Raw genomic sequence first — 233,920 nt, 5'->3', positions numbered from 1 at the left:
TGCCTGTTGATCCAGATGTAAAACTCTCAGCTACCATGTGTGCCTGGATGCTTCCAGGTTTCCTGAAATGATGAAAATGGATTGTACTGGCTGGTTTTCTGTGTCAACTTGACACAAGCTGGAGTTATCACATAGAAAAGAACCTCCCTTGCAGAAATGCCTCCATGAGACCAAGCTGTAAGGCATTTTCTCCATTAGTGATCAAGAGGGGAGGGCCCAGCCCATTGTGAATGGTGCCATCCCTAGGCCAGCAGTCCTGGGTTCTATAGGGAAGCAAGCTGAACAAGCCATAGAGAGCAAGCCAGTAAGCAGCATTTCTCCATGGCTTCTGCATCCGCTCCTGCCTTCAGGTTCCTGCCTTGTGTGAGTTCCAGTCCTGGCTTCCTTTGGTGATGAACAACAGTATGGAAGTGTAAGTTGAATAAACCCTTTCGTCTCCAACTTGCTTTTTGGTCATGATGTTTTGTGCAGGAATAGAAACCCTGACTAAGACATGGACCAAACCTCTGAGATTGTGAGCCAGCCTGGATTAAAGGTTGTCCTTTATAAGAGCTGCCATGGTCGTAGTGTCTCTTGGAAGCATAGGACACTGACTGAGACACTGCATAAATACCACTGTATAGAGCTAAACAGCACACTGGGAGCCTGATGCTATTTAAAGGACTTTTAGGCACAGTTTTAGCCTCATACAATTTGCCCAGTGTGCTGATCTTAGACCCTCACACCCACTTCAATCACACTACACTACTGTTGTGGGCACCACTTGAAGTCAGTAGTAAGAAGGGTAAATTTCAGTGACCCTCAAGCTTCAGATGATAGGGAACGTGCTCCACTTCAAGCGTCACAAGGAAAAAAAAATTAATGGAAAGCAAAAGGAAGAAAAGCATTCAGTGAACGTTCATACAGCGCTTTACTGCCATTATGAAGTGTGTAATTTTAAAAAGATCGATAAGGCACTTTCTTAAGATATCAGGAAAGCAAAGATAAGGCTATGCCTTATGTGGTTCAGTTGGTAGGAAGACTGTTTGCCTAGCATGGAGGAAGCCCTGAGTCCATAAGCCCTCAGGACTGCATAAGCCCATACCTGTAGTCCCAGCATTGGGAAGTAAAGGCAGGTGGGTCAGAGGTTCAATGTCATCCCCATTTACATAGTGAGTTTGAAGCCATCCTGGGCTACATGAGACTTACCTCAGGGGGTGGGGAAGGATAGAGAGAGAGAGAGGAAGCAGGGCTGGAGAGAGGGCTCAGCGTTTAAGAACACTTGCTGCTCTTGCAGAGGATCCAGGTTTGACTCACAGCATCCACATGTTGGCTCTCAGTCATCTGCAACTTGAGTTCCAAGGGAACCAGCACTCTTTTCTGACATTCTTGACATCAGACACATGTATGGCACACTATATATGCATGCAGGCAAAACACGCACACACATTAAAATTAGCATATATATTATATTAATATATATACATATATATGTGTATATAAAAGTAAAGACAGTAGTCTGGTGTGATGGCTTAGTAGTTAAGAGCACTTGCTCTCCTTCCAAAGGACACGAGTTTGATTCCCAGAACACACAGCCGATAGATAACTCACAACTGCCTATACCTCTGGTTCCAGGCAGTATTCTGAAGTCCTGATGCTCTTTTGCATTGGCAGGCACTGCCATGCACTTGGTGCATATATAAATTAGCAAAGGCAGACACACACATACATATTAACCTATGACAAAAGCCAGGTCAGTACTCAACTTATTTCACATCTAATGAGCTCTAGCCAGCGCCTGGAGGGCGATTCGTTATCTCATATTCTTTAAATTCTCTATACATATGTAATCTGAAAGAATAATGATTCTAGTTTTCAGGATCAATTCCTGAGGATACTTTGAGTGTGAAAGAAATCTAGCTCGAGTACCACTTAAATGCGCAGCAAAGGGATTTGCTGAATAAACATGGCAACATGGCTGGCCACAGGATGGTACTCTGCAGGCATTAGGAGAACAAATAACACGAGAGGCGTTTGAAATAGCACTGGTAAAGAAATACTATATCATAAAAGAGCACGCAGGTTTTGGCCACAGCTTTTGTTCAGATGTTTTCAGGGCTGGTAGCAGAACTCCAGTTAATGTGTTTAGGGTCTTAGGTCCTGGGAGGCTACATTCTCTAATCTCATTCACTGGGTAGAGCCCTGGTCTGCCTGGCATGCTATATATCCAGGCTAAACTCAGACTCATAAAGAACTGCCCACCTTTGCTTCCTGAACTCACTGCCGCAGCTGATTGACAGCTAATCTGATAGAAACTGTGACAACCAGAGAGCAGACCAGAAGTTCCAGCCCACAGATACAACTATAATGAACCATCTGTGGGGATTGTTTTTAGCAGAGGGGAAAGTACTGTGATTATGTAACAGGGTTTGGGTAGGTGAGACACTGACCTTGGGGTGTGTTGAGACCTAGACAAAAATGTTTAGGCCTGCTGTGGGGGTGCTGGCCTTGTGTCATGGTTTGAATATGCTTGGCCCAGGGAGTGGCAACTATTTGGAGGTGTGTCCTTGTTGGAGTAAGTGTGTCACTGTAGTTGTGGGTTTTAAGACCCTCATCTTAGCTGTCTGGAAGCCAGTGTTCTGCTAGTAGGCTTCAGATGAAGATGCAGAACTCTCAGATCCTCCTGCACCATGCCTGCCTGGATGCTGCCATGTTCCCTCCTTGGTGATACTGGACTGAACCTCTGAACTCGTAAGCCAGCCCCAAAGAAATGTTGTCCTTTATAAGACTTGTATTGAGCCCGGCGTGGTGGCACACACCTTTAATCCCAACACTCGGGAGGCAGAGGCAGGAGGATTTCTGAGTTCGAGGCCAGCCTGGTCTACAAAGTGAGTTCCAGGACAGCCAGGGATATACAGAGAAACCCTGTCTTGAAAAACCAAAAACCAAAACCAAAAACCAAACCAAACAAAAACAAAAAGACTTGTATTGGTCATGGTGTCTGTTCATAGCAGTAAAACCCTAAGACACTTTGTAATTCCAGCACTCAGGAGCCTAAGGCAATATCCTGAGTTTGAGAGCAGTTACACCATGCAAAGAGACAGTCTCACAAAGAGACATATTTAAAAGTTGAAAAAAATATACAAACATATTAAAAAGACTGGAAGACTGCATACATGAAAATATTTACAGGGAACAAGTTCAGAGTCCTGTGCATGCTAGACAAGTGTTCTACCACTGAACTCCACATGCAGCTGCGGCAAAGTTATTTCTGTATGGTCTAAATGAAGGTGAGTTCCTCTCTGTTGAAAAATAATAAATACTTCTGTAAAGAGGTTTTATATAGATAGCCAGTGCCCGTGTCTTTTTGCATATGTGCACATGCAACCGTACCTTGCTATAGGAATCTTGAATAATGCCTAGGATTTTAACAATTCAGCCTTTTGCAAACAATAGAGGGTCCCTGTTATTAGAAAAATATCTTCTGGAAAGGCTTGTTTTACAATTGTAAGGACCAGAGCGCTACCGTTTCTGGACTTCTTGTGTTTTGTTGTGGAGTGTAGAGGACCAGCCCTGGCTGCACCATTAGGTTTCCATTAGCATCCATTACTGGGCAGGCGTGACAATGCTTCTCTTTCCTCTCAACCCCCTTGTGTAGTTAATACTCTCATCAAGTATTAAACATCGGGATGCTGCCAGAGGCTCCAGTGGCCTATTTGATTTCACTTTGTGAAAGAAATCAAAGTTATGCTAGATGTAATGGAGAAAGTACTCAGCGCCCTAGAGGGAGGCACATAAGCCCGGCGTGTCAGGGTTCACTTTGTGAAAGAAATCAAAGTTATGCTAGATGTAATGGAGAAAGTACTCAGCGCCCTAGAGGGAGGCACATAAGCCCGGTGTGTCAGGGTTCACTTTGTGAAGGAAATCAAAGTTATGCTAGATGTAATGGAGAAACTGTACTCAGCGCCCTAGAGGGAGGCACATAAGCCCGGCGTGTCAGGGTTCACTTTGTGAAGGAAATCAAAGTTATGCTAGATGTAATGGAGAAACTGTACTCAGCGCCCTAGAGGGAGGCACATAAGCCCGGCGTGTCAGGGTTCACTTTGCTGCTGCTTTCCTGATGGAGTCTGGGATTCTGAAGGCAGGCCTCTTCTGAAGAGCAATCTGAAGAACACCCCTGTCTCCACTCCTCGGGGTCTCAGCCTTCTTTCCCCAGTCAGGATCACCAGCAGGAAGGGAGACCATGACAGGCTCACAAAAGCACAGCTCATAGCAGACCTCTGGCTGAAGTTGGCAGTTTGAAGGTGAGCAAGGCTATTGTTATGCAGGTCAAAAAGGCGCTGAGACCGGCTTGCTTTTGGATCCCACTAACAGTTCCAGAACTCAAAATGAAGCCAAACAATTTTGTATGCTGGAGCTCTGACTTAGTCAGGGTTTCTATTCCTGCACAGACATCATGACCAAGAAGCAAGTTGGGGAGGAAAGGGTTTATTCGGCTTACACTTCCATACTGCTGTATATCACCAAAGGAAGTCAAGACTGAAATTCAAGCAGGTCAGAAAGCAGGAGCTGATGCAGAGGCCATGGAGAGATGTTCTTTACTGGCTTGCTTCCCCTGGCTTGCTCAGCCTGCTTTCTTATAGAACCCAAGACTACCAGCCCAGAAATGGCACCACCCAACTCCCCCCTTGATCACTAATTGAGAAAATGCCTTATAGCTGGATGTCGTGGAGGCATTTCCCCAACTGAAGCTCCTTTCTCTGTGATAACTCCAGCCTGTGTCAAGTTGACACACAAAACTAGCCAGTACAAGCTCCACAGTACTCTAATAGAAACGTGTGTACATCCAGGCAGGCATGGTGCTGAAGGAGCTAAGAGTTCTACATCTTTTAAACAGGCAAACAGGAGAAGACTCTCTTCCACATGGCTAGGAGGAGGGTGTCAAAGCCTGCCCCCACAGTGACCCACTTCCCCCTACAAGGTCACACCTTCTAATAGTGCCACTCCCTGGGCCAAGCATATTCAAACCACCACAGACTCATACAAAGAGAAACACAAACACATACACACTACACAAACACTAAAAAAAATTAGTTTAAGGGCTGAAGATAGACTAAAGAGTAGTGCACTCAGCTAGCCAACATGCATGACACACTAGTTTCAATTCCTTGCAAAAAAACAAAACAAAACAAAACAAAAACAACAACAACAACAAAACCAAAAACCAAAGACAAAAAACCAAACTAAACAGTTACTTAGTTTAAAATAGTCTAAGTCTTCATATCCTTCCTCTTTTTTTGAAATTGTTTATTTATTTTATGTATATGAGTACACTGTAACTATCTTCAGACACACCAGAAGAGGGCATCAGATCTTTTTATAGATGGTTGTTAGCCACCATGTGGTTGTTGGGAATTGAACTCAGGACCTCTGGAAGAGCAGTCAGTGCTCTTAACTGCTGAGCCATCTCTCCAACCTATATCCTTCCTCTTTGGAAGAAAGATGGTCAACTTCATCAGAGAATTGTTTTATAAGGTAGGTATTCTGAAGATTGAGTTTACCTTGTCTTGGAGTCTTCGGGGGCAGGGAACACCTAATTGAGGTGTCTTGGTCCCTTTTCAGTCATCTTCTACCACAGGCTGGGTAATTTATAAACAACAGTTTATATGACTCATTGCTCTTGCAACTGGGAGGCCCAGAACAGGTATCCGTGCTGGGTCTCCATGTTCTGCATAGATGGCAGAAGAACAAGGAAATGAGAAAGTAAGGAAGTGTAGGGCTGGTCCTCCTAATCTCTAACCCACTCCAGTCATTAAGAACAGAGGCCTTGTGGTAACCGTTTGGGAAGGATTAGCAAGGAAGGGACAGTCACTAAGAAAACAACAATAAGAACAACTACCTTGTAATACTGTTACAAAAGCAATTCATTTTCTGCGTGGGCTAGTGGACATTAAAGCCATAACATGTCTGAATGGATTTGACAGAGGTTCCAGAGATACCGGTACATGTCATTTACTGAGCTACTGCTTTTAAGAAAAAAACTTGTGAGAGGAAAGTGGGACAGAGAAGAGTGAAAAGCCCAGTGGTCTCAGGCAAAATATACATCAGCCTTTACCTTGGTTATCTTTCTGTCACTGTGGTAAGACACCATGACCAAACATTGCTTACAGTTTCTGAGGGGTAGAGTCTATGACAGGGAGCATGGCAGCAGGAGGTGGGCATGGCACTGGAGCTGGAGCTGAGAGCTCATAGCTGGATCCACAAACAGGAAGGAAGAAGCAAACTGCACAATAAAAATGGTTCAATCTTTTGAAACCTCAAAGCCTACCCGTCAGTGACCCCCTCCAACCAGGACACACCTTCTCATCCTTCCCGAACAGTTTTATCACATGGGGACCAAGTACCCAAACATATGAGCCTATGGGAGCCATTTTCATTCAAACCACCACAACAAGGAGGCACGAGCCTTTAATCATAGCAGTTGGGAAGCAGAGGCAGGTGGATCTCTGAGTTTGAGGCCAGCCTGGTCTATAGACTAAGTTCCAATTAAGCTTTTTTTTTTTTTTTCTGTGACAGGCAGTCGTAAAAAAATAATAATAACAGCAACCAAAACCTAAAACCTCACAAAACAAAATAACTGCCACTCCCAAGAGGGCACTAACCAGAGAAGACAGTTCAGCATCAAGAAAAGAAGCATATGGAATGCTGCAGTTGGAGTTGATGGTCGAGTGGCGCCCAAGCAGTTGTCAGGAGGGATCATGCCTGTTCTTCCTGCTGGGTGACTGTGAAGCAGGGACATCTAGAAACAAGGAAGAGATCTGGAATGGAACCCATGGAGAACCTAAAGTCAGGGAGCCAGCTGGGACTGACACACTCTAGACAGTTCAACTCTTGCAAACCAATACACAGTCTATTATCCCATGAAACAACATTTTATGAGCTTAGCCCCTTGATTCTTAGAAAAAGAAAGCAAGTACATTTTTTAACATAGCAAGTCCCATGCGGTTCACTGGGAATCGTGCTTGTGGTTTCCAAAGACAGACATAGAGGCTATTTTTATGTGAGAAAGTTAGCTTTCTGTTTCCCAATTCCTTTACTGCCTATGCTTAGCTATCCTGTGCCACAGACTGGACTCAGTCAGCCCCTTAACCCGCAGGAGAATCAGGGTCCTGGTACCCAGGTAGGCAAGGAGTCGGTGTGGTGATAAACAGATGCTAACACAATGGAGCGTTGATCTAAATGTAATTTCTCAAAGTAAGCATCAGACTTATAAAACAGAAGAAAATAAGGAAGTTGGGTGACACATCTGCCAAGGTACATTGAGGTTACCTCAAACTTAATGACTCTTTACGCAAAACAGAAGAATGCATACATAAAGACTGGCAGGAATTAGGCAATGTAACAATGGAGACAAAGTCAGCTCTATCTAAGGTCAGCTATATTCTTAGAAGCCAGGTATGAGGTCTTTATGCTCCCGGGGCAAGGGCTTTCATGCCCAAGCCATAGTTCTAATTCTGATTTATTGTTTAACCCACCACCAGCCAGCTCTTAGTAAATACCTAACTATGCTATTTCTCTGGGCTAGTAAAAGTATGTGCACCAGGGAAGTTCTGCTCTACTAACCCTTTCATGAATAATGCAATACTCTAGTTACTCCTTAAGCCACAGCCCAATCTTCTTCCTAAACCCTTGTAAATTCCTGCGTATGGAAGTGACTCAGCTGTTATTCTAAGTGATTTTGTGGGGGACTTTCTTCTATTAAGTAATGTATTCTGCCATACACAACTATAATAAGAAATCTAAACTTACTTTGCTAAGCTTGCCCTGAAATTTCTAACTCTATGTAGTAGGTAGTAATGCCTGATTTCTTTCACTATCTCTCTTACAATACTAGAGACAATTGGTCTAAATAGGTAACATTCTTACTGAATTCCAAGTCCAGGGTTGGCTCAAGGACTACCTAGGACGTTGGTGAAGGCCAGGAAGCAAAGTTCAACCTAATTTAGGTATTTGTCAAATCATTCCTTGGAGGCACCTATAATAAAACAATACTGAAAGAAAGCATACAAAACCATTCACCAACTATAGCAAGGACAAATCTGAAATACATCTGTTTATGGGGCACCAGAAACTTTCCAGGAGACAAGTTTCCGTGAAACTTTATGCCTCAGGACTGTGGCCAAGCTTTTGGATCTGTCATACAGTTTTTACTGGAGTGGGTGTGGCAATCCTGGAACTTGCTCTGTAGACAGATATTGAGCTCAGAGATCTGCCTGCCTTTATAAACACAAACAATAAGCTTAGCTGGATGATATTCCATCTCAAAATCATCACTCCCTCACTTCCTGGTGCTCCTTTATTTCTTGCACCATGACCCTTGGTTTTGTTTGTTTGTTTGTTTGTTTACCTATTCCTTTCCTTCTACTGACTCATTAGTGCAGCTGCCTCTGTTCTTTCAGGTCTGTGAAGCCCCTCATACAATTCTTATTGCATGCTTATTTTTTGGATAGTTGAAAAATCCTGTTTCTATATTCTTTTTTTTTTTTTTTTTTTTTTTTTTTTTTTGGTTTTTTGAGACAGGGTTTCTCTGTGTAGCCCTGGCTGTCCTGGCATTCACTTTGTAGACCAGGCTGAGAGTTCTTTCCCAAGCCTTAGGAGCTGTCCTGAATGTCACAGCATTGACATTTTTGCTGAGTAGACACATTCTCACTCCCTCACTCATGCTCCTCAGCGCTTTGCCTGTCCCACAGTCAAAGCGTGTGAAGCACAAACTGGTTGAGATCATCTTCAAAGTTGGCCGAGTTATCGACCCCTAACAGGAAAGCCCTGTGCAGGAACGCCTACCTAGAGAGCCCCCTCTGTTCCGAAGCCACGCCCCTCAGTGAAACTGAGCTCCGGGCCTCCGGAACCTAGGGAAGAAGGATCCAGAGGGATTTTTATGTGTTTGCTCGATGGCTTTCATTACTGTCCAGTTTCTCCTGTGACATTAGAAGTAGTAAACAAAGTAAAGAGAAAAGAGAGAGAGAGAGAGAGAGAGAGAGAGAGAGAGAGAGAGAGAGAGAGAGAGAAACAAAGAAACAAAGAAACAAAGAAACAAAGAAGCAGAATTGGAAGACTCTGGGGATGGGGGAAAAAAGCAATTCGTCCAAACAGAATCTGTCAGGTCCATGGTTGAGCATCTCAGCTCTGAGCATGTCAACTTAGCAAAGGAGATGGACTGTTATCCCTGGATGGGTTGACAAATCATTTTCTGTCCCACTAAAAATGGACTTGGCTCACCCGATGAAAGTGATTAGTAATATTGGTGTGTGGGTGGTACTGTCTGTACTACAAACAACCAACTCAAAAAAAAAAAGGCATTTTCAGAAAGTACTTCATATTTTCATCAGGCTTAAGTAAACTCATTCAATGTAGTATGAGGGGCAAACAATAACTCTATTTTACATTCAAGTCAAGAGACCTTCAGTATAAAATGTTCAAACAATGTTTCTTCGGACATAATATAATTACTATAAGCAGCTACAGTAAAGAATGGTCTGGAATCACATGGGAAGCCATTCTTAGAAGTTTCGTCTCTCCATCTTCTTGCAAATGTGACCCTCACAAAACTATACTGAAGCCAGGAAATAATTATTCCAGGTAAGAAGACCAGGTCCTGTGAGCCCCCTGGGTGGTTTACAGGTGTGGTTTGCTAGTTTTCATGACATCCCAAAGGTACTCTCTCAGCACTTGATACTTTGTTATTTGAGCAAAGGATTTGTATTTAGCTAAAAGGTTTTGCTATGCATCTCACCAACTTCTCCCCTGACCCCACTGTCTCCTGTAGTCCAGACTGGCCTTAAATTTACTCAGTAGCTGCCTCAGCCTCCTGAGTACTAAGATTATGGGCTTGCACCACCTTGCCCAGACTGAATTCCTTTCTTTATTTGCAAGGACTGACTTTATTATAAAGTTGTTAGGAAAGCCAATTCTAGGAAAGTGCAGCCTTTTGGCCGATGCCGCACGGTATTGGGTGAACACAGGTGGACTCATCCTAGCAGAGGTAGACTCCGCCATCCAGCTGTCAAGGAGTCAGGGATTGGTTCATTTATGAAATGTCTTATTGACTTATACATTCTGGTTTTTTTTCCCATTCACCACCTGTTTGTGGCTGGCTTTTATGACTAATGTCAATTCCTTATTTTACACACTAATTTACCTTTCACGATTGATACTTGGTGAAGGAAATTGAGCTGTTCTTTTTCTTGCCCAAGAGCAGCAGATCCTGGAAGTAAATGGCGCTGCGGGATAATCCAGAGCCAACAGAATTACTAGAGAAACGAGTTCTGAAAAAAGACAGGCAATTACCTAAAATTAGATCAAGCCAAAACTGCAGTTCAGTAAATCCTGTTGCTAAATCATCTCCAGCAAGCCAAGCATAGAATAATACTGTGTTCTAGAGAATTAAAAACAGAAACAAAGCCTCCAAAACAGGTAAGTGTAGCGAATCCCGAATGTTTCCAAGCCTCCTTCCCACAGTTCTTGATTACTTTTCCAGCTTGGAAGTGGATGTGGTAGCAAAGTTCAAGGACAGCTGGTTGAGAGCATGGGGAAGAAGACCCCGATTTAAAAACTGTCCTCCTAAAAAAACAGGCGTCACTCTAAGATCTCTAAGTGGTGCCTGAGAATTTAGGGATTTTTTTTTTCCAGGACACAATGGGCAGAGTATACTTCCAAGACTAGCAAATTTGCCCCATGCCTCACTTTTTTATTGCAGCTTGAGGGCCTCAGCAGGAAGTTCAAGCATTGTGGGGATTAAGCTTCCCCAAGCAAAGGGCAATAAAATAAGCAAAGCAGAAGTCTATGAAGATGTGATCACAGCTTGGGTGAGGTCTCACAGGACATAGGAGTTCCCTCTGCAGGACTGAGTTCAGCCCCCGGTAGGAGAACACTGTCTAGTTATCTGACACCTGTTGGGGAAATTTATGAGATGGGATCCCATGTTTACATATATATTAAAACAGGGTCTACAACCCAGGCCAGTCTCAAACTTACTATGTAACCCAGGCTCCCAGGTTGATCTTGAACTACTGGCCTCCTTGGCACCATCTATCAATCTCTAACAATAATTTTGACACCTGCATCATAATTAGATATAACACTTGTGGTGTGCCCTAATTTGGTTACTAGTGCTGATAAGGGAAAGGTTTATTTGGCTTGATCACAGTTGATCACTAAGGGAAGTCTGGGCAGAAACGCAGTGGGAGCAAAGCAGAGCAGAGACCATGGAGATTCACCGCTTACGAATTCTCCAACCTCTGACTTGCTTGGCTGCTTTTCTTATACCCAGGACTGCCTGTCCAGGGGAGTGGTACCACCTACAGTGGGCTGGGCCCTACACATTATTCATGAATTAAGATTCCCCAGAACTGAAGGAGGCAATCCCTCAACTGAGACTTTCTTTCCAGACAACTGTAGTTTTGTCAAACTGACAAAAAGCTAAGCAGCACATAATGTCCCAGCACTGAGGGAGAAGGAGACAGGAGGACCAATGAAGTGTAGAGGCTTACAGCGGCTGTGCCACTGCCTCCACCGAGCTCTGGGTTCAATGAGAGACCCTGCCTCAAAGAAAAAAGGCACAAAGAGATACAGGAGAAGGCTTGATGCTACCTTCTGTCCTCCATATGGACTCACAGGAGGTATACTGCACACACAAGAGCAAATACATCTCACACACACACACTGCTATAATTGCAGCTGTGTAATAGTCACAGGTATAAATGAACAATGGTCCATTTTGGTAAGAATGTTTTTGTTTTGTTTTGTTTGTTTTTGGTTTTTGGCTTTTGGTTTTTCGAGACAGGGTTTCTCTGTGTAGCCCTGGCTGTCCTGGAACTCACTTTGTAGACCAGGCTGGCCTCAAACTCATAAATCTGCCTGCCTCTGCCTCCCGAGTGCTGGGATTAAAGGTGTGCGCCACCACTGCCCGGCGGTGAGAATATTTTAAACATCTTAGTTTTGCTTTAATCTTCTACTTGAGAAAGGGGAGAGATAATCTGTATTTCTGCAACATTATAGAAGTCCCTGGGGGAAGTTAGTGAATACCACCATAGAAACCCAGGCTGGCACAGGCCATTTCCCACCTGCCACCCAACCCCCCTAGAGGAGCCAGAATGACTTCTCTCTGCCGTCGCAGGGCCTGGTTCCAGTCTTCAAGGTTATGAATGGAGTTGAGCGCTTTTGGAATTCATACGGGTTGTTGAGGGGTAGATGGTAGGGCAACCCCTCAGGATGTTCTGTCTGGGCCAGAATAGTATTTGAGTGGGAATAGACATCCCTTAGTTACCAGCTTAGACTGTAGCGTTTCTGGACTTAAATCTCTGGGCCAGTCATAACAGGTCCGATTAAGTGGATAAAGGCCTGTATTCGGGAGAATCCTGTCAGGAACGAGAGCACTTTTGTAGAGGTGTCCATCCCACATGGAAATAGCTTCATAGTGGCAACAGCATCACATTTCTGCACACACCTTTGTTCTTGTGACCGGCAGAGGACATGGCCTAAAGGTTCCCCAGGAGAGGATGAAAGCAGGGCCTGACCACAGTCCCAGCTGGGGTCAAGTTTGCACAGATAGTGGCTTCAGTTTTTCTTCTATTTCCTCCTTCTCACTTTTGCCCATCAATGGCGCCCCCTGGTGGGTGACAGGGACCGGGAAAAGATTTGATACTAGGACCTGGGAGGTAGTACGTTTCTAAGTGTCTTTCAGTATCAGTATCAGTATTTTCCTGCTACACAACACTTGCAGAAACGTATGTCTGTCCACAAAGGGCAGGATCCAAGACTTGAGAACTCCCTCGTGAGAATGCCGGGCGCCCTTGCACACTGCACACAGGACTTTTCCCATTGAATGTAAGAAGGCTTAACCTCCAAGAGAGCAAGTGTTCTTGGCTTGTTAAGTCACTGTTTTTTTTTTTTTTGTTTTGTTTTGTTTTGTTTTAATTAATATACTTTGGGGTCTAGTTTGACTTCACTGCATACACTAGGAATTTGTTTCTACTTTGTTAAGAACACAGTATGAAAATGGGACTAGGGGGAGAAACAGGAATGATTTAAATAAAGATGGGCGTGGGTATAGAGTTAACTAAAACTGAGGACCTATGAAAAAAATAGAAACTTTGCACAGGGTAGTAGCACACACCTTTAATCCCAGCACTCAGGAGGCAGAATCAGGCAGATCTCTCTGAGTGCAAGGCCAGCCATGTCTACACAGCATTCTAGGTCAGCCAGGGATACACAGTTGAGACCCCATCTTAAAATAATAATAATAATAATAATAATAATAATAAAAAGCTTAGAAAGTAGGACTTTTTTCTCTATTTTTAACTAAAATATCTAACTTTTAAAAGTTTGAATGGAGGTATTCTGCATGGGTTAGATAATGCTACTCCCAGAAACCATAGGTTTTTAGATGAAAATAAATCTCAGTGCTAGGTACAAAACACCTCCGTAAAAGATATTTGAGAAAGGCCCCCAGTCAATACAGGCTGCCGTCGCTCTTGGCTGTGCACCAGAACCAAATGCTAAGACGCTGCTGCTAAAGATGCCACACACCGTGTTTTCAGGACATACAGAAATCAAGCTGAAGCCGAGATCCTTTCCTATTGGTTCTCATAGTGCTGGAGAGTGCGGTACAGACCACTGGGGCAGAAAGATCACCAATGGCCTCCCCCGGGCTGAGAACACTGTGTGCTATGCATATGCCAGGCAAGATATACAACATGCCACAGTGGCATGACTTTTTGGAGGGTGTGATGGTTTGTATAGGCTCAGACCAAGCCAAGGTTCTTCCATGAAGCCATATCCAGGAGAAGCACACAGAGGCAGGAGCACAGAGCACACACAGCATGTAGGCTGGCTGCAGAAGCAGGCTCACATACAGACATGGATGGTTTGTCGGGCTGACAGAGCAAAGTACCACGGACTTGGAGCCTCACAGTGCTGTAGGCTTTGAAATCTAAGAACAAGGTGCTGGAAGGTCTAGTTCTTTAGGAGGGTTCGTTTCTGGGTTTTGCACAGCAACCTCTTCCTAAGGGTCTCTTGGTTTCTCTTTGGTATACACAAAGTGGGGAGGAGGGGGCATTTTATTGGTTCTTCCTCCTCTTCCTCCTCCTCCTCCTCCTCCTCCTCCTCCTCCTCCTCCTCCCCCCCTCCTCCCCTCCTCCTCCTCCCTTCTCCACCCTCCAAGACAGGGTCTCTCTATGTAGCTCTGGATGTCCTGGAACTCACTATATAGATCAAGCTGGCCTCAAACTTACAGAGATCTGCTAGGATTGCCAGCTCACTCCTCTTCTTAAGGGTGCACATTGCACCCCCATCCAAACCTACTCATCTCCCACAGTAATACACTGTGTTGAGAGTCAATTCAATTTGTGAATCTTGAGGTAACACACACACACACACCCAACTCGTCACACAGATCTTGTGTTGAAATCATAGGTGAGTGGCTACAAAGAGAAGTAAGAGCCTGGCCAGCATCCTTCATCCTCTCCTCTTACCACTGACCCAGACCCTCACTCTATTGAAGACTCTAGTAGTTATTGTCCTCATCCCTGCAGCCACATTCTCCACAAGAGGCAACAGAAGGGAGAAAAGATTTATATTTCGGCTCAGGGTTTTGAGAGTACAGTTCACCATATCGTGCATGGAGGCAGGGGCATAAGATCCCATTACATCTACAATCAGGAAGCAGAGAGAGATGCATGCTGGTACTCAGCTGACATCATCCTTCCTTTTTCTTCAGTTCAGCCCCTCACGGGATGCTACTGACTGCCTTTAGGATGAGATTCCCATCCTCAGCTAAATGGCTCTGGAAATTTCCACACAGGCACGAAGAAAGGTGAGCACCCACAGTGAAGGCTCCTCCTCCTGTGAGGTCCTGCAAGTCTGGGGCTGTGGTGAGGGACTCTTATTGGTAATAACAGTTTATCAGAATCGCCAAGGATTTTCTCTATTCACTGTGCTGTGCTGTGCTGTGCTGTGCTGTGACAATGCCAGCAGTCGTCAGACTTGTGTTGGGTTTTCATGGCTGAATCCAAGCCGTGGGGGAAGGAAATGGCAACAAAAAGTACTTGAGACACCTGGAGTATGGAGAAGTAACAACAAAATTGGAAACTGTGATGGAGCCAAATGATCAAACTCGCACAAGTGAGCAGCCTTGGTGTTCATGTTTTCAGACTTCCCCACAGAAGTTGATGTGCCTCGGGGGTTCTGAAAAACACCTCAGAAGGCTTGAGGCCCGTCCTTTAATAAATCAACAAGAAGTTTGCACTTCTGCTTCAGAAATATTCAAGTTGGTTTTATTATAACATTATATTTCACTGCTCTGAAACTCTTTAGAGAATCGGTGGTGAGGAACTGGTGCTGTGTCCAGCCATATTTGTGCTTTCACTACATATTCTCCATGACAGCCTTGCCCCAGCTCTTTTCTCTAAGTCTACCATTTATTTCCCAAGTAAGGAAGAAAAGCATGGAACCTTTGCCTGTGACATGTGGCTCCAGGTACAGGTTGGCCATTCACCTAGTTACATTATTTAGATATTTTACTTCTGTACATTAATAATGGGGAATTAGACTCTACTAGTACAGCTGTATTTAAACCCACCTCTTCTTACAACACTTATCGCTGCAGTCTGGAATACATTTCCATGGTGCCAGCTTTCCACCTCTTAAGGCCAATATCCACCTTCATGACACTAAACCATCTCTTCCTTGGGAGCCCCCACTGTGCTTTATTATTATTATTATTATTCTTTTCTAACAGGGTCTTACTGTATAAGCCCAGGCTGGTCTCAAATGTGTAATCCTCTTGCCTTAAAATCCCTAGTGCTGGGATTACAGGCATGAGCTCCCGGGAATTTTGCATTTTTATGCCTAAATCACAGGCAGTTAGCTGCACAGAAGAGCAAGGGAATTGAGGGCAGCAGAAGTCTGACTGCTGTCCAGAGGAGAGTAAGGGTGGAGCTGCAGCACAGGTAAGAGAGAGAATGTGGAGAGGCTGAGGTGAAGGTTACAGGTAGAACCTTAGGAAGTTCTCCAGAAAAACGGGTAAACGACAACATTAAGTAAGATTGTCAGGGCACAAGCATCCGGGTCAATGCAGATTGTCCCCCAGTCCCAGTGTTGCAGGAAATATTTAAAAATGAGCCAGCACATTCCTTACTTGTGCCAGGCACCAGCAACTCTCTGCCCCGTGGGGCCAGGCCGGCCATGCACTGGCGGGCAATGGCCAACCTAATTTTATCTCATGGAGACTCTGACTCAGAGCTCCAAAATCTCTGCACTCAGTTCGCTAAGTTCCCACTGGCGGGTCGTTACCACGCCAGCCCTGTGCTTCAAGCCCCCCATGACTTTTGTGGTGCACCTCAGGCAAACCCACGTTTTGCCGCCGTACCTTTGAACCCAGACGAGACGCAGTGTGAAGGAAAATGCAACACAGACTTAGTTCAGAAACAACGGGTAACTCAATCCTGGGTACAGCAACTAAAACCCTAACTTGTAAGCCTTAATAAATCTAAGTCCTCCGTATACTGGGGACCAAACCTTTAACCCCTGGGCCTTGGGGAGATATTCCAGATTCCAGCTTGTAAGTGCCTTCATTTACCTGGCCACGGTCACGTGATCTGGGTGTGATGCATTAAACCAGCCCAGTTGAAGGATCCACAGCCAAAACGGAGGCTGCAGTTTATTGAGAACAATAAGACTTGCGATACCCTTATCAGAAACAGAATATAATGGAAATTGTCAGGGTCAATACAGTTGTAGTGGCTAAGATACAATGACATTTGCAAGTTATACAGGGCACACAAGATTAATGTCTAAGACCCATAGTCCCATCAAGCTTCCATGCTTTCTTGACTTCCAAGGGGACATACAGAGAAACACAAAGAGACCTGAATGCTTCACTGCCTGAGGGAGTGCCTCAGTCTCTCAGGGACTGGAAAGCACTTTGTACCCCAGGAGCCATGGACATTACATAGCCTCTCAAGGCAGCTGGGCCAGGCCAACTCCATGGTTCTCTGCACCAACGAAAGCAGAGCGCACCAGGACAGTCCCCACCACTGTGATGCAGAAAGAAGACTGCACCACGCACTGACTCCATCTGTGACTAGGATATATTCGTGCATTATTTAGCAACAATGAGCAAACTAAAATGACTAAAAGCGAAACAATACTAGTTGGTTTTAGAATATAAAATTCATAAAGAATAAGAATATACGCTGCCAGCAAAGCCATTGTTTTTCCTGGGTAAAACCATCTGAGAGCAGCACGTTAGGGGCTGCCATGTTTTGATGCTTCACTCTGGCACTAGAAATCCATAAAATGGGGATTTATGAAACTCTCTCCAAATATAATAGGATTAGCTGGCTGACTTGTCCGAGTAAGTCCAATGTCAACTGCTTGCAAAATTATTAAGAGAAAATTATGACGGAACGCTTGGCTACCCTCAGATGGTCAAGGCAAAAGAAACTTCTAGACGAGGAGTAAAAGGCGTCTGCCAGGACAGTCACCGTCGTGTGTCCCAATGTCTCCATCTGCTTGAGTCAGATCAGTCACGTTGGGCACATCAAGAACACTGGTGTTTGCATTTGCCTTTGCATCGGGATGGAATGAGAGCTGGAGTAAGTGACGTCCACTCCTAGCCTTCTTCATCTCCTTGGAGCCAGGCTTGCTCCCACGCATGCGCATGCAGACATCAAAAGGCTTACGGCCAGAAAGCTACCCCTGCCAGTTTCTCCTCTGCCCCTGTCCTGGCTGCACGCCCCCTCTCTTAGCACTGCTGTATTATTCATTTGAAAAGTCACACTCGTTTTACAAAGTGCTCTGGGACTGGGATGTCCCCCCCCCCCCCGCCCCCTCCGATCCATTCTTGTTTGGATGACTCTCAGTCACTGGAGTTATGCCCCCAGAGTGCTAATAAGAACGCTGTACTCTTGGTACTGGGTGATAAGTACATCGGATCCTCTCTTGACCTTTAGAGAACACCCAGGGCTCTCTATTCAAAGAAAATAAAACCCACACTAGGTAGAGGTCCTATCTAGCTCAAATCTATTGGTGTCTGGTACGTTTTCAGAAACAAAGCTGGATTCACTCCAACACTGCATCGGGCTGATTTACAGGCATTAGGATCGCCGTGACATACACAGACAATGATGGCTGCTAGCCTGGAGTCCTGGGACTACAAGCAGTCTCTCCACTCTCGGTAGTATAGAGGTCTATAATCCCAGTAACTTAGAGAACAGGAGAATCGGGAGTTCCAGGTCACCCTCAGCTCAGCTATGCAGCAAATTTGAGGCCACCCTGGGCTACATGAGACCATCTCAGAAAAACGAAAAGCAAACATCTCCATTTAAAAACAAAACTTTTAGGGCTGAAGGGATGGCTCAGTGCATAGGGATACTTGCTGCGCAAGCATAAAGACCTGGATTCAAACACTCTGTACCCTGCAGACAAAGTTCAGCACAGTTGAGTGTGCCTGTAACTCCAGCATCAGGGTAGTGGAAATGAGAGGATCGCTTGATTTAATGTGGCTGGGTTCCCACCAGAGAAGGTCTCATGTACACAGTTATGAGCCAACCGAAAGTCTATTCTAGTCAGTTGGTGACTACACCTGGGTATTCGAGACCCAAGTGCAGTCTCAAGCCTTTCTCAGGGCCCACATCCTGGGTGGGAAGTCCCCAAGGTTCCCTGCCCACAGCTGCAAGCTAAGCAGATAGTTGCAAAAGCCAAAATACACAACTAGCAGATACTGAGGCCAGGCTGACCCCTGAAAAGAACCCACATCATAGCCTTGAATTTTTTTTAACTTCCTCCTAATGAGACAAAATGCATTTGAGGTACCAGGATGGACTCACCACAGTCAACTTGAAGTTCTCATCACATTCTCTGTCAGTTCTACATGCACGGGTCAAATGGTAGACTTGTCCTGGGAAAGACGATTATATTGTCCCCTTAGGACTACAAGTTTTACTGAGCTGATTCCTTTTCTAGAATAGGTAGCCAGGTTGTTAAGGATACAAGGGCCAACAGCTAGGGCGTAAAGGGGGACTAAGGGGCAGGTGATGGCAGAGACCAGGGTGGTCAGCCAAGGTGACCAGGAAGATAGGGATTGATGGCAGTTATTGGACTCAATGTCTCTCCTTTTCCGTCTCCTTTATGTTATTTCTGACCATTGCTAGGCTTTCCCTGGTGTTTCTAGACCAATTAGCATAGAAGCAACAAGTTTCATAAGACCTCCCTGTTTCACAGAAAGGTCCAGCCCCCTCTAAGAGGCCTACCTCTAAGAGGGAGTGGACTTGACTCTCTAGTCTGGAAATACACTTCTCCAAATAGCCTGGGTCTAAATCTATCTGGGAGCTTGAGTTCCCAACAATAATGGCCGAGGTGTGCTGACTACACTAGGACCAGGACAAGAATCGGAGCTCATTTAACCCTTGTATGGGTTCTCCCCTCTCCTCTGTTACAAACGCATACCCGGGGATAACAGACCAGCCTACACAGGGTGGGAGTATAACTCCCCAGTCGGGGTGGGGAGGCACATTTAGTATAAGCAAGCCAGATATTCAGGGGCATCAAGGACTATGTAGTCCTCTAAGCTGGCATCTGTTTGCTGGATGTTTGAGAAAACATGAGTATAAGGTGAGGAAGCAAGATTATACTGTGAAGAGATGACATAGATGCTGTTTCCTTGAGGGTCTCCTAAAGTAATCTAAGTTCTTTACACTTGCATCCATAGAGTCTCAACCTGAGAGAATGTTTGGTTGGGCTCTACTCCTTACAGTAAGGTGGCAGTGGATCCAGACATAACCAGCAGTCCTGCCCTAAGCTGGACTAAGTTGGGAGTGTTTAAAGGGAAATGGATCTAGAGTAGAAGGAGGGGCTTCGACTGGAATGGGGCTGTCTTAATCACCGTCCTACTGCTGTGGAGAGACACATGAGCAAGAAAACTTATGGGGGAAAAAAAGCATTTCATTGGAGGCTTGCTGAGTTTTCGAAATTTAGTTCACTTTTAACCATTCCCCCCATTTAATTGTGGGGGGAATGGTGGCAGGCACTGGAGCAGTAGTCGAGAACTACATCCTGATACACACACACACACACACACACACAGAGAGAGAGAGAGAGAGAGAGAGAGAGAGAGAGAGAGAGAGAGAGAGAGACTGAGAGAGAGAGACTGAGAGAGACAGATAGACAGAGTCAGACACTGGGCCTGGCTTGGGCTTCTGAAACCCAAAAGCTCACCACCAGTGGCACACTTCCTGTAACAAGGCAACACCCCCCAATCCTTCTATCAAAGAGTCTCACTCTCTGGAGGGTAAGCTTTTAAAAAAATGAGCCTGCTAGGGCTGTTCTTAAAAGGGGGATGTAAGTGAGTCTAGGCTCTCTGGTAGTCAGGCAGATGTAGAAGTAGAGTAGGGTCTCTAGAGCCTTGGTCCTCTTTTGGGATTGGGATTGGGATTGGGACTGGGATGAACATACCAGAATTGGGCCTGATGGAAGTGGGTATTTCTGGATAGTAAATGAATACCTTGGGTCCCTTTCAATGGTATAAAGCAAGATTTTTCATGAAGCCCAGTGGTGGGTGCCTGTACCAGTTCAGGCCTTAACCTTAACGGTCATGAAGGTTACATCTTCCAGCATTAGAGGTTGAAGGGGGTTTCTCTCTTTTTGTCTGATTATAGGGGTCATTCCAAGCTACACAGTGATAATTCCCATTTCCTTGACAGGAGGATGAACCATTTGCAGGACAGGCACAGTACTGAAGTGTCTTAAGCTACCTTCCAGGAAAAAAGAGCCACAACTTACCCTCTTTAACCCCTCTCTTCATCCATGACCCTAGAAAGGAGGGTCATAAAGGTACAAATGTCCAACTAGAAATAGCGTGGCCATCCACAGTCAGGTTGAAGAGAATCTTTCCATTTTCTGTCTTTCTCAGTTCCCAAGTCCAGATTTCCTATCTATGGAGGTTATAGGCCCATTTTCCAAGGAGAAAGAAAGAAACACAATACCTGCATATAAGGGACCTGGGTCAACCTTATCTTTAGGGATCAGAGTTCAGGGTGGCAGTGCATCTGTCTGTCAGCCTCTGCGGTCTCATTTAGTTAGGACTGATGGATCCAAGGGAAGAGCAGCTGCCTTGACAGCATTGGGTGGTGATGATGACGGGATAGTGTCCCTTCCAAAGAGGCTGTAGGGGTTGGGCAGGGGCTCTCAGTATCCACACTAAGTCTCCTGGTTGGAACCAGTGGGTGGGGTGGGGAGGCCATCTACATTACTAGAGCAGGGTGAATTCTGGATAGTTTTGTCTAAATGTCAACAGATCTGCACTCAGGGATTCTTCAGACAATGTAGGTGATTTTTTTTTTTTTTTTAACACTTGTGACAACCAAGTCTATGTTAGTTGACGGGTATATCCACCTTCTGGGTTGGTCCATTCAAAAGCAAATATGTTTTAGTTAGCCAGGTCCAACAGGAGGTAGAAGAAAGCATCCTGTAGATCTAGGTCAGTTTAGACCTTCCTCCCTAAGGGCAGCAGTTGGGGGATGGCTTTGTGCACTGTGTATTCAGACGCTGATTACTGTGCCCAGAGATCTGGTTGCAGTCTGGACACGGGCACCATCAAGCATCTCCTGTGTCAACGTTGTGTTAAAAACTGCTTCCCATCACCTCTGATTGGTTAATAAAGACCCAATCAGCCAATAGCTGGGTAGGAGAGAATAAGGGGAGGACCTCCAAGCCCATGCTGGGGTCCAGGAGGGAAGAGAGAGTAGCAATTCATCATGAGGAGTGGCCAGAAGAGAACGAATCGGGAAGGAGCAGCCAGTGCCAGCAGGTGATGCCACGTGGCTGGGAAGTTGCTGGAAGGCTGGCCAGCCCAGCATGGTTGGATTAGAATAGATGAGAACCCTGCCCAGCTACAGTGCTAGAAGCTTTTTAATAATCATGCCAGGTCTCCGTGTCATTATTTCAGAACAAGGCTAGGCATAGAAAAGCCCTGCGCTTTCTCAGGCAGCAGGTGTAGGGAGACATAGGGCTTGCTACTGTTGGGTGGATGGTTTCCCCCCATTTGTTGACTTCCTTTACCTCCTGTGGGTTTCAGTGCGGGAAGCGAGGGAGTGTGTTCCATGGGAGTGGCTGTGAGGGAGGACTGTAGCCTCCCTCGATGATTTGATGTGTTTGGCAACTCCTTGCTTGGCCTCTAGGATTGTTTAACCCTCCACTCTTGCTGCAGAACTTAGTAGCTAAATTATGACGGGCAGCTGGTATGCTGCTAAGCATAGTGGGTTATATCCAAACAGCAGGGTACCTTATTTTAAGTTCCTACAGGTAGCCTGAAGGTAGTTCATCTTTCCTTGTAGCCGAGTCCTCCTGTCAAGAGGTGTTCCTCCGGTAGAGATCAAGTGACCAGAGAGTTGGTAGGAGCTTGGCCTGAGTCTAGAGCCATCCTGGGCTCCCAGGGACCAAGGTGTATGGAGCCCTGGCCTGGTCAGTTTTCAGTTAGCTGAAGAATGGGGCAGCTTTTGTTTTAATTTTCCCTTTTGTTAGGGCATCTATTCTTCCAGTGGCCTTCTGCTTACAATAGGCACATTGGTCCGTTTTCTAAACATTTTCTTTCCCTTTCTCCTGGTCCATCCCCCTATTTCCTTTCCTGTCTGTTTCCCTCAGGGCAGCGATTAATTACCACGTGGGAGTTTCTTTCCCTGTCTGTCTCGGGATGGACTTCAGCTGTAACTTTCTGAGCAGCTTCCAAAAGCTGGAACAGACTCATTCCCTCAAATTCCTCTAACTTCTAGAGTTTTCTCCTCGTGTCTGAGACCAGCTGCATGACGAAGGCGGTTATTACTGGCTCGCTGGTCTTTGAGGGAAGCTATATCAGTGAGGGTAAAATCCTGACATTTCTCACAGAGCTTTGCAGTGGCGATTCTTCAGGTCCTTGAGTAACCTGACTTACTTTGGACAGGCCGGTGGTTTTCTGGCTGCTGCTTTTAGTATCTAATAGTGTCTGGTGAAAAGCACTTGAAGCCCCTTCAGTGATATTAGGGGTTCCAATCAGCCTGGGTGGACTCTATCGAGGTTTTGCCGCCTGATAGAGACTCCCCAGCCCAGGCCCTGAGTCAGTTTCCAGCCAGACCCTGTCTTACTTACTCCACAGTTGGCTGTGAACAAGGTGGTCTCAGAGTTGTTGACAGTCTAGCTCAGCTGGTGAGTGTTAAAAGGCAGTTTCCAGGAGACAGGTAAGGGCCCGTGACTTTCCAGAGAAGGGAGGGTTTGGGGTCTTCCAATTATATAAGTCACTGATAGATAAGGTGACAAAGCATGAACAGGGGTTGGAAAGTCTCCTCCTCATCCTATGTGCATGCCTGCCTTCCCACATGTGGAACCACTCCTTGAGTGTGGGGAGAAAGGGAGCCAGGTGTAGTGGAGTATGCCTCCTGGCTTCTTTCCTGAGGGATCCAGTCTTTCCTGGCCTCCCAAGCACCTCCCAAAGTGAGGAGAACAATGGCTTCCCTTTGGTTCTGGCCTGAAAGGGTCAGAGCAGTTAACTGGGGGAAAGTTCACTGTATTTACAATTTACGACTGTCCCTACTTTTACTCTATTCCTTACCTCCGATTCTCTTACCTAGCAGCGGCTTTTGTTCCGAAGTTCCCGGTTTCCGGCACCAAATGACGAAGACCAGCTTCGAGAACGCCTTAAAGAGACAGACGGACTACCGCTCTCGGTGGCAAGGAGCAAAGCTTTACTGATTTCTTCAGCTTATCAACATGGGGTATGACTTTGCAATTTTTGCTCAAAAAATAACATTTTTACTTAGTTGCACCTGGCAGACAATATTATCATATATTTGGAGTCATTTTCTCATAACAAGAATGAACTTCAGAAGAAGAAACTGTCTATCAGCAGACCCAAGGACATCCTCCTCTCAGGGTAAATATTAATTCTTGACTAGGAACAAGGAAACACTCTGGCCCACAGAAAGTCATGTTAGGACATCCCTCCCTTTCAGGAGGGACGGCCCCTGAACTTCCCCCAATTAACTGCTCTGACCCTTTCAGGCCAGAACCAAAGGGAAGCCATTGTTCTCCTCACCAAAGGTCTGGACGTAGCAAGGGGGATTTTACATCTCCTCAGTGGGAGCATGAAGAACCTGGTGGTACTTTTAGTTTCTCCAAATGTTCTGACCGGGACCCTAACTTCCAGCGATGGGGGTGGATGAAGGATAAGGGTTAGCCAGTGAGTAGCATATGGGAACTGGTCGGGGCGTCCAGAAGAGCTGGTCACATTCCATACAGCCTTAACCACCTGGGAGTCTAAGGATCGATTCTTCAGGCAGACATCCTACTTCAGACGAAGACCATATGGGTTCACAAAGGGTGCAGGAGTTTTCCTGGTGAAAAAACAGACCCCACGATCATCATCCTCTAAGATACGTACTTCTGACATACGTCTCAACAGCGGCTTGGCAACTCAAAATCCCTCCCCATCACACACGACAGACTGACTTAAAGTGACAGGGACAAGCATACAAGCAGGCGATACCTGTGACATGACAAATCATGGGCAGCCACCACACACTCATTCACCTAGCCATCCCAGGGTCTCAGTGAGGTCTCAACAGGACCCTGTGGTTGAATCTGACCTCTCCTGTGTGTCCTAACTAGATGGTGCCTTCTACAGACTGGACTGACCTTCAGAAGTGTGAAGACAAGATGACTTTCAAATTTGGGTGGCATAGACAGGTACCTCTGGAGCACTTGGCAGAGGGCAGATTTTCCGAAGGCCCTGAAACATCTCAGAGTGTGTTAACCCCTAGGAGTCCTCTCCAGTCAGTACATTCTTCCTGACTCCTGGGGGGGTCCTGAGGCACCTAAATATCAGAATCCAATCTCTGGAGATATCTCTGGGGCCTCCAACATGTTGTGGAGACTCCCACCATTAAAGACTATTTAATCACAGGTTATGAGCCTATTGAAAGTCTTTAGTCAGCTGGTGTCTACAGATGGGTAATTGAGACCCAAGTTGTCCTGAGCCTTTCTCAGGGTACACATTTAAGCAAGAAGACACACAATCTCTTCAAGCTTAGTGATTTTTGTTTCTGTTATAGCTAGACGCCTGCAACCATCACCACACCACCCAGCTTGTGAGGACCCCTCTGCCCACTGGCAGGTCCCATTCTCCCCCAGCCAGGATCCAGGCTACCGCAAACCGGCCTTCGCTCTCTACAGATTGTTCTTCGCCAGACACTTCGAACTGAGGGATTGGCCGCATCTCTGAATGGCCTCTCCACGGCTCTGTGGTCTGATCATCTCCTAGTGGCACGCATGTGTTGCTGCTCGCTTGTCCCACCCTGTGCCACACTGTGAGTGCTCCATCTAGTCAGGACCATTTCTTCCCCCTGAGCGAAACAAGGCCACTGGCCGCCCACAACAGGGCACACCAGTCAAGTTCTAACTGCCGGAATATTGTCTTCTTTTTCTGTGCTTCTCACTGGCCATGAACACAGGTGAGAGAGGAGGGATGGACAACTTCAACCCATGTGGCAGAGGTCAGTGTGTGAGTTTGCTTGTGTGTGTGTGTGTGTGTGTGTGTGTGTGTGTGTGTGTTGAAATGCTGACATAAACAACTTAAAGGCAAAAGGGAAGATTTTCCATTTACAGTTTTGAAGAGTTTGGTCCCTACAGACTCTTGTGGTGGAAGAGGGTTGCTTAACTTTACCTGAGAGAGTATATAAGAGGAATGGGAAGTGGTTAGGGACAAGAAACTAGTCAAGAACCCTCCTCTAGAGACCTACTCCCCCCAGCTAAACTCCACCTCGGGAAGTTTCTAGAACCCCTCCCCTAACAGCGCCACTATCAAGACACCATGCTCCCCTGGCCTGAGGACTAAGTTCCAAACGGTAACAACAGTGTATAAACACCCCGTCCCTCACTTCCATGGAAGACCACAGACATGTGTTTTATGCTGAGTGCTGGATCGCCCTCTGTCCCCTGTTAACGACACATGAACTAGGCATGTCACCAAGGGCAGTAAGCCTGGCCAACGCCAGACCTTCATTCTGCCTAATTATGAAAGGATGCATATGATCGACAAGGCAGGTATTTCCTACCCAGGAGCCATGGCTGCACATTAATTGTGGAAGGAACTGGAGCATGTTAATTTTGAACAATCCCAAACAAAGTTGAGGGAATCTTACAGTGAACGTCCATTATTATACCTCCTGCCTAGAATCTTCTATTCACATTTTATAGTTCATTAAAATCTATCTACCCTTTTCCCTTTCCATCAGTCATCCATATTTTTGTTGATAATAATTTATAAGCCACAGGATGATTCTCTTTAAATGTTTTGTTAATAGGGTGAAAAGATGGCTCAATGCTTAGGCGTACGGGCTGCTCTTGCAGAAGACCTGTGGTCTAGTTAAGGTTTCTGCTTGTGTGAAGAAACAATATGACCACAGCAACTCTTAATTTCTTCTCCTTTTTTTAAAACCTCTTGCAACTTTTTTAAGTTTATTTTTTAATTAATGTGTGAGTGTTCTGCTGCATGCACACCAGAAGAAGGCATCAGATTCCTTTATAGATGGCCATGAGTCACCATGTGGGTACCAGGAATTGAACTCAGGACCTCTGGAAGAGCAGCCAGTGCTTTTAATGGCTGAGCCATCTCTCCGATCGCAACCACGACAACTCTTATAAGGGAACATTTCATTGGAGCTGGCTCACAGTACAGAGGGTTAGTCCTTTATTGTCATGGTGGCACGCAGGCAGACATGGTGCTGGACTGGAGCTGAGAGTCCTACATCTGGGTCTGCACCCAGCAGGAAAACAGTGACACTGGGACTGGCTTGAGTATTAGAAACTGCAAAGATCATCCCCAGTGACACACTTCTTCCAACCCAGCTACACCTCCTAAGAGTGCCACTCCCTAAGGACCTGTTGAAGCCATTTTCACTCAGACCACCACAACCTGGGTTTGGATCCCAGCATCTCACATGGTGGAATCAGTGCTGGACATCAAATCCTAAAAGCCTATATTAAGCACATGCCCAACTTCTGAGCTACTGAACCCCAACTCTAGGCTATTTTTACTCTTATTAGTGTGTGTGTGTGTGTGTGTGTTTTCAGATACACTTGCTTGGGATTCACATCTATAGACTAGACGCCAACTGTCCTCTGTCACTCTCCACTGTACTTCCTGACCCGGGGTCTCTCACTGAACCTGGAGCTCACTACTCCAGCTACACTGGCCGGCAGGTGAGGCCCTGGGATCAGCCTCTTCCCTCCTCCAGTGCTGGGGTCCAGGCACCACGCCACTCACTGCACATGGCTTGGGCAGCAAGCACTTTATCCACGGAACCACTGCCCCAGCTCTGTTCTTTGTGTTTCTGCCCACTGTCCACTGTTCTACAGAACTTAGACATTACAGGTAGCTCCAGCTAGAGGATATTTTGGGTTAAAACAACTTCAGTACCAAATACTCATGCGATCACTGGGGGAAAATGGTAGGAAATATTTAGTTCAACAAGTAAACAGGATAGCAGTCTTGAAGGTGATTCCACATTTTGATCACAGAGCATTCTAAGAGTAACCTGAATTGAGAGAGAACGTTTCTGTATCCGTGCCTGCGTGAAACGCAGTAGAAGAGGTTGAAGAGGTCTTTGCACATGTCCTCTGGTGCCCTCTTCTGATCAGATGTGGTACTGCAGCCCAGGCTGAAGTGGGTGGGCCCCTTGGGGTTTTGTAAGGGTCCCCCTCCCAAAAGGCCACACTTCTGTTAAACCTTCTGCAAGCAGACTAAGGACTGGTCAGAACTTCATGACTGTGAGGAGATGAAATGTTGCAAAGTTATCTTGGGCTAACTTTGGCCCCTTTAGTTGCTACTCATTGCAGATCTGTCTGACATAACACCCTTGTGACCTTCCAGTGAAGCCTTTGGGATGTATAAACAGACCACAAGCCTACATTGTCCCAAAGGTTGAGGATGTGACAGAGCATGCAGCGCTCCCTGCAGCATGGTGAGACCCACAGCAGACATGTCCCCATTTTGCTGTAACCCAGGGAACCATGCCTCCACCAATGGATTTGGAAGTGCTTTAAGGGGTTTTTCCTGTACTTATAAGAACATGCCATGTATGAACAGTATTTGGGGCAACTTGAATCCACCTTCACAGGCCTTAGTCATGCATGTTGCCTTTAAAATTAACTACTTCTTATTCCCTTTGAGGTGAGAGCTGTACTGTGTGTAGATAGAGTTCTGGTAAAGCCAGCGGGACATTTCCTTGGAATAATGTTTGTAAATGCCTAAAGTAAAGCAAAGAGTAGATGAATTACTGTGTGGAAATACAGAGACACTAGCACTGGAGTGCAGAATAAACGTGTTTGTGATTTAATACCTTATTAAACAATTAGTAAATTATAATTTCAAAGTTTATGAGACATTACACATAAAAAAGGAGAAATGTTTAGATCTCTATAGCAATGGCAATCTGTATGTAAACACCTGTGGTTTTTGCCAGCGGAAAAGCGGTAGATGATGTGTTGAGGAAGTTCTCACAGCTGCCAATAACAATACACCACAAACAGGACGGCTTAACGTGTTCATGCTCCTGCTCGCCTGGGAGATGAAGTTCTAAACTCTAGGTGTAGTCAGGACCGTGCTCCCTCCAGGGCTCCTGTTTCATCCAGCTTCCGGTGAGCCTGGGATTTCCATGGCTCATGGCTAGACTACTCCATCTTTGCTTCTGTCTTCATGGAATTGTCTATATAGCTTTCATTATGACACGGGACATCCTGAACGGTACCCAGGGAACAGCTATTTCAAGGCAATAAGCATTCACTGTGGTCACTGTGTCCTGCTGTGATCAGAGAGGATGCCCTCGCTGCCAAGCAGGATCCAGACAGCACTGTCGGGTAGCATGGTACGATCAACCCCAGGCTTCTAGCATTCCAGAGATCAAGGCAAAGCAGAGACATTTAGACAGGAAGAGTATCTTGTACTGAGGCTTGTAGAACTTGGTTTGGGTCTAGGATGTTGGGAGAATGAGAACCATCAAGACAAATATCAGATGTCAGGAACAGAATAAGATTAAATAAAACCCCAGAAAGATGTTTGATACATAGCTTAAAAGTTGCACTATTTTATCAAGTACACACACACACACAGAGCCACCTTGGCCATTGTAACATAAGCTAGGGTCATATGAAGAAGAGAACCTCGGTGGGAAAATGCTTCCACAATACTGGCCCATAGGCAACCCTAGGCATTTCCTTGATTAGTGATTGATGTCGGAGGGCCCAGCTCACAGTGGAGAGTGCCACCTTCAGCAGGCAGTCAGTCCAGAGATGTCTACAAAAGCAGGCTGAGCCCATCATGAGGAGGGAGCCAGAGAGCAGCACTTCTTCAGTTCGTGCTTCTAGGTTGCGGCCCTACTCCGTGACTATAAAGTGCAAGATGAAATAAACCTTTTCCTCTCCAGGTTGGGTTGGGTCAGAATTTTTATCACAACAACTCCTCGAGAGGCACACACCACAGTGCTTTACTTTTGATGTGGGTGTTTGAGATTTGAATTTCAATTTTGGAAGGCAAGTGAACCTTACTCACTGAGCCACCTGTCCAGCCTGAAGAATTAAAAAAAATTTTTTTTTTTTTTACTTTTTTGTTTTATGTGTATGACTTTTGGCTGTATGTACATGGGTGCACTGTATGCATGACTGGTGCCAACAGAGGGCAGGAGAGGGCATCGGATCCCAGGAACTAGAATCATGGGTAGTCGTGAACTGCTGTACCAACATGGAGAATGGCGCTCAGGACCCCTGGGTGAACAGCAAAGGGCTCTTACGTGCTGACCTATCTCTCCAGCACTAACACTTCCCCCACCCCCGGTGGAGGCGGGGGTTGACTTTTAGAGACAGGAGCTCACTGTGTACCACTGACTGGCCTAGGACTTGTTCTGGTCGGCCAGGCTGTCCTCAAATCAAAACCAGCTGCTTCTGCCTCCCGAGTGCTGGGATTAAAGGGATGCTATTCTACCACCACTGTGCTCAGCTCTGGGTGATCGTTACTAACTTATTTTTGATGTGTAAGAGTTACTCTGGTGGTGGCTACATGGCAGGCACATAGCCCAGGCTGTCCTTGCCTGAATCCCCAGCTTCATATGTCACTGGATTCTTGCAGTTGCAATGCTGCCGAAGTCCTTCACTCACGTTATGGACCAGATCCTGCAGTCTATTGGAAGTGTTTGGCTCAGCTGTAATATCCCAGTGATGAGTGGACGTGGTGTCTTGTCAGGAGGCATTTCCTGACAGTTTAGTTCTGTTTATTTCTTTGTGGTGATCTAAGAAAATGGGCAGGTCTGGTGGCTCAGGTCTGTACTCTCAGCTACTCAGGAAGCTGAGGCAGGAGGATCACAAATTCAGTGCCTGCCTAGGGTACAGAGTGAGTTCAAGACTAGCCTGGGCAGCTGAGAGAGCAGTGTGCCCTCAGTTGGCTCTCTCTGTGGGAGCCCCAGTGTGTCCCTGGGCTGGCTCTCTCCGTGGGAGCCCTGGGCTGTCAAAGGTCACCATCTCTACTGTGTCACTACTTCAGTCTCTCAAATGGAGGATCCTTTTCATTCTACTGCTGTAAGTTGAGCCCAGGACCTCGTGCACGCCAGTGAAGTACTGTATCTTTAAGCTATACCCCAGCAGACTTCATTAACTAAAAATAATTTTCTTTGCAAAGAATCCACACAGAGCTCGCTTTAGAGAAATACTGTTGTTGTTGCCTCATGGGGTCAGCGGCTAAGAGCAAGGGATTAGCCCTGTAGTGAAGTACTGGCCTGTTTCCTAAGCTTTGTGACTCATCCTGAGAAACAGCTTTCTACTCTATATATGGAAATTCATCCGATGAAGTTCTTAGAGTATTTTTTTTAAAAGATTTTAAATTTATTTTAGCTGGGTGGTGGCAGCACGTGCCTTTGACCTACGCACTCAGGAGGCAGACATAGGCAGATCTCTGCGTTTGAGGCCCACCTGGTCTACAGAGAGTTCCAAGAGTGCCAAGGTTACACAGAGAAACCCTGTCTTGAAAAGAAAAATAAATTTATTTTTTATTTTATGTATATGAGTGTTTTGTTTCTGCATGTGTCAAGTGTGTGCAGTACCTGTGTGTATCACACATATGTGTACTGTATAGACATAGGTGTGAGGACCCCAAAACAGGCCTCGGATCCTCTGAACTGTAGTTACAGATGGTTATGAACTGCTGGCTGGGTGGTGCTTGCAACCAAATCCTAGTCATTTACAATACAGAAAGTTCTCTTAGCTGCTGAGCCAGCTGCTCAGCCTGTTGTAACTGATTTGTGAAAGGAGGCTTATAGACTTCCCCAGCACACTGCCAGGCTACAAGCTGATATTACATTACCATCACGACTACAATAGTCAACCAATTACACTAAAAATACAGCTAACCAAGGGGAATCTGCTGCGTCCTCACAGTGTGACCGCTATGCTCTGTTTCTGCCACCAGGGGGCATAGGATGAACCCAAAGTATTGAGAAAGCCAATCTGGTACGTCCCCTTGGGGACAGTCTAATGTCGCATGCCTGGGCGCCTCAGGGTGGATCCTGGATCTCCACTTCAGGTTCTAAAGACCACACTTTATCTGTGGCAATATTAGCTGCTAACTGCATGTTTGCTAGGCTGTTAGGGAAGTCTGGTGTGTTTGTGTGTGTGTGTGTGTGTGTGTGTGTGTGTGTGTGCTTGCACATCTGCACTTGTGTGTATGTACACATTTAAGTATATTCTTTTTATTATGTTCATATTCTTTTTTGTTTTATTGTGTTATTTTATTTTATTTATTTACATTTCAAATGTTATCCTCTTTCCTGGTTTCCCTTCTGCAAACCTCCCTATTCCATCCCCCTTACCCTGCTTCTATGAGGGTGCCACCCACCCACCACCTACCCACTCCCACCTCCCTGCCCTAGCATTCCTCTACACTGGAGCATCAAGTCTTCATAGAACCAAGGGCCTCCTTTCCCATTGATGCCAGACAAGGCCCCTTCAGCTCCTTCAGTCCTTCTCCTAACTCCTCCATTGGGGTCCCTGTGCTCAGTCCAATGGCTGGCTGTGAGCCTCCGCAACTGTATTGGTCAGGATCAGGCAGAGCCTCTCAGGAGACAGCTGTATCAGGTACCTGTCAGCAAGCACTTCTTGGCATCTGCAATAGTGTCTCGGTTTGGTGTCTGCATGTGAGATGGATCCCCAGGTGGGGCAGTCAGTCTCTGGATGGCCTTTCCTTCAGTCTCTGCTCCACTCTTTTCCCCTGTTTTTTCCTTTAGACAGGAGCAATTCTGGATGAAAATTTTGGAGATGGGTGGGTGGCCTAGAAAATATCATCCAGAGTGAGGTAACTCAGTCACAAAAGATCACACATGGTATGTACTCACTGGTAAGTGGGTATTAGGCAAAGATTGTGGAATACGCACAGTACAACTCACAGACCAAATGAAGCTCAAGAAGAAGGAAGATCAAAGAGTGGATGCTTCAGTCCTATTTAAAGGGGGAACAAAATAATCAAGAGAGGTAGAGGGTGGAGAGAAGAAGGGGAGGAGAAAAGAGGGGCAGAATCAGGTATGGGAGGAGACGAGGATGATATACGGAGGGTCAGGAAATTGAACAGAGGTGTGTAGCAGTGGGGGATGGGGAACTGGGGGTAGCAACCAGAAAGCCCCATATGCCAGGAAAGCAAAAACCTCCTAGGACCCCACAGGGATGACATTAGCTAAAATACCCCACAAAGGGGAGGGAGAACCTGTCAAGACCATATCCAGAGTTTAGGCATGGCCCCCTGGTTGAGGGATGGGGCCACCCACCCACCTCCAAAACTTTAACCCAGAACTGTTCCTAAGTATATTCTTTTTAAAAAAATTTATTAGATATTTTCTTCATTTACATTTCAAGTGCTATCCCAAAAGTCCCCTATACCCTCCCCCGTCCCTGTTCCCCTACCCACTCATTCCCACTTCTTGGCCCTGGCGTTCCCCTGTACTGGGGCAGATAAAGTTTGCAAGACCAAGGGACCTCTCTTCCCATCCTAAGTATATTCTTTTTTTTTTTATCTTTCAATAACATTATTTTATTAAGAATAATAAAGACTTATATAGTGTACAGTCATGGAAGAACAAAGAAAATATCTGTTCTTTAAAATAGACCATATCCACTATGTTCATAGCAGCCCTACCTACAATAGCCAGAAGCTGGAAAGAACCCAGATGCCCCTCAACAGAGGAATGGATACAAAAAAATGTGGTACATTTACACAATGGAGCACTACTCAGCTATCAAAAAGAATGAATTTACGAAACTCCTAGGCAAATGGATGGACCTGGAGGGCATCATCCTGAGTGAGGCAACCCAATCACAAAAGAACTTGTATTCACTGATAAGTGGATATTAGCCCAGAAACTTAGAATACCCAAGATATAAGCCACAATTTACAAAACACATGAAACTCAAGAATAACGAAGACCAAAGTGTGGACACTTTGCCCCTTCCTAGAATTGGGAACAAAACACCCATGGAAGGAGTTACAGAGACAAAGTTTGGAGCTGAGACGAAAGGATGGATCATCTAGAGACCGCCATATCCGGGGATCCATCCCATAATCAGCCTTCAAAAGATGACACCATTGCATACACTAGCAAGATTCTGCCGAAAGGACCCAGATATAGCTGTCTCCCGTGAGACTATGCTGGGGCCTAGCAAACACAGAAGTGGATGCCCACAGTCAGCCATCGGATGGATCACAGGGCCCCCACTGGAGGAGCCAGAGAAAGTACCCAAGGAGCTAAAGGGATCTGCAACCCCATAGGTGGAACAGCAATATGAACTACACAGTACCCCTGGAGCTCATGTCTCCAGTCGCATACGTATCAGAAGATGGCCCAGTTGGACATCAGTGGAAAGAGAGGCCCATTGGTTGTGCAAACTTTATCTGCCTCAGTACAGGGGAATGCCAGGGCCAAGAAGTGGGAGTGGGTGGGTGGGGGAGGGGGTGGGGGACTTTTGGGATAGCATTGGAAATGCAAATGAAATAAATACCTAATTTTTAAAAAAGGAATATCATTCAGGTAAAATAAAATAAAATAAGATAGACCATAGTGATTCCTGTGTTAAATCTAACTCAACTTTGAACAAATGTATAGTTCAGAGGAATTAAGGACTTGTGGCTTGACTTATAAACTTAAGGTAAGCAGAAATCATGAATTTCAAGTGTCAAAAAACAGATATTTAAAAAAAGAAAAAGAAAAAGAACAGATATTAAACTGACTTTTGCAAACTAAAATCATCAAGATGCTGTTGAAAGTTGTCAATGTGTTGCTAGTGTTTGATTAAATACTGTTACAAATAACTCATTTTTATTTCAATGCATACTGAACATTAATTGCAATAAATATTTTCACACTGTCATTTTTGCAAGTTGTATTTATATCCAGGATTTATTTACATTTTCTCCCTGGTGAAAGGCTAATACAATTTATCTTTAGAAGATTTGAGTTCTTGTTATTTTTTTAACCGCAGTTACAATATTCATCACTTTCACTATATATTTTTCCTCACAAACATGCGAAGATTTTTGTTCTTTAAAATTACCAAATAGTATCTAGCATACACTGTGGGGTGAGTTTATCAAATAGGAAACAATGAAGAAATAGCTATATGCTTTGTCTATATATATGTACACACACACACACACACACACACACACACACACCTCTTAATGTATCTTGAGTAAATTGTAGTCATTGAGAATGGAGTAGCTGATTTCAACTCAACTAAGTAGAAAAATCAGTTCCATGGCTCTGTAAGTGGATACGTCAACTACTTACTATACTTTTGACTCGTGTTCTATATTTGCAAAATTCTATAATGAAAGCAATAATTTTGCTGGGCTATTGTGAATAGACTCTATAAGAATTAAAATAGTCTTTGTTCATAATTTTTAATGTTTATTGAGCTGCTATTATATACAAATGCTTATGCAACATGCTGCTTATACAAAATTATTTATACATTGTTTCTTTTTTTTTTCATTCTAAGTATATTCTTAATATTTGGAATATCTCCAGGTAAAGGATAGAGCAGAACCATAATGAGAAAAGCTTGAACAGCGGCAGACCTAGCCCAGAAGGAAGCTGAGCAACTCTGAACTTGAGGCATCCTCACACCACAGAGATGCATTCACACTGTACGCAAGCAAACCTACAGACCCCTACATGCACTGGAAGGGCAGCTGGGCTCATCAGCACAGGACTGGGATGAGAGGCTGATAGGGAGAAGATGTGAGGGGTCAGAAGACCCTGTCTGCTCTGCCCTCAGAGCCACGCAGCACGGCTGCAGCTCCATTCATATTTTTGGTGTGAAAACTAGGAAGAGTGTCTGAAACCAAGAGACCCGCTGGAGGCCGGTGAGACTCAAGAAGTGTCTGTGTGGCTTTTTTTTTTTTTTAAGGCTGCCATCATGGATTGAATGAACTTGTCCAGCCAGGCAAACCCTCAGGAGGCCTAGGACTGCTTAGTTAGGTGCCCAGGCTGGAACAAGCATAGAGAGTAAGGGATGGCAACTGCAAGGTGAACTGCTTTGATTACTCTGCCTTGATTGGCTCTGTGAGACTGTGACCTGAGGAGAAGCCTAAGGTGAGGCTCACGACTACAATCACCTCAGCAAGAATGAAACCAAATCCATTGTATTTCTTTAATCAGGTAACAGAGTGCAAAGCCTCCAGCTTAGCAGACCAAGGACGTCTGTGTTGTCTGTCCATTTTATCCAGCCACAAAGGAGGCTGAGATGCCTCTTCGACTGTGGTTTTAAAGAAGAGCGGGTTACACTGCGAGCAAGGCAGGAGTGTGAGACAATACGGGGTATGCCCAGCGGTTCATCTGTTGAGAGAGTAAGGCTGCTGGGGTGGCTATGCTTGAGGAAGAGTTTTCCATGAGAAAGTTGAGTGGCCACTCAGGTCCCCTGAGGGGGTATCACATTGCACACACAAACAGTAGTGTGGGAGGGATCTGACTCCATCTGTACTGGATGCTGGTTCTGGCCATAGTGTCTATTTTCTTCTTCGTGACTGTATAACACTATCATTTATTTGTTTGTCTATTTATTTATGCAGGGAGAGGGGTATCTTCATTGGCTGAGTTTACCCCTTCTATAAGGAGCATGGATGTCTTTTATACTCAAAAAGTTGTCTTAAGGGACTGGAGAGTTGGTTCAAAGGTTAAGAGCACGCGCTGCTCTTGCAAAGGACCTGTGTTTGCTTCCCAGCACCCACATGGTAGCTTACAACCATCTGTAACTGCAGTCCAAGGGAACCTGATGTCTTCTGACCTCTATGGGCACCAGGCACACATATGATAAATACACCTACATGAAGGCAAAATACTCATGCACATAAAACATAAAATAACATTTTTAAAAAGTTGTTTTAGAATTTGTATTTGAGGTCGGAAAGATGACGGCATGACTGAGAGCCATGTGCTGTTTTTGTAGGGGACCCAAATTCAGTTCAAAACCCACACCGAGTGGCTATAACTGCCTGTAACTCCGGTTCCAGGGGACACTGGGGATCTGATGCCACCTGCTCGTGTGTGCACTAGTACACATGAAGTTTGTAAGTATCTCAGCTAGTCCCAGCTAAGCTGGATACAGTGCAGTGTGATGTGTGAGATCAGAGACAAGAACAGGTGCAGCACACCTTCATTCTGATGTCAGTGTGTGGCGTATGATGCATATGAGCTGGGGCTACAGAAGGAGCCTCAGTCCTGTGAGGAGGGGAGAGAGGAGACGGGAAAGGTATGCCCAGCGGTCAGTGCATCCATGTACAGTCCATGTGAATGTCCGTCTAACTCTCATGAAGGTCCTGTGAGGGGTGGCTGTGGACATGGAAGCCCTGAGAGCAAAGGTCTCCTTGTACCCTCTCCTGACTCACATTTGGGGGGCGTGGGCAGTGGGAGGAGCTGTGCCCCAGCAGAGGGGGTTCAGGTAGGACCAGATGGAAGTTTCATAGAGGAGTGGTGGCTACCAGACACTCCTGAACCAACAGGTTTCCAGGACTTTCTGGTAGCAGGTGGGAAAAAGAGCTCTGACTTATATAGGCAGGGCCCTGCTGCAGGGACAGAAGGGCCGGTGGGGGGGCGGGGGGCACATGCCTTTCCAGAGTCCCCTGTGTACTTCCAGTCAGTGAGCGAAATGCATTCGAAACCTAAACCCTGGCTGCCCAGTGCCTGAGACTTCAAAGCTGCCTCGGTTTGTAACTTTGCACCCTGGAGTCAGGCGCATGGCTAATGAACCAAGTAAAAGACAAAGTTATAGTTTGGGCTTTGGGTTGTTTTTTTCTTAGCCTACTTGAAGGGACTCTGACCAACATGGCTCTGGTGGGCCTTGCCCTTCTTTCTCCCATTCCCTCTACCTTGCTTGGCCACTTCCTCCTCCTGAGCAAGATTCAGCTATCAAAATATTGAAGTCCAGCAACCAGAAGCCTCCTTTGGTTCACCTAATTAACATGCCCAATTAAAATACACCACCACATCCCTAGTCCATTCTAACACAGACCGCCCCCTTTTCTCTTCTTAAAAGTTATACCTGCAAGATCATTTGCTGCTGTTTTTCTGCCTGAGTCAGAGAGCGGCCATCTTAACTTTCCTTCCCCACTTAATAAAGGCTCTCTGTGGAAAACAGGAGCTTAGGTGTGCCTAATCCAAAGTTCGAAGGGACATGCCTCTCCCTCCCCGTCCCCCCTCCCACGTCGTTGTGCAGGGGGTGGGGGCGGGGGTGTCTCATAACACCACTTATCTCCCTGTAGCCAAGAGCCATTTGAAGAACTGATGAAGACTGCAGTTCTGGGTAGGCAAAATGTGCTCCAGCAAACACTGCTTACTGTAAGGCAGCCCGTGACATCAGCAAGTAGACCATGGGCTGCTGGGAAACCCCACTCAAACCTGGCTTTTTGTCCTCAGTAGGAGCCTAGTTACCCAGTACTCCACAACCCCTGGGGAGTGACGGGGCCTTTCTAAGGTATGACTCTGACCAGTGGCTACGTCCTTCCTCTTGTGACAGAGCACGAGTGCTCACTGACGCCTGTTAGTCTGACTAACAAGGTACCTTGGCTGGGCTATTCCACCACAGGGATGCTTTCCCTTAAGCTCTGAAGCCTGCATGGCCCTGATCAAAACACAGGCAGAGCTGGTCTCTTCTCATCATCTCTGGGTCTCTGCCTGCCATTCTTTGTGTCCTAGTCATCTTTTCTTAAAGAAGGCATCAGCACCTGCCTCTTAGATTCTGGTCCATGCATTTGACCTCTTTATTTTGTTTGTTTCTTTGTTTCTTTGTTTGTTTGTTTGTTTGATTGATTGATTGATTGGTTGGTTGATTGATTTCCTTTACACACATTCTGAGGGTGTTGGAATTTAGACTTTAACACCTGTAATGGTGCTGGAAGTAGCAGAGAAATACGATAGAAATATCCTACTTCACATTACTGATGAGGGTCCAGCCTGTGTTAGCCCTCAGAGGAGAGGGCTTTCTCAGCCCACCCCCCACCAATATGAGTCTCATCCTTCCTGCTCAGGTCCCCTTGGAGGGAACAAATCCCTATTCTATGTGACTTTAGCTCCGGCTATGACCTCCAGGCAGCTTTATACACACCTGAAGAGCCCAGGGATATGGTACTCTACCTGCTCGAGGCAGTGAAGATACTTTGTCACCACTGGGGTCAGAAGGGCTGTCCTTTCTGGAATGCAGACGCTAAGGCTGTTTGGAGATGCATAGAAAGACATGACCAATCCTTATCAATTTTGGAAAGATTTCTTCATGCAGCCAACAAATGGTTCCCAGAGGGCAAATCCACACCAGCTATAGATGCTATCATTTCACCGCAAACCAGCGAGTGCCCAGCAGCCTCCTGGAGTTTCTACTTTCAAGAGGTGGGAACGCAGGTGGAAGCTGAACCCAGAAATGTTTCTTGTGAAAGCCTCCACCTGTCCTGGGAGCTGGGAACCCCCTGGTTTCGTCTGCAGAGGGTTCCTGGGTAGTTTCCTGTTTCAATCCCACAGCCGGGGAAATTTCTGCTTTTTGCTTCTCTGAACTCTTGAGCAGAGCTACACATGTTCTTGACATGGGATTTTCCTGGTTAAAGGAAAGTCCTGTGTCCTTGTTCATGTGTCTCTGTAGATCCTGAAAAGGCCAGACCAAAGGTCACTTCCCATGAGAAAGCCTGTCTGACTTTCCAACCACCCCCATGCACTCTTGGTTGTGACTCATGGAGCCTCCACCCCAGAAAGTCTCTGCTGTGTTCATCCTTGGTCCCGCCTTGGGCCACCACAGAGAAAGTGGTCAGTGATGTTTGCAGGACGGCCCTAATGGGACACCTTCGTTTGCTGGGAGCTAGACCTTGAGAGTCCACACCCAGGATATTTTCTGATATCCAGAAGTGTAGCTCTCAGAGCACATGCTTTCAAAGTAGCAGTGAACATCACCGGTCTTTGGACATACTAGCAATAACAAAGCACCTGCTATGGGTTTGATATAACGTGGCCTTCCCCAAAGGCTAACACATTAAAGTGTGATTCGGAGGCGGGACTTTTGGGAAGCGACTGGCTATGGGCTCATCAATGGAATAATCAATTACCAGACTCATGATTTAGAGGCACGTTTGGGCGGCAGTGGGTGCTGCCTGGCTAGGAGGAAGAAGCTCACTGGGAGGAAGTCTTGGGAGAGCCTGGCTCCTGGCCCCTTCTCATCCTTCTGGTTCTGCTTCTCACTTTATTTTCCTCCTCCGTTGATAAAACTCAAAATCCTAGGAGTATATTCAACAATGATAACAGCGACGAACTATTGAGAAGTGCACGCTACAACCAGAACCTCAAAAGCATGGAATTCAGTGCGGTCAGATACAAAAGGCCCCACGCAAGAGTCCATCCCCGTCTTCCCCTCCTTCCTCTCAAACCCACTCAGGGTATTTATTAGTTACTTTCCTGCTGCTGTAAGGAAATACCTGACACAATTTAAGGAGAAGAGGGATTTGTTTTCTTCCAATGTCTGAGGATATGGGGTCCGCCACAGAGCGGAGAACCTTATATAAGCTGGCTATGTTATATCAGCAGTCAGAAAGCAGAGAGATCAATCCTGGTGCTCTGTCCCCACACCCAACTTCTTTTTCCCAGTCCAGGACCCAGACCACAGGACAGTGCTGCTGAAATTCAGGGTGGGTCTTCCATCTTCAGTTGAATCTATTTGGAAACTCCCTCAAAGACACAGGTGATTGTGAGTCCCGTCAAGCCCAGTCAAGCCCGTCAAACTGACAATGAAGCAGGACATGACACTCAGCTCCTGTGAGCCCTTCCTCTCCTTATTCTAGAAAACTTAGCCCTAGCACTCAAGACTCTCCTTAGATACGCAGTTCAATCATTTCAAGCTATTTACCAAATAATTTCTTTCAAATACACCTTGGATTCTTCTCAAGATTCTTTCCCCCCATCTTATTTTAGGTCAGGGGTTCCTTGAAGGACTTTCTCCATTGGGACTTCCCAACCAATGGGACTCCCCAACCAATGATCCTCTTTGGGGCCAGAACATATCTATCACTGTCTTTTTCTATACTCACTGACTGCTTTTTGTGTGGATAACCTGGTTTTTCTGCCAGTTCCTGTAAAAAAAAAATCCTTGTCTCATCAAGTCTGGGGGCTAAACACAGACTAGTACTGTGTGCCAGACAGGTTCACTCAACAAACATAAGTGCAGGCTATCATCAGAGAATCTATCAATGCAATTCAATGCATTGAGCTAATTACTTCAACAGACACCCAAAACAGCATTTGATAAAGCTGACCACTGATAAAATGCTGAGCACCCTAGGCACAGAAAGCCACGCAGCTAATTCCACCAGGGGGCTGACAGACACTTGTATGGATCACAGCTGCCACTTGCCTATGAAGCATGTAAGAGTACCTTAGAGTAACTTGCCTCTGCAGCTACTCTCTGCCTTTAGACATGTCCCCATCGATGTGGTAAAATAAGACAAGAATTCCAAAATATAGTAATCAATGCTATCACTCTGCAGATGCCTGGTGATGTACTCAGAAGATCCAATATACCAGCTGAAGATCTAGGGAGAAGCTCACTGGTGGATGGATACAAGGTATCCAAGACATCAGCTGAAGATCTAGGGAGAAGCTCACTGGTGGATGGATACAAGGTATCCAACATACCCCCTAAAGATCTACTGAGAGTGTTCACTGGTGGAAGGATACAAGGTTGATAAATAAAGCCAACAGCTCTCATACTCATCAAGACAGTGATAAAGTTGTGCATAAAAAATGTAGGGAAAAGGCAAGTCTGTGCTACAGAAGCTAGACTGGAGGTTTTACTAGTGTTGGAATTGATAGGAACAGCACAAGTCTTTTGGGGACCATGAGAGTGCTCTGGTACTGGCCAGTGGTGATAACTTTACATTTGCTAAAATGTATCAAATCACACTTGAGACATGCTTTCTATGATGTGTATACCATCCCTCAATTGCAATAATCAGCAGAGTAGAACTGGGCCCACTTTCAAACAGATCTTCTGAGAAGATTGGATAAAGGAGGCAGTCTGCTGGCAAGTAAAGGACGTGACAGGTCTCATGTGACACCATCTATGGTGTCAACAGCTCAACTCTCAGGCTGCTGGTCCTGGTCTGTGCTTCCCTTGGTACTAACACTTCAGTGGATGCTCTTCTCAGTTGGAGCAAAACTCTCCCTGCAGGGCATCTAGCATGTCCCTCAGGACAGCAGTTATATAGGTGAGATGTTATGACCATCTTGATACTTGCTCTCCAGAGCACTAACAGGAAGCTGGCAGCCACTTTAAGCCATCCACTGAATGTCTAGAAGTGATGGGAGGGTATAAGGCCAGAGGGAGCTCCTCCTTTCTGTGGGACCCACCTTCCCCAAGCCTCTCTCTGTTCATACATCTTTTTTCTTCCCTCTAATTCCCTCCATGCCTTCCCCAGCCCCAGTGACTCAGGTCCTGGGTACTATCTCCCAGGTAAGCCTTATTCTAGGGGTGGGTGACAGAACCAACCTGGACTGTCTCTACAGTTCTCAGACCATTGGGAGAAGGGAGAGGATGTGAGTGAGCCAGACCTGAAGTGGGATCCCTGAAGCTTTCTCAGCACTGGGATAAAAGGTGGAGGAGTGGCCAGGTGTGGGGCAGTGGGTGTGACACTGTGGGGTATGAAAGGCAGGCACTGTTGGTTGGGGGACAGTTGAGAGAGAGGGGGGTTAATAATCTCTGGCTATTTCTCTCTCTACTAAAGTTGGTCCCCAAGAAATTTACCATGTAAATAAGCTTAGCAGATGCTGCCAAGTACAGCAACATATGTGGACCTAGGCTCCTCCTACCATGTTGCCACATCCTCTTCTGGTCAAAATGAGGCCTTGGTCTCACATGCCATGAGGGTCACAGTGGCATGGTGCAGCGTGAGCCTTCTGAAGCCTCGGGAAGGTGATGCTGCTTGTTCTGGGGTGCGACCTGCTCTAATGTGTCAGATGCTGCTGGCTGCCAGAAGGCTCCTAAAGTTAGATCGCAATCTCCAAGAATCCCCTACTTTTGTGAGCTGTTGCAGGACCTTGTAGTCATGCTTGATAGGGCTTGGGGTTTCGGAAAGCTTCAGAGAAGGCTGGGAAAGTTTCAAGTGGGGTTGGGGTGGGGACCCGCTCTTGAACTGCCCCTCTAAAAGCCCCTCCATAAACCTAGATTTAGAGATCAAGTGTTCTGAGCATGTTTCCTCCCTCCCAACCACCCCCTTCTGAGACCTCTTCTATTTTAGTTCTTCCTCTCCTGCGTTGCACACATGAAAAACACTGTTGAAACACACACACACACACACACACACACACACACACACACACACAGAATTCTGAAAAATGTCAAACCACAGGTCCTTTCCCCACCTCCTCTTTTAAGTTTCTAGATTCATACTATTCCTGGCTGACCCCAAAGCAGACAGGGTCAAATGGGGCACCCTTGGGTGAACGAAGTAGAGATTTAGAAGAGCATCCTGACTTCTGGCTCCCCCTACAGTCTGCTGAACTTGGAGGCAGAAGAGCCCCCCTCCCCCATCATCAGTAAAATATGAGCCAAAGTGAGATCAGTAATTGAGAGTGAGACAAACTCAGTTGCCAAGATTATTGAGAAACAGGGACACTGAGGACCGGAAGCCCTGTGTGAAGGCCCAGTTCAGGCTCGTCGTGGGAACACCCCTTCCACGTCTGAGGGAATCTGCCCTTCTACACAGTTGTGTTCTTGGCCTCAGAGGGCTGAGGCTTGTGTGCTGGGAAAGCCCTGATGTGAGGATGGCTTTCTTTCCCATCTGTGATGTCCACTCCACTCTGTTTTCAAAACCATGAACATTACAACTAAAATGATCCCAAGCCTGCTATAACTGCTTAAAGTGGTAAACAAACTTTAGAACCGGATCTCACTTGTTAGCCCAGGCTGGTGTGGGAGTCATGGTATACTTCAGCCTGGCCTTCAACTCCCAGTAATTGTCCTGTCTCCAACTTCCAAGTGCTGGAATTACAGGTGAGAGTCACCACACCTGCCTTAAAATTGTTTCTGAATATGGTCCACAAGAATATTCTTAAACACAATATAACTACGTGTAATGTAAATTTTATATTGTATGTATCATCACAATTTTAACAATTATAACTCGGGTGTGGTGGCGCACACCTTTTATCCTAGCACTTGGGAGGCAGAGGCAGGTGGATTTCTGAGTTTGAGGCCAGCCTGGTCTACAAAGTGAGTTCCAGGACAGCCAGGGCTATACAGAGAAACCCTGTCTTGAAAAAACCAAAAACAAACAAACAAACCAAAAACAATTATAACTATTATGAATTTCAATGGAAAGTTTGAGTAAACACACGTACTTACACTCTCATCTTTTCTTCTGAGACAGGGTCTCATCTCAATATGTATCCCAGGATGTCTCCCGGGACTATAGTAGTGGGCCAACACATCGGTCTCTCAATTACAATTACTTGTTAATTATTATTGCCAGGGCTAGTAGCTCACTGAACATGAGTTCAAGGCCAGCCAGCCTATGCTACATATTAAGTTCCAGGCCAGCATGAGGTTCTAGGTGAGATTCTAACAAACAAACAAACAAACAAACAAAGAACCAAAGCACATTATCATTATCATTATCATTACATTCATTAAATCGTGGTGGTGCTAGATGCCAATCCGGGGTTTTGTAAATGCTACACAAATGCTCTAACAAGGAGCTATAGCTTCATTCTCAATTATCCTTGTAAAGACTTTTTTTTAAAATTATTTTGGTGTCTGTGTATGTGCACAGGGGTACAAGTGTCCTCTGAGGCCAGAAGGTGTTGGGTTCCCTGAAGCTTGAGTTACAGGTGGTTGTGTGCTGGGAACTGAACTCAGGTCCTATATAAGACCGGGATGTACTCTTCACTGTTGAGCCATCTCTCCAACACAAAGACTTATTTTATTGTTATGTGTGTGTGTGTGTGTGTGTTTGCCACATGTGTCCAGGTGCCTGTGGAGGCCAGAAGAAGGTGTTGGATTTTCAAGAGCTAGAGTTACATACAGGAAGTTACGATATAATGGTGGGAACCAAATTCAGGTTCTCTGAAAGAACAGCAAGAACTCTTACCTGCTGAACCATTTCTTCAGCTATCGCTTAGTTTTGAAAAAAGTCTAATTATACAATCATAGAGGGAAAGGGCCCTATTGGAAATATACTGATCAATTATAAATGCCAGTTTTAGGGCTTTCTCCACTTTACGACAAGTCTTACTATGTGGTCAGGCTACCACCGAGCTCACTATCTGTCTCTGCCGATGGAATTATGGTGGTGTCCACCAGTCTGCTTTCTTATTTTTGAGTTTTAAAATACTTTCTCTCTTACTATTTTTTTGTTTGTTTGTTTGAAGCAAGGTCTTACCACATAGCCTTGGCTGTCTTGGAACTCACTCTGTAGACCAGGCTGGCCTTGAATTCACAGAGATCTGTCTGCCTCTTCCTCCTGATTGCTGGGATCAAAAGTATATGCCATCACTCTCTCAGTATTTAAAAAACAACAACAACAACAACAACAAAAACCCACTCTAGAGCCTTGGGTGTTTCCTAGAGTTGTCCTGCTAATGCATGACAGTTTTACTCCAGCTGCAGACAGTGAAGACTGTACTCTAGCTAAGGAAGGACCACTGGACGATGCCCTGGACGATGTGGCTGACTGTAACCTGCTCCATTCTGGTGGGCCTTCCCACTGGCAGCTGGTGCACTGTCATAGCTGACTGCAGGCAAGGCTCCTGTCTGCGTTTTCCAGTCGGTCCCAGGAAGACAGCTCTCTTAGGCACTACATGCAGCTCTGGAAGGCAGGCTTCCCAGGGTGGTCTCCACTGCTAACAGGAACGTTGAACTGCTTGCCTGAGAAGTTGATGAAACCATGTGGCTTCCAGCCTCAGCCATGGCCGGCTGGCCCCAGCTACAAGGAAATGCATTCAGAATGCAGTCAGGAGCAGAGATGCTGAGGAGGTGAGAGGCAGGAAAACTGATGGGCAAGAGGCTCCGAAGAGCCAAGACTGAGGAGGCAATGGAGACTAAAGACTGCTAAAGCAGCAAGTGGGGGGCTGGTGGGATGATTCCGTGGATAAAGTCGCTTGCTGGCAAGCCTGATGATCCAAGTTCAATCCCCAGAGCTGCAAGTTATACCCTGATTTCCACTTACACAGTGTGGCACTCGTGCACACAATACACACACACACACACACACACAGACAACTTAATCACATTTTTAAAAAGGGACCCGGTGGATGAGATGCTGCTGGGAAAATTCCAGAAGGCTGCCAGAATTGATCAGCCCTGGCTACCATGGAGCGACCAGAAGACAACTGACCTTAGAAGAGGGCGAATGTGAAGTAAAAGCCCAGTGTGGGAAGTTTCTGAATCAAGCCCCTCGCTTTGAAAGCTTAGGCCATGAAGGCCTTTGTGCTCCAGCCCTGGAGTTGTCTCTGGCCCACCACACAAGCACTCGTGGTTCATAGGAAAGAACCTCTGGTTTTGAGAGTCTAGAGTTGGGAGTTACGGGTTCTCAGGATGGAGTGTAGGCTTTCTGCTTCGAAGGCCTTGTTCACAGACACTCAGAGGCTCTAGGACACCAGGAATAAAAAAGCCCATCTTTGCGTGTTCTCCACTTCCACACTAAGCCTCTGTGACAAACTTAGAGCTGGTTCAGTTTTTATTGTAGGTGGTAAAGGGAAGAGTGGGGCGCCCATGTCTTCTTTAATGGCATTTGCTTTAGGGCCCTCAGGCTCGTCTGGGTCTCAGCAATGTTAACAGCTTCCTGGCTGACTACAGGTGAGTCATCCTCTGCTTCAGCTTCATCCTCTGCTGGGGATGAGGTCGGCTTCACTCCCCCAGCTGCCATCCTCATGGCGAGTCACACCACACGGTTCTCTGTGGCCTGCAGGCATCTCAGCTTTCATTTACCCTCCTGGCCCTGTGCAGGCACCAATGTGGCTCAGAATGATAGCCTATTTCTCTTCAGTGGCTTTCACCAGGTACAGAGCAAGTGCTCAGTGGACAAGCCAATGGCAGGTATGGAGGCAGGTTTGGAACGACAGCCACTCCTAACCTTCATCTATTACCTTCCAAGCACCTCCTCTGTATCAGCTTTATGTCAAGCCTGGTGGGACAGCAATGAGTGGGAGCTGTTACTTCCGTAAGTGGCTGTCCACCTGATCAAGGATGGTCACTTAACAGTGTACACCAATATGGAGACGTGGCAGTGATGGTTAGAGAGAGAACATCTAACCAGGTGGAAGCAGCCAAGGAAGACTGTTCCAAGGAAGTCTTGCTTGAAGACAATGTGCGTGGAGTTGATCAGGACCCATCAGAAGGAAGATGCATGCCCTTCTCTCAAAGCGGGGAAATCTGCAGCCAGAAGAGCAATTAGGGAGGTGGCACCCATCACTCACAGATCCCTCACGACCCTGGGCTCTGGGCTCTTACCCATGAGATGCACACTCCCAGACCCTGAGGCTCTTCCCTGCTGTCTGCTCATTCTCCTCCTCCTCCGGCTATGGCTGCCGGGGCACGCTCAGTCTCTATAATGTAGCACACCAGCTTGTGTAACTTAATTGATATGAACCCCCAAGCCCTAGAACTCTTCATCCACCTAGGCAGGAGCTCTGGCAGTCTCCTTGCTGCATCTGAGGGAGTCACTAAGCCCTTACCTAAAAGCCTTCCTAACCTGCGGGCCCAGGAGTTGGGAATTCTCGACTGCCCTATTCATTTACCCCATTTTCTTAACTGCCATCAGGAAGACACTGGAATTATAAAGGGGAAGAAGACATTACTTAGGCTAACATGGTCTAATCACAAAGAAGAAGTAAGAAGCTTTCTCGGGGTCGGGGAAGCGGCCCTCTGAGCTAAGATTTCCCATATCCACAGATAGTGGCTGTCCTTCTATTAGAAGGTTATGGGATATCATTAGATCTTGGAAATAGAACCTACAGGATTACATCTGCAAGGCAGGGGTCTTAATATAAGCTGTCAAGTATGCCAGCTACCTCCTCCCACAGGAAGAACTTCAGGCAGGCAATCAACAGAAGAATCGACAGAAAAGGGAACTAAGACATGGATCTTCTGGATTCTCACTAACCAAAACTCTGAGGCCCAAATCCAAGAGGCTGAAACGAAAAGGTCAGCCTCTCCACTGTCGGCTTCCATCCCAGGCATGCTGACATCTTAGCAAACCAAAGGGCCATACAAGTCTGGCAGGTCACCCATTCTCTTGATAAGAGAAGTCACAGAGACCCAAGGGGCTGGGCTCCAATGAGTTAACATTCTGCAGAGAGGACGGTCTTTGGAGAGGAAATGTCCTCATTGCTTTCATGAGAGGTCAGACGTTGACAACACACCACAATATGGCACAAGTGGAAGGGAAAGCTAAAGGCACCACGGGGGAGGAGTCACACTCCCCTCCACACTAAAAAGACGAGAGGATAATCTGGGGGCCACCCACATGGTCTTAAACACCAAAAGGAATAAAAACCAAAGGTTGGAGTAATGATGATACACAGCAGAAGGGCGGGCCTAGGGCTAAGGGACCTGCCTGACAGTCAGCTCCTGTGTTCCGGATGGACGCTGATGAATTCAAGCCTCTCTAGCCACATCTTATCCTGGCCTTGTTTAGACAGCAGAGGCAGACCCACCAGTGCCCCTAAAGACCCACAAAGCCAGTCATCTATGACCAGGCCTGACCAGGCCTGACCGAGTATCCCAATGGCTGTTGGACTCCAAGGAACTGCTTTTTGTTGCTGTTGTTGTGTGTGTGTGTGTGTTTTGAAGCAGGGTTTCCCTGTGTAGCCCTGGCTGTCCTGGAACTCACTCTGTAGACCAGGATGGCCTCGAACTTAGAAATTTGCCTGCCTCTGACTCCCAAGTGCTGGGATTAAAGGCGTGAGCCACCACGCCTGGCCTTCCAAGGAACTGCTTATTAGCGTCACGTGTCCAGCATAAACCTATTTTGCAATCAGTGCTAAAGGTGAGGTGTAAAAGCTGTGAGCCAATCACAGACTAGCAACCTCTCCTCAAAGGGACCCCAAAACTTTAGGTGGATAAACCTATTAAGCCAGGACCCATAGCCTCTGCTTAGCCTCTGCCTGGGTAATTCCTGACACCAGGTATCCCAGCTGTCCTGCCTGTGCCTCACTAGGCAAATCTGTGCTTGCCTGCCTTGCAAACCCTTTTAAGAGGTGCTCTTATGGCAGGAATGAATTTGCGTGGCTCTGAGTAAACAAACAGAAGTTTACCATCTTTCTAGAGAGCCCACCTCCTTCTCCACTCTCAACCAAGGCTTCCAGGGCAGTTTCTCAACTGACAGACTATGGGCTCCTCTCTTAGGGAACGCCAGGACTTCCTCTCTCAGATCTCTCCTGCACAACACATACCGAAACCCCATTAATTTTCCTTTCCCTACTGTTGCTGCAAGTCCTCCTTCCAGGACAACGACATGGCACTCCCTATCTGCTGGCAACAAACTTGACTCTCAGCTCTGGTCAGACCAGGATGTTGCTGCTTCATCTGCCTTCTGCAAGGGAAGAAAACTCTAGGCAGGGATGACATCCTACAAAGCAGCTACAGGACAAAGGGGGAACTCTCCCTCCCTCCTTACAAGAAAATAAGTCCCCAGGGCTGAGTTTACCAACCAGCGGTTAAAGTGCCTGCCTTTACCATAAGCCCTACTCCTTAGGAGAGGAAATGTAGGGTAGGCAGGGGGGCGGGGAGTTGGCCGTGTGTGTGTGTGTGTGTGTGTGTGTGTGTGTGTGTGTGTGTGTGTAGAGGGTGGGAATATTTTCAAACTCTGTCCTTTACGCAAAGATCACAAGATGCTAACAGATAAAGCAGCGTTGGTCCTTCATTAAATAAGTGGGAAAACCCAAGATTTCGTCAAGTTCTGAAGCTAGACTATAAACCAGTGGCGATAGAATACGACTGAGTTGTCTCTCCTCAGAAAAGAAGAGAAGTAAACCAACAACAGTAGAGCCCAGTTTGCTATTCCCCACCTAAAACACATACCTAAGACCTGGGCCACACATTTGCCCTGCTACCTCAGCCCATTACACATCATCCAGCCAGGCACCAGACCCACGCGGGCGGGACAGGCGGGGCTTCTCCCTGAGTGCTTGCCTTTCCTTTCACACAGTGTGGGGTTCTGTCTTCCCAGCAGTGTCTCCACTAAGCACATAAGTGTGAGGGCCTGGGAAGGAATAGCCTGGCTTTTCACATGGGAAACCCAGTTTTTATGCCCAGAACCCTGAATCACCCCAATTCCACCTTAAACCCCCCCCCCCCAATTTTACACAATAAACAAAGACCCGGACAGCCAGTTCTCCCAGTTGTCTGCCCGCCCGCCTGGTAGAAGTGCCTCACACTCTTACCTGTACTCCTTTAAAACCTCTTAGCCTCTCCTCTGGTCTCCACTTCTTCCTGGAGATCAGGAGGCTTCCCTAATTTTAGCTGAGTCACCCAAGGTCCCAGTTGTTTTCTACTTTATTGATAACAAAACCACAGAGGCATTCAGATCTAGAGTTCGAGGATGGTCCCCTACAGACTCTAAAATCCCCCTCTCTTCATGTGTGCCGGGTAAACACGGCATGTACTTTTTCTTAAAATGGAGTTCCAAGAATTGAACTCAGGATGTCCCACTTGCAAGGCCAGCACCTTACCAACTGAGCCATCTCCCAGCCCTGATGGTCTCTTTCTAAAATGACTGAAACCTGCAGTAAGTTAAAACAAGAAGGGCTGGAGAGATGGCTCTGTGGGTAAAGGCACACAGTGCTCTTGCAGAGGGCCTAAGTTCAGTTCTTAAGCATCCACGTGGAGTGGCTGCTGCAACTCCAGCCCCTGAGGAATCTGGGGACCCCTTCTGGCTTCCCTGGATACCTGCACTCACCTGCACATACTTAGACACAGAGATGCATACGTACTCATAACTAAAAATAAATACTAAAAAAAGCTAATAAGGAAAGCTTTAACACACTGTGAAGATGCTGTGGTTGTCTGAGTGAGAAATGTTCCTCCATAAGCTCAGATACTTGAACACTTGGTCACCCCTGGTGCCACTGTTTGCAGAGGTTGTGGAAGTACAATTCCCATTCTCATTCTCTCTCTCTCTCTCTCTCTCTCTCTCTCTCTCTCGTTTCTCTCTCTGTTCCCTGACCCACTTGCCTGCTGTTATGTCTCCTGCCATTACAGACTCCACTTCTGGAATGAATCATAAGTCAAAATGTAAACTCTGTCCCTTTAGTGAGCTCAGTCATGGTATTCTGTCACAGCAGCAGAAAGGTCACAGATACAGATGTGCCCTCCAAAGCTAGCCCAAGCAGGCACAGAAAGCGCTCTGCGCTTTATTTGTTAAAGGGCTGTGTCCTGAAGTCACTAAAATAAGGCAGTAGCTATAGTGGAAGAACTTATGTCTACCAGCTCAGCTGAGCTCCAGAGTGTGACTTCCTGACATCGCAACTCCTATTCCCAAAGGCTTAATAAAATAAAGCTGAAAAAGCCATTTCTACTCTAATGGCGATCCCCTCTCTACAGACTCACACTACAGGAAAAGGTCTTAAATCTACACTGGTCTTCCCCTTGGCCATTTTATCTGGCCTTGGCCTTTCCGTGCTCTCTTTTCCAAGCAAATCGTGAAATTTAGGACTAAGTTCTGTTTATTTAAGATGTACATTTTGTACATCTTAACAGAAAGTCTTATCTTTAAAATATGAATGTAGGATTGCTTGGCTGTACAGATAATTTGAGGTAATAAACATATAATTAAAAAGTGACATAAGACCATTAATAAAGCCAGGCAGTGGTGGCGCACACCTTTAATCCCAGCACTTGGGAGGCAGAGGCAGTCGGATCTCTGAGTTCGAGGCTAGCCTCGTCTACAGAGTGAGTTCCAGGACAGTCAGGGCTACACAGAGAAACCCTGTCTTGAAAAAAAAAAACAAAAAACAAAAAACAAAAAAAGACCACTAATAAGCCAGCCAGTGAAGAACTTCAAATGAAAGGTGTAAGATCCTATTTTTATCTATATTTTAGTGTGTTAATATGCACAAATATGTACCTTAGGTCTACATGTAAACTTCTATCTATACTTGTGTTTGTATGTTATGTACGTGTTACATCATTGATATGGGGAAATTTTCACTTATAAAGTTAACTTAAACACTTTTATCTCTTTACATTTATTTGCTTATTTATGGGGGTTGGGGGTGGAGAGATTACAGCTAAACCACAGTTACAGGGTCTAGCTCAGGTTGTCAGGCTTGCCAAGGAATAATTTCACTCACTGGATTGTCTTGCCCATCCCTAAATTCTTCTTAAAATTTGAATAACTTTGAAAAATGGTAATATCCAAGTTTGTATGGCTTATAAAGCTCTAAGTTCATGCTGCAATAAATTAAATACCACGTGTGGTGGTATATGCCTATAATGCCTGCACTTGGAAGGAAGAGGCAGGACCAGTCAGGAGTTCAAGGTCTACATGAGGTCCTGTCTCAAAACAACTACAGAGTCATCTATACCGAGCCAAATCATGTTCACCTGAGGTCTGAATCATTCCTAAATGAATTAAAATAATAAAACATCACTGATCATATGTCTAAATCTTACATGCTTTAACATTTTGCTTTATTACTTCAAACAAGTTTAAATATATTGGGCCTGTTTCCACATTCAAGGGTTGTGAGGTGATCAGCTCATACTTTATAGATGTTGTAAGCTGGTCTGTACAAGGCGCTGGCACAGGACTGCTAAGGGTAATGACTGAAACTCCAAGTAAAAGGGGAACCGCTGTCTCAAAGGAACGTGGGGTGTGTTTTACAAAGGAAGTTATAAATACGGGGATATATTTTGAGACAGCTCTTGCTCTGCAGCCCAAGCCATCCTGAAAGTATGTTGCCTGAAAGTAATACGCCCCCTCCCCTCCTGCTCTACCTCCTGCCTGCTGGCATTACAGGCATGTGCTCCCATATGAGGCCAAGAAAAGGTTAATTGTATTTAGAGACTCCTGTGTGACTAAGTTGAAAAGGACAAAGGGCCAGAGAGAGAGCTGAACAGTCGAGACACTAGCTGCTTTTCCAGATGACCTGTGTTTGATTCCCAGTACCCATGTTAAGACTCATAACCACCTGTCCCTCCAGTACTGACATCCAGCGCCCTCTTCTGGCCTTCGTAGGTACAGAACAGAGACACACGCACGCACACGCACATGCCTCGCCTTTGTAGGTACCGAACAGACACATCTGCAAACCAATCCAACCACGCACGTGCACAGGCACATACACACAGAGTAAAAAGTCAGCAGATTATAGGAACAAAAAGTAGAGAACAAAATGGAAGGTGCTAGTAGGAATAAAATTTTGCAACTACTGCCTATTGAGGAGTATGTCTTATAACAAAACCACCTGCTACTGTACTAAGAGGCTGGGATGTAGATAAAGCATAAGAGAAGTAAAACTCAACTTAAGAATGGACACCAGGTGAACACAGCCTAACAGCCCCTCCTTTTAAACTAAACCTAACTGCCAGCCACTTCCTCCCCAACACAGGATTGGATCACAACAACACCAACCTGGACAAATCTCACCATGGCAACAAGTGACCAAGACTAAAACACAGGGTGGTTGATCAGCAATGTCTTCAGAGAAAACTGTTCAGAGATGATGGATGAAGCTGTCAAACAAGACAAGTACACACAGCAAGTAAGAAGGGTGGGAATAAAGGAAGGAAGGGAGGAAGGAAGGGAGAGAGGAGGGAGGGAGGGAGGGGAGGAGGGAAGAAGGAAGAAGGAAAGGGAGGAAAGATAGAGTTCCTTGTGTCAGTCCTACCCAAAGCTGATCAGTTACAAAGAACAGGTTCCTTTCTTTTAAATATTTATTTTGTATGTACAGTCTTTTGACCTTTATTTTTGTTTTGTGTGTATGGGTGTTTTACCTGCATGCATGTCTGTTTATCAAGTGTGTGCAGTGCCTGTGAGTGCCAGAGGAGGGGGGAACCTGTTGGATGCCCTGGAACTGGACTATAGATGCTGTGAGCTACCTTGTGGTTGCTGGGGAATTAATGCAGGTCCTCTGGAAGAGCGAGCAGTAGTCTTCATCACTGAGCCATCTTTCTGGACCGTTATGTGAATGTAAGTGTGCTCTGTGTCTAGGATGCCCCAGAGGTCAGGAGAGGGTGTTGAGTCTGCCAGAACTGGCGTTATAAACGGTTGAAAGCCATCAGATGGCCACTGGCTCTCTGCAAGAGTAACAAGTCTCTTCACTGCTGAGCCGTCTCTCAGCCCCGAAGGATGAGGCTCTTTGTGCACGGTGACTTGACAGAGATTGGTGCCTCCTGACTCCAGCCTCTCCATGCGCATTGCTTCCTTCCTTCAGGCACAGACGATTTCAGGATTTTCAGGCTTGCTGGCAATAGATGGATCCGAAACCCTAAGGAAGAGGGATCTGAAAGAAGGAAACGTTCTCTAGAGAATCCCATTCACACGTGAGAATAGCCCAAGCCCCTGGCAGCGCCTTCCTAAGCCTGGTTTATCCCACAGCTAACCTAAGCCTGGCTTATCCCTGGCTTAACCCTTCTCATGCATATCCCTAGCCTTGCATTCCTCTTTCCCTATACCCTCTAACCCTGCTGCAGGCACAGCAATGAGAAGTTAGAACCTCTCTTCTCCCAGCTCTGGCCCTATAAATAAACCTGCCTCTGTTTACGAACTCCTGTCTCCTGGACCTCAGAGTCAGTGACAGTGAGTAAACAAGGACAAGATAGCATGTGCTCTACATGGTCCCTGTGGCCTCTTTCTTCCTGATTACTGAAGAGTTTTCTCAATCCTGAAGGAGCTAAGCTTTGGTGAAAACTTATTTTCCTTAAATTTTTAGTGACTTATTTATTGTGGTTCTGAGTACATGCTGTCACAGCACACATGCAGCATTTAGGGAACAGCTCTGAGGACTTCGTTCTCTCTCTGCACTTTTATTGTGGGCTACAGGGATCAAATAAAGGTTGCTAGGCTTTTGCAGCAAGCACCTTTACCCTCTGAGCCATCTTATTCTGAAAATATTGAGATCTCTAGAGGGCACCTGAAAGTTTGGAAGACTTGTATCTGTATAAATGTATTATAATTATAATAATAATTATTATTATATATTCCAAATGGAATGAGATTCCTGGAATCAGATACATCTTGAAAGCTTTCAGTCAAAATTGTGATGATAAATTCTTTGGATTTTTACAGAAACAGCCAAGTCAGTTATGGTGAAACACGCCCATGTTCCCAGTGGTCAGGATACTGAGACAGAGGATCTGCTCCAAGTTCAAGGTCAATTTGATCTACATGGTGAATTCCAGGCCAGTCAGGCAGCTACACGGCAAGCAAGATCCTGTCTTTTAAATAAGTTGTCCATAGTGAAGCTCATTTATTCTTCTCCCCGCCTCTCCCTCTCTCTATCTTTCTATCTCTATCTTTCTATCTCTATCTCCCTTCTTCTCTCCATCCCTTCTGCCCACCCCCCTTTACCTACAGGTTGTGTCTTCCAAGAAAAGGTTGTGGAGAGAATGAAAAGAATTCTGAAAGCTAAAGGTTTGCTTTAGGGGTATGTTTTATTCTTCAAACCTCATAGATACTCTAAAAAAAAAAAATCAATCAAAATAACCTAATAAGTGGATCCTATAATAATTAGCACCAGGCGTGCCCTCCCTGTAACCATACAAATCTTCGTATCTCTTAAGGCACATTTTGAAACCTTTTGCACCTTGCTATATAGACAGAGTACATTAAGTTCTTAGGCCAGTCTAGTAGTGAGAATTAAGTGCATTGGCGTCAGCGAATTCCTTTATAAAAAAGGGCCCAAGGAGTGTCAGGCTGTCTGTTCTACCTTGAGAGCACACTGTAGGATAGATACCTACTAAGTCATGGCGGAAGGAAAGAACGGACTGAAGGTACTGTATGAACGTCCCATGGATCTTATTCCCAGCCCTGGACACCACTAGATAAAGAGCCTCAGTCAAATAACAAATTATTCTCTCCCAGCTGTTTCCTCCACTCCTGCCTCCTCTCTCCTCCCTTTCCTTCTCTCAGAAGTTGTCAGTCATAATTGTTGTGGGTTTGTATATGCTTGGCTCAGGGAGTGGTTTTATGAGAAGGTGTGGCCTTGCTGGAGGAAGTAATGTGGGCGTGGGCTTTGAGACCCTTCTCCTAGCTGCCTGGAAGCCAGTCTTCTCCTGTTTGCCCTCAGAACAAGATGTGGAACTCTTAGCTCCTACAGAGCCATGCCTTCCTAAGTGCTGCCATGCTTCCTGCCATGATGATAATGGACAGAACCTCAGAACCAATAAGCCATCCCCAGTTCAATGTGCCTTGATCATGGTGTCTCTTTACAGCAATGGAAACCCTAAGACAACTGTAATGTTAATTTTGATTTCTTAAGAAATTCTTATGAAGTACCCTATCTCACTATGTAGCCCAGACTGGCCTCAAACTTGCAGTCTATCTGCCTTCTAGTGCTAGGACTAAAGGCATGCGTCTGTCATTAAACTCAGCTTCACCTAATAAGCCCTACTATAATATCTAGAATGAACTCACACAAAAAGAGATTTACTGTGTGGTTCCAGATTACAGAAAGCAGTTCCACTATCCATATCAAGCTAGCAGTTAAGGGGACCTTTGTGGGGAGCTGAGCTCCACATACACCTAAGGCAGCTCTTATTCATCTGTGAATCACTTTCACAACATTACTTTAAAACACAACCCACAGGCGCAGAGATGCCTAGAGCACTTCCTGCTCCAGGAATCTGAAGCCCTCTTCTGGGGTCCATGGACACCGCACTCACAGTGGCATAAACTCACACAGACACACACAGATATACACACACATCTTTAACCCTAGCACTCAAGAGGCAGGAGCAGGCAAATGCAGAATTCCTGGCTAGTTTTGTTTGCAGAGTAAGTTGCAGGCTGGCCAGGGCTACATAGCGACATTCTATCTAAAAAACGAAAGAAATAAACGACCACCCACATCTCAAACCCCCATGACCCTCAACCCCACAAACATTGAAAAAAAAGTAATTAATCTTTCCTAATTCTTAGATGATAAGACGCCCCTCCATGTTGTTCCCATCACCATCCCCCCGCCCCCCCCCCAAAGCTGTCCATTTCCTCACCTACCTTCCTTTTCCAAAGCGGGGGAAACGCTGAGATCAGTCGGAAAGTCTTTCTGAGAAGAGTGGTCTAGCCTTCTGGGTCTGCTCCAGTCGATTCAAGATGAACTGGCTCGTATCGATGAAGCGCTCGACGCAGTTGACCAAGCAGAGCTCGGCCCGGCCATCTAGCCTGGGCCCGGGCTTGTCCATGCACTTCTCCCAGCAGAGCTCCGTCATGTGGTGGATGAGCAGCTGCACCCGCTGCTTCTGCACCTCCGCCTCCATGAACCGCTGCAGCTGCAGGTCTGTAGATCCCAGGCTGGCCTCCCGGGAAGACCAGGCGGACTCCATGACAGCGAGCCAGGGACCGGAAGTGCCCCACCCACCAGGCGTCCCGCTAGAGAACGAGAACTGGAAGTGTCATGGCTGCCTCAGGCCCACCTAGGAAGCTTTGCCCTTTTAGTCTGCAGGCTGCTCTGCCTGACTCCGCTTACCTTAGTAAAGATTTTAAAGTAACTCTTAAATTAACACTGTTAGACTCCGTAAGGCTTTCCAAATCATTCATGAACAAGCTGATGGCAGTCAAACTCAGGCTGAATGAGGAAGACAATGGACCAAGGAAGCAATGCTTACCTTTGGTTCATCCTAAACCCATCGGCTTACATTCCCCAAGATAAAATTTGACGGACTTTTTGAAGATACAGAGGATCTACAGACCATTCTCAGAAAGCGTTTCCGACAGATGCCCTCATTCACCAAAGCCATACAAGGTGGCGCTCAATTCTATTTGGTCCTAACTTTTACCAGGTCCTAATAGATGGCAAATCTCCCTCCATTTTCAACCCTCGACAGTCATCATCCCTACCTTGACTAGAATATTACATCGGGTTCTGTTTGCAACATTCCAGATTAGGGGAGAAGTGGGAGAAAAATACGTGACCCAATGAACGGACACCATGAACCCATTTGTATGACTTCAGCCTCCTGTACACCTGTTGCTACCCACACATTTACTTGGTCCTGACCTTCTAACTGAAGTCTCCTCTTTCCTGTGGGGCATAACCACTGAAAATAAGCCTTTTTAGGGATGTGAGATCTTCAGCTCTTTAACCTTTAAGAAGATTTTGGTAAAAAATGGGAAATAAAGAAGGATTGAAAATGTCACAATGTTGGGAACAAGCAAAAGAAACTTATTCTAAGTACTACCATTTCATTTCCAGACTCCATTTAAGCACAGGGAGAAACTAAATTCAAGGTCCGGGGCCCCAGGGGGAGCTGGGGACTTCTCTATAGCTGAACTGCTTCTGTTGTAAATAGTTGTGTCTGAGTCCAGGTATCTCAGATACAACTTGTAAGGAGACTTTTGTCTGAGTCCAGTTATCTCAAGGACAACTCCATCTTGCTGGCAGGGTCAAACAAGTTCATATTCTCAGGCCTGGGAACGAACACATATCCTACTTCTCCAAATATTTTCTTAATTGTCTTTTAACTGGTAAAGAATATAGAAACTGATGTTATCTAAACCAAGGTGCATAAGTTTTATACCTCAATTAACTACATGCAGCTGGCCCACTCCTTTACCCCGTTATCACTCTGAGCTCAGGACCTAATATCTAGGAGAAAGCATTAAAGACCTTGAAGCCAGGTACCCTGGATACAGTCCAGTCTCCAATGGGAGACTTGCTTAACCCCTTGATTTATGTTCCCGGAATCTTTTAGAAATGTTGTACAATTTCCCTTCTGGGATGCAGTTCAGATCCAGAGTTGGCTGCCTCAGTGAGCACTGGGAAAATAAAGCTTTCATTTTTAAGCTTCCGTATCTGAAGCTGGTCTTCTTGGCTTCCACTCTGAACCCCCACAGTTAGAAGGCTGGAGATGGTTCAGATGTTTAAAACAATTGAAGTTCTCCCAGGGGACCCGATTTAGTTCCCAGCACCCACATGGCAGCTCACAACTGTCTGTATTCTAGTTCCAGGGGATCTGACACCATCTTCTGACCTCCGTGGACACCAGGCATGCAGATGGTACACAGACATACATTCAGGAAAGCACTGGAATATGTTTTTAAAAATTTGAAGAAAAAGGCACAAATTCTTCAATCTGTGGAAATGCAAGAGACCCAGTTAGGTAGGTTTCTGGAGACTTGGCTGCCATAAAGGTGAGAAATACAACCACCCAAACTCTACTGTTGGCTGGGCTGTGTAAATAATTACCAGTGACTCTCTCAGGCTGTTCCTCACCAGCTCTATCTTCCTTATTGCTGTAAGGAATGTAATTTTGTTTAAACAAACAAACAAACAAACAAACAAACAAACAAAAAACCCCACAAAACTCTATGGATCAAAGACTGGCCCTGAACTTGATAGGCAGCCTAGGTTGGTACCAAACTCTTTACTTTGTGGATTGGATATTTTCTTTATTTACATTTCAAATGTTTTCCCCTTTCCAGGTTTCCTTTGGAAACCCCCTATCCCATCCCTCCTCCCCCTGCCTCTATGAGGTTGCTCCACCACCCACCCACCCACCCACTTCTGTCCTCCTGCCCTGGCATTCCCCTACTCTTAATCCCCCACTTCTGTCCCCTCCAGTGCTGGGGTTACAGGTAATCCCCACCACTTGTCAACGAACAAGAGACCCTACTTTTAATTTTTTGCAGCAGTGCTGGTGACTGAATCCAGGGCTCCTGCATCCTACACAGCACACCAGCAATTGAGCCACATGACCAACCCTTTCATCTATTTACATCTGTAAAACTGTAAATTTTGGGTATCATTTGGGAACTTCCTCTGGACAATTAGAATTCTTGTTTTCTCCTGGGAGACTCTCCTCATTTGGGCTGGGGACAAATGTTTGCTTTTTTTGTTTTTTGTTTTTGTTCTCCCACAAGGTGTGCCTTGGCTGGCCTTCTCTGGTTGCTACTTATGCATATGCACGGACACAGGCACTTGGCAATCACATTCACTCGTGTGAACTTAGTTCGTGCCTTGCTCACAGTGGCTCCTTAGTAAATGCTTACTGATGTGTTTATAAAAAGATAAAGAAGTATAAGATATGTTTTGTGGGGGTGTGGTGAGGTATGGGGGAAGAGGGTGTGGTGGACCTATGCCAAGGCATCCTTTACCCCTGAGGGACCAGTCACATGAGTTAAGTGGGTAGTAGAGCCAGAGAAAGGCAGAAAGAGTAGAGAAGTAGAGGCCAGCCATGGCCACAAGTGTGTGGAGAGAGGGTTGGGGGAAGGTGAGAGGAAGAGCAAGAGAGAAGCAAGAGGGAAGCAAGAGTAAGAGAGGAATGAGGGGTCAAGCAGCCCTTTTATAGTGGGTCAGGCCTATCTGGCTATTGCCAGGTAACTGTGGGGTTGAGTTTATACAGAATGCTAATACTTACGGGATGAATAATGCATGCACGCAGTATGAGGGGCATCTCATAATATCTTGCTTTTATTGGACTTCCTAGGTGGTACTTATGGGATCTTGTGATCTGTGTGTCAATCATTTATCTGTAAAACTTGTTTCAGCTCTTCCTTATGTGGGTAGTAGGGAAGGAAATGTATGGCTATTTAGGAGTTTTTAATCTAGGTTATTTTTGACAGACCTGGAATTTGGAAGGCATCACTTGGGGCCTCAATTTACAAATGGAAAAATATCGGGTGTAATGGTCTCTGTCCATAGGGGGAGAGTTTGGGGCATGCTGACACATTGTAGCCTGTGGGAAAGCAGGTGAGCCCAGTCACAGGGAACCATTTTCCTCGGATCAGGTTATAGAACTGGCTGCTGACAGAATTGGGTCTCATGCGGGGTTCCTCGAGAGCCTCTGAAGAAACAGCAACAGCGACGACAATGTTGCAGTGACGACAACTGAAGCACCTTCTCAATCAATGGATGTGTGAAGTATTCTCTTATTAGCCAGTGCTCTAGTAGGGAAAACCATTTTCTGTGAAATGGAACTAAGAGAACAGCGGTGGCCACGGGGCAGCCCAGCCTCTTTTGCCTTTCTCTGCTGGTGAGGAGACCATTTAATTTGCACTAGAGTACCAGCCAGCCCCTGTAAACCTCAGCTCTTAGGAGTAAACCCAGCCCATCTAGGTTGCAAATGTGTCTTTCCAGCCCAGAGAGTCTGGAGACAGGGCCACCACCCTCTACTTTCCATGTGAGCCCCCAGGCAGCCCTTCCTGTCTTACCTGGCTCCTTGCTCCCAGTCAGAGCATAACAGTGACTGCTCTTAAGTTTCCTGGCATCAGTGGCTTGGCTGTTGCATATACAGTCTAAATGGAGCTGAAATGCAGCAGGCCTCCTTGGGGGGACTTTGCTCCCTGTCACTGACAGAGCCTCTACTGGAAGACAGGATCCTGGGGCAGGGAGATCACCTTGCCTGGCCCCCCTGTTGTTTGGTCGGTTTGGTTTTTTAGCAGGGCTGTAAAAGGAGGAAGCTGTAGAGTCTAGCACGGTGAACTGGTTCATCTTCCACAGAAGGACATGCACATGGGTGCCCTTCCATGCTTTGCAGGTAGGAGAGTGACTGGCTGCTCAGCAGGTCTTTGTTGACATCTTTGTGAGTTCATCACCCTTGGTGAGTGAGGTGAGCTAGCAGGGACCGGTAAGGCCTTTGGTCAGCTTGCAGATGTCCTTCCATTACCCTGCTCTTGGTTCCAGCCCTCTCTGCTACTACTGTGCAACTCTCCTAACCTCCCTCTGCTCAGTAAACCATGCCATTCCCTCTGGAAGCACAGGTCAGTGTCCACCTCACGCCTTAGAGTAAAACCTGCTGATGTGTCCAGAATGGCTCTCTGGGTTGTTATTTGGAGGAGACACTCGGGGGACTTCTGGAAGCCCTTCTGATAGTTCTTCCCACACACGATTGTATTATAGGTCATCGACTGCCTCTGAAGAGAACTGTACTTCACCCTTCCCAGTGGCACACCTGTGGCTCTCTCAAAAGACAGGCACTTTTTGTGGGAAGGAAATGACGAGAGAGCAGTTTCACAGTAAGGCTTCAGTGAGCAGTACTTCCCAAGAGCAGAAGGCCATAACAGGGAGAGCGGAAACTTTTGCGTTACTGAGGAAGAACCATGAGACAAGATGGGTGCAAAGTAGGGCTGAGGAACACACCTCTGGCAGGCAAGGGGCAAGAGTTTACAGCACACCAATCTGATGGCTGGTGCTGGAACTGGTCATGTACTACTACTCTCTTTTCTGAGGTTTGTACCAACACCAAGAAGCACAAGAGCAGAAGACTCCAGTTGAGATTTAGGTGGCCCCGGTCTGAGGTTTCAGGTCCCACAAGTTTGGTGGCTTCATGGCTCCTGCTTTGGATCTCTGACTATTCAACCCATGCCAACTTCCCTAGACACACAGCGGTTGAGGCAGCTCTCCCTGGGTGTGACTCTTCTATGTCTTCCCCAGAGCACGGTGTCCTGAGCAGTAGCTCTCGCCGAGGACTGCCCCAGACTTGGTCTGTTGGAGAAGCAGCATACATGAGTCCAGGGAGTTCCTATCCAGGGGCAGACAAGCAAGGAGGGGCAAGGGTTGCAGGCTCTGCAAGAGGTGGGAGGCTTCAGAGGAGGGCACCAGGGGCAAAACCTCCAGGGAAGAATAGTCTGTGGACAGTGAGAAGGGGCCCAGGATGTCAGGCTGAGGAAGTGAACAGCGGAGGTGGTATGTCCTGAGGCGGAACCATAGGAAAAACCAAAAAGGGGGATCAGGCACTTGAGCGGTGAGCTCAGCCAAGATGAGCCCAAATCAACTCAAGAAATGGGAACAAATTATCCAGTGGCCTCGAGAGAGCATACTGTGTGTGCTTAGGTTGATTCTGGAAGGTGAACCAATTTGTGGCTTAGATCCTCCTGAGCTGAACTTGGCCTTTGAACAGTTCCCCTTCCCGCACCAGGTCTCCTCCCATGCCTCCTCCCCACGCTCTGTACCGAAACTCAGCGCGGTTTGAGAACAAATTATTAAGAGAAGGAAGATTAGAGGAAGAAGAGCCACCCTCCTAGTCACAGCTGGCAAAACCCAGGGTAGATGCTGGTATGCTCTGTAGGCAGGTTTACTACAAAGTGTCTTCCTTTCATTGAGGGCCAGAGTCAGACTGTACGCCGGTGGGATCCTGTTTTCTATCTGGAAGCAGGGGTGGGTTGTAAGGAGTGAGCAAATGCCATTTGTGTTTGTGGGTGTGTGGGTGTGTGTGCAAGTATTTTTAAACAAAGCCAGAACTGAAGAGTAGAATGGAGAAGGCAGGTTTTAGGCAGGAACTGTTGTAATAGGAGAAGCAGGGCTTTGCCACAGATTTCTTTTTCAGTGTCAAGATTGAGCATAGCTTTTCGTACGCTAGGCAAGTGCTACCCCACTAAGCCGTATCCACAGTCCTCACTGTCAGTGGAGCTAGATTCTGTTATAATACACCATGGACAAGTGGAGGTCTGTTAACCAAGAGCAGGCATGCGGAAGGCACTTACCAGAACTGAAACATGGAGTCAGGAGTTCTTTCTACTTCTAGGATTCCTGCTGAAGATGGACAAAGATGCTCAGACATGGAGGCGAAGAATCTGACCACATACTGAGGGTAATCAGACAGATATCATGAGGGGGGTCTTTCTGTGGGGTACAGATAAGAGCTTCAGGTTCAAATAGAGGATGAATTTGGCCAGATGAGGGAAAGGAGGATACGTAGTCGAACAGTCCCGAGGAGAGTGGTCCTGCCCACCAGCACCTTAACTCTAGCCCTGCGAGGTAGCTTACCCTCTAAGTGATCACTTCTGCCCCAGTGTGACCATTGTGGATAACTGCCCTCATCTGGGGTGGGGATGGGGTGTCTGGCTGGCAGCCTTGTTCTCCTTAGACTCTAAGGAGACTGAAAAAGCTCGTGAATTTATCATGAGTCAGTGAATCCCGGTGTTTTAAAACGACAAACGTGTCCAACTGTACTTCACTGTACTTCACTGACAGTTCACTCAGAACAAGATGACTCAGTTCCAGGCCTTCAGCTTTGAAGGGAGATATTAGACAGGCCCTCCTTGGAGCTTCCTGCTCATTCGTCCTGCCACGCCTACTGCTGGACCCTGCCTTTGTTGCTTGGAGGCACACACGTGTTCGTCCTGCTACTGGACCCTGAGTTACTTGGCGGGAAATCGGGTTCCCTCCCCCTTCCTTTATAACTGAGTGTCTGAAAATAGTAAAATTGAGCTTTGATCAGAATCTTGTCTTAGCTTCATTCCCTTCTCTCGCCGCCTAGCCCCTCTTCTCTTCCAGGTTTCCAAAATGCCTTTCCAGGCTAGAACCCAGGCTGTGATCTGCTGGCCGGACACAACACTCCTCCAGTGATTAGCATGCCATCCTGCAGAGGTGATCAAGTAAATGAGACAGACACACAGACAAAGGCAGAGCTGCCAGGCCTCCATACTGCATTACAGGTTTTAAAAACAGCTGCCAAGAATCTTTTTCAAGGTCACCAGACCCCCTCTTCTGTCCCCTTCCCCATGTGACCTCAATGAATCAATCATTTCACTGTATGTTTAAATGATGTGTTGGGATAGGTGGCCTGCTAGGCTGCCAGAATCTAGGTTTTGTTTTAAAAACTGGTCTCATCACATCCTTGCCCAGCCTCTAGAAGCAGTTGCTAAGAGACAGTGTAGCAGGCCCAGGGTGCCTGCAAGACCTTGGTGGTCTGACTGTGGCTCCCACTCTGTAGGTCTCCTGCAGCTACTACATGAAGCACCATGAACTGGGTGGCCTAAGACATCAGACACTTACACTTCCATATTTCTAGGAGCTGGAACCTAAAGCCAGGATGTGGGTGTCTGCTAGAAGAATCTCTTGGCCATTTGTATTAAGGTAGAATGTCAGTTCCATGCTTCAAGATGTGGGTGGGCACCTCTGTTCCTCCCAGGCTGTGGGAGCCTGGAAAAGCGGGTTTCATCTTTTGTAGTTAATTAACATTAATTTTAAAAGATTTAATTATGAGTGTTTTGCTTGCATGCATGAATGTGCACCCTGTGCATGCCTAATGCCCAGGGAAGATGAAGAAAGCATAGGACCCCCTGGAACTGGAGTTACAGAGTTGTGAACTACTATGTGGGCCTGGGAACCAAACCTGTGTCCTCTGCAAGAGCAGCAAATGCTTTTAGCCACTGAGCTATCTCTCCACCCAAAATTGCATTTTTAAATGTCTAAGGCCCATGATACCCACAGTAACTGGATCCTGACACATACATACTGTGTTGTCTCTGGTGACTGGCTCTGAAATGGGATAGACAACATAAAGTGGCTGGCCCTAGGGAATTGTGAGGCCTCTGGGAAGGTGTGTGTGTATGCATGTGTGTTTGTGTCCCTAGGGAATGGTGAGCCCTCTAGGAAGGTGTGTATGTGTGTGTGTGTGTGCATGTGTATGTATGCATATGTGTGTGTGTCCCTAGGGAATGGTGAGTCCTTTAGGAAGGTGTGTGTGCATGTGTATGTATGCATGTGTGTATGTGTGTGTCCCTAGGGAATGGTGAGCCCTTTAGGAAGGTGTGGAGAAAGTGCTGAAAACCCTGGTTTTCTACTAACTCTTACCCAGAGAGAGGTGAACAGATGTCTATGCACACCATCAAGGACACCAGTGACAGAACAAAGATGCAATTCCACCCAAGTCTAGCCTGGTGAGCCAGGGAGTTTATTGGGCTTATTCACAACATCACAAAAGCTCCACTCAGACCTTGGTGGTAACCTCCTGGAAGCTGCATAGGAGACTGCCCTTTTAGTTATATTGCTCCTACAGAGGCCACAGGAAGCTGGGAGTACCTAGAATCTCACATGGGAGTATGATGTCCCCCACCACATATACCCCTTCCCCCATGGAACTTCTGCACACCTGATCAAACTGCCCTTGATCACAGCCATAAGGATAGATAGAGTCTGTGAGCAAGCTGCATGTTCAGGAGGTGGGCAAGGGCTCCCTGGCACAAAAGAGCCCTTGCCTGTGAAGCAAGCCTTTCAAAAACAAACATCTGGCCAGGCATGGTGGTGCATGCCTTTAATCCCAGCACTTGGGAGTCAGAGGCAGGCGGATTTCTGAATTCGAGGCCAGCCTGGTCTACAAAGTGAGTTCCAGGACAGCCAGGGCTATACAGAGAAACCCTGTCTCGAAAAAAAAAAAACAAAAACCAAAAAAACCAACCAAACATCTGTAAAATAAAGGGGAAAGGAAGTAGCTTGTGGGTGGGTACTTGTCTTAGTCAGTTAGCTCTATTGCTTTGAAGAGACACCATGATCACTGCAACTCTTGTAAAAGAAAGCATTTAATTGGAGGCTGGCTTACAGTTTCAGAGGTGTAGTCCGTTATCATCATGGTGGGGAGCATGGTAACAGGCATGGCAGGCTTGGTGCAGGAGAAGTAGTTGAAAGCTACATCCTGATACACAGGCAGAGAGAGAGAGAGAGAGAGAGAGAGAGACAGACAGAGAGAGAGAGAGAGACAGAGAGACAGAGAGAGAGACAGAGAGACAGAGAGAGAGACAGAGAGAGAGAGACAGAGACAGAGACAGACAGAGACAGAGACAGCAGACAGACAGGGTCTGGCATGACTTTGGAAACTTCAAAGCCCACCCCCAGTGACACACTTCCTCCAACAAGGGCACACCTCCTAATCCTTCCAATCATTTCAAACTGTGCCACTCCCTAATGGCTAAACATTAAAATATACGTGCCTATGTGGCCATTCTTATTCAAACCACCACAGGAGACAATCTGTGTTTGGGGGTGTCCAGGAAGGTACCTCCTACCTCCATCTGGACTCTTCAGGTTTGGTGGGAACATGTAACTGGGGTCATATTTTGGAATGTTTTTTATCCTCAAAATGAGATCCTAGCTTATCAGCATTTCTAAATATTGCAAAGCTATCATGAGTAATACAGTGTTTAAGAAAGGAGTTTGGTACCTAGAAGATGCCTCTGTGGACAAAGGTGTTTGCAGGAATCCCATAAAGATGGGAGGAGAGAATCATCCTTCAAAGTCATCCTTAGACTTTCCCACCCACACAGCGGCACACACTCATCCATAACTGCACACACAAACAGCACATGTACACACATACAAATGATAATTGTGTCTTAAAAAACAAGAAACGAGTGTAAGAAAGACCAGGTTCCTCACCCCTGGGGTGAGGAACACCCCAGCATCCCTCAGGGGTGGACAGAAGGGGAAGAAGGCTCCTCAAGGCCATGATGTCTCAAGCCATTCAATCTTGAGAGCCTTGTAGGGTGACCATGTTTAGAGATGCAGACTCTAAAGAGCTAAGTTCTAATTCAATGACTAAAGTCTTTGTAAGATCTGGGCATGGACAGGTGTGGAGGGAGGCCATGTGAAAGAACAGAAAAACGCCATCTTCAGGAGGAACCAGGCTTGTGAGCAACTTGATCTGGGCTCTGCAGTTCCTGGGGCTGTGAAGAAACTGATTCATGTGCTGGAAGCCCTCTGTGCTCCTATACAACAGTTTGACAGACAGACAGGCAAACAGACAGACTGCCTTTGCAAGTGCTTTGCATTCTCCTTTGCTGGGGTAGGGGTTAACCCCAGGCCTTGCGCATGATAGATCAGTACTCTGCCACTGACCTCCTTCTGCATAGTGTGTGCCTATGTGCATGTATGCATGTGTGTGCTATGCATATGTGGATGTGGATTCACGAGGAGGCACACATGTATGCAGATGTGTAACTCTTGACTGGGGGTGACGTGTACTGGAGACTGAACTTTTGGTGTCCTCTAGGTACCTAAAATGCAAGGCTAGCTGCGCCCAGAGCTGCAGAGAATCTGTTCTCCAGTGCTTTAGAGTTTGGGGCCTCCAGGCCAAGTCTATGCCCTACATTTCCAGACTGAGTTGCTTCTGGAGCCTTGAGTTGATTTTATGCTTGCTCATCAGTGCTGTTCTGCAGAAGTCTGTCACCCTTATCTCGTTTTATCCTTTCTCTCATTGCTAGTATTCTCTTAATTTGGGTACATGTGGGGGACATGACAAAACCAGTGGTAACCACAGTCCTTTCCACAGACTCACATGCATGCCTGCTGTGGCAGAGGCTGTAAATCAGACAGTCTGGAGAGGCACAAGGGACTGGGGTCAAGTTCTTGAAAACACTCAGTTCCCTTGTGAAGAGGTTCTGATCTCTACCAGGCAGGAGGGCTGAAGAGGGCCTTCTCTGGATGGGACATCCAAAGATGGAGTCAAGGTACCCTCAGCAAGCCACTGGTGGCTTTGGATGCAGCCTTCATCTGTACAACGAGGACATTAGTCAACACGATCTTTGACATTCCTCTCAGCTCAAGAACTGGGTGAACTGTGAGTGAAAGAGCCGTAAGTGTGTCAGAGATCGGTTTCCCTGTGAAGCTGTTCGCCTGGCTTTCTATATCTTCGATGGCTTTCTTTGTGATGCTGTGTGGGTGACCTGGCCACTCCCCTACGTAGTCAGTTACTGGTATCCCTCTAGGGAAACTCTCATCAGGAATACAGACAGAGGCTAGTGGCGGGACCAGGGGCCACACAATGTTAAACACTAAACCCAGAGAAGGAAGGGAGATCCAGCCAGGGAGTATGGCCTTGGATAGTGTTCTGTTCAGTTGCTAGGATCAAACATCTTGTACTCTCTGGGTGGGGACTCTTCCTGGCCCCTTAGCATGTGTAGTGAAGAAGCTTGAAGCAGCTTTGACTCTCAGAGCTGGTGCTTTGCCCGAACAACTCTCACTGGAGATGTTTCTCCTGACTGTCTCAGCCTAGGCAACGTTTCTACTTTCTTGGCCACTGTAGCTCCCGTGAGAATTCTCTCAGGTAGCCTCACTTGCCAATATGAAGAACTGATAAGGCCTGAAAGTGGCCTGTGGCTTCTGAGCTGGTCCAGGTAGCTGGTTCTCTGTATGTCAGGTCTCACCAAGAGATGGCTGGGACTTGTGCCCAAGTCTCACAGACTCATAAGTGTCTACGGTTTTGAAATGAAATAATTTGGTTATTATGAAAGTTGATGGATAAAGAATGAAGAAGGTGGGAAATACAGCTTGCTTAGCATGTGTGATGCTATGCTTGATTCCGAACACTGAAAAAGAAAGAGGGGAAGGGGGGGTGCTTTCCCTAGGAACTGAGCCGAATGTTGGCAAATGACTCCCCAAACCACCAAAGCTGTCATCAGAACAGGAGTATAACAGCTAGAAGGGCTTGATAGGGCGGGGTGGGAAACTAGAAGGATTACACCCAACCCCCATGGCTGCATTCAGCCCTCAGGTTTTGATAATGAAATCCCAGCTGCATCTCAGTGGCGATCTCTGGTGTAGACTGAATGCTCACCCTGCAGTCCATCGCTCAAGAGGCTGAAGCAGAGAGTTGCTGGGATTTCACGGCCAGCTTGGGTTACTTAGCAAGGTCCTGTCTTTAGAGGCAAACAGGACGACTCGGGGGTGGGGAAGCAGCTCAGTTGGGGGAGAGCTTGCACAGTGCACACAGCTCTGGGACCAAATAAACACAATGTGATGGTGCCCAGCTGTGACCCAATCAATCACTAGGGAGGTGGAGGCAGAAGTTCAAGGTCATCCTTGGCTATATAGTGAATTTGAGGCCAGCCTGGGCTACTTGAAGCCCAACCAAACAAGCCAAAATAAAATACCCACCCAAATTACAGACATGGAATTTTAAAGATGCGAATAGTATACACTTCTACAATACTATATATAAATTCACCACCAGTGTACAGCCTGAGTTGTGAGAGCTTCTAATACAGGAAAATCTTTCCAAAGAGTGGTGGTGATGGGCGGGGAGGGTAATTTGCTAGTGTTCTTTGGTATCTCTGGAGACAGAGGGAGGGCTCCTTCCTGGTCTCTGGAGACAGAGGGAGGGCTCTTTCCTGGTCTCTGGAGACAGAGGGAGGGCTCCTTCCCCGTCTCTCTGGCAAATGAGTACTTACTTCCATTTCTCTTCTCACCTGTTCTGGTCCCTGCTTAAGGACAGGGCTGTTATCTTCTCTTCCTCCCAGTTCTGAGATGATCCTATTCTGCAAGTCCCACTTCCTGGCTTTCTTCACATCCCAGCTCTTGCCCTCAGGAACCTGCCACCACCATGCTGCCCTACCTTGCTTGTGTCCTTCCTTTGGCCCGCAGATCTCCCTACCTCCCCAACAGGGACTGCCCTCTGCTGACTCCAGCCTCCTGAGAGCTCCTAGTGCTGGGATGCTAACCCCTAACACACAGCCCAGCTCTCCAGCCTCACCTCTTCCCAGGCTGACAATCTGTATCTCGGGGGCATTTTCTCCTACATCTGCAACTCTGTATCCCAGACCAGCCTCTGCCCTTCTCCCCATTGCCAAGGAGCATGCGTACCATCAAAGTCTAGCCACTGAGGCTGGCTCTCTGCTGGACACAGCTATATTAAGGACTTCCATAGTCAAGTGACTCCCCCCCCAACCCCCATTCCAGGTCCATCCTCTGCTAAAGCACTGCATCTGTGAGGGAACCTGAACTGAACATCATCTCACAAATGATGCACCGTCTGCTAGCTGTGTGAAATGTGTAAGAACATAACCCAGGGACCTGGAAGACATTCTCAGTGCCACCGGGAGGCGTTGACAGTTTGTGTTCAGTTTGCCTCAAGTGGCTGTTTGCTAACCCTATGCTGTCTGATTCAACTGCATCTCAGGGTCAGGGTGTCCTTAGGTATGGTGACAGTTCACTTTCATTGTTGACTCTGTGCATTTAGAATCATGGAAACACCTCTGGCTGGGTGTACCTTTGAGTATTTCAACTGATATTGTAGGCTGCACCATCCCATGAGCTGGGGAAGGGAGACCGTGAGAACCAGCATTCACCCGATGGCAGAAAGCTTGACCAGCCACCTCATGCTCCTGTAGCCATGTCCCCCACTCCTCCCACTGTGAGCCGGAGCTCCTCCAAGTCCTCCCACTGTGAGCTGTTTTTGACAGGTTATTTTGTCAACAGCAACAAGTTAACCCAGTCACAGAAGGACAAATTCACTCACTATGGACAACTTTTCTCCACTCCTTTCCCATTCCGGTCTGGACCTGCTGTTCTGAAAGCCAAGGCTAACCTGTCAGCATCTGCATAAAGCCCTCAGCGTAGAAGCTTGTCTATACCCTACCAAGCCATCACACTTACAGAGAGCCCTTGCCCTCTAGAACCCAGTCTTGAACTCCAGATAAGGAGTCCATACAGTGGTGCTGGGTGGGTCTTAAGAGTGTCTCACTTTACACTCCTACCTCCAGGAGCAGTGTCCCTTGGCCCCGTCAGTGAAGGGAGCTGGTCACTGTGCTCACACTGGGCCTGCAGGGCAGCTCCAACCCTGTTCTGAGCAGCAGGGCCCCAGTCAGCACTGCCCACGGTGACCACACTGCGGCAACAGAAGGTAGTGCTCACTGTGCAGGCCTCGGCCTTCTCAAGATGTTGTCTGGGTTCATTTTTCTTTTTGGTGGAATTGCCTAAAGTTTTATTTAGAGAAGTATCATAAAAACTACTGAAAAGTAAAACACATAAAAACTTTATTGTAAGTATCACACACCTAGATTTGCATCAATTTGACACATTGCTGCTCACTGTGCAGAACACACCCGGTGCAGTTTGCTTACGGGACAGTCGTCAATTCCTACAGCTGCTCTTGCTCACAGGGGCTGCCTCCTGCTTACACCTCCCTGACTGTCTGCACAGTGGGCACTGCCTCACCCACTACAAGGGGCAAGGATGGGGCCAGGGAGGGTGTGCTGCCAGAAGAGCTGGTGGTGTGTGGAGGGCTGCAGACTGGCCCAGGGTGGGCAGGCCAGGGCTGAGCCATTGCTGGCCAGCGCCTGCTCTCTACACAGCCCCACTAAGTCTCTGAAGCAACTTTTTTCTTTATTCCAATTCACTCCTTTGCCCAAGTGGCCACTGTAATGCATTCTGAGCAAAATGACCCCAGGTAGGCATCACGGGGCAGTCTAGAGCCCCACATCAGCACTGGATTATCTGTACTAAAGCAGGAGTTGGGGCAGACTCCCTAGGCTGGAGGAGGCTCATCTCCAGCTCCCTCTGTCACTGAGGCCTCAAGGACACTGCCCAGTGTCTAGGCAGTGTGTGCAGAATAGTCACTGAGATGTGAATACAAACTGAAGAGAAAAAACCAGTCCATAAGGGGTAGTGTGACACAGCCTTTCTGAGGTCACATGACCTGCAGCCCGTCACTGACGTGAGGATGAGCAGACTGCACTCGAGCTTCAGGACAGTTGTCTCTCTCTGGGGTGCTATAAAACAGCCACCAAAACCTGTAACCGCCATGCATTTGAACACGTAAGAATGACGGCTCTCCACACTGAGAAATGCCCAGTAAAAAAATAAAGATAGAAAATACATGCTAATTTAATGGCAAACTTATTTGATACTACACGGCAACCATCTTGGATTTAAGGACAGTGTATGGTGGGAACCACCGTCTTCTCTTGAGAACACCTGTGCTGGGGTCTGCTTGGTCCTCAGGCTGATGTGGTGGCAGGCACATCACTGTCATTCAGCGGCTGGATGTCAGTGCTGCAGCAGGAAGTTGGTGGCCACATTGAGGTCATTGTTTGAGGCCCTCAGGGCCTCCAAGGCGTCCCCTCTGGAAAATCCCATCTCCATGAGGCGGGCAACCTGCAAAGAGGGCAGAAAATGAAGACTCAACAACACAAAGCGTATCCTTAGCACCACATGTGCCTCACGTGGCTTTGCGGGAAAGCTCAAGCTTCTAAAACGACCCGAGTCAGTTCACGTCTACTCCCAAGTCAAGCCTGTAGTAAAATATGATGAGAAGCAGGTAGGAGAAGCTGTGCTCCAACTTGGGTGCCATGTTATACTGAAATATTTCCACCAAATTAACTAGTTACTTTACACTTAGCTTCAACATCCCAGGACTGGAACAAAGACAAATTCTTTGCCAAAATGTAACAGATTCCCCCTGGCCCAATTCAAGAGTAACCTCACAGCCTGGCCTTCACTGCACCCCTACTGGTATTCCGACCTCCTTTTCTCCTCCAGAATCACCCTGTGAGTTCTAGCTACAGAATCTGAAGCTTTCTCTAGCTCAGTCTCCAAACTCTGCCCATAAGCCAGCTCCATACACTTAGGATTTAGTCACAGCAGTGACACTATTTTTAGTACCAAGTTAGCGAGCTTTCTACAACTGTGAGAGATCACCCAACAGAAAGAGCTTAGAGAAGGACAGGTTTACTGTGGCTCATGGCTTAAAAGGATCAGCCCGTAGTTATTGTGCCCCCACGTGTTTGGACAGAACATCATGGTAGTGCTGTGTGGCAGGCAGGAGGCAGAGGATGACACCAGGAGGGACCAGGGACAAGACACCCAAGGGCTTGCTCTCCCTCAGGACAAGACACCCAAGGCCAGCTCTCCCTTAGAACAAGACACCCAAGGCCCTGCTCTCCCTTAGAACAAGACACCCAAGGCCAGCTCTCCCTTAGAACAAGACACCCAAGGCCAGCTCTCCCTTAGAACAAGACACCCAAGGCCCTGCTGTCCCCCAGGGACAAGATATTCTAGGGCCTGCTCTGCCACAGGGATAAGACACCCTAGGACCTGATCTCCCAGTGACCTGCTCCTTCCGATTAGATCCTACTTCCTGAAGTGTCTAGAGCCTACAAACAGTGCCATCAGCTAGGTAACTAGAGCTTTAATGCATGAGCTTGTACTAGAATTTCACATTAAACTCTTAACACCGTGTCTCTGGACCCCAATCCTTTCTCAGTTTGTGTCATCTGAAAACATGGTACCCAAAGCAGTGTGCAACTCTATGGGTGTGTGCTGATAGGTGTGTGTGTGTGTTACATCTGTGTACATGGATATATATATATATATATATATATATATATATATATACACACACACACACACACACACACACACTTATGTAGAGAGCTATGACATGTGAACTGGTTAGCAGGAGCCTGCTGAAAACTTGATAGTTTTCACCTGCCATACTCAGGAGAGTTCTCAAATCCTACAGTGACCTTGTAGGTAAAAGAATGGCACATATCTCTGCCTGTTTTCCAGCCAACTCAAAGGAGTTACTTCTAAATGTCATCAATCATCCCTCTCAAACTTGTATCTCCCCTAAGTATGCTTAGCAAACCTGCAAACTTCATTTGAATCATTACTGATGACAGTTTTTAGACACACCAGATCAAAGATAGAGCTCTGAGCCCATGAGAAAGTTCTCTGCGTTCAGTGGTTAATCAGCTTACCCAGTTAAAAGCCCAGGTCACCTCAGTGCTATTATCTATTCCACAGGCTGGTGCTCTAGCTCCACAGAGATGTAAATTCACAGATGTAAATTCAGTGACATCTGTGTCAACAGGGTTATTTTGGTTTTCTCAGACTGCAAAGATTTTTCTGACATCTACAAGTCATGTGGTGCTAATCTGGTTTACATTGCCAGACACCAAAATACCAAACTTGCCATTTAATTTTTTGGAATTGATTTTCTCCTTTCTTTTGGGACCATTACAGCGAGCATACTCTTACCCTTACCCTTTCAAGCTCCCATCAGCCTAAGTGTCAAGGGGTTGGGAGGTTTGCCGGACACAAATCATAAGGAGGGAAAAAATCTGCCTGATGAAAGCAGTCTGTCTAGTTATTTTCACCTTGGGTTCCAATCGTAAAGGTGGCGCTCTGCAGTTATCCTGGCTGAGGAGCACTGTCTCCGGGCCAGTCAGTAGTTGGGCGGGTCCATTTCCTGCTGAGTGTTGCGTATTTCAAGGCCTCCAGCCAGTCTGTCCCTTCCTATCCTGGTTGCTTCCCTGCACACTTCACGCAGAGCTGTAGCTCACTTTCATTTTGAACCTGAACAGGAGCAGGTCTATATGCTGTCGACAGGCAGCAGTCTCAGGGGCTGGTAAGTCATAGCTGGAGCTGAGAGCCAGCAGAGATGTCTGGCTACCACTGTAACAATGGTCCGTGATCTTTCCCTGCACTAATGACACACGTGGGTTCCAAGAAGACACTGCTGCACAAGGACAGGTGGCACAGACCTCACTGGGGCCCTCAGGTTTGGAATGGTAGAGTGGCCCTGTAAGCAAGGTCTGTCAGGAGAATGAACACCTTCTTTGTGCGCAGTTGCTGTGATCACTCCTTCTCAGACATGAATGACCACATGTCCACCACTGGGTTGACAATGAGTCAGGTTTTCACAGGTCTTCTCTGAAGAGGCTTCTATTGCTGAAATTGAGCAGCAGACCTGGAGCTTCAGACACCCAGTGCCTGAGTGGTCAGAGCTGGCTTCTTTATTTATGTATTTTTCAGGGCTGAGAAGACAAGTGTGTGTTTACTGACTGGCCTGGTATAGGCTTATCTGAGAGTCTGTGAAGGACCTGCCCTATGGAGCTATGGTAAAGGGAATGGTTGGGAATCCACCAGCTCGAATTTCCCACATAGCTGATGACCTTGTGTGCTGCACAAGGACAATGTCTGGGACAATCTCTCCCCATCTAACAGAGAGCCTGACACACACAGTAGCCCAGACTGAGGTGAGGCGGTCAGGCTCAGTGATGTGAGCTCCTTAAGGAAGTGGCTCAGTTTCCCAGCTGAGGGAGAGTCACCAGCAGGCCACACAGCTGCATCCCATCATTACCAGATGCCAGGTTGACATCAATTTGTATGGGAAACTTATGAAATGCCCCATGGAGTTTTCTAAAAAGCTGTTCCTTTAATCCTTGCTGCCCCCCAGCCCACTGGGTACCTTCCTCCTGACCCACAGAAGGAACTGTCTAAACCACTGTGGAGTGTCAGCTTAGAGCACAGTGAGACGTCCAGTCCAATGTCTAACCCATCTTTTGCTCAGGTTTGCTTAGAATCCAACCATGGGTGATTACTATCCCACGAGAGAGACTGTTCTGCTTGCTCTGCTCTGTCTGTCTGTCTAGTTCTGAGACAAGGTTTCATAGCATAGCCCTGGCTGTATTAAACTATGTAGTCCAAGCTGGCTTCAAACTTGTAGCAATCCTTTTACCTCAGCCTCCTAAGTTTTGGGGTTACAGGTACCAGAGAAAACACCAGCTCCTTTGTAGTCTTTCACAACTATTTATTCAGTCATTAAAGTTCCCCAAGTGGAATATCCAATGATTCTGCTCTGTGGCTGAGGTGAGTGCCTGAGACCATAGAATCTACAGGGCACCAGGGAGAGCCTCCCTGTTTCTTCGTCCCTGGGTTGGGTGTGCATTTGTGCTAGTGTCCTGTCCTCTCCGACTAACTCAGTCAGCTGCCTCTCATCACGGCCCACCACAGGCGTCAGGAGCCTTACTCAGCCTCCTGTGACATGGTAAATGAAGCCAGTGGCTGGCTGACCGGAGGGAGGGAACATGGATGGAACGAGGCACGGTCACTGTCAGCTGACAACAGGTGGACTGTACTTTTCCCTCCCACGTGTTCTTCAAAAAACAGACCACACCTCGAGGGAGGAAACCGGCACATAGAGACACAGTTCTTTCCTTGTTTTTAAATACTTTTTTCAAGTATCTCTGATGACCTGTACACTTCTACCTATCTCGGGGTAACTTTCACTCCAAGAAGCTAGCAAAATGGCGCCTTTGTTCTCCACTCCCGACTCACCTCCTCTGTGCTACACATCAAAGACAGACACTCATCCCAGGGATTCGCAGTGGCACCTTCAGTGACAACTGCTTCTTTGCTCAACAAAGACTGTGGTTTCTTTAACTTCCCTCTAGTTACGAGTGTCAAAAACAAATGGTATTTTGGGTTTTTAACTTCCCGAATTCTGATGTTCATGGATGGAGATGCCCACCCCACCTCACAGAGATGGCGGCCCCACCCCACCCACAGCTGGGCTGCCCTTCCATGCTAGGTCACATGCACACTGGATGTGACTGGCAGGGCCAGTGCTGCTCTGCCTCTCTATCGTGACCGTGAGCAGGACCGTCAGCTGTTCCTGCGGGCTCCCCTCCCCCAGTGCTGCTGCTGGACTGCCCTTGTGGGAAGAGCAGCTCTTGTCTTCCTGATCTGATCTCCTCTCACCTCCTGGTTGACAGGGGCTCTGCTGTTTACATGCTCAGGAAAGGGCCACCTCCCTGCTTACTCTTCCAGCACCGTTAGGGTTGGGCGGTCCAGGCCAGGGGTAACTGGGCTGACTAAAATGAAGTTAGAAGTGAACAGGAAGAAAGTATAAATTCACCTCTTGTTCCCTTCAGTTTCAGCATGGGTAAGCCATTTGTGAACTGTCACCTGAGAGGTCGATTTCTAACTTTAGGGAGGGCAAAAGAATCTACCTTAACACCCCCCCCCCACTTTTCATTATTTGCCAGTTAAAATCTTATTTATGGTCCAAGATTGTGTACCTTGCCAGGCCTCACAGCATCCCCCTTATAATCTTGCGTAGGAGTTAGAGGACAACTTGTGGGAGTCAGTTCTCTCCTTCCGCCATGTGATTCTCACTCAGTTCATCAGGAAAGGTGACAAACTCCTTCACCATATTTTTTTTTTCTTTCTGATTTCTAGCATGAGTATGGTATCAAAAATACCTGGTCAAGGAAAGACGGTGCTGGCCACGGCACTCATGGCTCACTGTAGCCAGGGCCCCCTCAACATCCTAGGGCAGTGGGGGAGGGACTCACAAACCCAGCCCTAGCTGAGAAACGACTGGCAGGTCACAGCTTCGAGGGAAGAAAGTAAGTCTTCAGTCATGGTGTAAGCAGGAGTCCAGCGCCCATGCTCCGGAACGCCCCCCCCCCCCGCCCCGCCCATGCTTATGAGTGCGGCCTTCATTAAACCCAGTGGATCACTGGGAAAGACCCATGAAAGTGGGAGAGGGTAAGAGAAGGAAGATGGGGCTGGGATGATCCAAATAGTTTATGTACTTTTATAAAACTGTCAAAGAATAAATAAAAAGTATTAAAAAGAAGAAAATATGGGGGAGGCAGAGGGACGAGGAAGCAGTTCTTGAGATAAGACACTTCAGTACGTTTGCATTTGGCTACAAAAAGGACATTATTTGACAGGCTTTATTTATGCTTTGACAAATTCTCATATATATATATATATATATATATATATATATGACCATGTTTTCCTTAGTTCAAGTTCCCTTTCCACCACTCTCCAGGCTATAGGGAGCCCCTCCAGGCATCTCTGAGGAGCCTCTCTGATCTATCCACTGTTCAGTTTGCAGCTGCTGTCCACCACTCTTTCCTAGCACGTGTCTTGCTACAACAAGGCTGCTTCTCAGTATTGCGTCCCCCACAGCTTGCCTGCAATAGGCAAGCCAGTGTTTGTGGACTTGACTTGGGGCGGGCACAGTTCTTATCAGAACAGGAAGGAGCTAGACCATCTAGAGGCATGCATGCCCTTCTTCCCTCCCTGAGCTGCTGCAGAGTCCTTCACTTCCCCGTGGTACACTTTCTCTCTTCCTACATTGCTGTCCAACATCTCAGGGTGCTTCTTCAACCATTCTGGGAAACAGAGCAGGACTCACTGCCCAGACCGTCTTACCCTCTTCTCTACATGTCTGCCCAAAGGAGGCAGGTGGAGACATCTTGTCCCTTGGCTTCTTGGGGTCACCTTTAGAGACCCTGATATGTGGCTCTAGCCTTGCCCTCTTCAATGGGAGACAAACCTGCAAAGGCGCCTGGAAACAGGATGGGTTCTGAGAACTTGTAATCTCAGACCCAGCACAGGTACAGAAGCAGCAGAGATGGTGTTAGCATCTGTGGCTGTGTGCTAACTTGTGACAGGATGCCTTCATGTATGTACATTTTCTTTGAATGTGTGGCTTATGAAGTCATGGGATTCAGACTCACAGAGATCTATCAGTTGCTGAGATTAAAAGTGTGCACTGCCACACCCAACCAAGACTGTCTCATTTTTCTACAGTAACATGCCAAGCATGTGCATTACAAATACAGTCTGTGAGACCCCCGATGTTCTGCACCTAATCAGGAATGTTGAAACACAAGATTTGGGAAATGGGTTAGCAAGAGAAGACGATGGGGGAGGGTGGAGAAAGGCAGGCAGGCCTCACGAGGTCGTGTCATATCACAGCAGAGAGAGGAAGAGCTATTGCTCCTTTAAAGTGAGACTGTCAGCAGGTTAACCTGACCCCTGCCATTCTGGGAGGACCAGGGAAAAATGACTAAGAGAAAAAGCCTGGGGCTGGAGAGGTGGCTCAGCGGTTAAGAGCACTGACTGCTCTTCTGAAGGTCCTGAGTTCAATTCCCAGCAACCACATGGTGGCTCACAACCATCTGTAATGAGATCTGATGACCTCTTCTGGTGAGTCTGAAGACAGCTACAGTGTACTTACATATAATAAATAAATAAAGCCTAAACTGCTCGTTTTCACATTCCCCTCTGCTTGCCTCAAACTGCCCAAACCAAGGTCTTGCCTGTAAAGCCGTCCACGGGTGAAGGCGCCCGGAAGAACAGGACTCAGCGCTGCACAGGTGAGGAGTCACATGACAGTCTCCGTGTTTCTTTCCACCAAGATGGAGGACTATTATTGTATTCTCAAATCTGTCATTACTAGGATCTAACAAATACCGAATTATTTAGGCTTTTCTTCCGAGTCTCTGGGATAATATTTGCCTAGGGAATTTTTGAAGATGACAGGAGAGATGGACTCTGGCTGGCCAGAGGCACTGCATATCTTTAATCTGAGTAAGAGGCAGAAGCAGAAGGATTATGCACTGAGATGAGCCTGCACTTCAAGTAAGGCCCTGTCTAAAAATATAATAAGCAAATAAGAAAGAACTCTGGCTGCACATCTGTTCCTCTGTCGCCCAAACCTAACGGAGTTAGTGAAACACAAGCCTGAGGCAAGAGACTCCCAGACAAAAGGGCCGACTGACCGACTGTTAGCCCAAGGTGAAAGCACCTGCCCAGGCCTATGGCAGGGCTATGGGCAGACCTTCTAGTTACAGAGCATGCCAGGACAGCAGACAGTTTGGTCTGAGGCTGGCCTGGTGGTGCAACCAGCTGTGGAACCAGCTGTGGAAGCAAGCTGCACAGGCAGAGGGATATTTCAAGTGTTATCACGGCAATGGTTTGGACTGAAACAAAATTTAAAATGCTTTTCTCATTTGAAATAATTTCAAAGGTGAAGCTTCAGAAGTTCCCTAAAAACCCTGCTGGCTCCTCACCCAGAGCAGCTGCCATGGCTTGTCGAGTCTCTTCAGCATCTTCTGAGCCACTGTTAGTGCAAGTGGAAAAGCTGGAGTCAGTCCGACACTAATAACCTCATCCACCCACAGTCCACACCATCCGCCGACTGACGAACGGCTTTCACTGCAGACTTCTCTCCCAGCGCATTCAGCCCGGGCCATAGACGTCAGCTAGGTGGAGGGAGCAGCCACCTCATCCCCTTTACCTGTAGCACTTCCTGACTTATATGAAGAAATCAGGCTATAGAGAATAAACAATACTTTACGCAGGCCCCCAGGCTGCGTAAAGTGCTGTATTTTGAATCCCTTTCATTGCATAAATACAGTGCCTTTGTTCCACTATTGGTGATGTTAGTTTTGATAACTGGGTGGGACCCGGTGTCTTTACTATGTGGATGTTATTTTCCTTGTGTAACAAGTAAGTATCTTATCGATGAGGAGATAGTGTGAGAATATAGAAACAGCCAGATTTTTCACATATTAAAGACTTTCCCTTGAATTAATCTTTATTATGGTTGTAAAGCTGTGGTTTCTAAAAAAACACTGTCCTTTCCACTATGTGGAAACTTGCTCTCTTTCTTCTACATATGTCTGTAATATTTATCTATCAGCATCAGCACAGCGGTCTGAATGAGAAGAGTCTCTCATAGTCTCAGGCACACGAACTTCCTGGGTCCCAGTTAGTGACACTGTTCTCGGAGGTTAAGGCGGTGAAGCCTTGCTGGAGGAAGTGTGTCACTGAGGGTGGGATCTGGAATTCAAAGCTTCACTCTGCTTCCACTTTGTTCTCTGTGCTTGGTGCCTCTGTCTGAACGCGTGAAACACAACTTCCTGCTTCTGCTGCCCTGCTTTCCACTGCTGCTAGACCTCCCCGACAGCGAGACTTACCACGTGGAACCATGGGGGCACACACACACACACACACACACACACACACAGAAAGACCCCATGCTATGCTAATTTCATTTCGCCCTCAGTGGCAGAATTACAGCTCCTGAACCACTGAAAATTAACCAAAGACAAAGCTTAAGACTTGTTTTAAAAAAACATAAAAGTAAAAGCCTCACAGAGGCGCTGCTCTCTTCCTACCTCCTCTCAACCCTGGGACTCCAGACCCTTCCGCCTTAGCCTTCTACACAGCAGGAGGACAGGTGTGTATAGGGAGCTAAGGTACAAGGAGCACATGCTCCCGTGTCGTGTGCGTGCGTGTTCCCACGAGCCTGCCCCTGCACAGGTCAACCTTCTGTGTCCTTCCTGAGCTACTGACCACCTAGGTTTTTGAGATAAGATCATCTTTTTGCTGAAACCCGAGTTCTGCCAATTAGGCAAGCCTGGATTGCCTAAGTAAGCCCTAAGACCATCCTATCTCTGTCGTCCCAGAACTGGGGTTACAATGTTGGCATTATTAATGGGTTCTGGAGATCCAGCTCTGGTCCTCACGCTTGCATGGCAGGTACTTTATCATCTCTACAGTCCCCTAATCAAGCTTTTATTTCTTGCTGGTCCAAACTGCTTCAAGCCTGCAGCGTGGATTGGACTGAGTATGGGTGTCACTGGTTACCTGCTCTTCAGAAACTTCCGGGGGTGGAGATGCTCGCTGCTCAGACCGAGGTCCATCTTGATAGTTGATATTTCGTCGCTGACGTAAAGGGGGGAAAAGCCGGTTCCAATTGATCATTCCTCCCTACAAAGAGAGCAACATGGGTCAATAAGGAAAGCAGCAGACATCTGCAGTGCCTAGGGAGCCTCCCTAGAGGCAGTCAGAGCCCAGCTGGAAAATGAAACCACTCTCAACCACGAGGATAAAGCCAGCCTCTGCCACAGGCACAGGAGAGAAAAGGCTCCAGGTCATGTGAAGTGTTTTGTGCAGCTGGCACAAGGTGGCAAAATGCAGACTAGACTTCCTAAACAGCCTCAGCCTCACGGACCCTGGCCCAACACTGGCCATGGCCACAGCCATATCTTAGGAGTTCAAGGTCCTGCAGGGTGTGATGGAGACACAGACATGGATAAGGAAGTAAGAAGAAAGCCACTGTTTCAGACACTACCAGCTCGTGCTCTATGTACTCATTTCTGAGCGTCTGTGGTCCAAGAAGACCAGAGGTTGTAATGAAGTCTACACCCAGTGACAAGACCAGAGGTTGTAATGAAGTCTACACCCAGTGACAAGACCTAAGGTTGTAATGAAGTCTACACCCAGTGACAAGACCAGAGGTAGTAATGAAGTCTACACCCAGTGACAAGACCAGAGGTTGTAATGAAGTCTACACCCAGTGACAAGCTACAGAGCCAAGGGCAAAGAGCAAAGGTTCACAAACGAAGGTCATTAACTTATTGAGCCTCTGCGGGTACTGAAGGTGAAAGATAAATCCACTGTTGGCTTCAAATCTGAGGTAAAAAACATGACATGGTGCTTTCTAAAGATGCCTGTTTTTGTTGTGTGCAGATCTCCGAATTTATTAACTTAAAAAGGACTATTTCTAGATGTCTTAGAGTTTCTGTAAATATATAGAATGTGACAGTCTGAAAACTTTCCTCCTTATGGAGACCTAAAACATTCAAGAAACTTAACACACACACATGTAGACACAGACACACACACATGTCCATGGCTGAATACAAAAGGAAAAAAAATTGGAAATCCGAATGTACCAGAAACAAGTAGACACTGGGAACAACAGCAGAAGCAAGCTGAGACTTAGCCAGCCAACCAAACAGAAAGGTCAAGAAACCAGAGGCAAACCCAAGCACAGAAGGAGCCAGGCCATCTCATGCACAGCACTGGGATGATAGCAAAACCATGAAAACGATAAGGTTAGACTTCTGTCTCTGACCACTTGTGAAATATGTGCCACAGATTAGACTAGGACACTGGAAGCTAGATTGTTAAAGCCTTTAGAGGATACTTCCATGTCATTGTGATAGGAAAAGATTTCTCAAACAAAAATATAAAAAAGATTGCTAAAATGATTTTATCACCAATAGAAATTTTATTAAAAGTTGAGCTATTGTTGACTAAAACAAAATGACAGTTAACATAGACAAACTAATATTGAAAGAAAATGTCCATGAGCCAGGCATGGTGGTGCACACCTTGCTTTCTTCTTTCTTTCTTTTTTTTTTTTTTTTTGTTTGAGAAGAAAAAGTTTATTTCATCTTATATCTTACAGTACATTATGAATGGTAGTCAGGACAGGAAATCAAACATGAACTGGAGGCAGGCACTGAAGAAGAGGTTATGAAGGAATAGAATTACTATCTTGTGCAGACTGATTTCTTATTCCAGATGTTCAGGGATGGCACTTGCAATGTAAGTCATCAGTTAAGGAAATACTCAGTGATCTTTTGCCTACTCGACAATCTGATGAAGACATTTTTTTTAACTGAAGTTTTCTTTTTCAGTTTGACTCCTGTTAGACTATATTTGATAAAAAAAAAAAAAAAAAGAAAGAAAGAACGAGAGAGAGAGAGATTGATTTTCTCAAAGAACCAGCTCCTGGTTTGGTTGATTCCTTGTAAAGTTCTATATGTTTCTTCTTGGTTGATTTCAACAATGAGTAGGATTATTTTCCTGCCATCTGCTCCTCTTGGGTGTATTTGCTTCTTTTTGTTCTAGAGCTTTCAGGTGTGCTGTTAAGCTGCTAGTGTATGTATGCTCTCTCCAGTTTCTTTTTGGAGGCACTCAGAGCTGTGAGTTTTCCTCTTAGCTCTGCTTTCATTGTGTCCCATAAGTTTGGGTATGTTGTGCCTTCATTTTCATTAAATTTTAAAAAGTTTTAAATGTCTTTCTTTCTTTTTTATTTTATTTTATTTTATTTTTTAGTTTTGGTTTTTGGAGACAGGGTTTCTCTGTGTAGCCCTGGCTGTCTGGCTGTCCTGAAACTCACTCTGTAGACCAGGCTGTCCTCGAACTCAGAAATCTGCCTGGCTCTGCCTCCCAAGTGCTAGGATTAAAGGCGTGTGCCACCACTGCCTGGCCTTTCTTTATTTCTTACTTGACCAAGTTACTCCAAATAGACTGGACCAGAAAAGAAATTCCTCCTGTCACATAATAGTCAAATGTACAAAAGAAAGAATACTAACTACAGTAAAGGAAAAAGGTCAAGAAACATATAAAGGCAGACCTATCAGAATTACACCAGACTTCTTACCAGAGACTATGAAAGCTAGAAGATAATATAAATGCCAGCCCAGGCTACTATACCCAGCAAAACTCTCAATTACCACAGATGGTGAAACCAAGATATTCCATGACAAAACCAAATTTACACAAAATCTTTCTACAAATCCAGTCCACAGAGGATAATAGAGAGAAAACACCAACACAAGGAGGGAAACCACACCCTAGAAAAAGCAAAAAAGTCATCTTTCAACAAACCTAAAAGAAGATAGCCACATAAACATAATTCCAGTGGTGCACACCATTAATCCCAGTATTCATGTGGATCTCTTTGAGTCCAAGGACATCCTGGTCTACAGAAGGAGTTCCAGGACAGCCAGAGCTACAAAGAGAAACCTTGTCTTAAAAAAAATGTTCACGACATGTAACAGACAAGAAAACACACACACTCACAAGAAGGGGTGAGAGAGACAAAGACAGAGAATGACGTACATACATTCGTACATACACAGATATAAATCAAAATGAAAATAAATCTTAAAATGGATATGGCTGTTCAGGGACCCTATACTGGGGCAGAGGGGTGAGGCTGGGTTCTATAAAGACTTCATGCCCCCGCCACAGATCAAGGCTTTCTAGTGCTTTACCTCTTGGCACATACTGCTTTATTTACATCAGCTGAAGTACAATACACAGAATTAGCAAGTGTTTACCAATGTCTACTAATGCCTTACACAATGAATCTAGAAAGAGAATCAAGGCAATGTTCATGCCTTGTAGAAGCTCACAATCTAGTTGTGTCACATCAGACCTTCACAGTGCTGGGATGCACTGGCCACTACTTGGCAGCCTTTTCTCTGGGCTCTGGTGACATCGTGCTTTTGTCTTTCCAGTCCTGTGACCCGTCAGACAGTGTCCCTAAGGAGTTTTGTTTCTCCTTCCATGTTCTGTTGGCAAGCTCCCATCTACTAGCAGGGCTTTAAGCACCATGCTAGTGAGGATTCTGAAGTTTAGATGTTGCGCCCCACAGCTATAGAGCCACTGCCCTGGACAGACACACAGTAAAGTGCTCTGCCGAGCTATGGTACATGGAGCTGTCTTGACAAAGATCTAGGTTTACTAACCAGTAAAATCAGGTGGTAGGTTAATAAAGCGGGTGTGGTGGAAGGGTTGGGAGGGCTGGAGGAAGGAGGCTCACAGAGCAGACAGAGGCTGAAACAGAGAAGGACAGAGGAACCTATCCTCTCATGAAGAACCTAAGAACCAAGGTAGGAGGTTCCGGGGGTGACGTGAAGCCACGGGCTAGCTCCTCAGGCTAGCTCCTCAGGCTAGGGGTTAATGGTCACTGTCTGCTGCTTTCTTACCTCTGGGGGAAGTGCAGTTTGGCATGCTCAGCTTCCTTTCTTGGTGTGCAGCACGCTGACTATCCTAGGAGGGGCCAGGTAAGCAGGGTTGTACTGAGAGAGTCGACTATTTCCCCAAAGAGCTTAGCTGAGCTGACAAACGCACACTACCAACTGACACTGAGGTGGTGCAGGGTAGCCCACCCACCAAAGTCGACATGGGCACCACAGGAGAAAATTGGTAGGACTAAATTTCAGCTTCCCTGGTCACCTTGGCCACAGGCTTTGGCCACAGCCCAAGCCTCTGTTTTAGAAAGTTGTGGTAACTGAGGGCACTACTGAGTAGCCATGTGCCATGCCACATGGCAAACATGACTTTTCTCACCTGTGTGGCCACCAAGGAGGTGGTGTAGTGCAGTGTGTGTGTATGTGTGTGTACACGCGCGCGCATGTGCGAGCACGTGCATGAGGAGCTTCGAAGCCCCAGCTTTGACTGGGGAATCTCTTGCATAGGCAGATCACATTGATTTCTAGATTAAAGGCATCATTACTGTCTTGATTTGACCTCAGCACTCATAAACACCGCACACAAGTGCAGAGTGTACAAGGTAAGGTCTCCCACATATTTTCCAGAAAAACTCAGAACATGAGCACAAGAGCATGTCGTTCAGCACGGACCAAGCCTGCCTCTGCCTGGGATAGCATGCATCCTGTCTGCTGGAGTCAGTGACTGTGATGCTAACTAGTTAAAGTCCAGCGCTTTAACAGGGGGCAGGTCGGCTGGCAGTGTCTGTCCCAGCCTCTCAGTCCTTTTATTCCATCCTTTGCCAAGCTTTCGAACATGTTTTTTTTTTTTTTTTTTTTTCCTGGCTAACTTTAGTTCTACACAAAAATTATTGAATGTCAAGCCAAAACTAAAATTATCTCTGCTACTTGTAGCTGTACATATTTTGACAGAAAAAGATGTAACGCTGTCAAAAATGAGATACAGTGAGTCAAGATTTCCCGTGTCTCTCTCTCCCCGAGATGCGTCCATTTTCCTATCTTCAGTCCTCAGCTCTCACTCCTGAACCTGGTAAGCCCCTGACCAGCAGGGTGAGTTTCAGCTTCCCAATCCACTTGACAGCCAAGCTCTCCTGCAATCCTGAGGGCTCTTCTGGACTCAGTTCTCTGCTTTATCTCACCACCCCCCCCCCACCCCAAGCTCTCAGGGATGATCTACTCCTCTTTTGTGGGCCTGCCACGACTGGCATCTTTGTTGTCCCACTCTGAGATTATGCTGGTGGCTTCTTGATGACACAGATGCTATTCACACTTTCTCCAATCTAATCTGCACACCAGTGTGGGCGGCCTGCACTCAAGCCTCCCACAGTAACACCACCACAACGGAAAGCCGGCAGTACAGTGTCTGAGACGTCTGTCCTGCTTTAGAGGTTCACGGTTCCCATCCTAAACCATGTCTCCCCTCTTCCCAGAGCTTTCCTTACTGAGTACCCCATAAGCAGACATGAGTTTACTCAAATGGTCTGATTCCTTGCATTGTGCTCCCGCATTTCCTGGGGGCTTTCCCCTTCTTCTGTACAGGCCCAATTCTTCTTTCACATCCATATCAGTTTCACTCATCAAAGTCCTCCTTCCTCCCCATCTCTGGCCAGGTTCTATGGAGTCAAGGAGCTGATTCCATACAGAATAAAACCTGGGGTCTGGGTTTCCACATGTGGTCGTCAGCAAACCAAACTAGTTGGTTCTTAAGCTGATTGGGTGCTTCTTCGTTAGGCACTGTGAGCATCTTGGAAGCAGAGCCGTTTTCTTTCTGAAAGAGCCTTTTCTGTTAGAGCAGGAGCCTCACACCCTTGCACAGTAGCTGTGGATGGGGGTCCCAGGTACACAGAGGACATGTCCCCTATGTCTCCCTCTCTCAAGCTCCTTTGTGAGCATTACCGAACCCAGGACATGAACTCCTTGAGTGACTATGAGATCAGAGCAATGGGTAGTGTCCACTCAAGGAAGGCATATAGAGAAGCAAGTGGTCTCTCTCATCTCAGTGATGAGCTGAAGCACAAAGCATGGGCACACAATCTGGAAGGAGCGTGATGTGTGCACACGTAGCGCATCGCTTCATCAGGAAGACTGCAGCATACCTTGCTTAGAAAACCCATTTTACAATCTCTGAAGAGAGGTCATGGCTTACTGCTCTGGAAATTCTGGGCTTCTGGCTATCTGATACCCTCTGCATACTAGAGGGCTCTGAATGCTGGGGTAATAGTGGAGGTCCATGAAATCCCAGGCTTCTCAATAGAGGGGAAGTACAAGTATGCTCTGTCTCTGAGAACTGATGGAGATGGGCTTTGGCAGGAAGAGAAGGGATGGTCTACAGAGAGAGTAGACTAGATGCTTTGTGTCTTACCTACAAACTCACTTATGGTCTAAAAGTAACTAGAAAATGAGTCAAGGAGAAAACGCAGCAGAGAATTAGAGTTGCTTGTCACTTTTATACCTTCAAAGAGAAGTGTTGTCATTTATCTGTCTTCTTAAATTCATGAGACTCTACAGTGCTCCTCTTTCTCATGAAAACACCAAAACAGAACGGAAAATAGAAATGATTTTCATGAATGTCACCTAATGAGTCAGGCTTGGAAAAGTGTTAGAATTTTGATCGATCCTATCATTCTGGGCTGAATTTCATCAAAAAGGTCAGTAAGAACACTGACAAGCCCTCGAGGCCCAGCAGCCGCCTCTACAGGAGGCGCGGATCCACATCAGCAGCTTTTAGCTTTGGCTTCACTTGAAAACAGAGACCTGCATCTCGTTTTCATTTCACTGCAGATTTTTATCGACCCACATCTGACACTGCACACTTACCTGCTTAAGGGAGAAGAGTCATAAAGGAACCAGCTCTAGCTGGTTGGGCCTTGTTGACAAAGAAGCACAGCAATTTAATGAGAATTGTTCTCGAATCAAATCACATCAAAAAGTAAAAGAGCAATGCGTGCACGCTGTCCCACATGGCGGCATCTGAACTCAGACCTGTGTGGGCCTGTTCCCCATCAGGTCCCAGGGTCGCCTTGAGATGTCCACACAGGTAAAGGAATCACTGTCACCTCTGCCTGATCCTGACACTTTACTGTGACCGCCTCTTTCTCCTGCCACATCAAGGTCAGGAGGTGACACACTGCCTGGTTCACAGCTATCCTCAGAGACTGGCTCTGCATGTTGTGTGGAAAAGATGCCAATGAAAACAGCTGTGCCAGAGAGGCCAGGAGCTGACAGAAGCTTCTGATAACAAGGAAGTAGCCAAATGGCAGCAAGAACAGAGGATGGCACCTGCCAACATACAGCCTTGCTCTCTAAAACACGTGAAACTCACACACATGCTGCAATACACGGGAATTCTGAAAGCGTGAAGGCAAGTGGAAGAAGCCAGTCCAACAATGGCTGGTGCAGGCTCCACTCACCTAGACCGTCTCATGAGGCAAATTTTCAGAGACAGAATGGGCCGGGAAGATGGGAAGGCTCAGGAGTGTTTGTCAACAGAAACCAAACTTCTTTTTAAAAAACATTTAAATTAACTTTTAAAGTTGGCATTCAAAATAATGGTTTCATATGGATTTCTTCATCTATACATACCACCACAGTTGGTTCTTATTTGCCCCTCCCCCATCCTCTGCCACCCATCTCTGGCTTCCTTCCTCCCCACAACTGCTACCTCCTTTTGTTTTCTCATCACATGTATCCACTGCTCTGGACACAGGGTTTTTAATTGGATACTAACAATGATCTACGTGATTATGGTAATGACGCACAATTCTGTGGCTAAGAATTAGTGACCTGTATACTTCAAGTGGGAAAATACTCAACAGGCTACTTTGGATCCACTAGAAATATTTATTAAGTAACAAATACTGAGTAATGAAAATAACTGTCACACTGAGCAAGGCAGGTATGAGTCACTGTGCAGGGTGCATGGTACCTGACAACGCTTGCTGAGGGGAGATGAGGAGAGAAACAATTTTCACAGCCACAGAATTTTCCTAAGGGTGGGTGAGAGAACGTAGCTAATGAAGATCAACCCCTTTCGGAGGAAATCATTGAACTGCACGTGTGAACGATGGTTATGCACTTTCAGTAGCATTAACACCTGTCCTTGTTTGGATAAAGACTACTTATTACCAAAACAGGTGCAGGCAACGAGGAAGTACCGGGAGGCCCAGTACACGGAGCATGGAGCACGTTGACACCAACAACTCCACTGTTCTGTTGGCAAGTCTCCCAGCAGGCTTACAAAACACGGCAGGCTTCACCTTAATCCTGATCCTAAGACAGAGTAGCTGAGGGTAAGGCTTACTCTCCAGTGCGTGTGCTGGTACAAGGGATCCACAGTGAACAGAGAACAAGTGAGTCCATACGAGTGAGTGAGCAGAGCAGAGAATTCAGGTTTTCTATAAAACACTGAGCTGGAAAGTGCTGGCTACGTACCTCTAGGGCAGGCATTACACATTTTAAACGGTAAAGGCCATGTAATAAGTATTTAAGGCTCTGAGAAGCTAGTGGGGAAACTGAGGCTATCATGTAAGGACATAATAGTAAGATTAATTAAAAAAAAACACAAAACTCTGGACTGTTCAGAAGATGGATGGGATGCCAACAAGTCAGATGGCAGTGAGCTTTGTTCTAGAAGTTGGAGGTTTTGGGAGTACTGACTAAGAGACTTGCTCCCAATCTGGACTATGACCCCACTTTCTAAGAGGCAAACTCTTGCTGCCCATGGCATGACAATAGTAAAGCTCCAGAGATCTCCTGGTACACAACTCTTAGCCTATCTTTTTTGTTCCCATGGCAACCACTGGATTACCTGTGTCTGGATTACAGGTGTGTAGATCACCTGTAACTCAGAGCTGTCTCCCTAAAAGCAAATTTCATTTGTGATCATGCTTCATACTGTGAGCATGTGGGTGTTACTAAGAAAAACTAAAACTGTTTTGGCCTTAACATGTTCACACACCAGTCAACACAACACTTTTAATGCATTGGGGATGGGTTGGGGGAGGGAACTTCCTAACACACAAAGCCATTCTCCAGGAGACAGCACTCAAAGTCTTGAAACTTAATTCAAATATTATTCACAGAATTAGATAACAAAACAACAACAACAAACCCTCAGCCAGGGCAGTGGTGGCACACGCCTTTAATCTAGGCACTCAGGAGGCAGAGGCAGGTGGATCTGAGTTTGAGGCCAGCCTGGTCTACAGAGCAAATGCCAGGACCTCATAGAGAAACCCTGTCTGGAAAAGAACAAAAACAAACACAGACCCAGCAGTTACACAGGCTGCTCCCGCCTGCTCGGTTTACCTGCACTTCCCACTGTCTGCCCAGCGAACTGCCTCAGGGAGGAACTCGGCACACACTTACACTTCCCCCCGAAGAGCCCTCTCTGAGCCCCAGCCTCCGTGATGTAGACACTATGTCAATCTTGTCCTTGTGAGTTCTTAGGGAGGAAACGTTATAAAAGCAACTGATGAAATCAACATCACTGGTATTTAGCCCACCCTTCAGCCTTTTTGCCCATGGAAATGTTAGGGGTTAACAGAAAGCTCTGGTCTCTCATCTCAAAGCTGGGTCCCCTGGCTGGGAGGGAGGCTATGATCACCAGGGAGTGTGTTTTTTCTTTTTTCTTTTCTTTCTGTTTTTGTTTCAAGCAGGTTCTCTACTCACAGCCCAGGGGTAAGCTTTCAGGAGCCCAGGCCACTCCATGGCCTATGACTGTCCTGTGTCTGGATTACCAGCATGGGTGGCCACACACCTCATCTGTCACCATCACTCCTTATAGCTCTCAGTTCTTAAGCAAATGCAATCCCCTGCTGTCCCACAGCTGTTTGGGGACTCTAGTCTTCCTCCCCTCCCCTGGGCTTTGCAAGCCCACCTGATGGCCTTGTCTAGATTCCTCCACACACACTGCACTGTGCAGAGGTGCCATGCCCCAGCGCTGCACAGGGCCTAGCAGGGGCACCACCCCACCCTACCTTCTGGAAGCAGCTCAGGCAGCTGCTTGCACACGCACAGGGCAGCATGCTGCATTAGTGTCCCAAAGGGCACAAGTGAGTAACGTTCCCATAGTTCTGTCCTTTCAAGAGCTCATGCCTTGGCCGGGCAGTGGTGGCGCGCACCTTTAATCCCAGCACTTGGGAGGCAGAGGCAGGCAGATTTCTGAGTTCAAGGCCAGCCTGGTCTACAAAGTGAGTTCCAGGACAGCCAGGGCTACACAGAGAAACCGTGTCTCAGAAAACCAAATAAATAAACAAACAAACAAACAAACAAATAAAAAGACACACAGATGTCCTGCAAGGTCAAGCTGAAAACAAGTCAGGACAGACTGAAAGTCTGTGATTAGGCTGACAAAAAGGATAAAAAGAAACTGAAGCCGATAGGAAGAAAGCAGGAAGTTCAGAACAGGGTAGCCAGGAAAGGAGCTGTTGCAGGAAGAACAGATGCTTATGAGGAGCAGTGAAGCCTCCTCCTGTCATGGGGCTACTAGTGAAGGCGCTTCAATAGATGGAGCCCAAGGCGGCCCCTCTGGCAGGATGCTGAGAGGGTCTGCGTTTGCTGGGAAGCTCTTGCATGCTTTGCAGCCTGGAGAGCGGTGTCCCGTGTGATGCCTCTTGGGGCTTCATTCATCTGGACAGAGTCAGTCTACGAGGAACTTCATGAGGCCAGACCAGAGGTAGTGTGCCAGATGTGCTTTGGCCTTTCACAAGTCTTCTTCAAGTAGTTATGACCCAGAAATGCTTGCGTGCTTGACTCGGGCTAGCTGACTTGAAAACTGGCTTTAGTACTCAATGTGTCCTTCTGTGGCATGTGCCTGTCATCTGTACATTCAGTCAGGGCAGCGTTGAGGGCAGTGGGTCAGACATGGTAACTGCTCCCCCAGCCTTGTGTCTCCAGTGGATCACAGTCACTTTGCTATTGGGTCTGGCTTGTTGCTACCAGGGCCAGTATCTGACATTTCATAGGCTCATGGGCTTTGTGGGGATTTGTATGTTTGATTTTACTTCTGTTTTGGATTTTTGAGACCAGAATATCACTGTGTATATAGCTCTGGCTACCCTGGAACTCACTTGTAGTCCAGGCTGTCCACAGACTCACAGAGATCCTGCTACCTCTGCCCCTCCAGTGCTTAGGTTAAAGTCTTCCATGGGCGGAGCAGGTTAATGCCCTCAAGTCCTCTACTTAAATGTAAAGAGAAGTGGCTTGTGGGTAATAAAATGCAGCATTTGGATTTACTGGGATAGCCAATGACTTGGCTGGTCATCCAGGAGACTGGAAGGTAGGGCCCAAGGACACCTGAGGGAAGTCAAGTGCACACAGATAGAGGAACATGTTGGAAGTGTGGTGGCTGTTATCTCAGGCTAATTCCTACCATGGATGTCCATCACAGAAAAGGCACCACGCAGGAGATAGACAGAATGACAGCAACATTATTAATGTCTATCTCAGTACCAGCACAGGAAGAGTAGCCATGATGACATGGATGGAGGTTACAAATGGGCCCTGTGTACCCAGGATGATCTAGCTACTGCCATCATGGACTATCTAGTCTGCTATCAGCAGACAGCAATGAACTGGATACACTATCACCTTCAAGAAGAAATGGCTATTTAGTGACAACACTGGGCACTGATTACCTGGAGTCATGACTCTGTATGCTGAAGACTTGCCTCAGCATGACTGTATTTATACACAGGGCCTTTAAGGGTTAATTATGGCAAAGTAAGGTCATTAGGTGGACCCTAATCCGAAAGGAACAGTTTCCTTATAAAAGGAGGATTAGGGCTCAGAACAAAGTACCTCAAAGTCAGGCACCCTGGCACGCTGTGTACTTTGAACTGAAGGACCCTGGAAGCCTCAAAAGCAAGACCTCTCTAGCCTTTTCCTACCATCACTCATCCTGGGGCAAGTCACAGAGACTAGAAACTCACTCACCCAAAACACACCCCAGAACCAACAGAGGCGTTCTTCCCTCTTTCTGAAGACTCTTATCTCAGATGGTCCTATCAGGTACCCACGAGGGGAGGAAGCTACAGAGAGGCCAAGAAGTCTGCATAAACAGGCTCTGCTGGGTTCTCTATGCTACCACACCACACCCATCCTTTCACTCTTCTCAGGGGTCTTGTAGGATCTACTGCCTCCCTCCTGTCAGTCACAAGGCTTCACTTCAGTTCTGTTGACTGTAGTCGGAATCCTTCCCACACAGCTCCCTACTCTTGGTTCTCACACCTACGAGTGAGTCTGTAAGCCACCTCCACCCCCACCTCTGGTCTCTTCACAAGAGCACATGCCAGCCATCATGGAACATGTCATGGGTATCTGTGTCACATGCTCCAGTTGCTTCCAAGTCCAACAGGGCTATAAGGAACAACTTAGGTCTCTGTCTTCTATCACTTACTCCCCTAAAGACAAACCCTGGACCCCACATTCCAAAGACGGCAGACTGGACTTTAATACTTGAGGCCACCCTGAGTCCTAAAGCCACACCTCTTTTACCTGGGGAAGGCAAGATAGAAGGATGGCAGGAGAATCCTGCATCTCTCACCACCCCAAAAGATGAAGGAGGAAGCAGGAAGTGAGGGGTCCAATGTGCTGGTCACAGTGTGCGAGGAAGAGCAGATCAGGAGGTCTTAGCTGGGCATGGAGCAAATTCCCCTTTTCCTGTCTCCCTTGGAAGACAAGTGTCATGCCAGAATTTTGGCTAAAGTAGTATTTGTAGGTAATTGTGCGATGGCTCCGGGTTACTGCGGGCTCATCTATGAAGACACAGCATTTATATGATGTAGTCACTGGCTGTTCCTTTAAGGTTTTCTGATCGTGGTATTCTCTTTAGCCAAGGAAAATCATACAACTTTCCCCTGTTCCCCTTCCATGGCACATGACTAGCACTTTCAACAGGAAGACATTGTGGCTTTGACAAGATTACAAACACTGATAAATATCCTATCTCATTAACTAGGTCGGTGTTTCTCTTAGAAATAATGCTAAGGATATGAATGTCCAATCTGATCAACTGTTCGGCTGTAATTTTGTTACCTTAAAAACAAAACAACAGAAACCCCAGACACTAACAAAAGTGACCTGACAGACCTGCACTCTCCTTCTCCAGCAAACACATCAAAGATCAGTGTGAAGCACAGGAGTGAAGCCGAGGCCACCACACGTTCGCACTCGTCACAGTGGGAGGAAGCGCACACCTCTGGTCACGCAGGCCTTACCTGCTGCTGCCTTTGACGCCTCACTTGTGCAAACTGAGAGAGCATCAGCTGCCGGTCCAGCTGCTCCATCCTCTGCTGCCTCTGGATGTCCACGGTGGCTCCCATCCCAACCCTGGCCTCGCTGGTGGGTTCTGAAGATGAGAAGATGGGCTCAAGGGCCCAGGAGAAGAACTCGGCCATTCTGCCAGGGATGCGAAGCACCTGGTGAACCTGGAGCACTTTGCGGTCATAGCACATGCCAGAGATCTACAAGGAAACATCCAACTGGTTATTCAAATGCAAGCAAGACTGACGTGGAGTACTAACAAGGAATCAATCATCTCAGAGGGCATTCTTCTAGTTTGAGCAGTATCACTACGTCTTATCAAGTGGCAGACATCAAACAGTACAAACAATTCAACCTACGTGGTAAAACAAACGTATTCATCTGGAGTTGGCAAATCCTGACCATTTTACACTGCAAATACAAGTACGGTATTTAAGGATCAATGTTTCGATTTTAAAAGACTTCCAGAGGCTGGGAGATAGCCTGTACTCTGGTGCTTTCTGGGCTGCTTGTGAACCTGAGTTCAACAACCCAGCACCCAGGTGAAAGCCAGGCATGGCTGCATGAGCTTGTAACCCCAGCGCTGGGGGGCTGAGACAGCTGGGACCAGGTGCAGGTGCGAGCCATCTGAAGGAAACAGGTGGGTGACACACCCCGAGGAAGGCTTTTGGCCTTCAAGCTTACATACACACACCTCTGAAATTAAAAAAATCAGATCCACAAACAGACTGATTTTCCAAACAGTCTCACCCTGTGCCAACTCTGTGGCACCATCACTGTCTGATGGCCACAAGAGAGACACCTGACCCGAGAAGAACCGCCTCAAACTCTGGCTTTACTCACACAGTGCTCAAGTACGGACATTTCCCTAGATGTTTAGCTATGCGTTACTATTAGTAAGCAATTAATACATCTGTAAAAATATTTTTCTTTTTACAAACAAATCTAATTTTTTTCATCTTTAAAGCCATTTATATGGATGAAAAGAAACCCCTCAATATCGCTTTCTGGATAAAAATGACCATGAATATTCTTCTAAATATATTAAAAAAAGACTTTGACTCTAACTTTTAGGATGGGAGTATTCACACTAGACAAAAGAGTTTAATGACCTTTTTAATAGAACCAGAAAAGTATACCATAATATTTATTTGTTTGCTCTTGCTGTTTTACTGAGACAGGGTCATGTTATAAGTAGTTCAGGCTGGCCTGGAGCTTCCAATATTCCCGCCTCAGCCTGCTGAGTACTGGGATTACATACACACTACTGTTGGCACAGGACACTCCAAACCTAGGAGTTAACAGTGCAACCTGTGACCTGCAGACCAGTTGCCAAGCCAACAACCACCATATCCCAGAACCCACGTGGCTCACCTCCCACCCTTACTTGTGTTACAGCATTCTCCATATAAACAGGGAGAACACCCCCTCTCGCTCTCTCTCCTCTTCTCTCTCTGCCACTCCCTTGTCTCTCCCTCTCAATAAAACCTCTTCACGAGGAACCGCCTTGGCCTAGTGTGCTCCTTGGTGACCCGCTGTACTAACACATCAACTTCCATGCTGAGCTTCAGTGACTCAGGCAAGAGTATCTCAAGAACCTGCTCTGAGAACACTGTAGAGAACAAAGGAAGGAAACTGCACACACAGCAAGATTAGTACTTAGTGCACAGGAAAGACAGTGAACACATGAGGCCATGGGACCGTCAGACACGCTCTGTGAAGGAAGTCACAGTGATTTAGATGAAGACCTACTCGAGCCAGTAAGGACCCTATTTCAGGATGACAGGGTGCCAGGGAAGACTGAAGACAAAACATCCCAGCTGGAGAGAAGGTGCCATGGAGGATGGACAGACAGTGAGTGGGTAGAACACCAGTCTGGGGTCCAAGGGAACAGTTAGGGAGAGAGAGCACATAGGCCAGTGTGCACGATTTAAGCTGAGAGAGTAGGTAGCACAGGGAGGCACATGAAGGAACCCAAGGGCTTTGGGGTGAAGGTGAGCCCAGGGAATCTGGTATCAGTGGAGCCTTAAGGAGGATGCCAGAGGGGACCAGGCAGCAACGGCAAATGCAGCAGCTGAGAAGCAGTGAGGATGGGGCCCATGGAGGCCTCTGACCTCAGGGCAATTTGGAGCAGAGTCAGGAGCAAAGGATAGAATGGAGCAGGCTCCAGAGGGCACAGTGAGGAACTTGAACTTGTGGTTTCAAGTCATTCCTGTGGCTCCACTATCAAAATAGTACCAAACAAGAGAGAAAATGAAACAAAGATTTCCATGTGCAGTGAAACCAGAGAGCCTGTGTGAACCTGAACCTCACTCACACAGTGGAGTGACGGCAGGACGTGCACACATCTGCAGATGTGCTCCTGAGACTCAGCTCAGAGCCCAGAGCCAGGGCTGTAGGAGACAGCAGTGAGGTGGCTGGTGACCCAGGTCTGCTTCTTCCCCATGCCCCCAGTGCCCCATCTCCCACAAGGTGAAGGAAGATCCTGAGATGGAGAGTGAACATACAGAGAGCCTGGACAACACCATAGCCACACACCATAGAACCAGAGGAAGAGGAAAAGGGTGTGGGGACAGTAGGATTACAGACAAAGAAAGAGCAGCTGAGAGTTCTTCAGGGTGATCAAGATATAATACAAATAACATGAACCTAAAATATAATCCAAAGTTAGGTCAAAGGGTTAGCAGGTAAAGGTGCCTGCTCCTAAGACTGATAACTTGAGTGTGGGTTTGAGAACTCACTCGAGGAAGGAACCCCAACTTGAACACCCGGCACCCCATCCCCACCCCCACAATAAACAAATGGTGGAGACTTGAATATACTAGAGTTTGCAAGAAATAAGAAGATGTCAATCTACTTGTAGATGCACTGAAGTGCACAAGAGGGAAATTCCTAAAGGCATCAGAGAGCCTGAAGGAGAACTTGACATACTATGAGCACATGCTAGGAATAAACCATTAGGAATAAACCCAGTTAAAACAGGAACCCTGAGAGGGAAAACCAAAAGCAGTGTAAGGGCCACATGCGCACACACAGGCACACAGTTTACATGTGTGGGTATTATTTATTTATTTATTTATTTATTTATTATATGTAAGTACACTGTAGCTGTCTTCAGACACACCAGAAGAGGGAGTCAGATCTTGTTATGGATGGTTGTGAGCCACCATGTGGTTGCTGGGATTTGAACTAAGGACCTTTGGAAGAGCAGTCGGGTGCTCTTACCTGCTGAGCCATCTCACCAGCCCCATGTGTGAGTGTCTTGATGCATGTATGTATGTGCCCCATGTGTGTGTCTAGTACATGCTGAGGTCCTGAGACTGAAGTTATGGATGTCTGTGAACCACCCCATGTGGGTACTGGGAATCAAGGAATCAAACCCAGGTCCACTGCAAGACCAACAGGTATTCTTAACCATGGACCCATCGTCTCTCCAGCCCTGCAAAATAAAAAAAAAAAAAAAAACCAATAACAAGGTGTCTGCTGGTCCTCAGAGTCCTCGGGACTATCCAAGGGTTACATTTTTTAAAGCACTGTGGTGGGAAAATGCTGCTGGGCAAGAATGAGGACAAGCTTTATGACGTCACCCTTGTCTGATCAAGCCAGTGGTGAGCTGGCAAAGCCATCCCACAGGTGAGGGGCATGTGGGCAAGAGCACGCATGGGAAAGAAGAGTTCACATGTCTCTAGATCTTCTGTATGACCCCAAGTTGTCAAACACACCACACAGGCTGGCAACGTTTCAGTTCACAATGCATTAGAATCGGTCAAGCTGTGAGTATCCTATACTTGATAATCATATCAGCCCATTCCATGGAAAGATATGATACCAGTAAATACATTAAAACTTTGCCCAATTGTTACCCAGGTCTCCACAGTATTACTTATGCTGTATTAATACTCCCAGTGTTTTCAAGTCGGGTTCACTAGGCCAAGGTGGTTTGAACTCACTATAGAATGACCTCGAAGTTCCGATCACCCTGCCTCTGTCTCTACCATAGTGCTAACACTACAGATGTGCACTACCAAGCCCAGTTTCTATGTGCTTCATGCATGCTAGCAACACTGTCAACTGAGTTTCATCCTCAGCCTGAGACAGGTTTTTCTTGAATGCCATGTTTTGTTGGAAAAAATATTTTAAAATTAGAGTATGAGCAGGGAAAAGAGTTGGGTTCTAGAGCACCAGCTGACATCCACAAAGCGCTGGGTGGCTTTGGGTAAGAGTTGTCTTCCTAAGGACCTGAGTTCAACTCCCAGCACTGAGACAGGGCTGCTCAAAGCCACCTGGCAACCCCACTCCAAAGGCTGACACCCTCATCAGGTCTCTGAGGGCAATTGTGCTGACATGTGTATGCACCAGAACACTCATGCACCCAAACACGTGCACACACACGATCTTAGAATCAAGGCCATATCCTAGGATCTGCATTGCTACAGACCAGAACTAACCAGGGTCAATGAGGTCTTCTGAGGTAGGAGGTCCAAACATCAAGGCGAGGTCCAGCAGCACAGGTCACTGCTTAGACAGCAGGCGACCAGATAAAGCAGAAGGGGGCGCATGCCCACACTTCGGGGCACGCAGGTCTAGGATGGAGCACTCAGCTAGGAGGCCAGCAGCCCTGTTTAGGAAACAGGACGTGGATGGCAGCAGACAACCTTGGGTCGGGTCCACATCTGTGGAATATCTAGGCCAAGAACCCAGGGTGTGCCCGACATTATAGGTGGAAGCCCCCATATGGTAACAATGGAAGGTAGCTCTTCAAAAGTCTGAGAACGAGAAAAGCACCAGGGTAGCTAGGGCGCAGGGTCTGCTGACACTCGCCAGCTACCCACAACACCCGCCACAGGATCTTAAGACTTCTGGTGAGTGGAGCACAGCTTCTGCTCCATTCCAATTGCGCGCGGGACCTGAGACTGCATTAGTTAGGGAAGCAGAAACCGGCCTGAGTAGGGCCACAGGCCTCATCCGGTCAGAAATGCACCAGGGTAGCTAGAGCGCAGGGTCGGCTGACACCCGCCAGCTACCCACGACCCCCGCCACAGGATTTTGAGACTGCTGGTGAGTGGAACACAGCTTCTGCTCCAGTCCAATCACGCGGGACCTGAGACTGCTTTGGTTGGGGAGAGAGAAATCCGGCCTACATAGGGCCACAAGCCTCTTCCGGTCAGAAAAGCACCAGGGTAGCTAGGGCGCAGGGTCTGCTGACACTCGCCAGCTACCTACAACACCTGCCACAGGATCTTAAGACTTCTGGTGAGTGGAACACAGCTTCTGCTCCAATCCAATTGCGCACGGGACCTGAGACTGCATTAGTTAGGGAAGCAGAAACCGGCCAGAGTAGGGCCACAGGCCTCATCCGGCCGATCAGCACCGGGGTAGCTAGAGCGCAGGGTCAGCTGACACCCGCCAGCTACCCACGACCCCCGCCACAGGATTTTGAGACTGCTGGTGAGTGGAACACAGCTTCTGCTCCAGTCCAATCACGCGGGACCTGAGACTGCTCTGGTTGGGGAGAGAGAAATCCGGCCTACATAGGGCCACAAGCCTCTTCCGGTCAGAAAAGCACCAGGGTAGCTAGGGCGCAGTGTCTGCTGACACTCGCCAGCTACCCACAACACCCGCCACAGGATCTTAAGACTTCTGGTGAGTGGAACACAGCTTCTGCTCCAATCCAATTGCACGCGGGACCTGAGACTGCATTAGTTAGGGAAGCAGAAACCGGCCTGAGTAGGGCCACAGGCCTCATCCGGCCGGATCAGCACAAGGGTGGCTAGAGCGCAGGGTCGGCTGACACCCGCCAGCTACCCACGACCCCCGCCACAGGATTTTGAGACTGCTGGTGAGTGGAACACAGCTTCTGCTCCAGTCCAATCACGCGGGACCTGAGACTGCTTTGGTTGGGGAGGCAGAAATCCGGCCTACATAGGGCCACAAGCCTCTTCCGGTCAGAAAAGCACCAGGGTAGCTAGGGCGCAGGGTCTGCTGACACTCGCCAGCTACCCACAACACCCACCACAGGATCTTAAGACTTCTGGAGAGTGGAACACAGCTTCTGCTCCAATCCAATTGCGCGCGGGACCTGAGCCTGCATTAGTTAGGGAAGCAGAAAACCGGCCTGAGTAGGACCACAGGCCTCTTCCGGCTGGACCAGCACCGGGGTACTGCCAGCTACCCACGACCCCCGCCACAGGATTTTGAGACTGCTGGTGAGTGGAACACAGCTTCTGCTCCAATCTTTAAACAGTGACAACGACAACAACTAACCCCAGAGATTACCAGATGGCGAAAGGTAAACGTATTAATCTTACTAACAGAAACCAAGACCACTCACCATCATCAGAACCCAGCACTCCCACTTCGCCCAGTCCAGGGCACCCCAACACACCAGAAAAGCTAGACACGGATCTAAAAGCATATCTCATGATGATGGTAGAGGACTTCAAGAAGGACTTTAATAACACACTTAAAGAAATACAGGAGAACACTGCTAAACAGGTAGAAGACATTAAAGAAGAAGCACAAAAATCCCTTAAAGAATTGCAGGAGAACACTGCTAAAGAGTTACAAATCCTTAAAGAAAAACAGGATAACATAATCAAACAGGTAGAAGTCCTTAATGAAAAACAGGAAAACACATCCAAACAGATGAGGGAAATGAACAAAACCATACTAGACCTAAAAAGGGAAGTAGACACAATAAAGAAAACCCAAAATGAGGCAACACTGGAGATAGAAACCCTAGGAAAGAAATCTGGAACCATAGATACCAGCATCAGCAACAGAATACAAGAGATGGAAGAGAGAATCTCAGGTGCAGAAGATTCCATAGAGAACATCGGCACAACAATCAAGGAAAATGTAAAATGCAAAAAGATCCTAACTCAAAACATCCAAGAAATACAGGACACAATGAGAAGACCAAACCTACGGATAATAGGAGTGGATGAGAATGAAGATTTTCAACTCAAAGGACCAGCAAACATCTTCAACAAAATTATAGAAGAAAACTTCCCAAATCTAAAGAAAGAGATGCCCATGAACATACAAGAAGCCTACAGAACTCCAAATAGACTGGACCAGAAAAGAAATACCTCCCGACACATAATAATCAGAACAACAAATGCACTAAATAAAGATAGAATACTAAAAGCAGTAAGAGAAAAAGGCCAAGTAACATATAAAGGCAAGCCTATCAGAATTACACCAGATTTTTCACCAGAGACTATGAAAGCCAGAAGATCCTGGACCGATGTTATACAGACACTAAAAGAACACAAATTCCAGCCCAGGCTACTATACCCAGCCAAACTCTCAATTAACATAGATGGAAAAACCAAAGTATTCCACGACAAAACCAAATTCACACATTATCTCTCCACGAATCCAGCCCTTCAAAGGATAATAACAGAAAAAAACCAACAAAAGGACAGGAACCACGCCCTAGAAACAACAAGAAGGTAATCCCTCAACAAACCTAAAAGAAGACAGCCACAAGAACAGAATGCCAACTTTAACAACAAAAATAACAGGAAACAACAATTACTTTTCCTTAATATCTCTTAATATCAATGGACTCAACTCCCTGATAAAAAGACATAGACTAACAAACTGGCTACACAAACAAGACCCAACATTTTGCTGCTTACAGGAAACTCATCTCAGAGAAAAAGATAGACACTACCTCAGAATGAAAGGCTGGAAAACAATTTTCCAAGCAAATGGTATGAAGAAACAAGCTGGAGTAGGCATTCTAATATCTGATAAGATTGACTTCCAACCCAAAGTCATCAAAAAAGACAGGGAGGGACACTTCATACTCATCAAAGGTAAAATCCTCCAAGAGGAACTATCAATCCTGAATATCTAGGCTCCAAATACAAAGGCAGCCACATTCATTAAAGAAACTTTAGTAAATCTCAAAGCACACATTGCACCTCATACAATAATAGTGGGAGACTTTAACACACCACTTTCACCAATGGACAGATCATGGAAACAGAAACTAAACAGGGACACAGAGAAACTAAGAGAAATTATGAATCAAATGGATCTGGCAGATATCTACAGAACATTCTATCCTAAAACAAAAGGATATACCTTCTTCTCAGCACCTCATGGTACCTTCTCCAAAATTGACCACATAATTGGTCACAAAACAGGCCTCAACAGATACAAAAATATTGAAATTGTCCCATGCATCCTATTAGATCACCATGGACTAAGGCTGATCTTCAATAACAAAATAAATAATAGAGAGCCAACCTTCACGTGGAAACTGAACAACACTCTTCTCAATGATACCTTGGTCAAGGAAGGAATAAAGAAAGAAATTAAGGACGTTTTAGAGTTCAATGAAAATGAAGCCACAACATACCTAAACTTATGGGACGCAATGAAAGCATTTCTAAGAGGAAAACTCATAGCTCTGAGTGCCTCCAAAAGGAAACTAGAGAGAGCACACATTAGCAGCTTGACAACATACCTAAAAGCACTAGAACAAAAGGAAGCAAATTCACCCAAGAGGAGTAGACGGCAGGAAATAATCAAACTCAGGGGCGAAATCAACCAAGTGGAAACAAGAAAAACTATTCAAAGAATCAACCAATCAAGGAGCTGGTTCTTTGAGAAAATCAACAAGATAGATAAACCCTTAGCCAGACTCACTAGAGGGCACAGGGAAAGCATCCTAATTAACAAAATCAGAAATGAAAAAGGAGACATAACAACAGATCCTGAAGACATCCAAAACACCATCAGATCCTTCTACCAAAGGCTATACTCAACAAAACTGGAGAACCTGGATGAAATGGAGAAGTTCCTAGACAGATACCAGGTACCAAAGTTGAATCAAGATCAGGTTAATGATCTAAACAGCCCTATATCCCCCAAAGAAATAGAAGCAGCCATTAATAGTCTCCCAACTAAAAAAAGCCCAGGACCAGATGGGTTTAGTGCAGAGTTCTATCAGACCTTCAAAGAAGATCTAATCCCAGTTCTTCACAAACTATTCCACAAAATAGAAACAGAAGGTACTCTACCCAACTCATTCTATGAAGCCACAATTACTCTGATACCTAAACCACAAAAAGACCCAACAAAGATAGAAAACTTCAGACCAATATCCCTTATGAATATTGATGCAAAAATACTCAATAAAGTTCTTGCTAACCGAATCCAAGAACACATCAAAACAATCATCCATCCTGACCAAGTAGGTTTCATCCCAGGGATGCAGGGATGGTTCAATATACGGAAATCCATCAACGTAATCCAGTATATAAACAAACTCAAAGACAAAAACCACATGGTCATCTCGTTAGATGCGGAAAAAGCATTTGACAAGATCCAACACCCATTCATGATAAAAGTCTTGGAAAGATCAGGAATTCAAGGCCCATACCTAAACATGATAAAAGCAATCTACAGCAAACCAGTAGCCAACATCAAAGTAAATGGTCAGAAGCTTGAAGCAATCCCTCTAAAATCAGGGACTAGACAAGGCTGTCCACTTTCTCCATACCTATTCAACATTGTACTTGAAGTCCTAGCCAGAGCAATTCGACAACAAAAGGAGATCAAAGGGATACAAATTGGAAAAGATGAAGTCAAAATATCACTCTTTGCAGATGATATGATAGTATATATAAGTGACCCTAAAAATTCCACCAGAGAACTCCTAAGCCTGATAAACAGCTTCGGTGAAGTAGCTGGATATAAAATTAACTCAAACAAATCAATGGCCTTTCTCTACACAAAGAATAAACAGGCTGAGAAAGAAATTAGGGAAACAACACCCTTCTCAATAGTCACAAATAATATTAAATATCTTGGCGTGACTCTAACTAAGGAAGTGAAAGATCTGTATAATAAAAACTTCAAGTCTCTGAAGAAAGAAATTATAGAAGATCTCAGAAGATGGAAAGATCTCCCATGCTCATGGATTGGCAGGATCAACATTGTAAAAATGGCTATCTTGCCAAAAGCAATCTACAGATTCAATGCAATCCCCACCAAAATTCCAAATCAATTCTTCAACGAATTAGAAAGTGCAATCTGCAAATTCATCTGGAATAACAAAAAACCTAGGATAGCAAAAACTCTTCTCAAGGATAAAAGAACCTCTGGTGGAATCACCATGCCGGACCTAAAGCTCTACTACAGAGCAATTGTGATTAAAAACTGCATGGTACTGGTATAGTGACAGACAAATAGACCAATGGAATAGAATTGAAGACCCAGAAATGAACCCACACACCTACGGTCACTTGATCTTCGACAAGGGAGCTAAAAACATCCAGTGGAAAAAAGACAGCATTTTCAACAAATGGTGCTGGCACAACTGGTTGTTAACATGTAGAAGAATGTGAATCGATCCATTCCTATCTCCTTGTACTAAGGTCAAGTCTAAGTGGATCAAGGAACTTCACATAAAACCAGAGACACTGAAACTTATAGAGGAGAAAGTGGGGAAAAGCCTTGAAGATATGGGCACAGGGGAAAAATTCCTGAATAGAACAGTAATGGCTTGTGCTGTAAGATCGAGAATTGACAAGTGGGACCTCATGAAACTACAAAGCTTCTGCAAGGCTAAAGACACCATCAATAAGACAAAAAAAACACCAAGAGATTGGGAAAGGATCTTCACCTATCCTCAATCAGATAAGGGACTAATATCCAATATATATAAAGAACTCAAGAAGGTGGACTCCAGAAAGTCAAATAACCCCATTAAAAAATGGGGCTCAGAACTGAACAAAGAATTCTCACCTGAGGAATACCGAATGGCAGAGAAGCACCTGAAAAAATGTTCAACATCCTTAATCATCAGGGAAATGCAAATCAAAACAACCCTGAGATTCCACCTCACACCAGTCAGAATGGCTAAGATCAAAAATTCAGGTGACTGCAGATGCTGGCGAGGATGTGGAGAAAGAGGAACACTCCTCCATTGTTGGTGGGATTGCAAGCTTGTACAACCACTCTGGAAATCAGTCTGGCGGTTCCTCAGAAAATTGGACATAGTACTACCGGAGGATCCAGCAATACCTCTCCTGGGCATATATCCAGAAGATGTCCCAACCGGTAAAAAGGACACATGCTCCACTATGTTCATAGCAGCCCTATTTATAATAGCCAGAAGCTGGAAAGAACCCAGATGTCCCTCAACAGAGGAATGGATACAGAAATTATGGTACATTTACACAATGGAGTACTACTCAGCTATTAAAAAGAATGAATTTATGAAATTCCTAGCCAAATGGATGGACCTGGAGGGCATCATCTTGAGTGAAGTAACACAATCACAAAAGAACTCACACAATATGTATTCACTGATAAGTGGATATTAGCCCAAAACTTAGGATACCCAAGATATAAGATACAATCTGCTAAACGCATGAAACTCAAGAAGAATGAAGACCAAAGTGTGGACACTGTGCACCTTCTTAGAATTGGGAACAAAACACCCAGGGAAGGAGTTACAGAGACAAAGTTCGTAGCTGTGATGAAAGGATGGACCATTTAGAGACTGCCGTATCCAGGGATCCATCCCATAAGCAGCTTCTAAACGCTGACACCATTGCATACACTAGCAAGATTTTGCTGAAAGGACCCAAATATAGCTGTCTCTTGTGAGACGATGCCGGGGCCTAGCAAACACAGGAGTGGATGTTCACAGTCAGCTATTGGATGTATCACAGGGCTCCCAATGGAGAAGCTAGAGAAAGTACCCAAGGAGCTAAAGGGATCTGCAACCCTATTGTTGGAACAACATGATGTACTAACCAGAACCCCGGAGCTCTTGTCTCTAGCTGAATATGTATCGAAAGATGACCTAGTCGGCCATCAATGGAAATAGAGGCCCATTGGACTTGCAAACTTTATATGCCCCAATATAGGGGAATGCCAGGGCCAAAAGAATGGGAATGGGTGGGTAGGGAAGTGGGGGGCGCTATGGGGGACTTTTGGGATAGCATTGGAAATGTAATTGAGGAAAATATGTAATAAAAATATTAAAAATTAAAAAAAAAAGTCTGAGAACATAAAACAGGAAATTGTTTCCTTTAAGGCCACTAAAAACATGAATGTCAACTGCACAGGTTTTTCATACCATTAACCCTTTTAGGAAGGGAGTAAAAAAGTAAGGCTCAAGGGCAAATAAAGAATTTAATTTACTGGCTGGGAAACAACATCAGTACTCAGGGTTAGAGTTAACCTCACCTGCCTGCTGGTCACTCTTGGTTAGAGTTAACCTCATCTCCCCACTGGTCACTCTTGGTTAGAGTTAACCTTGCCTGCCCACTGGTCACTCTTGGTTAGAGTTAACCTCGCCTGCTCACTGGTCACTCTTGGTTAGGGTTAACCTCGCCTCCCCACTGGTCACTCTTGGTTAGGGTTAACCTTGCCTGCCCACTGGTCACTCTTGGTTAGAGTTAACCTCACCTGCCCACTGGTCACTCTTGGTTAGAGTTAACCTCGCCTGCCCACTGGTCACTCTTGGTTAGAGTTAACCTTGCCTGCCCACTGGTCACTCTTGGTTAGGGTTAACCTCGCCTCCCCACTGGTCACTCTTGGTGAGAGTTAACCTCACCTGCCCACTGGTCACTCTTGGTGAGAGTTAACCTCGCCTGCCCACTGGTCCTGCTTACAGCGTGCCTCAAACCTTGACAAGCAAAGGCAAGGAACCGTGACCTGGCAATGACACCCAGGTGCTGAGCCCTCTCTCCAGCCAACAGAGACTAGTAAGAGACCCACCAGGAAAGCAGCACTCCCAGGGTCCCTGTGGATCACAGTCCTACGTTCAGAAACCTTACTGTTCAACAAGAACAACAGTCACAGAGGCTGCTTTCCCAGGAGAACGGAAGAGCATCTACATGACACAACAAGCCTAGGAACACACGTGTTCCTGCATCTGAGCTGCAGCACAAAAGCTCTGAGACAGCAGACCCACTGAAGACTCATTCCTTCATCCAAAATATGTCCCGACTATTCTTATGAACCAGGACCTGGACTCTAGATACTAGAGCATGGTACGGAGGACTGCAGAAAACTGCCCTGATGGAGCCTCCTAGTCCCTGCATGCTAGGAAGCCATTGAGAGCCAGTGAGACTGTGAAGTCAATGGGAGGTTTGTTGAGCACCCCAAGGATGTGTTTGTAAATCAGGGATCCTCAGAGTTATCTGTCATGTGACTAAGTTAAAAAAGATCACTGTTTTCATGACACACACAGCCATGTCACTGTTTTTCAGGTTCTCAGACTCCAGGTCCAGCAGACAAGATCTGCATGGGTCGATGGTAGTAGACACATGGAGGAGAGCATGTTTAAGGGTAGCTTGGTCTAAGCATGTGTTTCAGGCTAGTCTGGGTAACATAGTGAGATCCTGTTTCCAAAAAATTAAAAAAAAAAACCCTAAGATCAAAGCAGTAGCAGCATGTGTCCACTCACCCCAGCCTCCCTGTGACCTACCTCCCTGTGTGACCTGCCTCCCTGTGTGACCTGCCTCCCTGTGTGACCTGAACCTGCTGCCACTACCAAACAGATTAGGTGGTTTCTCTATGTAGGTTCAGGTATCTGGGGTCAGCTGGGATCAGCAGGGTCAGGATGCAGAAAGCCCCCTGTGGGGGTTTCCTCAGAGCCCTTGGTGGTCCTGATTCTCCATGTGGACCTTTGAAGGCTAAGCAACCTTACAGATTTAGCCAGTCTTGATTTCTCTTGGAGCCTCTCACTTTATTTCCAAAGACCTGCTAATACGGGAGTCTACACTTGATCTTAGCCAAAAGGCCGAGAAGCAATTAAATATGGGAGTCTAAATTCCCAAAGTTTAACTAAAGGCCTTGAGCAACCCATGAGTTATTTGCCCTGCGACCCTGCACCCATTTGGTCAGTCTACAGGAGATATCTGTGGAAAAGATTACACAGGAAAAAGAGGGAAACTCGGAGAGCAGAGGAAGGCACACCCATGCAGGAGACCTACACAGCGCCAGTTATCGTCACCCAGGACGTTATTGCCACAGGACATGGGTCAGAGTCCCAGAATTCACTCGCACTTCCATCCTGTGGTTTTAAGACAATGTTTTATTATTGGTTTTGGTCCTCAAAGGTAAATTGTGTGAAGAAGAGACAGGAAAATCAGAGCCTGCAAAGGTGACACCTGACTCCTTTGAGGCAGCTCTTCTCTTGTTTCCTCTCCTTTGTTAAGTACACCAACTGAGAGCTACAATCTTGTACCATCTGAAGTGTTAGTTTGAAAAGCTTTGAAGAGCCTAACTGTCCACAGAAAACAACCCAAACTCGAACCACATCCATAGGTTGATATAATCTGGCTTCCATGTACATTTCTACCCTACAGTGGGTAAGACAGATTCTTTTTCACACTAAGATTGTTTGATTGCAAGATAAAGTCTGCTGTGTTGTAGACAGCAAGAAACAAAGGCAGAAAACAGATACAGTGAGGAGCACACTGCCCCTCTCTCTCTCTCTCTCTCTCTCTCTCTCTCTCTCTCTCTCTCATACACACACACACACACTGAGCGAGTGGAGGCACTGGGTAATTTGCTCTTAAATAGCTTGGAAAAGAACTAATAATAAAGTTTGAACCATGGCTGAGTTGGAGCAGGGTTTTGGGAACCACAGCTCATCCTAGTATGGATGACTCATTACTGTGATTCATGAAACTGCAGGAAATGCAGAAGTGCTGGGACAGAGACGGCCACAAAGCTCTCAGCAGAACCACAAGAAGAACTTCAAGGCCAACGTGTAAGCAACATTTGCTTTAGAAGAATAAAATATTAATGTGTAAGGAGACTGGGAGAATTATGAATATACACAACGACCTCAATTTTTCAGTCTTCCACAAAAGTAATTCAGAAGATCTACAGCCAGAGGAGTTCACTAAAAATGTCCAAGCCCATGGAGCTGGAGCGATGGCTCAGTGGGTAGGTAATGTGCTTGCTATGCCAGTATGGGGACTGCAGTTTGGGCCTCCAGCAGCCATCAAATAAACACTAAGTAGGCATGGAGGCCTGCCTGTAACACCACAGGACAGTGGAAATGATCTGCAGCGCAAGCTAGCTGGCCAGAGTAGCCAAAGTGGCAAGACCTAGATGTAATTGAGAGACCCTGCCTCCATTTGTGATGAGAGCAATCTAGGAAGACATCCAGTAGAAGCTTGGTCCTCCACACACATGTGGCATAAACAAATTAAAAACACGTAGATGTGTACACACGTGACAATTTTAAATACCAAAGACAACTGAAATACCCCACGGATGCTAAGCCTCACTTGCAGTCCTTCATAGCAACTCTTATTGAAACAGAACTATGAAAGGAGGAAAGGACCAACACCAAACAACAACAAAACCCAGAAAAACAAAAACAAACAAAACCCAACGGGACAGGAGTAATCTCAAAGCAGGAGGCCCAGCCAAACCCCTCTGGGCAGCAGGCATTCTCCTCATGGCCTACCAAACAACAGCTCTTCTCAGCTTCCCTTGGCTCCTGGTAAGCTAGCAATGCCTTTCCCTCCATCCACACCCATCATCGTGACCAGCCGGCGACAGACGGTGGTGCTCAGGTAGTAAGAGAGCAACCTGGTGTCAACCTGTCCTTCTAATCCCTGGATATTCTAGGACTATGTATTCAGAAACATGGGTACTCATGTAAGAACAAACAACACAAAAGAGGTAAAACTGTTAAAACTAAAAAAAAAAAAAAAAAAAATCAATTTATAATGAACTAAACTCAAAGCAAAGTTAGCAGCTTTCCTGGAAAGCACAAGCAGTTTCTGGTTTCTAGGACTGCAAGTAACAAACACGTTTACATTTACATTTTACACCAGTACTTCTCGACCTTTCTAACGCTGCAGCCCTCAATACAGTTCTTCATGCTGCAGGGACCTCCAACCATAAAACCATTCCACTGCTGTGTTATGAATGGTAATTGTAATTATGGGATATGCAGGATATCTGGTCTGTGACCCTCAAACAGGGTTGTGACCCACAGGCTGAGAAGAACCGATGTTTCACACACATTTTCCTTCCTGGTGTCAAGACTAAAGACAGGACCAAAGCCGGACCTCATGCACGTCAGGCAAGCACTCTGTCACTGAGCTACATCCTCAACCCTGCTCACTTGCCCTCAAAATAAAGCAAACCACATACTAATTGCCAGAGCTAAATAAAATCATTTCCCAAACACAGTGTTTTTGATACATGATAGCTTCCAATGGTAGAAGTCTAAAAATATATCAACAATACAGCTAATAACGTGTGTGTGTGTGTGTGTGTGCGACCAACTCGTGAGACTCTGTTCTCCCTTTTCTTTCAATGTGAGACCTCAGATCACTGGGCTTGGCAGCAAGTACCTTTATCTACCAAGCCACTGTGGTGACCCCGGTAATAGGTTTTGTATTATAAATTCACAACAATGAATGCTATGTACACGTTTCTTCCTGGTAGCACGAAATTTGTCTTTTGAAGTATTTTAGTTAGCATTAAAACCAAAAGGAAAAAGAAAAAGGAAGTTAGCTGATCTGTAGGGAAAAGGGAAGTCACATTGAGCAAGAGGCATCTGGACGGATGGTGGCTTTGTGACTCTGACATGGACCTCACAGATAGTGGCTGACAAGCCAGACATTCACACAAGCTACTGCTTTGTTTTGTTTGCTGGAGACGGGACCACACTCTGTAGCCTAGACTTGCTTTGAACTCACAATCTTCCTGAGTGCTGGGATGACATGTGTGCATCACCACAGTATGCTTATAAATTAAATACCCCTGTATAATCATCTTTATCTTTTCACCATATTATATATGACGTATATCATAAGAGTGTGGGCTTTCTGGATAAAGCCAAAGAGAACACAGTAAGTCGGAAACGAGCACCAGCATGTGTGGTATAGCATGAAGAAAACTAGCTACAATCAGCACCCATATCAGTCATTTTATGTTAATTAACTAATTGGTGCGAGGGATTTTGCAAATGCCAGATGTGAGCTCAACCATACATAGCTAGCTCATAGTCAGTCATCAGAAATAAACAGTGTATTATCTATAAGCTGGGAAAATAAAATGGATATATATATAATTTTGAGATAATTACTGTGAAAGAAAATTCAATTGGCTCATGAATAACTAATGATAGTGCATTCCTTAAAATGTCCAGTCATTTTGAAATTCTATTTTGAACACAGTGTGGGCTTTTTTATTCCTCTGGAAAAAAAATAATTTTATTTTAGAGATTCTTTGGTACCTATACCCTCTGATAAAATTCAGACTGGAAAGGACAGTGACTTCAGAACAAACACTTTAGAGTCCAGAAAGACCAGCAGTTGAGAGACATAACCTCCAACTCTAGAGCAGTGGCCATCACACCGTGAACCTCTGAGGTGACAGCGAGCACTTAATTTACTACCAGAAGTCTAACAGCAGAATAGAGAACGTAAATGGGATGGACACCTTAAATAAATGCATCACAGTGTGGTACTAAATAAAGAAACGCAAACCTTGCTTGATTAAAAGGTGGTTCTCGTGTTCCTGCATGCTTTAGAACATCACCGCTTAGGGTGGAGTAGGCCTCGGATGGATAACACTGCCTAAGTGCAGAGCTCACTGCCAGGCTCTCAGTGGGGATGAGCCACACTAGGGAGAGGAGGGCTCGTGGCCTGGAGGCAAAACTGGTCCCAGAATGACTGGCAAGTATCATGGGTCTCAAGAATATCAGATGGCAGCGTGAGGCAGCTGTGAGCTTAAGGAGAACCAGGGGTCAGAATAAAACCCAATATCAAGGGTGGAGGGAGGGGAGAGGAAGGCAGGGGAGGAGAGAAGGAAGAGAGGAAGGGGGAAGAGAGAGGAGAGGAAAGGAGGGAGGGGAGAGGAACAGAGGAGAGACAGAGACAGGAGAGAGGAGACAGTGAGGAGTGGGGGGATGAGGAGGGTAGGAAGACCCAGCTGTCTCAGGGAAACAATGGAATAAGGAGAAGACAGTTTTTGTTCTTGATCCACAGAGTCAAAATCTGGGGCTGAGGGAAATGAATGACTGTGTTCTCTCTAAAATGTCTTTAACTCGGGGTTTGAAAAGAGCCACGAGAGGGCACAGGACAACTCAAGGTGGCTTAATCACTCCCTCAGAAAACAAAGGCAGCTGGTGCCAGGCTGGTGCCAGAGTCTGCAGAGTGTGGCATAGTTACTTCTGAGTTCCCCTCTGACGTCGGGCATAGTCCTATAAATCTATTCTGTAATTGTCTTAGACCTTTTTTCAAAAAAGAGATTGAAACTATTTTCTATACACACTAGTCACAAATTGATTTTCATAAATTTATGGTTTACATTCAGGTCATGAAGCATCCAACTTGGCCACATGCTCTAAATTTCTTTCAAAATGTCTCCTAGAGTATAATGAACTGTTGTGGACATAGGAGAGAGAAGGGAAATCCTGCACAGATAAGCGCTCTGGCATGCTCCCTTCCTCCCTCTCTGGCTACACACATACCTGACCCGCAAGTCTCCTCATCTTCCCCTCCCCAACAGTGCATCTCACACAGTGGAGAGCAGCAGAGCAGCTCCCCTGCTTAGCCCGCCCAGCCTCCTCCTCCTCCTCCTCCTCCTCTGTCATCTCCCTCTTACTATGAGTTAGGCTACTAATGCCCTTTAAAACCAACTCTGGCAAAAACCTCATCTAAAAACCTTCATCAAAGTAACTTTGGAAACTGAGACAACCCAGCCTCCTCTGACTTGACTTTGATTTTCTGTGTAGCTGTGCTATTTTAGTCACCAGGGAAGGAGTGTGGAGCTATGCCTGACCTGGGCAAAGGAAGGAAGGAGGAAGACGGGTGTGTATTACCCACCATCTATATGCATGACATTTTTTTTTTCTATTTTTCTTCCTTTCAAAAAATAAAGAGAGGAAATCAGGGGAAGGAAGTTTAAAAAAAAATGACACTTACAAGTCCACTCATGGCTACAATCCAGATGTAGGACCCAGAGGTGAAAAGCTACAAAAGAAAACAAAGGCAACTGAAATGAATGAAGTGCACCGCCATCCACAGCACTCACTGCACACACGCCACGTGACCCCGCAGTTAGATATTAACCATGCACGCCATAATTCAGGGAAGCAATTTAAAAGTGAAGGCAACTTTTTATTTAAAAGAAAATAAGACAGGAATCTCTTCATTGAACACTCCAGACTTTCTGTAGCTGATGACACATGTGTGGGACCTGGCCCCTGCCATGCAAAGAAAAATACCTGGATCTCAAGCTTATTCTTATTTATACACCGTAGCTGACTTACTGAAAACATCACAAATAAGTGCACTACTAATGCAGAATGGTCATTGTCCACTCTCAGTGCTAGGTAATGATCCATCATAGCTCTTCAGATAACCTCATTTTAATTTCTCATCATTGCTTTGTCTACACTTAGACGGGAGAACTTGCCAGCATCTATGTCCACACCCAACAGTAAGAACCCTTCTTCAGGGGTGAGAACCCTCATTCTAGTTCACCCAAGACAAGAGTAAGTGGCAACACTAGGTCCTCTGTGTATATATTATGGCTGCCAGTTTAGTACTTTTATGGGACTCTGAGTGTGTGAATGAATAGGACTAAGTCTTATGACTTCTCTTGGGGCTCTTTTCCCTCTGTTGCTTCGTTGTGGTGGTTTTGTTTTATTTAATATGTTTTGCTAAAAAAATTAAAGTTATTAAAATTGGGGAAAAAAGAATATGCTACTGGGAACACAGTTTTAACTGATGCAGAGGTATGAAGGGCATTGGAATTAGACCTCATGAAATTTCTTGTACACAGAATATCTTGTGTGTTGTATGGATGCATCGCCTGTCAATTAAAAAGCCCATGGCCTATAAGTTAGTCAGGAAATGAAAGGTGGGATGTCCAGGAGGCAGAAAGGATTCTGGGATAGAGCCAAACGTGGAAAAGATCCACCTGGGGAATATCTGAAGAGATAGACACATGTTACCTGAGCACAGGTAACCAGCCACATGGCAGAATGTAGGTTAAAATAAATGGGTTATTTTAGTTATGATCTAGTAAAAGAGCCTAGCTATATGGCTAAGGTATTTGTAAATATATTTTGAGTCTGTGTCTTATTTCTGGGAGCATGGGGCGAGGAGGAAAAACTGAACCCAACTTCTACAATTTCTTCTTTTGACTGACACATTTTTATCTGAGAGATGTGTGCTCAAGGTTCTTAAAAAAAAAAACAAGAACAACAAAACAAAAATCACAAGGCATCTCCAAGTGTCCCCATATGATTGAAATGTCCTGTGGCTTCTTGCTTATTCTGGAAGGTTAGGTTGGGAGTTTCAGGATCATGGAGAAAGACACAGAAGACTGAAATAGCAAAGCTCAGATTCACTGCTACCAATGTGCTAGATAGAAACCTCATGGTTCTGTATATGTAACCCAGACACACAAAACACACACAGACATGGAGGGAAGGAAGCTGCAGAATTTGCTCCAGTGTTGACACAAAGGGAAGCTGTGGCTGCTGCTGTCACTTAACCTTTGGTCTGGCATGGAAGCTAGTTCAGTGCACACCTGTACTGGGTTAGGCTGATGATGCTTGTATTCTAATGCTAAGTACTGGCTCTCAAGATGTGGTTGCCCCAGACAAGCAGATCCTCACATACACCAAGTGATGCTGCTATGTGAACCTTGCTCCCCAATTTAACTGGTCAGTAAGAGGCTAGAGCTTGTGATTGGGCTGTGGGGGGAGAAAGATGGGACTTGAGGATCGAGTGAGGGGTTTGCAGGTAGAGGGAGAAGAAGAAAGGAGAGGGAGGTGGAGGAGGCCATCGTGAGAAGAGATGGACCATGGCCAGGAGAAGCAGCAAGCAAGTGACAAGGGACCTTATAGCTGGGGAATCAGTCAGAATAGCTCCAAACCTGCCCAATTTAGGCTTATGGCTTATATATAAAATACCTGGATTGAGTGTCTTTTATATCAATTAGCTAGAATTATAAATTCATTTTACATTGGTGCTAATATTGAAATTGAAGGAATGGTTGACACAGAGCAAACATCATTCTCTCCCCAAAATCTTGGCCTCCAGATTGGTCACTTCAAGAGGTAGATATTCAATTGCAAGGAGTTGAAATGTTATCTGAGATAAAACAAAGTACCAGATGGCTGAAATGTACTGGGCCTGAAGGTCAGGAAAATTAAGGCCATGTGTGGCTAATATAGCTATAAACTTATGAGGAAGAAGTCTGCTACAACAATGGAAAACAGATTAACATCACTCCAACTTTAGAGGCAAGACACAAAGTAGTTGATGCTCCTAATGAGAAATTAAGTTAATTAATCAAAGACAGTTACAGACTGCCCATAAACAAGATAGAGCAGAGGCTGACACTTCAACTTTACATTGGGAGCCAGCGCTGGTAAAGCACCAACAGCCTTACCACTAAGGTGGTTGACTGACCACTTTTGGACTGAACAATGGTCGCTGACAAAAGAAAGACTACTAGAACAGCTCATCCAGGAGCAGTTGGAGGCTCACCATATAGAAGAGTCTACCAGCCCTTAGAATTCTTCAATATTTGTCATTAAAAAGAAGTCTGGCAAATAGAGGATGCTGACATATCTCAGAGCAATTAATAAGATTATTCAGCCAATGGGTTCCTGGCAGCCTGGAATCCCATTGCCTTCCTTATTGCCTAAGGAATGGCCTATCATAGTGATTAATCTGAAAAATTGCTTTTTCACAATTCCTCTACATGAACATGATTGCTTTCTCTTTTACTAGAAGTTGTCTAATAAAGAAATACCATTGGGAAGTCCTACCACAGGGAATGTGACACAGTCCTAACTAGTGCCAATTTTTTGGTGTACCTACAACAGCCATTGTAGATAATTCGTAATCAATTTCCTTAATCAGTAATTTATCATTATATGGAAGTTATCTTATTGGCTGATTTAGATACAGATACCTTGGAAAGACTGTTTGATGAAATAAAGAAAGTAGGATATGTCTTTACAATCTTCTTGGCTTCTTGCCATGTGATAGAGAAGTCTTTCTTTAAATTTTTGTTGTTGATAATGGTATTTTTAAAGTGAAATTCTGAGCCCCTAGTGCACTTCCTATTAATAGCTGATCAATTTGACTATTAACTTGTGCCAGAGGGCCTGGCAGACCTGTATGGGACCTGATGTGTGTTATATACAGTGTAATCCCCTTGTTGGGGATTACAAATTGCCCCCAAGAAAATACAAAAGAGAAGATTCTATTAATTATCAAGGACATAAAATACGTCTACAAAAGGTTAGACCACAAAAGATACAAATCAGGAGAGACCAATCAAGGACTCTTAATAATTCCAAAAACTAAGAGGAGGTACTAACTAAGCAAAGCCTACAATTGCTTTGGCTATTCTAGAGCTAAGCAATTTATTTCAAGTCTTACAAGAAGATAAAAATTTGGGCTGGAGAGATGGCTCAGCCCTTAAGAGCACAGACTGCTCTTCCAAAGGTCCTGAGTTCAATTCCCAGCAACTACATGGTGGCTCACAACCATCTGTAATGGGATCTGATGCCCTCTTCTGGTGTGTCTGAAGAGAGCAATGGTGTACTCATATACAAGAAAGAAAGAAAGAAAGAAAAGAAAGGAAAGAAAGGAAGAAAGAAATCTTTTTTAAAAATATAGATTTAAATACACTGGGAAAATTATCAGCTCAGGCTGAAAAGGAGTTGGCTCTGATAGAAAGAAAATTGCAGGGTACACATCTAGATCATACTGATCCAAAGATGGCCTGCACCTTAGTTACCTTGCCTTCTACTCATTCCCCTACAGGAATTCTCAAGCAGAGGGAAGGTTATATCTTAGAATGGATATTTTTAACACATAAACAGAGGAAGAAATTAAAAACTTATACAGGTTTTTGAATAGATACTAAAGGAAAAAATGAGACTTCGTCACTACATGAAGCGAATCCAGCTGAGACTGTGGCACCTTTTACTAAGGCTTCATTACTTACCGAGGGCTTCATTATGGGTATGAGATGAACATTGGCAAAGAGCTTGCAGTGATTTTTTAGGAAGAGATTTAACAACAAATACCCTAAAAGCAAGCAACTCCAGTTCACAAAAAGAGCTAATTGGATTCTCCCTTGTATAAAAAAGGAACCCCAATTTCTGGAGCCCTTAACATTCCATACTGATGCAAACAAACAAGAAAAGGCAGGGTATAACTCAGACAAATGTAAGTAAGGTGGCTCAGCGTCCTGACAAATCAGTTAAAATATCAGGATTAAATGCAATCCTTATGGTGTTATTAGATTCTCAAGAATCTCTTAACATAGTAATTGACTCTCAATATGCAAAAAGAGTTGTCTTGCACATAGAAACTGCTGAGCTTATTCAGGATGATTCTGAATTTGATTCACTGTTTATTCAATTACAACAAGTGACCAGAAGTAGGAATTATCCACTGTATATAACACACATCAGGTCCCATACAGGTCTGCCAGGCCCTCTGGCACAAGTTAATAGTCAAATTGATCAGCTATTAATAGGAATTGCACTAGGGGCTCAGAATTTCACTTTAAAAATACCATTATCAACAACAAAAATTTAAAGAAAGACTTCTCTATCACGTGGCAAGAAGCCAAGAAGATTGTAAAGACATATCCTACTTGCTCATTATACACCCAAACTCCATTACCTGCAGGAAGCAACCCTAAGGTTACCCAAAGGAATAAAAGTCAGCAAATGGATGTGCTTCATTCTACAGAGTTTTGCAAACTAAGTATGTACTGTATATTATAGACACAGATTCAGGATTTGTGAATGAGCGTCTACTTTAGCTTCTGAAAAGGCTGATTCTGGTTTTATTCATTTATTAGACGCTATGGCCATTATAAGAACACCTAGGCAAATTAAGACTGACAATGCTCCAGCATATGTCTTTAGTAACATGAAATGACTTTGTTTTTACATATGATGATGTAAAACATACTGCAGGTAAAATCAATGGTGGAGAGATCCAATTGTACTTTAAAAGAAATGCTTAACAAATAAAAAAGGGTAATAAAGACCTGCAGAGATAGATTACATAGTACTTTATTAACTTTAAATTTTTTGAATGCTAATGATAACTGCTGATACTGACAGCTGCTAGAGATACTGGATTATGGAAAAGACTGCTGAACTAAACCAGCCTGTATACTTTAAAGATGCCCTACCCTCAGAATGGAAAACAGAAAATGTGTTGCACTGGTGGAGAGGTTATGCTTGTATTTATTTCCACAGGAAAAGAAAAGCTTTGGGTTCCTCCAAACTGATAAAAACCAGATACGAGATGAGGAGACCTCCTGAAGAACTCGGCTACAGACAAGAAAAAAAATCAAAAGGACCAACACAGATAATGTAATATGCTGATCCCTTTAAATGAAGCAAGTCTGAAACTGCCTGGGTCATAAAAATGTCTCCAGCCATAACTTCAGTATGCATAGTCAATAAATCTTTGGCTACAAACGTCCTCAGGATTCATCCTGCCATCCTTTCATATGCTCAAAGAGGAGAAAACCATCTTTAACTGATCGACACACACTGTACATTCCACACATCATGTTAATACAGTAATATGTACTACCTCTGGAAGCTTTATGTTCACAGGAAAAGAAGAGAAAGAGAAAGAAAAGCAACCCCCACCAGATTCACCCTCAGGGATGCTGAGATGCTGACAAGTATCCTACCTGGTCCTACCTCAGACTGATCAATGTTGTTCCATCTAAAACTCTGCCTCCAGGGCACCTTCCAAACAGCTCTTTAGGTCCAGCCTTGAAGGCTGATCCAAGCAGGACTTCACTTAAATCTGAACCTTCTCAGCATACAGAGACTGGACAACAAATGCTATTGCTGGCTTTCTTAAGACTTAACAGTTGTCTCATTTTCATTAGGCCCCCAGAAGAAAACTATGCCCCAAATCAGCAGGAAGCAATTTTAAGAAAGAAAACTCTGCCTGTTTCCCATGAGGTGGGGTAGAGGAATTTTGGCCATTCATTGGATGTGGGATGTCTCTCATCATTTAAGGGAATGGTTACAAACAGTTATGGTCTTGGACAAGGGGGAAACAAAATGGGGAGGTTAGACTCGGGATTTCTTTTCTCTTCCCTTTCCTTTTCTCTATCTTTTCTTCCTTAGAAAGGGAGAGTGGGCTGAGAAGAAAATGGGGGAATATAGTAATATTCTAAAAATAATAAAAATGGGGAGTATATTATTGAATCTACTCTTAAACAAACAAACAAACAAAAACCATTTTATAGCCATAATCTAACATTGGTATAGATCTTTGTATTTTGACGCAAAATTGAGGTTTTGTTATACTGGTACAGAATTTTGTATACTGATACAAATTTAAAGGTTACACTGGTTTAGATTATTGTGTATAGATACAAATTTAAGGTTTTGATATTCATAATGTACATATATTTTCAGTTTTTATATGAGATATTGTTCCTCTATCATCTTTAAAGATACAATGTAAAGCTCCAATCTGTCTAACAGCTGCCATTACAAACTATTAGAGATGGTTAAGAAATGTAAGTTAATAGTCAAACTGATGATGTCAGATACTAATCTAGATCATCACAGAAATATACATCCAAGGTTGAACAGATGATAGGTAGCTGGCAACATGTTTGTTCAAATATGCTACGAATAGAGAGATGGTCTTCAAAAGTGGCAGAGACTCACAGAATATGGCATTTAATGATGCTTTTATTAACTTAAGGCTTTTTTGACATTGAGACATATTAGCTCCTTGTAGCACCCCATTCAACTTGTAAGATGAAACACATCAAAGAACCTCCATATGGAATTGCTTCAATTGTGGCAAGCTAGGCACTGGGCAAAGGAAATGCCCTTGCTTCAACTACAGACAAAATGCTGTCCAGAAAGGACAAACGATGCAGGAAAGTCAAGTGCCAAGCTCTGCCAAGACAGGGTAAGAAAGTCCTTCATAATTCCTGCTTTACAAAAGGTCTGTCAAATATACTGGGCCAGAAGGCTGAAGATGAATGCTCCAACTTTACAGAGATTACTGGGTAGCTGTCCAGGCAGCCAGCTGTCTGTCGATTCTGTCTTAGAAGCTGCTTGTCTGCACTTCCTACTTACTCAGGTGACATTTATTCCTTCTCAGGTCTCTGATGACGCAGTTTGAAGACTAGATACTCATAGCCTTACTATAAGCTTAAGTTGTTTAGGATTTAAGATGGTCTAGGTCTAAGAAGATGTTTTTAGGATGGCAATACAAGTTAGGATAGAAAATGACTTAGATACAGAACTCTGAACTCACTGAGACAGGATAATAGAATACTTTATCTAAGTTGCCAAATATAAATGGACTGGACATTTAGGCAAAAGGGGGAAATATAGTGGGTTGGTCTGACATTGCTTGTATTTTAATGCTAAGTACTGGCTCTCAAGATGTGCTTGCCCCAGACAAGCAGATCCTCACATACACCAAGTGATGCTGCTACGTGAACCTTGCTCCCCAATTTAACTGGTCAATAAAAGGGTAGAGCTTGTGATTGGGCTGTGGGGGGAGAAAGGTAGGACTTGAGTGAGGGGTTTGCAGGTAGAGGGAGAAGAAGAAGAAAGGAGAGGGAGGTGGAGGAGGCCACCATGAGAGAAGATGGACCATGAGCACGTGGCCAGGAGAAACAGCAAGCAAGTGACAAGGGACCTTATGGATGAGGAATCAGAATAGCTCCAATCCTGCCCAATCAAGGCGTAAGGCTTATAAGTAAAATACCTGGATTATGTTTTTTTTATACAGGCTAGCTAGGATTATGAATTCATTTTACAAACACCCAACTCTCATGACAACACAGGTGAGAACGAAGATGACAAGGACTTTATAATTCTCTCCTGTGAGAGAGGAACCCCAAACCAGCTGTCATATTCTAGTCAGAGCACTGCTCTCCAAGCTTCTCATGTATTGACTCAGATTTCTCATCGGCCAATGAGGAGGGACCCTGAGTGCTTCGCCCAGTTGGGCAGTAACAGGAGGTGTGACTGTAGTGTCTTGCCCTATGGCTCTGTGCTTACCACCCACCCACCTCTCATACACAAGTAAAACAACCTGTCATTTTGACAGTAAAAAGTAATAATTTCTTTGGTCTTTGATGCTCCTCTTAGTTCCAAGTTTCTGCTTGCATTCGGAAGGGTATGAGTATGCCTCTGGGCTGAACTCTGTGCGGTCAAGTGTTCACCTCACACTTACTCTGTAAGCCATCCTCCAATGACCTGCACATGTGTCTCCAAACACGCATTCTGGCTCTTACAACGATTAAAGTTAGTTGCCCACCCACCATCCACTCGCCTATCTAATATTCCTGGTTTCAAGTGTCCACAGTGGGGAGAGAGAAAGCCAGAGAAATATGTATGAAAGAACCAGGGTGGGGGTGGGCAGGCATAGATGGCTCAGTGCATGAAGTACATGCCATGGAAGCATGAAGGCCCGAGTCTAGAACCCACAGCACACAGAAAAGGTCAACACAGTGATGTATGAATGTAACACCAGCACCAGAGGGAAGGGGGAGAGGGGGGAGGGGGAGGGGGCGAGACCGCACACAGAATTCAATTCAAAGAAAAACGTTTCAGAAAACGGGAGAGCACATGTACTTTCTACAACAGGCCTCAGGCTGAGGGAGCAGTGGGCACAGGCTGGATATTAGGGAGATGACCTTGGAATTTGAGTTTTTAAGTCAGACAAAGGCTGACTACACAGAAGCACCAGAGTGAGTGATGCTTCTGCCTTCTCTTCTTTGCAGAAGGGGGAGTATGTTGGAAATTGAACCTGGGGTCTTGGACACGCTAGGCAAACACATTACCATTGAGAAGTGTCCCTAGGTCTGTTCTCACTTAAAACATGATTTGTGTCCTTTTAAATTACATGTCTGTGTATCTCTGTGTGAGTGTGGGTATCTGCAGATGTGAAAAGAGGATGTCGGGTCTGGAGCTGGATGGAGTAAAGGCAGTTATGAGCTGCCTGGCGAGTGGGGATGGGAGCTGGGAGCTGGGAGCTGTGATGGGAACTCCATGGGTCCTCACATGGTTAAGAGCAGCTCACACTCTGAACCAATGAGCCACCTCTCCAGTTCCTAGTTCTGTCTTTTTTTCTGTATTTTTAGAATTTTGAGACAGGGTGCCCTGTGTGTATTCTCTAGCCCCGTCTGGTCTTGAACCTAAAATCTTCCTGCTCCAGACTCTGGAGCTGGTATTATAGACTCAGCTTGCTATTGCTCGTGGCATACTCCATGGCTTGGATGGGCTGGTGGCGTAGTACATAATAACTGACAATGACACTGATTTTCCATGTTCACTATTCTCATATTTTTTCCATTTCAAACTATGCTTCTTAAATGTAGTTACAACTGCAAGATTAAATGAATGTATACTTTCCACTGATACAAATTACAGTGAAAGCTTTTATCAGATTTCTAAAGGCTATGAATGTATTCTAGTACCTTCCATACTCTGATGTTCTTACTCAGTAACACTTCCTCCGAACATCTGATATAGATCACGAAGCCAAACTTATGGGGAAAAAATGGTTTAAGGAGATCAAATGAGAAAAAAGAACAAAATAAAACAAAAACCAAAAGTACCCAGATCTGGTTAGAGAAATGTGAGCATAAAATGAATACCGTACCTGTAGTCCCAATATATAAATCAATGTCTTGTTTGTGATGGACAACGGGCCCAGGATCTGCGCCACCTGGACTCTTGGGATGGAGCAGTGAAATGGAACAAAGAGAGCGAACACAGGCGCCAAGCTACGCAAACAGACAGAGAAAAACTACTGTAAGATTGGATTCAAACACTGTCAGAAAGATACTTGAGCAGCACCACATATTCATTTCAGTGTGAGATACACACGTTGGTTTTCAAACATCCACCATAGGCAAAACAGCAGTCAAGTGTGCATAATACATTAAGGCAGCAACTATCCCATCTTTCACTTTGACACACTGGTAAGTAGCTGAGCATCTCCTAATTAAATACAAGGCACTGTGGAGCTGGAAGTGGATGCTCTGTTCAATTCCTACGAACTGACAAGCACATGTCACATCAGACACTGGCCAGACACTTCACTACTTCTGCTCTCCATCCCTCAAACTTCTTCCTCTTTCTGTCTTAAACTCTTTTCCTTAGGTGGCTCTCAAGCACTCCTCGGACCACGCTACCCCTCCACAGCTCTCTTGAGGGCTCTCTTGTTTCATTTCTTCTTGCTCTTGTCTCTACCTGAACAATCTCAGTGCTCTCCGTGGCTCCAACTTGGGAAATGAGGTCAGTCCTAATGGAGGCAGCACTGGGTTGTGGAACACAACTGGACACCTTCCCTTTGATATGTGAATTAGTCACGTGTGCTCTACCCATGCTTCTCTGCCATCATAGGGTTACACTGCTAACTAGCCCCCATGGGAAAACAAGAGTTCTTCCCACTAGGTCCTAGGCCCATGCTAGAGGACAGGTGTCTGTTAAGTCATTGGGCCACCTGGGAGTGCTCTTGCTGTCTCCCTTTCTCTTCCCCTCCTCTCCCTAAGTTACTCACACAGCCTGACAGTTGCTTGCTGGACACAGGCCCCACTGGGTGGCACACATGGACACGAGTTATCTTTTCACCCAGAGCTGCCTCACGTGGCCCTGCTCAGCTCCACCTGACTTTCTCTGACTGCTCCTGGTGGTTAGCAGCTTTCCTCTTTGCCCCCAGAGTCACCAGTTTGGCTGTTTGGTGAGCTAATGAATCAGCTGGGCACTGAGCATATTAAGGAAGGTGCCCAGCACAGGATGCGATCCGTCTGCACCATGAGCAAGAAGCAGACCCTCAGCTCAAGGAGCTCCTTCCAACACTGCAGACTCATGCTCCTGACATGTATATATGCATGTGTTCATGCAGGCATGAACTGTGTGTCTCTTTCTGTGTGTGTTTGTCTGTCTGGGTCGTGGTCTTTGTTTCTCTCTCTCTCTCTCTCTCTCTCTCTCTCTCTCTCTCTCTCTCTCTCTCTCTTTCTCTCTCTCCACATGCATGTGTAACAGTAGAATGGTTTGGGCATATCCTTGTAACCATATTCATTAAACACTTGGTAAGTCAATATTTTCTAATTTTAGAAACAGCATCTATACAAAAACTATTTCATGATAATGAGGAAAATACAAGAACTATTTTTCACTTGTATAAGGAAACATTCTCACAGTATACCCCTGACCCCATAACACTGTATCCCTCTTGGTCTTTTGTACATTTTCTGATTCTGATAGCAACTATATGACACAAATTTCTCTTTTCAGTTATAATATTAAACAAAACAACTACAGACACAAACAAGGAGCAGGGGGAGACAGACAGAGAACATAAACATAAAACAGCTTTAACAGGTATGAACAAAAATGGAACACACATACACATGCACATATACACACACAAAATAAAAAATGCAAAAATCCTCAATAAAATACTAGAAAAACAAATACCAGCACAAATCAGGATCATCCATCATGGTAAAGTTGGCTTTTTCTGGGAAATGCAGAGTTGGTTAAACATATGTAACTCAATAAATATAATAAATCATAATTAAACTTAAAGACAAAAATCACATGACCATTTCAGTAGACACAGAAAAAGCCTTTGACAAAACCAAATATGCTTTCATGGTAGAAGTCCCCAGAGAGTTAAAATACTAAAGGCTGAAAATGACAAACCCACAGCCAGTGTCATCCTAAATTGAGAGAAGAACTTGAAGCAATCCCACTGAGGTCAAGCAATAGGCGAGGCTGCCCACCAGCCCCACTCCTTCTCAATGTGATGCCACAAGCACTAGCTGCAGCGATAAGGCAGGAGAGAATTAAAGGGTCAGCAAGAAAAGGACAGTCAAGACATCTCAATCTGTAGATGACATCATACATGAAATCCAAAGTGGCCAGTTACAAAAGCAACGTAAAAAACCCAACAGCTTTTGTATACACCAAAACCATACACAGAAAATGACATCACAGACATACTCCCATATTCAGGAGCATCTAAGACGACAAAACACCTCGGGACAGACCTGAGGAAGGTGTAGGACCTAAACAAACACCTCAAATCTCGGAAGAGATTCAGAGAAGTACTAGAGAACGAAAAGACATCGTGTTTGTGGATCAGCAGGATTAATATTATGAAAATGACCATCCTACCTAAACCAATGTACAGACTCAATGCAATTCCCATCAAAATACCCACAACATTTTTCACAGAAATAGAAAAAAAAATCTAAAATTCGTATGGAACCAGAAAACCCCAGAGAGCCAGAGCAATCAGAACAACAACAAACAAACATACTGGACACAGGAGCCATGATGCGGAGTGTGGCCTAACAATGCTGGGAGACCTCTAACTGCAGGAGAGGGACGGCAGAACAGAAGAGGCGAATAAAATTAAGGCTGCTTGATAAAGCCTTGAGGAATTATAATACTTCATATGTACCTAATATTATATACAATGTATACATAAGTGTATTTATAGATATACACACACACACATGCACACACACACATACACAGGCACATTTACTTTAAAGGAAGGTAAGCTACTTGGGCTGACAACACTCTCCACAAGAACCACAGACTAATAAAACCTAAGAAACCTCCTTTAGAAGGACTGGTCAGGGCAGTCTGGGTGAGTCCCAGGACAACAGGGATTATCTATATAGCCGTGGGTTGCCTCTCAGAGGCTGAGGCTGAGCCTCTACTGCTGAAGATACCACAGGACACACTGGGACTGGTGACTTGGGCTGGATCTGACCCGAAAGCCTCTTTCTTGTGGTCTAACTTCTGTGGTTCTAGAAAATACTACGCAAGCTGCCAAGCTTGGGGGAGGGGAGGGGAGGGGAAATTAAACAGTCCTACCCAGCTGCAATATCTATGAACCATGAATTACTTGCATGGGAAAATATGCATAAAGGTGCAAGAAGTGACAAACAACAGCTGTCCACTCAGCTGAAGGAACATCATCTGGGTACTGCAACGCAGCCATCTTCTCAGAGGAGCCCAGGACCAATGGATGAACATCAAACTTACATCTCCTGCATCTAGGACTCTTGGGTGGATCAAAAGCAAAGCAACTTCTAAATGCCATACAAAAGAACTGCATTTTGCCTCACCCTGCCCTAAACACAGTTGATTAGGCAGCTGTGCTTTCTTTTCATTCAGGAGAACAAATTAGTCACCTGTAGCCTTAAACCCTCCAAAGGCACCAATACCTCAGTAAAGCCCAAATTCAAACATGGCCCCATGGTGCCCGTTCCCACCACACTGTTCTTCAACTCCGACAGCAGCAATTTGTGCAGAGCAGAGAAGTCCTCCCAGACCACAACTCCATCCTACTCTATGTTCCCTACCAGCCCAGCTTTCCCCAGCTCCCAATCTGTGGGGTCCACTCACACAGCACCGCTCTTCCCAGTCGGAACACAAAGACAAGACAGGGATGTTGGCCTTTAAATATTTAGAAAAATACTGCTATTGTGGAGGAGGGAGAGTGTGTGCCACAGAACACGTGGGCGTCAGAAGCCAACTCTGGGAGTTCTCTTTCCACTGTGGGTTCCAGGGATTTAAGTCAGGTTACTGGGCTGAGACAGCTCACTGCCTGCCTAACTCTGGCTGTTTTGTTGGTGCCTTTTTCTCACTTTCCAGAGCTGATCATTCTCAACACATATGTGTATAACAAATGCATCTTCCCTTACACTAGAACAGTGGCCCGCTGTCACGTAGCATGGGCAGGCAGACTGACTCCCAGAAGCCTGCCCATGTAGTGGCTTGCTCACAGGGGAGCCACACCATTGCAAGTATGTGGTGGAGAGGTGGGACAGAAAGAGAAGTGGAATGGTTTGAGCATTATGAAAAGAGGTGGAACCGAAGACTTGAGGGTGTGTGTGTGTGTGTGTGTGTGTGTGTGTGTGTGTGTGTGGAGGGAAACAGCCTGCTCTGAGTAGCCAGAGCTGACATATACAGCCATGGTGGAGTCCCAGCCTGTGCTGCCAATGAGGCCATGTGTGTATCCATGGTCCATGTCGCCACCAAAGACCACGTGGACACCCCTGGTCTGGGCTGCCACCTGGGACCATGTTGATGTCCAAAGGCTGCACAGAGGTGGCCCTGTCCCCCACACCTCGCTGGCTCCAGCACTCCCTGCACCTCACCTGGGCAGCACAGTAGAGCTGGCCCTAGTGGCATGGGTGCTGGAGAACTGGCAGGCTAACCAATCTGGCTACCACCCAGGCCCAGACCCAGGGTTTGAGTTGGTCCACCCTAACACCTACTCCATCTATGAACTGTTGGAGATCCCCCAGCTTTGGGGGATCTCCATGACACAGGGCAACAACAGGATATCCAAGAGGAGTTCAGGTCCCCACCCTCATTCAGTATTGTTAGAGTAGCAGAAGCCAGAGGCCTTGAACCAGTCCAAGGACTCAGGCAACGAACGTCTGCAAGTACAGAGGTTTGGACAGAGGGTGTACTGTGAGACACACTGTAACATACCACATCTGACAGGATGAGATTTGTTTTGTTTTATCTTTATTCTTTACTTTCTATAGGGGAGGCTGCAAGGGTAGCAGGGGGATATATGAAGGGAAGAGGCGGATGGGACCAGGTGCATGGTGTGAATTCAAAGGATCAATAACAAGTTAAAAAAAAGGCAGAACAGCACAGTAGAACTTGCTTTGTTATACCTCCCACCCACCCAGCCACCCACCCAGAGATAGAGAGAGAGAGAGAGAGAAGGGGGGAGAGAGAGAGAAGGGGGGAGAGGGAGGGAAACAATAAAACTTTCTGGGTCTGGAGAGATGACTCAGCAGTTAAGAGCACTTGTCTTACAGAGAACCTGGGTTCGACTCCCCTCACACATGTGGTGGCTCACAGCCATCCGTAACACACATGTACAGGTATATTAAGTGAGCAGAACATTCACATATAAATCTATAATTAAAAAAATATTTCCTTATTCCATCACTTTTAATAGGATTAAAGCAGTTTTGTGTCTGTGCTCAGAATATGGTTTGGTAAGGTTAGGTGTGGTGGTCCACCTTATCTCAGCACTTGGGAGACAGAAGCCGGAGGATCTCTGTAAGATGGAAACCAGCCCGGGCTAGATATTAAGACCCCATCTCAAAAACAAACAAACAATCCAACACACATACCAAGACAACGGCCCGGTATTCTCTGAAATACCAAACCCTAGGGACAGACTCTGTGCCAAGAGGGCTTGCTGCTCACTGCAGGACCAGAGTTCAGTCCCCAGCACTAACATCAGATGTCTCACAACTGCTTGTAACTCCAACTCCAAACAATCACACACCCTCTTTTAGATTCTATGAGCACGTGCACATATATGGCATTCACTCACGCACACACACACACAAATTAAAATAAATCTTAAAATAAAGAAACCCCTGCTTTGTTAGACAGTTGCACTGGGGTCCCCTTGCCCTCTCCCCTCCCCCAAGCACAACTGCAGCTTCTCGACTCACAGGAGCTTTTCTCTTCACATCTATCAACAATTGCAACACAAAACATCATTTACTAAACAGCCAGAAGCACAGCTCTTCCTTGAGGTCACAGTTTAACATAACCTCCACCCTCCCAGAAAATAAATGGCAATAATTTCAGTATCTTATCTACTAGCAAGAGAAGAAGTATAAAAAGTCCTTAGACACTAATCACTGTATCATTTCGAATGATGACTAAACAGGAGACCACACGTGGGAACAGTGCAAAGGCACACATTTTAAACCAGGACTCTCTGGGTTGTTTTGCTGAAATTTTGTGTTGCTATTTCTATATACTCAAGGCGTCACAAAATACCATAATGTTATTAGTCACTGACCAGTTTTTCCCTTTTCCTTATTTTCTGACAACATCTGTTCTTTACACTGGCAACAGCCATTCACAGCGACCTTTCACGCAGGGTCAACAGCTAACTTCTGGGAGCCTCCTTATCTTAAGCAAAGAGCTAGAAGCACACAAGAAAATCAGTCAGTAGATAACTTGAGTACCTACTATACACTCAAGACCGACCATACTTCAGAGAGCAAACAAAGAAAACACTCCACACAGATGTCTGCCTCACTTCTATAGGACACATAGTGTGGCCACTGCTAAACAACTGTCAACAACAAAACAGGACTAGTGTTTCCTCTCCCATGCAGCTACAGCAGCATCTGCAGGCTTCTTCATACACTTCTTAGATTACTTCTTATACAAAAGAAAGAAAGGGTGGATCCACCAGGCCCGGTGGTGCACGCCTTTAGTCCTGGTACTCAGGAGGGAGAGGCAGGCGGATCTCTATGAATCCTGGGCCAGCCATCTTTAAAAAAAAAAAAAAAAAGATGATGGATCCTACTTGCCATAAAACTTGCTTTAAGTAGCTGGGTCTTCCAAAAAGTATCCCACTAGGATGGTCTTGTAACAAACTGGAAATTCCTAGTATGTGCCAATTCCATCTTGCTTATATGCAGTGCTAGGGAATATAAGCCAGGGCCTGGCACATGCTAATGCTCTCTGCACTCGGCCACATCCTGGGCCCTCAATGGTGGGTGTGTAAGGTGAACTGGTTCTAGGTTATGCCAAGTTTACCTATCAAGTCACAAAGTCTTCGCATCCACGTCATAAGGCTGACTTACCTTGGCTCTCACTTGCCTTTATTTTATACATAACCAAGCGAGTGCCCAAGAATTCCACTGACTTGGTGCTTGCTCTTTGGTTTTCCTCTGCAGACCTTCAACAGCACAACCGAAAGGCAACTTTACAGAAGCCTAGGCCAAGAGGGCACCCACCTCTGGTAGGCTGCCAAGATAGTCACTTGTCACCAAGCCTTCGATCCCTAGGATCCAGGTGGCAGAAGAGGAGAATCTATCCCTAAAAGTTGTTCTCTGATCTATGTATGCCCTGGCACACATGCTATAAACATATATAGCACATGTAAGCACACTAACACATACATGCAAAATAAATAAAATGTGATTTTGAAAAACTTCTAAGGCCTCTGGGGGCATAAAGCTACAAATTCCTATCAAAATGACTCAATTCTCTCTATAGCATCCATCAAAATCAACCAGTTTACCAAAGCATTTTTGTTTTGTTTTGTTTTGTTTCTTATAAAGCACATTCCATTTTAAACAAGGTAGAGCTGTCTGCAGGTTTGGCTTGAAAATCTGCTGCAGCCCCCATCCTCTGACCCATCTTCTATTTCCCTGAATAAAGATGGGTGACAGAAGCAGTGTAAAGCCCCATTCTGCAGGAAGGTGGGGCTGCAGTCCTGGGAGGCTTAAGCACTCTCTGTTCATGGAATCACTGTCCCCCACCACCCAGGCACAGAACAAGTGAGTCCTGTCTTCCAAAAGCAGCACTCACGTATGACAGGCTAGATCACAGGTGGACATGGGTGACTGCCACCTCTCTGGCTTGCTCAGAGCACTATACGCATTATGGTACCTGCTGGGATCAAGGAGTGAGCTCAAGGCATCATGGGACCAGAACAGGTCTCTCTGGTACTATGTACCTGAGGCTGGACTCTTCAATAATGTGGCTGCCAACTGTCCTTGATCTTTCTGTGTCCACTGCCACTGAGTCAGTCAGTTGTTCTCAACGCTGAAAATGTAACTAACTTACACACAAGGAAAGCCTTTCTCCCTCACCACAGAAACCCATCTTTGACACAGCTGTTCAGATTCAGACTCTACACTACACTCCTGATACCACCATGTTTCCAGGCAGACAGTGCTATTACACTTGATATTTTTCCTTAACCTAAACTTTATGTAAAATATCAACATAAAGTCACCAGAAACTATACCTATCTCTCTCCCTCCTCCCTCTTTCTGTTTAAAGCTTATTCCTTAAAAAACTTTTAAGACAGGCCAGGCGTGGTGGCGCACGCCTGTAATCCCAGCACTCGGGAGGCAGAGGCAGGCGGATTTCTGAGTTCAAGGCCAGCCTGGTCTACAAAGTGAGTTCCAGGACAGCCAGGGCTATACAGAGAAACCCTGTCTCGAAAAACCAAAAAAAAAAAAAAAAAAAAAAAAAAACCAAAAAAACTTTTAAGACTTAAATCCTTATTGAAAAAATTTTAAAAGTTCCACAGATATGAGCATTTCACAAAGTCCAAGGGGCTTTTGAACAGTTTTTAAAAATCAGTATCAGAAAAAAAAAAAAAATCTCACTTCCTATCCCATTTGAAAAAAAAGCACGGAGCGTATGTGAGGTTAACTGATCACAGCTATGCTCAGTCACAGGATGACAGGAAAAAGGCACCACCATAAAAGGACGCCTGCTCGATCACTCTTAAAGCAACATGCCCAGCTTAGCTAACTCCATTCTGAGCAAACACGGACTGCCACAACGGAGGTCCTAGCCACCTTCTGATATGTAAGTACCCGACATTCTTCTCTTTAAGTTAAGGAATACTTTGAAAACCTAAGTTTCAAAGTAAAAGTGAAGGGAAAATAATGTACTAGATACCAGCTGTAATAACTGTCTGTTTAGATTTCCTTGGGGTCACTGGCAGCTCAATGTAGCTCCCAAGATAGAAGCAATGAATGAAACATTATTTTATGAATTTCAAAATTCAACATTTCAGGATTCTTTACTATAAGGAGAAAGAAACAATGGTGCTGGGGCAGAGCATTCCTAAATTTGGATGTAGTTTATATACAATATAACCATTTAACCTAATTTTAAAAAATTCATTGCATTTGACTACCTGGCGTTCATTTATGTACAGGAAAGTAGTTTTGATGATAGACTATCAGCAGCAGACTTCCTGGGGTAAGGGCCTTATTTTCTAAAGCATCAGATATAGAATGGTATTTTCTAGTTTGCAAAAACATTTTATCAATTTATCCTCCCACCAGCAAAGATGTTTGATCAGCCTGGGCTCTCCTGCCTCAGAAGCAAAACCATTCTAAAGATCAACTATTTTAAGTGAAAAATAAAATTTGTTATTTGGTTTCTATTATTAGGTGACCAGTAATGCTAAATGAGCTTCCACATTTATATTCTAAAAATTTGGAAAAGAAAAAAACCTATAAAAACAAAGATTATATGTAGAGATTTAAAAACTTAATTTCCAGGGTAAGAGCAGAAGTTAAGAGAAATGCCTAACAAAATATAAGCCATAAAGGGACTTCCTTTAAAGAAGGCTGGGGGTCGTAGGTATGGTGGCACTCTCTGTAAGGGTGTCACCCGGAGTGTAGGAGAGTATAATGTTAAGGGAGGGCTTGAACTCAGTCCTAAAACCCAGGCTCCATCATTGAGAACTGCTCAGCCCCATACAAGTTGCTGAAGGTTTCTGGCTTTGGCCGCTTCATTCAGAAAGTGGGGAGAAATGTTTATGCCAAGTCTTTCTCTGACTCTCTGAGTAGGTGCTGGCACACTGCATACCATTCCCACCCTGCCCATCAGCCCACAGAAGGATACATGTACAAATGATTTTCTTGAGCTTGTCTGAAGATGTCTGCTTTCTGTTACAGTGTATGTAAAGACTTGAGGTGTGCTTTCTAGTATCTCAGAGTGTTTGTCTCTGGGGCTTAATGGTGCTTTGTGAACCTAGAACTGCTAGGGCACACGGTTCCACAAAGCAGCCTTGCTTGCAGGCTTGTATGATACGTGGGTGGCTGTGGTAATAAGTCCTTTTATAAGCTTTTGGCGGGCTTCCTAGAGTTAATTAGTGTTGTTATCAGTCACCTAGCAGAGTAAACTCTGTGAAAACTGAGCTCCCTCCAGGACTTCCAAGCATGCATGGCAGACTTTTACTAGAGAACTAGGACTAGTGCTGTAGGTCAGCCTACAGCACTTCTGTGATGTGAAATGTACATGCAAAGTTCCTAATCCTGACCTGCAGTCACCAAGAAATGAAAGCATTTAAAGGGAGACCCTTCTCTTTGTCATAGTAAGAGCTAAGGTTTTGGAGGTGGGCAATGTCCTTCTGTCTGTCCTGGGCTGCTTGTGCTGTCTTGGCCATGGTTACAAGACTAGATCACACATGCAGAATCTTCTGCATGCTGCGGAGGTACAGAGACTCAGTGTTCTGTCCAACAAGGGTAGAAAGCATATTGTCAGATATCCATATAGTCCTAAAAACAGTACAAGGTAAACCAGCAGCATAAAGCTTTGCTGAGCTTCAAATTCTTTTCAGTTGAAATAGCAGTCAAAATATTTTGTTGCTGAAATGCTGTTAAAAATAGCAAACTCAGCCAGGCAGTGGTGGTGCACGCCTTTAATCCCAGTACCTGGGAGGCAGAGGCAGGCGGATTTCTGAGTTCGAGGCCAGCCTGGTCTACAGAGTGAGTTCCAGGACAGCGAGGGCTATATAGAGAAACCCTGCCTCAATACACCCTCCACACACACACCCCCCCCCCCCCCAAAATAGCAAACCCTTTATAAAATCTTCACTTAGAGAACATGGTGCTACACTCCTTCAGCCCAGGACTTAGGAGGCAGAGGCAGGAAGATCAGGAACTCAAGACCAGCATCCACCCATACAGTAGTGAGTTTGAGGCTAGCCAGGAGCACAGGAGACCCTATCTTAAAAACAAAACAAACCCCCAAATACTCAACTCTCCTGTATTCTCCTTAAAACATGCTATACATTAATGAGTGCTTCATTTAAGTCCACCTATCATCCTCATCTTTCTCAGACACAAACGAATATGTGTATGTCGAAAGTTCTGAAATGCCTTCTTGTTTGTACTTGCCTTCCACCCACTTCCATTTACCTCTGTCTTGGAAACAGGAACCAGGAAAATACGTCCTGTATTGAATGTGATTTTTCTGGCGGCAAAGAGCCGAGTTTAAACTTAGCAGCTACAGCTGTGACTTTAGCCACTGAGGGGTTCCTACCTTGGCTTCAGTGAACACTCCAAGACAGAGGTCTGACTAGGAGCCATTACTATCTGTCATGCTTGCTGTCTCCTGACAGAGAGCAAGGACTTATGAGTGGAGATCTGGCCATTCTTTTCAATCTTTGGGGGTGTAAGAACTGCCCTCACACACCCTCACTCTCAGAACTTCACAGGAGTGAGACACGAAGCCACAACCTCAACAATACTCTGCCTTCCTGAGGTGGAGTGGAGAGGAAGGCGGGAGTAGAGGTCAGGGCAGCTGCTTCCCAGAGAAGTTTTACTGAACGCCATGCTAATAATGCAGGGAAGGAAGAGAGTCACAGATTTCTAAATCAAAGACCCGGCACACAACAGAGAGGGTCATTGGTCTGGCTGGAGCCAAGGGCTGGGTCAATGAAGATGGCCAGCAACCCAGAGGAAGAGAGAAGAGACCTGTCCTAATGGACAAGCACTGCTGGGTGCTCAGCCTCCCTTGCTCTGGGCACCAACTGAGGGGCTCTCAAGGGAAAAGGCCACCAGGCCACTGCACAGAGAAGAGAGGAAGGACTGTAGACAGCAGCGTCACAGACAGGCACACAGGCAGATAAGGACATGGCTGTGGGGTGGGATGCAGGGCACAGGGCAGAGTTAGGGGCTGCAGGAAAAGACCCATTGGCCGGGGAAGGACAGAGCCCTGACTTCCCATGTCATCTTGAAGCATTTTGAGAAAATGACTCAATTCTTTCTCAATTCAGCACAGCCACAAAATAAGGAGGCTTAACTTAAAGCCTGAAAGTCCCTTCAGCTGAAGGGTACAAAGTCTGGGCTATTTCTAGAAGCACCCTAAGAGGAAGAATATCAGGCACACACACCTTCATTACAAGGTTATTTGCTATGCAGCCAGGGATCCCCTCCCTTGTGTGGAATGAGTGTGACAGTAGCCCCCCTTTAACTCTTACAGTAACTTACACACGACATCACTACCTTTGATAAAGCCACACGAGGAATAAATAATTACTGAAAAGTGACAGAAAAGTGTCTGGAACATGTCCAGCTCCAAATCTGAGAGAATGTTCACCCATCCGGTGCCCTCCCAGACGCCGCGCACTTTCCATTAGCGCCAAAAGGTAGCTTTCCAATGCAGCTGGTCTTCTCTAAGCACCCACTGAGTCAGGTGCCTTGAGAGGTACTGAGGGCAGGGCGAACTGCAGACTGCTATGTGAAGGGTTCTCTGTGCTGTCTGGGGTCTTCCCAGATTTCTTGAATGATGGCTGGAAGTGGACTATCATAGCTAAAAGGAAGACTTGGGTTAACTGTAATGGACAACACGCCCAGCACTTCTCTCCGAGCTTCCATGCTCTTAGTTGTTCTTCTGGCTCTCCTTCAAAGCACAGCTTCCTCTTTGGCACACCCAAGGCAAGTCACACCTCTGCCTAAGGCAGATCTCAACCCCATCTTGAGGTCACACCTGAGCAGCTCAAAACACTGTTAACCCTGTAGACAACAGTGTCTCCCTTCTTTAATTTAAGGCACTGACAATTCTCAGAATAAATCTTAGAGATAATGGTGACACTTCAAAAATCTTAAAAGCCCAAAGACTTTTGCTTTGGTTCTTTGCTAAGCTCTTTCTGAGTATAAACTATATCAGAGCTTAGGCAAGTTTATTAAATACTAATCAATGAGTTTTAGGAGGACTTTTTTCCTCTCCTTTTTGTGACTAGAGAAAAACTGTCACTTCGTGTCAACATGACTGGTTATGCAAAGATGAATGATAACATCTCAAGAAATTTTGGCAAATCTATGGGCAAGGAAATAAAATTTACAAATGTGTGTGTGTGTGCTCGCGTGCACGTACACACACATACACCACTTTCAAGAATGTCAGGGAAGGACGTTGGAAGGAATCTAACATTTATTCTGAGAATTGTTGATGCCTTAAGTAAGAAAGAGACAAAGGATGACACGAAAGCTGAAGGATCAAATGTTACATTACAGACACAGGGCAGACTGTGCAGCTTAGCAGGAAAATCAGAGAATGACAAGATGGCTTCCAGGGAAGTGGAGGTTTTGGGGTAGACCACACCATTTTATACGTTCATATTTTTAGTAGTTTTAGTCTACATATGCTAGATCTGGGAACATAGAAACAGTACCTCTTTAATATTTGAGGGTCTAGAACTGAAGGATAGATACACAATGCCACAAATGCCCCACTCTTCAGGAAGGTTAACCCTGAAGAACAATTAATTCCATTTCATGCAGCCCAGTTACTATCTGTGCTCCTGGGGAAAGATGTCATCGTCTTGATTTCTGTCCCTGAGTGTGTGGAATGTAGTCAAGTGTACAATGTCATCAAAAGCACTGCACTGAAACTATTATTCTTATAAATGTTAGTGTTCTAAGGGAAACAGATCTAAGACACACTCTGTGGGCTTCCCCCTATGTGTTCACTGACATATTACAGTACTTTCAGGTTTAACTCAGGCACACATGTGTATACAGGTATATTTTGTGTATGTGTTTACATACGTATTCTAAACATGTCAGAAGCTACTGCCTAAGAATAATTAAAATGAGAAATAATTAAAGTGCATTAAAGTGTAAGCTATACTCTGAATGATGAAAAGGAGAAGCTGAGATCCAGACAGGCACACTGAGCACAAACAGTCCGGACACTGAGCCACACGGCACGCCTGCCCCACACTGTCTCTCTGTCTCTTCAGTTGTAGACCTCTCGTTCTGCATTCCCGGGATCCAGCACATGTAGACTAAAAGCACTAAAAGTACTGTTTGCTAAAAGTGTGAAGCTATCTTTAAGCCTCACGAGAGTAATCCAGAAGATGAGTAAATGAAAGAACAAATTCTAACTCTGAGGGCATATAATAAATTGAGATTTATTGCCTTAGGAATTGGGTAACAGCAGCCAAGGATGTGAAAGGACTTTCCTCTTAATGTGGAGATAATAAAGTGTACTGAAATGACAGCATTGAGAACACAAGGAAGACAGAAACACGAACTGAGGGAAATGTAGACTCAATCCCCAGAAGCTGCTAAGTATCCAACAGGAGCCTGTTTTCAAGCCGTCTCCATCTGCTTACTGAGGCCAAGTTCTGACCTATCCTACTTACATGTCCATACTCTAAAAGTGCTGCCTTTGGCTGGCTCTGGCCCAACAGTGGTCACTCAAGATCCCTGTCCCAGTCTTGTGTGGGACTGGCTTGCCTTGCTTTTGGGAAGGTTGCCCCATCTACCCTGGGGGAGCTAACCACATATGTCATGCTGTCTGTACGCTGAAACCACAATCTCTCAGTTCTTTAAGGGCTCATGAGACAGCTGCTCCTCAAAGGACTGAAGGGAGCACCACATAGAAGGACCCAACGTGATATTTAACTCCTCAGACCCATATGAGGTCCTCACCAGACACGACTTAAAGGCAGGCAGGCAGAGTAAGTGAGAACACAAATGTGGACTAAGCTGTGAAGAACACTGGGTGATGACGCTCTTGCAAGAAGAGCAAAACAACACTGCTTCCAATTAACAAAATCATTACCTTACTTCAGTCAATCTATGTTCAGTGTTCTGAATTTAGGCTGTATGGATACAAGTCCCCAATCACTCACACAGTAGTACCTGTTGGCACATATAATATCCAAGCAGGCATCTTTCTGTGTGCTTGTGTACATTTTCCCTTAGAGTACCAAGTCATGCAGTCAGCTTTCCTTAACATACTTCCAGCCAGGAAACAGTCTTGCTTTGCCACTTTCACATGCCACAGCACGGCTGAACCATTCAATGCCTGCAAGTCATCTACTGAGAGAATCTGAGCTGTTCACACATTTGCATCTTCCTGTTACAGCCAACACTGGGTGGAATACCCCACACCTGAGCCATTTGAAACCACTCCCATTTTTAGCTGTACCAGATGCTAAGGCACAGTTCACAGGCTCACCCAGGCATCATCTGCAGGCTGACACACAACAGCTGCCCTCCCCTCTCTTATGTTGGGGTGGCTCTCCTCATCTTTACAGTATGGTTAACATGGAGATGCTACAACTCTAACACACACACACATACACAGACACACACACACACCAATGTTTGAGGTCACATCTCATGAACTTGCTATGAAAAACTCCTCCAAAGTGGAAAGTAAGATTTTCAGGAGGAAAACTCCTCACAAAAGTTAGAAACTTCTGTCAACTCTGCAGAGTTGTTGGTGCCGGCTTGTCTACAAGCTGCACTCACCCCGTGGCTACACCCTGCCTCCAGAACACAGCGGCAGAAGGCAGGCCTTCCGTGAATGGGCGGCTTTCCTGTGCTTTTTCATTTCATTAATTTCACAGCTGACAAATGGGCTCCTCCCAGACTTAAGTGATACAGCAAACTTCTATTTTCAATCTTTCTTTTTATTTTAAGCATCTTAAACATTTCTGACGTGGTATCTTCTTTAAGTCAAAGGTTTCTTATACATATATTTTTCATTTCCAAATTCACTCTTTGTTGCTTTGACATTGGTTTGTAGTTTAGCTGTGCTGTCCTCGGGCTGTGTGGTCTGCTCAATACTGACTTTCTGGATGTCTTTGTGATGGCTGAGTTTGAGACATGCTTATATCTTCAGCACATAGTCTACTGACTCTTGAATCATGTTGAGCAAGTCTTCAGTGCCTTTTATTTTCTTATCTAGGATGTTCAAAAACACATGACTGCCCATTACAATTATAAACTTGTGATTTTCTCCTGTAAACTATATCAGATTATGACCGCACAGACATATCTCATAATTATTTTTATGTCCATTGTGGATTTTTGGGGGGTGAGGATTGCTTTTTGAAACAGGGTCTCTCTGTATAGCTTTGGCTGTCCTGGAACTCATGTGTAGACCAGGATGACTTTGAACCCAGAGATCTGCCTGCCTCTCCCCCTCGAGTGCTGAGATCAAAGGCATGTATCATCACAGCCTGGTGACTATTCTTAATTTTGGCAGGAAGGCTGGATTCCTATTGGCATCAAAGTTGCCTTAACTTCCTTCTTTTCTGACTGGGGTCCCCCTGGTCATCAGGACTTAGGTGGTATATATCTCCCACAGCCTTATTCTGAACCTTTCTGAATTGCTTTGGATTATATTTTCTTTAAGCAACATGCAACCAGATTTTTTAAAAAAGAAATTAAAAAAACAAAAAACAAAAACAAAAACCAAACCAAACCCCTCCAAACTGGTCGACTTCCCATTGAAATCTGTGCGGACATGCTTTCTGCCTTCTTAACCAGGAGGCTCAATCCACTGAAATCTGTGCGGACTTTCTGCTTTCTGCCTTCTTCTTCTGCACCGTCTGTTCTTCATCCTCATCGTGTCCTTTGCCTGTCCATGTCCTTCCTGATCTCCTCTGAGACAGCAAGATGGTTCCTCTTACTTTGGTCTTGCTTTAGGTTTTATTTGGATACTGTGAGGACTCGTCTGTTAACACGCACACCACAGGCAGAGAGCCCAGTGCCAGTGAGCATCCCTCTTGTCTATCAGAAGTTAACAGAGACCCAGTCATCTAGCACCAGGCACAGGTAGGTCTGGAGTCAGTGCTCCCAATTGTCATTGATAGAGTCCTTTCCCTTTAAGATACAGCAGCAGCAACAGACACTGAAAGAACTCCCTCAACATCAGTGACAGCCACATGAAATGTACAGTCTCCAGAAGGGCCTTTTTCCCTCCCCTTTAAGATATAGTCATAGATTTTATTGCTTGGCTTCTTCACTTTCACTGCCATTCTCTCTTTCTTATATGGAATTTTACTGTCAGAAATTTTAGATTTCCAATTTAGGATATGAAACTAGTCTTAGAAGTATTTATGACCAAGAAAAAACTTCAAATAATCCAAATGTGCACCCAGGGACTATCTCCATAAACTATGTATTAACACACCAAATACTGATTCAACACTCTGGAACACTGGAGCATCCATCAGACGCCTAATACATCCAGCCAGTAATAGACATTTACTACACTGCCAAGGAGATGTAGTTACTACTAATGCAAGACACAAAACACCACATCACACTACTTTTATTGGGTTCAATGCACACTGGTGCCCAATTAAATTTTTTATTTGAAGCAGTCTGAGTCCCTCCACCATACATACTCAGCCTCACACATGAAAGAGAAATGTGCTACTGCTGAGGTACACTCAAAGGCCCTTTGAACCTGACTTTTGTTTTTCCATTTTGAGAGAGGATATCAGCGAGATGGCCAAGCTGCCCTCAAACTTGTGATGCCCCTGCCTCAGCCCACAGAGCAGCTGGTGTTAGGTACACACCTACATTTATTTCTCTCCTCTTTTTCATTTTAGTTATGAATACTATTTCTTTTTCGTAAGAGAGCTTACCTTTCAGTTCCTACCATGACCTAAGATTATTTCTCATACTTTCTGGGTTAGCACAGATCAGATTCTGTGGTAAGTTCATACTTCACTACATGTTTGACTGATTTCATTTCCTGGCAGTGATATGCATTTTGGAAGAAAAGAAGAAGAAAAAAATTCAACCTAAATTCAATTTAAAAGCCAAGTTTAATGCCTGTCTAAAATGTGGGGAACTTTACATGATTTTATTCTTAACCACACCATGATTCAGAAAGAGGGGGATTTCTGTCTGAAGCTAGTGAGCTCCCCGGGGTTACAAAACTTGACCTATTTAGAGGGTTCCATTTCCTTTGCCCGAGTTCTGCCAAAGCCACTAAGTATAAAAGTAAACACATAAATTTTATTCTCAGTTTATTCCAGAGGGAATTTGCACACTGAAAATTTTAAAGTAGGTGTATAAATGACTGTACTGCTGAGTTAAATAGTTTTAGCTAAAGAGTCCTTACTTGCTTTCCTCCTAGTGACTGTGACCACTGCTGGATACAGAAATGGCTAACAATTTTACTACCCCACTGGCAACGTCTCATGGCAATAACTGTGATCTCTATGCACACCACAGCACAGCCAGGATATTAATGCCTCTGCATTACAGCCTGGTCTTCATCATTGGGCTGGTGGGAAACCTGCTGGCCTTGGTTGTCATTGTTCAAAACAGAAAAAAAATCAACTCAACCACTCTCTATTCAATGAACTTGGTGATTTCTGACATCCTGTTTACCACAGCTTTACCCACTCGGATAGCCTACTATGCGCTGGGCTTTGACTGGAGGATAGGTGATGCCCTGTGCCGGGTAACTGCTCTGGTGTTCTACATCAACACGTACGCAGGTGTGAACTTCATGACTTGCTTGAGCATAGACCGCTTCTTCGCTGTGGTGCACCCTCTGCGCTACAACAAGATTAAAAGAATCGAATATGCAAAGGGTGTCTGCCTGTCCGTCTGGATTCTGGTCTTTGCTCAAACACTGCCGCTGCTCCTCAACCCTATGTCTAAGGAGGAGGGAGACAAGACTACTTGCATGGAATATCCAAACTTTGAAGGGACAGCGTCTCTGCCGTGGATTCTGCTCGGAGCCTGTCTGCTGGGCTACGTGCTGCCTATCATAGTCATTCTCCTGTGTTACTCTCAGATCTGCTGCAAACTCTTCAGGACTGCCAAGCAGAACCCACTCACAGAGAAATCTGGTGTGAACAAAAAGGCTCTCAACACAATTATCCTCATCATCGTCGTGTTCATCCTGTGCTTCACACCCTACCACGTGGCCATCATTCAGCACATGATAAAGATGCTCTGTTCCCCTGGAGCCCTAGAGTGCGGGGTGAGACATTCCTTCCAGATCTCTCTGCACTTCACGGTGTGCCTGATGAACTTCAACTGCTGCATGGACCCGTTCATATACTTCTTTGCATGCAAAGGGTACAAGAGAAAGGTCATGAAGATGCTCAAACGTCAAGTGAGCGTGTCAATCTCCAGCGCAGTGAGGTCAGCCCCTGAAGAGAATTCTCGGGAAATGACAGAGTCTCAGATGATGATCCACTCCAAGGCCTCCAATGGAAGGTAAAGGCACTTGGGACTTCACAACACAGCAAGCTGCAGGATGGGCCCCGCCCACTGACTGGTCTGCTACCAACCAGGATGCCTTCCACTGCCGCCCCACCGGTCAGACCAGATCGAGGAAACAAAAAAAGCAAGTTCAACTTCATAAATGAAATATAATGTATATAAAGGAAGGCTATCATCAGTCTCAATGTAAAAAGAAATTCTCTGTGAAATTACTATTTCTTGTCAATAGTTTGGCAAAAGGAAGACGACTAATTGTACTGTATATTGCCAGTGTAAAAATGTTAATACTGTAATATATGGAACATACTTCTTAATTTACACCTCTTTCAATTTTAGATATTGTCTCCTTAGTAATATGTTTTTGTTTGTTTGTTTGTTTTGTTCTGAGACAAATGTTTTAAGAAACATTTTGTGAGATAAAGAACAGGATCGAACAAGAGTATTAATATGTCACTGTCAACCACCAGCAGAACTTCTAAGTATAATTAATGGAAGGTATATTTGAAGAGCAATGGTAGAAATGCTGGTGATGACAGAGGTGACAGAAGCATCAAGCCCTTCCCTGAGCACCCAGGATAGTGCCTTTGGACCACTGCTCGGAAACACGACAGGGGCTCCCACACAGCATCCACTGAAAACATGTGCGTGTGCTACCTTCCTTTCTGGAATAGAAAACATGCACATATGCTTTGGGACTTTTGTTCAGTTGGTAGTACCTGGTATCTACACAGTGGTAGAGTGGGCTATGAGAACTGGAACAATGGGGATTACAATTATAACTGCCATGCTTGCATAAGTAACTCAGGCAGTTAATGAACAATTTGTAAATTAGTAGTTTTCAGGAATTTTTTCCTTTTTGTATGTTTGCCTGCATACAAGTCAGTGCACCACATGTGAGCAGTGCCTGCAAAAGCCAGAAGAGGGTGTCAGATCCCCTGGGACTAGAGTTACAGATGGTTGTGTGTCATTACGGAGGTGCTGAAAATCAAACACGGATCCTCTGGAAGAGCAGCTGGTGCTCTTAACCACTGTACCTTCTCTAAAAACCGTTTTTTCCCCCTTTTGAGACAGAGTCTAGCTATGTCAGTCTTGCAGGCTTGGAAGTCTCTATGTAGACAGGCTAGCCTTAGACTGGAGTATGAACCTCCTGCCTCCTTAGTGATGGAACCACAGGTGTGCACCATGTCCTGCTGCGGTTCTCTGTAATGTTACACACCTGCTTATACAAATACGTTAATGTGTGCAGCATGGTCTTCCTAAGTTCCTAAGCACTGTTTGCCTGCTCAAATTTGCTATGCTCCAGCCCTAAAATTTCTCCAGTACAGTATTTCACTTGGCAATGATATCAATTTATATAATAGGGAAGGAATAAAACACTATACCACGAGCCATAATTTCAATTTTTATTGAGCTGTATGCCCAGGAAATATTTCATTTGAATAAAATTAACCTAATTGGTCTTTTGAGACAGAGTCTCATTATATAGCTCAAGGCTAGCCTGCAACTCATTTTGTATCCCAGGCAAGTATTAAACTAAAGATCTCCCTCAGGCACATACTGGTAACCCCAACACCTGGGAGGCTGAGGCAGAAAAATTGCTGAGTCGGAGGCTAGCTTGTACTAGGGTTATATACCTATTATAGCAAGTTCCTACTTCAAAAAGAGAAGAAAATGTCCTGCGTTAGCCTCCTGAGTGCTGAGGTTACAGGTGTGTGCTATCACACCCAGCTTCAAGTGAGCGTAATCCTCACTACTGCAGCTTTACTGAGTACAGTAAGATCTGATTTATGTTAATTCCACAGAATTAAAGGCACCAGCAGCGCGTGGTTGGTCGGATGGAGGTGGTGAAGTTTAGCTCTTGATGCCTTTCCTTACCCCTTCTATGAACTTCCCAAGCCAGGACAGGAAGAACAAAATACTACATTTTGCCAGGGCGGCACGTAGTCACCTAAGCGAGATCTCTAGCAAGAGACCACTAGTGAAAATCAGAAACAGATCCCTACTTTCCCAGACAGTTCCATAGTTCCATGACCGCGATGGAGCACAGATCATCACACACGCCAACTTGATGCCGCCTCACAACTGATGACCATGCTAATCAGGCCAAGCCTGTGATCCTGCAAACCAGAAAGCATGTGCTATTACAGTTGACAACAGTGTAACACACTTGCATGTTAAGCTTTCTGTCTTCTCCCTCTAGCGTGTCATCTGGCAAAGTCGAGATCAGTGAGCTTATCTTCAACTATCAAATGTTTTCAGTCCAGTCCAACTGGCTATCTAGTGCTCACATCCACCTGTGACCTGGACATGCTCTCCTCACCTCTGCTTCAGGGAGGTGCCTCTCTTCCTGGCACATTCCCTTCACCAGCAGGAAACCTCCGTGCATACAGGCAGTGCTGATTAACTTGTGTGCTCTGTGACAACAAAGGAAGTGGCCTTGCACCTAACTCTACCTGAACATCAAAACAGAGTGTTTGCTACATAAACATGATAAGCTTTAACACTGACATAACAGGGAGCTATTAAAAAACTCATCTAGGAAAATGGATAGCTATTCAGCTAATCCAATTCCTCCTTTACAATTTCATTCTTATTTCTAAAAGGATTATTCAGCTAATTTAAAAATTCTCAAAGCTACTCAGTTTAAGATCTGTTAAATGTGGGGCTGGAGAGATGAATTAGTGGTTAAGGGCACTGGCTGCTCTTCTAGATGACCCAGGTTCAATCCCCAGCACATACATGACAGCTTACAACTGTGTGCAACTCAAGTATATATAAATGCATCAACATTTTAGTGCTATTGCAGGACAGTAAGTACCAGATAAACCCAGCACCGGCTATACTTCGAAGAGCTCAGAATCTTCTAAAGTAAACTGTCATTCTTGGTTTCCACAGTTCTGTGAACATAATGAGCAGGCAGGCTTCCAAAACCAGAAAAGGCAACTGGTCAATCAGAGGCAAGATTGGGAGGACAGCCTTAATTCCACTGAGTAGCGATGGAACCACTGATCGTGTAGACATAAATAAAGACATGAGAGGTTTTACTGCCATGTTAGGTCAGCAAACTACAAAACCCTTCAATAGGGCAACTCTCTCCCAGGAGGTTATGAAGTTTGCAGGCCATGCACAAAGACCTTCTCTTTGTGCGCACAAAATCTGGCACAGTGAAAGCACAAAAAAAAGACTTCAAACAATCACTTAATTGAACAGTACATACTTTGCATGATTATTAATACTGTGCCCACTGAAATCTCTTGTGTTCTTAATTTCTCAATGACAAGAAATGACTCGAATGACCAATGACATATATGTGTGCTAGAAGATCCTTCAGGTTAAAATAGCTGTGTGGAGAACCAGAGCTCATCAAACAACAAATCAACAACAAAACCAGAGACAGAAGTATGACCAGTCTGCTTGAAAATAGTCTCGCATTTTAGAAGGCAAAAGTGATGGTCCCAACAGCCAGGAAAGGCAGTATGCAACTATGAGAAGGGACACACCCACCTTAAATTAGCCCTTAAAACTATCTATTTTGGTAACTTCTCAGCATGCTGTAATTTTGTTATTTTCCGCAAAGCTAAAAAAAGCCCTGCTGGTTGAGTATTCAGGTGAAGAATGAGAACAAGAAGTGAGGGACAGCCAGGCTTCTGAACACGGGCTCCATGAGAGTGCTGCAACTGACAGCAATGGGTGTTTTGGAGCAAAGCCCACCACTAAGAATGCCTGTGCTTCATCTTTTACCACACACCACCTTACCACACATCCAGTCAACCTACAGTCACTACGTATGCTACACTCCTTACCGTGTTGAGACCAGACACCAAGGCCACATGGAGGATGGAGCCAGGACATAGGTTCAACCTTCCACCACTGCCTACTGAACATGCTCACCAGGAACCACTGCAGTTCCTGTCTCTCACTAGCCCCAGGCTTCCACTTCCTGTGGCTTTTGTGCTAAGGACCTTCCTCCATCACCTCATCTGAACCTCACTCCTCTTCCAAGAACAGTCCATCGTTTCTCCACAAACCCCATCTTTGCTGTCCTCATCACCTGCACCCAATTCCCTTCCTCTGATCATCAGAGTTGAGTTTTCTCCTCTGCTCATCCTTCAGAGTGCCACATCACCCCCGCAAGCTGACTGCTGCCTCTTCCAACTGAGCCCTCAGCTAGAGTCAGAAACTCTGGCTTTCTTTAGGATGCCATCTAGAAAGCCAGATGTCTACACCAATAGCCATTTAACCTACCAACTACTGCATAGCAGATTGCTCTAAGAACTTTTTGCTCCTGCAGGCTCCACCGAGGAGGCTGGGTTGGGCGCCAGGTACTGGGATGGAAACTAGGACCTCAAGCACACTGGGTAAATGCTCTACCATTGGTTTACACCCTCAGCCTAAGTTTTAACTTACTAAATACCCCTGGCCTCCTCATTACAAAATTGACCTGCCCAAGGGAGTAGAGAACTTGCCCAGAGCCTCAGTAAGTTGGAAGCCAGCTTGAGCTCTGGGTCCTTACACCCACACTACACTTTCTCCATAAACAGAAAGTCACATGTCCCTCAGAGAACCTTGAAAGAGACACCTCCAGTGCCCTTGCATGTGTGCCCTATGATGTGTGTGACTATTGCTGGCCCATGAGCTCAAGGAAAGTGACCTGTCACTTCTGGCTTACGTATGAGACACAAGTGAGACTTGTTCATCCAGCCATTTCTATCTTGCCACAGAGAAGGCCCTGAGTAAGGACAGGACTCCCAGTTAGGCCCTATCTACCTGTGTTGCAAGAATCCACCTGTGCACTTAAGCCCTGGGATTCCAGGTGCATTTGTTACTGCAACACAAGTTAGTCTAGCCTGATTATTTCAGTGTTTAACCTGCTGGGACAGAAAGAAAAAGCACTAAAGGGTAAGGACACTAAAGCGTGGTCACTGTTCAGCGCTGGTCCACTGGGCCATAATTCCATGCTCCAAGACTGACAAGAACATGGTCAAGAACATCAAAGTCCGAGCTCCTCTCCTGCTCCCCAAGTCCTTCTGACCTAATCCCCCTGCACTGCTCAGGATGCACCTTCTGAGGCAGTTTGCAGAGAAAACATCCTTGGTTCTCACTGGCTGTGTTACTCTGCTTCCTCTACACTGCTTAATTCTTACATCCAAATGACAACCCTTCCTTTAATTCTTGGTTGGCTGCTCCAAATCACCCATCTTCCTTTATTCAGTGTGTATTAACTTTTCCAGTCCATGTCACATCGCTGGAACTTGATGCACAGTATTTTAAAACAAAGTAAAGATCACGCTAGTGTGTAGACCTAAAGCTTCATTTCTAGCCAGCTACTAGAAAACCTACCATCCAACTCTGTCCACTACTGCACAGTTCCGGACGTCAGTTCTCTTGTCAGTGACTACAACATGCCTAATATGTAAGACTGTCCAACCATCATCTTCTAGTGTATGAGCAATTATCAGTTCACTCTTATACCTTCAGCTAAAACATTAAACCTTACTGGGGCTAAGACCCTGACCTTTACTGCTTTGTTCTGGGAGATTCTGAGAATGGGCCACTGAACACAGATAATGCTCAAAAACCATGCTGACTATAGGTCATCACATGGTGGGTGCTACAGGCTTTGCAGTATCAAAACCTGGCAGATATGAAGCTACTACTGCATGTCTTAATGCCTTAGGCAACAACAGGTAACTAAAACATGCTCTGCAGTGAACTATTAATCATGCCTAACACACCAGACTGGAAGGCAGAGTGACAGGCTAGTTTCCTTTCATTTCCTGTCATCAGTGTAAGAATGGCACTAGCTCTTGCACTCCCTTCCATGCATGCCATGGGGACCTAACTGTTTACACATTTATTTCTGATCACACAAATTCAAACTCAGAGAACCTCTGCAGACAGCAGTTGTCAGGAACTAGAGACAATGTGGCAGGAAAAACATGGCACCATTGAGTTCAATTCTAACTGTTAATTTTCTGCAGAACACCTCAGCCCCTATATCTTCACTGGCATACCTACCTGCTGCTTTTCATTATTCTTGCTTTTTTAGGTGTCCTGGCCTTTTCTTGTTAATAACACAATCTCAAAGTCTTGCTTACACAAATAACCTACAAGCCACCCCCAGGCTGGGAGCCACGTTACTTTTTGTCCCACGAGGGAGCTGCTATAGTCAATTCAAAACAAAGACTTGTAAATTTTGATTGGCTTTTTAATCTTTCCGTTTTCTCAGAGTGTGAGAAGATCCATTTCTGGGTTCTGTACTGTGTAAGAATAACTTTTCCCATGCAGGGCTTTTTAGGGGGCGGGCAGTCAATCAGAGTGAAACTCAGTAGAGACTACAAAAGCCAGAATCGTCTTCTAAAGAGTAATATTCTCATGAGCACCACCCCTCAGGCCTGGAGTGCCCACCAGGAAGGCAGATGAAAGCTGTGTTACCACAAACTTAGGGCACATGCTGCCTATTTCCCTCCCTCAATAGGTAGACAGTGCTAGAAAGACCATGGACTGGACTGGAAACTGTCTTGTCTAAAGCCCAGCTAGGAAAACTCAGTTAGACCTACACACCTAACACGTGACAAGAGGCTGGAGCAGTCCTCAGTCTGTCCCAGATTCCTCTGAAAGAGCACTTCAGTCCTTACGCACTCGGTATCTGTAGAGTCCCAGACTTGTAAATCTGATGCAGACTCGCGGTTAAGAGGCATTGCAGGCCTTGGCATGCAGGATTTAGGAAGTAAACAGTAATTCTCATCATCAAATTATTTGAAGTTGTATGGTGAACAAAGGCTCGTAAGGCACTATTCTCTTTGTATGTTTAACATTTTCTGTAATAAACTTCTAAACTAAGTATAGTCGCTGACACTCTCCCACAGTTCTGTGACAGCAAGAATGGAAGCTGAAACTCTGAGAGAGTTGAAAAATGAGAGAAAAGGAGAAAGGGAAGTGAATGGAGACGGGGTGGGGGGTGGGGGGGGAGAAAGATCGAATCACCGCTGCAGCAAACCAAAAGCATGTGAGAAAGGACACACAGCGGCCACATTCACTCTGAAATCACAACAGATCTTCACTAAGTCCTAGGAAGAGGTGGGTGGTGGGGACAAAGTCACCAGCAAAGAACAGGGTATACCGGAAATTCACATAAGAATGCGAACAGTCTCAGTCTCTCTCTCTCCCCTTCCCTCTCCCCCTCCCCCTTCCTCCCCCTCTTCTCCCTCCCTCTCTGCCTCCCTCCCCCCCTCTCTCTCACACACACAGAGACAGAGACTTTTTTTTTAAGTTTACCTCATATGCACAAAGCCCTGGGTTTCAGCCCCATAACAGTACCTTGCCACCAAAATGAAAACAAAAGTTTAAAAGTTGATTGGATTGAGATGAGGAGAACACAACATCTGTTCCAACACCACCGGGAATAACTGGAACCAGCAGGATCGAGGGACACAGGAACCCTGCCGACCAGTGGCCCAGTTCCTTCTGGTCTGTGCCAGTTTACCTTGGGCAAAAACTCCTTAGCCTGACACACCCAGAATCCCAGAATCACAGGATCACAGAGAAAGCTGGACTCTGAGGAGTTCTGACTAACCAAGATCACAGGAAGGACAGGCTCCAGGCAGATATAGCCAGGGCAGGTAACACTAGAGATAACCAGATGGCAGGAGGGAAGCATAAGAACATAAACAGCAGACACCAAGGTTACTTGGCATCATCAGAACCCAATTCTCCCACCATAGCAAGTCTGGGATACACCATTACACTGGAAAAGCAAGATTCAGATTGAAAATCACTTCTCATAATAATGATAAAGGACTTTAAGAAGAGCGTAAATAACTCCCTTAAAGAAGTACAGGAGAACATAGGTAAACAGCTAGAAGCCCTTAAAGAGGAAACACAGAAATCCCTTAAAGAATTACAGGTAAACACAAACAGGTGAAAAAAATGAACAAAACCATCCAAGATCTAAAAAATGGAAATAGAAACAATAAAGAAATCACAAAGGGAGACAACCGTGGAGTTAGAAAACCTAGGAAAGAGATCAGGAGTCATAGATGCAAGCATCACCAAAAGAATACAAGAGGTAGAAGAGAGAATCTTATGTGCAAAAGATACCATAGAAAACAATTGACACAACAATCAAAGAAAATGCAAAAAGAAAAAAGCTACAAACCCAAAACATCCAGGAAATCCAGGACACAATGAGAAGACCAAACCTATGGATAATAGGTATAGAAGAGAGCAAAGATTCTCAAATTAAAGGGCCAGTAAATATTTTCAACAAAATTTTAGAAGAAAACTTCCCTAACCTAAAGAAAGAGATGCCCATGAACATACAAGCAGCCTACAGAACTACAAATAGACTGGACTAGAAAAGTTACATAATAATCAAAACACCAAATGCATTAAACAAAGAAAGAATATTAAAAGCAGTAAGGGGAAAAGGTCAAGTAAAGGCAGACCTATCAGAATTACACCAGACTTCTCACCAGAGACTATGAAAGCCAGAAGATCCTGGACAGATGTTATACAGACCCTAAGAAAACACAAATGCCACCCCAGGCTACTATACCCAGCCAAACTCTCAATTACCATAGATGGAGAAACTAAGATATTCCATGACAAAACCAAATTTACACAGTATCTTTTCACAAATCCAGCCCTACAAAGGATAATAGATGGAAAACACCAACATAAGAAGGGAAACCTACACCCTAGAAAAACCAAGAAAGTAATATTTCAACAAACCCAAAAGAAGATAGCCACACAAACATAGTTCCACCTCTTACAACAAAAATAACAGGAAGCAACAATCACTTTTTTTAATCTCTCTTAACATCAATGGACTCAATTCCCCCCAAAATATATAGATTGGATATATTAACAGGACCCAGCATTTTGCTGAATACAGGAAACACACCTCAGTGACAAAGACAGACACCACCTCAGAGTAAAAGACTGGAAAACAATTTTCCAAGCAAATGGTCCCAAGAAACAAGCTGGAGTAGTCATTCTAATATCGAATAAAATTGACTTTTAACCAAAAGTTATCAAAAAGGATAAGGAAGGACACTTCATACTGGTCAAAGGAAAAATCTACCAAGAAGAACCCTCAATTCCGAACATCTATGCTCCAAATGAAAGAGCACTCACATTCATAAAAGAAACTTTACTAAAGCTCAAAGCACACATCACACCCCACACAATAATAGTGGGAGACTTTAACACCCCACTCTCAGCAATGGACAGATCATGGAAACAGAAACTAAACAGAGACACAGCGAAACTAACAAGTTATGGACCAAATGGATCTAATCGATATTTATAGAACATTTCATCCTAAAGCAAAAAAATATACCTTCTTCTCAGGACCTCATGGTACCTTCTCCAAAATTGATCATATAATTGATCACAAAACAGGCTCCAACAGATACAAGATTGAAATAACCCCATGCACCCTATCAAATCACCATTGATTAAGGCTAGTCTTATATTCCAGCAAAAACAACAGAAAACACACATACACATGGAAGCTGAAAAGCACTCTATTCAATGATAACTTGGCCAAGGAAGCAATAAAGAAATTAAAGACTTCCTAGAATTTAATGAAACTGAAGACTCATCACACCAAAACTTATGGGACACAATGAAAGCAGTGGTAAGAGGAAAACTCATAGCTGTAAGTGCCTCCAAAAAGAAACTGGAGAGAGATTACACTAACAGCTTGACAGCACACCTGAAAGCTCTAGAAAAAAAAGAAGCAAATTCACCCAAGAGTAGACAGCAGGAAATAATCAAACTCAGGGCTGAATTCAACCAAATAGAAACAAAAAGAACTATACAAAGAATCAACAAAACCAGGAGCTGGTTCTTTGAGAAAATCAAGAAGACAGACCCTTCCCGAGATTAACCAGAGGGCTCAGTGACAGTATCCAAATTAATAAAATCAGAAATGAAAAGGGAGACGTAACAACAACAACAACAAAAAAATAGAGATTCAAAAAATCATCAGATTCTACTACAAAAGCGTATACTCATCAAAATTTAAAAATCTGGATGAAATGGACTATTTTCTAGACACATATCAGGTGCCAAAGTTAAAACAGGATTAGATTAACGACCTTAACAGTCCCATAACCCCTAAAGAAATAGAAACAATCATTAATAGTCTCCCAACCAAAAAAGCCCAGGATCAGATGGGTCTAGTGGAGATTTCTATATCACACCTTTAATGAAGACCTAATACCAATACTCTTCAAACTATTCCACAAAATAGAAACAGAAGGAACACTACCCAATTTGTTCTATGAAGCCATGGTTACTCTGATACCTAAAGCACACAAAGACCAAACAAAGAAAGAGAACTTCAGACCAATGTCTCTATTAACATTGATGCAAAAATACTCGATAAAATCCTTGCCAACTGAATCCAAGAACACATCAAAGTGATCATTCATCACGATCAAGTAGGCTTCATCCCACGGATGTAGGGATGGTTCAATATACGGAAATCCATCAATGTAATCAAATACATAAACAAACTCAAAGAAAAAAAAACCCACATGATCATTTCATTAGATGCTGAGAAAGCATTTGACAAAGTTCAACACCCATTCATGATAAAAGTCTTGGAAAGATCAGGAATTCAAGGTCCCTACCTAAACATAGTAAAAGCAATATGCAGCAAACCAGTAGCCAACATCAAACTAAATGGAGAGAAACTTGAAGCAATCCCACTAAAATCAGAGACTAGACAAGGCTGCCCACTCTCTCCCTATCTATTCAATATAGAACTTGAAGATCTAGCCAGAGCAATTAGACAACAAAAGGATGTCAAAGGGATACAAATTGGAAAGAAGTCAAAATATCACTATTTGCAGATGATACAATCATATACTTAAGTGACCCCAAAAATTCCACTAGAGAACTCCTATAGCTGATTAACAACTTCAGCAAAGTGGCTGGATATAAAATTAATGCAAACAAATCAGTAGCCTTCCTCTACTCAAAGGATAAGCAGGCTGAGAAAGAAATTAGGGAAACAACACCCTTCACAATAGTCACAAATAATATTACATACCTTGGTGTGACTCTAACCAAGCAAGTGAAAGATCTGTATGACAAGAACTTCAAGTCTCTGAAGAAAGAAATTGAAGAAGATCTCAGAAGATGGAAAGATCTTCCTTGCTCATGGATTGGCAGGATTAATATAGTAAAAAATGGCTATCCTGCCAAAAGCAATCTACAGATTCAATGCAATCCCCATCAAAATTCCAACCCAATTCTTTCACTGAGTTAGAAAGGGCAATTTGCAAATTCGTTTGGAAAAACAAAAAACCCAGGATAGCAAAAACTATTCTCAACAATAACAGAACTCCTGGGTGAATCACCATCCCTGACCTCAAGCTGTATTACAGAGCAATAGTGATAAAAAAAAAAAAAAAAAAAAAAAAAAAAAAAAAACTGCACGGTATTGGTATAGAGAGAGACAGGAAGATCAATGGAATAGAATTGAAGACCCAGAAATGAACCCACACACCTATGGTCACTTGATCTTTGACAAAGGAGCCATAACCATCCAGTGGAAAAAAAGACCACATTTTAAACAAATGGCGTTGGTTCAACTGGTGGTCAGCATGTAGAAAAATGCAAATCGACCCATTCTCATCTCCTTGTACGAAGCTCAAGTCCAAGTGGACCAAGGACCTCCACATAAAACCAGAGAAACTGAAACTTATAAAAGAGAAAGTGGGGAAGAGCCTTGAACACGGGCACAGGGGAAATTTTCCTGAACAGAACACCAATGACTTGTGCTCTAAGATCAAGAATAACAAATGGAACCTCATAAAATTGCAAATCTTCTGTAAGGCAATGGACACTGTTAATAGGACCAAACAGAAACCAAGAGATTGGGAAAGGATCTTTACCAATCCTACATCCCATAGAGGGCTAATATCCAATATATACAAAGAACTCAAGAAGTTAAGACTCCAGAGAAACAAATAACCCTATTTTTAAAAATGGAGTAAACAGCTAAACAAAGAATTCTCAACTGAGCAATACTGAATGGTCTCGAAGCACCTAAAGAAATGTTCAAATCCTTAGTCATCAGGGAAATGCAAATCAAAACAACCCCGAGATTCCACCTCACACTAGTCAGAATGGCTAAGATCAAAAACTCAGGTGACAGCAGATGCTGGCAAGGATGTGGAGAAACAGGAACACTCCACCACTGTTGTTGGTATTACAAACTGGTACAACCACTCTGGAAATCAGTTTGGCAGTTCCTCAGAAAATTGGACATAGTACTACCTGAGGACCCTGATATACCACTCCTGGGTGATATACCCAGAATATGTTCTAACTTGTAATAAGGATACATGTTCCACTATATTCATAGCAGTCTTAGTTATAATAGCCAGAAGCTGGAAAGAACCCAGATGTCTCTCAACAGACGAATGGATACAGAAAATGTGGTACATTTACACAATGGAGTACTACTCAGCTATTAAAAACAATAAATTCATGAAATTCTTAGGCAAATGGATGGAACTAGAAAATATCATCCTGAGTGAGGTAACTCAATCACAAAAGAACACACATAGTATACACTCACTGATAAGTGGATATTAGCCCAAAAGCTCCAAATATTCAAGATACAATTCACAGACCACATGAAGCTCAAGAAGGAAGACCGAAGTGTGGGGGCTTTGGTCCTTCTTAGAAAGAAAACAAAAATCCTACAGGAACAAATATGGAGATGTGTAGAGCAGAGTCTGAAGGAAAGGCCACCCAGAGACTGCCCCACCTTGGGATTCATCCCATATACAGTTACCAAATCCAGACACTATTGTGGATGCCAACAAGTGCCTGCTGACAGGAGCCTGATATAGCTGTCTCCTGAGAGGCCCTGCCAGAGCCTTACAAATACAGAGGCGGATGCTTGAAGCCAATCTTTGCACTGAGCATGGGGTCCAATAGAGGAGTTAAGAGAAAGGACTGAAGGAGTTGAAAGGGTTTGCAATCCCATAGGAAGAACAACAATATCAACTAACCAGACCCCCCCAGAACTCCCAGGAACTAAGCCATCAACCAAGGAGTGCACATGGCTCCAGCTGCATATGTAGCAGAGGATGGCCTTGTCAGGCACCAATGGGAGGAGAGGTCCTTGTCCTATGGAGACTTGAGAGATGCCCCAATGTAGGGGAATCAAGGGCGGGGAGGTGGGAGTGGGTGGGTGGGTGGAGGAACACCATCATAGAAACAAGGGAGGAAGGGAGGATGTGATAGGGTGTTTCTGGGAGGGAGGGAAACAGGGAAAGGGGATAACATTTGAAATCTAAATAAAGAAAATATCCAATAAAAAATGCAAAAGAAAGGAAGTTTAAATTCTTAAGAAAAAAAGTAAATTTCTACCAATTTTTTCTCAAACAGAACTAACTTAATATTCATTTTATAATGTTACCCCATATATTTTCTTCTTTCTTTGTTTTAAGAAGTATTTTTGAGGTGAGTCCTATGTTAGGTCTATCTATGTAGCAGTTACCTTCTGGAGCTGGATGTGGTCGCTCCAGTATTTTAGGCAATTTGATTTGGGGGAACCCAAGAAGTCCTCCACAGTCCTCCTACACAGAGCCCACTGTCCCTGACCTTGCCAGTGTGAGTGTACTGGCTGTTCTCACAGCCCACACTGTTCTACTGCACGGTGTGAGGGGTTGGTGATGACAACCTTGTCTCCTGAGACCGTTTTCAATGCTGTTAAACACAAGACACTTTGGGAGCTTATCAGCAGTGTATTTTAAAGCTTCCATGATAGAAATGTGGAGGTAGTTTACTTGTGTATTCTCCTATATATTTTTATTTTACACAAGCAGCAATTTCCAGGGTTTTGTTGTTCTTTTTTAAAGATTTAAAAAATATATATGTATATGAATACACACACCATTGCTCTCTCATTGTGAGCCACCATGTGGTTGCTGGAATTGAACTCAGGGCCTCTGGAAGAGCAATCCATATTCTTAACCACTGAGCCATCTCTCCAGCTCCATATATTCTCTCCATGTTGTTGTGAGTATTGATTGACAAACTGAAACTTGGTCTCGTTATTTCTTAAATATTTAAGTGTCTACTTAATGTATCATAACTTAATGTAATTTAAGTATCAGCCACAGAAGTCATGATAGGTCACCATCGGAACCTCAGCTTATGTCGCAAGTGGTATTAAATATGGAGTCCACGGTGAGATTTCATCAGAAAGAAGAGTCGTGAGTTGACTCTGGCTTTGTGCTGTCTAGGGTGTCCTGCTCAGTCAGCCAGATGCACTCATAATGCTGTGTTACTTGCTGACAGCCATGCAGGCCTGGCCCCTCAGAACTGCCACAGGCCTGTCCTCCTCTCACCTCAGAGAACAGAAGAACATAGCTATTTCAGTACTCAACGTGCAACATACACAAAAACTCAACTCCATACTAAAATAGGTATGAGATTACTTTTTGGTGTTGTGTATCTTGCTATGGTTACCAAGACGTGGTTAAGATTTTGAAATTTTTCTTAGAACAATACAATGATCTGAATCTAAAATCTTTCATAAGGTGCAACTTTCCAACGATAAACAAGAACAGGAAGCGAATCTTGACTACAACTACACTTCCACTTCCCCTGCCGCGAGGTGATCTACTTTGCTGTCACCTGAGTTTGACTTGACTCCCACAAGATTTTCCATCATCCAATCCTGAAGTTATTCACACTTTTATTTCTGTTTGAACAAAGTCTATTTCCTATCGGACTGGAAATTGTGACATACTCAAATATTTTAAGTCCAAGAGGAAGACAGCTGAAGCAAAGGAATTGAGGAGCCAAGCCTTAAAAAGCAGAAATGAAAACAGATGTTAAACTTCTCTGAAACAAGTTTTTACTAATAGCCTCCACCAAGCCTATTTCAGTCAACTGTTAGAATATCCTGTCTGATCAGAGGCTTCAACAGGCTTCACAGGCCATGAGCTCCTCTAGGGTGGGACCAACTCTTCCCAAGGTTCTATTTACCTCATACCACACAGGCCATGACCTGCCACTGAGCAGTCCCCTTGGGCATCATTTGGTAACACCTGGAAACCGTGCAGGGAAGCTAGGGGGTGCTGCAATGGACAGCAAAGTACGGGGAGGTCCGGGCCAGGTGTAGTAACACATGACTGTAATATCACCACTTAGGCTGAGGTAGGAGGAATTGTGAGTTCCAGTCAGCTTATAAAGAGTTCCAGGCTAGCCTGGACTGCACAGCGAGAACTTATCCAAAAGAGCAAGAGATGAGGCCTCGATGTCAAAAGTGCCAACACTGAGGCGACTATAGTTTTATTTAACAATGTCACTGTCCTTTATGTTGGGGTATAAAACCATGTTTCACAACCTTCTGGTGATCGCTCACAGAGCCTTTTAAACAGGATACATTAGATACCCTGGCAAGATGCCCTGGTCATAAAGTTTAAGTGTCTTACCACATAAACCAAGCCCCAAGGGAGAGTTAGTGAGTGAGGGCAGAGCACTGTGACTCTGAAGGCACCGTTAGTTAGCATCCAGGACTGGCTGTCCTTCCTTCCCTAACATTCTCCACTGCCAAGGGCACAAGCAGGACCCACTGCTCACTTCAGGCCTCTTCCCCTCCTGCCTCCTACCACTGTACTGCTTCTCCCAGCAGCTCACAGGAAACAGCTCTGAGGTGCTGCGGAGCCTGTTTCCTCAATGAAGCCCCACCTCCCTCCCAGGGTTACTCTGAGGATAGCTGGGTACATCCCAATGGCCAGGACAGGTGTGAGGGGAACAGTTCACATCTGACTCAAGGCCAAGTGTTAGATACAAGGTGCCAGATGTGAAAACTCTGAATCAAAGCAAAAGTGTGAGAACTTTTTGCATGAGAAAGATATTCTATGAAAATGCAAATGAACGGATTCTGTGCTTCTAGGTATGGCCGGACAAATGATTTAAAAATAAAAACAAAACAAACAAAATATTTCCATCTTTTAAAGCTATGACTGACCCCAATTTTCTTTTCATGTGAGCCCAGGAACACGTGTGCACTCTCCTTCTGAGCTACACGCCAGAAATCTAACTCAATTCTTGTACTCCTTTTATACCTAGTATCTCTTAGGCAATGATTCCTGCAAAAGAATCTGGGAAGCAAGTGGTAATCAGCAGAAGAGGAGCTCCATAATAGCTGCATGCTTTGAGTGTTAAGGACATCCTCACTGCTGCACGCCGAGGGACAGCAGAGACAACAAGATCCCCCTGAGAGTGGCAGGCCAGGTAAATAGTTACAATCCCAGGCGAGCAACACAGTAAGGGCAAGTGTCACATCGCACAGCAGAGATCAAGGCTCACACAGTCTCTCTTGGGAGGCTCAAGTCTGCCTGGCATAGGGAGATGGAGGGAGAGAAGAAGCTGCATTTGAGAGTGCTGAAAACAAGGCCTGAGACTCCAGCAGTTGTTCCCTAAGGTGCCTCACTCCAAGTTAGCTTTTGCAGTCTCTGGGAGAACAGAAAAGTACCAGGGCCTTCTCTAGGGCAAAGGCAAAACCTCAATTAGAGATGAACCTAAGAAGAGGTGGAAAAAATGTGGCCTGAAGACATGAAGTCAGGGACAGTTAAGTGGCCGCTGCAACAATCCAAACAAAAGGAGGCAGAATACACTTCTGTTCACTTGCTCTGGCAGGCCCCGCACACCACCCACGTGGCCCACCAGGCAATCACCACCCAAACACCCCACCACCCACCTCCTGTGCCCACTGTGGAGGCCCACTATACTAAGGAAGAGCTGTAAGCTGAATGTATGTTTGTATCCCATCCCGTAAAATTCACAAGGAAATCTAACTTTTAAATGAATTCATTTTATTTTATGTGTATGAGTGATTTGCCTGCATGTATGTCTGTGCACCATATATGCCGCTGGTGCATGCTGAGACCAAAGGAGGGCATCAGATCCCCCTGGAACTAGTTGTGACCGGTCCCGTGGACGTTAAAACTGAATACAGGTCCTTCAGAAGGACAACAAACATGCTCTTAACTGCTGAGCCATCTCTCCAGCCCTTTTGAAATCTGTTGTGGTGACAGTAGGAGGTGGGGCTTTTGGCACGTTCGGTCTAGAGTTCAGTCTTACTAAATCAGCGTCATTACAAAAGGCACTTAGATAAGTACTTCATCTCTCCTGCCATGGGAGGTCAAAGAGACAGACAGGAAACAGGCCTTCACCAAACACCAAATAGGCTGGCCCCTTGATCCTGACCTTTGCAGCCACTTGATGGTAAGAAATAAATTTGTATGTCAGTATTTTGTTATAGGAGCCTGAGCAGAATACGACACTGAGGCATCCCAGGTAAAAGAGACTGGCATGGTCTCTCATTTTCACAAAGCATATATTCTACTCAACAGGCAGGTATCAAACAATTTCTTCCATATTACTTCATGAAATAATGATTTCATAGAAATTATTAGCAGTACTGAAAATAAAGGGGTCAGAAAAAAAAGAAAATACAAACCACCAACCCACAAGAGCCTGTGACCCAGTTGAGGGTGATGGTGGATGGAGAAGCGCCTCAGGATGTGAGCGGGAAGCTCCTCTTGACTCTACTGAATGGTGGCTACTTATCTCTCATACCTTTCGTTCTAAATAAAACAGAGAAAAGGAATTTCCTTTTGTCACTTTTGTTTTGTGCAATCACACTCAAATCTTTATTTACAAACTCTCTGAACAGCCTAACCAAACCAACAGGCAGTTCTGGGAGGGGGTGAGGGGGGACTGGAAGCAGACAGATGTAGGCAACTGTAAAAGTCACTTTTATTCACCTGATGCAATTGTTGTCTGAGACTTACTGCCTTCTGTCCGATAACCTAGGTCTGGTCCTGGAAGCTTTTAACCTCTGTATAATCTAATCTAGGCCTAGAATGTTTTCAACCTCTGAGACTTACTGCTGAATAAGCTCATCTTTTCTAATTACTTCTGAACTCTGGCTGGTTGGTTCATCTAAGCTGTTCCGGCTCAAACTCCTCTCCAAGCTGACTGATTCAATCTGGCTTTTCTCAGCTTCTAACTGAATTACTCTGCTTGGCCTCAAACTAAGTCTAGCAATCGATTTTTGATCTTCTGGCTCCTCATTCTCTGGCTTTTTCCGTCTTCACCTGCACCTAGCTTGCTCTCTCTTCAACCTGTCTCTCTGTAAAACTCTCCCAGTAAAACTGCTCTCTCTCACTTCTCTCTCCCTCTCTCTCTCAAATCACCTCTCTTTCCTCTCTGTTTTTATGAGAGTTGGATATACCCTATTCTGTCAAATCTTTCTCTGATTCGTCACTTTGTCTGCCACTCAACTAGCCATCACTTTTAAACAGTTGCTTCTTTCTACAAACTAGCTTTACGTTCACTGTTTGGGATTAAACATGGGTACTCAGGGTGTGTGTCCGCATTCCAGCCAGAGTTGCCATCTTGCTGGAGTAAAAATCCCTCCACAGAATCCCACTAATTTTACTGGGTAAAGACCTAAATTTAGACTACCAGCAATCATGTAAGAGTAGGCAATGGCAGTCTGTAACACCGTAACTGGGTGTGGGGAGTGGATTCAGGAGGATTCTGGGGGCTTGCTAGTTAGTCTGCTGCAATAGTGAGCCCCAGATTCAGAGAGAGAGCCTGTCTGAAAAAACAAGGTGGGCAGCAACAGAGGAGGCTACCAAAGTGTGCAAGTGTGCGTGCATGTGCGTGTGTAAAGGGGAGGAGGAAACAGAACAGTCTCAAGTCCAGGCCTTAGCTATGCTAGAGCACTCATCTTCAACAACTGACAAGGAATACAAAATCTGAACATCTGTTGTAATCAATACTCAGACCATGCTCTACATTTGACAGACAGAATGAGCCCTTTAGGCCAGCCTCTTCTCTGACTTTATTGTGACTAGAAGGCCATGTGATTTGAAAGTCCACTCTTCTGGAGTAGAATTCCAAGTCTGACAACTGAGTTGCAGATTCCTGTACTTTTTGTTTTGTTTTGTTTTTTGTTTTTGGGTCCAAGAATGTTTTTTTTTTTTTTTTTTTTTTGCCAGTAAAACACCCAGGCTTATCAGATTAACAAAGATTCTTCTTAATAGAAATTAAAGGGGAGTCAACACATATTGGACCTACTAGGGTCTAGCTGGTCTAAGCAACATTTTAAGTGCACTAAGATGATCATTTCAAATGTGGAGGTCCTGGTCACTCTATCTTGAGAAATCTCTCTTGTAAATGATCACCCTTCAGGCTATGATTATCTAGGTCAAGTTCACACCAGATAGATCAATACTTTAGAAAGTTAACTGTTGCTTTTTGTTAACTGTGCCCACAATACCCACTTCCCTTAAAAGTATTCCAACGGCTGATATTCAAACTGACCACAGATGAGGTAAGCAAAGCTCTCTGTGGCCTGTCGAGACAGCCTAATCCCCGACACCTTCAAAGCAGTTAACACCACTGCTTGATACCAACTCTGTCATCACAAGTAAACAGTCACAAAATTAAGAAAGGAATAGACAAAATATTGATGACTGATTCTTTTAAATATGTCCGATTGACCAGGCTAGTTTCCAAAACAGTTCTATGGGGTGAGTTCATGTCTTACCCGTCTGTGTTCTCTGTCCTCAAGCACTGGCTTTAAAACTGTGTGTCAGGCTGAGGTGAGGACTGTGAGAAACCTGCGACCTGCTCAAGACAACAGGGAAGGCCCAGCTGTGACCCTGGTAGTGAGGCAGATCTTGCTGAAACTGGGTGCTTTCACAAGTTAGCATCAGGGTCCCGTGTGGGGCTGAGCTGCAGTAAGCTCCCTCCTGCAGATCCCATCCCTGCCCTCACCCTGAGTGTAGAGAAGGGGAGATGACTAGAACACAATTTGTGGAGAAATGTGGCATATTCATTTGCTTCTCTGTTTGCTGTGCTAAACAACATAACCAGAGGCAGCTGAGGAGGAAAGGATTTATTTGGCTTCTGCTGCCATGTCACAGACGTGAAGGAAGCCAGGGCGGGAACTGATGCAGCCAGCATGGAGGCACACTGCTTACTGACTTGCTATCCAAGGCTTGCTCAACTTGTTTTATTCAGCTCCAGACCACCTGCCCAGGGGCAACACTGGCTCCCAGGGGCAGGTGAGTGTCTCACAGGCCGACTTGATGGGAGCAGTCTTCCCAGGTGACTCCAGGTTGTGTAAAGCAGACAGAAGCACATGAGGCATGAGTCTCCATGCCAGTGTGGCTAAGCAGGACTGCTGCTGAAGGAAGCTGTGTGAAGCACAAAGGACCCAGGACACAGGCTTGTGGAGGAAGACGGTGTACGTGTCAGTGCCAGCACTGGGGCAGGATCCCAGCAACAGTGTCTCAGGCTCTCCCTCCTGACTTTCTAGGAACCAGAGCGAGTGAGCAGACGGCTGCTGGCTGGGCTGCAGCAACAGTTCTATCCACAGCAGCTCTGCAGCCACTTTGTTTATCTTTCTTACTGAAAGAGGAAGAGGAAGAGGAAGAGGAAAGGTTTCTTGGCGACCCTCTGAGACACAACCTGAGAACCAGACAATTACACCTCTCCCTAGAGGAGCTGAGACCCGCCCACTCAGGTGGTCTCCACTTAGATCACAGCCTACCCCTTTAATTTGGACCCTCTGTGAGAAGCTGTTCTGTGCTGCGGTTTTACAGCTCTTAATTCATGGTCCTAAGCAGTCCCTGGCTCCTGTTCTTGTAAGCAGGGTACACCTGTCTAAATCACACCATGCAAAAGAACTTGTAAAAGTCAGACCTTCCCCATTTGGGGGGTGGGGGCAGAGGGAGGGATATTCTCTCAAGACGCTCTTCCCCAGACCCCCATGCTACCCCTCACAGCAGCTTTCTCTCTTTACCCTTCCTGTGACCTGCATCCCTCAACAAACCCCTGCTCCAGACTCAAAGGGAAGACTCTTTCCCTTGAGGAAATGCTTTCCCACCTGAAGGTCCAGCCATGCTTCCTGAGCCCTGTCTCCTAGTAACCTCACTCCTGAAGGGCTACTTATGTGTGTGCTCCTTCCCACCAAGCAGCGCCCGCTCTGCCCATTCCTCTCTTTAACGCTGACTTCCCTACTTTGCCTCTTCTGAGGGCGTCTGTCTCTCTTAAGCCTCATGGAAGCCTGTATTAAAATATCTTTAATAAAAATTTCAACCATAACTCACTGTGTAAACTGGTCCTGGGATTCTTTCCAGCCTCCAAGCCATGAATCCTGGTTTGTTCTGAGCAGAGGCTCTACAAGTCCAAGGGAGCTCCTGAGCCTAATGAAGGCAGCAGCACAGAACTGAACCACTGTCCTCTCACCACTGACAAAATGACCTTGAATAAAAATTCTGAGTACTTTGGAAGTAATCTTGTCAATGGAGAGAAAACTGATTTTACAATTGCCAGTGTTCTTAACCACAGTGGAAAACAAGACAGCCAGGTAAGAAGAAACCTTGCATTCACGGCCTTATCTGTCTGCTTCCCCCAACTCTCTAGAATGACATGGAGAGGGCTTCTCGAAAGGCACACACAACGACAAAGAGCCGAGAATAATAAAATTTTCCTGACTGGAAATCAGTAACAGCAGTGTGCAAGACTGCTCTCCGACGTCAGTCTCCTGCCTCGGATTAAGCCTAAAGCTCAGTGCAATACCCAGGCTGCCTTGTTCCTGCCTGGTTATTCCTCCTCCTAAAGCAGCACACTGGACTAATCTCCTTCTGCAGCTTTCCCCCAATACTTGTTTAATTGGCTAAGGATGAGAGGATAGACTGGATATTAGGGCTCAGACGCTAACAACTACAGTAACCACAGTGTCAATTCACGACTGAGACTCAAGCCTGTGAGAATAACAGCAGACCGGTTTTGCTGAGCTGGAAAAGCTCCTGGATTAACACTCAAACTACCCAGAGGCCCTGCAGGACCAGTGTCTTCTGGGACCATAAGAGGCAGCCAGAAACTGATGGCTCTCACCTCTCTGCCTACTGACAGACTGTGGTGGAATAAGCAAATTCTTTTTTGTCTTTGTGCCATGTTCCTAGCAGAGAGCTCCTAAGCCCCTGGGATTTCCTTTGTGTAAGAAGTGGCTTCTCCCACACAGTCTGCCCCTTTCCACAGCTTCTGAATCATGCTGCCAGGGTCCTTAGGGCAGAACCCTAGACAGCCTCAGAGGGAGCCAGAAAGACCGAGACAGTAGAGGGTGGGAACTTCCCTCCACCCATCTCCAGGAAGGGGTGGGAGGAGCTGGGGATCCCTCCTGCATCTGCCTCCTCAGTTCTAGGACCACAGGTGCATGAGCCACACCCAGATTTGCTTGTGGCGCTTACAAAGCAAGCACTTTCCCAATGGACCCAGTTCTCCATCCCTGTCACTCCACTTTCTAACTAGATCTTAAATATGAACAGCCGAAGGCTCAGGTTATGCAAAACCCCTAATATCAAAACCAGAAAATAGCAAGTAGAAAGAATTCAGAAGAAACAAATTCTATAAAGCAATGAAATCTGGGGGGAAACTGCAAGTTATTCCTCAGTGTTACAGGAAGATAAATCACCACGGCTGTGAAACAAAAAACAAGACACCAAGAAAAATGTACAGTTGGGAAGTTAAAAGAGAGCTAGTTACAGTTAACACTGAGACAGCCAAAATATTTACTTAAATAAAGAACAAGCCAACAGCAGAAGAGCTCAGTCTCTTGGTCAGTAAAAAAATGTGGACTGCAATTACGGTACATGGTGTGTCCCTCAGCCCCACAATGAGTAAAACGAAAAGGACTCTGACACTCTTGGAGGTGAGCTACCCTGTCAAAAGGATACTCCTACAACTCCAAGAAGAGGAACCAAGGCTTCCTTCCTGTGTCTTGACTTGCCACAACACTACACTACTACCGACAAGACTGACTACAGCTACATTTGGCGCCAAGGAAACAGCTAAACAAAGGACAGCAACAAACCAGACACAGCCTGTGCTTCACTATGTGTGGCTCAAACTGACAAACTAAACTGGGGTATAAGTCAGGATCGTGTTGAAGAAGTGACAACTGGGGGGCAGCAAACGCGGGGCTTCCCCGGGGCAGGTGAGGCTTTACCTCGTCACTCGGAAGGTGCTGAGTGAGGAAGACAGCTCTACTTTGAACCACATATTAAAAATTCAAAATAGAGCATAAACCCAAATGGCAAATGTAAAATAAAATTTCTAGAAGAAACCTACACAGGTCAGAGATTTCTCAAATACGCACAACAGAAGAAGATTTTTCCAAAGAGTACACAGCATAGGCTATTTATAAACTGTGGATTTTATTTCATTAGAGTATTTAACTATGCTCTTCAAAGGCCGCTATTATAAAAATCAACAGAGATAAACTTGGGGAAGTATCTGCTAAATGCACACCTAAAGAACTGGTATAAGAATACAAAGAACTCTCAAACATAATAATAAGAAAGTCACAAATCTAAGTACAGGTGCACAGAGAGACTAGAAAACACACGAACAGCAGCTGAGCACATAAAAAGCAGCCAATACCAGGCCTGATGGCACACGCTTTTAATCCCAGCACCTGGAAGACAGAGGCAGGTGGATTTCTGTGCCTAGTCTACAAAGCAAGTCCAGGACAGCCAGCTAGACTACACATGGAAACCCTCTCTAGTGGTTGGGGACGGGAGAGCAGCTCAATACAGCACTGGATTAGGGAGATATAAATTAAAACATGGACACAACAAATACAGCATTATAATGTGTGTGTATAGATATCTGTATCTATATATCTGTATATCCATATATACTGATAGATAGATAGATAGATAGATAGATAGGTTGGTGGTTTTGTTTTTTTTTTTTTTTTACATAGATGTGATCCACGGACTGAAGAGATGGCTCAGTGGTTAAGACCACTGGCTGCTCTTACAGAGAACCTGGGTTCTGCTCTCAGTATCCACACAGTGGCTCACAACTGTCTACAACTCTAGTTCTGGCCTCCACATGTATGCTTGAATAACTGCAATGCACAGAACACGGAGATGGGCTCCCTCCTCACGCTGGAGCTGTTCTAAAAACTGATTGGAATGCACTTTTCAAAGACCAATTCACCATAAAACATTAGCACATCTTCTAGGTTGTTTTCTCAGTTAAAGCACGCAGTGGAATAGAAATCACTTTCATGAATCAACTTCCTGTTCCTTATTTTTATCCTTCCTTAGAACTCACGTGCACATTTGCACCGCCAGCCATCAAGTCCCCCCACACATCGTTTCCTACTTCCTTCCTCTGAGCTTTGAGAATATTTACTTATTGTTGACAACTACACCATTCGTCAAAGGAATGCCAAAGGAAGGTCCTGAGCTTCCACCTTCTCTGTACTCAATATTAGCCACAGACACGATATGGGAAGGCAACTGCTAAAGCGTGTGCTGTAGGGTAGTGACATTCATATCCACTACATAGTATGACTACTTTCCTATCAACATTTACTCAACAATTCTGATAAAAATACAGTTTGTGGCTCACACAAAACAGTTATTCAACAGGATCACTAAATCCCCTTGTTACAAAAAAAAAAAAAAACAAACAACCCACCTTCCCCTTTCCTTAACTTTCAGATATCGGTAAGAATTCTTCCTTAAGTTCCTCATTAGAGCCAGGCTGCATTGCATGACAACCCTGCTACACAGTCAAATGTGACATTTGGGGCTCAGGAATAGGCTCGGCGGGTAACAATGCTGGATGCACAAACAACAGGACCAGAATTCAAATCTCCAGCAGTCACGTACAAGCTGGGGTGGCTCTGCATACCCATCACCCAGCACTGTTCGAGACAGACAGGAGGACCTCTGGGTCCTGATGGCTGCCAGTTTACATGCAGGTTCTGTGAAACTCTGTCACAAGGGAGTGAGGTGGAGATTCACACACAAAAAGTGTTCCTAAGGTTTGAAATATGCTTTACTGTACTGTTTAGGAAAAAATAAATGCAAGTATATAATAGTAATTCGTAACTCTCACTTGGGCCTAGGAGCTTCAGAAACAGGAAGACAACTGTCAAAGCTGGTTCTGGATGCTCCCAGCCATCCTCTTGCCAGTTTTGCTGAAAGAATATGTTATCACTTAGTAACATTTCAGCTCTTTTAATAACACTCAAGCCTCATTTAATAACAATTTTAAGTAGAATTACAGGTTTTACTAAGTTCCAATACCGCCATCTAGTGGCTCCAGGTGTGACTACAGGCAGAGCTTAAAAATTGCCACTTTAGTTACTAATTTATCACTAATGTGCAAACTTACACCATCTAATAAACCTAGGTAAGAATATCTAGGTGTTTATTCAAATACAGCGAACTTCTGACATCAGACTTCATGAGTATTTTAAACGCATATCTTTATCAACTCATTTTTCTTTTTTTTCTATTTCTTTTTTGTTTTCTTCTTTTCTGTTTGTTTTTTGAGATAGGGTTTCTGTGTTGCCTTCGCTGACCTGGGACCAGCTCACTACACCAGGTTAGCCTCAAACTCATGGAGATTTGCCTGCCGCTGCCGCTGCCCCTGCCCCTGCCCCTGCCCCTGCCTCCACCTCTGCCTCCCATGTGCTAGGATTAAAGGCCTGTGCCACCATGCCTGGCCTTGCAACTCACCTCTTAATGTCAGGATTCTCTCACTCTGTTCATATTTATCAAGGTTTTCTACAAGTGTGTACTTTTCAAATTTTAAAAACCATCTTTGCTCACAGGAAAGCAATCAATCCCCCAGATGACACAGAAATATTGTCTCCGGCTTTTTGCAGGTAGTCTATTAACTAATGGAGGCCCCTACATTGCAGTGAGTGCTGCAGTGAGTGCTGCATGTCCTGCTGGACTGTAGTGGACTTCCTGGGAAGAGCACTGCCTCACTGGGCTCTGGTGAGGCCTATTCATGAGTCCAGATGTAAAGCAAGTGCAGAGCTAGGACTGTCAGGGGCAAAGAGGTTCACTCAGCTTCACACTAATGCTGGACACTCTGAGGTCATGCCTGCCCTCTGCTTCTATTCTGAGCCAGACTTAGCCCTGCCCAGGGCAGATACTCCATGGGTACTGAGTGCTGCAGCTACTCGGTGTGCCCAGGCTAAAGCAGTGTCATGGGTTACAGGCATGTGCCACTGTGGGGAGCGGGTGTGGCGGTAGTTCCAAGATGGCGCCCGGGACTGTAGCCAAGTCTTATGACTTTGCACCTGACTTCCTCATACACCTGAAAATAAGCCACGTCCATCGTGAGAGCTGCACAGGCGCACCATAACCCAAGATCAGGCCATTTGACGAAGGCCAATGAACTGAGATTATGCGGACTGGGCTGATGGGGCGTGGTTGAGGGATTAAATAATATATAAAATATAAATAAGGGATTGCGATTGGGGGCTAAAAGAGATTCCTGCTTGCGTGTTGAAAGGTTCCTGAATAAACTGCTTTGAGAAGAACGCTGTGTCGTTACTGTTTTCTGCTGTTCGGAGACAGAAGTGACATGCCACCATGCCACCTCCCAATCATAGCAGCCACCTAGGCTAGCCCTCCCCATCCTCCATTCTTAATTGTTCTTTCATAGGGCACCCTTCAAGAGCTGAGAACAGTTCTCTGGTCCCAGCTCCTCCCCTCTCCAGATGATCACACCTGTCTGCTATTTCTCCTGGCCGGGAACACATCCTCATCCTATTCTTTATGTTCAGAACAAAGCCTGCTGCCCTGTAATCGTGATCAACAGCCACACAGCAGTGGTAACTGGCAACTACACCATGATGCCACTTCACAAACTGACAACAACCAGTCAAGCGCCCACCCAAGCTCCCCAGGTCCGAGAGGAAAGCCACTAGATGCTGTTCTTATGTCCTGCTTTTCATGTATTTGTGAAAGAACCTAGAACTCCACCTTGCAGGTGTACTGATGTTATTGCTACCACTGCTCCTCTGAGGAGCCAGTTTCGCTGCTGTACCCAACATGCTGCAGCCTTATCTCCAAGAAAACACAAGCTGCCAACTATCGTCACACTTCCCAGCCTTCCTATGACTACTGATGGGCTGAAGAGATGGGCTAGCTGGTTAAAGTGGAGATCTGAGTTCTGATTCCCAGCACGGGCAGGAAAAGCCTGGTGGCCGTGGTAGAGTGTCTATTATCCCAGTGCTGGGGAGGCAGAAACAGGAAGGCCTGGGCCTGGCTTGGCAGCCAGTCTGCCTAAGGTACAGATACAGAGAGACATTGTCTCAAACATAAATGTAGATAAGAAGGAGGAAGACAGCTGATGTCAACCTCTGTCCTCTACACAGGATTCTGCATTAATTGCTAATAAAAGTGACTAGACAGAACGTGGAAATTAATGTCATGGACAAGTAAATATTCTCACTTTTGTATTACAAAATAACAAAAGCACATGACTCCCAGAGCATAAGACAGCAGCACTGGCTGGAGAGATGCTCAGTGGTTAAGAGCACTGACTGCTCTTCCAGAAGAAGGAAAGGTCTCTTGCCTGCTCAATATGCTGGTTCATGTGACATCATCAGGAAAGGCCCTGAAGGGACCCTTTACCTCTTACATACAAAATTAAAGCCTTTAAATTCATCTTTATCAGGGGGATAAGACAAATGGACAGGCCTAATGATACAGCAAACAGTTTCATCAGACATAGCCCTCTACCATCGACAGGAGTGCCCTGTGGAGTGAGAAAGCACTCAGCTGAGAAGGGCTGCCATCAGGGTATACAGAAAACCTACACTAACAAACCAACAACTGGACTACATGACGGGCACAGCACTTTAGCAGACACCGCTACATCACTGAATTAGACTCATGTGCATCTACAGCAAGCACTTGAAAAGCTGTTTACCTAATCACTAGAGAATAAACCCACCCAGAACCCCCACTTCCCTATGCACTGGGATGACTGCTGTGGAGAGGGAAAAAGGCCGGACAGACTCCTCTGTGGCTAAGGACCGCTTTCCCAGAGGTCCCAGTTTATTGATGGCATGCACACGGAGGCTCACAATCATCTGTAGTTCCAGTCCCAGAGCATCCAATGCCCTCTTCTGACCTCCACAGGCACCAAAAATACCTTTGGTATAAAGACATATATGCAGGCAAAACACCCAAACACAGGAAGGAAGGAAGGAAGGAAGGAAGGAAGGAAGGAAGGAAGGAAGGAAGGAAGGAAGGAAGGAAGAAGGGAGGGTGGAAGGAAGAAGGGAGGGTGGAAGGAAGAAGGGAGGGAGGGAGGAAGAAGGAAGGGAGGGAGGAAGAAGGAAGGGAGGGAGGAAGAAGGGAAGGAGGGAGGGAGGGAGGGAGGGAGGGAGGGAGGGAGGGAGGGAGGGAGGGAGGGAGGACAGAACAAGTGCCGGCAAGGCCTCAGAATCTAGAATCCCCATGTGCTATTGGCAGGGATATATACAGTTTAGCTGCTATAGAAACTGATTCTTCACATAAAAGAAAAAAAAAATTACCCCTCACTTCTGAGTTTATATTGAGGAGAACTGAAAGCAGATGCCAAGGGGGCGGGGTGTGTCTCTGCACCTATGTTCATAGCAACACCGTCCACAAAAGCCAAGAGGAGGAGTAACCAGGCGTCTGATGACAGAATGGGCAAACACAGCGTGTGTGTTTACAATGGAATAGTATGTAGATTATATGCTCTTACATATTACATCATGAATGGGGCCCAAGGACTGTGCTAGGTGAAATGAACGGTTACAAAAGTCCGATGCTGGGCCTGAGAGACGATGCAACAGGAACAGTGTTGACTGCACGAGTGGGACCTGAGCTCAGCAACTCAGGACACAAACGCTGGATGCTGCAGCTCTCATATGTAATCCCAGCATACTACAGTGAGATGGAGGTGGAGACAGGAGATGCTCCAGACACCCAGGAGCCAGCTGGCCTGGCACACAGCAGTGAACACGAGAACTGAGGCTATCCTCTGACCTACAAACACTCACTGTGGAATGTGTGGAGATTTCAAAAAGACAAACGTTCCACGATTCTACTTCTGAGGCAAAGCAGTCTGACCCCAGAAGACAGAGAGCAGAGTTCAGGGACCTGGGGTCTGGGTTAGTAAGAACTCACTGGGTGGGCGCTGAGCTTCAGTCTGGGAAAACAAAGCTGATTCTGCAGACTGGGCATGTAACCATGTTGAACTATCCCTTCAAAATGAGTAAGATTTGAGGCAGGAAAGGGAAAACAGGAAAGTGGAAAAGCTGGGGACATTAAGCAAAACTTAGGATGTATGAAACACTAACACTTTGTAAACTAATTTAAAAATATAATTTTTTTAAAAAGAGTTTGAACACGGAACCCTAGACGGTGGGTAGGCAATGCTTCTCTTAGAAGACAAGAGCTGTGAAGTGAAAGTCTCAGTAATGGGCATGGGGTACTTCCTTCTAAGTTGTTGGTTAGGAGATCCTAGCGGCCCTCCAGCAGAGGCAGGCTACTGACACTCCTCTTGGTGGCCCACTCCTACTAGATGGTAAGATCCTGTTGCTGAAGGCACAGCACACTTTGAAGACAGAGAAATCAAGCTGAAACTGACCTAAAAACCTGCTCCCATGGGCCATCTCTCATAGCTCCAGAAGGTGCTACACATGCCACTGTGGGGGTGGGGGTGGGGGGGGTGCATCAATTGATAGTACCTAGCAGGAATCCCTGGATGCTAAAATACTGCCTGCCAGGCAAAATCTGCAGCAGCAGGGTGAGGGCTATGAGGTGACCAACCACTTTCTGATTGGATTCAAGACCAGCTACAGGAAGGAATCTGTGTCTCATACTGTGTTACCTGTCAAAAGCCCATGGCTCAGACGGTTATGGGCCCTGTGGAAGTCTTAATGACAATGTCCCTATTGGCTCATATGTTTGAATACCTGGTCCCCAGTTGGCGGAACTGTTAGGATTAGGAGGTGTGGCCTGTTGAAGGAGGTCTGTCACCAGGCCTTAAGGTTTCAAAAGACTTGCCCTATTCCCAGTGTCTGCCTGCCTTGTGGTTGTATCTCAAGATGTGAACTCCTGCCACAGCACCATGGCTGCTGCCATGTTCCCTGCCATGATGCTCATGGACTCTAACCCTGTAAGTTGCCTTGGCCGTGGTATCTTATGGCAGCAATAGAAAAGAAACTAACACAGGCCCTAAGGGAAAGCCTACTGCTGTTTTAGTAAATGTACGTGCTGTTGTGCTGCCCTCTAAACAGTTACATATGGGCCAAGAGATCAGCCCCGCTCTCAGCCCTGGCCAGGGAAGCGCTGTCTTCACAGCTGCAGTGAGCACAGACTAGGAACTGGTCATAGTGCTGAGTGCCCTGACTTAGACAATGTACCTGTACCTGTAACTGTGTAACTGCCCACAAGGCTCAGGGAATGTAATGGGGGGGGGGGCGGGGAATGATGGTAAACAGTCTTCAGGACACAACATGGCCATCACACTCACGAATTCTCCACAGCTATGCATACCTGCACAAGGCTGAGCCAGGCAGCACAAACTGGACTGAGTTGGGGGAGGGAGAACATGAAGGAAGGGGGAGGAGGAGATGCTGTTGGGAGGTAGATCATGGATACACTGTATCATGGATAAAATTGTCTAGATAGATAGATAGACAGACAGACAGATAGATAGATAGAAGTATGTTTTTAAAAGATGATGATTTTTGCTTATATGCATATATATTTTGAAAAATATGACCTATTAGTTCTATCACTAACCCGGGAATACACAGTCATACAGAGGAAATCTGTTTCCTAAAATAAACAGGATGCTTCTGATGAGGGAAGAAATAGTCTATAAGCCAAGACATCTTAGAAGACTAAAGGGCTTGTTATCACAGGGTACTACTTAATATAGAAGCAATCTTAAGTGAATGCTAAAGCATTTGCATAACCTACCACTTATTTTTTTTAATTTTTTATTCCAATGTTAACAAGATTTCAAATCAGGTAAAGGCCAATAGTTCAGGTGCCACTGATCACCTGTGTGTTACAATAGAAGCAGAGGACCTATCAAAGCAGCTCGACAGCGTCCATCACCAAAAAGGAGACGAGAGTGGATGAGGAATTGGAACCACTCCATGTGTGACTGTGACTAACTGCACACCGCAGCTAACTCCTCTGGAAACAACAGAGTCTCTCATCCCAAACCCTCAGTCCCTTTAAGGCAAGCCTGACAACCTATTTCTTGTTGTCTCCTGCTCTCACTTGATGTCCTTAAGGTGACATTTATCAAAAATCGCGAGGCATGCATTTTTGATCCACTGCCTAACTTTAGAAAAACATATCCCTAGCTGAATCACTAGGTCCATTTACCAAGGGCCTCCAGTGGGAAGCACTATGCTGGACACCGAATCATCTGAGAGTGGCAGCTCTTCATTAACAAAACGAGAAGAAAAGAGGAGGTGGAAAAACAGCCAAGGGTCTGTAAACACATTAACTGTAAGTGAGAGATGCCACAGGCAACTCCTGTTATTAATTCTAAAGCCTATGATTGCAGACCCCCCCAAAAAAAAACTGTGACATTAAGTGCTAGAAAAATAAATACATACTACAGGCAAGGGCAATGCCTCACCATGCAAAGAAATGCTACAGCAATATGCCCTGATCTCCAGGTCAGAACTTTCCAGCCCCTGCAACCTGTGGTGGCGGGGGTAGTGGGAGGAGAGGGGGAGACTGCAATACACATATGTGCATGGAAGTCAAAGATACCATTTCTCAGGCACTGCCAGCTTTGTGGGGTTGGAGGCCTGGAACTTGCAAAGCACACTAAGCTGACTGGCTGGAAACCCCCAGGAATGCCCTTGTCAGGGTTTCCCAGCACCGGGCTTGCAAGTTATCACGCTTGGACATAGGGATGACTGAGTGAGTGAGTGAGTGAGTGAGTGGGTGGGTGGGTGAGTGAGTGAGTGAGAGAGTGAGTGAGTGGGTGGGTGGATGAGTGAGTGAGAGAGAGAGAGAGAGAGAGAGAGAGAGAGTGAGTGGGTGAGTGAGAAAGAGAGAGAGAGAGACTGAGTGACTGACTGAGTGAGAGACTGAGCGAGTGAGTGAATGAATGAATGAATGAATGAATGAGTTCTGGGGCGCAAACTCCGGCCCTCACGTTTAATAAGCATCTCACTGACTGAGCTAGCTCTGTGCTTAAGCACTTCACTGAACTGCCTTTGCTGGGATTCTTCTGGGGCTGCATGGCCTGCTCGTGACAAGAAACATACAAGAGTCACAAACTTTTGTGTCCATATGGAAAGTGCTAGAGTAAGACAGGAACACTATCACAACCATCACGTGCTCAATTTACTGCACACACTGAGAGGAAGACCTGTGAACAAAGCCAATGCTGTTCATTATCAAGGAAAAAACAGCATGGACGCCTGGCTCCTCAGCAGGCTGATCATGTCTTCAAGAAGTTAACCCCAAAATAAATAAGATAAAAATACACACACTCACACTCACTCACACACACACACACACACACACACACACACACACACACAGGCCACAGCAAATGAGGACAAAAGGCAGCAGGGCCCACACACCTCAGGACACAGATACTTCTGAGTCCCTGCGGGCCCCAGTGTTCCCTGCGAGGGTAGAGACAGGAGTGTCATTAAGTGACTCCTGGGGACTCTGAGGTCCCATCCTGCCAGCCTTCATTTATATTGCTCCAGAAAAAAAAATCTGGAAGGCCAAAGTAAAATACTAGTCTGCCCAACTGTACAGTATCGAGGCTAACTTAACACGGCTTGGATAGTTCATGATTCAGGGAAAGACTCCAGCACAGCCACCCAGCCCCAAATTAGGGAAGGATGAGGAGAACTAGTATTGGTGTCTACAGAACCCAGGATACAAGCTACCGGGTACATGGCAATTCACAGAGATCCCAGGTGGTGAAATAGCACTCACAGGAACAGCTTCAGAGGCAAAAACACCCATACCCAGAATGCCAATTCTGAAGCCCAAACTTTCCTGAAAAAGCCTCTCTGGGTAGGATAGGAAATGTACCACACATACAGAAACTGAGTGGAATCTGAGGAATCAAAGGCTAGGAGCACCTGACTTCCAGGCAAGAGAGGCCTGAGCTGAGGGCACATTTATTCCCGACTCTTTCCTGCAGAGAGCCTAGTCACTCCTCCACACAGCCAGCGACTCACAGGGCTCTCTCCTTCCAGGAGAGATGTGGCTTTCTGTAGTGAGGTTTACTCTTGTGGTAGCTGCCTCTTCCTTGTATACCACTCTCTTGACACGAAGAGCAATCCAGTGTCCACTCTACAGCTGGTGAGTGAGGGGTTGTTTCTACTTTGGGACTGTTACAGACAAGGCTTCTATGAATGCTTTTTACCTGTCTTCTGGTCTCACTGGCTGTATGTCAAAGAGTCATCTGGGACATAGCATTTGCACACCTTCATTTACAACTTAATACCAAAAGGTCTTCTGTGTTTTAATTCCCACCAGCAACATGCATGGATTTTGAGTGACAGGCGCCCAGCACCCACACTGCAAACCCTCATCTCTGTGAGCACCTGGCATGTGGGTGATGCTATTTTTTGGGTTTAGTTTTCATGATCACAAATGAAGTTAGCAGACATGCTGTTTGCTGATGATGTAGACACATTTGGGGTTAGGTTTTTTAGTTTTTGTTTTTTGGGGTTTTTGGGGGGAAGTGGCTGTGTTCAACTTGCCCACTAGATGGCAGAGTTCTTCCGAGACGCAGATCTACGGGCAGAGAGAATCTAGCCTTGAAGATGAAGTCTTCTACCAACGTGCTTAATGAGAACAAGAAGGAGAGATGACTATTTCTGAGAACCAACTATAACAAGGATGGTAAGTATATGACACATGACACAGAACAGAGCATACAGCCTGAAAAACAGAAACAGCCCATTTTGACTGCCTTTCCCAATTATACAGATAATGGCAGAAAAATCAGTTGAGTAATTAAAAACATTAGCTGTACTTCTAATATGCAGACACCTATACACTAAAATCCTCCATCTCACATTCACCTGGGAGTTCTTTCTTATCATTCAGTGCCCACCATCTTTAAATTACTGTCCCACGTGCCTGAGATCAAGCTCTAAACACAAAGAGTTCACTTGGGCTCAGCTTTGGTGGATCTGGTCTGCGCCTGTGGAAAGGTATCATGTCTCTCCCTAAGGTCTCTGCCACCTTCTGAGAATGAACTCCAGGCTGAGGACCAAACTCTTGACCACGGACTTCTGGAAAACACGGAGTATGTCACAGCCCTGGTCTACTGTCAGTCCTCTTTCTCCTCAATGGTAACTTCCTAGTATGGAACACAATACCCACACACACACTCAATGGTGACTTCCTAGTGTCACACACAATACCCCCACACACACTCAATGGTGACTTCCTAGTGTCACACACGATACCCCCCACACACACTCAATGGTGACTTCCTAGTGTCACACACGATACCCCACACACACACTCAATGGTGACTTCCTAGTGTCACACACGATACCCCCCACACACACTCAATGGTGACTTCCTAGTGTCACACACAATACCCACACACACACTCAATGGTGACTTCCTAGTGTCACACACGATACTCACACACACTCACTTCTGTGTGCATCTCCTTTAACTGAAATCAGAGTTTGCAGTTTAGAGTCAAGTGCATCGCAATAGCCTTGGGGTTTTCAATTGGTTGGACCTCTGAATAAGTCTGCGAACTCTTGGCCTGGCGTCCTAAGACTTCAGAAGCTACAGGTCTGGTGAGCTCCCAGGTAGAAGTCCTTTCCTCCGAGAATTTCTTAGTGACAGACGATGCTTTTGTTGCTTATTTAGCTAAGCGTATCTAGCACATTGATGGTCATATCTGGATTCAAGTCATTTCTTATAAAGTAAGTAACTCTGATTATATATGTTCATAAACATTTTAAGATGCACAAGAGACAGAATTAAGAAAGGCTAAATTAAATAACACAAGGAAGTTTCTCTTCATACTAAAGTAGCTATAAGAGTATGTCTATAAATCACTGGGATTAAAAACTACATTTAAGCCAGGCGGTAGTGGTGCGTGCCTTTAATCCCAGCATTTGGGAGGTAAAGACAGGCAGATTTCTGAGTTCCAGGGCAGCCTGGTCTACAGAGTGAGTTCCAGGACAGCCAGGGCTACACAGAGAAACACTGTCTCGAACATTTAAATAATCTCTTAAGTCTTTATTCAGAAATTCCTACTATTCAAAACACCCGAGCCCAGGGCCTGGCCCTTCTGAAGCAACAATTGTTGGGACACAGCCTGAGAAAGTAAGAGGCAGGGACAAAGGTTCCGAACTGTCAAATCAGAGTGCTAGGGCCACCTGGTCAGGACTCCTCCCCTCTTGCAGAACAGTCTCTGTCCGTCATTCTCACTCTTCTCCAGCTATCAACCACTGAGGGCTTGCTGTCCACTGTCCCCATGCAGGGGCAGGCCAGGTAAACAGTGTTACAGCAGACCTCTAGCCACTGCAGGAAGTCATCAGGATGATATGCTCGCACACCTGTTACGGTTGTGAACCATTCAGACCATGAAATACAACTCTGTGTGTGGCAAAAACAAAGCTTTAACAAAAGAGACCCATCCTACATGCAGACATGCTGCACGCATGTAATAACACCCTTGGAGTCATCCTACATGCAGACATGCTACACGAATGTAATAACACTCCCAATAGTGTCTTAACTGAATCATGTTGACTTAAAAACTAGGTTCTCCTACTAAATATATAAACTCACCTACACAGTCTTCAATGCTCAAACTAAACCTCAAAGTGAGACCAAAACATTTCATAAAGTACAGGAAACCCTGCCGTCTCTGGAGTATGAGAAAACCCTCTTTGGTAAGAATTCTCTCACATTCCAAAGTATGTGAGAAGACCAAAACTAACTCAGGCATGGTCAGAAAGTTCCTGGTAAGAGTAACAGATTCCTGCAGGCAAGGTGAGGCGTGCAGGAGGGCCACTCCTCCGCCTCCTGCACAGACCTCTCACCACATCTCAGGCAGCTCAGTGTCCTTGCAGTTGGATCTGGGCTCAGACGACCATCCACCACTCCCCCCTCTCCATATGTTCACTTTCTTAGCTATCGAACAATGTTAAATGCTCCTTAGCTACAACTCATGTCAGCACCCCCAAGCACATGGTGTAGTGGTGGAGCATCAAAGACAACGAGGTGTGTGCCGGCCACCCAAGCATAAGGCACAGAGCTGGGGCAAGGAACCGTCCAAGCCAGCCCAGCTTTAGAAGGTAGAGAAGAAGTCCAAGAAATGGGGGAGGAAAAATGGCAGCTGTGAGGTGGTTAGAGGGAGGGTTTACAGGTGGGTTCTGCCAAGCTTTTGGGAAGTTCCGAATCTGCCCTGGGCACCTTGCACTAAGAAATGCAAGTTCTCAACTAAGAATGCTACATACGGGGAAGACTCAGTCTTAGTGAGAAGATACCCCAGACTCCTCATCTGTTGACTGTAGCAGCACAATCAGTACTTCCTGTCAGAAACCTTCTCACAGAACACACTGGGTCCCAGTCAAGAGGTATCCGTGTGGCTGACCTGTGTAGCATATGAAAAAACATAACTTCATATAAAACAATTATGAAGTAACTTGGCAATGCCAAAGCAGGTCTAGAGAAGGTTTCAAGGCAGTCACCTCTCACCCACACAGGAACTGCTGCAGTGGTCTCCAGTGGCTCTACAGCACATTATTCTGGAAGGCTCCCACGCCTCCCAGTGGTTTGTTAGCACAGCTAACTTCACTACCTTTTATAGAATGAAAGTTTAGCACTTCTGGGAAAAGAAGCAAGGTTCTCAAACTACCTCAAGTTCAAGCTGTGGCAGCTGTGGTGGCTGACAGCTGGAGTCCAGCTCTCAGGAGGCAGAGACAGGAAAACCAGGGTAAGTTCAAAGCCAGCCTGGTCAACACAGCTCCAAAGCAGCCGGTAAGGCCCCATCTCATAACAGGACGGACAAGATGACAGGAGCCATCTTAAATCGCTCACACTACAGGCACAGAAGCAGCTAAGTTCGGCACCATTTAAAAGCTGGCAAATAATGTGTCGCCGATGTAGACATACTTAGAACTGGACAAGGGCTGGGCTACTGTAAAGAGAAAGTTAAACTCAGAGTAGCTAGACAGCGATGATCTGGGCTGCCCTATCCTCCCTTCTGTGGGTTTCACTTCCCTTCTCAGCTGACAACACTGCTACATGTAAATTCCCCAGTCCTTCCCATGGTTTACATGGATGTTCATGCAAGAAAAAAATTTCTGCAAGTCTTCCCTGAGATGGAAAATGGACAAAGTGTAGGAAGTACCTACAGGATCCAGGAACAGATCTGCAGAGCAGGGCAGGGCAGGGCAGAGCAGAGCAGAGCAGAGCAGGGTCATGGAGGAGATGACTGGGGTGGCTGAGGTGGCAGGTGCTCTGTTCACAGCAGAGCAAGGCCATGGAGGAGATGACGGGTGACCGAGGTGGCAGGGTGGCAGGTGCTCTCTTTCAGGCAGGACTTTTCTGGAGAGGAGTTCTCAATCCTATCACATGAGTGCTATGCATTTCAACTGGATAGAAACTACACAGGAACAACAAAGGGCTAGACAAAGTCACAGAGCTTAGAAAGCAGCTAGGCTTTGAACCTGCTTTGCCCAGTGTCAAATCTCCTGCCTGTAAGTGACACAAACTTCAAACATCAAAACAAGCAGTTAATTCAAGAATATATGCCTTTCTTCAAGATATGCCATTGTTTCAAGAGCAGCCCGAGATGAGCAGGACTTCATAAACAAATCACTTGTGAAAGAGAAAACCACATCCAGGGTAAAGTCCCACGCTGAGTGTCTCATTTCAGAGCGTTTCCTGAAAACGGCAGAGCAGTGCTCAGAGCTCAGCAGACCAACCCCACTATCGGTACTACATCTCAACAATCCTCCAACAAAACCAGCCAGCACAGAGACACCATCTACCTAACACAGGCGACTCTGGGCACTCTCTCTCCGGGACTGGGCAGAACGGCAAACGGTCACCTCTCAGACAGCCTTTGACAGACAGGAGGTAAGCTGCATTCAATTAATTTCATGGCAAACCATTATCAGAAGTAATGTTGCGTTTATTAAACTCAAAACTTCTGTTCCATCAGATGAAGAACTTGAAACAACTGGTTATTCTTTTCCCAGGATTCAGCACTCATTTTCAATATTTTTTATTAATAGTAAAGTGTAGAGTTTTAAATGTTTTTATTTTATTTTTGAGATTCCAATATAATTACATCATTTCTTCCCTTTCCTCCCTCCAAACCCTCCCACGTAACCCTCCTTAACCTCTTACAAATTCATGGCCTCCTTCTCTTTTAATTGTTGTTACACACACACCTAAATACATATAACCTGCTTGTCTGTGTAGTGTTACTCACGCGTGTTTTCAGAGCTGACCATTTAGTACTGGATAACCAGTTGGTGTGCTCTTCCTGAGGGAGGCCTATTGCTCCCACTTTTAGCACAGAAGCTAGTAGTTCTTGGTGTAGGACTGAGGCCTCGCTCTCGTTCCCCTGTCATTTAATACATTATGTTGATGACATAATACATCATAACATAATTCAATGTCTTTGTCATATAGTTTCAATTACTGTTTCATGAAATTACTTGGCTTCAACTTAAAAAAACAAAAAACAAAAAAAACCACCAAACCTACAGATAGTCATGGTACTTAAGTTTCCAAAAGTTAACCTGAAGGACAATCAGTTTTCAACACTCACCCAAAATCGTGCAGAACATAGTCCGTATGGTAATACGGAGACACGAGCATCGAGCATTGCAGTGAGCAAGTGAGCACAGTGAAAACTGGGGCAGGTGGACTACAGAAAAGCAGCCAGGGAAGGACAGCCTGTAGATACAGGTGTTTCCATGACAACACCAGGGAGAAAGGTGATGGAGGAAAGCCCAGGACTTCATTATATCTCAGAGGCTTCTTTAAAGACCACAGTGTTTAAGCCTCTAAGTCTCCTTTGCTTAATATTAAAGATTTAACTTTACTATGCAGTAATTTTCTTATTTGTGTAGAAACTAGTATTCTAGTTATATAAATTTTGGGGGTGCAGGAATTAGGCTATGTAAAGCAAACTAGTTTCAAACAGAGATTCCCCCTCCCTCTGCCTCAGAAGTGCTAGGGTTAAAAGCATGTGCTACCATTCTCAGCCTTATTTGGAAATTTTAGTACAGGTTTTTAGATATAAAGGATTTTATTCCAAAATCACATTTAAGCCAATTATGTGGCAAACAACAATGGGAGCAAAGGAAAAAGCACACATGTACCTGGTCCTGTCTACCCAACTGTGCAAACTAATTCTCATCAACCAGGCTGTTAATCCTCCCTATTGTTTCACTAAAGAAAGATTCAGAGCTGAATTAAACATCAGCACGCTGCAAAGTGACTTTCTTAAGGAAAATTCCTCATCCACCCTCCTATTTCAGAGAGATGCCCCCAGGCTGCACTCTCCATCTGAAGCATCTTTACAGCCTCTGCTGGCTAATGCACCCTGGGGACGGGAATGCCACACTGAGAGCACCATGTGTATAAGCACTACTAGAATCCTTTGCTTTTTAAATAAGCAGTTTTTGATGGTGGGACTATTAGGTTCTGTACACAATTAGAGCCTCTCAGACCTACTTCTCTTTGACAGAATTTACATTCATTTACGTGGTTCAATTTACGTGGTTAAACTCAAAGAAACTTCTCTTCAAATCGCTCCTTCTCAACTCAATGTCGCATTGATGTAACTGCACTTAAATTCCAGGACCCTGGTAGTGGAAGCCCCTGCCCCAGATACTCCCAACTGTTGCTCTGGGTTTCCAGTAGACCATGACACAGTAGTGATTCTAGACCTACAATCATCTGAAGAGAATTCAGGACACTAGTCAGAAGTGTTTGAAACTTCGATAAAGGGGGTGGGGCCAACAGATTTGACTGACAAGCCAGAGAGCTGCATTACCTCACCAAATACCATTCCCTTCACGGACGGTCCACTCAGCATGCCCCACTATGTGCTGGAGAGGCAGCAAAGGCAGAGAGAGAAAGACCAAAGCTCCTAACCGCTCACACGTGAGAATCAGTCACCAGCTGCTTGGTTCTTCTGATTCATATTTTTGTAAATTATGATTATATTTTGTGAATGAAAAGTATTTGATCACTACTTATTTGAGTTATAAAGTATTTAAACAGAATAAAGATAATAAAAATTGGCAAGCCTTTTTATAAGATTTAAAATATAGACTGGCCCTTTTCCCCCTAATCCAGAGAATTCCTACTGTCTCCTACTTTGGTTATTTGGGGAAGAGAGAGATGAGCAGGGTCAATGAAACTGGATGAGTCTCCTAGAGCATCTTGGGGCTTGGACCCATCTGAACTGACCAGTAAGTATAAAGACCAGGACCAACACTCAGGCAGGCAGATCTCTGTGAGCTGAAGGCTGGCTTGATCTAAATACTGAATTCCAGGACACCTAAGGCTATATAGAGAGACCCTGTCTCAAAAAAACCAAAGTAATGGGGAGTGGGGGAGTCAGACAGGCAGATGGGCAGGAATTCATAGCTCAGTGAGTACACAGTATTCAGAGGACCTGTGTCCAATGCCCAGTGCTCCAAAAATAAAAACGAGTAGTCAGTCAGAGAGGCAGTCAACAGTGGCAGTGACGTCCAGGTGTCCTCGCAGTGCTGAAGCACGCACTCGGAGTCTTCAGTATACAATGCCCTCAGAAAGCAGCCCTGGGCTCTGCGGTCTCCACCTCCAACCAAAGTTCTCACCCCTGTTTTCTCAACCATCCTCACAGGTTCTACATACCATGGGGGCCGGCCTGCTGTAAGATGGCCGCCCTGAGCAATCACAACCAGCTTGTTCTTTCTAATGGCTCACACCCAGAGGAATACAAAATCGCAGCCCTAGTCTTCTACAGCTGCATCTTCCTGATTGGGCTGTTTGTTAATGTCACTGCGTTGTGGGTTTTCAGCTGTACGACCAAGAAAAGAACCACAGTGACCATCTACATGATGAACGTCGCCCTACTGGACCTCGTATTTATACTCAGTCTGCCCTTTCGGATGTTTTACTATGCAAAAGGCGAGTGGCCATTTGGAGAGTACTTCTGCCACATTCTTGGGGCCCTGGGGGTGTTTTACCCAAGCCTTGCTCTGTGGCTTCTTGCTTTCATTAGTGCTGACAGATACATGGCCATCGTACAACCAAAATACGCCAAGGAGCTGAAGAACACCGGCAAGGCCGTGCTTGCGTGTGTGGGGGTCTGGGTAATGACCCTGATCACCACTGTCCCCCTGCTACTGCTCTATGAAGACCCAGACAAGGCCTCCTCCCCGGCCACCTGCCTGAAGATCTCCGACATCGTCCACTTAAAAGCTGTCAACGTGCTCAACTTCACGCGACTCATATTTTTCTTCCTGATCCCTTTGTTCATCATGATTGGGTGCTACGTGGTCATCATTCACAGTCTCCTCCGAGGGCAGACGTCCAAGCTGAAGCCCAAGGTCAAGGAGAAGTCCATACGGATCATCATGACCCTCCTGCTGCAGGTGCTCGTCTGCTTCGTGCCCTTCCACATCTGCTTTGCCGTCCTGATGCTACAAGGACAGGAGAACAGCTACAGCCCCTGGGGAGCCTTCACCACCTTCCTCATGAACCTCAGCACCTGTCTCGATGTTGTCCTCTACTACATCGTTTCCAAACAGTTCCAGGCTCGAGTCATCAGCGTCATGCTGTACCGCAACTACCTTCGCAGTGTGCGCAGAAAAAGTGTCCGATCGGGCAGTTTACGGTCACTTAGCAACATGAACAGCGAAATGCTTTGAGTCAGAGCAAGCTGCCAGTCTTCAGTCTCTTTAAAATTCTTTTCCTATCTACTTTCGGGTGAACCAGCATTCTACACTATCCAGTCCCTTCTCTAACAAAGAGAAATAATAGTGATGAACTTTAAAAACTTCTGTGTATTCTAGCCACATGATTAAATACTGAGTATTCTGATATGCTCATTCATTCTTATCTGACAACTTGTATAAAACATGTAATAAAAGTAATAAAAATAACACGTGCATGAATTACTTGGGGGTAGCACTCACATTAGGCTTCATAATGAAGCCTTATCTGAGAAGGTGGTTAACCGACTTAACATTTTTACATTCTGTATACAATATACTCACGGGAGGGAAGAAAAGAAGCTATCATTCAAAATAATTTGATGGATCCCCCTTAGATCGAGTTCACCCTTAGGATGTATTTTATGTTCTAAACATCAGCTTTCTTTCTTTCTTTTTTATTTTATTTTTTCAGTTTTTTCGAGACAGGGTTTCCCTTTGTAGCCCTGACTGTCCTGGAACTCACTCTGTAGACCAGACCAGGCTGGTCTCGAACTCAGAAATCCACCTGCCTCTGCCTCCCAAGTGCTGGGATTAAAGGCATTCAAGCAACCCCTGCCCAGCTCGTATTTAGCTTTTAATAATGTAGCTACATTGAAAACAATGGAGTTTGTTTTGTTTTGTTTTTTCTGAGTTGAAGTAAGTTGTGAGCATCCCTAGATGTCAGGTGCAGTTTCTACACAGAGCACTAGAGAAAGACAGCCCAGTCTATGCAGACGTCAACAACCTTGCTTAGAGTCTAACTCAGGCTCATGTTGGTAATTATCCTCTCAGTGTCTCTGAATATACCAAGTAAAATCCTTCACAAAGACCTAAATAGCACAGACGGTCGACGACGAGGAGTCAGTGACATGAAAATAAATGCATGCAATATACATTAGCTGAATTAGTAAAACATTTGTTGTAATACTGTACACAAAAGTCTGAGCAAGCTGGGCGGTAGTGGCGCATGCCTTTAATCCCAGCACTTGGGAGGCAAAGGTATTTTGGATTTCTGAGTTCGAGGCCAGCCTGGTCTACAAAGTGAGTTCCAGGACAGCTAGGAACATACAGAGAAACCCTGTCTCGAAAAAAACAAAAACAAAAGAAGTCTGAGCAATCCCATCATGGCAAGAGGTATCCGAGAGCAAGCTGGCTGGGGGAGGCTAGAAAGGGTGGACAGCATTAGAATACAGAAGCTTAAGGAAAGAAGGGAACCAAACAGGGTTGCAACTTACAAGCTGCTAGTAAAGGTGCCTACGTCACCTCTTCACGGTCTGTGCAGAGCATCTCTAATCAATGAGCGGAGGGCCAGCTACAAACCAAGCTCACACACAGTACAGAGCACAGGCACTTGCATGAGGTCACGAAACTAGTAAGTGGCACAGCTGGAACCCAGCCCTGTGCAGGCCAAGAGCACACTGCTGCGCCTCCCGCCACTCCAGGTGGTCCCTGAGGACTCTGACCCTTAATTTTAAGGAAGTAGAGATTTCAAGGTTTGGGTTTTGGTTTTTAGTTTAAGTCTACCACAGCTGTGACAGTTGTTTGCATTCTTTAACACTGAATTTTATAGTGTGTGTGTATGAATGTGTGTGTGTGTGTGTGTGTTGAGGAGAGTGTGTGTATATGTGTAGGCTATAGCACACATATGGCGGCCATAGGACAACTCACTTTTCTCCCTCCACCTTTATGTGCATTCACTTAGGCCATCTGGCTTATTGTGTGACTACTCTCCAGTCCCATTCTTACACCCACAAATTACACACATGCCTCCAAAACTCAGCAGCCTTTGTTGAGAACCAGTAAGAACCGGCCTGATGAGAAACACTCTGAAAGAAATGAGTGCCTCAGCAATGCTGTGAACCGAGTTCTTCTCTAGAACTACCCACAGCTCACAGGTGCAGCCCAGACTCCCCAGTCTACCACAGTAACAACATGTGAGCCCTAACAAGGGTGTGCAGCGGTGGTGACACAGGACCCGTGTCACCACCCATATAAGACTCAGATAAGACTCAGAACCACACGTTATTAAAACAGCTGAAGGGACCATTCATGCTGACTCTAACCCAGCACTAGTTACACATCCAAAACAAAGATCCAGCCTGCTTTACAATGGAGGGACCTAATATACCTAACAGTCCTCAAACCCATTCTGAATACTTAGAACAAGAATAAAGTTAGCCTGAACAGAATTTTAAATATCCAGCCTCTAATTTCACACTACCGTGTCTCTCAAACATAGGCTCATAGACTTGACTGTGATATTCGCTGAGGCCCTTTGCATCCATTGTCAGCACTGGTCTTGGCTCCCAGTTACTGCACACACTAACAAGTCTTACTTTAAAGATCAACACTATATGGAAGTACAACCAAGCTGGTCTGTCACTGTGGGAAGCACAAAGCTATTACCTGTACACCAACTTTGCTCTACCTTTGTGGAAGTACAGAAATAATAATCTAAAAATTTCTCCAGAAACTTAACTTCAGTACATTTATTTTATTATCAGTCTATTTAACTTTGTATTTTTACATTTAATTAGCTCATAAAATTACAACAGCAAAATATCACTATAAAAATACACGAAACAAATTCAATCTCGAGGAATTCGGGGTTGTGAGCTTATTATCCTAGTACTTAGAAAGCCTGAAGCATAAAAATCTTTAATTAGAGACCATCCTGGGCTACATAGGAGACATTGTCTCAAACAAACAAACTAACTAACTAAAATTGTTGAATAATGTTAGAGCTGAAAGAAAGAGGAAATTACTGCAAAACTGATCAGTTGGAGGACATGAGGATCTGTAAGCACACTGCATTCTCCTCACACACATGCCTACCATACCTGAAAGTATCAAGTCAGAATGTGACAGAATCACATTCACTGTAGCTCAGGCTGGCCTGAAACTCACTATGTAGCACAGGATGGCCTTGAAATCACAGAGATCACCTTCCTCTGCCTCCTGAGTGCTTAGACTAAAGGTGTGGCCAGCTTAAAAGACTTTTGGTGAGAGTTTGTGAATGACATCATTTCAAATAGATTTAAGAATCCTTAAACATCCTAAATAAATGACTCCAAACTATGAGCTACTTACAATCCAGAAGGTAAGTTACTGGCCACTGTGACACCAAGCGAATACTGCACGGCTTCCACGAGGATAAAGTCAAACAAGGCTGACAAGACCCAGGAACCCAGCAAGAACGACTACAAGTAAAGACAGACGAAAGTAAGTTACCTAAAAATAATCAACAGTTATTTAGCTAGTATGAGTTAGGGTGTGGGGTATGAGTACGGTCTATATATACAGGTTTCCACGGATACACGTATATACACTACATACATATGAACACACGCATAAACTTATTTCTATGTTGCTTGTTTTTGTTACTTTTCAAAACTGGGAAATGAGCCGTAATTGTTCACATGCATTAGCTTCTCCAATTCCTAGATATGCTGGGAAAGACATCTAATTAAAACCTAGTGCTAATAAGTAGCACATATCTAGTAAGCCAAATAAATGGCCAGGATTTCACTAGATAAACTTCTATTTAGAATCCTTAATTCTAATACTTTGTCATGCTATTGGCTGTAAGTTAATTTTTTTCCTTTGGTTAATGTCCAAGTCACAAATCAGATCTAGAATCATGTAATTTAGGCAATAATTATAAATAATATACTAAGTTTTTTAAAATGGAAGGCATTTTTAAAATAAGGGCCCAGAACAGTGTTGTACATCTGTGGTCCCAGAGGCCTGCCTGGACAAATCGGCAAGACTTCACTTCAAAGTTTAAAAAATAAACTACAAGGGCTGAAGATGTAGCTTGGTGGTAAAATACACACACCTAACACACAGGAGAGCGAGGAAGTAGCACATATGCAAATGAGGAATGCAGATCTGGTCACTTCCTTCTGGAACCTCAGTAGAAAACACTAAAGCATGGGATAACTTACTGCGAACTTCCTGCTTCCATATCTTCTTTCAAATATTCTGAAGTTATAAATGAGAAGACCACTACAGAAAGCGTCTTTCAAGTCAAGGCAAATTATTCTTCCGCATATCAGCCTCCAAATCTGCACAGAGGTTAAAAGCAGAGCATGGTGTGAGGGGGGCCACACACCCCCAACAGCGAGAAGTCTCTTCACTTATCATAATAAGATGCATCTTGCTAAGGCAACAGAAAAGTCCTCGTAAAATCCTCCGCAGTCAGGGCACCTGCTGCCAAGCCTGACGCTGTGAGCTGAAGCCCCAGAACCCACGTCGTGGTGGATGGAGACCATGACTCCACAGATCTGTCCTCTGACCTCCACGTGAGGCACCATGGCATATTCACTACCACACCCACACAAAAATAAGTAAATAGATGGTTTTCCAAAAGGGTGGGGAGGGTGTTTAGTAGGACACACAAACACAACCAACTAGAATGAAAAACTAGTGAATGTTCACTTTACACTACTGAATTTAAAAGCAAAGACGTAAGTGACAATTTGGGTAAAAGTCAAAATCTGTACTTTCTGAGCTCAATCACCACACCCATGGCAGCTCTGGGGACCTGTTGATAAGTATTTTCATCTTATAAAGACAATCAGCTTTGGAAATCCATCCTCTGGCTAGGTGGAAATAAAGACATGCATAAAGAAAACACCACTTTCCAATTCTGAGTCTTTAACGTTCTCCAAATGTGAACGATCCCAAGACATCTGCAAAACACTCTGACTTCACTTCCCCTTCAGTTACAACAAATTAACCCTGAGCTTCCTTTGAGTTACTGTAAACTGGAAGTCAGAACTTACATATTCACTACTTTTAAGCACATGGCTCAGCGCTGTTGGGAACGTACAGTGCTGTGCACTGTCCTATTATCCTAAACGCTGTACGGTGAATTAACTTACCAGCTTTCCCACAGCCCTGGTGACCTCTGTCTCACTCTCTGCCTATGAATTTGCCTTTGTTAGGCACATGCATCCTGAGGAAGATGTCAGTGAGCAGAAACACGTTTATGCTCAGGGTGGCAAAGGGAGCTGCCAGGGCACCCAGCGAACAGGTACTAACACCAACCCCCACACGAGACCCACTCATCAACTTTGAAGGCCGAGCTCTGTTCTTTCCATAGCAAAGCTCTTCCTCTTGGTTTAACTCCCTTTATAGATGCATTAATTCAGAACGTGTTTCAGATGAGTGAGAGTAAACCATCTCATCAAATATACAGAGACAGGTTTTGGAAAATGTGGGTTCTCTCCTTCCACCATGCGGGTCCCAGAAAATGAACTCAAGTTCTCAGAGCTGGTGACAAATGCCTTTAGTGACAGACCCATCTCACTAGCCCACAAATTCTCTTGAAGTTATAAACTGAATTTCCATAAGTAAAATCTGAAATAGAAACTACCAGTCAGTATAAGGAAATGCTTTGTTTCTCCATTATAATCTGTTTTACTGAAAATATTGTGGACATAACTAGAAAACGTGCTGGTTAATACAGCATTAGTAATATCTCTCACAGACCCAGGAGCTTTGTGCTCAGCCTTATATGAGGTATCTCTATCACGCTCCTTCCTAAGGCTTAGGGAACACTGCCAAAGAGGGGATACCAAGACTGTAAAGCCAGGAGTTGGGGGCATGCTGTGAAACTGTCCTGCATGTGTCAAGGCTGTCTCACTTGTGAACTCACTGCTACAGAGCCTAAATGAGACCCACACAAGGTCAAGCCAGTCAACACTGCAGCATGGAGAAGATGGGGGCTCATGAGCCCCAGTCCTAGCTGAGGAGATATCAGCAACTGACGGCTGTTGAAAGAGAAGGATCTATTTCTTTACAGGTGTGACCCGGATAGACTGACCATTTTCCCACGTTCCAGAGAATGACCCTATATCCATGTGCAGATGGGCAGCAGTGATTGGAGGAGGAGGAGATGAAGTTAGAAGGACATGGTGGGGTTAGGAAGGGCTGGAGGGGGATAGAGCGGGTAGATATCATCAAAATACAAGCATATATTTAAAGAAGATTTTAAAAGCTGTTGTTGAAACTTTAGGGGTTTTGAGAGACTATGGAACTGTAGGAAGAAAGGGCAAGTCTTTCTACACCCCCTCTCCACCCAGATGCCAAAGGAGCAGGGTGCCCACCTGGAAGTCGTGCTTGACAGCATGGAGGTCATACAGGAAGAACTTCTGACAGTGAGGCAGCAGGAGGGTCAGCAGGAGGGACAGGGCACTGGGGACCAGCAGAAGACTCTTCGACAGAGGTGCCTTATCTAGGAAGAAAACCACGTGCAGAATGACTGGGATTTTCAAAACAAAACAAACCACTCACAAGATGAAAAGTGGGAGAGCAAATTTGTTTAGAATGAGGAGGAAGCCTAAGTCCTGCCGCTCAGGCATTTAGCTCTTCCTGAAACATCTACCAGCAGCTGTGACCACTGGCAGCAGGCAGGCACGACTCTCTGGAAAGGCTTCACTGTCAGCTGGCTTGGACAGGAGATCAAAGGCAGCAAACACCCAGTAACCTCCAAATAGCACAGATCCCCCCAGTCAGCACCTGGGGGTGACAGAGTCATACATTGGTTTGAAAAGATTTTAGATGATAACACTGCTGGCTGCAGTGGCCTCCCAAGGTTTTCCACAGTGAACAGGAGGAACTAAGTTGAGTTTTCCAGGAGGGCTTATGGGACCTCTGCCTTTTCCTATGTGGCCATCAGGTGTGTGATCATCTGTAACTGAAGCTACAGGCGACCAACACATGACAAGAACTAAGGCATCCCAGAAGACACGCTGCAGGCAGAGGCTTCACAAGACAACTCCCCAGGCATATTACACGACCCTGAGATCACAGGGAATGAAAAATACTGGAAACCCAGCCAAACCCACATGAAGGGCAATTCACATTTTCTTATTAAACACTCCATTTGTAACACATAACAACAGATCCATTCTTCTCAAACCACTCAATGCTTTTGCAAAGAAGCAAAGCACTTTGGCATTCGAATGTTTTTCATACACTATGATATACTGATTATTAATGTTACTACTTTCATTTCCCTGTACATTTGTAATGATAGAAAGAGGTTTCAGCTAATATGACCATTTGTAAGGTCCTGCAGTCCCAAGGGCACCTGCGCACATGCAGATCTTTCCTCAGCAGCTCCTGTACACTCCTACTCCCCACTTCCTCCTAGGAAGAACTCCAGCCTCACTCTTGCTCTGCAGACCTCTACACTCTGGGCCCAACTGCCTCCAATCTCATCTGCTTATCTCCTGCTCTTTGTATCCTTGCTGCGACCCTACTGTGCACCTCACCACTTCCTGCACACAGTGGCTTTTAACTCTTTTGGGAAATGTTTCCAGAGTTATTTCTCTTTCCTCCAGACTGAGGGAACTAGCCTAGACAGTGTCCCCCACTCTGTGGCACTTGGGGTTCCCTTCCGTTCTAACTTCCCAATGATGTGAAGGACACCAGAAGGGAGTCCACAGGCCAGAGAGAAGACATGCCCAGCTTACCAAAGGCAAGGCCACTGGATACACCACTGATGGACCTTTCAGATTCTGTGTCTTATTTATAAGAAATCCCTGCGGGTGAACTTTCCCATCACAGTTGGTGCTGTGGTTATAGTGTTTGTGCAAGCACACAGAAATAGCCCAGCTATTTCCTCCCTGATTAGGCCTTGCACACATCTACACCGGAACTACTATACAGTGCTGCACACTCTCTTCACCAAGGCTTGCCAGATCCCAAACCTGACGGAGCTACTATTGCCTAGGGCCTCCACAGGACACGAGGGCCCAAGGCTGTGAGCATAGCCAGCCTTAGTTTAAATCTCAGCTTTCCTTGCCTGTAGAATGCGGAATGAGAAGTCGGCTGCTGTGTCAGAACTCATATGAGGCTCCGTGGTATGGCACCTGCCCAGTCCCGGAACTGAACCTCGTGCCTCACCACTGCACCCACACACACACACCTCGGGCCTCACCACTGCACACACACACACACACACACACACACACACACACACCACGCCCTCCTACCACCCTCACCATGACAACACCACTGGTGGGTGGGTTTCTCTCCAGGTCCAGGTGAGATTCTTTATTCCTATGACAGGACCAGAGAAAAGATGCAGTCATGCAGGCACACCCAGAGGGCAGCAGCTCCTCTCCCCACTTTCACCTTCCCTGTGACAGACAGCCACACCTGCCTGAGCAACTCAACATGACTAGAGAAACACAGCTGAGCTGTAAATTCCTGGTCCCAAGTCTTACGCTGGTACAATTCTCTGACCAGCAATTCCAAAACTGCTCTCTAGAAACCTACCCGGCCTTCTTATTTCATGTCATCTCCTCCCGACCCCTCCAAAGGTCACTTTGCCAATGACTATCAATGAGGTACCTTGGTTATATCCCTGACCCCAACTCTAAAATCAATCAATCACGAATGTTCCTAGGCCCTAGGATTCAGCAGGGACATCAGGACAAAGGCCCTACTCTTGTACTTACCATCCACAGGAAAAAAAAGAAAAGAAAGATTGACATGTGGAAACAAATGCTACAGGAAAGCCAAGCAGCAACACCTGAGGCTGCTGCTATCCACCATATATCCCTTGACATGTATCTCATGTGGGTTCTCAGACACAAGGCAGTGTTACTAATCTCCATCAACAGACATTATGTGTAGCAATGGGACTTGCTTGAGCCACATAAACCTAAGATATGTCACTTCCAGACAGATACTTAAGAGTCAGTGAATCATTCATGTTCTTTTCCTCTACCAGAGCTCAAGATGGTGGCCACTCGATCCAACAGACGATCTAGCTAAAGACAGTGGAGGATGGACACTCCCACCCCCAGTTGATCCTCAGTGGCACTGGGAAGCAAGGCTTGTTCTTGTGAATCAGGCCCCTGGGCCTCAGCCTTGGTACTTACTGGGGAGAGACTTCTAGTGGAAGAGGCAGGTGTCATTCTATATGGGCAGCCAGGGAAGACCTTTCTCAGTGGTAAATCCGCACAGAGTAAGTGCATAGCAAGTAAGCCTTGCAGATATCTGAGAAGAAAATCTACCAAAGGAAAACAAAAATACTCATGCTTTAAGCAGAACCACATTCAACAGGCAAGAGAACCAGCCACACTGAAAGCACAGACTATAAGGCCAAGGAAGTGGGAAGCAGTGAGCAGAACCCGGAGGCTTGAGGAGGCTTCCAACCTTCCCTGAGAGTGGCAGGGCGTCTGGGGTGGGGCCAAGGGTGTTAGGTGGAAGGATAATGCATCCAAGTCACACCACTATCTGAGTCCCCAAACTGAGATTACGGGAAGACCGAAAGAGAAGAGGAATCCACGCAGGAGGCTGTTCAGGTGATCCAGGTAAGAAACACTGACAGTCAACCATGGAGCCGAGGAAGGAAGGGGGCTGCCAGGCCTCCCATGATTCTGAAACCACCCTACAACAATCCAGCCTACTTGTCTTGACAAAAGTGAGCTTAGGTTCACCAGCTCTGTGACTGAAGTGGACTGTAAGAAATCCTAAGATGTCACAAATTCAATTTTAAAGGAAATGTGTTTCTTTGTTAGTTCCCACCTCAGTTGCAGTAGAGCACAGACTCTTGGTGGCAGCAGCTGAGTCTGGCTTGCTTGTGGCTGCAGCAGCCAGGGATTCCCAAAGGCAGTCGATGGGCCTGTGTTAGCTGCATGGGCTCTGATGGAGAACAGGTACTCAAGTACGTACCCAACTGTCCATTGATGAACTGCCGCATGCCGTTTCACAGCCACATAGAGCCGTGAAAGGGGAGGGAATTCTGAGTGCTACACTGTGGGTGAACCCAAGGTCACTGAGCCAAGTGGAACAAGACTGTGATAAGAAGGCAAGTATCCCATGGTTCTCTTTACAAGAGGCATCTAGAATGGTGAAATTCATAAAATAAGAAAGTAAAATGCTGGCTCACAAAAGCAGTTGGCACTAGGGAGTTGCTTAATGACATGGTTACAGTTCTGGAAGTAAAAAAAAAAAAAAAAAAAAAAGAGTCCTTTAGAAGTATGAGGCTCATACACAAAACTGTGGATGAGCCTCATACTGCGGACATGTGCACCTGAACATGAATGAGGCTACACGTGAAATTAAACATTAAAACAGGAGCTGGTAGGGCTGGAGAGATGGCTCGGCAATTAAGAGCACTGGCTGCTCTTACAGAGGTCCTGAGTTCAATTCCCAGCAACCACATGGTGGCTCATAACTGTCTGTAATGGGGTCTGATGCCCTCTTCTGGTGTGTCTGAAGACAGCGACAGTATACTCACATAAATGAATTAAATAAACTTTAAAAAGAGAGAAAAGAGAAGCTGGTGAGGTGACTCTGTGGTTAAGAACACTGGCTGCTTCCTAGAGAACCAAGATTTGATTTCCAGCATTCCTGTAGCGGCTCACAGCCATCTGTAACCCCAGTTCCGTATGGCTCCTATAGTACACATACCTGCAGGCAAAACAATCATACACAGAAAACAAATTGTTTTAAAGAATCAGAAGTAAACAAAATTACTACTGAAGGCTAGCAAGAAATTTAAAAAAAAAAAAATCCCGACACATAAGCTTGACCAATGATCCTCAAGAGCCGAGTGAAGACGAAGGGGAAGCCGACTCTACAAAGTAGTAGTCTGGCCTCCATGGCATGCACACTCCCAACCCACCAACGGCCACTCAAACAAAAAAATCACTAAATGACTTATTTTTTATATAACCATTACAATTTTATCCAGGGCAAGGGGGATATAAACTAATCAATGTAATCTACCATATGAACAGGTTAAAAGACATCAAACTGTGACGAGTCTCACTAACACGGAATAACAATTAAACAAAGAAGGCCATGAGTCTGGGACATGTGGGAGAATCTGGAGAGAGGAAAGAAGGGGGGAATTTGTATAATTACAGTTTCAAAAAATAAAATTTAAATAAAATATGGTATGTTAAAGAAAACACAAGCTCCCCCTGCTCTACATTGCCTCTAGCACTAACACACACACACACACACACACACACACACACACACACACACACGCGCGCGCGCGCGCGCCCTGTTTACTCTTATGGCCTTGCTCCTGGCACTTACTCCTTCCTGTACCAGGGCCTTGGGCACCACTCCCCACCTCCCCAGAACAGTCTGCTCACGACCAGGGCCCACTGCAAACACCTCCCTCAGGGCTTCACTCTGCTGTGCTAGTTTCACAGTACTCATTTAACCCCTGTCTTCATCATCGGACAGACTCTATGACGGCAGAAGGTTTCTCTGTCTGTTCCCTATTCTATCCCCACAGCTCAAACACCACCTGGTATTCAGTACCTTTGATGGTAAATAAACGAATCACAGTCTAATTCTCAAAATAACCCTCAAGGCGGGCACTACACAGAAGAAGTAAGTGACTTTGGAGAGTAAGTGACTTTGCATAACAACAAGGGCCTGAGCTTGGGCACTGAGGACAAGAAAGATGTGACAAAGACTGGCAGGCAGTTAGCTTTGGGATGTGCACAGCAGCAGAGTGAAGGGCCTGGAGGGTAGGGCAGGGGGGGCACACAAGATAGCATCATCAAGTTCCTGAACCACTTTTGGCATGCCCTGTTCAGTCCAATGGATCTCTCAACCATTTCAGAGAAGCTTCTAGTAGCAATAGAAAGTAATTAACACAGACCTACAACTAGCCAAGGTTCAGAGAGTAAAAGATTGTAGACTATTCAGCCCAAAAATGTATACCCTCCACCCGCCAAGGCTCAGAGATCACTGAGGAAGGGGGGGGGGCAGAAAGAGTGTGAAAGCAGAGGTGGTGATGGTGACTGGGAAAACACATACACACACCCACACACCCAACCCCCCCCACTCCCCCCACCCCCGCTGCCTGCATGAACTCAGCAAGCCCTAGGGACTCAGGAGTGTAGAGCACACAGTCCCACCCCAACAGCGCAGCTGCTGACAACTGTGAGCTGTGGAGAGAAGAGCATTTTCTCTGGGAATACAGCCCCATGTACACTGATCACACTCTAGGAGAAAATCATATATCCAAGAATATTTTGGCAGCACAAATTACCTTGAGGGTTTTGGTGTTTGTAAAAGGTCACAGAGCTAGGTGGACAAAGAAAAGGTCTGGGAAAAGTTGAGAGGTGATTTTGACCAAAATATATTGTACAAAACTCTCAAAGAACTAGTAACTTTTTTATCCGGTTGGCTCCCAGCAAATGTGACAGCTCAGCAAGGACTTTGTGAGAAACCTGGCAAATGCACCTGGTAGAGTTACATTTGTACCAATAGTCTAGACAATTGGGGTGTCGGGTGGGGTGGAAAGAGCCTTACTGGAGGAATGAAGAAGCAAGCATAATCAGAAGCTTACACCACGTGGCACTCCAGGAAGACTGAGTGAGCTCTGAGGTTGAGCATACAGAGAAGATGCACAAGAAGAATCGTACAGCAGCCTAGCAGCCAAGCAAGTTACAAGTCAAACCCCGGCAATCTGATCCGACCACGACCACATCCTACATTTCACTGCCATGCAGCTCCACAGTCCTGATGTCGGTTACGGGAAAGACACATAGACGGTCACGAGAAGCACTAACAAGGGCCTGGAGAGATGGTTCGGTGGTTAAGAGTACTGGCTGCTCCTCCAAAGGACCGGGGTTCAATTCCCAGCACCCACATGGCAGTTCACAGCTATCTGTAACTCCAGTTCCAGGGGATCTGATGTCGTCATACATAGCATACAAGCAGGCAGAACACTAGTAGTGTCAAATAAAACATTAAAATAAATAAATAAATAAATAAGCACTAACGAATCGCAGCGGTGCCTTGTCCATAACAAGCACATGCGACTTTGAATGGAGACAGCGTACCAGTGTGGTGCACACTTACTACATGCTGAAATGATCAAAACTAAGACGTGTGACTGTGGTGTTAATGTGAAAACCACCTCCAAAGGCTACTGAAAGCCTGGTCTGAGAGCAGCATGATGTGTCCAGTGCCTGGATGGCGCTGGGACTAAACATCACTGGGTTAACTCAGAGGCAAATGACTGCTGTAGAACTGTGCTTCTCTAAGTGTCCTCCTCCATCTCTTCTCTCCCTCTTCCCCTTCCCTTCTTCTTCCCCTTACCATCCACCCTCTGTGGCAACCAACACAGCCTCTCTCTCCACTCTTCCACCCATCATTACTGGCTGCCATGAAGCAACCCTCTCCATCATACACCCTCACCACCACGGTACCCTGCCTCACACAGCCCTACAGGGGATGGAACCAGTTAACCACGGATTAGCATTTCTAAAGCCATGATCTGAAGCAAATCTTTCCTCTCTGAAATTGTTCTTCCAAGGCACCTGTCACTATGGTAGAAAGCTCAAACACATTCTCATTCTCATTCTCATTCTCTCTCTCTCTCTCTCTCACACACACACACACACACACACACACACACACACAGAGGATTCAGGCCACAGCAATAATTACCACGGATATGCACAGACTTTATCTGTCATGAAGATGCTCTCCTGGCATTGCCTGTATTACTGTGAAAACAGTATCTGTAAATGCCCAAAAGGAAAATGGGAAAATTAAATGATGATCTACATGTAAGAAGGAATATCATTTGACACTAAGAAATAAGTAGTATAAAAATACTACCTAATAGAAAGATGTTCCAAAAACAGTATTAGTGGCATATAGAATCATACAAAACTTTTTTTAAAAAGTAGTACATAAGTAGGTGTTTTGTAAAGCATCTATCAAGGGCTGGAGAGATGGCTCAGCAGTTAGGAGCACTGACTGCTCTCCCAGAGGTCACGAGTTCAAATTCCAGCAACCACATGATCGCTCACAACCATCTGTAATGGGATCTGATTCCCTCTTCTGGTGATCTGAAGATAGCTACAGTATACTTATAAGCATCTATCAAAATACTAACAATAATAATCATGGTCTATTCATGAGACACCTTGCCTCTTATACAAATCTAATTTAATGGAAACTTGGTTTTTTTGTTTTTTTGAGACAAGGTTTCTCTGTGTAACAGAGCCCTGGCTGTCCTAAACTTGCTTTGTAGGCCAGGCTTGAACTCACAGAAATCCACCTGCCTCTGCCTCCCAAGTAATTTTTAACTAGTTACTTACTCAGGGAGAAGTCTGTCATGTCCTCATGCTCAGAGCTCAGGCCAGTCACTAGCAAACTGTAGTTCCCACATAAAAGTCCAAGCATTAAACATGCTCAGAGCTCAGGCCAGTCACTAGCAAACTGTAGTTCCCACATAAAAGTCCAAGCATTAAACAAGCAAGGCTTTTAAAAGTCGTTTCTCTAACAGATACTTCTTTACCTTTGAAAACAGGAATACTATGAGTTGAATGAACAGGCAACCTGTTAATCTAAAATAAAAGGAAAATCATCCATGCCAAGTGCTATGAAACACCAAAGTTAAGATTTCCTCAGAGCTGCTAATCTCTGGCTTCTCTTGGGTGTGACAAAAGTACACACTGTTGTCTGTGCGGCTCAGGAGGCCCTGTCACTATAAATAATGAACACAGTGACTCCATTTCAGGTGGACTACCCCACACACTAAACTGTCCTGATAGAAGGCTTTCTTATGTCTCCTGAGTCCTTATTATCTGGAGACAGGAATTCACTGCTCACAGACAGTAGGTGAAGAAAGATGATTACATAATTTGCTCCAAGTCACAGCTTGATAGGAAAGGGGCTACTATTTGGACCCAATTCTGCCTGATTGACTCTCTCTCACACACACACACACTCTCTCTCTCTCTCACACACACACACACTCACACACTCTCTCTCTCTCTCCATATATATATGCATACACATACACACACATCCTTTCTTATAAAATAACCATATGACTCATAAATTCCACTCTTAGACATATACCCAGGAAAAGTGAAAACATAATTTGAAAAAAAAGCTTACATATGAATGTTTAAAGCAGTATTATAATAATATGTAAAACACAACCAAGGGACCACCAACAAATGAAGAGACTAAAATCTGCTCCATACAACAGAATCCTGTTGAGGGGAGAGGAGTGAAATTCTGTACTTGCTACGTGACACGTCAGCATGCCATATACACACACAGCAATGCCATTAGGTAAATGCTTTAAAGGGCTGGAACAAGAATCGTGCTATGTGAATTTTGCCTGAATATTTTGAGCACTGAAGACACTAACCACAGGTTTTGCTTAGCCGTGTGAGCTATTACAAGATGCAGGCACACCAGACACACGGAGGAGCAGCAACCTGGCAACTCAATCTGCCCCCACAAGTCTGGCCTGCAAAAGCGTATGTCAAAAAACCCAATGTGGTTCACACCCTTGCAAGAAGGACCACCATACCCGACCGCACCACTGATCTTCCCATTACTGACTGCTTAAGGGATGCTTCAGTATCTCATAATGTAACTTTTACACAAACTTTTTATGAGAAAGGGACTAAACAGAAAACAAGGGTGGAACTGTACAAAAGCCAAGTCAGTCAAGCACTGAGCCTTCCCCTTCCACACATTTCAGTTCCCAAGCAGAGCCAGTTGAGCTCTGAGCCTTAGCTTCCTCACAATTCAGTTTCCAAGCTACTCCGCTTCCTGGAATGAACCCTAAAGGACTTGTCTTCAGTGACTACACTGCAGTATGAGGAATGCAAGCTTCTGGTGACCATCTCCACAAAGACTTTTGTAAGACTGCCAGGGGTCAAAGGGTTCATTCCTATTACTCCCATCTTCCAAGAGTGTTTAGACGTTAAGACAAAACCAAACCAAACCAAACAAAACAAAAAATAAACTGAAAGCCATCCATGAATCAGGGTTAGGGTTAGGGTTGACCTTCTGCCCCTAAAGCGCTTGGGAGCATTCAATGACCCCAGGCGCCTGCCTCATGGGCTGCACCTCACTCACAGAAGTGCCCTGGCAGTCAGGCGGGAGTGCCTAGCTCAGGACAAGAGCCAATAAACACCTATTAAAGTACTAGTGGTGGTGAGGCCTATCAGGAAAATAAACAGAAGAAAGTATTAGGAAGGTGCTAGAGGAGGGAAAAGAAACAGAAAGTAGGACTTACCCTCTACACACACACACACACACACACACACACACACACACACACAATTCTCAATTTTCTAAAATGTGCAGAGAGGAAGAGCTGAGAGCAGTGGCAATAAAAATGTAAAAAGGCTGTGGTCCTGAGAGCCCTGAGGGTGCAGGCCAGCTCCAGGCCTTAGGAAAACACAGCGGCCTTGCAGAGTGTGCAGGGGCATCAGCATTAGCATCCGAGACTTACTTGGTGTTAGCACAGTTGGGTTTACACTTATTTAATGTAACATTAACCCTTCATTAATCACAAAGAACAGTGACTGTTCAAAGTACTCATTACATGACACACACAATCTGATGGTTTTAGAGTGAAAGGGGAGACCAGTGTTACATAAGCACAGGACACCATCTTCACAGAAGCAGCAGCTCTGGAAGGTGAGGCAAGCGGCTTGAAAGAAAAGTTCTCTACCTGTACACTAAACTGTGAGAGATAAAGAAACAGAATTTCAAAGTGTGGAAATCTGAGGTGCTTTAAGAATCTGAGCCCAGGCATGCTCAGTGCAGCAGGGAAGTCCATGTAGAAACAGCAGTGCACACTGAGGAGACCCCATTGCCATGCAACAGTTCAGCCCTAAAAGTGCCAGGTCACTCACCTCACGAGAAGTCTGGATTATTTGTAAAGTGTCAGCAAACAAATCCCACTCCTAACAGACATGTGGCCTGCCCAGGCCCCAGTCTGTGGAAGCAGTGTTGAAGCAGGCATCCATCAGCAATGCCAATATATGACAGGACAAAAATCGTCAGCGCAAAGTCCATGAAAATGCTGCGGGTAACAACCTGGGGACATTCCGTAAAGAGTCCAGGTGTTCACAGACTCAGCTCCTCAACCCCAAAAGGCAGGTCAGGTAAAGGCTACTAAGGGCTACAACATACTAAATGACATGCACTAGGAGGACATCAGAGGAAAGAAGCAAATGGGCTGTATGCATCCCTAGACTGGCCACATGTGAAGCACACATTTACAGGGTAGAGAGGGTGGAGCCTGACTTCAGAGCTTGGATGATCTAAGGGGCACAGCCTCTCTGATAAGAATTCCCAGGAGGATCAAGCTAGAAACCATTTAAGTCTGAGCATCTACATGGCCTCCTAGTCCCTCACTAGTCTGTGAGCAGACAAAGGCTAGAAACTGACAGATACACCTCCAGCCATAGGGGTGAAGAAAGAAAAGCCCACCTCAAACCTCAAACACTAAAACCAAGTCCAGAAGAGTAAAGAGCCAAATAAAAGCAAGGAATCCAGAAAGTGGGGGAGACAGAGTCCCGGCCAGACACCATGGACTGAGGCCCTTGTCTGCTGCGCCTCCTGTCCAGCCGTCCTGAGATAACAATCCCCAGGATGCCAGAGACATGTATCCTTTCAAGTGAGTCCAGGGCGCTGGGAAGCTCTGGGAAAGAACATGAGAGGTTACAGTATAGAGCGCCCTCACCCTCTCCCCACCACAGGATCATCAGCGTCCTCCTCGTCCTGGAAGTCCCCATACTATAATCTGCATGCATTAATTTTAAAGAGAACTCTGTCACTACGACAGAGATAGTATCCCTTGGTAATTAGAGATGATAACAGCAAAACTAACCACACTTTCTAAACAAAACAAAGGTTCTCAGTTCTACTAATATTATTGTTGGCTGGACACTCGGCCTGCCTCCTGTTCTGTTACAATGGGAAAATGGTGTTAGAGAGAGAGGTATTTGTAAGAACACACTGAGACTTTTGACTGTAGTAGGGCTGTGACTAAGGAAGACTAAATGGTCTTTACTCTTGGGCCCCATACTGTTTAAAGCTACCTCTAGTGGCAGCAATGCCACTGAGCACATTGCTGGGCCACTTGGGCCATGATATCCCTCCCAAGTCTACTCTCACATCCTTTCTCACAGACAGCCTACCTGGAGAGAAGGCTTACCCAGCAAATAAAATCCTGCAGTAACATTCTACAACGGGAGCAGCACACGCAAGGCTGGAAGTCTCAAAGGAGACGTGAGCTTGGGGTGATGTCAAATTTCAGAGAGGATGACGGTAAGGATGACAGGGTAGAAGATGGGATGCTGGACAGACAGACAACTTCACTCAGAGAGAAAATTAACAAGAAGAGATGAGCCCACCTGACTGGAATTAGCCATTTGCCAGCTCCTGCCCCAGCCAAGCATCTGGTGTACGCAGCTTACCTGCCCAAATGTTTGACTAGCATGCGTGAAGCGCTGGGTCCCATTCCACTGAAATGCATCACGCATCGGTCAGGGTGGCAACATGATGCCTGGAATCCCAGGGCTCAGGTGGAGGCAGGAGGATCAAAAGCTCAAGGGTTCCTTCCCTAGCCCCCCCACCATGGGGTGGCTCGCAGGCACCTGTAACTCTAGTTCCAGGGATGCTTTCTTCTGTCCTCCACAGGCACTATGTACACATGGTGCATATACTAACAAGCGGGCACACAGGATAAATACTAAGCAAATAAAGTTCGCAGCCTATGATGTCACATGAAAAGTTCACTCCAGCAGGGAAACAAAACAAACAAAAAAAAAAAGATGCCAAGACAGATGATACAAGACTCAAAGAGCAGCTACAGAGAACCAACCTGAACCAGGGTAGGAAAGAGGGTGATTTCCTGGTAAGTGCCACCATGGCCCTTGATTCCACAATAAATACACAACCATAGCAATGAATGTTAGAAGAGCTAATGATTTTTATTTTCCATATAAAAATCAACTCAGAGACAAATCAGGGAAGGCTTGCTATTGAATCACGACAGAAACACCATACACATATGACACATAATTAGGAAGCAAAGTGCAGAGGGTGCACTGTACATTCCTTCTCTTTTTTCTTTTTGAGGCAGGGCCTCACTCCTGGCTGGCCTCAAACTCACAAAGAGGCTCATTGCTCATTTTCATACTGGAATCTACGGATTATGCCAAGAATTCATAAATTAAAAAATACTTGTGGCTGGGAGTGGTGTCACATGCCTTTAATCCCAGCACTCAGGAAGGAGAAACAGACAGATCTCTGTGAGTTCAAGGTCAGCCTGGTCTACAGAGCAAGTTCTAGAACAACCAGGGAAATCCTGTCTTGGAAAAAAAAAAAAGTGTGTGTGTATGTGCATGCACATGCATGCATACATACATGCATTTCTTGAAATACAGAAACCAAAAACGTAAGATGAATGGCTAAGCCACACACAAAATGTGAGAAATATTCACTTTCCCAAAGAACTGAATGAAGAGAACAAGAATGAAACATTTAATCTCTCCATTGACAAAACTGTTTAAATTATCATGTCTGATGATTACAAATGTGTGGTGAGAAAAATCTGCCCTCAACCCTGGCAACCACAGAGGAGGAACCCAAGCTTCTCATGCGGGCATGGCTGTACAATTTCCCATCCTCTGACCCTGTAACTCCACAGCATGGCTGTATAATTTCCCATCCTCTGATCCTGTAACTCCACACCTGTGATTATTCCTGTTCAAGGATGTAAACACTGGCCAGCAGTGTGGCACACACCTTTGAACCCACCCACTTGGGAGGCAGAGGCAGGAGGACCTTCATGAGGTCAAGGCCAGCCTGGTCTACATAGTGAGTTCCAGGACCATGGGGAGCCCAGCTCAATGAATGCACTGCACATAAAGTTCAAGGAAGAGCAAGGACAGGACAGAGAGACTCTGAGAGCCAGATGACCAAGAAGTTTACTATGAGATTGTGTCCCCAGTGTATGACAGGAAAGCTGCATCCACAGCACCTCGGCAATATGGTGCCTAAACAATGACAACAGCAATAGAAATGCTAACTCAGAAGAGGGAAGTCTCACTGGGTCCCACACAACAGACAAAGACCAGGAGGCAACAAATAAGCAGGGTATGGTGGCGTCCACCTCGAATCCCAGCACTCGGAAGGCAGAGGCAGGCGGATCTCTGAGTTCGAGGCCGGCCTGGCTACAGAGTGAGTTCCAGACAGCCAGGGCTATACAGAGAAACCCTGTCAGAAAAAACAAAAACAACAACAAAGCCAAAACCGACAGGCAACTAATGACTGCTGAGGGAGGGAGAACTCACCTCTTCTAGAGAGGAGCCCTAATTGGTTATCCAATACAAAGTGGACAACTCTAAATCACATACACCCAATCAGGGTGTGTGTGTGTGTGTGTGTGTGTGTGTGTGTGTGTGTGACAGAGACAGACAGACAGACAGACACAGAGAGCATATGCATAACTGATAATAAACAGTCATGTAACTAGTAAGAAAAAGAGGTCATCAATTGGCAGGGCAGAGGGGACGTGGGACATGGGAGGAGTTGGAGGGAGGAAAGGAAGCAGAGAAAAAGAACAATGTTTTCATGTACACATGCTCACGGGATAACACTTATACAGGAGCAATTATGGGAATGAGGATCAAATCTGCCAGCATGACAGTTTGCTCTCCTTACATCTGGATTTTCATTTCTAAGTAGTTTAGAATTTCAGTAAGTTAAGACATCTTTCTTGCTGGGCAGTGGTGGCACACGCTGTGGGAAGCCACATACGCCATTACAAGGTGGCGCTGGCTACCACTGGCCACCACCCATAAGTTTGGGTAAACAACCAATGTGTGCATGTGCAGTAGAGTTTTTTGCAGAGTCACTGCCTGGCCCAGGACATGTAAATGAGGTACTGAATGCATAACCAATCGGGTGTAGATATGTAAATGAGGTATGTAAATGAGGTACTGAGAGCATAACCAATCGGTTGTGGACACGCCTCTCCTAGGCCTATATAAGCAGCGCCAGTTCTGGGCTCGGGGTCTTTTCGCCTCTGCAATCAAGCTCTCCCAATAAACATGTGCAGAAGGATCCTGTTGTAGCATCTGTTTTGCTGGTGAGTCGGATGCTCACAGCATGCCTTTAATCCCAGCACTTGCGAGGCAGAGGCAGGCAGATTTCTGAGTTCGAGGCCAGCCTGGTCTACAAAGTGAGTTCCAGGACAGCCAGAGCTATACAGAGAAACCCTATCTCACAAAACAAAACAAAACAAAATGAGATCTTTTTAATTAACCTTTTATGCGTCCGCTATATTTTCACACATGTGTGTCACCATGCTTTGTTCCCTTCCCTATCACCCTCCTGTCCCCACCCCACTCCTCCTGATGGCTCCTTTCTTGCCCCACAAGACACACAGAATGTATGAAAACTCTCTCATGTGTATGTGGTGAGCATGTATGTTTGTATTATTTTGTGTGCAGGTGTGTGTGCACTTGTGTGGATGTATGCTGGAACTCCTCTGCTCCATGTTACCCTCTGAGGCAACATCTGACATCAAACCCAGAACTAACCGTCAGGCTTGGCCTCGTCTCCATCTCCTCGGGCTGAAATTACAGGGGAGTGGCTACACTCACCCACCACACCTACATTTATGCGGGCCCTGAGACTCAGTTCCAGTCTAATCACTTGAACAGAAGCTCTTTGACTAGCCAAGCAAGAGCTCTATATGCTGGGCCACCTTCCCAGTGCTTTTTCACTGCAGGGTTGCTAAATGCCTTGGAAGTATTAATTTTCACTAATCATTAAATAACAATACAGCCAAATATTAGCGTCCACTCTCTCCATTGTGTCAAGCTACATTAAAGAGACTGAGAGAAATGGTCAATAAGAATGCTACTATAATCCATATGAACTAAAGAAAAATATCTCAAGCCAGGCAGTGGTGGCGCTCGCCTTTAATCCCAGCACTCGGGAGGCAGAGGCAGGCGGATTTCTGAGTTCGAGGCCAGCCTGGTCTACAAAGTGAGTTCCAGAACAGCCAGAGCTATACAGAGAAACCCTGTCTCAAAAAAAAAAAAAAAGAAAGAAAGAAAGAAAGAAAGAAAGAAAGAACGAACAACTCAGGTTGGAGAGATGACTCAGTTGGTAAAGTGTTTGCAAAATGTGTGCTGAGTTCAATACCCAGTACTCATATAAAATCTGTAACCGCAGAGCTGGGGGTAGGGGAGGTGGGGAGCAGAGACAGACAGATCCCTGACACTCATGGGCAGCCAGTCTAGCTAGATGGATGAGCTCTTTGCTCAATGAAAGACTGTCTCAAAAAACGCAGTGAAGACCAACTGAGGAAGACACTAACACCCACCTGTGGCTCCACACAGCACATACATATACATGCACACTCACCACACAAGCTTGCATAAATAAGTGTGCGTGCACACAAGTGCAGACATACATGCATGGTATAAAGATCTACCTATGACAGGCACATCCCTGCTACAGACAGGGAGAGACCAGGGTGACAACTGTGTGACCTATGGAGGACATGAATCTGGGTCATGGGTCAAATCTCAGCTTATGAGACAGGACATTGGTTTGCAATGAGGAAAACAATAGCTAAGTTCCTAATCTTCACGGAGCAGCTGCAAAGATTACGTAAAGCAGTCTTTTTCTCTCAAAAACTGCCTGTCAAGTTTTAATTTAGTACTACCCTTAAGGTCTGGAATTTGGCACTGTGCCAAAAGTTATGACCATACACCTTATTATATGTTTTACTTTACCTTTATTTTTGTTTAAAGACAGATCCTGAGTTGGCCTCAAACTCCCTAGGTAATGGACCTTGAACTTTTGACCTTCAAGTCTCTACTTGCACAGACCGGCTCAACCACATCTGATTTTATGCAGTGCTAGAATGGCATCCAAGTCTTCATGCACACTACGTTGGTATTCTATCAACTGCACACATCCTCGGTCTATTTTACCTTCTTGAATTGCTAGGAATATTTTGAAATCAAGGTGCTCTCAGCATTATTATAATAGGGTAGAAATGGGGGGCCTCATTACTCAAGGACAGCATACTAGACAAATGCTTATAGTTAAAGGGAAAGCCAGAACACCACAAAAGCAAACAACACACAGTCCCAATTCCATCATAAAAGTGTCCGTTGGACACAGAAGATCTCCATCTAGGAGTTCTAGGCCAATCCAAGGCTATATTATCCAACATTGTCTCCAAAACAAAACAAAAAAGCAAAACAATACGAAAGATTCTGTTGAGTAAATTATAGTCATACACAAACTAATGCAAAGTAATGTTTGAATGTGGAAAATTGGCTTTTTATTTATTTAGTGATTATCCTATTTGTAGTTGAAAAAATGGAATAAACCTCAAATGTCAATAAATGCCATTTATTATTCTTAGTGATTTTCTACACATTAGAAGATTAAAGAACGTGTAGTTTTCTAACAACAAAATCAGTAACTTTACAATAAAAACATAAATGTGTAGGGAAAGAATAGATAAGTAAAATGAACTGATCTTATAAACTTTCTAAAAGGTGGCTAATATCCATTTTTCTTTTTTTTTTTTCTTTTTGGTTTTTTGAGACAGGGTTTCTCTGTGTAGCCCTGGCTGTCCTAGAACTCACTTTGTAGACCAGGCTGGCCTCGAACTCCGAGATCCACCTGCCTCTGCCTCCCAAGTGCTGGGATTAAAGGCATGCGCCACCACTGCCCGGCTTAATCTCCATTTCTCAATGTAAAGAAATATCCTTCCCTTAAGTTTCTCCTGCTCCGGTTAATGTTTATTTTTTTTCCTTCTCAGCTAAAATGTACAAGTAAGCCGTATGTTTCTTGGCGTTTCAGACATACAGCCCTAAACTTTTATGAAACAAATAGAGCCAACTCTGGGCTTTACAACCAACTGCGCAGGGCATGGAGAACCCAGACTTGATTAAAGCAGAAATGCATTAAGTTTAAAGTCACCGCTGAAAACCCAACTAATCTATCCTTTGCTCACAAAAGACAACTTAAACAAGATGATAAAGCTGAGCTACTCTACTCCATTTCCACTGCTTTGATAAATACCATAACCAAAACCAACTTGCAGTCAAAAGGGTTAATTTGGTTACAGGTTATGGCTGTTACTGAGGAAAGCCCAGGCAGAAACTAAAGCAGAGACCCCAGTTACTGGACATCTTTCAGGCTCATATTCAGCTAACTTTTGTATAGCTCAGGTTCACCTGTAAGGAATGGCACTGCCTGTGGGGCCAGGGAGCCGTGGAGCTGTGGGGAGCAGGCCAGGACCAAGAGTGAGGAATGAAGTATGTCCAAACCCCAGAACAGTGATGTGGAAGCATAAGCTGATTAACCCTTTCCTCCCCACGCTGCTTTCTGTCATGGTGTTTCCTCAGCCAACTAAGAGAATGGTGGTGTACACACACTGTGCCTGTCGTCAACACTGTTAGGCTTAAGGCTGTCCCTTCACTGATCTATTGGTTCAACAGATAGATATTTAAAGACCATTTTTGTGGGCCAGTCACTCTTTTGAGTCCTCAGAATTTAGATTAGTAGAAGTAAAAAACCAGACATATGTTTATGGCTCGTCATCTTAAGTAATAGATGCTATGGCGCAGAGGCTCATTTTAAAAAGCTACAAGTATCCACCCAGTTCAGTGTGCTAACAGTTCAGTATTTATTCCCAGGTGAGAAGCTTTTCTTCCCTGTTTCCCAGTTTGGACTTGTAGGCACTTAGGTGTCATCTGTATTGTTGTGTGGGGTAGGGTTAGGCACTCCCTTTTGTGAAGCAGCCTTGTATTTTGGTGTCTTAGTCAACACTTCATGCCATACTGGTTGTCAGCTTGACACACCAGGAAGAGGAGCTGTGAGCTGAGGAATTGCCTCCATTGGATTGGTTCCTAGGCATTGGGAATATCTGTGAGGCATCTCCCTTCTTCCTTCCTCTTCTTCCTTTTTTGGTTTTTGAGACAGGGTTTCTCTGTGTAGCATTGTCTGTCTTGGAGCTCTCTATGTAGACCAGGCTGGCCTGAAACTCAGAGATCACATGTCTCTGACTTCTGAGTGCTGAGCTTGAAGGCGTGCACCCTATGCCCAGCTTTATGAGGCATTTTCTTAGGACTGAAGTAAGGCAAGGCCAACCCCACTGTGGGCAGTTGCCATTCAGGCTCCACTTCTCCTCCTAGTAGCATGATCAGCCTGTGATCAGAACCAGTGGATCCTCAGTGGGAGAGTGAGGCTGGACCGCCAGGAGCTAAGAGACCTCAGGCAGCAGTGAGGGTGTCAAACACGGAAGCAGGAGCTAATCAAAGGCCATGGATGGGTGCTGCTTGCTGGTCTGCATTCTATTGGTTTGTTCAGCCCCCTTTCTTTTAGAACCCAGAACCACCTGCCCAGGGGTGGTACCACCCACAGTGGGCTGGGCCCTCTGTACCAATCACTAGTCAAGAAACTGCCTCAAGGACTTGCCCACAGGTGATCTGAGGGAAGCACGTTGTCAACTGAGGTTCCTCTTCTCAAAAGACTCTAGGATTGTGTCAAGTTGACAAGTCAACCAGCACAACTTGTTACCTCAAAGAACGCAGTTTCTGTCCTTCCTGACTCACAGGAATGAGTATCCACATCTCCAGCCTTCTGCAGATACAAAAGACACTAAGTACATGTGTTCAAGGGGAATGAAGAGATGGGGGGGGGGGGGGCCGCGGGGGAGGGTGAAACCAGACTGGGTGTAGCAATTCACACTTACAGCTCAGCACTGGGGAGGCTGGGGAGAGACTGCATGATTCCGAAGCCTGTTTGGGTAGAATGAGATGCTGTCTGAAAAGGAAAAAGGAAGGAAAGACAACAACCACCGCGAGGGAAGAGCAGCGCCATTCGAGGTGGTAGGGAGACGGCTCAGCAGTGGAAAGTACTTGCTGTTCTTACAGAGGAACCAGGGTTTGGTTCCCAACACCCCTGTGGTAATTCACAATCCAAAACTCCAGTTCCTGGGACTTCAATGCCCTTTTCTCAGCTCTACGGGTACCAGGCACTCACGTAGTGCACACACATGTACACAGGCCAAACAATCATACACATGAAACAGTATCTGAAAATCCTAAAAGGAGTGGGGCCAGCATCATTCAATGTCACATGACTCTGGTTGCTTTGTCCAGAGCAGAGTTAACAGTGTGGTGAAACACCCTCATCACAGCCAGACCCATAAATAGAAGACAAACCTCAGAGAGCTAAAGGTGAGGGGCAGTGAGAAGAGACGTGAAGACAAGCTTGCATGAGGTGCCCAGTGCTCCCAGAGCCGGGCGGGGCACACAAAGGTCAAGGAGATACATGCCTCCAGAGACCAGGTAACACTCACACCAACCAAACATTTAGCAAGGCAAAATTCTAGGAGTTTTACTACAGCAATCACACTGTCCTCTATCATGAAGGATCTGAAGGACAGATGGTTTGTTTCACCGCGCAAGATGCACACCCAGGTCAAGGGAGTAGCAAGAGAGAGGCTCCCAGCTCTAGAAGTCTCTCCACAGGACAAAATATCAGCTTGGCCAAGTGCCAGGCTTGTTCTCTCAGAAGAGGGCTAAAAGAATAACAATGATAGCCTTAGAAAGAGAAAAATGTAACAATTAGGGGAAAGAACACACAGAAACAAGCAGGAAGGTGATGGAGTGCCCAGATGATAGCCTGTTCTCTGTATTGTTTTTGTTTGAATGATTTAAGATTTGCTTATTTATTTAATGTATATGGATACTTTTGTCTGCCTGTACATCTGCACACCAGAAGAGGGTATCAGACAGTTGTGAGCTGCCACTTGGGTGCTGGATCTTGAACTCAGGACCTTCAGAAGAGCAGTGAGTGCTCTTAACCATGAGCCATCTCTCCAGCCCCCTTCTGTATTGTATGGTTTTGTTTGTTTGTTTGTTTGTTTGACTGCATGTGAGTTGTGGAACAATCTCCGACAGGGACGGCCAAATCCAAGAAACTTAACAGTAAAACTGTGCCTATGGCTCAGCTTGGATCCGGGACCAAAATTAACACATGGTTGGAGTCTTATTCAACATGCACAGCAAGCCAGGAATAGCAGTGGCTGAGTCTAGACGAAATTGCAAATGGCATACTTAACTAACAGGATCTACATTGGCCATGTTAGAGAGAAGTGCCAGACAGGGCTGATACACCAGGAGGATCCCAGTCTGGGGATGGATAGTCACTACAAAGGGACAGCATGAAGACGCTGAAGGGTGTGCATTTACACTACAGACAGAAGGTCCAACTGGGCCAGAGACAAGATGTCCACCACTGCCTGCTCTGCTGGCCCCTCCTGGCCACCCTGCACAGACCAGAATGTCCAGCAGCTCTACCCACGCACAGCCTCTGCTGCCAGTCACTGCTGTTCCTGTCCACCTCTCTTTCTCTGCACTCCCTACTTTAATGAATGGTAACACCATGATGTAGCCAGCTGCCCTTGCCAGAAACCCAACACCTCCCCTCAATCTAAAAGGCTTGACTAACATACCCTGCCTGCCTCAAACCTTTCAAGTCCTCCCTACGCTGTTTACACTGGTTAGTGTTGGACAACTTGACATATAGACAAATGTAGGAAGAGAGAGTCTCCACTGAGGATCTGCCTCTATCAGATTAGCTTGTCTGTAAAGCATTTTCCTCATTAATGATTGATGACTGACATGGGAGAGCCCAGCCCATTGTGGGTGGTAGTCCTGAGTTGTAAAAGAAAAAAGTAGCTGAGCAAGCCAAGTCTATAAGCACCACTTTTTTATGGCCTCTGCTTCAGTTTCTGCTCCAGGTTCCTGACTTGAGTTCTTGTCCTAGCCTCCTGCCATATGGACTGAAAATTATGAGGAGAAATAAAACCTTTCCTCCCCAAGTTGGTATCTTTATCACAGCAATAGAAAGCAAACTAGGGCACTGCCTGTTCTCAGTGTTACCATCTTAATCAGGCCTTGGGCATCTCCCCACTGACTGACTGTTCTCTGGCCCTTCCTGTGGGGCAGTCTCTTGCCTTAGTATCTGTTCTACTGACTCTCATGGAGAGCCTTTAAAAAGACAGATTTCAGAATGCAGAGAAGGAAGAAAAGAAAGCCCAGATTTCTAGTACCCAAATTAGCCCTTCTGAAAGTCACTCTAGAGATGGGACCCAGAAAGGCATCTGGGATGCTCTGGGCTGGCTGGCTGGTTGTTTACTGCCAGGGCGGGCAGCATTGGGGAACTTGTGCTCCACCGCAGAGAACCACCTCCCATTTTCTTCCCATAGTGAAAAGCAGACTCACAAAGGTCCTAGACCTTGTCATTTCCTCCTGCACCTCAGTACTTTACCCTTTCATTTATTCCTAACTCTTCAAGCCCACACTTCCCACTGGGTCTCTTCCAACAGTGTTAAAAACGGACGTCTCTCCAGACTTAACCTCACCCCATGCCTGTGACCACCTTAAGGTACAGCTCACCAGTCTGCCCCTGGTGATCCACATTCTCGAATGGCATCTCTAACTCACTGTCACCTCTTCATCCCACTCACTCCTTGGTCACCAGAACCTCACTTATCTCTGTGACAATTGGACGAGCAGTTCTGGAAAGGTTCTGAGTGTGCCCCTTCCTTCCCCAGAAATGTCACTTTTCAGGCTTTGTTTTCAATCTTGGCATCATCTGTCTACTAACTGCTCCTATCCTGGAATTCTCTCCTTGGCATCTTCAAGCATGTGCGTGCACACACAGACAGGCATGCGCACATTTGCACACCATCCTCAGCCATTCTTCAGTCTGCTTCCCCAACTCTTCTGCTTCTCCCTCTGTAGACATTAGAATGGCCCCAGTTCTTGTCATTCCTTCCACGGTCCTCATGACCTCACCTCAGGACTGTTCACTCCACCCATCATCAACAAGACCTTATTTAATTCTTTATAGCTTTGGCCTCTTGTCCTTGCCCTCCATGCTCAGCCTGTTGGGCCTGACAGCCCCTCACCTCTCAAACAACCAGTTCAAATACTATGCCTTGCACCAGCAAATCATCTTAACAACCAAGTCTCTCCCCCACTGTGCTGAGCACAGCTGCCCTTTTCCACCCCCCACCCACCCCACCCCCACCCCTTGACATTGAATTGCTTGGGAACTAACTAGACCTGGGATACGTTAAACATGGTAATTAGTGCTTATTGGGTGCATCATACAAAGCAAATATTCTGTGCTATGAGTAATGAGAATTCTTACTAATAAAATGATTACATGTATTATTTAGTGACAGGATTAGTCTACATGTGAGAATTTAAACTACATTATGCACACTATCTACAAGCACTTTTACCCAATCCTAACTGACACAGAACAAAACAGTGGCAAAGAAATACTCACAAGCGCCCTTTCCCCTGGTTCACTGCCGTAGCACCGCACGCCTCTTGCAGAACCTTGCACACATCCTGCTGCACTGCACCTTCTCCTGTCTTTGTGCATGCTGCTTCCTTTCTTCAAAACAACTTTCTGAATGAACCGTACGTAGCATGCCTGGCTCCTTCATTTCTCAGGCTTTTCCCCCAAACACACAGCAGCCCTCCACCAGGACCACCATCCACTCCATGTGACAGAACTGAAGAACACTTTGATTACTGACTGACCTGTTTGATGCTAGACTCCTCTACTCTGTTTACCACATTACTGTCTATGTAAACCATGCACGGCTTCAGGAGGTCCTCAACTGAATGAACGGGAGGGGGAGGGGAGCCAAATGTTAACACTAAAGCACCTTTATCTCCTAATCACAGACGTCAGATGGGCAGGCAGGTGCAGGAAATGGCCAGAAAGATGGCTAGTCACAACCTCTAGGCAGAGATGTATCAATCACCCCTCTGAGGGTGCTTGCTTCCTCCTCAGGATCAGACCTTTGACCTAACCACGGAGCCACGCAGCTGCCTAGCTAAAAGGACATCACTCAGCGGAGAAGCTATGTAGGAGAAAACACTGAAGCAAGAAAAGTCATTACAAGCCCGGTGGTGGTGGTGGCGCACGCCTTTAATCACAGCATTTGGGAGGCAGAGGCAGGTGGATCTCTTGAGTTGGAGGCCAGCCTGGTCTACAGAGTGAGTTCCAGGACAGCCAGGGCTACACAGAGAAACCCTGTCTTGAAAAAAGAAAAGAAGAAAGAAAGAAAGAAAGAAAGAAAGAAAGAAAGAAAGAAAGAAAGAAAGAAAGAAAGAGAGAGAAAGAGAAGTCATTACACTCAGGAATGGCCAAATGACTGATCTAGGAAGAACCACCACTAAGCTCTATTGTCAAAATCAGAAGCATTGAACCTAAGACTTGCCTAACGCCGTGTTTCCAAAACCAAACGGTTCACAGGTCCTGGATGCTTGTCAAATGCACACCTAAAGCATGACTTAAGCCATCCCAGTAACTCCTCCGCTCTGAACACCGGCTCGAGGGAGCTCAAGAGGGACACGCACCCATGCCAGCTACGATTACCTTTCTTATAGCTGTGCAACAAATGCGACTACAACCTAATCCATACTGTGGTGCCCTCGATCAGATTTCTCCCTGTGCATACGTGTGCGTGTGTGTGCACACGTGTATACCTGTGTGTATGCTGATATTGGGATGTCTTTCTGAATCACTCCACTTCTTTTTGACACAGTAAACTGGCTGGCCACAAAGCCCTGGGGAATCTCCTGCCTCCACCTCTCACTGGTGAGTTATAGACACACACTGCATGCCTTGGCTTTTACATGGGTATTGAGAATTAGAACTCAAATATTCATGCCTGCACTGAGCCAAGTCCCCAGACTGTCACTTTTTAGCTTTTACATGTTTGGTACAAAAGGGTGCCTCAAGATGCTGAGAACAACTAAAATCGAAGAAATCTGCTGTTGACAGATCCACCCACATACTGTAACCCTGGTAAGGCCACACTACCTTATTCATCCAAACAGTAGTTTGAAGACCAACTCACTAGTAGTTCTGATGGATTCTGGGGCCAATACGTCAACGTTTCCATAACTTAAATTAGCTATTAAATATGGAGATCATAAACAACATTAAACCTACTTCAAAGCCTGAGATCACGGTGAGAGGTGAAGATGACTTTAAATTATGTCGCTGGCTCTGACAATTAGTCAACTCTCAGACTATGTAACAGGAGTGTTCTTTGAAAGGCTCATGACGTTCACAACAGAATGTACCATCTGGAGATGCCAGGCACTTCTGTGCTCTAGCAACATTAACTTCACACGCAGAGATGGGAAATACCGACAGAGGAAGAAACTGCGAACTGCGGCTTGTTCAAACAGTTTGCTGTTGGTGTATCAGTGCCTCATCTCAACACTGTTTTGTTAAGAGTCCACTCTCTAAAGTCAACTCAACATAATGTCGTGGGGGGGGGGGGGGTTGCCTGGAGGTTGAATAAACTTCTCCACCCTCTGCCTGCTGACCACCGCAGACTGGAGAGTGCAGCGGCATCTAGAAGCAAAGCTTGCATTCTCTTGCCAAGTGACTTCCTAACTTCACTGGAAAGCGCTCACTTTTTCAGCTCGCAAAAACTCTTCAAGGACAACGGGTAAGAAGTACGTGGAAGTTAAATTTGAGGGGGCAGATTCTGGAGCGGAGGATGAAATTCACACGTTCCAGGAATCAGGTGGGTCCCAAAGAAGCCTGTATGAATGAAGGGGGAGAGGGAACCGAGCAGGGTTCCAGCGTCGCCCCCACGGGGACATCTTCCAGCCCCGCACTCGAGTCGCCAAGTGCGTGCGTGGGCCCGGGCCACGAGATGAGCGGAGCACCCGGCTGGACCCTAACTGCCCAGCCCACCTGCAGCAGGGCAGGAGCTGCTGCGCACCTTGCGGGAGACGCCGGGAGCGGGATGGACGTGGCGCCCCCTCGGCCCTCGGGGTTATGGTGGGTGCGGCGCCCGCTGCCCCCGAAGAGCAAGAACTGACAAGGCTCGGGCGCGGGAGGCAAGGGGCCCCCAGCCTCCTGCAACCCCGAGTCCCCCGCTGCCCCGAGCCGGGTCTGGGAAGAGCTCGGAATGGAGCGAAGGGCGGCCCAAGGATGAGGGAACCGGTACTCACAAAGCCCACTGGAGCCGGTGCTGGTGAACATGGTCCCGCCGGGCCCGGAGCCCCCGCGGGGCGTCAGGGGGAGGGGAGACAGAGGTGGAGAGCCCCCAGCGACCGCGCAGGCGCACTGTCAACCAGCGAGCGAAGTCGGCCCGGCGAGGCGCTCCGGAGCCGCCAGGAAGAAGGCGCATGCGCAGCCCGTGGGGCGTGCACTCTCGGCCAGAGCCCGCCCCTTCCTGCCCGGAGAGGAAGTGCGTAGGTGCGGGCGAGCGGGACGGTAGCTGCTTCCGGTAGTTCTTGGTGGGTTTGGGAACGGGGTTGGCGGATGCCAGAACTCCCAGTGCAGAACCTTACGGCGTGGAGCGCCGCGAGGGAGCCGGTTCTTCCGCCATAGAACACCAGGCCTTTCTCGAGACCTCTGACCTTTCACTGGGCGAGACGGCCGCGAGTCCCACGCATGCTCAGTACTTCCGAGTGGGCCTTGGCGCTCAGTGAACAGTCTGTGCTTCCGGTGACCCACCAAGCACCCGGGGTTGCACGGGAGGGTGGACAAGACGGCTAGTAGAAGAAAAAGTTTTTAAAATACATTTAGCTTTATGTTCCGGGCAGTGGTGGCGCACGCCTTTAATCCCAGCACTTGGAAGGCTGAGTTCGAGGCCAGCCAGGTCTACAGAGAGTTCCAGGGACAGCCAGGGCTTCGGGGGGGGGGGGGGGACTGTATGTTCATCCAGTTGAGTTATTTCGCAGGAAAATTATTTCCTTATGATCTTCGCAGAAGCTGATTCCCACAAAATCTGTAGCCCACTTAAGACTGGTTCTCAAACTATGGGGTCCCTGGGAGCACTGAAGGGTGTTCAGAAGACCCGGCCGATTTTTGTAGTAATGCTAAAACGTGTATTTTCCTTTCCCATTCTTTTTCATCCATGAGTAGTAAGGTTTTCCAATTAACCAGCGCCTGATAAACCAACTGGAACTGTTGGGCAACCAAGTGCGTGTTAAGGCAGATCCACAGTTGCAAGTAATCTAGAAGCCACCATTTAAACTTTGACATTTTATGGAGGGAAAAATGCCCATTTAATCTAAGTGCTTGCTTTTCTAATTCCAGACCTACTCTGGGTGAGCTTTTCTTCATATACTTCATCCAAAACATCACAACAAACTAAAAAGAGAGAAGTCCACAGGGAATCCCCACAGGGTATTGAGCCAGACATTAAAAGCATTCTTCCTTAAAATGGTTTGCCTAGGAAAGTACCTGGTGTCAAAACTGAATGGTTGAATTTGGACATTTTTGCCTGATTCATCTAAGAAATGGCCCTATAGTGGTTAAATACATAGAAACGAGTGGGATAGTGTAGATTTAAGGAAAGCTTCAAAGTCACATTATGTCTCTTAAGTTATTGTTTTGAAATTTAATCCTGTCTACTTAAGTCCTATATATTATAGATAATAACCACTTATGGTAAACTAATATAAACTATAAAAGGTTATTATCTAATAGGAAGAAATGAAGTAAATTCCTCATTCCGTTGAACACTAGTATGTTTGGAAGATCTGAAATCTGAAGAGGTAGAGCTATGAGATGAACTGTAGTCAGAAGTTTTGTAGCAGTTGCACATACTGACTGATATCAACATGAAAACTCAATCGTCACAAATTCAGGGCTCATAGGAAATGAAAACACTTGAGTGGAAGTATACCAAAACTGAAGTGGTCAAAACTTGAAACTCTTGAAAATTATTCCACAGGAAACACTTTTTTTTCCTCTTCCAGTATTGTTGTGAACATCAGGGCAGCAGTTCTGGTCACCTGGATTTATAAACACCAAGAAGTAGCAACAGCCAGTGTGCATGTCACTGACAACCCGAATCACCAAAAATCTTACTGAGAACCCATTAGCTCCTTGAATTAAAGATTCTTTTGTGAAAAGAGGCTTGATTGTCTTGTTCTGCACCTGAAATAAAGCGTTTCCCATTCTGTTTTAAAATATTTACTCTGTAACACGTGTACATAATTTTGTTTTTATAATAAAAAAGTAGTGATACCAAAATATGGGACAATTTAGATATATATTTTACCTATGTCAGAAGTGTTAAGCAAAGGGATTAAGTTGCACGCAGGGTTAATATTGAAGAATTTTAACATTTTCAGCAAGTTTAATCATTCTCAGAGATTTCTTCACAGCTCCTATCTGTAGTAGATAAAGGCTAGTTTGGAAGACAGTGGCTTAGAACAGTATTCCTAATGTTTTTTACAAGGCTCATTTTTGCCGGGCGTAGTGGCGCATGCCTTTAATCCCAGCACTCGGGAGGCAGAGGCAGGCGGATTTCTGAGTTCAAGGCCAGCCTGGTCTACAGAGTGAGTTCCAGGACAGCCAGGACTACACAGAGAAACCCTGTCTTGAAAAAAAAACAAAACAAAAACAAAAAAAAAGGCTCATTTTTATTTAACATGTATGAGGGTCTGCTTGTATATATATGTATGTGCACCATGTGTGTGCCTGGTACCAAAGGAGACCAGCAGAGGACACCAGATCCTCTGAAACGAGTTACTGGTGGTTGTGAGCAACCATGTAGATGCTAGGACCAAACCTGGGACATAAGAAAGAACAGGCAGTGCTCTCCAAGGCTGAACCATCTCTCCAGCTGTGCACATCGTTTATCTTAAGGCTACTTTAAAAAGTAATGCAATCTAGATCTAAAAATATAATAGCAGGCTAGATAATCCACTCACAAAAAAGGACTTAGCAAGTTAGCTTATGTTTTCAGGATATGTTTTAATCTATGGGAAATTTACTTGGAATTCAAAAGACTTAGTTAATATAATTACTAAAAGTGGATTTAGCTAAAATCTTCATTAGCCCTTTAGAAATACCTATCATAGGCCATGCACCTATCATAGGCACCTATCACATGCCCTTAGTCCCAGCACTCGCATTCGGGATGAAGAGGCAGGTGAATCTCTGAGAGTTCAAGGCCAGCCTGGTCTGCAAAGCAAGATCCAGGACAGCCAAGACTATTACACAGAGGAACCCTGCCTCAATAAATTCAAACAAACAACAACAACAACAAAAAAAAAAGAAGCTATCATAGGCTTGGTCTTGGTACCAGCATTCTGGATGATCTCTGTGAGGCTAAGACCAGCCTGTTCTATAAATCCAGTTTAAGGCCACTCAGACTACACAATGAGACAAACACAAAATGTATTCGATCATTTTTAGTGCACATACAGAATGGTTTAGGGGGGAAGGGTTTCAGGGCAGTAGAACTGCAAAAGAAAAAAAAAAAACTAATAGAATGTAATTTGGTATCCCTCTCAACAGAATTAGAACCTCATTAAGTTTCACCTATTCTTGCCTTCTGTTTCAGCCTGGATCTCCCAAGGACCCTTGAGACCAGTTTTGTCTGAGAAGTAGTCCTAGGAGACTTCACCAATGGGAGGGCAGGGAGTTAACTGATATGAATCAATCATAACAAACTAGCCCTGTGGGAAACTGAAGCATAATCTCACTGAGACCCAGGGCGTTGGGGCAAGTCCCTCACAAAGCAAGAGGGTAGGAGTATCTGTCCACTGACTCTCGTGGCTGTTGAGGCTTACTTCCATACTGTGGCAATTGCCTCTCTCTTCCTACAAGGCCCATGAGTAAAACAGGCTCTAGGGGCAGGCCAAGGCCAAGGATGTGAGCCTTCATTGTGAAAAATGCTTAGACATGGTAATGCCTCAGAAACCCAGCAGAAGACAGGACCATCGGCTGTAGCACCCTGCACGCACCTTTTAGGATTCTGTAAAAGAATTTTTTTTATGAGTGGAGAGAATTACATGTGGATACTATGGTGTAGGTGTTTTAAGGGAACATGAGTGTCCCCCTTTTCTGGAGCACACACTGTAGCATACCACACCGCTTTTCTGGAGCCCCCTCCTTTTCTTCCCATTTCATCTGTTTCCCACCACACTGCAAGGGATGTGGTCTCCAGGGCCCTTTTTAAGTTCTAGAAACGGAACCCATACCCACTGGTGAAGGTGTGGCCACGGGTCTCATCTTCTTAGTAATTTATTAGAGAAAAATCACACACTTGAAAGAAAATAGCATAGGCTAACCCAAAAGGAGGAGGGAGACAGCACGCTGGGCTCTGTGTTGTAGATTTGTGAACCGTTATTACACTTACGAGGCCAAGTGGCATACTGGTAAGGTCAGGTGACTCTTCCTGCACATCACGATGAACCAGATCTCCTGTTTAGGCTTGTTCTCCTCGTGATCATCATGAAAAGCCTAAAAGAGGCTGGGTGGGAAGGTCAACACCATACTACAACTAATAATGAGTGAAGACAGTCTTTTGTCTAACAGAGTATGGATCCTATGTTAGTATACCTATGTGGCACTTTAATTTCTTTTTTTAGATTTATTTTTATTTTATATGCATGAATGTTCTGCCTGTATATCTCTATGTGCATCTTGTGTGTCTGATGCCTACAGAGGTCAAAGGTGGCACCAGATCCCCTGAACTGGAGTTACAGACTATTGTGAGGCACCTTGTCAGTGCTGGGTGTCAAACCAGGTCCTCTGCAGAAACAAGTGCTCTTAACTGCTGAGCCATCTCTCCTACCCCAAGCCTTGATTTTTGCTAGAGTTAGTATATGTACCATACAGAGGGGCATTCTGACCATCTGGTGACACAGCTGCCTAGCAACAGGGACATTTTTCCCCTTAGGTACCTTACTCATGTCTATTTGCGAACTCCATCTCAGTTTCAGAAAGGGAAACTACCTTTTCTGTGTAACTTCATCACTATGTTCTTCAAAGCACAGAGCAGTATTTGCAGCTGCTCAGACACAGCCTATCATATCTGCAAGGCTGCCACATTTCTGCATGTTCTTCACTGTTGGAAGTTGTTTGTTGTCTCCCGTTCCCGACGTTACATGCAAGCATATCTGATCTGTCAGTACCTGATGTGTCCACACCCATCCGATACTGGCTTTCATTCTGCTGTGCATCATCTTTGACTCTCTCATTTTTATACTGTGGGTGTCAAGGCTTCTCATCTCAAATCTCGTATACAAACTAGTTTGGATATAGTGGGTACAGGCATTGTTGCCTACCTCTTCACACCCCAATATCTACAGCTCAAAGGGCATGTCATTTTACTGTATCTTTTCTTTGTTCCTCCTTTATACCAAAAATGAGAGTGTTGCAATGATTATTAAAATTACAGACATTTTGAGTTTCACTTCAGATGTTAAAAGCAGAACTACAGAGTGTTTGTGATTAAAGCCAGAGTGTTTGGTTGGTTGTTTGATTTACCTATTTGTCTGTTTTCCAAGTGGAATCCTAGACTGCTTTCAAACATCTGATCCTCCTGCCTCAGATTAACTGAGAGATGACATGTATCTACATGTTGTGCTTCCATCAGTGTGACATATTTAACCTGCAAGACATGTTCCAGTACTTCAGAAAGTGACCTACTATGGAATTGGGGCTGTGGCAGGTACGGGTAGTTTAGATGAGATCAGAACTTCAACCAGTGTGCCTGGTGTTCTTATGGGAAGAGTCACAGGCCCACAAAGAAGAAAGCCATGTGGTGGCAGAGGCAGAGACCTGAGCAACTGCAGGACCAGGATGAAGAGTTGCAAGCCATACCTAAAACTAAAAAAAAAAAAAAAAAAAAAAAAAGGAACGTATCTCCCCCACCAGGTTTCAGAGACGGTACAGCCCTATCAGCCAGCACCTTCACTTTTAATTTCTGTCTCCATAACCATCAAAGAACAATCCACCCTTTTTATGACACTTTATGGCCACTCTGAGTACAGTCATCTTTTTCTATGATTTTTGAGTGTCTGATTCTGTTTGCATTTGGATATTTCACCTTTCTTCTCTTTTAATTTTTAGGCAGAAAAACACTAACCTGAGACTTCCCCGCCCCACACCCCGAAAGCAGGGTGTGACCTAGTTTTCCACACTCTTCTGTGGAAACTCCATCATTCCAGAGGTGACTATGCACAGGTAGAAATCTTTCTGCAGGAATGTCAATCAACTCTAAGGTTATAAGTTACAGCTGTGGTTTCCTGATCTGCATAATGATGCATTTTTTTAATTAAAATGTGTTGACCCCCAGAAGACTGATTTTTTTTCAACTTTCACAGCAAAGTTGAAATCATTTAAAACTATGGACGTAACCTTCTGTCCAACTGAGAACCCAGACTGTTTAAATTTAACCTGCCTTTAAGAAAACAATATAGCCGACCTTACTACTGCCTTGGAACTCTCATGCAGTTTTTACAACCTAAGTTTATGCATGCTTTAATCTTAAACTATATACTCTTCTGTGCCTCTGACCCAGAGTGGTGCATATGTGTAGGTGTATGTTGTGGTAATCATTTGCTGAAAGCAGCCAAAAGTCTGTTTAAAGCAGTGGCTTTAGACAACAAGTATCTTTCAATGTTGCAAAGATCTCCTGGAGGAGCCTGTTTGCAGGTGGTTCAGCTAGAAGCGGTGACGTAACCTCTTTAAGCCTGTAACGATTTCTGTAACATTCTTCACTCCTTCAAGCCGTGCCTTTCTGTACTATGCAGTAAACACTGAGCAAAGCCTTACTTAGGGACAGATGGAAAATACAAGGAGGGGAGGGGAGAATTCAAACTTGGGCTCGCTCCGTGCCGGTCAAAGTACCCCAAGATAAAGTCCCTATATCTACATTCCTTAATGTGGCATCAACCACCATAGCTCTAACTTCCCATAGTCACCCTGAGCTCTTTCTTCGTGAGCCTGCAGTCCAGGGGCTAGGCCCAGTTAGGAAGGAAAAAGTTAGAAATCCCTGCTCACTGTGACGTCAGCAGGACTTCATTTTCCTTAGCGCCTGTGGTCCTTATACTGCCCTTGAGCACTATGTAATTGCTAAGTGGAGCTCACCCTGCTATCCTCCGTGTCCTCGGCTTAGCCGTGAGCAAAAATGCGGGAGCGTAGCGTTAAGTCACATGATGGAGCCAGGCGTGGTGGAGTACGCCTTTAATCCCAGCACTCAGGAGGCAGAGGCAGGCGGATTTCTGAGTTCGAGGTTAGTCTGGTCTACAAAGTGAGTTCCAGGACAGCCAGAGCTATACAGAGAAACCCTGTCTCAAAACAAAACAAAACAAAACAAAACAAACAAACAAACAAAGTCACATGGTGGCATCACCCAGTTACAACAACAGGGCTTCTGCTTTCCTGGAGGTTCAGCATCTACTGGACCCCCAGTGAGTGAGTGAGTGGCACGTGCCTGCACCTCCAGACTCCTTAGTCTTGATACTTGTCTTAGTGTTCTCTGTGTTCATGGTGAAAGTCTCTGACCAAAGAAACTTGAAGAGGAAAGGAATTATTTGACTTATATATTACAGTCAATCATGGGGGGAGGCCTGGGCAGGAGTTCAACACAGAGGCTTGAAAGAGAGACCATGGACAAATGCTTCTTACTGTCTGGCTCTGACCCCCACCCCCCCACCCCAGCCCCCGGCTTGCTCATCTTTCTTATGCATCCCAGACCCACTGATGCTGGCCTCGACTATGATGGTGAATTCCATATCCACTCATTGAGGCCACAGCAATCATGTCTTTTGCTCAGGTACATCAGGTTGGGTGTTTCTGTGAAGGTATCCATGCCTGGGGTTTTATGAAACTTGGGCTACATTCAAAATCAGTGCATAGCTGAGGATGATTTTGAACTCCCAATCCTCCCATCTACCTCCCATGTGCTAAAATGACAGGCATGTGCCATCAGACCCAGCTTGGGTTTTTTGTTTGTTTGTTTGTTTGTTTTTGTTTTTTTAGATTTATTGATTTTGTTTTTATATGTGTCTTAGTTAGGGTTTTACTGCTATGAACAGACACCATGACCACGACAAGTCTTATAAAAAACAGCATTTAATTGGGGCTGGCTTACAGGTTCAGAGGTCTGTCCATCACCATCAAGGCAGGAACGTGGCAGTATCCAGGCAGGCATGGCACAGGCAGAGCTGAGAGTTCTACGTCTTCATCCAAAGGCTTACTTATGGAAGACTGACTTCCAGGCAACTAGGGTGAGGATCTTATGCCCACACCCACAGTGACACACCTACTCCAACCAGGTCACACCTATTCCAACAAGGCCACACCACCAAATGGTGCCACGCCCTGGTCCAAGAAACCATCACAATCTGTATGCATGTTTTGCCTGAATGTGCACCATGTCTGTGCATGTATGTGCACCATGTGTGAACCTGGTGCCGGGGGCGGGGAGATTAGAAGAGGGTATCAGTTCCCATCATAACTGCTGTTTCAAACAGTTGAGAGCCACCATGTATGGGTGCTGGTAACTAAACCTGGTCCTCTGCAAAAGTAGTAAGTGCTTTTTAACCACTGAACCATTACTCCAGCTGCCAGCTTGTTTATGTTGTTTCGGTTTTGTTTTTTTTTTTTATTATTATTATTCATTTGGTTGAGGCAGGGTCTTGCTATGTAGCCAAGGCTGGCCTTGTACTTGCTCTGTATCCCAGACTGGCCTCAAACTCACAGCAACTCTCGTGCCTCAGACTCAACCTCTCGAACCCACGGATCTTGAATCTGTCAGATCCTGAAGCCAGTTGCTCAGATTCTATCTTTCCCTCTCGCTCTCCCTCTCCCCACCTCCACACATGCACACACACAACTGCACACACACAACTGCACACACACACACACACACACATCATTCACTCTGTTTCTTTGGAAAACTCTGATACACAATCTCATTTCCTTTTGTTTATGAGCACCTGCATGGGAATGTCAGTCTTACTACTTACTTCCTGAGAGCTGGTGCCCATGGATGTACTCAGCTCTCCAAATAGAGGGTCCTCTTGATAATCCTCTGGCACTCTGATGGTCCCACACACAGGTCACTGTGTGCTCTGACTGGTGACATTAGCCAGTCACAGCCCTCCCCAAATCATGTCTGCAGTTGGACAGGGCTGCCCTCAGCTTTCTACAGTACTAGCTCAAACTTTTCTCTGGGGTGGGTCCTGGACCCTTCAATTCCTGTGGCTCATGGATGTACAGAAGTGTGGAGAGATGAACTGTGTTCCAAGAGAGTCTTGGCAAGCCTGCTGTGAGAGTCTCCTTTATATAACAGTGATGTCATATGTGTGTAAAATGTGGAACTGATTAAAAACCTGAGAGCCTGATTCTTGGATTTGTCAAATGCTCCTTATTCTGTTGGGATGCAGGTCCTATAAAGGTCACACAATGAGAACCCAGCCAACAGCCAAGAAGAAACAAAGGAATAACAAGCGGCCATTGTGAGCCAGCAGATGTTTGGTGTGTTGTTCTGTTTTGTTGTTCTGGGGATGCTAGGGAATGCTCTCCCATAGAGCCAGCACCCACATTTGTAAGTTAGATTTTCCCCTGGGCAACCTGCCACATGGAGTGTGGGACTGGGAAGACTCAGTGTGGGGTCCAAGGACAGTGTGTATGTATGCAAAAGATGGGGTCTGACATTAACTGACCTTCCCTGGTCACCCATATGCCCTCCTGGCCTCTGTGCTGTGACTCCTGTTGTTGGTGATCACTATGCCCCTGGCACTGAGTCTCCTTGACTTGACTTTTGTTCCACACAGTGGTCTCCAGCAAAGCCAATCCAGTGCTCACCGTGACTCCAGCATCCGTGCGGTATCCTTTGGCTCCTCTGTTCCTTAACTTGATTTTCTGAACACCTCACAGCCTTCTCTTCTCCAGAATAAATATTTCTGTGACTTTCTAATCTTTTGATCACATGCTCGTGTTATTTTGAATCCTCTCCAGTTTTTCCTTATTACTCTGACACTAGGGAGTTTAAATGCTGTATGAGTTTACCTAGACTAGAGGTGTAACAGCCACTGATCCAGATATATTCATGATAGTACCCAGTGAACTCTAGCTAATCCTTGACTCTCAACTTCTAGAGGAAGAAAAAGGGGGCTCCACTTCCATCTGTTAAGAAATCCAAAGGTTGGATTGGCAAGGAAAACAATCTACCCACGTTTTAAAGATAAAAGGTATTAAGTTTTAAAGGTATCATTATTTCAAGGCAAGCATGACTGTGCTTGTTTGTAATCCCAAGAACTTGGGGAGAATGAAGCAGATAAGGCCAGGAGTAGCGGTGCATAGCTGAAATTCCTGCACCTTGAGAGAGGGATAGAGATAAGATGATGACTTTGAGACCAGCCTCATCTACATAGCAAGTTCTAGGCTAGCCAGGGAAGCATACACATAGATATCCTGTCCCAAACAAACCAAAAAGAGTTCAAGGCAAGTTTGGGCTACATAATAAGACCCTGGAAAAAATGAGTCCAAGCAAAGACACATTAGAGCTTTCTTTTCTACTAGTTTATATCATTTCCCACTCGGGACAGGGCATGAAGCTAAGTTGGTAGATCCTTTGCCTAGCAAGCCTTTGATCCCATTCCTGACACCTCAGGATGTAATGCCACCTACCTGTGATTAGAGCACTCAGCAGGTACAGGCAAGAGGACCGGAAGTTCGAGGCCAGCCAGGGCTACATAAGATCCTGTCTCAAAACAAACAAAACAAAGCACGAATTCCAGCACACCAAATCTGAAAAAGTCAGTGCCTCAATAGTGATATTAAAAAGAAATTATTTATATAATAATATCAGTGTCATATTTTAATTGTCTTAAAGATGGGTGTTACACACATAAGATATAAACAGGTAATTATGTTATGTATATTGTTCATGTACCTTGCCATACTGTCAGAGTGTTCTTCTCCTGGAGAGCAAGGTTGTGTGTGCACTGAAGGTGTCATGCTTGGGGCCTAGCTTCCAGCCCAAGCCCCATGCTCCCTAGCCAGACCCTACAGTGCTCCCTAGCCAGACCCTACAGTGCTCCCTAGCCAGACCCTACGGTGCTCCCTAGCCAGACCCTATGGTGCTCCCTAGCCAGACCCTACAGTGCTCCGAGTTTCTGAACCCTTCCTCCCCTCTGTTTCCTCACTTGCTCTTTTTACTTTTCTTTTTTAAAGTGACATCTCTACTTACTATTTTTTAAAGATTTATTTATTTTTAACCTGGATCCTCTCCAAAATCAGCAAATGTTCTTAATCAGTGAGCTGTCTCTTCAGCCCCTGTTATCTCTCCCTTGTAAATGTCCTACACTTATATGGTATATTATGATCACATCTTGCTAGCACCACTCTCTCCAGCTTCTCTTAGTGTCCCCGCCCCTTGACCCCCTCCCACTTCATGGTCTTTTCTCTTCTTGTTCCTTAACAATCCCTGAGTCTCACTAGTACCACCCTGAGTGCTCAGGAGGATGGGGGTCACCCAATGGGGCATCCACAGGCTCTCTGCCAATAGCCATGACCCCAAAGAAAAGTGACTGTCCTTCTCTCAGCAGACATCAGGTTCCATTAGCTCCTCTAGGAGTGGGTGGGCCTTTGGGCCCTGGGTTCCCTCTCTTGGGTGAGGGGAGTGATGGTAATGAGAATATTTGCCTCCAGGGACTTTCCTGGGAGTTTAAATACATTAACAAACATTTAAAAGCACACACTCATAACTGCCTTCACACACGTGCTTCCTGCTGCTGTTACCATCAGTAAAGCATCATTCTCTCTGAGCAAGGAAGCGTATCAAGTCCCTTTCTCCAGGAACACTCAAGGGACAGTTTGTTCCTAGAGTCGACATTAGAAATGAACACCTAGAACAGAGAGATCCTGCCATTTGAAGGAGCAACAGCACAGCAGCATGGTTCTCTGGGAGAGCCAAGCTGCTCTCCCAGAGATGTCCTCAGGCTGTAATAACACAGAGAAAGCAGAAATGCATTCTCACCTTCCTTTACCTCCACCATACGTCTGTTTGTGTTGGTGACATCACTCACCTGTCTGAGGTCTAACTGGGACCAAGGTACATTCATGTCTGCGGGCACTGTCAGTGAGGGAAGGAGGCTGGTGAGAAACACACACACACACACATGCACACATGCTTGCACACAGGCACACACCTTTTATTGTACATGAAGTCTCCACTTACATAATAAAAGGTGTTCTCTTCTGGGTGATTTACTTTACATTTTACTACTTCTAGAGGCACAGAGAGATAGAGCTGATCTGTTGGGATTTTCAGCCACACAGACAAGCTAGCAACCATCCTTAAAGTTGTCGGAGCAATGGGGCTGGCAGGCAGAGGTAAGTAACTAGGGGTGAACCACTGTTTCCAGCCTCAGGTTTCAATGATAAGAATGTAATTAATGCCACCCAGCTCAGCACTTAAAACGCTTGGATGGCAAATTTTATTTACCACATTTAAATATTTTTAAATGGAGTAGATAAAGATTAAAGCTAGAGGAACAGGAGGGTACCCCCTCCTTCACACCTGATCTGTCACATGTCCCCTTGCTCCCCTTGTGAGGTCTATCATCTCAACTCACCTTGGTGAGTAACACTGGCCAGGCTTCGCTCAGTGAATTCCTACATGCCAGTTACCCTTGGCCCTGAAGCCCTCCAGTGCATATGTGCCAGGGTGGCCATCCCTTCCCTTAGTCACATAAATAGTAAATTAGATACTATCTAATATGGAATATTTACATGTATGTCCACAACTACTATCATCTACAATCAATATTATATTATCCATACTATTATAAGTTTTCCATTTACAGATGAAGAGCCTAGAGCTCAAGAAAGTTAGAGCCCAAGAAAGAAAGGTTTTGAGGTCACCTTTGTAAAGTGGAGAAAATGAGGTTGAAACCAGCTGAGGTAGAACCTGTGCCTTTAGACACAGGACTCTATTGCCCCCTAGCGGGACCCCTGGTCTAACCTTGTCTCTCTCCAGCAGAGCTCCTTGCAGTGGTCAAGAAACTCGTGGATTTAACTATCCTGGCTACCCATACATACATACATACATACATACATACATACATACATCCCCAGCCTTATTCCTATCCAAACCCCACCCCGCCCCAAAGAAGTAATTTCACAATCAAGTCTATTCCTTATTATGCAGAGCTCCTTGGAGTAGTCAAGAAACTTCTGGATTTATCAATCCTGGATACTTTTGGAATAAACATTCCTCCATGTTTCTGGCTTGATCTGACTATGCCAGATACACTGGACAGCTGGCTGGTTTCTCAGCCTTCCATTGGTTCTACTGTTGTTTAACCTTAAACCCTTGTTCTTATGGAAACTTTGTTTCAGAGGACTGAGGCTCAGAGACAGAAACTCCCAGAAAAACATGTATCCCCATTGTTTTCGCTGTATGTAGCACCAGCTCAGCCTATTCTGCGACTCTTTTATGTTCTTGGTCTGCTGTGACTTTAGAGCAATACAAAGTGTCATGTTGTGGGAAGTGCAGTAACAAGGTGCTAAGTCCTCTATTCTCCACCTTTGTGATGGCAGATTGGCAGACAGTTGTCTTGGGACACTGAGAAGTTTACAGACAACATCAGCCCTTTGCTGCCCCAGGCATTATAGGGTATTAGTATCAGCGTCCTTTCTTCACCCAGATATGAGCAGTGATTTTTGTGACCATATGAATCTCACAAAAGGTCTGAGGTTTTAGTTTGTTGTTTGCTTCCATGAGTGAGCAACAGTCTGATGGGTGGAGATGTCCCAAAGTCACCTCCAAGCAGGCAATTGTCCTTGTACATCATGAAAAGAAGATGGTAAGTTTTGTGTGTGTTTATTTATTTATTTGTATTTTACAGCTAGAGGGACAGACACTTTTCACAGATCACATCTGAATATTAGAGTCCTGTAAACCATAAAAAGAAAGAGGCTGCCAAAACCAGTTTTACATCTATTCAATCGGTCGGGGACATCTTGCCTTAGTGACACACCTTGAGAGTGTGCAGCATATCTTCAGGTCAGATGGACACTCAGATGCACTCAGGCTGGACAAAGGGGACATCCCAGACACTTGGTAGAGCACAGGTAGCAGGTGACACTAGTTACAGTGTCCTATCTGCTCTAAAGCAGATCCCTTGCTTGTTAGGGTAGTAAGGGGAGGAAGGAGGACCTAAGCCATGTAACACAGACTGGGCAAACGAATGGCACACACTTGCCCCTCCCCATGACCCATCTGGCCCTGCCCTGATGTTTTATTTTTTGGCTTTTCTTTTTGAGACAGGTTCTCTTGTATTCCATATTTGCCCCGAGCTCCCCATGTAGCTGTGAAGGGGAATTTTGTCAACATGACATACTTGGGAAAAGGGACCCTCAATTGAAGCATTGCCTCCATCAGATTGGCAAAGGCATGCAGGGGCATTTTCCTTATTACTAATTGGCATAGGAGGACCCAGGCCACTATGAGCAGTGCCATTCCTGGGCAGGTGGGCCTGGGCTGTATAAGAAGGATAACTGAGTGAGCCAGGCAGTAAGCAGTGCTTCTCCATGGTCTCTGCTTCAAGTTCCTGCATTGAACTGCAGTCCTAGTTTCCCTCAAGGTGGATGGTAACCTGTGAGCGAGACAAACGCTTTCCTTCCCAAGTAGTGTTTGGCCTTAGTGTTTGTCACAGCCACAGAGAGCAAGCTGGAACAGTAACCGTGAACCCTGACTCTCTTGCCTCCGCCTCTTGAGAGCTGGAATTACAGGCATGAACCACCACACCTAGTTTCTGGGAATTAAACCCAGGGCTTCAGGCTTGACAGGCAAAGGGACTAGCAAACTGGGCTACAAACATAGCTCCCTTCCTTGGTCGTTTTCATTTCTTTAACTTTGGGGAATTATCATAAACTATGCATACAGCTTGCTGTCTGTGATGGTTTGTATATCCTTGGACCAGGGAGTGGCACCATCTGAAGGTGTGGCCTTGTTGGAATAGGTGTGACCTGGTTGGAATGGGTGTGTCACTGTGGGTGTGGGTATAAGATCCTCACCCTAGTTGCCTGGAAGTCAGTCTTCCACTAGCAGCCTTTGGATGAAGACATAGAACTCTCAGCTCCTCCTGCGCCATGCCTGCCTGGATACTGCCATGCTCCCACCTTGATGATAATGGACTGAACCTCTGAACCTGTAAGCCAGCCCCAATTAAATGTTGTTTTTTTATAAGACTTGCCTTGGTCATAGTGTCTGTTCACAGCAGTAAAACCCTAACTAATACACTGTCTTAACCAATCTATGTGTGCAGTTGTACAACATTAAATTTATTCGTGATGCCAGGCGACAACGACTTCTGGTGTTTCCAAATCTTTTCACCATCCCACACTGAAATCCATTTCCCCTGCATTCCCAAGCCTCCGCTCCACCCACGCCCAGCTCACCTCCATATACTTTCCATCTCTAAAACGTTATATATTCTACAAACCTCACAGACAGGCGCTCACATAACACTGGTTCTTCTCTGTCTGGCTTCTCTCCCTTAACGTATTTCTAAGGTTCATTCCTGTTGTAGCACACATCAGAGTGCACTTCTCTCTCAAGGCACACACACCCATGTTTTCTTCACAGATGTATTTGTCCCTTGACCCTTGGACTCTCTTTTCGTCTTTTGCTGTTACCAATAGTGCTACAATGTACGTCGTATGCAAGCATAGCCTGTTAATTCTTTTATGCTATTATACAAGAACCTGCATAACAATGCTTTCTTTTTTTTACCTGTTGGCATTCAGAGCTTAAAAATATCAACAGGGCATGGTGATGCACACTGTAGTCCCAGCACTGGGGCGGACCTGGAAGATCAGAACTTTGAGGTTATTCTCAGCTACCTAGTGAGGTTGAGGTCATCCCAGGCTTTGTGAAACTCATTCATTCATTCATTCATTTCTTCATAGCTTAAAATACTTACTGACAGATTTTTTACAGAAAAAAAAGTGTTGACCTCTAGTCTAAAGGTGAGGTTAAAACAGAGACTATCCTGACAGAACCCAAATCTTTCCCACTTGTTAAAGGGGCAGAGCAGGAAATCTCTGGGGCATAGTGGGAGTGACAGCTTGGTCTGGATTAGTTTGTGAGGGAGGTTGTAGCAAGTATCATAGACTGGATGTTTGGATAATAAAAGTCTGCTATTCCTGTGGTAGAAATCTGAGATGAAGAGTGGGCGTATTTGGCTTGTGTACTCCACCTTCTTCTCATTGTGTCTTCTCAGGATCCTCTCCACCTGGGTATCTCTGTCCTAGTCTCTAACCATGAGATCAGTCATGCTGAACCAGGAGACCCTCTAAGAATCTCTTTAACCGTAGCTGCCCCTTTAAGGGCGGTATCTTTTAGACATGTTCTTAAGGACCAAGACTTAGAACATCAACATGCAAATTATAAACAGACGCAAATGGGCCCATGAAAGCCCATACATCCTGCAAGACACATCAATCCTCCAACAGCACAACACATTCCTGCCCCAAACTGGTACTGATGGTATTACGAGTTAGGAGATAATACAAAAATACCCTCCTGGAATTGTAGATATTGACTTCCAGCAAGGCAAAGCTGCCAGCAAAGATGACTTACTTTCTAGGGCGGCGGCGGCTTCTTCTTCTTCTTCTTCTTCTTCTTCTTCTTCTTCTTCTTCTTCTTCTTCTTCCTCTTCCTCATCCTCCTCCTCCTTTTCTTTTTTTTTTTCGTTTTTCGAGACAGGGTTTCTCTGTATAGCCCTGGCTGTCCTGGAACTCACTCTGTAGACCAGGCTGGCCTTGAACTCAGAAATCCGTCTGCCTCTGCCTCCCAAGTACTGGGATTAAAGGCATGTGCCACCACTGCCCAACTTTCTAGGGCTTCTTGACTTTGTCTTCGTTAAGTAACTAACTTGCAGAGTTTTCTACATCTTTCTTAAGACAACAAAGAGTGGAAAAAAACTCCTCAGTATAATTTTAGCAACAATTAACCTGAATTCTCCTAGAAGTGTTTCTGCACTGCTGTCCATAGCTCAGCAAGGGTGACCAGCCTAGGTGCCCTGCTTGGAGTTCTGTGTCCACACCCTTCCCCTGGGCCATGGGACATCATTACCACCCTCACCCATGTCTGTCACTATCTCCTTACTTCAGAAAAGTAAGAGGACACTTTTTTTTGTTTTGTTTTTGTTTTTTGAGACAGGGTTTCTCTGTGTAGCCCTGGCTGTCCTGGAACTCACTCTGTAGACCAGGCTGACCTCGAACTCAGAAATCTGCCTGCCTCTGCCTCCCGAGTGCTGGGATTAAAGGCGTGCGCCACCACGCTCGGCCAAGAGGACACTTATAAGGAATACAACCAGATACACATTGAGGTCAAGAAACAACCCCTTCCTTTCCTGGACACAGCTATGGAAAACTTCACATATTCCTTTCTCCTCTCTGGCACAGAGGCAGAAAACATTAGTGTTTCTGATCCAATGTATGAGAATAAGAGAGGGAAAGAGAAAGAACATAACCTCACAGATCTCTGTACTTGGAAGCCCCATGTTAGAATTAAGAAGAGAATAGGGCACATCTTCATCCTGAGGTAGCTTCCTTTTTTGTCATTGTTTTTTGGTTTTGCTTGTTTGCTTGTTTGTTTGTAGACAGGGTTTCTCTGCTATGTACCCCCTGGCTGTCCAGGAACTCACTCTGGAGACCAGGCTGGCCTCGAACTCAAAAATTCACCTGCCTCTGCCTCCCAAGCACTGGGATAAAAGGTGTGAATCACCACTGCCCACCTTGAATGTAGAATTTTTATATCAAGTAGTGATTATATTTGGGAATGGGGGGTGCTCTAAGACATTTTGTACATGCGTATACATACTACATCTGCAGAAAAAGATGATGGCCAAGATTTTCCCTCC

The 233,920-nt window shown here is 45.4% G+C and overlaps 4 protein-coding genes across 7 annotated transcripts; 2 read left to right on the top strand and 2 right to left on the bottom strand.

Annotated features, from left to right (window-relative positions):
• Positions 1 to 53,518: 53,518 nt before the first annotated feature.
• Positions 53,519 to 57,102, bottom strand: LOC110309763 (putative mitochondrial import inner membrane translocase subunit Tim8 A-B). 2 transcript variants are annotated; one of them, XM_021182495.2, is made up of 2 exons: positions 56,777 to 57,102; positions 53,519 to 54,062 (listed from the first exon to the last, which is right to left on the bottom strand). In XM_021182495.2, exon 1 carries the CDS (start codon positions 57,100 to 57,102, stop codon positions 56,809 to 56,811), a length of 294 nt encoding a protein of 97 aa, XP_021038154.1. In that variant the 3' UTR covers positions 53,519 to 54,062; positions 56,777 to 56,808. The 2 variants fall into 2 exon arrangements, with proteins under 2 accessions (XP_021038154.1, XP_021038155.1); XM_021182496.2 differs by having other exon boundaries at positions 53,519 to 54,047.
• A 14,126-nt stretch (positions 57,103 to 71,228) lies between these two features.
• On the bottom strand, positions 71,229 to 216,411 carry Ubac2 (UBA domain containing 2). Of its 2 annotated transcripts, XM_021182051.3 has the most exons (9): positions 216,236 to 216,410; positions 190,469 to 190,596; positions 188,303 to 188,422; positions 187,446 to 187,555; positions 123,337 to 123,460; positions 113,602 to 113,649; positions 94,615 to 94,860; positions 81,453 to 81,575; positions 71,229 to 72,365 (listed from the first exon to the last, which is right to left on the bottom strand). In XM_021182051.3, the coding sequence occupies exons 1-9, from the start codon at positions 216,264 to 216,266 to the stop codon at positions 72,258 to 72,260; spliced, it is 1,038 nt and encodes a 345-aa protein (XP_021037710.1). In that variant the 5' UTR covers positions 216,267 to 216,410; the 3' UTR covers positions 71,229 to 72,257. The 2 variants fall into 2 exon arrangements, with proteins under 2 accessions (XP_021037710.1, XP_021037712.1); XM_021182053.3 differs by lacking the exon at positions 113,602 to 113,649 and having other exon boundaries at positions 216,236 to 216,411.
• Gpr183 (G protein-coupled receptor 183) lies at positions 131,920 to 143,573 on the top strand. Of its 2 annotated transcripts, none has more exons than XM_021182050.2 (2): positions 131,920 to 132,086; positions 141,411 to 143,573. In XM_021182050.2, the coding sequence occupies exon 2, from the start codon at positions 141,438 to 141,440 to the stop codon at positions 142,509 to 142,511; it is 1,074 nt and encodes a 357-aa protein (XP_021037709.1). In that variant the 5' UTR covers positions 131,920 to 132,086; positions 141,411 to 141,437; the 3' UTR covers positions 142,512 to 143,573. The 2 variants fall into 2 exon arrangements, with proteins under 2 accessions (XP_021037709.1, XP_029324793.1); XM_029468933.2 differs by lacking the exon at positions 131,920 to 132,086 and adding an exon at positions 140,026 to 140,095.
• Gpr18 (G protein-coupled receptor 18) lies at positions 180,445 to 184,448 on the top strand. Its single transcript, XM_021182054.3, has 2 exons — positions 180,445 to 180,510; positions 183,281 to 184,448. The coding sequence occupies exon 2, from the start codon at positions 183,315 to 183,317 to the stop codon at positions 184,308 to 184,310; it is 996 nt and encodes a 331-aa protein (XP_021037713.1). The 5' UTR covers positions 180,445 to 180,510; positions 183,281 to 183,314; the 3' UTR covers positions 184,311 to 184,448.
• Positions 216,412 to 233,920: the final 17,509 nt, after the last annotated feature.

This window comes from Mus caroli, unplaced genomic scaffold, assembly GCF_978045245.1.
Source record: "Mus caroli unplaced genomic scaffold, Mus_caroli_1 scaffold_12, whole genome shotgun sequence".
Classification (NCBI taxonomy): Eukaryota; Metazoa; Chordata; class Mammalia; order Rodentia; family Muridae; genus Mus; species Mus caroli.
Note: the sequence above shows the minus strand (reverse complement) of the source record. Positions and strands in the feature narration are given on the sequence as shown.

Bases quoted from the DNA above. Each gene is read 5' to 3' on its own strand.
- LOC110309763 (XM_021182495.2), bottom strand. From the start codon at position 57,102: ATGGAGTCCGCCTGGTCTTCCCGGGAGGCCAGCCTGGGATCTACAGAC.
- Gpr183 (XM_021182050.2), top strand. From the start codon at position 141,438: ATGGCTAACAATTTTACTACCCCACTGGCAACGTCTCATGGCAATAAC.
- Gpr18 (XM_021182054.3), top strand. From the start codon at position 183,315: ATGGCCGCCCTGAGCAATCACAACCAGCTTGTTCTTTCTAATGGCTCA.
- Ubac2 (XM_021182051.3), bottom strand. From the start codon at position 216,266: ATGTTCACCAGCACCGGCTCCAGTGGGCTTT. The intron at 123,461-187,445 runs GTAAGTAGCTCA...CTGTTTGCGTAG, and splicing joins AGTAACTTACCTTCTGGATT to CTTGGCGCCTGTGTTCGCTC. The intron at 81,576-94,614 runs GTAAGGCCTGCG...CTCTCTTTGTAG, and splicing joins GGCGTCAAAGGCAGCAGCAG to GGAGGAATGATCAATTGGAA.